Source organism: Nerophis lumbriciformis, linkage group LG05, assembly GCF_033978685.3.
Source record: "Nerophis lumbriciformis linkage group LG05, RoL_Nlum_v2.1, whole genome shotgun sequence".
Taxonomy (NCBI): Eukaryota; Metazoa; Chordata; class Actinopteri; order Syngnathiformes; family Syngnathidae; genus Nerophis; species Nerophis lumbriciformis.
In genome coordinates, this window is record NC_084552.2 from 50,685,438 (window position 1) to 50,973,795 (window position 288,358).

The 288,358-nt window shown below is 40.5% G+C and overlaps 19 protein-coding genes, 1 long non-coding RNA gene and 1 other non-coding gene across 33 annotated transcripts in view; 18 read left to right on the plus strand and 3 right to left on the minus strand.

Annotated features, from left to right (window-relative positions):
• The first annotated feature begins 2,558 nt into the window (after window positions 1–2,558).
• LOC133605662 (uncharacterized) lies at window positions 2,559–6,234 on the plus strand. 2 transcript variants are annotated; one of them, XM_061958901.1, is made up of 4 exons: window positions 2,559–2,673; window positions 3,841–3,927; window positions 4,001–4,706; window positions 4,863–6,234. In XM_061958901.1, the coding sequence occupies exons 2-4, from the start codon at window positions 3,846–3,848 to the stop codon at window positions 5,959–5,961; spliced, it is 1,887 nt and encodes a 628-aa protein (XP_061814885.1). In that variant the 5' UTR covers window positions 2,559–2,673; window positions 3,841–3,845; the 3' UTR covers window positions 5,962–6,234. The 2 variants fall into 2 exon arrangements, with proteins under 2 accessions (XP_061814885.1, XP_061814884.1); XM_061958900.1 differs by having other exon boundaries at window positions 2,574–2,673; window positions 3,838–3,927.
• A 34,432-nt stretch (window positions 6,235–40,666) lies between these two features.
• On the plus strand, window positions 40,667–58,962 carry dcn (decorin). The gene is made up of 8 exons (XM_061959839.2): window positions 40,667–40,834; window positions 46,803–47,036; window positions 49,994–50,106; window positions 50,648–50,861; window positions 50,930–51,043; window positions 51,108–51,201; window positions 54,034–54,172; window positions 58,244–58,962. Exons 2-8 carry the CDS (start codon window positions 46,823–46,825, stop codon window positions 58,442–58,444), a joined length of 1,089 nt encoding a protein of 362 aa, XP_061815823.1. The 5' UTR covers window positions 40,667–40,834; window positions 46,803–46,822; the 3' UTR covers window positions 58,445–58,962.
• A 5,858-nt stretch (window positions 58,963–64,820) lies between these two features.
• Window positions 64,821–96,280, minus strand: LOC133606023 (uncharacterized). Its single transcript, XR_009815212.2, has 3 exons — window positions 96,090–96,280; window positions 88,033–88,086; window positions 64,821–67,507 (listed from the first exon to the last, which is right to left on the minus strand). It is a non-coding gene; the product is annotated as an uncharacterized lncRNA (long non-coding RNA).
• On the plus strand, window positions 67,259–69,651 carry lum (lumican). The gene is made up of 3 exons (XM_061959837.2): window positions 67,259–67,404; window positions 67,843–68,721; window positions 68,810–69,651. The coding sequence occupies exons 2-3, from the start codon at window positions 67,848–67,850 to the stop codon at window positions 68,962–68,964; spliced, it is 1,029 nt and encodes a 342-aa protein (XP_061815821.2). The 5' UTR covers window positions 67,259–67,404; window positions 67,843–67,847; the 3' UTR covers window positions 68,965–69,651.
• On the plus strand, window positions 74,531–77,053 carry kera (keratocan). Its single transcript, XM_061959836.2, has 3 exons — window positions 74,531–74,764; window positions 75,177–76,046; window positions 76,114–77,053. The coding sequence occupies exons 2-3, from the start codon at window positions 75,179–75,181 to the stop codon at window positions 76,275–76,277; spliced, it is 1,032 nt and encodes a 343-aa protein (XP_061815820.2). The 5' UTR covers window positions 74,531–74,764; window positions 75,177–75,178; the 3' UTR covers window positions 76,278–77,053.
• On the plus strand, window positions 78,535–100,271 carry epyc (epiphycan). The gene is made up of 11 exons (XM_061959522.2): window positions 78,535–78,720; window positions 80,217–80,428; window positions 89,716–89,893; window positions 90,077–90,176; window positions 90,270–90,718; window positions 90,860–91,060; window positions 91,287–91,406; window positions 91,773–91,931; window positions 92,003–92,205; window positions 92,308–92,403; window positions 99,429–100,271. The coding sequence occupies exons 2-11, from the start codon at window positions 80,246–80,248 to the stop codon at window positions 99,597–99,599; spliced, it is 1,860 nt and encodes a 619-aa protein (XP_061815506.1). The 5' UTR covers window positions 78,535–78,720; window positions 80,217–80,245; the 3' UTR covers window positions 99,600–100,271.
• On the plus strand, window positions 99,306–99,392 carry trnay-gua (transfer RNA tyrosine (anticodon GUA)). Its single transcript is given in 2 exon segments — window positions 99,306–99,342; window positions 99,357–99,392. It is a non-coding gene; the product is annotated as a tRNA-Tyr (tRNA).
• On the minus strand, window positions 100,272–107,991 carry LOC133606187 (uncharacterized). Of its 2 annotated transcripts, XM_061959834.2 has the most exons (4): window positions 107,837–107,991; window positions 101,323–101,416; window positions 101,165–101,252; window positions 100,272–101,099 (listed from the first exon to the last, which is right to left on the minus strand). In XM_061959834.2, the coding sequence occupies exons 1-4, from the start codon at window positions 107,907–107,909 to the stop codon at window positions 100,482–100,484; spliced, it is 873 nt and encodes a 290-aa protein (XP_061815818.1). In that variant the 5' UTR covers window positions 107,910–107,991; the 3' UTR covers window positions 100,272–100,481. The 2 variants fall into 2 exon arrangements, with proteins under 2 accessions (XP_061815818.1, XP_072769394.1); XM_072913293.1 differs by lacking the exon at window positions 101,323–101,416 and having other exon boundaries at window positions 107,837–107,910.
• depdc4 (DEP domain containing 4) lies at window positions 106,532–113,312 on the plus strand. Of its 4 annotated transcripts, none has more exons than XM_061959830.2 (9): window positions 106,532–106,812; window positions 110,008–110,419; window positions 110,479–110,609; window positions 110,672–110,855; window positions 110,924–111,150; window positions 112,492–112,634; window positions 112,699–112,824; window positions 112,891–112,969; window positions 113,055–113,312. In XM_061959830.2, exons 1-9 carry the CDS (start codon window positions 106,608–106,610, stop codon window positions 113,249–113,251), a joined length of 1,704 nt encoding a protein of 567 aa, XP_061815814.2. In that variant the 5' UTR covers window positions 106,532–106,607; the 3' UTR covers window positions 113,252–113,312. The 4 variants fall into 4 exon arrangements, with proteins under 4 accessions (XP_061815814.2, XP_061815815.2, XP_061815816.2 ...); XM_061959831.2 differs by lacking the exon at window positions 106,532–106,812 and adding an exon at window positions 107,534–108,372; XM_061959832.2 differs by lacking the exon at window positions 106,532–106,812 and adding an exon at window positions 107,534–107,786.
• A 2,337-nt stretch (window positions 113,313–115,649) lies between these two features.
• On the plus strand, window positions 115,650–131,551 carry scyl2 (SCY1 like pseudokinase 2). 2 transcript variants are annotated; one of them, XM_061959523.2, is made up of 19 exons: window positions 115,650–115,800; window positions 118,889–119,085; window positions 119,164–119,321; window positions 124,004–124,148; window positions 124,231–124,380; window positions 124,455–124,676; window positions 124,753–124,869; window positions 124,954–125,079; window positions 126,595–126,771; window positions 126,866–126,877; window positions 126,958–127,080; window positions 127,166–127,279; window positions 127,360–127,492; window positions 127,564–127,682; window positions 129,068–129,168; window positions 129,248–129,317; window positions 129,396–129,473; window positions 129,553–129,675; window positions 129,752–131,551. In XM_061959523.2, the coding sequence occupies exons 2-19, from the start codon at window positions 118,909–118,911 to the stop codon at window positions 130,343–130,345; spliced, it is 2,739 nt and encodes a 912-aa protein (XP_061815507.1). In that variant the 5' UTR covers window positions 115,650–115,800; window positions 118,889–118,908; the 3' UTR covers window positions 130,346–131,551. The 2 variants fall into 2 exon arrangements, with proteins under 2 accessions (XP_061815507.1, XP_061815508.1); XM_061959524.2 differs by lacking the exon at window positions 126,866–126,877.
• A 503-nt stretch (window positions 131,552–132,054) lies between these two features.
• tcp11l2 (t-complex 11, testis-specific-like 2) lies at window positions 132,055–144,567 on the plus strand. Its single transcript, XM_061959525.2, has 10 exons — window positions 132,055–132,196; window positions 134,823–134,988; window positions 135,069–135,201; window positions 139,785–139,905; window positions 139,982–140,205; window positions 141,643–141,779; window positions 142,572–142,759; window positions 142,971–143,152; window positions 143,224–143,396; window positions 143,471–144,567. Exons 2-10 carry the CDS (start codon window positions 134,835–134,837, stop codon window positions 143,731–143,733), a joined length of 1,575 nt encoding a protein of 524 aa, XP_061815509.1. The 5' UTR covers window positions 132,055–132,196; window positions 134,823–134,834; the 3' UTR covers window positions 143,734–144,567.
• Window positions 144,568–145,001: 434 nt separating this feature from the next.
• Window positions 145,002–167,469, plus strand: apaf1 (apoptotic peptidase activating factor 1). The gene is made up of 27 exons (XM_061959526.1): window positions 145,002–145,165; window positions 145,723–145,899; window positions 145,976–146,156; window positions 146,221–146,418; window positions 147,788–147,977; window positions 148,088–148,200; window positions 152,085–152,216; window positions 152,285–152,523; window positions 152,989–153,156; window positions 153,411–153,542; window positions 153,608–153,721; window positions 153,803–153,987; window positions 154,057–154,183; window positions 156,493–156,618; window positions 156,683–156,823; window positions 156,897–157,022; window positions 157,092–157,238; window positions 157,314–157,442; window positions 160,289–160,414; window positions 160,479–160,616; window positions 160,679–160,804; window positions 160,878–161,003; window positions 163,101–163,232; window positions 163,298–163,423; window positions 163,499–163,624; window positions 164,188–164,334; window positions 166,615–167,469. Exons 2-27 carry the CDS (start codon window positions 145,756–145,758, stop codon window positions 166,759–166,761), a joined length of 3,786 nt encoding a protein of 1,261 aa, XP_061815510.1. The 5' UTR covers window positions 145,002–145,165; window positions 145,723–145,755; the 3' UTR covers window positions 166,762–167,469.
• A 4,996-nt stretch (window positions 167,470–172,465) lies between these two features.
• On the minus strand, window positions 172,466–176,942 carry washc3 (WASH complex subunit 3). The gene is made up of 6 exons (XM_061958908.2): window positions 176,759–176,942; window positions 176,056–176,154; window positions 175,925–175,990; window positions 175,722–175,853; window positions 173,429–173,527; window positions 172,466–173,358 (listed from the first exon to the last, which is right to left on the minus strand). Exons 1-6 carry the CDS (start codon window positions 176,807–176,809, stop codon window positions 173,194–173,196), a joined length of 612 nt encoding a protein of 203 aa, XP_061814892.1. The 5' UTR covers window positions 176,810–176,942; the 3' UTR covers window positions 172,466–173,193.
• An 82-nt stretch (window positions 176,943–177,024) lies between these two features.
• LOC133606988 (uncharacterized) lies at window positions 177,025–185,806 on the plus strand. The gene is made up of 9 exons (XM_061961492.1): window positions 177,025–177,342; window positions 177,705–177,907; window positions 177,984–178,076; window positions 178,155–178,361; window positions 178,431–178,548; window positions 178,894–179,365; window positions 181,018–181,076; window positions 182,073–185,664; window positions 185,748–185,806. Exons 1-8 carry the CDS (start codon window positions 177,336–177,338, stop codon window positions 183,539–183,541), a joined length of 2,628 nt encoding a protein of 875 aa, XP_061817476.1. The 5' UTR covers window positions 177,025–177,335; the 3' UTR covers window positions 183,542–185,664; window positions 185,748–185,806.
• A 111-nt stretch (window positions 185,807–185,917) lies between these two features.
• Window positions 185,918–188,625, plus strand: LOC133605667 (tetraspanin-7-like). Its single transcript, XM_061958909.2, has one exon. The coding sequence runs from the start codon at window positions 186,452–186,454 to the stop codon at window positions 187,523–187,525; it is 1,074 nt and encodes a 357-aa protein (XP_061814893.1). The 5' UTR covers window positions 185,918–186,451; the 3' UTR covers window positions 187,526–188,625.
• Window positions 188,626–192,528: 3,903 nt separating this feature from the next.
• Window positions 192,529–215,973, plus strand: LOC133606028 (differentially expressed in FDCP 6 homolog). The gene is made up of 12 exons (XM_061959527.2): window positions 192,529–193,738; window positions 197,635–197,775; window positions 200,242–200,424; window positions 201,962–202,192; window positions 202,267–202,413; window positions 203,600–203,708; window positions 211,606–211,826; window positions 211,904–212,011; window positions 212,086–212,252; window positions 215,169–215,370; window positions 215,436–215,526; window positions 215,616–215,973. Exons 1-12 carry the CDS (start codon window positions 193,598–193,600, stop codon window positions 215,825–215,827), a joined length of 1,953 nt encoding a protein of 650 aa, XP_061815511.1. The 5' UTR covers window positions 192,529–193,597; the 3' UTR covers window positions 215,828–215,973.
• Window positions 215,974–216,910: 937 nt separating this feature from the next.
• mcat (malonyl CoA:ACP acyltransferase (mitochondrial)) lies at window positions 216,911–224,096 on the plus strand. The gene is made up of 5 exons (XM_061959529.1): window positions 216,911–217,553; window positions 221,965–222,052; window positions 222,125–222,342; window positions 222,412–222,549; window positions 223,770–224,096. Exons 1-5 carry the CDS (start codon window positions 217,065–217,067, stop codon window positions 224,049–224,051), a joined length of 1,215 nt encoding a protein of 404 aa, XP_061815513.1. The 5' UTR covers window positions 216,911–217,064; the 3' UTR covers window positions 224,052–224,096.
• A 4,480-nt stretch (window positions 224,097–228,576) lies between these two features.
• On the plus strand, window positions 228,577–239,724 carry ttll1 (tubulin tyrosine ligase-like family, member 1). The gene is made up of 10 exons (XM_061959528.1): window positions 228,577–228,722; window positions 230,291–230,414; window positions 230,485–230,693; window positions 230,760–230,940; window positions 231,009–231,146; window positions 231,263–231,371; window positions 231,446–231,589; window positions 233,060–233,146; window positions 233,909–234,072; window positions 239,231–239,724. The coding sequence occupies exons 2-10, from the start codon at window positions 230,302–230,304 to the stop codon at window positions 239,352–239,354; spliced, it is 1,269 nt and encodes a 422-aa protein (XP_061815512.1). The 5' UTR covers window positions 228,577–228,722; window positions 230,291–230,301; the 3' UTR covers window positions 239,355–239,724.
• Window positions 239,725–241,910: 2,186 nt separating this feature from the next.
• pacsin2 (protein kinase C and casein kinase substrate in neurons 2) lies at window positions 241,911–263,593 on the plus strand. Of its 4 annotated transcripts, XM_061959531.1 has the most exons (12): window positions 241,911–242,096; window positions 253,020–253,094; window positions 253,186–253,342; window positions 255,590–255,825; window positions 256,853–257,008; window positions 257,076–257,251; window positions 257,327–257,447; window positions 257,625–257,672; window positions 259,978–260,108; window positions 260,710–260,868; window positions 261,366–261,547; window positions 262,498–263,593. In XM_061959531.1, exons 2-12 carry the CDS (start codon window positions 253,038–253,040, stop codon window positions 262,605–262,607), a joined length of 1,533 nt encoding a protein of 510 aa, XP_061815515.1. In that variant the 5' UTR covers window positions 241,911–242,096; window positions 253,020–253,037; the 3' UTR covers window positions 262,608–263,593. The 4 variants fall into 4 exon arrangements, with proteins under 4 accessions (XP_061815515.1, XP_061815517.1, XP_061815516.1 ...); XM_061959533.2 differs by lacking the exon at window positions 260,710–260,868 and having other exon boundaries at window positions 241,913–242,096; XM_061959532.2 differs by lacking the exon at window positions 257,625–257,672 and having other exon boundaries at window positions 241,917–242,096.
• A 2,581-nt stretch (window positions 263,594–266,174) lies between these two features.
• Window positions 266,175–281,245, plus strand: arfgap3 (ADP-ribosylation factor GTPase activating protein 3). Of its 2 annotated transcripts, none has more exons than XM_061959546.1 (16): window positions 266,175–266,399; window positions 267,219–267,337; window positions 270,167–270,239; window positions 270,320–270,451; window positions 271,117–271,197; window positions 271,286–271,358; window positions 271,433–271,492; window positions 272,206–272,252; window positions 272,315–272,472; window positions 272,539–272,670; window positions 272,749–272,862; window positions 274,663–274,776; window positions 275,776–275,920; window positions 279,288–279,375; window positions 279,451–279,575; window positions 279,651–281,245. In XM_061959546.1, exons 1-16 carry the CDS (start codon window positions 266,331–266,333, stop codon window positions 279,666–279,668), a joined length of 1,548 nt encoding a protein of 515 aa, XP_061815530.1. In that variant the 5' UTR covers window positions 266,175–266,330; the 3' UTR covers window positions 279,669–281,245. The 2 variants fall into 2 exon arrangements, with proteins under 2 accessions (XP_061815530.1, XP_061815531.1); XM_061959547.1 differs by having other exon boundaries at window positions 266,179–266,399; window positions 275,794–275,920.
• A 173-nt stretch (window positions 281,246–281,418) lies between these two features.
• The window catches only part of ikbip (IKBKB interacting protein), a 7,565-nt gene continuing 625 nt past the window's right edge, over window positions 281,419–288,358 (plus strand). For 2 of the 3 annotated variants that reach the window (XM_061959550.2, XM_061959549.1), the window contains exons 1-5: window positions 281,420–281,764; window positions 281,840–282,022; window positions 282,096–282,213; window positions 288,008–288,229; window positions 288,287–288,358. The exon at window positions 288,287–288,358 is cut by the window's right edge. In XM_061959550.2, the coding sequence (XP_061815534.1) occupies window positions 281,844–282,022; window positions 282,096–282,213; window positions 288,008–288,229; window positions 288,287–288,358 (591 nt within the window). In that variant the 5' untranslated portion in view covers window positions 281,420–281,764; window positions 281,840–281,843. The other variant, XM_061959548.1, reaches the window with a different exon arrangement.

A 288,358-nucleotide genomic window follows, 5' to 3' on the forward strand; every position in this document is an offset into this window, starting at 1 on the left:
AACTTGTACATTATATTTATTCATTGCACACAGACTGATGCATTCAAATGTTTATTTCATTTAATTTTGATGATTTGAAGTGGCAACAAGTGAAAATCCAAAATTCCGTGTGTCACAAAATTAGAATATTGTGTAAGGCTAGTACAAAAAAGGGATTTTTAGAAATGTTGGCGAACTGAAAAGTATGAAAATGAAAAATATGAGCATGTACAATACTCAATACTTGGTTGGAGCTCCTTTTGCCTCAATTACTGCGTTAATGCGGCGTGGCATGGAGTCGATGAGTTTCTGGCACTGCTCAGGTGTTATGAGAGCCCAGGTTGCTCTGATAGTGGCCTTCAACTCTTCTGCGTTTTTGGGTCTGGCATTCTGCATCTTCCTTTTCACAATACCCCACAGATTTTCTATGGGGCTAAGGTCAGGGGAGTTGGCGGGCCAATTTAGAACAGAAATACCATGGTCCGTAAACCAGGCACGGGTAGATTTTGCGCTGTGTGCAGGCGCCAAGTCCTGTTGGAACTTGAAATCTCCATCTTCATAGAGCAGGTCAGCAGCAGGAAGCATGAAGTGCTCTAAAACTTGCTGGTAGACGGCTGCGTTGACCCTGGATCTCAGGACACAGAGTGGACCGACACCAGCTGGACTGCTGCTGAGTGGTCCAAAGTCATGTTTTCTGACGAAAGCAAATTTTGCATTTCCTTTGGAAATTGAGGTCCCAGAGTCTGGAGGAAGACAGAAGAGGCACAGGATCCACGTTGCCTGAAGTCTAGTGTAAAGTTTCCACCATCAGTGATGGTTTGGGGTGCCATGTCATCTGCTGGTGTCGGTCCACTCTGTTTCCTGAGATCCAGGGTCAACGCAGCCGTCTACCAGCAAGTTTTAGAGCACTTCATGCTTCCTGCTGCTGACCTGCTCTATGGAGATGGAGATTTCAAGTTCCAACAGGACTTGGCGCCTGCACACAGCGCAAAATCTACCCGTGCCTGGTTTACGGACCATGGTATTTCTGTTCTAAATTGGCCCGCCAACTCCCCTGACCTTAGCCCCATAGAAAATCTGTGGGGTATTGTGAAAAGGAAGATGCAGAATGCCAGACCCAAAAACGCAGAAGAGTTGAAGGCCACTATCAGAGCAACCTGGGCTCTCATAACACCTGAGCAGTGCCAGAAACTCATCGACTCCATGCCACGCCGCATTAACGCAGTAATTGAGGCAAAAGGAGCTCCAACCAAGTATTGAGTATTGTACATGCTCATATTTTTCATTTTCATACTTTTCAGTTGCCCAACATTTCTAAAAATCCCTTTTTTGTATTAGCCTTAAGTAATATTCTAATTTTGTGACACACGGAATTTTGGATTTTCATTTGTTGCCACTTCAAATCATCAAAATTAAATGAAATAAACATTTGAATGCATCAGTCTGTGTGCAATGAATAAATATAATGTACAAGTTACACCTTTTGAATGCAATTACTGAAATAAATCAAGTTTTTCAAAATATTCTAATTTACTGGCTTTTACCTGTATATATATATTTTTTTATTTTTATTTTTTGTTCTTTTTTTTTTTTTTTTTTAATTAATCAATCCAACAAAACAATACACAGCAATACCATAACAATGCAATCCAATTCCAGAACTATAGTGTCACAGTGGCTTACACTTGCATCCCATCTCATAAGCTTGACAACACACTGTGTCCAATATTTTCACAAAGATAAAATAAGTCATATTTTTGGTTCATTTAATAGTTAAAACAAATTGACATTATTGCAATCAGTTGATAAAACATTGTCCTTTACAATTATAAAAGCTTTTTACAAAAATCTACTACTCTGCTTGCATGTCAGTAGACTGGGGTAGATTCTGCTGAATGAATTGAGAATCGTTTTGAATCAGGAAAATATCGTTTTTGAATCGAGAATCGTGTTCAATCGAAAAAAAACAAAACTATATTGAATCGAATCATGACCCCAAGAATTGATATTGAATCGAATCGTGGGACACCCAAAGATTCACAGCCCTAATAGTTTTGTGTGCATTTTTTTATATCACAATATACTGCCAGAGAAAATTGTTTTTCCATTAACATAACTTGCTACATTACAAGTATTGTTTCATAAATGAGTAATACGATACTACATATGTCGAATTGATCAATACACAATGTAGTGATTAGAAACACATCCAAGTCTTTTCTTTAAGTCATCATTAGTATTGGTCCAGACACCCTGAAGTAAAGTAGAGGTCAAAGGTCGTGCTTCTTTCAGGATAAGCATGTCAAACCCATATAAGCACCAGGATGCTAATGTCCCATTCAGATTGTAGTAAACAGTCGCCAACTGTAAAAAACAATTGTCCCCTCTGACCTCCTGTACCAAGACTGCCCTTCTTTCCCGCCATTGATCCCTCGCTATCCTCCCACCTTGAGGGTAAGTGTGACAATCCTCTCCCTAAAAAGGCATTTTGTGGGTGAAAAGGTCTGCATTCAGAGCCTGAATGCTGAAAATGGATCACTTAGTGCCGCATGGGGTTCAAAGGTCAGCCCCGTTTTGGCGTGGACTGTCCCGCACGGCAGCTTTTGGTCTCTTCGGATTGCAGCTTTAGGGTCAAACGGATAACCTGGTCAAACACGACAGCTCCACTTCGACATAGAAAGAGTTAAATATCAGGTACGTGTTGTATCTTTAAATTTGCTGCTCCAAAGTAAAAGTCTTCTTTAACTATGTCTAAAAAAAACCTTCAATTTGCACCTAAGTTATGAGGGAGCTTGAACCATTTGAGTTCTCTTCTTAAAGAAAACAAGAATCACTAAGGGAGGTGTAGCAAAATGTAGTCATATTCATTGATAAACAAGTTTTTTTTATAATTTATTTAAAAAAAACAAGTGTCAGAGGCAAACTATTTCAATATTCCATTAAATAACTATTCGAAGGATTTAAGGAACCTTATTTTCATACCATTGTATTTCTTATACTCAGACGAAATTGAACACGAACATCACAAAATTGTTACGTTTGTTATTAGAAGGAGGAAATATTCAGTGTACTTTTATGTAATTTACTAAATACACATCAATATTTTATTTACCCATCTATTATTGTTCATTATTATATTTATAAAATCATTATTCTTAATTCCCTTTTTTCCGTAATTGTTTGTTTTTGTATGTTTTTTATTTCATAGTTTTTTTCATTGGACATTTAGAAAATAATGTTGTTTTTTTTACATTTAATTATATCTATGTACTATATTTTTTTACATTAAAATGTTAAAGAATATATATGTGTTTACTTTTTTATATTTAATGCACAATATATTCTACGTATAAAATGTATTTAGAAAAAAATATTTCAAAGAAATATAGTGAAATTATATTTATTTCACTATATCTGTTTGACATTTACATTGGCGGCGCGGGGATAGTTTTGTATTAGAAATATAGAATTATATTTTCTACATATAAATGTAGAAACATTTTATTATTTATTTAATTAATAAATATTTTGTTGAATATATTTTTACAATAAGTAACTTGAAAATAATATGATTTATTAATGATGTATTAATATTGCATCACTATGTTTTTAATATAAAACATTTGAAATTATTGTTTTTTTTAATAATTTGATTATGTTTAATTCACTGTTTTGTTTTGTTTTTAAATGGGAAAACATTTTTATTATTTTCAAAGTAGACAATAGGAATATGTTTTTTAAGTTGATTTGGAAAAACATGGTTTATTAATTGTTTTAATTTAATTTAATTCAATTCAATTCAATTATTTAATTTAATTTAATTTAATTTAATTTAATTTAAATCTGTTTGGATGCCAGCAGATGAAATGGAAGTTCTCACACTCCTGATGATGATGATGATGATGGTGGTGATTCAACTTCCCGCGCATTCGTTAATCTTACCCGCCAGTAAGTACATTCAATTTGCTTATTCAACATAATTTCCACTGGAACACATTGTCTCCTTTTTTGGTAATTCTAGGACCTGAAAAACTCCCTGCAGCTGTCGGCAAGATGGACTACTTGGACATGTATGACTTTGCGGAGGTGCCAGCCGAGCAATGGAAAGCCAAAAAAGAAGAGGAGGATGCTGACGCCAACCTGAGAGAAGACATATTGCGAGAAGAACAAGAGAGCAGGCTGGTTGCAGGAATCATTCCTCACGACATCCAAACTGCAAACACAAACATTGTAATACAAGAACATAAGGAAGGACTGAACACACTTTCCGCTCAGCTGGGGGAAGAATCTGAGATCCACATCCTCCGTCCCGCTTCTCCTGATCCTCCTCCAGCATCTCCTAGTGATCCCACTTCTTACACCACAGTCACTCTTGACTTGTCCTCTCCGTCTCCTGTCAAGCGCGAGTCCATTTCGCTGATGGAAGATGTCCTCACTGAGGTCCTGCAGAGTCCTGGACATTACTCCGAGCACACTAATGTAGAAGACGGAATGGTGCGAAATCTGCCGACTAGGACGCCTCCCCAAAATGTGCACATGGGAAAAAGAAACCCGGTCGAAATAGAACCAGAAACTGAAACTCAGTTGCCAATTAAGACAATAAAAGTCAGAGGTGGTAAAAAGGGAAGGAAAAGGAAGCAAAAAAACCCAAAGATGGCTATCAAAAAGCCCCATTTTCCTTACTTCCTGGACAACTACTGTCCCCCAGATTGTGCCTGCTATGGAGGGTAAGACACAGGGTTCAATTTATTATAGCCAGCTAACTAGTTTTCCTTTAGTTTACTCACTAGGCCAACTTTGTTGAAGTGTTTCATACAGCTGTTCCAATAAAAAAAAAACAGCGCCCTCTAGTGGGACGCCATCTAATCATCTTTATTTTCCAGGGTGGTCCAATGTTCGGACAAAGCAGTGGAAAAGATTCCGTACGGCGTCCCCTACAGTGTCCGCTACCTTCTGCTAATGAACAACCACATCGACAGCATCCAGCTGGACCTCCTCAGGGAATACGTCTCCATGGAGTTCTTGGTCCTGAGCAACAACCGTCTCAAAGACGGCACCATAGAGGGCGCGTTCGAGGGCGTCCCGGCCTTGAAGCGTCTCTACCTGGATGGGAACCTTCTGATGAGCGTGCCGACAGATCTTCCGGGTTCTCTAGAGGAGCTGCGCCTGGACAATAACGGTTTGGCGGTGATGTCAGAGGTAGCCTGGGCTCGGTGTCCTGGTCTCTTGGTGTTGAGTCTTAGGAACAACACACTAGGTGAAGGATCAGGATCTCTTCCGGACGCAGTGCTTTCCCCACTACGCCGCCTGCAAACTTTGAACCTGGACCTCAACCAGCTGACCTCGGTTCCGCTGGGGTTGCCCCTATCCGTGAAGGAGCTGTACCTCAGAGGGAACCTCGTTGAGCACTTCAGTGGGCGAGTCTTTGACGGCACACCCGAGCTGGTTGTGCTGGATCTGAGTGCTAACCGACTGACCAATAAGGGTCTTCCTAAAGACGCTCTCCTCAACGTGACCAACCTGGAGAGTCTCAACCTAGAAGGGAACCGACTCAAACAAGTGCCCCGGCACCTTCCCTTGTCCTTGAAGACCTTAAACCTTGAGTGCAACCTAATCTCCTCTGTTAAACGAAGAGCCTTTAGAAGCTTGAAAAACCTGGAACACCTGGGCCTGGCTCGGAACAAGATCTCCAAAGTGGTTCCAGGCGCCTTCCGAAGCTTGCCCGCCTTGCACCAGTTAGACCTTTGCCACAACGCCTTAAACCACGTACCCAGGCAGCTACCACAGGGTCTCCACTCTGTCGCGCTCACGCACAACAAGATCCACTCGGTGCCGCGGGATGCCTTCTGCTGGGGCCTTGCGGGTTCTGGATTCAGCAGGCTGGTCCGAGTCCAGCTGGAGAACAACTTGATTGACATGGCAATGCTGGATTCGAAGGCTTTTAGGTGCTTGAGAGGCTTCCAGGTGGTACATTTCTACTGAGCCAGAGGACAAGAAAACACACCCATGTTGAAATATTTATTGTTTTATTTTGGTGTATGAAGTGGGATCTTTTGATCATTTTCTGACACCCGAGATGTTTTTATTTCTGCTGGAAGAGACCAAAATCTATTAAAACGGGGATACTAGAAAAACTTTTGAGGAAAATAAAATTCACCTCATGAACAATACAATTTATTTATGTTTACTTCTTGCAAACATTATAGAAAAGATGCTGTAAATTTAATCAAACATCAATAAAAATTATTAGCGTTGTGCCTATTATGTTTATTCCATTGGTGACCCACTATATATACATTTTAGAACAAACACACACACACACACACACACACACACACACACACACACACACACACACACACACACACACACACACGCACACACACACACACACACACACACACACACACACACACACATATATATATATATATATATATATATATATATATATATATATATATATATATATATATATATATATATATATATATACATATACACATAAATACGATTGTCTGAATAATACATTTCATACATGGATTTAAAAAAGCAACATTCTTTTTATATGTTTTTAAAGAATACATATTTTTTAATACACAACAAGCAACATGTTTTTCATTTGATTTATTTTATTTTTGTTTAGTTTTTTTTCATATTAAAAAATGACAATAAAAGAACAAAAAAATGGTTCTTCTTCTTTTTAGCACAAAAATAATATCAAAGCAATTAAACAATGTTTTATCACATTTTTTTTTTAAAGTTTTAAAAAAGAGAAATATTAAGGTTAAACCATAAAAAGCAACACAATCTTTTATGATGGATTTGTCTTTTAAGATGGTATGTACATTTTTTAAATTTCATTTTAATGTCTTAAAAAAAAACGTGTCCAAAGGCAAACAAAAAAATCAATATGACATTTAATTTTTTTTTCTTCATATTTTCAATCAGAAATATTTCAAAGGAACCAAAAAATCTACAGGATATTTAATCTGATTATTTTTTGTTTCAAAAGTCATGCTTGATTAAAAAAAAGAATGACATGACTATTTTTGGGATTTGTCTTTTAAAACAAGTGAATGTATTATTAAATTATATATAAATTATATTTAATAGATTTTAATTAAATGTTTTTTTAAATAAGTTCATTTTAAACAGCAAAATTTACTTAAATTATTGGAGCAACAAAAATCAATAAAGTTTTCCCTTTTTTTCTTTTATTTATTCAAATATATATATTATGCATAGTACCTTAATGAAAACATGATTAATACTATAAATGGACCATGAATTAAAAAAAACATATTTATAGTATCTATAACAATAGTTTATATCGAATAAATGGGATACCATTTAATAAAAGACAATAAGATAGCATTTACAGGGAACCCTAACCCTAAATATATATTTTGTCAACAAAACCACAGACTGAGTATTTAAATGTATTGGCCGCCAGAGGGCAGTAGAGTATATGATAAAAATCCTTCGAGCTTGCTGATAGTTGCAATAAAAAAGTTGTGCATTTTAATTCAAAAAGGCTTTTTTTGGCTCTTTTCCACGAGTCAAACATTAGACTCTAACCATTTAGACTCGTGTGCATCAGGAAGTTTATCTTGTGGCTTCAAATGATATATTCACCTCCTCCTTTTTACAGGCATTCACTGTAAAGATGCTCTTTGACCTCAAAGTAGGGAGAATACACTTTATGATTAAATTCTCCCAGCGACGTGGCAACGTGAAGGGGGGAGTGAAGATGAGAGGTGAAGGAGGGAAGGAGGCAGGGAGGATGAAGGATCCAGGCACTGTTGGCTCAGTGTCCGGGAAGGGAAGAGCTTGGCTGGGCAAGGCGGCTCACCAGCACCTCCCGACAGTCCAGAAGGACCCTGACCCAAATCACAAATCCCTGCAGCCACCGAGAGAACCCTCACTGTGTTGAATATCATCAATCTTCATCATTTGCAGCGTGTTCTGCATACAAATAACAACAATTAGCCTCTTTTAAGGTTGGTTTTAAAGAAGCAACAACCTGCAAAAGTCATTTAAAGCTCATATTCAGATGGGAACTTGCACCTATCTGATATATAATGAAAAAAAAAAAAAAATCTCCTTGCAAAGGGTTAACTGACACCTCAGAACCGCAAAAGTGCTGTTGCAAGCCAGGGAGGGGAGGTGGCGCTTGCCGCAGAGGAAGGAGAAGAAGAGGGGAGGACCAGGGGAGCCAGAGGGACCTCCGCAGTCCACATGGAGCATGCATACATGTCTGCTAGTCTGCACGTCAGCACACTGTGCACGCCTAAACATTCTACAATCTTTTTTTCTTCCTGTCGTCGGATCAATAACTTTTCCAGCAGGCCATGCAAGCGCTTTGAGGCCAAAACGTGGCACGTAAACAATGAATCAGACCAGAAAATGAGAGAAATAATACAGCGAATAACCAACAAACTGGGATGGTAAACCATTTGACCAGCAAGCAACATTACGCTAGGTTGGCCCGGGGGTCAGCAACCCGCTTGCGGGTATATAGCGCCGCCCTAGTGGCTCCCTGGACCTCTTTCAGAGATGTGTGAAAATGGAAAAAGATAAAGAATTTTTATTTTTTTTTTAAATATATTTTCTGTAAGAGGACAAACATGACTCAGACCTTCCTAATTGTTAGAAATCCCACTGTTTATAAGTCAAAGTTAAGTTAAAGTACCACTCGGTGTGATGAAATGTGTCCTCTGCATTTGACCCATCCCCTTGTTCACCTCCTGAGAGGTGAGGGGAGCAGTGAGCAGCAGCAATGCCGCGCCCAGGAATCAATTTTTTTGTGATTTAGCCCCCAATTCCAACCTGAGTGCCAAGCAGGGAGGTAATGGGTCCCATTTTATAGTCTTTGGTATGACTCGGCCGGGGTTTGAACTCACAACCTACCGATCTCAGGGTGGACACTCTAACCACAAGGTTAATCTAAGTAAGATTGAATATCTCAAATAAGGGTGATATTTGCTTATTTTCTGTCTGATAAGATAATTCTTCTCATTAAGCAGATTTTATGTTAGAGTGTTTTACTTGTTTTAAGTGTTTTGGCCCTAAATTATCTCAGTAAGATATTACAGCTTGTCGCTGAGATTTTATGACCTATATTGAGTAAAACATGCTTGAAACTAGAATATCAACTGATGCAAAGCTGCGTCATTAACACTCACAAGTAGAGATGTCCGACAATATCGGCCTGCCGATATTATCGGTCGATAAATGCTTTAAAATGTAATATCGGAAATTATCGGTATCGTTTTTTTATTATCGGTATCGTTTTTATTTTTTATTTTTATTTTTTTTTATTAAATCAACATAAAAAACACAACTTACAATTAGTGCACCAACCCAAAAAACCTCCCTCCCACATTTACACTCATTCACACAAAAGGGTTGTTTCTTTCTGTTATTAATATTCTGGTTCCTACATTATATATCAATATATATCAATAAAGTCTGCAAGGGATACAGTCCGTAAGCTCCACTAATAGTACTAACCTTTAACAGTTAATTTTACTCATTTTCATTAATTACTAGTTTCTTTGTAACTGTTTTTATATTGTTTTACTTTCTTTTTTTATTCAAGAAAATGTTTTTAATTTATTTATATTATTTTATTTTATCAATATTTAAAAAAAGGACCTTATCTTCACCATACCAGGTTGTCCAAATTAGGCATAATAATGTGTTAATTCCACGACTTTATACATCAGTATCGGTTGATATCGGTATCGGTAATTAAAGAATTTGACAATATCGAAATATCGGATATCGGCAAAAAGCCATTATCGAACATCCCTACTCACAAGTATAAAACTACTTTTTTAAAGTTATAATTTCTTACTTTCTAGCATGAAAAAAAAAAATCATGATGCCGAGCGCATATAATTATGTCAAGATAATGACACTAGCATTTACTTAATTTAAGAATATTTTTCAACATATTGTGCAAAAAGGTCTCTTTTTTTTTTCTACCAAGAAAAGTGCACTTGTTATTAGTGAGAGTGTACTTATTTTAAGGTATTTTTGGGTTCATTGAGGTTAGCTAATTTTACTTGTTTTGGAAAGTCTTGACAAGCCGAATTTTCTTGTTCTATTGGCAGATAATTTTGCTTAATTCACATAAAATACCCTTGATTAATTTTTTTGTTTGAACACCGACTTTTTGCAGTGTGCCTCGCCCTCCAGGCAGTGCTCAAGGATTGTTTGCTGTCTTCTGTTGCCCTGTCTCCTGGTTCCTGCATTTCCTTTTGACATTAAAGTCATGTTTTCCTGCAACACGCCTGCCATCTCTGCATCTTGGGGTTCACCATCAACAAATCCTGACAATATGTCTGGGAACGCGACCGACAGTTAATCCTTGATATCAGTCGACAAATCTTTTTTTGATAAAGTATAGGGATCTGTTCCATTGCATAGTTTGCTTTTTTTTTTACTCGTATCTGCTATTAGCAGGAAGATCTCGGCCCCTTATGTGCTCAGATAGTTAGCGCCATCTTTAACCACCACTGGTTTTCACTTTTCCGGGAAAAAGTCACGTCGTGGAATACAAGCAATTGGAAGTTTTGGAAACAACACATTGACACAACTGAGGCGGACTGCGAACTAAGCCCTGTGAAACACCTTCAAAGGCCCGTGGGTTGCTACAGCACCACATCGTGTCTCAGTTTATCAGTCACTCATGTTTTTTTTTTAATACAATTTTCACACAAAAATTCTTCATGTTTTTGCTTCAAAGAGAAACAGCCATAAACCTGAACTCCACCTGAGGGCGACGCGTGGTCTCGTAAACGTCCACCCCCACCCTTATAAAAGCAGGTCAATCACCGGGGATCGCTCCTGCCTGCTGTTGCCGTGGCAGCAAAGTCTAGACGGCGGCCAGGCTAATAACAAAACAAAGTGAAAGAATTGCGGAAAAGGTCATGTGTGCAAGTTTTCCAGCGCTAAAAGCAGACATGACCTAAGTCCTTCAAAAAGGACGAAGGAGAAGAACCAGTGCATGAGTCAGCAACATTCGTTTGACACACGTGTTGCTTTCCCCTCTAATTTAGCTGTTCATTGTGTCAACGGCGTGGAATAGCCTCAACATTTAATGACGGATTAAACGTCGGTCGAAGGCAAATTGAGCATCTTATTGGTGGCGGGCGTCTGATTACTTTTCTCAACGCAAGCGTTCAGTGAACACACAATATTGGATATTTGAAGCACAGTACAATCCATCAAGCGGTGCGGCCTCATAGCTTACCAAAATCGTACTAAAACATGTTGATAGATTTTTGAGCGCCGCACATAAGGCGCACCGAGTTATAACGCGCACTGTCGAGTTTTGAGAAAATGAAATGTTCTCCCCGTGACTGCGTGGGTTCCCTCCGGGTACTCCGGCTTCCTCCCACCTCCAAAGACATGCACCTGGGGATAGGTTGATTGGCAACACTAAATTGGCCCTAGTGTGTGAATGTGAGTGTGAATGTTGTCTGTCTATCTGTGTTGGCCCTACGATGAGGTGGCGACTTGTCCAGGGTGTACACCGCCTTCCGCCCGATTGTAGCTGAGATAGGCTCCAGCGCCCCCCGCGACCCCAAAGGGAATAAGCGGTAGAAAATGGATGGATGGAAAGGTGTTGCGTCAGACCAGCTCTTACTGGTCAATCCCAAGTTCTTTCGATGACATATATGCTGAGTAAGAAGGATCACCAAGACAGAATAGGAATATTATCGGGTGTTATTAAAGCTTTAGGAGAACCACCTAGACCAATACATTCATTGGGGCGGCATGGCGTAGTGGGTAGAGCAACCGTGCCAGAAACCTGAGGGTTGCAGGTTCGCTCCCCACCTCTTACCATCCAAAAAAAAAAAAAAATCGCTGCCGTTGTGTCCTTGGGCGGGACACTTCACCCTTTGCCCCCGGTGCCACTCACACCGGTGAACTGAATGATGAATGATAGGTGGTGGTCGGAGGGGCCGTTGGCGCAAATTGCAGCCACGCTTCCGTCAGTCTACCCCAGGGCAGCTGTGGCTATAAAAGTAGCTTACCACCACCAGGTGTGAATGAATGATGGGTTCTACATGTAAAGCGACTTTGGGTACTTAGAAAAGCGCTATATAAATCCCAGTTATTATTATTATTATTATTATTATTTCTGCAGGAAAATAAAGGTGGATGTAGTTTCTTTGATGACATGGTCCATGCTATTCACAGCCACTAGGGGGCATATTCACCTAAAATCTGGAGTGGGACATTCCTGGTCGTTGCGATGTCGTGATCAAATCGCAACACAAATTTAACCAATCCCCGTGAATTGTGTGCAGCCTCGCAACTTCCCTTCACATTTTAGCAAATCAGCGTCCGTGACCGTCAACCCAGCAGGCTCAAGACGTTGATACAACGTTGATTACACATACATGTCCTGTAAAACTGACCTTGCAAAATAGTTATATTTGTAAATTGACACAACGTTGATGTCCAACGTTGGATCCACGTTGTTGGTTGGGAAATGACCAAATTTCAAAGGTCAAATCAACGTCACAACCTGACCTTGAATAAACGTCGTCGAAAAGCATGTTGTTTCAACGTTGTGTTTGTGTTGTAGAATATTGGTTGGGAAATGACCAAAATTCAATGGTCAAACCGATGTGTGGGCTGGCTCGGGGTGGAGGACAGAGTAAAACAACTTGCACTGAGTCTAGTCTATAAAATCCGCTCCACCTCCCTGATACCGAAGTACATGTCAAACTACTTCCTTAACGTAAATGACTGCCATAACCACAACACCAGGGGGAGCTCCACAAACCACGTTAAACCCAAAGGTCTTAACTCATTCTCTTTCTATGCCACATCAATATGGAATGCACTCCCAACAGGTGTAAAAGAAAGTGCATCTCTACCCTCCTTCAAAACCGCACTAAAACAACACCTCCAGGCAACTACAACCCTAAACTAACACCCTCCCCTTTCCACATCCCACCTCCCCGGATTGAAATTAATCAAATGTAAATAATCAAGTGTATATACTTGTTCTTATGCTTTCTGAGCTCACTATGTTCACTGCTCGCAGTACATATCCTACCAAGTCAGACCTACACTGTTTCAATGTCCATTTCTCTGATGATGCAATTGTTGATGACTGAAGTGTTGATATCAACCAAACCTAACCCCCCCGCCCCAACCCCTCCACATCCCACCCCCCGGATTGTAAATAATGTAAATAATTCAATGTATATACTCTGATGATGAGTAACTTGTGTGATGACTGTATTATTGTCATGTCTGTGTGATCATGTTTTTGTTTTGGTCATGTTCGGTTTTGTTTTTGGACTTTTTGTGCACTTTTGTTTTGTCACCATAGCAACCATTAGTTTTCACCTGTCACGTCACGCACCTGTTTCACGTTTTGAGTCACGCACCTGTTTTCGTTAATCATGTCTGTAGTATTTAAGTTCATTGTTTTCAGTTTGTCTTTCGGGTGACATCCCGCATTTATACTCTCCACACACCCTTATGACCCTTGCTGCGCTTTTTCATGCCGTTTTTTCATCCAAGTAAGTTTTCTTTATTCATGCCATAGTTTGCAAGTTTTGTTTAATTGTTCATAGTTTCTGCCAATGTGCAAGTTCTGTGTTTATAGTCTAGTTTTGTACCTCCGCCCCTGTGCGCGCCTTTTGTTTGATCCTTTTTTTTGTAGTTACAGTGTTTAAATAAATTATGTACTTACATTCCCGTCTCGCCCGAGCCAACTTTCCGTTGCATCCCGGAAAAGCAAACACCCAGGACCAAGTCATGACAATTATGCTGATAGTATATATTTATACCATGAATTGATTAACGTGGACCCCGACTTAAACAAGTTGAAAAACGTATTGGGGTGTTACCATTTAGTGGTCAATTGTACGGAATATGTACTGTACTGTGCAATCTACTAATAAAAGTCTCAATAAATAAATCAATCAATCAATGTCAGAACACAACGTTGATTAAAAATGGTTAAAAAGCATGTTGTTTCAACGTTATGTTCGAGTAGCTCAACCTCAGGACCTAATTCAACAAGTTCTTAACGTTGTTTTAATGTCTTGTGCCTGCTGGGAACGCTTGAATCAAAACTTGTTTCTTGTGCAGACAAAGCAAGCACAACAACATGTAACAATATATCAACTCTTTATTGCTCAACCGGCACATTTGTCGTCCTTTCGCGTAGCTTAGACCTACTACCTGTTCCTGTCTACATCCCTAGGCCTTCTGGGTAATGTAGTACATCTACCACCTAGTTTACAAGTATTTATATATTTATTTATTTGCATCACTTACCTAGCAAAGAGGCAGCATGTAAATGGTAAATGGGTTATACTTGTATAGCGCTTTTCTACCTTCAAGGTACTCAAAGCGCTTTGACAGTATTTCCACATTCACCCATTCACACACACATTCACACACTGATGGTGGGAGCTGACATGCAAGGCCCTATCCACTACCCATCAGGAGCAAGGGTGAAGTGTCTTGCTCAAGGACACAGCGGACGTGACGAGGTTGGTAGAAGGTGGGGATCGAATCAAGAACCCTCAGGTTGCTGGCATGGCCACTCTCCCAACCGCGCCAAGCCGTCCCCATGTACATGTCGGAGATGTTGAAGTGTGATGATAATCTCTCGTCGTCTCTCATTTAATGCTCGGAAGGTGGTGGTGTAAATGTGTTGGAACATAAATGAAAGTTTGCGATGGACAAACACTTTTCAAGTGTGAAACAAACACGGAGAATGTCTACAACTTGTGTACTACAGAGCAGACAGCGGACAATAAGGAAGTTGTTGGTGGTGTTTCTTTCTATAATTATGATTCATTATGATTATTAGTTATAATGAAACAAACAGTGCGGTCATTTGACAGTGAGTTTTAAGTCTGTGCGCTATAAAAGGAGTAAAACATCAATACAGTATTTGTTTTCCAATTTTTTTGTTGCAATCGCCTGCTTTTTGGGACACTTGAAACATTTCTAACAAAAAACCAAAAAAAACGCAAGTTGATTCAATGTCATTGAACAAAAACAAGGCTCAAAACTTTTGCACAGCTTTCTGAAAAAAGCCGTTGCGAATTCAAGCATTATAGGTCCAAAAAAGCTTGTGAAATCCTGGAATGACTGGCTATGATATGCTGTGATGTAATTATTTATTATTACTTATTTTTACCCGGGCACAAGCACAAAACTCACAAAATGTATTGTAGTGTGCCTGCTAAGTGGCCCGCCCTCTTTGCAGCATCATTTATTAGAATAATTCTCAAATTCAACCTTCCTACCAGAATTTCAATACCTGATTGGTAAAAACATTATTTTTGTGTTTCTTAATTTTGTACCCAAATTATTTTATTCATTAAATTATTTAATAATAAGAGATAATTCTCATAAAATTCATTAAATTAATTGATTTATTCAAATGATGATCTACAGGTACAATGAAATGACAGTAGAGAGTACAAAATGTGCTTTATACAAATGTTGTGACTCAAATGCTTGGAAAAATCCCATTGACGCATAGAGGCTAAAACTCGGGTCTTTATTTTAGCTCTGACCGCCTCCACTCAGCTCCAGTGTCGGAGTTGGCAGTAAATTGTGTCACATTAACGCTAAAGAGGTCGTCTTTGTGCATTCATAGCTTTGTCTGACCGAGAAGCAGGGCCCACTCTGGACGGGACAACTAAAAAATCCAGATGTTAGCAGTCAGAAGCTGTGCTCCTAATAATCTGATTTGTTTCCACTCTTCTTGGCGACGTGGGAGCAGCAGATGGTTGGATGGAGGCACCAGCAGAATAAATTACTCTATGCACACTTCTTTGAGGCTTGAAAGCAAACTTTGACAACTTACTTTTTTTAGAAATGGGAGCGATAGTCTACGCTTTGAACGGATCTTTGTATGGACTCGTTATGTTGACCCGAAGAGACAAATTCATCTTACCGACTTCAAATCTCTCATATTTGACAATTTGACAAAGTCCGATGATAGTATTTAAAGTGACATTATTTTTAGACAATTGAGACAGTTGGAATGTTTTTCTGTGTGTCTGTAGCTTTAAGGCTAACTCCAAAAGGCGCTAATGTGCAGTTGTTCTACTTTTTACCTCGACACTGTAATTGATGCTATATATCATGTGCAAGTACGTAACATTACAGTGTAATCATTCCCTCCAGGATTCCGCTGGCTTTTTTTGTGATTGCTCGCGGCCGCCCGAGTTAGAAGATTTTCTTTTTTTTTATAAAGTTGCGGCAAAATTTCGAGCCTTATTTGGTTTTCGATAACATTGATTCAACCTGTGACTTTATGATTTGTTATCGATGTTTCAAGTGTTCCCTCTAGCCCTGACCTCAAAAAGCATAGAATTACAACAAGATTTGGAAAACAAATACGGTATTGATGTTTTACTCGTTTTATACCATACAGATTAAAATAAGACACATGTAACAAACAGTAAAAGCACATTGTCAAATGTCTCTTTCTTTGCGCTGTCCTCAAATCTAAACATCAGACATGGAAATGATCAGCTGGACTCTCGACGCAATTGACAAAATCTTTTCGACGAGGAAAAGAGGTTCGTGGGAGGCTGGCTGCCCTGATGGAACCTTTGCTGCGGGGTACGTGAGAGATTCCTGGGATAAATGGAGAATCATGTGCCTCTCAGTCCTTTCCATCGAGGACGTGGAAGACATCTACCTATTTGGAACCGTGATCGCGGAGCACCTGCTGATTGGGCTGGGCATTGCTCTGGTGTATCGTCAAATTCGTAAGACGATGGCAGCCACTCAAGGAGCCCAAAGGCTGTTCGTCGCAATGAATGGTTTGGGCAGGGCTGTGGGAACACAGACTGCGGCGATTTCTGAACTGAATCGCAAGATGGATCACATCATGGAGAAGCTTGCTGAAAATGAAAATTTAATTGAATTTAAGAGCAGCCAGCATGGACGAATAGAACAGACAAGTCATTGTTTTGTCTGTTCGCGGAAAACAAACATCCTAATCTACGATTTGACTCCCTCGAATGGCCTTGACGCTGTGAAAAACAGGACCAGGCTGTTCTGAAAAAACACCCCCGAGGAAACCTCAATGATGGACGCTTTTGACCTCCCTCCCTCCCTCCTCAACGAGACCTGGAGTCGAACTTTTGCAGATCGGCCTCAGTGTATAAAAAACATTACATCAATTGGGCACACACACACCCCCTCCCCCACCCCACGCTTTCACCACCGCTTCTTTCCCCTCGGGGTGATGTTCGGATGGCAGTGCATCATAGCAGCAGTCGCCTTCCAGGGCCCCAACTCCCCACCCCTCTGTTGCAAGTTTGTCGTGATTAAATGTAACATGTCTATGTGTGCATTGCATGGAGGTTTTTTCCCACTCCAGACTAGGCCCCCTTAGGAGCCCAGTCTAGAATGTATTTTTTTACTCATCTTTTTCCCCCAGCGTTTTACCTTTTTCCCATCCTTTACGGGGCGCCTTACGGCGACCCATCAGCGTTCCTGTTCTGTAACCCTGTACACTGTTTGTTTGTCTAATCTTGAACGGGATTGTGCTGAAAACAAAGTTCCGTTGTACTTGTGCAGTGACAATAAAGACCTATCTATACATCTATCTATCTGACTGTGCTGTTTGAATTCATTACAACTAATAATAGTAATAATTCATCATAATTATAGAAATAAACACCAACAAGAATTCCCTATTGTTCACTGTCTGCTCTGTCGTCCACAAGTTGCAGACATTCTCCGTGTTTGTTTTATGCTTTAAAAGTGTTTCTCCATTTGAAACATTCATTTATGTTCCGACCCATTTAAACCCGCATATTAAGAGCATTTGTAAACTATTGACAGCAATCTACAGCAATATTTTTTGCTGGTAACTGAGAAACAGTGAAAGTTTATCATCACACTTCAACTTCTCTAACATTTAAATGCTTTCTCTTTGCTAGGTCAGCATTGCAAACAAATATATGTTCTTAATTGTCTTACGCTTGGTAAATGAATGTGAAATAAATATATAAATAGACATAGTAAATGTTTATACACTACATTGTCCAGAGGGCTTAGTGCTGTAGACTTGAACTGGAAGTACAGTAGGTATGAGATACATGTATCATTAACAGCGACATCATGCTAGGTTAGCATTTTTTAATGAAGAAAAACCAAAACAGATCAGCAAGTCGACTGATGAATTGTTGATTTTATTTTAAGGTGTATAGCGAAGCCTGTTTTTTTATTTCATGATTACAAGCCTGTCCAACGTCAACTGGTGGATGTACACATCTACAGTGTGAAGGAGATTCAGATGGCCCTGTCAGTCGCGGTTTATCTGACGCATGAAACGTGACGAATCAGGGGGATGCACTATCCACTTTAGCCACTAGATGGCAGTATAGTGTTGAATATCTTAAAATGTGTTTGACCACAGTGGCAGTTGCTATGTAGAGTGGCGCTTTTCAGCATTTTCAGCATTTTCAACATTTCTCAACCAGCTATTGCAAGGAATTTTGGGATTTCACCATCTACGGTCCGTAATATCATCAAAAGGTTCAGAGAATCTGGAGAAATCACTGCTAGTAACATTGAATGCCCGTGGCCTTCGATCACTCAGGCGCTACTGCATCAAAAATCGGCATCAGTGTGTAAAGGATATCACCACATGGGCTCAGGAACACTTCAGAAAACCCCTGTCAGTAACTACAGTTCATCGCTACATCTGTAAGTGCAAGTTAAAACTCTACTATGCAAAGCGAAAGCCATTTATCAACAACACCCAGAAATGCCGCCGGCTTTGCTGGGCCCGAGCTCATCTCAGAGGGACTTACGCAAAGTGAAAAAGTGTTCTGTTGTGTGACAAGTCCACATTTCAAATTGTTTTTGGAAACTGTGGATGTCGTGTCCTCAGGAACAAAGAGGAAAAGAACCATCCGGATTGTTATAGGCGAAAAGTTCAGAAGCCAGCATCTGTGATGGTATGGGGGTGTATTGGTGCCCAAGGAATGGGTAACTTGCACATCTGTGAAGGCACCATTAATACTGAAAGGTACATACAGGTTTTGGAGCAACATATGTTGCCATCCAAGCAACGTTATCATGGACGCCCCTGCTTATTTCAGCAAGACAATGTTAAGCCCTGGCTTCATAGTAAAAGAGTGCGGGGACTAGACTGGCCTGCCTGTAGTCCAGACCTGTCTCCCATTGAAAATGTGTGGCGCATTATGAAGCCTAAAATACCACAACGGAGACCCCCGGACTGTTGAACAACTTAAGCTGTACATCAAGCAAGAATGGGAAAGAATTCCACCTGAGGAGCTTAAAAAATGTGACTCCTCAGTTCCCAAACGTTTACTGAGTGTTGTTAAAAGGAAAGGCCATGTAACACAGTGGTGAACATGCTCTTTCCCAACTACTTTGGCACGTGTTGCAGCCACAAAATTCTAAGTTTATGATTATTTGCCCAAAATAATTAAGTTTCTCAATTCGAACATTAAATATCTTGCCTTTGCAGTCTATTCAATTGAATATAAGTTTAAAGTTTTTATTTACCATTTACACAACGTGCCAACTTCACTGGTTTTGGGTTTTGTAGAATGAAATCACATCATTGTGACGATTTTGGTAACCTAATATCCATCCATCCATTTTCTACCGCTTGTCCCTTTCAGGGTCGCGGGGGGCGCTGGAGCCTATCTCAGCTGCATTCGGGCGGAAGGCGGGGTACACCCTGGACAAGTCGCCACCTCATCACAGACGTAATAACCAAACATATTGAAATATTCGAAACATGACTTAAGACACAAATGGGATAAACCTCTCTAGCACCCCACAGTGTTGACAAGTGGTATTGCGAGTTGTTGTGTTTGTGACAGGTTGGGTTGCTCGATATTACTGATGCAAAATCAGGCCTTTATTTTAAGATGTGTAGCAAAGCCTATTGTGTTTTTTTTAATTACCAAGCTGATTATACAGGTAAAAGCCAGTAAATTAGAATATTTTGAAAAACTTGATTTATTTCAGTAATTGCATTCAAAAGGTGTAACTTGTACATTATATTTATTCATTGCACACAGACTGATGCATTCAAATGTTTATTTCATTTAATTTTGATGATTTGAAGTGGCAACAAATGAAAATCCAAAATTCCGTGTGTCACAAAATTAGAATATTATTTAAGGCTAATACAAAAAAGGGATTTTTAGAAATGTTGGCCAACTGAAAAGTATGAAAATGAAAAATATGAGCATGTACAATACTCAATACTTGGTTGGAGCTCCTTTTGCCTCAATTACTGCGTTAATGCGGCGTGGCATGGAGTCGATGAGTTTCTGGCACTGCTCAGGTGTTATGAGAGCCCAGGTTGCTCTGATAGTGGCCTTCAACTCTTCTGCGTTTTTGGGTCTGGCATTCTGCATCTTCCTTTTCACAATACCCCACAGATTTTCTATGGGGCTAAGGTCAGGGGAGTTGGCGGGCCAATTTAGAACAGAAATACCATGGTCCGTAAACCAGGCACGGGTAGATTTTGCGCTGTCCTGTGGAAGTCCTGTTGGAACTTGAAATCTCCATCTCCATAGAGCAGGTCAGCAGCAGGAAGCATGAAGTGCTCTAAAACTTGCTGGTAGAAGGCTGCGTTGACCCTGGATCTCAGGAAACAGAGTGGACCGACACCAGCAGATGACATGGCACCCCAAACCATCACCCAACCATGCAAATTTTGCATTTCCTTTGGAAATCGAGGTCCCAGAGTCTGGAGGAAGACAGGAGAGGCACAGGATCCACGTTGCCTGAAGTCTAGTGTAAAGTTTCCACCATCAGTGATGGTTTGGGGTGCCATGTCATCTGCTGGTGTCGGTCCACTCTGTTTCCTGAGATCCAGGGTCAACGCAGCCGTCTACCAGCAAGTTTTAGAGCACTTCATGCTTCCTGCTGCTGACCTGCTCTATGGAGATGGAGATTTCAAGTTCCAACAGGACTTGGCGCCTGCACACAGCGCAAAATCTACCCGTGCCTGGTTTACGGACCATGGTATTTCTGTTCTAAATTGGCCCGCCAACTCCCCTGACCTTAGCCCCATAGAAAATCTGTGGGGTATTGTGAAAAGGAAGATGCAGAATGCCAGACCCAAAAACGCAGAAGAATTGAAGGCCACTATCAGAGCAACCTGGGCTCTCATAACACCTGAGCAGTGCCAGAAACTCATCGACTCCATGCCACGCCGCATTAACGCAGTAATTGAGGCAAAAGGAGCTCCAACCAAGTATTGAGTATTGTACATGCTCATATTTTTCATTTTCATACTTTTCAGTTGGCCAACATTTCTAAAAATCCCTTTTTTGTATTAGCCTTAAGTAATATTCTAATTTTGTGACACACGGAATTTTGGATTTTCATTTGTTGCCACTTCAAATCATCAAAATTAAATGAAATAAACATTTGAATGCATCAGTCTGTGTGCAATGAATAAATATAATGTACAAGTTACACCTTTTGAATGCAACTACTGAAATAAATCAAGTTTTTCAAAATATTCTAATTTACTGGCTTTTACCTGTATACATGATCATTGTTATATTGCGCATAAAAATGGGGACCTTGAAAAAGTTCAACAGGACATTTGAGCCCCTGAGTGATGACTTTTTGGACAATTCCCGACGCAGACGTCATTGCAAAGAGCGAACAGCGACATCCTGTTGCAGGCCCTGACGGCACGCCGAAAAAATAAACTTTAAAAGCTAAAAAAAAAAGGGAAGTAGGACACAGCTGGGGTCGCCTAACAACACCGTCTGTCTCGCGCTCAGATTCCCGTGATGGACACGTCGGGACAAGAGCTTCCAGTAAAAACAGCGTTTACATTTTCATAGCAGCTTGCTGGTGTCGGCTGATCCCAGCACACACACACACACACACACACACACACACACACACACACACACACACACACACACACACACACACACACACACACACACACACACACACACACACACACGCACACACACACACACACGCACTCTCTCACACTGTTGTTGAATGCTTCAAGATGTTTGCAAGGAACTTTCCATTGGATCTGCTGCCATTTTTTACCAAACATGGCCAAAAACTCCGCCAAGTTAATGTAGTGGATAGGTTGGTGGTTTTATTGCTGCTTGCAATCACCAGGCAGGAACATTAGTCCACACTCACACACTCACACACACACAACCAATATTTTATAGTCCAGATCAAATAAACTGAAGTCCCGACAGCATTCCTGACAACCTGGGAATGGCGGCTGAGGCGGTTCTTCGCTTGATGTAGAAATAGGAAAACAGTCCAGAATGAAAACAGTGAGAAAGAATCTTTCTCATATTTCATAGAAATATTAAATGACATTAATAGGAACTCGTAAATATTTTTATTGGTGTTTTGTTATTTAATCATATAAACTATAATTTGCAAGGAAATTGCTTTTATTAGGGCTACAAACAACACAACCTATGTACAGTATCTACTACCTCGCAACATTTTTAACCACAATAATTCATGCCTTGCAAGTGTTAATACAATTTTACATGATTTATATATAGACATATAAAACATGTAAAATTGTAAAACTGTACTAAACATATTTAAATATGCATATAAAACATGTAAAACTGTATTAAACACTTCCAAGGCATGCATTATTGCCCTCAATACTGTAAATCTTAAATTCTGTGATTATATCAGCCATATGCAAAAAGGTACTTAAAAAAACCTAATAAAAGTAACGTATTTAGTGAAAAAAATAACAAAAAATAAATACAAATACTAGTATTAAAGTTTTTGGAAATCATAAAAATGCACACACAATTTGGAGATGAATATAAAAAAGAATAAAACATTCTATAATACGTAATGTATTTTAAAATGTTCAACTCCAAAAAAAAAGTACATTTGAATAAACAATAATTACCTCTATTATGTGTAGATGAATATGACAAAAAACCTAAATTCAACGAAAATACCACTAAAATGTGTCGATGAATGATTGAGAACATAACAAAGAGAAAATAAACACTAATGCTCACTATAAGGTGAAGTTTAATATAAAATGTAAAAAGATATGATACAAAAATATATGAAATTGAGTTTAAAAATATTACAAATACATTAAGATGATTGCTGTATTATTTTTCAATTCCCAAAATGGGGAGATTAGTGCATTATAAAATAACAACGAAAAGTACTAGTGCACCCTATTATGTGTAAATTAATTTCAAATGATCAAAAACACCACTATAATGTGGAGACAAACTATTTAGGAAATAAAAAATAAATGACAAAATAAATACCGACGCCCACAATAATGTAGATGTGAATACAAAAAATGTGGGGGGAAAAACGCACATATAGCTAATCAAATGAACAAATATATACAAATACTCACACGATTTAAAACGCAATACACAATTTTAAAAACTACAACTCATAAAAATGCTTTTGCAAACTAACAAGATGTCAAAATTAGTATAACATAAAACAATAAATAAAATAACAGAATCAATACTAATTCTCCTTACAATGCGAATGTAAAAAAAACAAATACACTTAAAAATGAACAAAAAAAGCACCAAAATGCGGACATAATAAAAAATGGAGAAAAAGAAGATGACAGACAAATGCTGATGAAATGTGGCAGATGAATATAAAATATTAAAGAAAATACTGTTTTGCATTTGTAGCTTTTCAACAGGACTTTGACAACATAAAAAAAACTCAACTTTGTGACAGAACCGATTCCCTTGAACAGCAGCGCCCTCCCCCTCCTCATCCCTGCAGGCCTTTGGAAATATGCTGACTGTCAGCTTTTTGCTCTGAATGTGTTCTGTCACGGCGGATTACTGCAATTTACTTCCACAACGTCTGAACATGCACTAAAAGCATCATCAGACATGCTGAAGGGGGAAAAAAGAACGTTTAATGTAATGGCTGCTGAGATTTTAAGGTGGGGCAGCTACGACAAATTTCAAACAACGTAATTACATTTCATTGCATAAGCTCTTTGATGAGCGGTATAGTGTCAAGGGTAGTATTATTAATGCTTGAACAATACACACGCCAACAGCTAGGTGGCAGCAGCGCCCGACTGACCAAAAAACACGAGGACGTACACAAAGACAACGGGTTTACCGCATATACGCTAAGTCAGTGTTTTTCAACTAATGTCCGTCGACATTGTTTCATTTATTGTAGCGTCTGTCGTGACGCTTTAAGGAGGACAGGAATTCCATCGATTACTTTATTGAGCAAAACTTTTTAATGTCGACCGTAACCACACCAATAATATTAGTAAAAAATTTCTATTTATCAAAACTGGCCATTTTCTGCCGTACAAACTAGGCCAAAACCAACTTTGTGTCAAGTGTCAAATCAACATCAGCCGCTCGCTCTTTCTCACCTGCACCAACACACCTACTGATGGCACTTAGGCCCCTTCTACACTAAGCCGGCTAAGGTTATCCTGATGTCACTTCCTGTGTGGGGCGCGGTCTTTCTGGCGTCACTTCCTCTCCGAACTCAGTTTGTAAATGTTAGAATAATTGTATCTAAGTTATCATAAAACTTTGTGTTACATTGAGTTCAGCTCGCCCGGCGAGAAGACAAAAGCTGTCTTTGATCCTACCAAACAAAAGGCTTGTAAAACTCCACTGTGTAGGATGGGGAGCGACATGAGGATTCTGTTTCTTTGATGTATAGTAATCCACAGAAAGATTTTGTCTTGACCCGAGAACTACAAAGCGGAGAGGAAGCAGGACCAGACTCCCCTCCAGGCAACCTTTTCTTTGAACTGTTTTACGACCTTTTCTTTGAACTGCTTTAATCAAAGGCGATGGCTGTTTACGACCCCCCCCTCCCTTAGAAACAGCTGTTGCCATGTAATCAGGGAAAGTCCAAATAAAAGAGGAGGCGTACAATCTTTCGTAAGAGCGTGGTGAGACTGTACAAAGAGTACAGTCCAGACGTCTCTCCTCAATTGAGCCAAATTTAATTCTGTCTCTGTTTAATTCCTTGCTTCTTGTCTTGTAGATGTCATCAGTGTTTGAACCTGACAGTAAACAATCAATGAGTCTATACAAAGCTAAGAGCCGGAGATTCAAGAAAAACACGGCGCACTTACCCGTGTAAAAAATTGTCCGAGGAGGGGGGACCTTAAACGATAGTTTAGTGCGGCTGAAACTGGGCTTAGGCTAAATAATTATTTGGTTAAGGGGTTATCCGGCTTAGTGTAAACATAGCCTTAGCCACTGACGCGTTTATGGCCACACAAAAAGTCGGACAACTCCAACGCCTCACAAAAAGCATAAATTCAGAGCAGTTCGATAAAGTTAAAACAAAGGAAGTTGACCTGATTCGGTAAATGAACCAGGAAGTCCCTACTACTACTACAAAATAAAATAAAAGTCGCCATCATACATATGGTTGCCACACCTTAAAAATTAGTAGGGTTTTTTTTTACGTGAAAAAAGAAATAAAGTATGTATGAATGGATATATATACAGGTAAAAGCCAGTAAATTAGAATATTTTGAAAAACTTGATTTATTTCAGTAATTGCATTCAAAAGGTGTAACTTGTACATTATATTTATTCATTGCACACAGACTGATGCATTCAAATGTTTATTTCATTTAATTTTGATGATTTGAAGTGGCAACAAATGAAAATCCAAAATTCCGTGTGTCACAAAATTAGAATATTACTTAAGGCTAATACAAAAAAGGGATTTTTAGAAATGTTGGCCAACTGAAAAGTATGAAAATGAAAAATATGAGCATGTACAATACTCAATACTTGGTTGGAGCTCCTTTTGCCTCAATTACTGCGTTAATGCGGCGTGGCATGGAGTCGATGAGTTTCTGGCACTGCTCAGGTGTTATGAGAGCCCAGGTTGCTCTGATAGTGGCCTTCAACTCTTCTGGGTTTTTGGGTCTGGCATTCTGCATCTTCCTTTTCACAATACCCCACAGATTTTCTATGGGGCTAAGGTCAGGGGAGTTGGCGGGCCAATTTAGAACAGAAATACCATGGTCCGTAAACCAGGCACGGGTAGATTTTGCGCTGTGTGCAGGCGCCAAGTCCTGTTGGAACTTGAAATCTCCATCTCCATAGAGCAGGTCAGCAGCAGGAAGCATGAAGTGCTCTAAAACTTGCTGGTAGACGGCTGCGTTGACCCTGGATCTCAGGAAACAGAGTGGACCGACACCAGCAGATGACATGGCACCCCAAACCATCACTGATGGTGGAAACTTTACACTAGACTTCAGGCAACGTGGATCCTGTGCCTCTCCTGTCTTCCTCCAGACTCTGGGACCTCGATTTCCAAAGGAAATGCAAAATTTGCATGGTTGGGTGATACAACGAAAATTCGGCTGTCGAAAATAGACTTTTCTCACCAAAACCGGACGTTGTGATGAAATATCCACTTCTGCTGGCGGGCCGCGTCTTTCCCCGCGCACACGAGTGACGTAGCTCGCTCAAAGCTGCGCTGTAAAAAAAAAAAGTTGAGAAAACGCACATTTTCAAGTTAACATGATGCAACAGGATTTTTCCGTTTTCTCAACTTTTGACTACTGCTGGCCAGACACTGTTTTGGTAGTTAAACATAGTGAAACCTTATTTCTGAGTCTGACTAACTTGAAAACTATAATTAGTCCAACAAAACATACCAAAACAGTGTCTGGCCAGCAGTAGTCAAAAGTTGAGAAAACGCAAAAATCTTGTTGCATCACGTTGCCTTGAAAATTTGCGTTTTCTCAACTTTCTTTTTTTTTTACAGTGTGACGAAAAAGTCACATTCAGGTCGCATTCAGGTCACACTGCGTTTACTGAAGTAACATTTCAAAAGATCAGATTCCAATCGGATTTGGACTACCTCTTGATGTGGCTTGAATCTGATGCGAAAAGAGCAAATTTGAAGCACTTTTGGAGAAAAATATCCAACAGTGTCACTTGAGGGCAAAACAATCAGATTTGGTGTGCTGTATAAACGGGGCCAATGACTCCCCAATCAGATGTGTGCTTATTCTATATTTAAAATGTTAATTTACGGATATTAATCATGAAATTATGTTACTAAATGACAAGAAATGCTCATAAAAATATCTATTTTGCAGACAGAAAGGTACAGGAATGTAAACTTTATCCCATGCTTACATCTCATTGTGCAACATGTGAATGTTTTAAGGGGAACTCAGTGTGATCTCTTAAAGGGGTACAAATGATTTCCAAAGCAGGACCTCCACCCAGTTATACCATACTAGTACATAGCTCATGAAAAACACCTTTTTTGGGGGGTTATTTTCATTGTATGTGTGCCAAATCTCCTTTATAAAAAAAAAAAAAAGGTCACAGAAATGACTGCTGTCATTTGATTATAATAATAAGACATTTAAATTGTTATGATGTCATGTGTGAAACAGGTGTGCTGCTGGTATGGTAGAAAAATTGTCTGCCATTGTTCTACACGATTGGTTTTCTTGCTCAAACCTTTTCTAATATTATCGTAACAAATCATAATCGGTATTGTTTTGGAAGAGAAAAAGTTGCATGGGGACACTCCTAGTGATCAAATTAGGTAGCATTTTAATTCAAGGGGGATGTGAAAAAAAATCGTAATAAGAACATAATTAAGAAGTGCTTTGGTGGGACTTAACAGTCCCTTAAGTGGCCACACACACACACACACACACACACACACACACACACACACACACACACACACACACACACACACACACACACACGACTTACACTCATATCAACCGAACAGGATCGCGGTTTATTTCATTAAGGGGAGAATACATTCCATTCTGGCGGTGATGTTGACACAGAGCGTTCGAGCCCGGCCTTGCCATTCGCCCGCGGGTGTCAAAAAAAAAAAAAAATGAAGAAGAATCCGCTCGAGAGCTTACTTCTAAATACTTGCAGGGATCTGAGGAAAAAGTCCGAGCTCAGCAGAAACATGGCACTGCTTTTAATCATCATCTTGATCCCGCTTCCTCGTCTTAAAGCTGCACATAATATTAAATCAGAGATGATGTTTTGTTTTTTTTGCATCTTTATTCACTTCAACACACCAGAGCTCTTTGTGTAATTATGTCTGGAAGCCAATTGACTCTTTCATTCCTGTTTGCCTGTATGACCATCATCTTTTATTATTCAACAGAGATGTTCTCACGGCGGTTACCAAGGAAACGGCCCATCATGAACACCTTGACATGAGCCTTTTGGGGGCCGTTGAGGATAAATGCAAGGAAAAGTGCATTAAATAATGTTGTGTAGCAGTAATGACTCTAATCTCTCCCCCAAGTTGTGTGTGTGTGTGTGTGTGTGTGTGGCTAGCATCATTACCACATGAATACGTCGTGTTTCCATTGGTCCACAGAGGTCTTTTCCCACAGGGCCCACTTGGAGCGGAAACCCCGACATTTCACTGTCATCCTCAGTGTGTTAGTGTTCTGTCTGTTTAGTCCATTAGAAGAAAATAGGACATCTTTGTTCCTCGGCCTCACCTGCTGCTGGTAAACCACTCAAGTGTCGTCCAGTCTGGGATTTACGCTCTCATTCTTGAAATATTTCAGAGTATAAAAAGAAAAACACGCCAAAAAAAACTAAACAATGTCACCGATGGGAGCGGAGCGCTGGCGTACGAAAGAGGAATAATGGAGCAAACAGTCAGAGACCTCAACTCAATTATAGGCTTTTGGGGTTCATATCGAACAAACTCTGTCAAAGTGGGGGTGTGAATGGTGCTGCCATTTAAATATGGAAGCTATATAAAAACAACATCATCAATGTTAATATAAATTTAGCATAGCCGTGAAAGTGTCATAATCACACACGTCAGTTATCAGTAGTTTCTTGTATTTTTTATCATTTCCTGACCAGCGCTCTTATTTTTCGTTTACTACCTGTTTACCTTCAGTCCTCAGGTCTGAGTGCTGGTTGCCACACCCGTCCCTGATTGGCTACCAGGACCCACCTGTTCTTGGTTGCCAATCAGGATACAGTTGATGCTTTTATGATTTGTTTGCTTTGCTCTTTAAACGCCTATTTACTAAGGCTGTGAATCTCTGGGCACCGCATCATTCAATTCGATTCAATTCCTAGGAGTAACGATTCGATTCAAAATCGATTCTCGTTTCAAAATCTATACTTTTTAAATAACATTTAGTGGCAGTTCTATGAAAAATTACATTCCTCTATAAAATAGATAAACTGTTCTGATAAATTTCTATATTACTAAAAAGAAAACTGGCCTTGTTTAATAAAATTCTACCCAAATATTTAATATTGTCAAATGTATAAAAGGCAAAAAGAAAAGTTTCTAACACTTCTCTTTTCTAAAGTAAATCTGTACAGCAGATCTACATCAACAACATGATTTGCCTGAGTGGCTGGACAGGACAGATTTAAAAAAATACAATAATTATAAACATTTTTAAATACTTTTTTTTTTTTTCCGATTAAGAATTGTTACAAATAAGAATCGCGATTTATTAAAAAAAAAAAAAAAAAAAAGTAACACCCCTACCATTTACTTTCTGTGCACTTCCCAGCTGCACGTCTTTTTTGTGTTACCTGTGTTTTCCCAAATGATAAGAGCTTTTTTCATGCATTTGCCTGCCGTGTACATAGTGTATATACCTCCCCCTCTCCCCCCATTTTTTTGTATGTATTGTTTTTCAAATCACCTGACATGTATACTGTCTATATGTACATAATTTATCAATTTTTTTAACGTAATTTTTTTTATATACATGTTACAGGTTATATATATTTCATTATTGAATGTATCAAATGTGATGAATAATTAATGGACCACAATGGAAACAAGCCTTTTGGCTTTTTGTGCCATCCATTTGCCTTTTTAAAGCATTACATGGATTAAATTCTTTAAGAAGTCAATAAACTTCTCAATCAATCAATCAATCTCAGCATCCCGGGGTCCAGATGTACACCAGAATGTTACACCAAATAAATAAGGTTGCTTGAATCAAATTTCAAGTCTAAGACTAACTATACCCCTTAATCAAAAATACGAAATGGTATTGTATAACTACTTGGTCCCTAACAGGTGCAACAAATCTATAACAAAGTTTGAAAAAATGTAGACAAGAAACATTATACTTACCATCATTGTAATATTCTTTCAAAATACAATCTACTGAGCTTTGATAATTTTTTTAAATTTAAAAAACGCCTGTGTAATATATACCGGAAATGTATACATGGATTAGCTCCGCCTCCACTAAATGACTACATGAAATACAGAACAAGTGGAACATTGACATCTCGAATGACGAGGGCCATCACCAGGGGAGACTGTGAGGTGCCTGTGAGAAAAACCTCTTTTGGTCAAAATGTTTTTCCTCACAAGGGATGCTTATTGTGGAACAGTCTACCTACCACAGTGAGGGAATCCTCCAGCTTTGCCACATTCTAAAGTCAATTAAAGGCCTGCTTTAAAATGATCAGATTTGTGATCACACAAATAAACACAATGATAAAAGTTAATTTAATCAATGTCATAAAATGAGCACTTAAACATAATTTACGCATATATACTTTTACATCCAACATTTTTTTCAGGCTGTGTGCAATACACTATGGCAGTGGTCCCCAACCACCAGTCCGGGGTCCAGTACCAGTACCAGTACCATTTGCTAACGGGCCGCACAGAAACAGTAATTAATTTATAAACTACCGCATTTTCTCCAACTTATCTTTCACCTGTCTTACTAAACACACCAAAAAGCTTGTTTATAGATGTATATTACAACTCCTGATAGAAGGTAGCCATTTGTTATAGTACATTAATGCACATTAATTGTCATGACGAGGACTATGAAGTGCTTTGTTTTCCCGAGATGCATAAGAATTGGACCGGACATGGCGTGAAGTAAAATACATGATTTAATAATAGACTATAAAAAGTATAAACAAAAGGCGCGCACAAGGCGGGGAACAAACTTGACAAATAAAACAAAACTAGCACAAAGGCAGAACTATGGAAAAAAAGGAGCAAACAAAAGGCGCTCACAGCGGAGGTACAAAACAGTGGCTTGAATAAACAAAAAAACTTACGTGGCAAGAAAAGAGCAGCATGAACTATGACCCGGACAGAGTAAGCAGCGTGTCAAGAGTGCAGAGCATGAATGTGATGTCGCCAGCCCGACCAACAGAAAATGACAGGCTTAAATAGTCATGTGGTGATTGAAAACAGGTGCGTGAGTTCAAATGAATCAGGTGCGTGAGTCGCAAGGACAGGTGAACTGATTGGTAGTCATGGAAACAAAACAGGGAGTGGAAAAAACAGGAACTGACAGAGTGCAAAAACCAAACAGAACATAGCCAAACTAAACATGATCACCAAGACATGACATTAATGAACATATCAAATGTTAATGTGCCAGATTGTAGCCAAAAGCTAATTTCCATCTGCAGGGTCATTGTATATAGCAGGGGTTCTTAACCTGTTTGAACTTCAGGACTCAACTTTTCCACTACAGAGGGACCTGGGGACCACTCCAATATTAACACTGAATTAGTAGTCTTGCTCTTGATTTTGATCATATTCAATAAAATAAAATATCTAACCTACTTACAGTTTACTACCTTGTAAAATGAATACATGAAATAAGTGTACATACAACATGTATTATGTTGTGCTAAAATAAATAAACTAAATTAATAATAAATATGTTTAATTAAATTGTCAATAAAATTATAGTGCAAATGAAAATACAGCTTCACCACTTTAGTCATAATTTTTGCGCTTAAGAAATTTCCCTATGACATTAGCGCCAGACTTCTTCTGTTTGTTTTATATTGTCATTACTGCCACAAGTGGTAGAAAAGTGTATTACAACTAAGTACCGCTGCAGCCTATGCGGGCCACAGCTGAAAAAAACAGATCTATTACATTCTAGGGGGCGCTCGCGGCCCAACAATGGTCTCCCGCCCTATGGTTAAGAAACACTGGTATATAGTATATGCCATCAACGTGCCGGGGACCATCTCTTCGCAAAGAAACACGCCCAGCTCCCACTACTTCAGTGTTATGGTGAGTTGATTTTTCATGCATATTCTTTTGCTGTTTTTATCTGCCACACGTGGAAAGCCGGTCCGTGAAAATAATGCATACATTAAACCGGTCCCTCAATCAATCAATCAATCAATCAAAACCCAGGTGGTAAAAAGGTTGTGGACCCCTGTATTATGGCACTTTATTCAAACTGTGCATACAATACAGTATATATCATGGCGCTTTATTCGGGGCTATGCAATACATTTCCCCTTTTCATTTTATTTTTAAAGTAATTACCTGTTTTTTGAACTCTCTCCTTGAAATGACCTGATTCTGTGGTGGTGATCCTGACTTTTTCTCTGCTTTGTGTGAATGTTATTGTCGTTTGATTGTATGTATACACTAACTTATCTGGGGACTACAGGCGGAAAATAGCCTAAGGCTTAAACCAGACATAGTTACATATTGCATGTATGTTCATTGATATGTGCTGTCACTATTTTAAATAAAGAATTGAATTGGATAGCGGCAAACCTAGCATCGAACACTTGACTCAATACACATAACATCCTCAACGCTCACTTTTAAGCATTCACACACAACACCAGCATTTTGGTACAGGTAGTAGAAGAAAGGTAAAAATATAATACATCTATTTGTGGCAGCATAGGAGAAAAGGTTGCACATACAGTAAGTATGGTGTGTTCAAGGACCTGCAATTAAATATTAAACTATGTTCTAAAGACAGGGAGAGACTTAACTCCCAGGACATACACTAATTATTATACAATCATACTAATAATGATGTATTATTTACAGATAATAATCCATCAACTAAGCTCTACATTACACTATGAAGAAAAGGACAATTTAACAGATTTAAAATCATATATAAGTAAATAATAACAAGTTATATGATTATTTAAATTCTTTTTCTGGCCAATTTAAATATAATTTGATAGCGCTTGCTGTAAAAAAAAACAGCGACTTATAGAAATCAAATAATTCCTGGAAACTTTCCAGTCACTTTTTTCTCAATATTTGCAACAGAGACAAAAACCTCCCATAAAACCATTAATTTCTCCTTGGTTTATTTATTGCTGTAGTATCAAATAATTATAGTTGCATATTACTTACACATACAAAGTCTCCAAGGCAAAAACCTATTAGAAAGTATCCAGTAACAAACGTGTCCACATCATTCAACTTACTGCGTCATGTGCTTAATTTAATGAATTATTGTGGCCACTAAGTATGGCCAAAAACAAAACAATCACCACTCCACCTCAACTCCCAGGACATACACTAATTATTATATAACCATAGTATTAATGATGTATTAATTACTGATAAGAATCCATCAGCTAATCTCTACATTACACTCTGAAGAAAAGGAAAACTTAACCGATTTAAAATCATATTTAAGTAAATAATGGCAGGTTATATGATTATATATATTCTTATTCTGGCTAATTTAAATATAATTTGTTAGCGCTTTTTTTTCTTTCCTAATAAAAGTATTTGTAGGGGTGTTTATCTATCCAAGAGAACCATGAGCTTTCACCTTGCTGGAAAAAATAGCGATTTATAAAAATCTAATAATTTCTGGAAACTTTCCAGTCACTTTTTTCTCAATATTTGCAACAAAGACAAAAACCTCCCATAAAACCATTAATTTCTCCTTGGTTTATTTATTGCTCTAGTATCAAATAATTATAGTTGCATTTAACTTACACATACAACGTCTCCAAGGCAAAAACCTATTAGAAAGTATCCAGTAACACACGTGTCCGCATGAGCTTAACTTTATGAATTATTTTGGCCACTAAGTGTGGCCAAAAACAAAACAATTACCACTCCGCCTCAACTTAAAGACAGCATAAGTCCATTCCAGATTGTTAATAAAAAATAGGTTAGTCTGTGTTTGACTAATTTCACTTAAATCAAACCTTTTCTATCATTCCACACTTTTAAATAATACAAACACAACTCACATCCAAGAATGCGATCAAAATCAAGAGTCCTGGAACTTTCCTGACACACCTTGTATTACAGTTAGAACACTTTTGTGTAATAAGGGACCTTGAACTCTGCAAATATACTTGATTAGGCTTTGAGCTACAGGACTACAAGTAGACTTGAGTTTGTGTCCGATTAAGAATATACTTGACAAGGTTTATGTAACAAAATACTCAACTTTTATACCACTGAAAGAGGGTCTTTGTTTAAGCTGAAACGTGTTGTTCTTATGTTGTACTTCCTCTAGATCGTCCTTTCCAACTGGGCTGTCTTTCATTATCTGCCACAGATTGAGAGATCCGAACAGCCTCTCTCTCTCTTTCCCACTCGCTATTTCTCAAGCTTATTATTGTCGAAATGACCGCAAAAAATCCTACTTTCTTCTTCTCCTTTCTCCCTTCAGTGGACGCCATTTCAACTTAAAGGCTTTAGCTTCGGTCATTGTCCGTGCTGTCAGGCTAAGGATGGACTCTTTTGGCAGATTTTGGGGGGTGCCGTGTGTGGTCTGCACTTTAGCCTGGTGTGTGTTTGTGTAAGGAAACCAACTGATCCTGTTTAGTTTTGACTAAGAGAGACGAAGTAAAGATGAATGCAGAGGATGGAGAACTGGAAACCCAAAAAAGAAGTCCATCATGGCAACCTAAACAAACCTCATCAGGCTCTCAGGAATGAATTCATCCGTCAGAAGTGTTTTGATCGGTACTCTAAGCTACAGCAAAAATATAGAAAAGATACAATTTAGTGTGGCTCATTTAGTGCAAGGGTGTCCAAATCAATCCAACATGCTAAAAAGTTTTATGTATTTAATCTTTGTGTTATTAAAATTGTAACTTTTCGTCCTAAGGTTACACATTTTACCCCTATTTTTTACTCTACACATTTTACTCTATTTGCTTGCTGCATTTTTTTGTTGGTATATTTGTATTTTATTTAAAAAAAACATATTTGGGACACAAATGCACTTTGGACAGCCAGTACAATATGTGTGTCATGGTACTAGAGACCGTACAGTAAAAAAACATAAAGTAAAGACAAGGGCAGATGTTGTGACATATTTCATGATGTACTCATTCTAAACCAAAATGCAATCTGCTAGGTTGAATCACATCCAGCATTTGCATTAGAAAATAAAGCACATTTCACCCCCAAAAAAGGGGAAAACCACATACATTTTTGAGAGGCTGGTGCACTGCAAAAACTGAAATCTATTTTTATTTTTTATTTTATTTTTATTTTTTTATTTTTATGTCCTGTCCAGCTTCTCAGGCAAATCATATAGTTGATGTAGATGCCCATGTCGGCTGTTCAGATTTACTTTACAAAAGAGAAGTGTAGGATACTTCTCTTGTTGCCTTATTTGTATTTGACTTTATTAAATGTATTTATATTATCATTTAGTGCAGCCGGGCCGGAGCAGGAGGGGATAGAAAGAGAAAAAAAAAAGAAGACAGAGGGGGAAATTGTGGGGACAAGAGGGGGATTAGACAGAGAGACAAAAACAACAACAGCAAACAACAACAACAACAACAATAGATCAACATCAGCAAATATGACATGTACAAATATGATGGTAAAAGTAATAGCAAATAAGCAGTTAGCGAAAAATAAAAAATAATACAGAAATGACAATGAGCATTATTACACTACAAATGGATCAATACAAATACCAATAGAAATAGCGCTATTGATAATGAACAATACCAATAATTTACCTTTATTATCAACAATACAGTTGTTTAAATGCAACAATACATATACGTAATGATAACTTGAGATACGAAAGAATGCAGAAAAATGGAGGGGGAGAAAGAGAAGCAACCTACATTAACCTTGTAGATTGTTATAGTCACAATAGGTTAAGCTTTGTCAGTGTGCCATGTGTTACACCCAGTTTACCCTAGGGCAACAACGTTAATATATGTTTGATGAAACGTGATTATGTGCATGAGTGTAAGTATGCATATGTACTTGTATATGTACAGAATGTGTATATGTGTTTGTACAATGAATGTATATGTACAGAATGTGTATATGTGTTTGTACAGTGAATGTATATGTACAGTATGTGTATGTGTATGTTTGTATATTGAATGTGCGTGTGGATGTACGAACATTAGGTAGGTAAATATGTACTGTATTTGTGTATGTATGTGGGAGCGTAGGTACCTATGTACGTATGTGAGCATACGTGAATTTGCATGTACAATACATTCGACTCCCAGAGTGCGTGGGAGCCAGAGCACGGCCCCATCACCCCCGAGAGCCCAACCCACAAACAGGAGGCGTGGTGCCCAGGGAACCAGGGACCACCGCCCCCACGCAGCCAAGCCGGCCAGCGACAGGAACCCCAGAGCCCGACCCACCGTACCGCCCACAAGGGCCAGCAGCAGGCCGCAGACAGACGCACCCGGCGGAGGACAGGGCACGAGAAAAGCAGGGGAAAGCCAGACCCCAAGCCAGCGAGAGACCACACCCCACACGGGCAGAAAGGCGAGACGCCCCGCCCGAAGGACCCAGAGACTCCCCGCAACCGGACGGGAAGACCGCCCCCGCCCCACCGGCAACCGGGCCCCCACGAGCCCACCCCCCACCCCCGGAGAGCGCGGCGAGGCCAGCCCCCGGCCACCCCACCCAAACCGGCCGCCGCAGGACCACCCAGGCACAGGGCCACGGGAACCACCCACCCCACCCGCAGGGACCCCAACGATGGAGATGGAACAACCAGCAACCGCCCCGCCGAGCCCCCCCCCCTGAGGGAGGGGAAAAATTAAAAAATAATATTAATAAAATATATTTTAAAAATAAATAAATAAATAAATAAATTAATTAATTAATTAAAAAAAAAAAGAATTAAAAGAAGATCACAGACATGCTGACAAACAAGGTCACTACCCCAGCAACTGGCCGACTCGCAGCACCTCGGAATACCTTGCAGCACCAAGCTACCACAATAGACGCAAAAACTGAAATCTAAGTAAGATTAAATATCTCAAATAAGGGTATTATTTGCTTATTTTCTGTCTGATAATATAATTCTTCTCACTAAGCAAATTTTATGTTCGAGTGTTTTACTTGTTTTAAGGGTTTTGGTCCTAAATGATCTCAGTAAGATATTACAGCTTGTTGCTGAGATTTTATGACCTATATTGAGTAAAACATGCTTGAAACTAGAATATCAACTGATGCAAAGCTGTGTCATTAACACTCACAAGAATAAAACTACTTTTTTAAAGTAATAATTTCTTACTTCAAGCATGAAAAAAAAATCATGATGCAGAGCGCATGTCATTATGTCAAGACAATGGCACTAGCATTTAAGAATATTTTTCAACATACTGAGCAAAAAGGTCTCTTTTTTTTTTTTTTTAACCAAGAAAAGTGCACTTGTTATTAGTGAGAATATACTTATTTTAAGGTATGTTTGGGTTCGTTGAGGTTAGCTAATATTACTTGTTTTGGAAAGTCTTGACAAGCCGAATTTTCTTGTTCTATTGGCAGATAATTTTGCTTAGTTCAAATAAAATACCCCTAATTTTTGTTTTTTTTTTTCTTGTTTTTGAACACTGACTTTTTGCAGTGTGGAAGGACCCGCCTGGCTACTTTATTTAGTATACAATTTAGTTTTGCATGACACATTATCAGTATGTAATGTTGGCTGCATTTCTGATAGTTGTTTGTGTGCCATGTTGTTCCAGACCACAGCAAACATTACAAAAATTGTAATAAATCTATTAAAGGAAGACAGCCTGCCGTTTCCTTTAACTTGGAGACACACATCTATACCTTTGGCCATTAAAAGGAGTTATCTCACCTTCTGAGTAGCCTCTGATTTACTACTGGTTTCTAATGTTGTAAAAATGTGTAGAATAAATATTGCATTTCAACATTTCTGTCAACGAAGATTTGCTTCAGCCTGCGACACATAGTCGTTTTGATAGTAGGCTATTATAGCTCATATAGACACTTACGTCATGTGTTGCCTCTATTATAAGACTTTTCATTTTTTGCGGCTCCAGACATATTAGTTCTTTGTACTTTTGGTCCAATATGGCTCTGTCAACGTTTTGGGTTGCCGACCCCTGCGTTAAGGCAACGTTGAGAACTTGTTGAATTAGGTCCTGACGTTGGAACAACATGCCTTTTGACAACGTTTAATCAATGTTGGGTTCTGACGTTGAATTGACCATTGAATTTTGGTCATTTCCCAACCAATATTTTACAACACAAATACAACGTTGACAACATCAACGTTGTCTCAATTTACAAACACAATTATTTTGCAACGTTGTTGAGAAGTCAGTTTAAAAAAAACATATGTGTATAATAGGTTTGTACGGTATACCGGTATTAGTATAGTACCGCGATACTAATGAATCATATTCGGTACTATACCGCCTCTAAAAAATACCAGTCCCCCACTACCCGCCCCCCCGTCGTCGTCACATCGTGTCATTGTTGGTTTTACGTGCAGATGAGCATGTTCGGCAGCGCACAATCACAGAGTACTTACAAGCAGACGATTGGTGTAGACAGAAAAGGGAGAATGGATGCATTTTGGCTTAAAAACTGACGATAAAGGTGAAGTTATAACACTGAAACGCCCTCAGGAAGAGCTGCTTTAGGACATGGCTAGCTAGCTAGCGGCTAAAGTCCACCCGCAGTTGGCAGTGTTTTAGCGACTTCTAAATCACTAATCCTCGCCTCCTCGGCGACAAATAAAGTAAGTTTCTTAGAAGTATCATCCCTGCAGGACAAGGAATAGTTAAACATGCTTCACTACACACCGTAACTCACCGGCGTCACCGCTAATGAGGCCATTCCTGAATGTAAACAAATGCATGGGTGGCTCTACACCTGACATCCACTGTATTGATACCAAGTACATGAGTGTATCTAGTCGATACAACTATGATTACATCGATATTTTTTAGCATCACAAAATCTTTTTTCGTTTAAAAAAATGTATATTATGTTTTTAAACTCAGGAAAAATATGTCCCTGGACACAGGAGGACTTTGAATATGACCAATGAATGATCCTGTAACTACTTGTATCGAATTGATACCTAAAATTGTGGTATCATCTAAAACTAACGTATGGCGTAGTGGGTAGAGCAACCGTGCCAGAAACCTGAGGGTTGCAGGTTCGCTCCCCGCCTCTTACCATCCAAAAATCGCTGCCGTTGTGTCCTTGGGCGGGACACTTCACCCTTTGCCCCCGGGGCCACTCACACCGGTGAATTGAATGATAAATGATAGGTGGTGGTCGGAGGGGCCGTTGGCGCAAATTGCAGCCACGCTTTCGTCAGTCTACCCCAGGGCAGCTGTGGCTATGAAAGTAGCTTACCACCACCAGGTGTGAATGAATGATGGGTTCTACATGTAAAGCGACTTTGGGTACTTAGAAAAGCGCTATATAAATCCCAGGTATTATTATTATTAAAGCATCAAAACAACAGAAGAATAAGTGATTATTACATTTTAACAGAAGTGTAGATAGAACTTGTTAAAACAGACAATAAGCAGATATTAACAGTAAATTAAAATAAAAGTAGATTAATAAGTCATTTTTTACCACTTGTCCTTAATCATTTTGACAAAATAATAGAATGATAAATGACACAATATGTTACTGCATATGTTGGCAGACTAATTTGGAGCTTTTTTTTTTGGGCGGTATAGTTCGGTTGGTAGAGTGGCCGTGCCATCAACTTGAGGGTTGCAGGTTCGATCCCTGCTTCCGCCATCCTAGTCACTGCCGTTGTGTCCTTGGGCAAGACACTTTACCCACCTGCTCCCAGTGCCACCCACACTGGTTTAAATGTAACTTAGATATTGGGTTTTCACTATGAAAAGAGCTTTGAGTCACTAGAGAAAAGCGCTATATAAATATAATTCACTTCACTTCACTTTTGTTTGCGTACTTACTATTTAAAGACTTGTATGTTCACTATTTTATTTAAGGTCAAAATTGCAATAAGAAACATATGTTTAATGTACCCTAAGATTATTTGTTAAAATAAAGCCAATAATGCAAATTTTTGTGGTCCCCTTTATTTAGAAAACTATCGAAAAGTACCGAAAAGTATCGAAATACATTTTGGTACCGGTACCAAAATCTTGGTATCGGGACAACACTAGTGTATAATCAACTCAGATTTAAAGATGAAAAAACAGAAATGTCAGTTTATTTTAAGAGCGTTACAACAAACAATTCGTTACAATAGTCCGTTTGACACTTTAACACTCATGGTCCGTGTTTTTTGAGCTCAAGTGAACCGGTCTGTTCTAGAGTTCGCCTCATCTCAAGTGGTCTCAGTCCACTTGTTCGGAACTAGTGGAGCAAACCTATCGGAGTTGGTTTTTGAAGCGAGCTGAAAGTGACAAGTGAGTGCAGCCTTCAGGATGAAGGTGGAGGGAAGACGCTATCATTCCCAGATGTTGCAGAGCCTTCATGCCAGCTGAATCACTTCTCTACTCTCACTTTCTTCCCTTTTATTTCCAGCTGTTTTTCCCCGCTAGGCTCCACCAATTGTTCCTCCTCCTCCTCCTCCTCCTCTTGCCTCCCTTCCCTCTCTCTCCGCCGTTCTCTCTCTCCCCTCCCCTTGTTGTGACAGAGCACACCTGCTTGATCTCCACGCTGATCGACGCTCCCGAGTCCAATTATCCCAAAAGGCCCGAGGAGCCGCTCACTCGCCGCCTCGACTGGATATTTGGGAGTCCTTCCCCTGACTTTGCTCAACGCTCCTTCGCCTTGCTTCTGCTGGGAACAGGTTGGTTGGTTGCATCCTTCAATGTGCGCACGGGGTGATGGCGGGTGACAGGTTGGGGGCAGGGGGGGTAACTTGTGTTTTTGATGATGTCATAATCTTTCATTCTGTTTGAGTTTTATTTGTGTTGTTGTTGTCCACTTGGAATTCCGATCAGGAACCCAAATGGCTGCAAGCGAGTGAAAAGAGCCGGTAAAAGGGGGTGTGGTGGGGCCCCCGCCGACGCCAAAACCTCCATTTGGCCTTTCTAATGTGTTGCCTTTCATGGCAGCAGACCAAGTGAGCTGTTTTGACACTGCAAGGATTGATTGTTTGGATGGAACCCATATGGACCCTCCTGCTTTCCTGCTCCAAAATGCTTCAAATCTCATTTTCTGTTTATGTAAAGGAGAAACTAAACATTCTCAGTGGGGGGTAAAGTTCTTTTGTCTCTAAAACAACATGCAGGGTGTCTTTTTGTTGATTCATCCCATTCTTAATCATCAAGACTCCTGAAAGCGACAACTAGATCCAGGGACAGGTAGAAGGGAAAATGATTAAATGGTGTCCAAAGTGCGGCCGGGGGCCATTTGTTGTTCAAATTAAACCCCAAAAAAAGGAAAGACAGTGCAAAATTTAACAAGAAAAAAGTTCAAGTTAAGTTCAAGTTAAAGTACCAATGATTGTCACACACACACTCAGTGTGGTGAAATTATTCTCTGCATTTGACCCATCCCCCTTGATCACCCCCTGGGAGGTGAGGGGAGCAGTGAGCAGCAGCGTTGGCCGCGCCCGGGAATCATTTTTGGTGATTTAACCCCCAATTCCAACCATTGATGCTGAATGTCAAGCAGGGAGGTAATGGGTCCCATTTTTATAGTCTTTGGGTATGACTCAAGACGTTGATGTTAATACCAAATAACACAAAGGTTTTGTTTGAAATATGAACTGTAGTCTACATTTGTGACATACGATACAAAAAAGAAAATAGTACACTAAGGGGGACCCTGCTTCCCAGAAGGATATAGTATATATGAAATGTGGTTTTTAGACTTTTTAAGTTTGGACATCCCGGCTTTAATCATATAATACCCCTCCACCCCCTTCCCTCTCCCCCCCCCCCCATCAAAAGACAGTCACTAACTCGTCACATCCTCTTTGCCAGCAGCCCAAAGAAGAAAACACTTAATCAAAGTCAGCTGTGATGAAAATTCAGGCCAATCAGTTGTTTAACGCAAGAAAAAAATATGTGATGTCCAACAGTGCCAAGCAGATGTTTAACATTGAAACGATAAATGAATGGAAGGTTTGGAGTGGAGGAGGCCTATTATGTTCAAGAACAATGCAAGTGGATGGACCTCAGCGCCACAGGTCTTTTTGCAAAAGCAATAGGAGGATGGAGAATATTTTCTGTACAGTCCGAAGAAATGTACTGTTGGCTGAGTCTTTGCATAGTTTCGGTCCTAATAGCCAAAAAGACCCGCCCTCCCACACATTTTTTAATGGGAAGGTCATGGATGCAAGCACGTGGGAGGAGGACAACGCTGTGTGATTTGTTTACCGAGGAGGTTAAAGGCGACACATGTTTTCAAAAGTTCCGCAGCCTTGTAAATATCTTAACCTTCGAGGGGGACAATGTGGCCGCCACTTGTTCCTTAGAGGAATCGTCGAGAGTGTAACTTGTAAGCTGAAAAAGTGACAAAGCCTACGGGAGGGAAAATGGCGCAACGCTCCTCTCTTGCGAGATCTGCTTCCTGTCTGGTAATCATTAGGAGTGCTGGGGCCATATTGGGGGATGGGGGGGTGGGGCAGCAACAGGGGATGACGGGGGACGGGAGGGTGGATGAAACAAGGCAGGAAGACAAGAAAAGAAAAAAAGCACCACAAAGGACGTTTAACTAAAACTTCATGTGCTCTTTGCCCCATAGAACAAAAACCTAACAAAGACGGAAAAGAATCATACAGCTTTTCTTCCTGTCACCCTCACAGTGACCTGGGGAGTTGTTTCATATTTGTATGAAAAATTTATTCGGAAAACATTCCTTACTTCATATTCCTGTGGTAACCAAAGATAATGACACTCGTAGCGCCCCCCCACGGTTTGTTGTGAAAACGTTAATGAAAACTTATGAAAACGCCCCCTACGGTTTGTTGGGAAAATGCTTAGAAAGACATGCTAGCATACACGTAATAAAGATGAGACAATAGGGATGATGCTTGATAAGAAATTATCGAGTTCGAGCCCATTGTCAAATCCTCTTATCGAACCGATTCCTTATCGATTCTCTTATCGAATCCAGATCGGTTGTTGTATATGGAAAAAAACACAATATTTGGTTTAACAAAAGCTCAATTTTATTTTAGAAGAAAAAAATAAAATAAAGTAAATAAATAAATATTGACTGTTACCCCCCTAAAAAAAAATAATAATAAAAATATTGACTGTTGTTACCCAAAGTATATTAAGTGGGATTTTTCAGAAAAACCAATATATACAGTAACACACAAACAACCTGTCTCTCTGATCACTATAGGTGTATAAATAATAATATAGTGTTGAATAAAATCAGTCCCTTGGGCACAAAACTGAAAATAATACAGCTCTCCAAAAAGTGCACTTCTGCTGCTATTGGAACATACTAATAACTACACACACTATGACACTAAGAACAACACAGTCATCAATCAACAATTCTTCCCCCCTTACATGAGAGCGAAGCCTGGCAATAATTGCATATTGCCTGTTCTGCCCTCACTATACGTGTTGAGGTTATACAGCTTGGCAGACAGCTAACAAACAATCCAAAGCAGATTAATCAATTTAGGCTCTTTATTGTTGTTGATCTTGCTTTGTCTTTTCCTATCTTTACTTTACTTTACTTTTTAACTGAAATACACACAATGACAAATGTATAAGCTATGTGATTCAATTAACATACTGAAATGTAATACACAATATGTAAATATCAGCTTCACACAAATATACAGTACTATCATCAAACAAATACTTCTGAGTGTTGAGACTATTTCGATGGTGGAAATATACGACTGGCAGCCATTTTAAGTCCTCAAAACATCCATTGAAACAGTGCACAAAAATCGTTTTTCAATAAACATCTTAGTGTCAAACTTAACCACTTTCCACCTTAATATTGAGTTACATAAACAAGTTAAACAGTTTACTTACAGACTTATCTTTTCCAAGGCTTGTAAGAGCTAACACAACTTGTCTACTTCTCAATTGTCTCAACCCGGAAGTGCCCAAACTAATGACGCGTAGTATTTTCATATCGCCAAAAGGTGTCAGTAAGAGTCTACAATCAAATGGGCATAACATTGCAGGTCCCACAGGGCATTCTTGTACGTGGGAAGGGATTCGTTCCCAGGGATTCGAATAAAGAACCAACTATTTTTCTTTACTATAGTGGCCTCGATAACGGGAACCGGTTCTCTAAAAGGGATTTGAATCCATGGAATCGGTTCTTTTCTTATCGAACAACCGGGAGAACCGATTTCGAACATCATCCCTATGAGACAATACAGACGAATATGGACAATTAGTTGGCAAGTCCTGACATTTTGCTTGCTCAGATTTGACACACACACGTGCTTGGCAGTCCCCGAAAAGTGGGTACTAAATTTGGTACCGATTCGTCCAAACACCCTGAAGTAAGAAAGTAAGAAGTAAGAAATTCCAAGTCAATCCCGCTACAAGAGTTTAACCACAGCCTCACCATGTGTTTTATTTGTCAGAAACTGGCAACACGTTAAGGGTGCATGTTTGGACACATTTCAACCCAACTGTGTGCGGCGGTTCAAGAGTGGAAGTCTCACACAAACATACTGAAGGTCTGAAAACACGTGCATGTAAAAAAAACAAACAGGCAAATAAGTCCCTGAAGTACCTGCCTCACACGGCCTGCGCAGCTGGGAAATATTACAAGCCATTAAAGTCAGGAATGCCGTGAAAATTGATCACCAAAATATCCCGGAGTCTCCGAAAGGAAGACAAAACATAAACAAAGTAAATGTTTGGGGGGGGGATAGGTACATTTTCCTGCGAGGGAGATGCAGATAAGAACAGTCGAGGCGTGTCACAGCTCGCATTTTGACATGTGAGCTCCTTTCTTAACGAGGCCTGAGGAGTAACACTGAAGGCCCCTGAAAGTCATGCGTCCCTTAGGGTTGTCAGCGGGACTCAGGAGGTCCGCGAATGTGCGCCCCCCGGCCACGGGTCAGGACAGGCTGGAAGATGCGCTTCACTAACGAGCAGTGAAAGCTGTGCGCTCCTTGACTTTGTCGGAAACGCTTCAGACGTGCGCCAGATGTGTCTCGCAACTCAACAATCTGGCTGTAAGACGCTCAAAACAAACATTCTTCAGGCCCACCAAGTGTTTTGTTGCTTTTGCTGAATTTAGGCTTTTAGCTGAGATAAGAGAGCTGAACGCAGCCAAGATGACTCAGCCTGAGAGTGGAACAACATGTCCTCTCAACATGATCGAATGGAGGAGACAAGGAGTCTTTGTTGAGACTAAGATGCATCAAAGTCCAAACTGCATGCAGACATTAAGAGTTGCACACCAGCAAGTACCAATCAAATTCTCTCCTGGATGGAAGTGGTTTGAGACTTGGACTCGGGTTGTTTGTCAAAATCTGTGGTACTTTTGTGGACAAGTACTGTAATTACGCTTCTCAACCGTGATCTCCGCAACCTCACGTAGCCTCTGCCGGCATTTGTAGGCGTCAAACCGAACGGGATTTACTGCACTTTAATAAACACAACAACACTTGACTTGCAACTTTTTTTACATACTGTAATGGACTTTGTGTCACTCGCAATATCCAGGTCGGGATTTCCTGGTTGAGGTCATTTGTTAGCCGCTACAGTCCGTGCGCCCTTTCATTATGGCGTTAGCGAGCGGTTACAAGCATGGCGAGAAGATTGCTGGGTCTATGCACGACATCCCAGGTCAGAGAGTGTATGTGTCAACTGGCATCGACAGAAGAATGGGAAAGTAATGACGGTTTATTTGTCTTGCAGAAAAGCTCAATCCAACATAATAATACGCACAGCTATTTGCTTATGTGTGACTCTACCACTAAACTGCTGCAGACAATAGAGTAAAAAAATTGTCAAACCGCAACCCTACTGTGTGGCCTGTGCTAATATTATTCTGACAGATACGTCACATGGTGGCACTGTTACTAAACACCGTAAATAACATTGGCTTAAAATTCCTCACAAAGTGCCCTACAAAATTTTAGGGTCTCTGGTCGAATGACAAAAACTTGGTTAACTTTGGCGGATTTACGAGCTTAAAATTTGAGCAAGATTGGTCGAAAAACATGTCTGCCATGACACGAAACGTCTTTGCAGGGACATGGGTGAGACAAGTCGAATGATTACAAAACTTTAAACATATCTGTAGTAAATGGATGCTAGCAAGTTTTCCAAATAATTTGTACCATAATCAATACGGTGCACCACTAATATGTATGTTAATGTTACATTTTATATCCCTCCGAGAATCAGCGTCCACCACAGTCGAAGTTTGTTGTTGGTTTATTTCTTCTTTAGCTACAAATTTCAGAAAAAAGTAGTCCTGCTTTGTGCAACTCGCCAGGTCCAGCACCTGCTTTCTTTCGTTCTGCCCTGGGCTCGAACCTGGGTCCTCCGAATGAGAGTCATCCACAGGGAGTGAGGTTTACTAACGTAAACGTATACGTACAGTATATACTATGTGCTGTATATCCACTGCAGAGACGTGGGATCTAACCTCAAAAGAGTGATGATCCACTATTGTGCAATTTTCCTGCTTAGTTACATGACAAGCTAGTTAGATGTTTTCCAACCTCTGGAAAAAAAAACACCTCAACGTTTAGCCTCCCACTTATCACCTTTGCCCTTCGAAGAACTCCATCAACAACCTCCCGCTCGCGCCTCGTCCTGCAGTTGACAACTTCCTTGAAGTTCTCCATCTTGTTCTTGCAGGCTCCCCTGCTAGCAGCACCATGAGGTCCGCCTGTCTCTCTCTGCTCCTGGTCACCGCCTGCTGGGCTCTGCCCTTCCGCCAGTCCGGCTTCATGGACTTCATGATGGAAGATGAACCCGGGTCGGCCCTGCCCGACGAAACTAACACCTTTGAAGCGCCCATGATGCCTGAAGGACCCAAGTGTCCCTTCCGGTGCCAGTGCCACCTGCGCGTAGTGCAGTGTTCTGACCTCGGTAAGCACAGAAGAAGTGTTGAAATGTGAGCGTGAAGGCCTTGGTTGTGGACCGATCCACCCGAAACCCACAAGGGGTTATGAGCATGATCTGTCTTATTGTGAAATCCCCCAAACACACCAATGTTGAAAAAACGCTCAGTTTTAATCCATCTGGAGGAAATTGCTTGGCTCAGAAATGGAACCCGTCCCAATTTTTTATCAACTGTTTGTCATCTTGACATGCAACAATTACAATATGCTAGAAAAGTCCCACATTCTGGTTTTGTTTAAAAAAAAAAAACGAGTGCCTGAGAATTTGCAAGCAGCTTTAATGGAGGTAAAACAATAAGCAAACATGTGGCATTCCATCGGCGCTCCCTGGAGATGGAGCTCCATTGCCTGCCACAAAAAACATTAAGCGCCGTCTCCCTACAGGTCCATTCCCGTGACAACATACACTACAGGTCCACTCCCGTGACAACATACATACGGTATATAAACATTCCGTCCGCCCTCCACGGTAGCAGTCGGTTCAAATGGCACTTAGCAAGGGTTACGAAAACAGTGTGGCCACGTTGTCGTGGTGACAGTAACAACAGGAAGAGCCAATAAGCTCCACGGTGATGAGAAACATGTGAGCGGCACTGGTAAAAGCGCTCAACGACCCGCAGGGGTCATCAGGTGGCGTTCAGTTTGGGACTGTTTGACGGGAAGTTAGCGGGATGACGCAACGGCCAATCGGGAACGGACCAACTGCCGAGTGTGCAGTTTGCTGCTGATTCCGAAAAGCCCATGACGTCATCTCATGCAAAAAGCCAACGCCCGCAGACGTGGTGTTCGACATGGGCCTGTAAATGACTCACTTTGCTATCACAACCGCTTGATTCATGGTGACTTGCACTGTGGGGGCCAGACACTTTTCTCTTATCCACTCCCTGAAGAACGTGTAAAACGCTGACTTGGTCTTAGCGTATTTATTTCTTAAGTTTCTTGCGTCATCTGCAGCCAAACTACTACAGCAAGGCACGCCAGACTACCATTATTGATGTTCTTTGCTCCATCTTTATAGGAAGAGACGCTCCAATTCTTGCTTTTGAAGCTCACGGGGGAAAGCCTCCTTTTCAATACTGACATGATCCCGGCTCTGACTCGCCCCGAGCAAGATGAGATTGCCTTGTGTATACGCCCACCACTTTGTAAACAAGAAGGCTTCGCTACACATCTTAAAATGTAGCCTGTTCGTGATATGTCGGCAATGCGGTTGTGGAATATTAAACCACAACTGAAAAAAGTCACCCCTTGTTTTGGAAATGTTGGTTTTAGTAAGGCTCTGAACAGATAACATTTATTCACAAAAGGTTTAGAACAGATAATAATGACGCTTATTACCAATTATCTTTAACAGGACATTTATGAGTTTCAGATTGAGTTTTTCAGAGTCACGCTATTATTCAATGCTGGGATCATTCTACCATACATGGGGCTTTGCCTGTTGTCAGTACCAGGAGAGTGCAGACCTACGCCAGGCCCTACCTCACAATAGTGAAAAGTCTTGAATCGAGACGGTGAACCAGATCAGCCCCACAATTTAATCACTTGTTCCTTCTTCCATTTCTGACATTTCTTGTAAGTTTCAGCAAAATGTGACCATAAATTTTTTAGTTATCCACAGTGAAATTAAATAAAGAGAGTGAAGCCTCTGTGTCTCTGTGGGTGGAGGCAGGGTTGCTTGCGTACATACACAGAAGCACAGGCTCTTGACGTAAATGCCAATTTTTAAATGTTTACATTTACCTTATAGTAAATGTAAGGGAACATAGTAAAAATTATCCCGGTCACGCCCATGATTTGTTCCTTTTCTTAATTTGCACATTTCCTGAAAGTTTGATGAAAATCCGCCAGTAGCTTTTTGAGTTATGTACTGTAAAGTGGAATTACAGAAACAGAGGGAACACTATTGTCAGTCATCCACAATCATTGTTTTTGCAGGGCCGTGAGCATACACACACACCGAAGTTGAAGCTTATAACGTAAACGTAAGGTACACTGTAAAAAAAAAAAAAAAAAGTGTAGATTTTACGGTACCATTTTTCAATTTACAGTAGAAAATGGCAGTTCAGTTGCCAGAATTTTACCTTAAACTGTACAATGGATTTTTCTCTGAAATATTGTAAATGGAAAAACGGTACCACTGCTTTTACGATACAATTCTGGCGACTGAGCTGCCAGTTTTTACCGTCAAATCTACAGTTGTATTTTACTGTGCATTAATGTAAATGGAAAAAACTATCTTAAAACTATTTTAAACTATCTATAGCAGGAAGGAAGAAAATGAACACTCTTGTCAGTCATCGGCTCTCTTTGTCTCTGTGGTGCCACTAGCATACACACAAACAGTAGAAACGTAAACGTAAGGTAACGTAGTAGAATTTATCCGGATCAGGCACAAAATAGTTTAATGAAAATCTGCCTATAACTAAATAACTAACTGACAAACCCCAGTGATTGCATAATATGTATAAATCTGCAGTTTCCACCATGTTTATACTTGCTTGGGAAAAAGGTCAGACATGAAGGCAAAAGCAACTCATCCAAAAACGTCAACCACCGTGACTCTCTTCGGACAAATGCAGGCAAAACCTCAGAAACAGCAACAGTTTATCCTGCGCCCCTTCTTCTGTAATGTAAACTCCCTGTTGCATGTTGCCGCATATGCCAAAAGGTCGTAACCGGCAGTCGTTGCTCCTTCAAAACACCTTTCCCCTGACACTTTGGCGACGGTTGTGTCGTGCAACGCTAAAGCTCGATCTCAGTCGAGTTATGTCGCTCAGGAAATTGGTTTTCAGTCCCATTTCCTCCTCAAAGCACATTGAATATATTTTATTACTTGGTCACCTTTGAATCGTCAGCATATTGCCAGCACATTGTGCCCACGGATTTCAGATTTTTTTCCCCCTGTATTTCATCGGTGGATAGGTCTGAAGGAAGTTCCCAAAGACATCCCTGACGACACCACCCTCCTAGACCTGCAGAACAACAAAATCACTGAGATCAAGGAGGACGACTTCAAGAACCTCAAGGGGCTGCACGTAAGACACCTTTCAATCCTTGGTCTCCAGGTGCACAGAAACATTTTACACCTTCCGGCCTCGAGTGCAGATTTCATCTGTGCAATAAATACCTTCCGTCTGATCGGCAAGATGCGCATACCTCGCATCGTCTCCTGTCTGTTTACACAAGCAGGCTTCTTCTGCAGATGTGGACTTGAACTCGCCTCTCTGTATTGACGACTGATAAGCTCCCGGTGTGTCACATGCACGGAAAAGTTTAGTGTGCCCTTGACGAAGGAATGGAAATTCCTGCTCAGTCTTTCAATAAAAAAGTCTCTTCTAAATGTTAAGAGAGCCAAAATGGCTTACTGGTTGGTTTTGCAGGTAACAGTTTTGGAAAATAATGATTTATTTTAATGATGTGTGAATACTTCGGTCCAGGGGTTCTGGTCTGGCATTGATTTCTTGCCGGGAGTTATGCAACAGATCCCAATTACAACGATGATTGGAAACAAAGGAGTTCTTTCATTCTCCTGCATCACTTTCAGTAGATGATTCCATTCTTTCCAATGTTTTCCAGGCTCTGATCCTGGTCAACAACAAGATCAGCAACATCCACGCCAAGGCCCTGAACCCTTTGACTAAGCTGCAGCGCCTCTACTTGTCCAAGAACATGCTGAAGGACATGCCCGCCAACATGCCCAAGAGCCTGCAGGAGCTGCGCATCCACGAGAACGAGATCACCAAGATCAAGAAAGCCTCCTTCGAAGGAATGTCCCATGTCATCGTCATGGGTAGGAGCACTCAGATATTCTATTTCTAGACACGGTTTTCTCCATGTTTTTCTTAAATCTATTGTCAGAGCTCGGCTCCAATCCCCTGAAGAGCGCTGGAATCGACGCCGGAGCATTCGCCGACCTGAAAAGAGTCTCTTACATTCGTATTGCGGACACTAAGATCACCGAGATCCCACAAGGTACCGTGGTGTGATCAGTACATTGGAGGAATATGCTTTGATCCAATGGTCTTTTTTGTTACAGGTCTCCCAAGCTCGCTTTCTGAGCTCCACTTGGATGGAAACAAGATCTCCAAGATCACTGCTGAGAACCTTAAGGGCCTAAAACAACTGGCTAAGTATTAAAACAAATATTTTCTATTTAATACACAAATACAACAAGTATATTTTCATTGTAGTAGTGACATAGTATAGTATACTGTAGTATAGTATAGTATAGAGATATCAAAGAGTGATGAGGTGTTGGAATGTCAAGCTCGTTCCTTATTTGATTTTACTCCTAGTGGTTAGTTTGTGGTTCTAGTGACAACATTATCAAAATAATGTGGAATAGAGAACCAAAACTTAGGTGACTGATGAGGTCATGACTTTGAAGTAGTATTAACCTACTAACTAACTTAACTCTCAAAGTAAACTTAAACTTATCTCTTTTTTTCAATTTGAAATCTGATAATTAGGGATGGTACCTTTCACATTCGAACCAATACGTTACTCATCCTGAGACCTGGGAATCGATACTATTAATTGATGGTACTTTTATGTGTGTTTATGTGGTTTAACAATAAAAAAAAAATTGTTTTTAACATTTACCAGTGAGCTGATAAGGATAACTGTGCCGTCCAGTTACTGTATCTCGTTTTCTTTCACCTCTGAGAATGCATTCACTTCAGTTCGTCTTAGGTGTGTTGCTGTATCTTTGACATCAAGTTGAATGTTTATCTTGTCTTTTGTTGTGTCCTACAAAGTATTTATACTATAAGTATTGAACTTATCAAACACCAGGTTTTTGATTATAACAAGTATCTTAGTTGAAGTTTTCATTACCAAATTTGGAGGTGTTGTAATCACCAAGTAAAATCACTAATGATAATTAGTAGCATGTACATGGCATAAGGCAGCACGGAGGAAGAGCGGTTAGTGCGTGTGCCTCACAATACGAAGGTCCTGGGTTCAATCCCGGGCTCGGGATCTTTCTGTGTGGAGTTTGCATGTTCTCCCCGTGACTGCGTGGGTTCCCTCCGGGTACTCCGGCTTCCTCCCACCTCCAAAAACATGTACCTGGGGATAGGTTGATTGGCAACACTCAATTGGCCCTAGTGTGTGAATGTGAGTGTGAATGTTGTCTATCTGTGTTGGCCCTGCGATGAGGTGGTGACTTGTCCAGGGTGTACCCCGCCTTCCGCCCGAATGCAGCTGAGATAGGCTCCAGCAACCCCCGCGACCCTGAACGGGACAAGTGGTAGAAAATGGATGGATGGATGGTGTATATGGCATATCCAATGTAAATTAGCACCAAGGTAGTGCATTTTAAACAATGGAGCCTCACTGTTGAGCGCTTTCTACAGGCCTGCATGCTTTGTTGACATGGAAAGTTGTAAAATCACCGAGAGGCCTATTTTCCCGCCAAGTTCTTTTGAGCTGGTTCTTATTCTGCAACCAGAAGTGACGTCACATGCAACAAAGGTATCCAAATATAGCACCATTGGATTTTATGTTAATCGGTACCAAATTAGGTAGCCATTCCTACATATATTGAACTGCCATGTGTATTGGTCGACCTCAGGCAACATTTCATTGTTGTAAAGGGTTCTTAAGATAAAGATTTAAGTAACAGGACTGGAAGTAACAGCAGTGATGTTTTTTAAACATTGTATTAACAAATACAGTACATGTAAAAATAATAGTAGCTATTAGCATGTTGACACTGATCATGTTACATTAACATCTAAAAATAAACAAATAACTAGAGATGTCCGATAATATCGGCCTGCCGATATTATCGGCCGATAAATGCGTTAAAATGTAATGTCGGAAATTATCGGTATCGTTTTTTTTATTATCGGTATCGTTTTTTTTTTGTTTTATTAAATCAACATAAAAAACACAAGATACACTTACAATTAGTGCACCAACCCAAAAAAACTCCCTCCCCCATTTACACTCATTCACACAAAAGGGTTGTTTCTTTCTGTTATTAATATTCTGGTTCCTACATTATATATCAATATATATCAATACAGTCTGCAAGGGATACAGTCCGTAAGCACACATGATTGTGTGTGGTGCTCTACCACTAATAGTACTAACCTTTAACAGTTAATTTTACGAAATTTCATTAATTACTAGTTTCTATGTAACTGTTTTTATATTGTTTTACTTTCTTTTTTATTCAAGAAAATGGTTTTAATTAATTTATCTTATTTTATTATTTTTTTTAAAAGTACCTTATCTTCACCATACCTGGTTGTCCAAATTAGGCATAATAATGTGTTAATTCCACGACTGCATATATCGGTTGATATCGGTATCGGTTGATATCGGTATCGGTAATTAAAGAGTTGGACAATATCGGAATATCGGATATCGTCAAAAAGCCATTATCGGACATCCCTACAAATAACTAAAGTTATAAAAAATAATAATTTTGCTAACAATATTTATTTTGTTTACAGGCACTTCCTATTGAGTAATAGTCATCCTTTTCTAATCATTTCATCATCTGTAAATATTACATAAGATAAGCAATATGGTCTAAGATATAAATGTTGGGTAATAAAAACATATTTATAGTGTAAAAATAAGCACTTTAATCTTGAGTTTAGATATTTAATCTATTTCAGACTTTTATATTTTGTAGTGTGACTACTTCTAATTATAAAATGGTCATATGGGTTCTGGACACGTCATTTCTGACAAGACTGCTGCTTTTGTTGCGCTGGGTTTGGCAAAATTCATAATTTCCATGTCTGTTTATTGCCTTGGATCCACACAATACTTGTGGGATTGTGGAAATTACTAGTGTGGGGACAAAATAGAAAAACAGAACAAAGGGCAGGATTTTTTCTTTCTTTTCCCTCCATTTAGTATTTTTTTCCCCCCACAGCACTACTAACGTATTATAATACTAATAATAATGAGAGAACATGTGTTGTGATGGCTGTTCCCTGCAGGCTGGGTTTGAGCCACAACGAGATCAGCTCGGTGGAAAACAGCACGCTGGTGAATGTCCCCCACCTGCGCGAGCTTCACCTGGACAACAACGCTCTGACCAGCGTGCCCCCAGGCCTGCCTGACCACAAATACATCCAGGTAAGACTTGAAGTGCTTGTATTAGTGACAATCACAATCAATTAGCAAAGAAGCCACACTGCAGGAGTTTACTCCCATGCAGTTTTTGACTCGGCGGTATAGCTCGGTTGGTAGAGTGGCCGTGCCAGCAACTTGAGGGTTTCAGGTTCAATCACCGCTTCCACCATCCTAGTCACTGCCGTTGTGTCCTTGGGCAAGACACTTTACCCACCTGCTCCCAGTGCCACTCACACTGGTTTAAATGTAACTTAGATATTGGGTTTCACTATGTAAAGCGCTTTGAGTCACTAGAGAAAAGCGCTATATAAATATAATTCACTTCACTTCACACTCTATAAAAGGAGTCGTTTCGTCCGCTCATTAAGGAGTCAGCAGCTTTTTGCAAGTTGATGTCTGCTCTAATTAGTTGAGCTGAGAGTTATGGACTATTGATTGCTCTCGTTGGACATTAAGTGAGTGTCTTAAGACTTGATCAGAATTCCTTATATATAATTTGAGGGATTGGTGCGACGCTGTAAAAAAAAATCAGTCGATTTTACGGTAAAAAAAAGGCTAAAAAACTGGAAACACTTTTACCGTTAAAATTTACGAAAGTTTTTACAGCAAATTACTGTAAATTGAAAAATGGTACCACTGCTATTTTTACAGTAAAATGATGGTGACTGAGCAGCCAGTGTATTACCATGAAATATATGATGGTTGTTTTTACAATGCATTCATGTAAACTAGGGCTGTCAAAAACAACGTGTTAACTCATGGGGTTAATAATGGAAAAAGATGGCATCAATCATGTACAGGTATACTGTTTTTGTTTTGTTTTTTTTCATGTATATATTCATTTCACACCATATTCATTGCACTTCTACATTTTTTTTTTTTAATATTTTTATATATTTGCACATTGTTTTTTTTGTTTTTTTGTTTTTTCTAGCATGCACACATCGCACTGTATGGAATGGCCTCAATCTCGTTACCTTGCGTAATGACAATAAAGCTGATTCTGATTCTGATTCTGATACACGCAGATTAATCACGCAGTCCTTTACTTTAAGCACGGATAGCTACCTGAAAGGCGGCGTGGTTATAATACGGTCAGTGATCAGGTTAATAATACGTCAGTGCAAAGATCGGTGAAGAGACTCCCCGATTGTTGTGTTTGCTGGCAAATTTGACTTAAAAATACACCCTGACTAGACTTTAGATAAAAAATGTTACCAAGTATTTAGAGAAATAACCAATGTGCATTCAAGTAAAACATTTTTTTAAATTGTAGATTACATTTTGACAATAAATTGCATTTGTGTCCAAATATCGGGGTCTTTTTTAAGTTAATTTGAATTGTGTAAGCAATTACCACAGCAACCTGTGATTAATCATGATTAATCCGACTTCAAAAATATTAATACATTTTAAAAGTTAGATACATTTTGGACTACTGTAAACTGAAAAACGGTATGGCTGTTATTTTTAGGATAAAATTCTGGCGAGTGAGCTGCCAGTTTTTTACCGTAAAATCTACTGACTTTATTTACAGTGTAGCATATTTTAAATTCCTAACTTGCTTGCTTGTGGATCCTGGATTTTTAAACTGAACGATGGGGATTTTTTTGAAGATTTTTCCCCTATCTTATTTTAGTTTCTGGAAACTTTTGTCTTATTTTCAAAAGCCAATGTTGACAGGTGTCTCACGGGTGTATTGGAAGTGTGATGACCAAAATCTAGCCTTGATGCAGGAATTTAAATTTATTTTTTGTAAACTCCACTTTGCTTTTATACAAATGAGCTTTGATATGTTATGCAATTTAAACACATTTGACATATCCACTGTGACTCTGCGCTTGCCCAACGCAATAGACAACATACCTACTCAGTGGCCTAGTGGTTAGAGTGTCCGCCCTGAGATCGGTAGGTTGTGATTTCAAACCCCCGCCGAGTCATACCAAAGACTATAAAAATGGGACCCATTACCTCCCTGCTTGGCACTCAGCATCAAGGGCTGGAATTGGGGGTTAAATCACCACAAATGATTCCCGGGCGTGGCCACCGCTGCTGCTCACTGCTCCCTTACCTCTCAGGGGGTGAACAAGGGGATGAGTCAAATGCAGAGGACACATTTCACCACACTAAGTGTGTGTGACAGTCATTGGTACTTTAACTTAACTTTAACATCACGTCACATTACGGAGCGAGACATAAACATTAGCAACACTAAGCCAGCAACGTAAGCTACATTCTAACATGACTTTTTAACAGAATCATCATGCTCGGTTAGCCTGTTCATTGAAAAAATAGAAAACGATTAAACCCCGAGCTCTCACGTCTGTATCTGACTGACAAATAATTATTATTGTTGTTAGGTAATCATTGCAATTAGTTTGTTCGCAAAATAACTCAAAAAGTTATGGATGATTTTCATGAAACTTTCGAGAAATGTCAAAAATTGGAAAAGGAACAAGTGATTGGATTTTGGGGCTGATCCGTATCATTTCATCTACCTCACCATACGTATACATTTCTACGTGCGAGTGTGTGTGTGTGTGTGTGTGTGTGTGTGTGTGTGTGTGTGTGTGTTAGTGGTCCCGCAGAGATAGTAGATGACTGACACAAATGTTCACTTTTTTTTCTTTCATTCCGCTATAAAGAGCTCAAAAGGTTATGGCCGAATTTTGCTGCAACTTTTATGAAATGTCAATATTGGGATAAGGAACAAGTGATTCAATTTTGGAGCTGATCTGGATAATTTCTACTACATTACCTTACATTTACTCAGTGGCCTAGTGGTTAGAGTGTCCGCCCTGAGATCGGTAGGTTGTGAGTCCAAACCCCGGCCGAGTCATACCAAAGACTATAAAAATGGGACCCGTTACCTCCCTGCTTGGCACTCAGCATCAAGGGTTGGAATTGGGGGTTAAATCACCAAAAATGATTCCCGGGCGCGGCACCGCTGCTGCCCACTGCTCCCCTCACCTCCCAGGGGGTGAACAAGGGGATGGGTCAAATGCAGAGGACACATTTCGCCACACCTCGTGTGTGTGTGTGACAATCATTGGTACTTTAACTTTTTAACTTTAATTTATGAGCTTCAGTTTCTGTGTGTTTGCATAAGGCCCCGGCTCCACCCACACAAAGACAGTAGATTGCTAACAAGAGGCTTCTTTCATTCAAATTGATTTTATATGAGTAATATGTTATTTATTAAAACCTAATTATAAATGTACTTGAACCACATTTTTGTTGGGTGTGTATTTTATGCACACCTCAGGCTCCCATACCCAAATGTACTTATGATCACCAAAACTAATTATTTAATACAGTAAACCCTCATTTATCACTGTTAATTGGTTCCGGTCCTGGCCGTGGTAAATTAATTTCCGCTAAGTAGGAATTATTTATTGAAGATTTTCATAGGTAGAGCATAAAAAAAGCACAATGCTCACAGCCCTATAGCCTCGAGCGTGAGTAGAGTAGCAAGTCATTTTCAAGACTGAAATGGGCCACGAACTAAATTTTTGTTTAGGGCAGTGCTTATCTGGGGGAGGGGCTTAGAGTCAAGGGACGTAAAGTAGCATCTTTTTTCATTCTTGAACAATATACAAGCCTACAGCTAGGTGGCGGCACTGCTTGAATTATAAACAGGCTCAACCGGGAAATATGCCCAAGTATATGGTTGCCCCTTATTGGTCGTGAATGTGAATGGGTGAATGTGACATGTTATGTAAAGCGCTTTGGGCATCGTGCCGGTATAGTAAAGTGTTATATAAATACAGACCATTTCACTAATACATGCTTACATACATGAAATATTATCCTTTAAAGTTTTATAAACATAAGACCAGTATTTATTTTATTGTGGGGTGGACATGAGAAGGTTCTCAATCATATTTCCATTTATAAAAAATTATGTCCCCAAGAGGGGCCGTGCATGACAAAAGATTATTGATAAGCACTGGTTTAGGGCCACAAAAATATATGCACAATGTGTATGTGGACAACCTGGAACTCCTGTCGGCATGAAGTCCATGCACTGACTGACTCTGGTGGTTCCCATGAATTAAATCCTCTCCTGCCCAGGTGGTCTACCTCCATGTCAACAAGATCAACGCGGTGGGCACAGACGACTTCTGCCCCCCAGGCTTCAACACCAAGAAGGCCATGTACTCGGGAATCAGCCTCTTCAGCAACCCCGTGCCTTACTGGGAAGTCCAGCCCATCACCTTCCGCTGCGTCTTCGACCGCTCCGCCATCCAGCTGGGCAACTACAGGAAGAAGTAGAGCGACCACGCCCCCCACCGCCCCACCTCAGATCCCCTCATCCACCTCCAACCCCATCATTGAGGAAGTGTGCCTTTTGTAAATGAGTGTGTGAATGTGTGCATGTTTGACCACCGTCACCCTCCCCCACTCCCCCCACACACACCAACTCTCTCATAGTGGACATGGACCTCAAGCACATGTTTTTTTTTTGTTTTCACTTCTAAGAACACCGTTATTTAGCTTGGCTTGGTCGGTAGCGAACGCGGCTCGCATGAAACACAAAGTAGAGCCGCATTATATCCTCACGTTCATACGGTAGCGCAGTTAATCACGGAAACATTCCACTGTCTTTTTTTTTTGGACCAGTTGTAAACGAGGCCTGTGGAGCAGGCAGCACACCTGTACCGATCATTCCTGCGTGACAGCATCCAGAATGTGGACAAAATAGTCTGTTTGTGCCGAATGAACGCAACCGTGACTTCATCACGTCTGTCGCGCTTGCTTCCAAATTTAGAATAAACCATATATGTTTTAAACAGGAGTCACTCCTAAAGAGTTATATGCATGTTTGCAGCTTTTCTGTGATGTCTCCGTGTTTTCCCTGCTACTCTTTTACCTACCTTTTCTTTTTTGACTTTTCAAGAGAAGGGCGCCCGCGCGCCCGATACATCGGTGTGAATGTTGTATGTATAGATAATGTATATAAATGCTGTATAAAAAAATATATATTTTCTTTGCTTTAAAAGCACTTATCCTATAGCTCAAATATCTCAGCGACAAACAAGCAAAAAGCAGGGGCTCGATCTCCTGAAAGAATAAAAACACTAATGGAAAACGTTTGCCACGCTTGTAAATGACAGACAACTTGATTATTGTCCATCAGACAGCAGTTAAGGGATGACGAAAATGTGATTATCGTCCAGCCAAACATTACAACTGCAAAATAATCTACCATGGGGCCAAAGAAAGTTGCGAGTGCCAGCACTTTGATAAAGAAGGTGAGAAATCAAGAAAGAACTTGTAGTTCTCGCAAAAGTACTCTCTACTCTTTCTCGCCGACAAGACTCTTCAAGGTTAAATGTTCATTTATACATTTTAATCGACATTTATACTAATTTAGCCTTCTCTATAACATTTTGTTTTGTGTTCATATTTTGGGTCTCTGGAATGTATTAATTGGATTTACATTATTTCTAATGGGGAAAATGCTTCAATTTTGCCAGATTGCAGTCTTCATCAGACCTTTTGGAGAAGATTACTATCAAAAACCGAGGTAACACTGTTCCTCCAACTCCATTAATCCCTCATTTATCGCTGTTCAATTTTTTTCCGGGCTTACCGGTAGTAAATGAATTTCCACGAGGTAGGAATTATTCATTATAAATCAAAATTGTCATAGCTAGAGCATTAAAAACTCTTTACCACTTTCTAAATGCAGGGTTTCCCCTTAATGTATTTCATTGTGCCGGTGTGCCACAGCAACATATTAGCCGCCACACCTTTTTTTTGGGGTGAAAACAAAATAAAGTAATTTAACATGTTATGTCGGCCGACGCTCTTTTTAGCTTTTATTGCCAATTGTATACTAGCATTTCCTCTGTGTACACATGTCCATCTCCGTGTTTCACTTCGAGACACACAAGACTTCCTCATTCTCCACCAACACGGTGGGTTCACAGACCATGGGAAGAACGACAATCATGACACACAAGCATACACATTAAGACCAGCAGGTACTTACAGTATTAATGGATAAATATATAGTTTTCTTTTTTGTGATCTCTTAAAAAATGTGGCTTTGTTTTTCGTCACGGACATGGCACGATAGAAGTAAACACGAGTACAATCTATAATAACAACAGAAATAGATGTTAGATTTCTTGCCAGTGCTTTTTTAATAAAGTAAGAGTGACTTAAATGATTGGAGAAATCTCGAGAAAATAAATGAATAAATAAATAAAAGTACATTGTACAATAAGCAGCAAACATTACAAAAATAGAGCAAAACGATATTATGTAAGAAAACATATATGTTGATAATATAATTAATAACAGCTTTGTTTTGAATGTATGTATGCCTTTTTATTGTCTTTTTAAAGAAAATATATGCATCATAGCAAAACAATGTACCGTAATGATGTCATATTGACCACGCCCCTTAACCACGCTTCCGCCGCCACAGGTATCTTGGAAATATAGGGGAAACCAATGTGTTGTTAAAGACAATGAGATCCCTCTAAACATGAAATAACACCCAAATAGTCACCTTTACACTTTTAATGCAATGTGGTAGTGAGTGGCCACGATACTAGTGCGCTCTAATTAGTTTGGTTTTGTATATTGGCCAATACCACCGTAGTAACGATATCTTTACTTCATGTAGCCATTGTTATGCTTGAAATACTCCATATAGGGAAAAATACTTTGAAAATGTTTTTGTTTTTTTATGTGCTAGAGTTAAATGCAATGTGGCGAGCAGTGGCGTGCAGTCAGGGGAGGCAGGTGAGGCGGGGCCTCACGTGCCATCATGAAAAGAAAAAAAATGTAAAAAGAAATTTTTTTTTTTTTATTGTTATATGTATCCAGTGATTATACTATAAAGTTATTTTCCATTTAACTTCACCAGTTTTAGATTATTTTTATTCAAAATCGCAGAATTTTCACATTTGCCGTTCAAATACTGAGAAGAGACTTGCGGTGAGTCAGCAGCCAGTTGAGCCTCACCATGGATTGCGCAATGACTTGGCTAACTGCTGGCCTGCTGTGCAGTGAGACCGTATTGCTATATGAATTATATTATACATTTCCATAGTTTAGTTAGCTGAGGTATATAATGTACAGTGTATTTTGTCAACAACTATGTGTGTAACGTATTTCTTGTGCTGAGCAATCATAAAACGGCTGCGAAGACGCACTGGGTGAGGCTCGCAGTTCTCCCGCCTCATGGTAGAGGGCGCTAGTGATCCCAGGGATCATTCTTGCGACTACTCGGCTGCAGAATAACTGACAACAAGCTACAGTTAGCAGCGATCGTTTATTTTTTCCTCTCGCCTGGACTTTTAACATATCTAAAATAAAACAGTTTTCTAAACTGGACTTTCAATCCAAGCAGGAGATAATAATTAAAGGAAGATCTCCATCGAGACAGAGAGACTTTTAAAATTGAAGAAAGATAAGGAAGACTTCTATAAACAAGTTATCGATGCTTTTATTCAGAAGGAGCGGTGCATGGACTTCATTTATAAGTAAAGGTAAGACCATAACAACGTTTTATTTATTAAATGTGCTTTATTGTGTGCTACAGTTTGTATGTGTAAAGAATGCTGGTATGAGCTTTTAAACATAACCCGTTAACTGCTGCCAATCAAATGGTGAATAAGATACTCTTTAGGGTTCATATGTTTGTAAATCTGACTGTGATGAAGTCAGTGCCTCACCAGCCATGAACCTCACCACACGTCACTGGTGGCGAGGGACAACTGTATCGAATGCTGACAGAGGGCCCATTGTTAGAACCCGAAGGTGAAGCGAAGGAGAAATCAGGGCACACTGGGTGTAGATAAGTAAAGGATCCTATTCATGAAAATTAGCTTTTTATTGGCATAATAAAAGTAATATGTGTCCTTTAGACTCTTTTTCCATCTTTTTCCGAACAAAAGAAGACTACACTACCTCATACATAGGTATCTCACCTTTGTAAAAAAAAAAAAGAAGCAGGCTTTGCTACACATCTTAAAATAAATCTCGGCCAAATATATGTCAGTCAGTTACAAATGTAAAAGCAGTCATGTTGATCATTTTGTTTTTCTTCAGAGAACAGTCCAACCGAGCATGATGTTGCTGTTAAAATGTTAGCACTGTACAACCTCCATCCATTATCTACCGCTTGTCCCTTTTGGGTCGCGGGGGTGCTGGAGACTATCTCAGCTACATTCAGGCGGAAGGCGGGGTACACCCTGGACAACCAATGCCAGCTAATTAGCTGACTGACAAAAAGCTGGCAGAGCTTAATACTAACAAAAGTTAGTTAGTTATGTTGCTTACGTTGCGTTGTTATTAAGGTTGCGCAATAAAGTCATTCTAAATTATAGAAATGTGGCCGACAATAGAGCGTTTAATCGTTATATTGGTATAATGCATGTTGATGACACATTCCAGCTGTGTCGCGCAAATTTAACAGCAACAAGCAAACCTCCTCTTGCAATTTAGAGTTTTTGCTAGAGTGCTAATGGCCAATGTCCCTCCACAGTGCAATTCACTAATTCCCGCCTCCATGGCAGCAAATAAACTAAGTTTCTTACAAGTATCATTCATTATCACTGGAGGACTAGAGGATGATGACTAGCTAAACATGCGACCCTACACCCCGTAAGAGGATACAATAAGCCTTTCTAATCGCTAAGCTTGAATGTAAAAAGGAATGGACGGATCGATTAAAATATCGACAGTAACAATATCATCTTTTTTGCTATTGCTTACAAACTCAGGAAATAAGTCCCTGGACACAGAATAACTTTGATGCAAAAACCAAAGGATTTAAATTACAGCCAATAATAGCTTTTGCTTATGTTAGTTGCCAAATTAAGAGATTTTGCAACCATTAAACTACGTGTTGATCTGGAGTTTAGTATAAACACTTTTGAACTGTCTACATTTTTGCATCAAGGTTAGATTTCTTCTCTTCTTTTCTTTCACTTCGAATACATTGTTGTGGAACATTCAAAACATGAACAAACCTTCCTTTCTCCATGCAGTTTGACGCTCGGGAACCCAGAAAAGTGGCGCCATCTCAGGACCCAATCCTTCCCTAGGTGGAGAACAGACAAGAGTTTATCGTAACTGTTATGCAGTCCCTTCAGGATTTCACAGGCTTTTTTGTGATTGTGGCAGCCTAAAATGCCAGAATTTGCTGCAGCTTTTAAAGAAAGTTGCGACAAAAATTGCAGTGTTTTAAGGCTTATTTTATTCAATAATATTGAATCAACTCATAATTTTTTGAGCAAAAATCTACCGTATTATGCAAAACAAACTTTTTTTTACCTGTTGGCACCTGTTTTTGTGGATTTTGGATCCCCATAAGTTCAAAAAATGTGATACCTTGGAGGCATTGCGGAGATATATATAAAACAACATTTCCTTTCTTCATACTTCCTCCACACGAGTCGTTTGGAATTTAAGTAGCTAGTGACGTATTTGTTGCTAGAAACGTCAGCGAATATCTCCATATATGGTAAAGCTTTACCCGAAGTGCTTTGCACAAGTTCACAATTATTGTCCCACGCTGTAGTCAGTAAGTTCCTTATTTTTCTCTATCCTCTAGTTGTGTGGCACACTGGCTCGTACATACACATACTTTCTCCGCTGTTCCCATTTCTAAAACAAAGTAGCGTGTTGTTCAAACTTATATGTCAGTACAGGCAGTACACTCCATATTGATGCACTAAAAACTACAACATGACTAACAGCGAGAAGAGACTTCACTTCGACAGCGTCTTCTCAGAAGATGCTGTTAAACTGGAGGCACGTAAATATAAACATATATATATATATACATATATATATATGGTCGATGTTTCTGTGGTTTTTCCATTATACAGTGCTCAATACCAGGGTAGAGCGGTATATACGTTAGGTTAGGAAAAAACACAGAGGCTGATCCCCTGAAGAGCAGAGAAACCTGCGAAACAGGCTTGTAGGGATGAAATATCCTCTGTGTTTTTTCCTGTATGTATATATATATATATATATATATATATATATATATATATATATATATATATATATATATATATATATATATATATATATATATATATATATATATATATATATATATATATATATATATATTCTCAGTGGCCTAGTGGTTAGAGTGTCCGCCCTGAGATCGGTAGGTCGTGAGTTCAAACCCCGGCCGAGTCATACCAAAGACTATAAAAATGGGACCCATTACCTCCCTGCTTGGCACTCAGCATCAAGGGTTGGAATTGGGGGTTAAAGCACTAAAAATGATTCCCGGGCGCTGCCACCGCTGCTGCCCACTGCTCCCCTCATGGGTCAAATGCAGGGACAAATTTCACCACACTTAGTGTGTATGTGACAATCATTGGTACTTTAACTTTAACTTTAACTTAATATATGTGTGTGGTTCCTTTGCACGCAATCGGCCAAATATTTTTTAGCCCAATGCAGCCCCCAAAGTCAAAAAGTTTGGACACCCCTGCCTTAAAGTGTTCCTTGTAACTGTGACCGCAAAAAGCACTTGATTTCAACAAAAATTGGAAAATACTATTGATGTTTTACTGTTTTTTATACTACAAAGACCTAAAAGTAGACAATAGATGGCAGTAAAAAAAACATACTCATCACAGCTTATTGTCAAATTACAGCAGTTTTAATGAATTGCAACTAATAATAACAATAATGAATTATAATTACAGAAAGAGACACCACCAAAGGCTCCCTTATGGTCTGTTGTCTGCTCTGTCGTCCACAAGTTGCAGACATTCTCCATGTTTATCTAAGCATAGGACAAAGCTGAGAACCCACAGCAGAATCTGCAGGGATTGGTTGAATTTGTGTGAATTGGCAAGGTCGCGACATCCCAAATTCCCGCAGGGATTTATAATGGCACTATTTGAACTGTGGATTTCAAGGTTACAGCCGTGGCATGTTTCGATGTCAAAAACCCTGGAAATAAGGTTCTGATTTTTCTCAAGTCATAATAACTCCAGCCACCAGATGGTGTCTGTTGCCTGCAACGATCAAGATGGCTATTATTCTGTTGCAAGGCAATCCCTTTTCTCATAGCTTAACCTAATAAGAGCGACTCATCCGCGCATGCTGGATGGATTGTTAACATTGATTTGACATATAAAAACATTTGAAAACTGCACGTGTTAAGCTTGATTACATAATAAATAAATACGCTTGGTAAGTGACTGTGAAGTTGATGTGGATTCTGTTAGTTCAAAGCAGCAGCATCAATCTGTTGCCCCCATGTGGTGGTGAGGCACATTGCCTCCATTCTCTTACACGCGCACGCACGCGCACACGCACGCGCACACACGCACGAACACACGTCTGCCGTCAAAACCAATTGCTTTGAGGCTCATTACCCACAATCCAGCGGCTGGTTCCTGCGGGTGTGATGTGGGATTTGAGATGTGTTAAAAAAAAAAAAGAAAGCACCCTGAGAGTAATTTTTCCATCTGCTTAGCTTGCAGAAGATTTTCACATAGTAAAAGAGCATATGCACCCAAACTTGATCTCCCTCCTCACCAGATAATACCTAAAAGCAGATGTTTTACGGATTTGCGCGACTTGTGCAAATAATACGCTTTTTCACTTCCTTTCCAACAGTAACCTGACATTTACAGTCCGTCTCCTTACACATTATCATTGCACTTCCTTAAGGAGATTCCGCAGCACATGTGCCCCAACGAGGGCTTGCGTCCAGCACATGGCCACACGGCAGCGACAGAAGGTGGCGTCTGGCTGCTGTCTGTGAGTTTATTAGAAGACTCAGTGTGTCGGTGCCAAGGATAGGTCCCAGAATATCCCTGTTTGCTAATGCTCGGACCTGAGGAGAGTCCCTGTAGGAGCATGTGCAAGCCGTTTAAGAGTATTTCTTTGCACGTATACACACAAGTGTGTTTGTGTGTCGGGTTGTTTTATGATATTTGCTGCAAACTTTGGCTTGCATGCTAATAATAAAACTGTTAGATTTAGTTGCAGACTCATCATGATCACATAGACCTGTTATAAAGAAGACTGTCCATAACATGATGGTTCGAAGTGCATATTATACGCTACAGAGGACTTGCGTTTGAATATGATCGCAACGAACAGAACTATTTATTGTAAAACTGAATTCAAACAAAACAAATGTAGCCTTGAGTACATTAGTATGGCAGTTATCATAGCGCTATGACCAAAAACAGCACATATCCTCTTGAGAGCCAGCATCCTCCAGTAGACATTTGTGTTTTGTACGACAGGGCTTTTGGATTTCCAAAATGTGTAACTCTGACTAAAGACATAAATGTCCACTGCAGAAGACTAAATTGCAGAGTTTGATGTATTCTCCTAAGTATTCCCACAATCCATAGATCCATGACGTGAGGTTGACAATCCACAGCATGTTTTCTTTGCCTTTGTCGTCATTGAGTACAAAGTTTTCTGGGAAAAGTGTTGACATAAGATGATTTTAGCCTTGACAATGTTAGAATTTTGACTGATCTGTTTTTGTCTCTGATGATTTACAATTTGTAGTCTCCAGTCATAGTATTTCAATGAACTTGGTCTATGAGATTCCCCCACTCCTATCCTGAGTGGAGATAATGTTTTGAACATGTGTGAGATCACATATCCATAATCTTCAAAGAGACGACGACTGGGTCTGGTATGCAAGTGGAAGAAAGTGCGACCAATGCATAGCAGCCGCAACGCCCCGGCGTGCTTTGACAGCGTGATGGACGTCCGCCCCGGCAAATGGGGGAGGCATTTGGATTGTAAAAACAACCCCAACCCCCTGTTCAATTGTGCTTATTAAATGGATATGGTATTAAAAAAAATTCCAAGCAAAGCCACGTGAAATCAATTGCTACCTTCAATGTTGTAGAATACTTTTCTGGACAATGTTTGTCATGTTTTACAACTTTTTCTAACATACCAAGGTGATATGAATCATTGAGATGTTTACAAAAGGTGACACCTGTTGTCATTTTTGCACACTTCCATCCATACCATCTTTTCAATTCCCTACTCCTCCTTCTGCTCAGTCGCCATCCTCCTCTTCTCCTCCTCCTTCTTCTGTTTCTTCATCTCCCCCCCAGTTTGCCTCTCTTTCTCCTCCCCCTGTCTGTTTCTTTTTCCCCTCTTCTTGTGTTTCTCTCCTGAGACGTCCTCTTTTTTTGAACACTACGACCAACTGGCCCTCCACCCCACGCAGACAGTACGTCGTGAGAGGAGCACAGGTAAGCCTTGATGAAAGGATGGATGGATAGAGTTGGTTAGTTCTTGAGATTGGTATGTCTTTTGCGGGTGTGAGCTTTTAGCACATCTGCATGGGGACTGGTTCTGCAACAAAAAGAAGCAATGCATGAAAGAAAATGAGTAAGAAGGGTTTGTAGTTTTGCAGTCTTACACTTTTCTTAGGATATACAACACTGTAGTCAGCATTGTTAGGATTTGTATCGCTTCAACCTTTTTTTGTGTTTAAGCGTTCAAGGATTCTTTGCACATCTGTGTTGCGTTATCGCAGCAGGAGATTATAGATGAATGGGTGTTGAGGGTTCGACTTGAACTCTTGACCGATTGTGTGATCCTCCGTGGAGTGGGTGTGGTACTACCGCAAGAGCTTTGTCTGGTTCTTGCTCTAACATCTCGTTTCCCACTTCTCTGTCCCTCTGCAGAAGCCATGTTTCCTCTTCGTGTACACCTGTTGGCAGTGCTTGTCAGCCTGGCGCTGTGCCAGTATGAGGACTACGACTACATTCCCATGACCATGCTGGGACCCTCCACTTCCAACTGCAACCGCGAGTGTGAATGTCCCATCAACTTTCCCACCGCCATGTACTGTGACAGCCGCAAGCTCAAGTTTGTCCCAGACGTCCCATCAGGTATCAAGTATCTCTACCTCCAGAACAACCAAATCGATGAGATCAAGGCTGGCGTGTTTGACAACGTCACCTCCGAGCTGCGCTGGCTAGTGCTGGACAACAACCAGATCACCAACGGAAAGATTGCATCAGGTACGATCGACAAACTGACCGCATTGGAGAAACTCTTCTTCAGCCACAACCAGCTCACAGAGCCGGTTGTCCCTCCTTCCAAGGCCCTGGATGAGCTGAAGCTAACACACAACAAGTTGAGCAAGTTCCCCTCCGGGCTGCTGAACGATAAAGAGAACCTGACCTCCATCAACGTGCAGCACAACCAGCTCACATCCGACGCCATCGCCGGAGCGTTTAAAGGGTGCAAGAGGCTGCTGTCCCTCGATGCGAGCTACAACAAGCTAAAGAAATTGCCAGCCGGCGTGCCGGGTTCTCTGGAAATTCTCTACGTTGACAACAACGACATTGACAGCATCGCATCGGGATACGTGAACAAGCTGACGGCTCTGAAGTACTTGAGGGTCTCCCACAACAAGCTGGTGGACTCCGGCATCCCTGCCGGAGTATTCAACGTGACGTCTCTGTTGGAGCTAGACCTGTCCTTCAATAAGCTGCAGTCCATCCCTGAGATCAACGAGCAGCTGGAGCAACTTTACCTGCAGGCCAATGAGATCAGCAGTGAGTGGGAATCCCTCTAGGTTTATTTGGTTGTTTATGTTTAGCTTTTCACGGCTCACTTTAATGTTTTCTTCAATTGTCTCCTCAGAGTTTGAGCTGTCAAGCTTCTGCAAGTACGTCAGCCCTGTCAACTATTCCCATCTGAAGCACCTGCGCCTGGATGCCAACAACCTCACGCACCACAGCATGCCTTCTGAAACTTCCAACTGCCTTCGTGTGGCCTCCGAAATCATGTTCGAATAAGGACATTGCCCTTCTTTAACTGTCTTTCTCCTCCGTTTATGGACTCACTTGTTGAAAAAGGTCTCTCAACAAATCAGATAGTTCCAAAAAGTAGAAGTATCAAATTCAATACATTGCCAATATCCTAATGATACAGTATGTAAAGAGAGAGCATGATATGTTTTTTCCTTTTACGTTAATGTTTTCTGCCAAACAGCTCAGGTTGCTAACCAGCTTACAACAAATTGTAAGATCTCATTGAGTAGCACGAGCTGGTTAGCAACTTGGTCTACAACGGTATAAACGTGTTGGAATTTTGATTATTGAAAACACACACTTCAAACATTCCAACTTGACATGCTAGTGTGTCTAACAGAGACAAGGAGTAAACAACAAAGTTAGCACCTCCAACGTCTCGGCCGTAGTTTTAATTTGTCGTCTGTCTTGTATGTTCCGTGTCTAGCCTATATAGTGTAATGTTTAAATAAGCCAATTGCTGTGCAAAGGGCCAGCAAGTGTATAATTCATGAATACATTGTAAAATAACTTTTCACTATATTGACTTAATTCTTGAAATTGCTTCTCATAGAAAGTTAGCTTACTCGTCAAGCTAAACGGTCACGTACGTGTTTGTTTTTGTATACGTTCCATTACTTGCATGAATTCAATGGTATTATTCTTTAATAATAAACTACAGCTTTTGCATTTCTGGCGCTTCCATTGTTGTTTAACACGTTTTAACACAAATGGTCAACTTGTTATAGAAACATCACATTGTTTGGATCATTTCTTGCCTTTGAATCTTATGAACTTACTGTGAGGAATCCCAACTCAGTTGAATAAACATTGTTTCCTATACATTTGTATGGCGCCTTTTGATATAACGTGTGTGTGACACATGAAAAAACTGTGACAAACACCAAAATTAATTATGTCTGACTTGAATGAATGGTTAAATTGAGAAAAAGTCAAATGGCTAGCATAGTTCATAGCTAACTTAAAACTTGGTCATTGTTAGCTTGCTAAGACTGCTGTATTAACACCCACCTCGACACAAAATACTCCATAGATGCTTTAAAAACACTTTTTGATTGGGTACATTGAAGATGACGTTATTTGTTTAAAACAAAAGAAGAACAGGCCGGTGTGTGCTTGCTAACATGGCTAGCCGCTAACTTTAGCATGCAAAGTCCTAGTTTCATAAGTCTTCGGTGTTAGTAATGTTGTTTGGAGTGTCGTTAAACTCACTTTTATTGGGTGTTTTCTAGGGGTGTAACGGTACACAAAAATTTCGGTTCGGTACATACCTCGGTTTAGAGGTCACGGTTCGGTTCATTTTCGGTACAGTAAGAAAACAACAAAATATAAATTTTTTGGTTATTTATTTACCAAATTTGTAAACAATGGCTTTATCCTTTTAACATTGGGAACACTATAATAATTCTGCCCATGTTAATCAACATTAAACTGCCTCAAGTTTTTGCTCAGATTAAATAAAATGACAAAACTTTTCTTCTACATATAAAAAGTGCAACATTAAACAGTTTCAAGTCAACTCATCATGCTTAATTTATTACAGCATTTGGGAAGCCTGTAGTTGATTTTTATTATGTAAATGTTATATTTTTATCAACATGTGATAGCAGGGACCCTGCCATTCAAAACTAGGCTGTTACATTACTAATGATTAATGTAACTAACCACACACACACACACACACACACACACACACACACACACACACACACACACCGCACAATGAGCTAACACACACACACACACACCGCAAAATGAGCTAACACACACACACACACACACACACACACACACACACACACACACACACACACACACACACACTGCAAAATGAGCTAACGTTACGCTAAAAGCGAATTAGCCCTCACCTCAAGCCAGGACTGCGAGCGAGCTGAGCTGCAGTTTGTTTCTAGAACGTCAACGGGCTCATAGTGATGTTACTAGTAGTTGACTGGGAGGTTTTATTTTGATTTGGGGAGAGTCCGCTGCCTGATGCTCACCTGCTAAACACCTATCTGCTAACCCCACCGCAAAAGCACTGACAACATGCGCTCTGAATACGCACTGCTGATTGGCTGTTACCGCTATGGTTGTAACCAATCAGATGGTTGTGTGGGTGGGACAATGCTGGGTGCCGTGTAGGAGACAGAGGCAGAAAGCAGAGCAGCTTGTTAAGACTTTAGCTTAGGCGGCTACTTCATATGTCCGTGTGGAAACTCGTTTGGTACACCTCCGAACCGAAACGGAACCCCCGTACCGAAACGGTTCAATACAAATACACGTACCGTTACACCCCTAGTGTTTTCAAGTTTATACTCACATCTTAAAAGCTAACTGGCTAGCAATCTGCATGATAGCGTACTCGACACCACTTGTGGCAAACTGCAAAATTGTTGCTATTTTTCTTGGCTCGTCATACAACACCATTCATGCAGTTTCACATTGCAGTAAACAATACATTTGAGACCATTTTGTCTTCAATCCGAGAATTGTCTTCTAAATTTGCGGTTTTGACTCGAGGCCTTTTTTTTCGTATTGTGGTTGAAGGACAATGTAGAAAACGCTAAGTGGTAACATTTTTTGGCGTGGTTTTGGCTTCATTTTCCAGCAAGAGCAACATGACACAAATTACACAACGAGAGAAAGCTGGGGTGGACACAAGGAATGGAAAGGAGCTTATTGGGTGACAATATCAAAAATATTTTCTTACACTTCTTCACAATTATTTCCATATGTGGCAGTGGCACCATGCATAAAGTTTTATCATGTGACCCAAACGCGACAATTTTGAGACAATGCATTCCCTCATAAGGCATACAGTATGTCTGTCTATAGGCTCCAGAAAATTCTAAGCATTTTTACATATTTCTACTAGTGCCAGACCTAACCTCAATATGTTCCGATATGTACCACATGCGCAGCAATCGAAAACTATATGTGTAAGTATATGTGGCAACAATAGCTTTTATTTAAATAGCAAAAAATTTTCAAGGTAGGTGTTTGTTATGAAAAACAAAACATTTTAATTTACTGTCACCCAATACGAGGGTCATTTAGAATGTATTTTTAGTAGTCCTCTCAAACTTAGAACTTTTTAAATCAGATTAATCACACTTGAATTTTGACTTATCGTGATTAATCTCAGTTGCAACAAAAGCGTTGCTTCATTTAACAGGGAAACTTTTGTTGACAACAACATTGTTGACATCCACTCCTTGTTGTCAATACACCAGTAGCATTTTTGCTGGAAGCTGCCTTAAAGCATATTTTGCTTTTAAATGTTTTTCTAGCAACCCGCGTCACCTTTCAGGTAACCATTCTTGGTAAAGATAAAGGAGCAATTGCGCTCAAAATAAACTGAGCAATTAGTCTGCGTTTATACATTATCAATGCAATATATTTTTGTGATTAATCGCATGCGTTAACTTTGACAGCCCTAATTATTAGTCTACTTCCATGTGTCTTCTTGTACTGACATCCTATTTTTGTCATGACCTGTAGCATAGGTCATGCCTTGTTTTGTTTTTTGGGGCGTTTTCCTGTTTGGTTTTTAGTTTCTGTCCAGCGCTCTTATTTTCTAGTTTCCACGTCTTGTTTCTTGCCTCTACAGCACCTTTACTTTGTGTGCCAGCGCATCTTTTATCATTTGTAATTAAGTCTATATAGGTTCAGCTAGTGCTACTGGCTTTGTTGGTTCATTGTTAATATCACAGTACTGTGTTTAATGTGCTATCGTCACCCTCACAAGCTCTTTTGTTTTGCTGTCTTAGTTTCGTGTCGTGTGCACTCCATAGCTGCACTTCCCTGCTTTTGGACATTACATTTACTTTTACTTGCATGCCGTTTGCTGTATTGTGCATTTTGGGATTTACGACTACCGCTATTATGTGACCCAAACGCGATGATTTTGAGACAATGCATTCCCTCATAGAGCATCAAAAGATGATAAAGTATAATTCCACCTTGTTTTGAAACATTCAATAATTTTTGGGGTTTTCTACAAAAAAACATCAGTAAGATGCACACTTGGTAAGTATGTTCTGATAAGGTCTGAGGGGTGAAAAGCACTTTAATGCACTTTGACCCTAAAGCAAGTCCAGATGAGGAGAGAAAAAAATTGCTGTTTCCGCACAATCGTCCACCCTACTGCACGACACATGGTGAACTTCAAATAGTAGCCGAAAAGTGCAGACCATTGGAAGAAAACCCATCGACGGATCGCAGGAAATGATGGTTTTTTTTGCAACACGTAAATAGTGCAAGGGTAGCAGTTTTGCCATTACATTACGTACAGTATTTGTACGATTAATTTTACCCAATGTACATCAATAATTTCCAAAACCCCACAATGTACGATAGTTTGACATTGATCAACACTTGGCTATAAGCAAACATAAACAGGATATATCTTACCTACAGCCAGGTTGGGGAAATGTTCTGCTTATTTAGATTTTAACCAATACTAAAGTAAAGTTAAAGTACCAATGATTGTCACACACACACACACTAGGTGTGATGAAATTTGTCCTCTGCATTTGACCCATCCCCTTGTTCACCCCCTGGGAGGTGAGGGGAGCAGTGAGCAGCAGCGGTGGCCGTGCCCGGGAATCATTTTTGGTGATTTAACCCCCAATTCCAACCCTTGATGCTGAGTGCCAAGCAGGGAGGTAATGGGTCCTATTTTCATAGTCTTTGGTATGACTCGGCCGGGGTTTGAACTCACCTACCAATGTCAGGGCGCACACTCTAACCACTAGGCCACTGAGCAGGTTAGTTAATACCAAATTGGTACTTGAAAACGATGTTGGTGCTTTAACTGTACTTAAAAAATGGAAAACATGCTAACTTTTGTAAATAATCTTTTAATTCTTATGGAATTTTGTGACATTCATTTTAAATAGACTAATTACTTCAATTATTTGAATTAAATGATAACTAAGTAATGCATCCAAAAATAGGAAATGCAATCCACCACAAATTGTCATAATTATAGCAGACATACAGTAAGATTACAATCCGATAATTTGAAGCTTCTGGTCAAATAGGACATTGGTCATTTCCCATCTGTCAACACTGGTGGGTAGATCTTAACTCTTGTAAATCTTGTTAAAAGCGTCCTAGGACAGTTCTAGGTTGTGTGTCATTGTGTGTCCTATTTGCAATCGTTTTTATTTGACGCACCTCTCCCAGATTACACTCACAAGATGGCAAACGTGCAAGGAAGCTCTTAAAGGACTTATTGCTGCTGTCCAAATTAGCAGGGATTATCTTGTTGCATTGCTGATGCCTCCCAATGTCGTAAATGACGCAATTGGCCAAATGAGAATGCATTAAAATCCCCTTAGACAAAGCTAACAGGATCATTAAGGTCAATTTTAGGAAAATGCAATGAAAATACAACTAGTTTAGATTTGTTACAAATGACAGGACTGTCTAAGATAGCTGCATCAAAGGTGCTGAGGCTCATTCATTGATGGAATTAGCGCAAAGAGTGGCAGTGACCTTCTTGGGATTTGCTGGTTCATAAGAGATCAAGTGCAAAGAGGGGAAGGAAGTAAGACTTGTAGACATGTGGACGAAAGCAGACTACAAGCGGGTATAAAGTTGCCTTAGCCTCGTTCTAAGTGGGACACTAGTCTCGCAAAGGGCTTAGCGCGTGATTCCACACCTTGGGACATCTGATTAGCTTGAAAAAAGAAAAAAAAACACAGTACAAATAGAAGGTGAGCGGTTTGGTCCATGACGACTTGCAGAAGGGAGGAAACTTCTTGTGACAAAAGCTAAGGTAGGAAAACTTACAGATGAGCTTTGACCCCTTAAAAAAACAGGTGTTTTGTCTTTGAAGACTGTCTGTCCACACCACGGAGGAAAGGTCCAATTCGTTCCATAGCGCATTGAAAAACAAAAGCCAGATGTCTTCTGCTCAAGAGCAATATATGGACAAAGAGGATAGCAAAACTGACCTCATCATTTTCCTAGCTTCTGTTGTGTTGGTCTACATTTATTTCTAATTTTTCCTAGCAGATGTTTATCTTTGCTAGTAGAAACTGAGTGGAAATGGAAACCACAGTCTAGTTCCTAAGAAATCACAATTTAGTTTAGGGCAGCCATGATTGACCCAGAAAAAGTCTGAAATTTGTGTCATGGCCTTACCAAGCGTATTGATTGTTGACATGATGTATTCCTTTCTATCATAGGAATGTTCAGCAACATGGTACCGCTCCTCTGCATTGTGTTCCTACTGGTCCTTTCGGTCCATAGCCAGGACATGCCCTACGACCAATTAATGGCCCAAATCCAAGCTTGTCCCCAAGAGTGTCGTTGCCCTCCTAACTTCCCACAGGCGGTCTACTGCGACAACAAAGGCCTGAAGAGCATCCCCCAAATCCCTCCCTTCACTTGGTACCTCTACCTCCAGAATAATCAAATTCAGGTCATCTCCCCTAACGCCCTTCGCAACGCCACTCAGCTGCGTTGGGTCAACTTGAGTCGCAACAAGATTGCAAGCGAGGGAGTGGAAAAGGGTACCCTTGATGCAATGTCCCGCCTGGAGCACCTCTACATGGACGACAACCTTTTGTCCTGGGTGCCATTTCCTCTTCCAGCCAGTCTGGAGCATCTAAGTCTCTCCCGTAACCGGATCTCTAAGATCCCTGACGGAGTCTTCTTGGGTCTGGATAAGCTGACTCTATTAGACCTCCAGGGGAATAAGCTGATGGATGATGCTGTGACTGAGGTGAGCCTCAAGGGTCTTAGCAACCTGGTCCAGATCAACCTCGCCAAGAACCAGCTCAGCAACATGCCTTTGGGCCTGCCACCCACCACCACGCAGCTCTTCCTGGATGGCAACAACATTGACAAGATCCCTGCTGATTACTTTAAAGGTTTGCCCAAGGTGGCGTTCCTCCGGCTCAACCACAACAAGCTTGGCAGCAGCGGCGTTTCTCAGAATGCCTTCAACATTTCCAGCATTTTGGACCTGCAGTTGTCCCACAACCTGCTGACGGAGGTGCCCCTGATCCCCTCGGGCCTTGAACAACTTTACCTGGACCACAACAACATCAAGAGTAAGTCCCCTAAAATGCTCTCCATTTAAGAATTTGAAGGAGGAGTCTTAATTGTTTTTCATTTCAGGCGTTAGCGGCGCAAACGTCTGCCCCATTGGCATTGACACCATGGACGCCGATGACAGCGCTCCACGGCTGCGCTATCTACGACTGGACGGAAACAACATTGAACCGCCCATTCCCAGGGACATCATTCTGTGCTTTCGTCTCCTGAGGTCCATTGTCATCTAGAATTTTTGTAGACAAATCACATTTTCTACCGCTAATTCCAATTCAATGGACCACTAGTTGTGCCTTATATGCAGTAGTAACTCATCAGAAGGAGTACTCCCCCCACATTCCAGCAAGTACTTTATTTTCTCTGCTCAAGAGACACTGCTATATACATCAGAGTAGTGAGCAGTATGGTTTTACTATACACTGAACACACAGCCTTTATGGTCTTCATTCCACTTGGGAATGCCCTACAGGTGCTCGATCAGGTTCAAGTCCAATGAAGGCACCTGATCATCTTGGAGCTGTTTGGGCTCTTTATCATGTTGGAAGACTGCCATGCAATGCAGTTTCTGCTTCAGAATGTCTCAGTACATGTTTCTCTTCAATGAACCGCAGGCCGTCCACAGCACTCATGCAGCCCCAAACCATGCTGCTTCCTCTACCACCATGCAATTATGTTCTTACTCATTTGTGTCGCCAGATATTTAGACAATAATGGCTGTGTGTAGACTTGTGTATGTTTCCCTTGTATGAACCACAGCTCTCCAGTGCCGACAACAATTGTGCAGCCCCTAAACCATGCTGCTGGAAGACTGCCATCCGATGAAGTTTCTGCTTCAGAATGTCTCAGTACATGTTTCTCTTCTATGAACCGCAGGCCGTCCACAGCACTCATGCAGCAACCAAACTATGCTGCTTCCTCTACCACCATGCAATTATGTTCTTACTCATTTGTGTCGCCAGATATTTAGACAATAATGGCTGTGTGTAATAATAAATGATAAATGGGTTGTACTTGTATAGCGCTTTTCTACCTTCAAGGTACTCAAAGCGCTTTGACACTACTTCCACATTTACCCATTCACACACACATTCACACACTGATGGAGGGAGCTGCCATGCAAGGCGCTAACCAGCACCCATCAGGAGCAAGGGTGAAGTGTCTTGCTCAGGACACAACGGACATGACGAGGTTGGTACTAGGTGGGGATTGAACCAGGGACCCTTGGGTTGCGCACGGCCACTCTTCCACTCCGCCACGCCGTCCCTGTGTAGACTTGTGTATGTTTCCCTTGTTTTCCCTTGTATGAACCGCAGCTCTCCAGTGCCGACAGCAATTGTGCAGCCCCTAAACCATGCTGCTGGAACACTGCCATCCGATGCAGTTTCTGCTTCAGAATGTCTCAGTACATGTTTCCCTTCTATGAACCGTAGCTGGCCAGTGTCCACAGCACTCATGCAGCCCAAAATCATTGCTGGATATTTAGACGATAACAGCTGTGTGTTGACTTTGAAGTTACGTTTTTCTCAATGAACTGGACCAACTCCAGTGTTAGCAGCACTCGTGCAACCCCAGGTAATGTCGCTACCATGCTTGACAATTGACATTAGGAAATTATCTTGTTACTCACTTGTGTTGCCAGATGTTTAGACAATAACAGATTTGTCTTGTCTCATTTTCAGTAGATATTAACCTTATACAAGCTGTACACTGACTATTCTAAAGTACATTGTACCTTGACAAGGTATGCTGTCTTGTTGTACTCACTTTTGTGAGATACTGTAAATTGAAAATGTAGTTAATAAAACAAGATGGCTTGTTTTCTATTGTTTAAAAAACGAGTCCAGTACTTTTCTACAGTATGTGCAACTATCTGCTATTAGTGATTTATTTTATATATATCAACTTTCCAGGTAATGTCTATGGCCAAAATGTCAATATGCTGTTTACAGTTTTAATAAGAGTACTGAAAATAAAGATGTGAAGACCCTCCAAGCTAGAACATCGCCCAAAAGTGTCACAAGATCAAAAGTTTCTTTGATCGTGATTGGCCGACACCTGTGCTCAGACCGGCTGCTTTGAAGCGAGGGCCTTCCTCCCAAACGGGGGACTTCCTCTCAGCTCCATGCTAACAGGGGCTCCGACAGAGGTCCCATTGTGTGCACGGGCCCCCGCATCACACACACTCACACTCACACACGCATGTATATGCACATGAAATGCCAACTTCAGGAAGTAAAATATTTTAAGTCTGATTCAAAAACAGTCCTAGAAAAATAAGGGATAGTTTTATAAGATGCTGGGGGAGCGCTCTTGTTCTTTGTGTCTGATGTCTGAGCGATGTGCTGGGGACTGGTTGGGTGGGTGCCCCCCACCCACACCACCCCTTCCTCTCCCGTTTGCCAGAGTGACCAAAAGCAACCTGCTCTGGTCCAATCAGCCTCAGTGCCTACCTTCACACGTAAGCGGCACTCAGGTCCGTCTGTCTGGTCAGACCTACACATGCACCCGTCGCGGACACACTCTCGGACACGCACGCCCGCTATAGGCCCCCTAGAGCCCCCGCCCTCGTCTTGAGGCCACCTCTGCGCGACCCCATCGCCATTGGCCAAGACGCCAAGCCCTCAGCATCTCCATCGCAGCTGAAGGGAGCATTGGGGAAGGTCGGATACACAGGTAAGCTGCTCTTTAGTGGGGCGTGGGGCAGGTGACTCCTGGGTTTGGGGTGCTACAGGTGAAGGGGTCACTTGTCTTGATGGTCCAGGTGATGCTTTCAGGACTTATCCTGGATCTCATTTCTTTGCATTTTGGATCCCTAAAAATATATATTTATAATTTCTCAAAAAATGGCTACATTCTCTATTAAGTTCTTTAAGGGAAGTTATTTTTTGGAGATGCAGTGTGACGATTGGGATGCACTGGATGGTGTATTTCTGACCTATAAGATGGATGTTTTTGGATAGATCCATCCCGGCTGTACTTTCTTTGCATTCTTCCGTCGCGTCCTGAAGTCAAAGCTACTCCCAACATGATGTGGCTCTCTTTGGCTATGGTCTCAATGAGGTTCTTTATAGAAACTTTTGAATGTAGACAGCTCAGACTCATCTCTCTTAAGGGGGGTTATGGCGGATGTCAGGAATGTCCCACATGGATCCGAGGATAACATGGACGCTGTCATGGCGGCTATAAAAGATCACCTTCTTAACTTTAGCAATCATTATCAAGCACGGACACATATGATGATAGATGCAAAGACAAATTATGTCTCTAAATTTGAGGGGTCTTAATATCCTCAAGACAGTGTGCATCTGTGAGAAGAAGCACCCTTCCGTGTGTGTGTGTGTGTGTGTGTGTTTGTGTGTGTGTGTGTGTGTGTGTGTGTGTGTGTTTAGTGTATGTGTGTGGTTGTGTGTGCACTGAATGAAGCGTTTCCTTGCAGCCCCAAGCTGACTGCCATCCTGTCCACAAACCTCGGTGGAATTTGGAGTTTGAGTGCTGAGACAGGCAGTGACCAGGCCCTCCTCATAAAGGCCCTCTGTCAGGGCCAAGGGGTCGAGGAGCGAGTCTTAAACCAAAAAAAAAAACCCACCTCCCTCCCTTTCCTTTTGCAGAAGTTCTCCGTCTAACCCTGAGGGCCAACATCTTGTCTCTCTCTCCTCCCTGTCTCACCCTTTTCTTCTTCTTCCCCCTCGTCCCTCGCGCTCCGCTTCTCTGCCCCGGCCTGGAGGACTCTTTGCTCGTTTTTTGGACGCATGCTGAGACTTGGCTGCACCTGTCAAAAACGCTGAGGAATCCACACGCTGGCTGGCGTCTTCTGTGATTAAGAGCCTATGCTAAACATGCTAAGCATGCTAGCACCTGTACTTTTAAACATTCAACTGAAGACCCCAGAAATTGATTTTGGATAAACAAATCTAAATCAAATACTGCACACAACACATTTTCAAAAGCCTTAATGTATTTCCCACTAACATAGCTGCAACAGTTGTGCTGCAAGAGGACAATAAGCAGAAGTTCCCTGATTATATGGCCGCCACCTGACCTTTGACACAGTAGAGGCGGTTGAGCCAAGATGGCCGCCATTATAGTCACAATGCAATATTTTGTATATGAAATGCATGTAAATGTTGTGCCTGCATGTTTACTTACAATAAATCTCCTTTTTCCGTCAGGGGATTGCCTTTGTCTTTGTGTGTGAACAATGAAGACGTTAGTGCGACTCGTGCTCGGACTCGTCGTCCTCAAAGCAGTGCTGGCCGGACCCAGGTTTTCCCGACAAGCGGACTTGGACACGTACGACGGCGGCAACTACGACGTGGACGATTTGAATTCGGAAAACCAGGAGTATGACTATGAAGACGGGCCGACCATCGACGACCCAGAGGTGAACGCTGTTACAGCTCCACTCTACTCTTAACTCAGTTTGACGGCAAAAAGAACTCTTTCACATCATTTTAATTGCTGTCTAGTTAAACGGCATACACATAGCAACTTCCTGTTTAGTGCAAAGTAGGCTTCAAAATAAAAGCATGGTAGTATCAACCTGAATTTGACTACAGGGACCACAGTACTTTTGCAATAGGTCTTTAAAAACAGCAGCACGCTCTTGTCATATAGGAGGTACTTTTCATTTACGACCACATTGCTTTATCTACTTATTTATGACTATATAAACCATAATATTATACACCCGGTGCTGGAAAAAAAATCTAATCACATTCAAATTGTGATTCTTATTCATCACTATTCAAAATGAATTCAAAACTTTTAAGAATTTATTTTCTAAATTATTTTTTAGGGTCATCTCCACATATACAGTATATGTCTTAGGTCAGCAGCCAAGAGGTGCTTTTATCATCCATAAGTCATTTTGAAAAGGTTTATTATAACTGACATACCAAATAACTGGTACATTACTGTGTTGTGTCACCCCAAGATGGGAACGGAATTTAATTGTGATTTGTTGTGAGATTCACATGTCTACTATATATAGTTTAATGTATACTGTACATACTATGCTAGCCTATATTATTAAAAAGATCAATTGGCCATTCAAACAAATCGGTGCCATTGGCTTGTTGTAGCTATCTCAGAGTAAACTTAAATTTATGTATTTTTTAAATTCAAAATCTAAGTCTGCACTTACTACAAATGTATTGGCTCATTTCAGGCAACTTTATTTTATTTTATTTAAGTAACAGGAGTGAGCTTTAGCTTAGAATAAGCAAATAAATGTTATATATATATATATATATATATGTATATGTATATATATATATATATATATATATATATATATATATATATATATATATATATATATATATATATATATATATACATACATACATATACATATATATATACAGTATATATATACACATATACATACATATATACATACATACATAATATACATACATACATACAGTATATATATATATATATATATATATATATATATATATATATACATACATACATATACACATACATACATATATATATATATACATACATATACACATACATATATATATATACATACTTACATATACACATACATACATATATATATATATATATATATATATACATACATATACACATACATATACATACATATATATACACACATACATATATATACATATATAAATATATATATATATACATATATATACATAAATATACACATACATATATACACATAAATATACACATATATAAATATACATATATTAACACATACATATATACACATACACATATATACATATATATGCACATACCTATATATATATACATACATATACACTTACACATATATATACATACATACACACATATATATATACATAAATATATAAACATATATATACACATTCATATATATACATACATATACACATACATATATATACATACATACACACACACACACACACACACACATATATATATATATATATATATATATATACATACATACATATACACATACATATATATATACATACATACACGCACACACACATATATATATATATATACACACACATATATACATACATACACACATATATATACACTTACATACACACAAATACACACATATATACACATACATACACACACACACATATACATATATATTTATATATATATATATATATATATATATATATATATATATATATATATACACATAGTATAAATATAGCCACATAGCATGTATGCTAATAGCATGTGGACACTAAGCACATTGCAGTGATTCGACAAAATACGTTATTTAAAAAATAAATTATTTAGGTACAGGACAGTGTTGCAAAGGGGAAAATTTAACTCAAAATCTGATTTTACACATATTGAACTACCAAAAATGTGTATTTGCCCATCTCAGGCAACTTTATAGTTGCACAAGGTTTCTAAGTGTTTGGAATACAGGACTGAAAGTAACAAGAGTGAGTTTTTAGCATAGATTTATATATAGATATTTAGATTTAGTACATGAAATATAACTACATAGCATTTAAGCTAAAAGAATGTTGACACTAAGCAGATTACACAGGACTATGTTTAGATTTTAACCACCAGTCATAGTTGAAATATAAAATATAAAATAAACAGAAAAACAAATGTGTTAACTTACTTTTGGCATGTGGAGGATATGAACGACAAAACTTCCTGTGCACCATGCGACAAGCGGAATACTGTAGTCTACATTTTTATGTGCTAGGGTAACAGGACTGACTAAAAACCGAGGGATACCACTAATTTGTGAATTTGAACTCAAAATCTGAAAATACACATATTGAACTACTACAAACGTGTATTGACTTTATTTTATTTTGAACAAAGTTTCTAAGTGTTTGAGTAACAGGACCAAATACATTAAATATAGCCACTTGGCATGTATGCTAATACTTTCCGGACTTAGTGATTCAACAAAATATTTGTATTTAAAAAATAGATAATTTAGATAACAGTACTGTGTCGAGATTTTGAAGATACAGAACAACAAATGTGTGAACTTACTTTTGGCCTGTAGAGGGTGTGAACGACACAACATCCTGTGCATCATGCAACTTGCGGAATATTCTAAATTGTTGTGTGTTAGTGTAACAGGACTGAGTTAAAAACCCAGGGATACCACTAAAATGTGAATCTGAACTCAAAATCTGAAAATACATAGAACTACTGACTTTATTTTATTTTGAACAACGTTGTTAAGTGTTTGAGTAACAGGACTGAAAGTAACAGGAGTGAGTTTTTAGCATAAAATGACCAAATACATGAAATGTAGCCACATAGCATTTTTACTAATACTTTGCTGAATTACAGTGATTGAACAAAATATTTTTATTTGAAAACAAAAGTAATTTAGGTAACAGGACTATGTCAAGATTTTGAAGATACATAAAAACAAATGTGTGAACTTACTTTTGTCCTGCAGAGGATGTGAACGGTACAACTTCCTGTGCATCATGCGTCTAGCAAAATATTCCACATTCCTATGTGTTAGAGTAACAGGACTGAGTGAAAACCCAAGGATACCACTAATGTGTGAATCTTAACTCAACATCTGAAAACATACGTATTGAACTACCACAGATGTGTACTATTGACTTTATTTTATTTTGAGTAAAGTTTCTTAAGTGTTTGAGTAACAGGACTGAAAGTAACAGGAGTGTGTTTTTAGCAAATAATTATTAAATACATGAAATATAGCCACATAGAACGTATGCTAATAGCTAGCTGACTTACAGTGATTCAACAAAATATTTTATTTAAAAAATAAATTATTTCGGCAACAGGACTGTGTCGAGATTTTGAAGATACAGAAAACCAAATGTGTGAGCTTACTTTTGTCCTGCAGAGGATGTGAATGGCACAACTTCCTGTGCATCATGCGACTTGCAGAATATTTACATTCCTATGTGTTAGAGTAACAGGACTGAGTGAAAACCAAGGCATACCATTAGTGTGTGAATTTGAACTCAGCATCTGAAAATACACATATTGAACTACTACAAATGTGTACTATTGACATTATTTTATTATGTACAATGTTTCTAAGTGTTCGAGTAACAGGACTATAAGTAACAGGATGGAGTTTTTAGCATAGAATTATCAAACACATGAAATATAGCCACAGAGCATTAATGTTCATAGCTTGCTGACTTACAGTGATTCAACAAAATATTTTATTTAAAAAAATAAATATTTAAGTAACAGGACTGTGTCGAGATTTCCAACCCTAGTTTTAGTTGATAGATACAGAAAAATAATTTACATTTGGCTTGCAGATGATGAGAATGGGCAACTTTCTGTGCACCTTGTGACTTGTGGAATATTCCACATTTATTGTGTGAAGGTAACAGGACTTAGTGAAAACCCAGGGACAACATTAAAGTATAATTCTGATCTAAATTGTTTATGTGTCTAAACAAAATTAACTTGTAGTATAATTGAAATAAGGAATAACACAAAATAACATTTGTGAATAATTTATGATTATCATTCATAGTAAAGTCTAATTTTAAGAAGCGGGGAGAAGCAACAAATACGTCCAGTTGAAGGCCATTTGAATTAATATTTTACATTGAATTGATTACATATGCAGCCAGATCAATATGCACAATATTTTGCTTCGTGCAAAAAATATTTTACTGTTAATTTTATTCTGCATTTATGACATTTACTTCATAGGGATGCTGATTCAGTGGAAAAAGACATTAAAAAAGTGATAGTCTGGAACCTCCTAAAATGGACAATAGAGTTGAACAGCATGGTGTATCTGTGCGGTCTTCCTCTGCATGTGTTAAAGGACTGACATCCCGGTCTGATGTGTTTGGAAAGTTACCGAGCTGAGTCAAGTCGGAATAATTACATCAACGGGGTTTAGCATTCCCGCTCAGGCAGCTGCAAAAGACACTAAAGTCCCTCGGATGTCAACAAATCGCATTAACAGCATGGATGACGAGAAGGTGAACATATTTTCCAACTGTGGAAGGTTCCTTTTGAATATGATGTTTTATACATTGTCATGAGCAACAATGGAGGCCCGCTTCTACTTGCTTTGCTCGTTCTCACATTTTCTCACACACAAAAAAATCCACAACTGGTTTAAATCATCTCCACTCGTCTGATGTGGCGTTCCTGCGAGCCCTCGCCGCAAGGGCTGCATTTCACGCTTTCATTTATCATGTGAATGTAGGCCACGGTTACGAGGTTCATGGCTCAAGTGTTCACGTGGAAACAGACTCTTCACGACTTCAATTTACAAATTAATTGGAATCCCACATGCTTTTTGCATTGCATTTGTATACTAATAAGCACGTGTCGGAGCAACAGGTGGCGCTATAACACCCGATTGCAAAATCATTGTAGCCAATCATAAACCTGAAGAAAGTCACTTCCGGACAAGTCACTGGTGATTTCAGGAAAACGTGTGTGTGTGATCCGTGACTATAATGAAGATAAAAAGACAAAGCAACAAACTGCTGTCAAAAGAAGAAACAAACTAAAATAAAAGTATTATAAATTTTTCTTACTTTTTTTAAAATATAATTTTGGGACATATATAACACACAAGATACCACTTATTAAAAGCAAACAATACAATAGACAAAAGCAAAAATAATTATGAACAAAAAGGTGTTTTCTTTTGTTTATATATGGTCTGTTGTGTGTAAAATATTAAAATGAATAACTAAAATATTTAATTTATTGTTTTTGTTATGATGTCTAATACAAACTAAAACACTCCGAAATCTAATTTTTGAAGCAGTAAGTGTTTTAATGTTATATAAATTAATTAATATGTATAATATTGGGCAGCACGGTGAAACAGGGGTTAGTGCATCTGCCTCACAATACGAAGGTCCTGAGTAGTCTTGGGTTCAATCCCGGGCTCGGGATCTTTCTGTGTGGAGTTTGCATGTTCTCCCCGTGACTGCGTGGGTTCCCTCCGGGTACTCCGGCTTCCTCCCACTTCCAAAGACATGCACCTGGGGATAAGTTGATTGGCAACACTAAATTGGCCCTAGTGTGTGGATGTGAGTGTAAATGTTGTCTGTCTATCTGTGTTGGCCCTGCGATGAGGTGGCGACTTGTCCAGGGTGTACGCCGCCTTCCGCCCGATTGTAGCTGAGATAGGCTCCAGCGCCCCCTGCACCCCCAAAAGGGAATAAGCGGTAGGAAATGGATGGATGGATGGATGTATAATATTATATTTATATTTATTAATATTTTTCAGTATAATTTTTTTTATGTAAACAATATATAGGATACACTTAAAAAAGAGCATCAGGGGGATTTTGAAAATTATGTATTTTTATTCTATTTCATTTATTTATATCATTCTTTAAAATTAACTATTGTAATTTAAAGTCATTTCAATTTAAATAAAAAAAATATTATGAATAAAACAAAGAAAATAAGGAACCATGCACACGATATGTTTTAAATGCTATTCTTTAAATGTATCATTGTATTTTTAAGTCACTATTGTTTTATTAAGTAAAATGTTTTAACAAAAACATAAAAAAGAATCATGCACACAATTATTTGATCAACTTTGATTCCTAATATTTTTTAAATGCCTTATTGTATGTATGATTCGTTACAATTTTATTAAATACAACTTTAAAAAACGCAGATTTTTTTTAAATGCATTGTATGTATAATTATTATTATGTATTATTGTATATAGTTATTTCAAATTGATTATTTTATTATAAATGTAATTATGTGCAAAAATATGAAAACAAATCTAGCAAAAATAATGATGATATTAAAAAACTAGCAATTATACTCAATTCTTGCATGAAATGGAATGAATGAATATGAATGTAGATATAGCTTACTAGTATAGTCAAGCGTGGTTGAATACATCCTACTTGGTAATAAGACGAGTTTAAAGGCCTGAAGTTCCGACACACATTTTGTTCATGTGCATCAGATGTCAAGGGAGAAATGAACTCCATGCTTGTGGAATGCTGAGTCTTGACTTTCCGCTTCCAATGCTTCTGTTTTTTTTGGGATTTATCTTCTTTTCTCCGCGATGGAACTCAGGCAAATCCTCAGTCTGCTCACAGGTTTTTAATAACCTACTTTTAGATTTATTTAGGGACTTTTTAGACTTAAGACCAAGACGTTTTGTCTGCTCGCCATCACGTGATGTAAAACTTCTAGTGCAGCTTTTTTGCGTTTATTGTGCATTGCATCAGGCAGCATCAACAACAAGGAGCCTAAAGTACTTTTTTTGGTACAAATACATGTTAAATGCAGTTTTAAACAAATACATGTTAAATGCAGTAGTTGTCAGTCTATGAGGCGTCAGGATTACAAGTTATGTGTTTGTCTTGTCGTGCAGCCCATGTCAGCTTTATTTTGGACAACATGCTCAGTGCGGAGAACTTGTCTGCTGCTGTAGGCCACAAGAATGTGTTTTTTGTAAATGATACAGAGCATGACACTGCATGAATGTGGTTTCATTCTATCTCTAATTATTATTAAACGAGGTGAGCTTGTGCGCCACAGGTGAATGCATCCACTGACTAATTCTAGTAAAGCAGCGCTACATAATATTTGGCTTTAGCTTGCATGCTTACATTGACTGCGCTACTGTTTTTTCTGCACTTCTGCTTGCCAGCTTTTGGCCTCTTCTTTCCCCCTCGGGTGCATATGTTTGTTTGGTGTTGGAGGGGAGGACGAATGGGTGCGCTTTCAAAGGCCTGCCTTGTTGCATCCTGCTTAAAATGTGCCGTGCAGCATGAGAAAATTCTTTAATTGTAGCCATTAATTACCCCGTGTGACTCATTATTTCACTTCCATCTTAAAAAAAAAAGCACGTATTTTTTTGTTATATTGTGTCACAGTTCAGTTTGAAGCCTGTTGCAAAATGTGCATTCTTGCGGCTACCATGTGTGTCTTGGTTCCACAAGGACCATATGAGTGGGTGCTTTAGGTGTCAGGTATTACCTGCCTGCGGGCGGTGTGTGGGGGTTCATCGCCACCATCTGGAAGAGGTTTGAACTGCAGGTTGGACACAAAAAAATACACATTAAAAGTCCATAAAGGCACATTATTCTGTGTATTGCAGCAGGTGGCGCCATAGCCTCAGACCGTAATACCATTGTAGCCTAGCATGATGAAAGTCATTTCCAGAAAAGTTTAAATAGTAAGAAAGGAGAATTGTGGGCAAAAATGGAATGTGTGCAATATGTGAATAAAATAACGATACAGCCACCAAAAGTTGACAAACCACACAAAAATACGACTTGAATCTAAATGTTCTTTAAAATGAATTATGTTTTGCACATATATAGCACTTTTTAAAACGACACTATACAGAAGCAGACAAAACGAAACTATATAGCAAAACACAGTAATTATGATCATGTTTTTTATTATTTTGAATCCTACTACACAAAATATCCAAATTTAATTTTCTATTTTATGACAAATATTTTGAAGTATCTTTGTTTCAATTATTGCGAGTTATAATTTTAAGTAAGTTTAAAAATCAAAAATGCTTCTAATGCAAACCTTTGTATGTATTTGTTATCATATTACAAATATTCAGGACAGAATGATAACACAAAATAAAACATTACGCAAAAAGGTGATAAAATAAGTTATAAACAGGTAAAAAAAATACAAATACATCATCTGTGGCATTATCACATATTGGGAAAACGGTAGAAAATAGTTGGATGGATATTTTGAAATATTTTAGTTTATATGTTATATATGTTTGACTGATTCCAAATTAAAATATTACAAAACATGTTGTATTTATTGAATGTATTTATTTGTTATTACATTACATTTTTTGAAGTACAAAATTAAACAAAAAGGTAATCTAGTATAAAAATAAGTAAACAAAAAATATAAATAAATAATCTGTGAAATCATCCAACCACACATAAAAAAGGAATTCAAAATTAATTTTCTGAGATTATGAGTAAGGTTTTACACGTGTATACAACTTCTGAAAACATCACTTTACAGACGCAGACAAATCACTAAATAATGGCAAAAATAATTACGGTAATATCATAGTTATGTTTATATTTGTTATGTTATTTATATATACCAATAAAAAATATAAACAATACAAATATTAACAATAAAATTCATTTTAGTATATATTTTTTTAAATATTTTAGTGAAATTGTATTACATATTTCATCCATTTTCTACTGCTTGTCCCTTTTCATATTTATACTGTATTAATATATATTTTTTTTTACATGTATTGCATTTCTTTATTTTATGTGTTTTTAATTTTTTTAATTTAACATAAAAGAGTGAACACAACATGATGAAAAAGGGTATTAAAAATGAAAAAAATAATAAATGAAAAATAAATAAATACAAATATCAGTATTATGTCTTTACTGCAGTGACTAGAAAGTATGTACTACTGCTTGAAGCCCAACAAATGGGCTTTTTGCTGCCATCTAGCTGTGGCTATAGGCAACTTCCTGAAGCTACCTCTGATCAGATTTTGACATCACGGTTCAGTTTTTGGATATCAGAATAGAAAATAGAAGACCTCATGTCAAAATTAGAGGTTTTTAAGGTTTTTGTTTCCCTAATCGTTCATTGAGGGTCTTCAGATCTGCCATTGTGGTCTCAGGTATTTTGTCTTCTCCTCAGATAGAGATTGGCACACTGGCCCCGCCAGACTACAACTACCCAGTACCAGAGGCCTCCTTGGAGGAGCAGGTGGACCAAGAAGAAGAGGAGGAAGAGGAAGAGCTGCCCCTGAAACCTCAGCTTATCCCTCAAGGCTCAGGCGGGTCCGGAGTTCTCATGGGCCCAGACACACAGAAAGGTCTGGAAAAAGCTCTGAACGTGAAGGGGTTTTGCGGTAAAAGGGTCTTGGATTTGTGCAAGCAGCATTGCCCTTAATAACTAATCAATTGTAATCGTTTGTCTGTAAGTGCATGTGTTCCATTTAACTAGCTGTCCTCAGTTAAATGTATGTCCATTAATCCCTCATCTTGTCTCTAACAAGAGGTGGAGCTGCGTCTGATGCCCATTGACATCCTTCATGTCTCCGGGGATTTTGGGGGCTCGGTGGGGTCTGGTGCCTCGGGAGCCTCTGGGGTTTCCGGGTCAGGAGGCTCAGGGGACCCGCTGGTCTCAGGCGCCTCCGGGGGTTCTGGGGATATTGTCTTCATCTCTGGGGCTTCTGAGGAGATAATCAGCGGCTCTGGAGAATCAGGGGAGTTCTTGGTATCCGGGGATGTGGATTACTTTATATCAGGGGATTTTTCTGGATCTGGGGGGGTCTCTGGATCAGGGGACCTCCTGATTTCTGGAGATGTCTCCGGATCAGGGGATCTCCTAATATCTGGGGATCTTTCTGGGTCTGGGGATTTCTTGATATCAGGAGATCTCACGGGATCAGGAGATCTCTTGATATCTGGGATGGGATCTGCAACTTCTGGAGCCTCCGGAGACTTTGGCTCTGGAGGATCTGGAATTGTAATAGAATTGGGGTCCGGAGGGTCCGGTATTGCCACTGGAGGGTCTGGGGACCAGTCTGGTTCTGGGTTCTCGGGAGATCTTCTGACCTCAGGTGCCTCTGGAGGCTCTGGGGTTTCTGGGGACACGGATGAGTCCGAGGTCCCAGGGATAACATTATTACCTGGAGGTTAGTACTTGGGGAACTTGAGGAACGCTACCTCTTCATTTTGTTTGATCTTCATTGTGAGTGAATGAGTTGACTGAATGTCCATCCCACCTCTTGTCCCCTTAATGTGTCTCCTAACCCCTCCACCTTGGCTTAAACAAGAGGAGGAGCTGCCTCTCCTTCCTACAACTAGCCCACAAGAAGCATCAGGTACTTCTGGGGATTTCTCAGGAGTTTCAGGAACCTCAGGGGATCTGGGAGTCTCCGGAGACATAGAGGTCTCTGGAGCCTCTGGAACTTCTGGTGTCTCTGGCTACGGAGACACGGAGCAGCCTGATATAACTCTGATCCCTGACACTAAAGGTCAGTATTTAATCTAGATCCAGAATGACAGAAGTACAATTTTTATAAATCTGTTTTTGCTTACTAACCAAAGATTGATTTCCATTTAACTCCTGTTAAATGCAACAAAAACTTCCTTGAGTAACACTGCTAACTACCGCGGCAAACAGTCCCAGACTGGTTGCCAGACTTGTGATCCATGCTTGTCTAACCCATTTCTTCAACGCCTAATCTTGTCTCTAACAAGAGGAGGGGCTGCTTCCCACACAAGAGACCCCTCAGGAGGGTACTGGTGGTGTTGAGGAGACACTGGGCTCTGGCCTTCCAGAGCCAGATGAACCTGAAGAGCCTGAGGTTGACAGGACAGGTGAGCACAGAACCGGGGGAGGAACTTAGGACTTCTCCTGGTCTTGGATGAGGAGCTTTCCTGGTTCAAACCATCACATTGTCCAATGCCGTAAATGCTCTAATTACAGCCAAAATGTTTATTGACCTAGACTACAACAAGGACATGATATTAATTGGAAGGAGTTATTTACAAAATCATATAACACTAAAAATAAATGTAGCTTTTGGCTACTTAGAGACCGACTCGAGTGATGATTTACTTTTATAGACCGTGCAAGCGGCAACTATAGGAGACTCTTTGGTTAGTTGAATGGGAGGCGTTAATTGGAGTATTCACAGTATGCGTTCTGCGTCTTGTTATTACACTTGTCCTTGTATTCTCCAGGCATGCCCACATGCTTGCTATGCACGTGCCTTGGTGGTTCAGTCTACTGCGATGACTTAAAGCTGGACAGCGTCCCCCCTCTGCCCAAGGACACCACTCACTTCTACGCCCGCTACAACAGGATTACAAAGATCAACAAGTCGGACTTTGCCTCCATGAGTATGTCACGCTTGACCCTGGAGTGAGCTTTAAGGGCAAAGACCTGACAATGTGGTCTAATGTGTTTCTAGACAAGCTTAAGAGGATCGACCTGACCGCCAACGAGATCTCGTCCGTCGACAGCAGGGCATTTATGGGTCTGCCCGAGCTGGAGGAGCTGGTGATTCGGGAAAATCACATCTCGCAGCTGCCCGCCCTGTCGGAGACCATGACCTTGATTGACGCCAGCCACAACAACATTGACTCCAAGGGGATTACCAAAGAGGCCTTTAAGGTAAATGATGTACAGTATATCCACTTTCACACCACAGAAATACTAAAAAGCATGTTATGTCACATTCTTAAAACATTCAACTAAATCGTTTAATGCATCAAGGACATGACCGGACTGCTGTACCTGTACCTGACTGACAACAAGATCGATTACATCCCTGTTCCTCTGCCACACAGTCTGAGATCTCTACATCTACAGGTATAAGGATCTTTCATTTACTCAAAATTTGGGGTGTTTTGATAAAGCGTTTTCACTTCCGATACAATGGAACCTTAAGTATTGGCCGATATCAATATTGATCCAATCCAATATTAGTACGAATCATGCAGACTTTTATTGTTTTGTAGTGTGGAATCTTAGAAACATCTTGATAAAGTGAAATTAGTCAAACAGAGAACAATGCTAGGTTTGAAAAACAATCTATTTATTATTAACTGTCCTGAATGGACTTATGCTGTCTTTGAGTTGAAGTGGAGTGTTTTTTGATGACACGGAGTATACAATAATTAACTAAGTTAAGCTAATGATGCAGTAAGTTGAATGATGCGTACACGTTTGTTACTGGATACGTTGTAATACGCATCTGCCTTGGAGACTGTAAGTGTAATTAATGTGCAACTATAATTATTTCATAGTTGTTTATATTGACAAATGTGCTGTTTTAGACTGCAATGGTGTTCAAATAAGTACACTTAATTCGTATGTCTAGCTTGTGTGCTATTGTGGGCAATCTCTGAATGTGTAACGGCTGCGCAATGGCGCCACCGCCACCGCGGACTCTTCCCGTTTCCATTCAAGTCAATGTGTCAATTTCCACCTTAGGCAGCACCCTGCCGGTGCTGTACCACATCCCTGCCCTGAATATATGCAGGGCTTCTCATTTTGACGGTCGCCGCAACAGATCGGCTCAATTAAGCTAAAATCTGCTTGTGTGGGGCAGAAAAGACACACACAAACACAAAATAATATCCAGTTTACTTTCAAAATAAAATACTATAAGTTGGATCTTATTTAACACTTTGAAATTTTCTAATGGGCAGAGATGGACCTGAAGTCAACTTGTAAAGGTTTTTAAACGTAATTTCACCTCGTTCACACAAATAGATGAGGACATGCTGATTCTGAAGGGTCCTAAATCAAATAATCATATTGCAGGCATATCCAGGACAGTTATTTAGGAGCCTGTGTCAAATACCAGCTGATACAGGGGTCAGGAAAGCAGGGGAGTGGTTAGTGGGAGTACAATGAGATGTGTGTGTGTTTGTGTGTGTGTCTGTGTACAACGCTCACCAGGAATTATGTTATTGTTATGTTGTTGCTGCAAGGCAAAACTTCCACGAGTCAAGTCAGTGCCGTCACATAGCTGGAGACGTTCTGCAGTGTTGCTGTTCAGCAGCCGTTACGTATCTCGAATGGCAGGACTGAGTTTATTTGCTTGCTCTTTTGGAAAGATAAGAAACATTTTTGTGTTTCGCTTTACTAAAACTCCACTTATCATGTGATTACGCGCGGATTGGCAAGATTTCGTAAAAGCCTGCGCTACCCCGCTGCACCGTGGAGCCGCAACAATGTGGTGGTGGGGATTGGCGGATGGTGGAGACCAGGGGTGCCCACAATTTTCAGCAGGCGAGCTACTTTTTAAATGACCGAGTCGAAGGGATCTACCTCGTTTATATATATAATTTATATTTATTTATTTATGAAAGAGACATTTGTGTTAACAAGTTACAGGTGTTTTAATGAATTGGAGGTGAAATCACCAGAAATGATTCCCGGGCGTGGCCGCCGCTGCTGCTCACTGCTCCCCTCAGCTCCCATGGGGTGATCAAGGGTGATGGGTCAAATGCAGAGAATAATTTCGCCACACTTAGAGTGTGTGTGACAATCATTGGTACTTTAACTTAAATAATACGCCAGAATGCAGCTGAGATAAGCTCCAGCACCCCCCGCGACCCCAAAAGGGACAAGCGGTAGAAAATGGATGGATGGAATACAAGCATGTTTAACACATATAGATTCCTTTCTTTCCTGAAGACAAGAATATAAGTTGGTGTATTACCTGATTCTGATGACTTGCATTGATTGGAATCAGACAGTAGTGATGACAACGTCCACATTTTTTAATGGAGGAGAAAAAAAGTCCTCCTTTCTGTCCAATACCACATGAAAGTGGTTGCTTTTTGCCATCTTATTTGTCCAGCTTCCATACTCCTTTTTATACACTTTACAAGAAATACACACTCCATGGATTGCGGGCTTGTGCACGCCAGCTTTCTGAGACTCTTATTTTGTTAGCGCAGGCAGGATAGAGCAGCGCTTTTATTGTGAAGACAAAAACTATGTGGTCAGTCTTTAGGCTTTTGACAGGAGGTATGGTTGAAATAAAAACTGTTTCTCACCTCCCTGACGGTCTTTTTTTTCCTTCACACTGAGCTCGCAGCAGCCAGCGTCATTTCACAAGACCCTCGGGTGCCGTGAATGTCAATCAAGTGACGAAAGTGACGTCATAGTGAAGATTTCTGATCGCTAATTTTTAAGACTATTTTTTCAATGCCTAGTTGGAGATCGACTGACACAACCTCCGTGATCGACCGGTAGCTCGCGATCGACGTAATGGCCACCCCTGGCGGAGACTATCCGTCACGGCGCAGTTCAGCAGCCATTAAGCATCCAGTGGAAATCCGGGGTCGCACATCTAGATGTTAACTGGCTGTCCAGCTTTACACAAATAGACACGCTGCAGGACTGGTTGTGTCGGAGCTCATATCTCCTAGTGTGGACGCAAGGCTGCTAATATTGGACTGATATCCAATATCAATATTAGGTTGGGACACCCCTGCTTGAAATAATACAGTATTGTTCAAACTTTTAATGTTAGACTTGTATGCAACTTTGCAATTTCCTCCAAAGAAACCATGGAAACTATTACGTCTTTTGTATCTTTTTTTTTCTAATTTATTGGAGATTTCTTGCTAGCTATGCACGGTTTTATTATGTTTCATTTAAAAAATATTTCCGCAATTTTATGTTTTGCATATTGTTTCCTTACTGTACCCTGGATCAGTGGTTCTTAACCTGGGTTCGATCGAACCCTAGGGGTTCAGTGGAGGTCAAAACATACCCGACTCATCGTGTAAATAAAAACTTCTCCCTATCGGCGTATTACGGATACGACAACAGCAGAAGTCACACTGATTTGCAGGTGAGTAATTTGTAGTGAGTTTATGCACTGTGTTGGTTTTGTTCTTTGAACAAGGTGATGTTCATGCACGGTTCATTTTATGAACGAGTAAAAAAACACGGTAACACTTTAGTATGGGGAACATATTCACCATTAATTAGTTGCTTATTAACATGCAAATTAGTAACATATTGGCTCTTAACTAATCATTATCAAGTACTTATTAATGCCTTATTCCGCATGGCCTTATTATAACTCTAGCCCTCTAACCCTAGCCCTAACCCTAACCCTAACCAAATAACTCTAAATTAAGTCTTTGTTACTTAGAATATGTTCCCTAGTGTCCAAAAAACTCTAAATTAAGTCGTTGTTACTTAGAATATGTTCCCCATACTAAAGTGTTACCAAAAACATATAACTTTGTCTTGAATTTGAAAAAAAAACATTTTATTTTTCCCTAAAGAAGGGTTCGGTGAATGCGCATATTGGTACCTCCAACAAGGTTAAGAACCACTGCCCTAGATTATGGTTCTGCAATACTGAAAATGTTGATCTCGGGCCAACTCATAGCCAATCGTGGCTGGCTCCTGGCATAAACAATCTATGCGGTTGTTTAGGGCCACAGCCACTAGGGGGGCACATGCTAGGAAAGGCTCTTACCACGTTCAAGTCAATTTAGAAAATAAGTCTTGAGTACATTTACCTGGGGGCTTCTGGAGGCAGAGTCGGGTTGAAGTTGTACCTTTATCAACGTTTTAACCACGCGACTATATTTATCTGCAGCTTGTTTCTAGTTTAACTGTTGTTTATTAAAGAGATCTGGACCAATATTGACTTTCGAAATGGACTTTCTTGACCCACATTAAAGCATTTCGTACAAGCGTGGCTCAGTACTTAGCGGAAGTAGCTGCGTCACGTAGGCGGGACCAAAGAGTTGTCATTCGCCCTGTGATTGGACAGCGGGAAGATGGAGCTGAACATTTGATAGGCTTTTGGAAATATGTACTCAGTTCCGTGATTGGCTGCTGCAAGATAGATCCAGTCCCCTGATTGGACACAGACACACAGATGGACAGGCGAAGGCAATTGGCTGCCACATGCAGACTATCAGCTTCATTTCTATCCGTCTTCACCCATTCGTGTAAAATGGGGAAGAATTGGGTGGAGGGGGAGTAAGTAAAGCATTTAAATGAAATAATTTAATAAATCATTACATCATGAATTAATTCAATTATGGAATAAATAAATACTGAAATAATTACGTAAATTATGAAATAATTACATCCTGAAATATTTATACCGTTAAATAATTAATACAATCATTAAATGATTAATTAAATTTTGGAATAATTAAATCGTAAAATAATTACATTTTATAATTTCACAATTTAATTATTTAACAGTAGATTTCACATTTGATGAATTATTGAAACGTTTAAGTAACTATTTAAAGATGTATTTATTTCTTAAGTTCTGCCCATTTGGTCATTTGCCCAATGTTCAATCATAATTATGATTCCATTAAGACAGAGCTGGGCAAATGAAGGCTCGGGGGCCGCTTGCGGCCCGTTGAGCTTTTCAATCTGGCCCGGACATTCCCAAATAATGTTTTTAGATCTTTCTAAATGGAAACTGTAGCTGCCATTATGATGTGCAGTGATGTTTTCAAATGAGCGTAAGTCTTGAACTATACAAAGGATTTCAATGATTGGAATCTGCGCTTTTGCATGATGTACTAGTTACTATGGTAATCTAAGATAAAGCAGCTCAGAAGAGGCATCAAGCAGTGTGGGTGGGGAGCGTTTCCACAGAGTGTTTCCAGAGCGGCCAGCCTCAAATGCGGGTGTCAGGGACAGACACGGAAGGAGATTTTTACAGCAAAGTTCTAAAGCTTAGTGATATATCAGATGTATCAGATTGTAAGTGTTTTTTTTTACCCTTCGCGTTCATATTTTGCTGGGTTTATTGTATTTTTGTTGCGTTTTGTTTGATTGTAAAATATGTCAATCGAGAGGGGGTGTGACATTCATATGTTGTCAATATTCAGTGTTTTATCGATCATAATTAATATTGTAAATCCCACATTCTTTATTTTCATGTACATCCTGGGTGTCTCATTCAGTAAAAACACGTAAAATTCCATTCCATTTTTTAATGCGGTCTGTCATAACCTTTTGAGCATTCAATCAGACATTATTGTGAGGTTTTGCATTAGTGTTCCTACACATCAGATATACCGGCACCCAGACACATTTTTTTCTCTAAATTTGGCCCCCCGAGTCAAAATAATGGCCCAGGCCTGCTTTAAGAGTAGGTTTCCTCATTATTTTCTCTGAGGCATCTCCCACAGGTGAGTCGGCCTCAGCTATAACACACTACATTTCTTTCTTTTGACCAGGTTTACTGTCGAATAAAGAGAAGGGCTGCGCTTTGTTTTAACAGCCTTTACATGAGGCACAGCGAGTCACAAGTTCCACAAACATGAACGCACTCACACACAGTCACTGTATGGTGATACTTTAAAGGGGAACATTATCACAATTTCAGAAGGGTTAAAAACATTAAAAATCAGTTCCCAGTGGCTTATTTTATTTTTCGAAGTTTTTTTCAAAATTTTACCCATCACGCAATATCCCTAAAAAAAGCTTCAAAGTGCCTGATTTTACTCATCGTTATATACACCCGTCCATTTTCCTGTGACGTCACACAGTGACGCCAATACAAACAAACAGCAAGGTATAGCGACCTCATCACATGTACACAGTGGCAGTCATTGGTACTGCATGCTGTCATAGTTGGTGCCCATCCATCCATCCATTTACTACCGCTTGTCCCTCTCCCTATCTCAGCTGCATTCGGGGTGCGTTTTTCTTTATTTCTTGCATTGAACTAAGAGAGCTTAGACTGCCTAGTAAAATTCATTGTGTGTTGAACATACTTGACTAATAAAGCTGATTCTGAATTTAAGTGTCCCGTACGTTGCATTTTGGGATATCCGCTAAACAGAACTTTGACTCAAATTACTTGTGAATTTAGCTGCCTTTAAATACTATCTACATCTGATTTATTCTATATTTAATTTTTCTGTGTGATTGTTGGATTACCGCGACCCGACCTCGGATAAGCGGAAGAAGATGGATGGATGGATGGATGGATCGTTGGATTACAAGTGTGAAAACCTAGAAGCATTATATGATGAGATGGAACTGCTTGTATTTTCTAAAAAATTGTCTTGTTTTTATATTGTTATACACAGTTTGTATGTTTTACCAATATCTAAATGTAATACCAATATTTAAATAGAATTTATTATGCAAAATGAGTTTTAACAATACGACATAATGCGATACATAGTGCATACGCAAAGTATTCGCAGCGCTTCACTTTTTCCACATGCTATGCCATCCATCCATTTTCTACCGCTTATTCCCTTTGGGGTCGCGAGGGGCGCTGGAGCCTATCTCAGCTACAATCGGGCGGAAGGCGGCGTACACCCTGGACAAGTCGCCACCTCATCGCAGGGCCAACACAGATAGACAGACAACATTCACACTCACATTCACACACTAGGGCCAAGTTAGTGTTGCCAATCAACCTATCCCCAGGTGCATATGTCTTTGGAGGTGGGAGGAAGCCGGAGTACCCGGAGGGAACCCACGCAGTCACGGGGAGAACATGCAAACTCCACACAGAAAGATCCCGAGCCCAGGATTGAACCCAAGACTACTCAGGACCTTCGTATTGTGAAGCAGATGCACTAACAGCCTTATTCTAAAATGGAGTTTGTAAACAATACAAAGCAGTAACATGACATAACAATACGTACAGCACGACAAAAACACATATTTGTTCAACTTAAAATATAGAGATCGGATCAAGTTTATATACTTTAAATAAATTTGATGGGTATTTTCACGTCCCTTCGATAGCTCAGTTGGTAGAGCGGAGGACTGTAGTGGTGAACGCCGTCATCCTTAGGTCGCTGGTTCAAATCCGGCTCGAAGGATTTTTGTCAAATCGAATGTTTTGCTTTACTTTTCAGCGTAACAACATACAGTCGATGCACGACGACACGTTCTGCAACCTGCACGACTTCAGCTACATCCGGAACGCCCTGGAGGACATCCGCCTGGACGGCAACCCCATTAACCTGAGCCGAACCCCGCAGGCGTACGTCTGCCTGCCCCGCATCCCCATCGGGGACCTCATTTAATGACCACGGCGAGCACGACCCCACGCACGCATCACTGTTCATATACACGTTGACCCGCCACGCGCATGCGCACGTGGACACGCGCACATCCTCCATACCACTCTGCGTGGATATTTCGTGTACCAGAGAAGGTCCATAAACGCATGAGATGCGAGTGATCATGCACACCCCCCCACACACAACAACAAATAACTGTTCCACAACTTGAATTAGGAGTATAAAAAAAACCCTCAAATGAATGTTTCTGTCTGCCCGCAACCGCTCATTTTTTTGTTGGAATATTGTTTTGTTTTGTAAAGATTAAAATATAAATATTATAAAATTAATGTCAACTCTCTTGGGAAATTGAGTTTTATGGAAGGTCACATTTGAGCATGTTAATGCAATAAAAAACGCATTTTAAACACAAATCATTTGTTGTATAGTCTGTACTGTAATTATATTTGATTTGTGCACAATAGCCTATTCCAAAGAGTCTAGACCAGTGGTGTTTAAAGTACGGCCTGGGTGGAATTTACTACAAATTGTGGAAATTCAATTCAATAAATAAAAAACAGCAAAAATGGTGAAAAAGAGAAAAAGAGTGAAGAGAAAAAGTTGACATGTTGATATTACTAATAAAAAGGTAAAAGTTTGGACACTCCTGGTCTGGACGGTTATTGAATTATGCTAAAAGCGTGCTATTGTGTGCTCTGTATGGAATAACCACAAGTCAATAAAGTTGTTTTGACCTCTGCGGGACAAAGTGGAGTGGCTCAAAGTTGTTTTTATTATTGAATATATGACAATGAATAATTTAATGACTGAACTGACGTATGAATTAGGCAGATTTAGAAAAGTATGTCTCTCTAGAAAAATAGACATAAAAAATAGACAATCCTCTCAAATGCTGTCAATGAGTTTTTCGAACAACTGCAGGAAGCGCTCCCTGCGGTCCTGAGAGCCATCGTCCTTTGTCGTCCCACAGGAGGACGCTGGGGTTGTTTCCCCCAGCGCCGCCTTCCGCCGCTTCTTGTCCCACGCCAACATCTCGTTCTCCCGCGCCAGCACTGCTGTTTCCCTCTCGATCAGCAGCCTCTCACGCTCCAGCAAGACTCGGTCCCGCTCCAGGACGGCGGTCTCGCGCTCCATCAAGGCTCGGTCTCGCTGCAGGGCCAGTTGCTCCTGCGCCACGTACCGCCTTCCCACGTCCTCATCTTGATGGTTGCCGTTGAATTCCGTGCTACCTCCCATGCCATCCTCCTCCATCGAGGAGTCGCCATCGTGGCCATCTCCATTCAGTGTCACCTCGATTTCTACACCTTCGGTCTGCACTTTAACTGGAGAGACCGTCTCAGTGGTTATCCTTCTCTTCTTGGCTTTGGGGACAGATGAGTAATAGCCTTTATCCTGAGGGGAGATTACCAGAATGGGGGCACTGCCTTCCAGCCTGCCCTCCATGGCGTCATCCATCAGGTTAAAGGGAGGCCATTTGTCACGATAGTCCTGGTCTTTGAGCACCTGTGGCAAAACAAACATGTGCCAAATGCATCACAGGTGTTTTCAATTCCCTTTTAAAAGGCTACCTTGTACTTTTTCCGCAGGTTTTCCCATTTTTTGGAGGCTTGCCGGTGGTTCATCCTATCTTGAAAGCCCATGTGTCTGATTATGGCCCTTAAAACGACAACAATCAGATTTACCAATCAATTTGAAGCACATTGAAGTAAACTCCATTCCTACAGACCTCCATGCCCACATGGATGTATTTTTCTTCCCGGAGAAGAGATAATTATTTGACACCCTCAGCTTTACAAAGTCTTCAGTTTCCTGTGGACTCACTAGACGAGATAAACAGACACAACAAAATGACCAAAATTACAACAATGAGGGCGGAAGTGTTTCCAAAATGCACATTCTAGTTGTCAAACGTACAGAGCGTCATGAATGCAGCGCAAACACGAACGTCAATACAACTTCACTGTCACCTTTTTTGTGGCAGTTATGTTTGTGTCAGGCACATTCAAAAACAATATAACATGAGTTTTATTGCATCATAGTGACTCTGATAAAAATGGCCATTATATTTCCCAGGTTTTTGAGATTCAGAAAACTAACTTTATAGTTGTTAACATTTATGGCTATAACTCAGTGCCTGACAATAATATTTTATTTAGTGAGGTGGAACATAGATTTCTACATTGGCTTGCCAAATTTCCAAATGCTTATATACTTGTAGGAGATTTCAACACTGTCCTTGACAATTCAGTTGATAAATGGCCACCAGGCTCTCAAAATAGTGTCAACTCAAATCTAAAATTACTAATGCAAAGGCTTGATTTAATTGATGCTTGGAGATCTAAAAACCCTGATAAGACATCCTTCACCTGGTCTAATAAGTCAGGTTCAAGATAGTCTAGAATAGATATGGGGTTAATTTGTAACGCACTGCAAGACAATGTTACTGTTAAAATTCTCTCCACTCCTTTGACTGATCAAAAGGCTATACAGATTCACATCTCTCTCTACATCCCTTTCACAATTGTCCAAATAACTGGGAACTCAATAGTTTGGTTTTATGTCATGAAGCAGTTACAATGAGGATTAAAGAACTAATACAATTTTTTCGGAATAAAGCCAAGACCGGCCGGTAGGAGGCCACGAGGAAGACCCAGGACACGTTGGGAAGACTATGTCTCCCGGCTGGCCTGGGAACGCCTCGGGATCCCCCGGGAGGAGCTGGACGAAGTGGCTGGGGAGAGGGAAGTCTGGGCTTCCCTGCTTAGGCTGCTGCCCCCGCGACCCGACCTCGGATAAGCGGAAGAAGATGGATGGATGGATGGATAAAGCCAAGACCCCCAAAAATTACGGTAGAAATTGGGAACTCCTTAAATATGAGGTAGGTAAATTTATTAGAAAATATTGCGGTAATCTAGCTAAGAAAAAGCGATCTGAGGAAGAAAATGTGATTTCCATCATTACTGCATTATCTTCTATATCCATCCATCCATCCATCCATCTTCTTCCGCTTATCCGAGGTCGGGTCGCGGGGGCAGCAGCCTAAGCAGGGAAGCCCAGACTTACCTCTCCCCAGCCACTTCGTCCAGCTCCTCCCGGGGGATCCCGAGGCGTTCCCAGGCCAGCCGGGAGACATAGTCTTCCCAACGTGTCCTGGGTCTTCCTCGTGGCCTCCTACTGGTCGGACATGCCCTAAACACCTCCTTAGGGAGGCGCTCGGGTGGCATCCTGACCAGATGCCCGAACCACCTCATCTGGCTCCTCTCGATGTGGAGGAGCAGCGGCTTTACTTTGAGCTCCCCCCGGATGACAGAGCTTCTCACCCTATCTCTAAGGGAGAGCCCCGCCACCCGGCGGAGGAAACTCATTTCGGCCGCTTGTACCCGTGATCTTGTCCTTTCGGTCATAACCCAAAGCTCATGATCATAGGTGAGGATGGGAACGTAGATCGACCGGTAAATTGAGAGCTTTGCCTTCCGGCTCAGCTCCTTCTTCACCACAACGGATCGATACAGCGTCCGCATTACTGAAGACGCCGCACCGATCCGCCTGTCGATCTCACGATCCACTCTTCCCTCACTCGTGAACAAGACTCCGAGGTACTTGAACTCCTCCACTTGGGGCAAGATCTCCTCCCCAACCCGGAGATGGCACTCCACCCTTTTCCGGGCGAGAACCATGGACTCGGACTTGGAGGTGCTGATTCTCATCCCAGTCACTTCACACTCAGCTGCGAACCGATCCAGTGAGAGCTGAAGATCCTGGCCAGATGAAGCCATCAGGACCAAATCATCTGCAAAAAGCAGAGACCTAATCCTGCAGCCACCAAACCGGATCCCCTCAACGCCTTGACTGCGCCTAGAAATTCTGTCCATAAAAGTTATGAACAGAATCGGTGACAAAGGGCAGCCTTGGCGGAGTCCAACCCTCACCGGAAACGTGTCCGACTTACTGCCGGCAATGCGAACCAAGCTCTGACACTGATCATACAGGGAGCGGACCGCCACAATCACAGTCCGAAACCCCATACTCTCTGAGCACTCCCCACAGGACTTCCCGAGGGACACGGTCGAATGCCTTCTCCAAGTCCACAAAGCACATGTAGACTGGTTGGGCAAACTCCCATGCACCCTCAAGGACCCTGCCGAGAGTATAGAGCTGGTCCACAGTTCCACGACCAGGACGAAAACCACACTGTTCCTCCTGAATCCGAGGTTCGACTATCCGGCGTAGCCTCCTCTCCAGTACACCTGAATAGACCTTACCGGGAAGGCTGAGGAGTGTGATCCCACGATAGTTAGAACACACCCTCCGGTTCCCCTTTTTAAATCTTCTATATGTCCAGATAATATGTCAGCAGAAGAAAAAGAAAGTCTCTTAGAAAGTCAAAGTAAATTAGACAAAATGTATCAATCAAATGGTTGGAGGAAGGAGAACAGAATTTCTTTCGATTACAAAAATTGCAGGCTCAAAATAACACCATTGATCAACTGAAAATAAACAATAGGGTTTGCAATGATGCAAAACAGATTGCAAATTATTGTTCTATTTAAAAATATATATACAGTAGTCAATCCCGTGAAAGTGATGCTGTTTTGTTTATGGATGCCTTAACTGATACTAAATCAATCAGCACAGCTGACCAAGAATTCTGTAACCGTCCAACCCGTCTCAAGAATTTCTCGACCATTTTAAGGTCCCTGTGACTCCCAAACAATTTGCTATTTGTATTTGATGCCGTTCCAACAGGTATTGTTATGTTGTACAGGGGTTATTCATTTCCTCTTTCTGCTGTAACAATTGTGAATGATCCACTTCACACTCCTGTGGGGAAACTTTGTTTTGATCAGAAAAATAACAGAAAAATCCGCAGCTTATTCCAAAATGATTGTGTGTCTGTCTCCTATGTAATTGCGTTCTGGAATAATGTTGTGAAGGACATCTGCTGGGTCAAGACGTGGTCTCTTCCTAACAGGTGTTTACTTACGAACAAAGTCAAAAAGATTTATTTTAAAATCATTCATGGTTATTATCCTGTAAAGACTGTGATGGTTAGATACAAGAAAGACATTGATGTTACCTGTACCTTATGTAACATGCATCCAAAGACTGTTTACCACCTGTTTTGGACTTTTGAAAGCACTCGATCACAATGGCAAGGCATCTGTTGTTTCATCTTGGACAATATTTATGTCAAATTTGTGCTTTGTCTTAGAGATGTGCTATTTGGATTTACACAGTATGAGAAACATTTTTAAAAGGAATTTTACCTTTGCAACCTTTTTATAGTATTGGCCAAGTTTTATATTCATAAATGTAACATTCTCAATACCCAACCTGTTTTGTGTGCCTTTAAAAAAAGAGTTAGAACTTAACTTTAAAACGCTATCTACATCTAAAAACCAAAAAGCTGTGAAAACTATGATGCTATAGTCCAAATTCTAACTATTTACAGAACTTGTGTGAGCCTATAACTATACACATTACTATATATATATATACATATTTAAAATTTTTTGATTGATTGATTGAAACTTTTATTAGTAGATTGTACAGCACAGTACATATTCTGTACAATTGACCACTAAATGGTAACACCCGAATAAGTTTTTCAACTTGTTTAAGTCAGGGTCCACTTAAATTGATTCATGATACAGATACTATCATCATAGTACAGTCATCACACAAGATAATCATCAGAGTATATACATTGAATTATTTACTTTATTTACAATCCGGAATGTGGGATGTGTGTGTGTGTGTGTGTGTGTGTGTGTGTGTGTGTGTGTGGGGGGGGGGGGGGGGGGGGGGGGGGGGTTAGGTTTGGTTGATATCAACACTTCAGTCATCAACAATTGCATCATCAGCGAAATGGACATTGAAACAGAGTAGGACTGACTTGGTAGGATATGTACAGCAAGTAGTGGACATAGAGAGAGAGATCAGAAAGAATAAGAATAAGTATATACATTTGATTATTTACATTTGATTATTTACAATCCGGGGAGGTGGGATGTGGAAGGGGGAGGGTGTTAGTTTAGGGTTGAAGTTACCTGGAGGTGTTTTTTTTAGTGCGGTTTTGAAGGAGGATAGAAGATGCCCTTTCTTTTACACCTGTTGGGAGTGCATTCCATATTGATGTGGCATAGAAGGACAATGAGTTAAGACCTTTGTTAGATCGGAATCTGGGTTTAACGTGGTTAGTGGTTTTACATTCTACTAGAATTACTTTATTGAATTAACAACCCCCTGGCGCTGTATTGTGCTGTTTTTGTACTTGTTTTAATTGTCCTTGTTCATGTGTTTGTTTGTAAATGTTGAACTTTATAAATAAAGATGTATATATAAAAAAAAGTTATGTTTGTGTTACTGTTACCAGGGTTTTCTTTTTTGTAATCGTTATTTCATTAACAATAAAAAAACCCTCATAAAACACCAAACAAACGTTATTTATGATTAGAGTATTTTGAAACCCGAAACGAAAATGTGTTCAGCAGTGTTAATTGGCAAATAAATCCATTATTTTTACTACTTTAATTAGATAAAATACATAAAATTCACTATGGTAATCATTTAAAAGTACACTTTTTGCTATGTCGCATGTATAGATTTAAGTTAAATGAAAATAATGCAATTAAAAACAATTAATTATTTGATGGGAGTCAGTAGCGCCCCCGTGTGTCATTCATTGCAATGACAGAAGAGTGAAAGTGGTTGAAATTGTGGCGATAATATTTCCTTTTTTTTTTTTTTTTAATCTACCCCTGGTACATTTGTATAGTCGTGTTCTCTTTCACTAGAAGGTAGCTATTTTGTCCATACAAAACTTTCAAATATCACAGCACATGGTGCCGCAGATGCTCCGTCTTATAGGGCAGGGCCGACATCCGGGCAACTGAGCTACATACGGGTTCTTCGAGCCATAGCAACCTGACTGGCGTTGAAAACAAACCGTCCCCATTACTCTTTAACCTGTCGACCTGCGCTGATTAAACCCGTCATTCTGCCTCCAAAATGCCCAAAAACTGTGTTGTTTTTGGTTGTGCAAACCACAACTGGAAACAGGGAAAACAAAGGTCGTATTTTGTTCTGCCAAAGCGTGCTAAAAGCCCACAGAGACGAGACAAATGGCTCGCAGCTTTACACCGGGAAAACGAGGACGGTTCTCACTGGAGTCCCCCAAAATCCCGGGTCGTGTGTTCGGATCACTTCGTTTCTGGTAAATATAAGGAACAAAAATCCACCTTCTTAACCACAACTTGGCTATACCGTCCATGCTAATGTTGAACCCGTTGAATTTTTACTGAATAACGTTCGACAGCTGAAGTTGTTGTTGTTGCACAACAATAACATACGGTATAAAGGCTATTTCCAGTAATTCAGCAAATAATAAATCATAATACTGAACTGAATTTGAATGAGCTCTCTACAGATATAATAAATATACAGATACTGGTAGCCACCGTGTCATCCTTATTATCATTTATCAACATACCTTGGGTGATTTAACAATTTTTATGTGATTTATTCGTTATATAACAACCGAAGCTAACAACCGACCTGGTGCGCTTGTGAGGTAGACATAAAGATTTCCAAATTCCATGTCCGGCCATTGTGTAGGATTATCAGTCCACGCATCTGCTGGAAGGCGGTAAGGGCAGTCGTTTAATCCAACTACAGAACATTTTAACTCGTATCTTAACCTAGCCTCACTGGAAAGACTATTTACATAATCATACGCCATTTAGAACAGTTTAAAATGCCGTGAAACCTCGTTAAATGCATTTTCTGTCAATGCTGTGTTCGCTGTGAGCTGGTTTGTTTTCAACGAATTCAATATGGCGACCGGTTGCTAGGGGATTGGCAGGCGGAAGTGACGTAGATCCGCCCTCGCCTATTAAATTGCTCGAATAGAGACGGTGTTCTCCGCGCATGCGTGGACCAATCAGGTCTGTCACGCCGATCGGGTCGAGACACAAAAGCTATGCGTACAACTACGGGAGGTCAAGAAAACACTTAACAGTCACATATGTTGCATAATGTATGATAAATTTAACTAACAGATGTAATATTGCAACCGTTGTATCAACTTTTATAAAACCTGTACAAATTAGGTATTGCCCCTTCCTTGATGTCCATCCTTAATGTGCCGTAGATTGCGTACTTCGTCGGTCGCCATTTTCAACCGTTCTCGTAAGTAAGAGTGTCGTCATTTTACTTTATTGAAGAAAAATCCAACTTACATTTATAAATAAGCTCCACGCGGTTAACTTTGTCGTATGTAGTATTCGTGTAAGCATGATCTTGGGTCTCCATTTCGACCAGGGGTTATGAACACCATGAAGTGCACTTCGAAGGGAACGGACGCCCTTTCATCTGAATTTGAAGGACCCTACGCTCTTCTTCTGATGCTTCCCAAACAGCCATTTTTCTTAACGGCGCCACCTAGCCTTGTGGCGGTTGCAAACAAAATACAAACGCAGGGATGTGGCAATCGTTGCAGTGTTATCGTTAATATGCTGTCCAACATAATATCAACATTGCTGTCTTACTACTAAATTATTATAACTTGTCATATACAGCGCTTTAATTTAAATGCTTTCCAGTACCTATGTGACCTCTAGAGGCAGCAACGCGTTCAAACGTAGTCCGGAAAAAGACGACGAAGAAAAAGGTAGTGACGTCACATATTTGGGTAAAATGGCGGTTGATTTGACTCCTCGATTTCGGAGACTCAACAGCAAAACACGAAGTTTTCGTGAAAGTTTACGATATAATGGTAAGTTCTTAGTATATGAGATACGTATTTAAAAGTTAGCCGGTAGGCGCTCATATTGCTGGAGCGAAGCACAGCCGCATGACGTTATAATGAGCGACTAGGGCAAGTGTCAACAGAAAATATAGGACATAACAATGTTATTTATAATGCACTTTAGAACGTACATAACTTAACTATGATGTTATTCTGTTTGTATATTTAACACTGTCAAGTATCAGGTGATTATGTATTAATGACTATGTGTTCCTCTTTTACTATCACTATTTTTGCTTTTGTTCGAATTGTTTAGATCAGTGATTCTTGAACTGCGGGATCTATCTAGTGGTTTGCCAAAGAATCGCTTATTTAAATTAAATACATTTTATTTGATTCATTATTTAAGTACACTGTAGTGATGGGTTGATGAGGCGTCATGAAGCGTTTCGACACATTGCAAAACTGTATTGATACTGTGTCGACACTGTGTCACTAAATACTGACATCTGCTGGACATTAAAAATCCCTACAGGCAACCTATGGACAGACTCAACTGACACTGATTTTATGACCTATATAAACCAAGTCATTGTATGTCATTTAGGATTATTTCATATCTTCATTTAAATAAAAATATATTTTTATATTTTTTAGATTCAGTCAATAAATAACGTGAACATGTATCATAACATGGAAATCTAAGAGAACGTGTTGTGGAGGATGCTTGTGGACTGGGAATTTTTTTTTTTTTTTTTTTTTTTACACATTTTTATTTAAAAAAAAAACAAACCGTTTTTCCAACGTTTTAAATTTTTGACGATTTCTCTGCTTAGTTATTATTTCTCCGGCTGTAGAAAAGACCCGCTCACAGGGCACAGAGGAGGCGTCAGTGCGACACAGTTCGCGTATCGGCCACGTGACCGAAACAGCTCATGATCGGTCACGTGACTTTCTAAAAGCGGTACGCGCGCCGACACAGTGTTTTGCTCTGTGAGCTCGACGCATGCGCCGATGCATCGGTGTTGCCGGACCCATCGCTAAAGTACAGTGTTGTATTTTCCTATATTCAAACAGTGTGTAATATTACAGTGGCCAAAAATATTAGATATACTTGTTAAATAAAACGTCTGCTTTGTTTTTAATAATTACTTAGGCCTAGTACGTTACTGTATTTTAATGTTGGTCAATATGGTGTATACTTGGAAAGCCAAGTGTTTTCTAAGGTGGTACTCGGTGAAAAAAGTTTGAGAACCAGTGGTTCAGATGGTTTGTTGTTTGAAATAAATTGGTGAACTGAACTGACCGAAGAGCTGCACAAAAAACACAATATTCGTACAAATTAAGAAGTACATGGAGTATATGTATTTGTACAATTAGGTAATTCTTATTATAACAACATGATGGGATAGGTTGATTGGAAACAGTAAATTGGCTCTAGTGTGTGAATGTGAGTGTGAATGTTGTCTATCTGTGTTGGCCCTGCGATGAGGTGGCAAGTTGTCCTGCCTGAATGCAGCTGAAGTAGGCTCCAGCACCCCCTGCGACCCCCAAAGGGACAAGCGGTAGAAAATGGATGGATGGTGAAAGTTCATGTGACATCTTGTTCTACGTCAGCAGCAGATAGTACTCAATTATCCCGTCTTCTGTGCCTACTAATAGGTTTGTCAGGCCCCTTTGGTGCCACCCAGCTGTGGCACAACATCATCCAAGCTCTGCACAGCCAAGTGGAGGTGCGCCGCCGGCGGAGGCACCTGCGCACCCACACCAATAGCTTCACAGGCTCGGACGCTGTCGACGCCGTCCTTAGCTACCTGATGCAGAACACAAACATTTACGCTACTGACGTCTCCCGTCTCAAAGCCGCCCGACTATGCCAGGCCCTGATGGAGGCCAAGGTGTTTGAGCCGGTGGGCGCCAAGCTCTTTCGCCGCGACAAGGACGAGGCGTTCGAAGACAACAGCGGAAGCCTTTACCGTTTCCTGGATTCTAAATCTGATATGACGCAGATTGGCAGCAAAGATGTAGAAAACCAAAGAAAAGATTTTGGGATGAAGAAGAGCAAGCGGGCCAAGTAGGTTTAAATACATGTCGATTTGTCAGTCAGGGTTTTGAATGGTGTTTATTGTGCAGGTTGAACGACATGCTCACGATCTCCAATCCTTTGGCTGTTGGACCATCTGACAAGAAGGTGGAAACGCTGCTCAGGTCCTTCAACCTGCCGCCTTCAGCCGCAACAGCCTCGACCTTTCTTCCCAAAACTGGTAAGCTCTTGTGTCAAAATGAGCTGACAGAGTGAATATCTGACGTACTTCTCTCCTCACAGCGGTGGAGGAGGTGTGGAAGCAGCAGACGTTGCTGCAGCTGCTGCAGATTGTCGAGCTGCCCATGCTGGACTGCATCCTGGCTTCACCAGCCAGGAGTGGGAGAGTGCCTCTGGCCAATCAAGACCTGGTTATTCCCAATACCTACCTGGAGCGAGAGCTGCCAGACACCCTTCATCTACCTCAGTGAGTCCTCCAATACCTTTTTACTTGATGTTTAATAAACGCGATCATCATGTCATGTGTGTCCTCAGTTGGGACGGGTGGCTGTCTGCAGCCGTGGACTGCCTCGAGCTGTTCCCAGACCAGCTGATAGTGGTCGCTGGGGAGCAACTCCAATGGCAAGATGGCGCAGAGCAACCAGCAAGCCAAAATAGAGTCCTGTTTGACATCATCGCCAAGTACTACAGTGGACGGGAAAAGGCTCCGATTCTGTCAGGACGCTACCTTGACGTACATGTTGCCATTCTCAAGCTGCTGGGTAAACACTCCATTGATAACGCACAGCCATTTTGGGGGGAAATAGAAATAACCTTTTTTACAGTATATTTGTGTTTTGATTATGAATAAAGGGGATGGTTCATTTATTAATACTGATTATTATCCCTGAAAATAATTTAAATTGGAATTTTTTGCCTCATATTTTGATTTAAAAAAAACAATGAAAATATATATTTTCTCAAAACAGTAAAATGTTTTCATATTTTTAAATAAATATTTTAATTTTTTTTGTGTAATTAGAAAAACTAGCATTTAAACTAAAATTGTTTAGGCCTAAAATATAGAATAAATATGTTGGGGTTTTTTTAATGAAAGAGGAAATAAAACCTGAAAAAAGACACTGATTTGCATTACAGATTTGTGCCTTTTCCACAAATGCATGGCATCAACAGTGCCTATATTTTAGCGCATAAAAACACTCTGTGTTTGCGCTCATGCTGTTCCTCCACACATGCAGCGTTCTTTTAATACTTAGATGGAGCAGCAACTCCCCTCCTCTCTGATAGGTCACTTTATCAATCAATCAATCAATCAATCAATCAATCAATGTTTATTTATATAGCCCTAAATCACAAGTGTCTCAAAGGGCTGCACAAGCCACAACGACATCCTCGGTACAGAGCCCACATAAGGGCAAGGAAAAACTCACCCCAGTGGGACGTCGATGTGAATGACTATGAGAAACCTTGGAGAGGACCGCATATGTGGGTAGCCCCCCCCCCTCTAGGGGAGACCGAATGCAATGGATGTCGAGTGGGTCTGACATAATATTGTGAGAGTCCAGTCCATAGTAGATCCAACATAATAGTAAGAGTCCAATCCATAGTGGGGCCACTTTAAATGCCCACTGTCTCCTCGTCAGAGCCAGTCCGACAGAACTGTTACCGTCCAACTGTGTTTCCCTTCTAAAGATTAGTCTTTCGAGTCTCAAGTTTAGACAGTAATCCCATTTATCATTCCTTGTAAAGTGAAGTAAAGTGCTTAAGATAAAACCAAAAAATCACAAACAAATTTGATCACATTGTGAGGGCATCGCACTTGCAACTCTGGCGCTATGACATAACATTGCTAAATTAGCGTCCTTTTATCATATAAAGTAGGACTATATTATAGTCTCAATACATTAGAAAGTGTCATTTATTCAATACAGAAATTTAACTTTTACTACTGAACTCCTGAAATCAATTATCTTTTACATAATATTGATAAGATGCACTTGTATATTATTACTTGGCAGCCTTGAAATGTGTTTCCATGTGAAAATATATATTCTGATATTGTGGCTGCAGGATGACATGTTGTGATCCTTATTTTTTTGCAGAAGAAGCCAAGGTGCATGACGCCATTAAAGCTTCTCAGCTGTGTCTACGTCTCCTGCAGACGAGCTCACGGGACGAGCTCAGGCGTCTTTTAGCCTTCATGGCGGCGGCGGCTCGCCCGCACGCCTGTCGCCTCCAAAAACAGGTAAAAAGCTCCGCCATCACCTCGTGGACGTTCTCAGGACTCGTCAATTGACTTTTTTTTTCAGAGAGATAACCGCACAGTGATCAGCCGCACTTTTCTGAAGGCTATCGTCCATAATGCTGAATTGACAAAATCCCAGAGCGAGACCTTGGTGCTGTTTCTCATGGACAACCACAAAGACCTCTTTAAGGTAATTTTTCTGTCTTCTCTCGATTGTTGTTAAAGCAAGATTTAGGGAGTATTTTTTTTATTACAGACTCCTACATCCCTCATTGAAGCTGTCCGCAGGACACTGCGGATCATGCGGGACGGCAAAGATGCAGACTCCATCGCCAGTAAAGGCTCATTTAAATGTCCACTTCATCACGTCCTTAACTTTGCTGATTTCTCTTTTTCCTTTTTGTTTTCGCATCGCCGCAGCGTTCAACTTCTGCCATCAGGTGACGCCACAGCAGTACCAGGAGCAGCGCGAAGCCGCCACGCTGGATAGTCTCCAGCGTCTCCTGCGGGACATCTCCATCAGCAGCATGCCTGCCAAGGAGAAGAGGAGGATCCTCAAGGAGTTTGAGAGGCATCACCCAGCAGTCTTCCTCCAACATCTCGCAAGCACTTTCTAAAAACAACACGACTGGACTTGGTACTTTATGGCTCTTATTATATCAATATTTTGAGATGTTTGTCCAAGATGTTTTTTTTTTAAACTACAATAACAGTTGTCTTTACTTTATAAGCTATGCTATGCTGTGCACATATAAACATTAGCAATGTCTAGGTTTAATCTTGAATTTTCTAGGACTACTAATTAAATTTTTCCTTAGTTGTAGTGAAATTTTTTTATTATTTGTTATCCCCTTAAACTGAAAGCCAAGTTAAAATGCACTTTGTTTGATTTTTCACTTGAAATAATGTATTTGCTGTATGTCTTGTACATTTAATTTAAATCTTGGTAATTAAATGTGTTCATTAAATCGCTCAACATGTTTTATTTGTGTGTTTATCTAAATGTAAGTTTTACTTTTACATTTTTAAGAGGTTTTAAACATTATGTATAGAAGCCCGTTTCCGTCACTAATTTAAAAAAAATACCTCAATGGCAAGTCATAATTATGAAACAAAATTAATAAGATAAGTCGAAATTGTGAAGTTTAAAATCATAATTATGTGATAAAAATTGAAATTATGAGATAAGAAAGTCAAAATTGTGATAACATCTATAGTTATTAGATTGAAAAGTAGAAATAAAAAAGACCAACATCTTTTATGATTCTATTGAGGATTTTTTGGTTTTTTTCCTCTTATTTTCCCCTCAACTCTATGCCAAAACTGGTTGCTAAAAGTCCATTCACATTTGTTTTTTATTCGCTTTACATGACAGGATTTTTTTTACTGCTATTTAATTCCTCGTCCTCCTTTAAATCAGCATTCTGCTCGCTATTACGGACGTCACAACTTTTCTATCCGCACTTATACTTTGCATCACATTGTACATGTTTCAGGGCTTTTAGCCGCCTCCATCTTCGTCTTAACACCTCCTGCAGAGTTTATGTACATTTGTCACACTTTCTTGTCGATTTTTATTTCCGTCGTGGGACATTGGTTGTGACTTTTGCTCTGTGTACACTGGCCCACAGTTTTTTTTTAACATCCTCTGGTTGACTTGACTTTCTCTTCCTACTCCTTTTTTAAAATGTTGTTTGGACTTCTTATTTTGTTTCTTTTTCCTTCTTAGGCTCTTTCCTCCCCCCAATTAATTTTATCCAGAACAACCTTGTTGGTATGTTGACAAATGAGGCATTGAGATCAAAATTGTGTCCAATGTTCACTACAGACATCATTCAAATCCACTATTGATGGACTTAAAGCAACTTAAACTGTACGATGTGATAAACTTTAAAACTGCTCAAATTATCTTTAGGGCTTCCCAAAACTCTCTACCATCCAATATACAGAACCTATTCCAGGATAGAGATGCTCACCATAGTTACAGTCTAAGAGGAAACAACAAATTATATTTGCCTAAATTTAGAACAACTTTAAAATCAATGTGCATTTCAGTGCGTGGAGTCACTCTGTGGAACAACTTAGGGGACGAGTTAAAAACGTGTTCTAACATCATTCAATTTAAAACACTGTTTAAAAAAGAAGTAGTGAAGAAGTACGAGGAGGAAAGAGAGTGATGCCCTCAGCACAGAGCGATGGGAGAGAGGTGTATGGTCGGAGAGTGTTTGTGCGTGTGTGTGTGTGTGTGTGTGTGTGTGTGTTTTGTCTCGTCTTGTCTTGTCTCATACTAACAGTGGTACTATTGTATTGTTAGTGTACAGGAGTTTTTCTTGATTTTGTTTGTATGGTATTGTTCTTGTATTATATTGTTTATGTTGAATGTGGAATGAGTGAGAGGGGTTGGGATATTATAAGCATCTACTTCATCCAACCCCTTTTCAAGCCTTGCACAAATGTCTCTGCCAAGATGTAAAAAAAAAAAAAAAAAAAAAAAAAAGTGTTGTACTGTGCAGGTTTGAAATAAATACTTCAATTCAATAGATTCATCTTCAGACATTGGACATGTTTTTTTAAGAAAGGTATTAAAGTAATATTTTTTTTAAATAAAGTAGAAATTATGAAATAAAAGTACGGTAATAGAGATAAAAAGTCGAATTATGACATAGTCATAATTTAGACTTTTTATTTCATAATTGTGAATGTTCTCACAATTTAGATTTTTTTTAACTTGATAATTACAATTTTGTATCTCACAACTTCAACTTTTTCCTCATAATTTTGACCTTTTTTTCCATAATTTGAATTATCTCATAATTTTGACTTTCTCATCTCATTATTTCGCTTTTTAATTGATAATTATGACTATCCCATGATTATATATTTTTATCTCTTACCATTGGAGTATTTTTTTTAGTAGTGGAAACGGGCTCCATAGTGAGCATATTATTAAATATATCAACTCATTGCAACAAAAAACGATGCTGACGTAAGCGACACAACCCGGAAGTAACACTGTGCTTTCTCCTAGCCTAGCATGCTAGCTGTATCTGTGCGCGACTTGAAAACATGGGCGCTCTAAGTCACAGCTTTTAGTGACAGCGCTCCTTGGGAGTCTCTCTTATTTATTTTTTTTAAAGGGGGACTCACTTGAAGGCATCTTATTTTTGTAAGTTACAGGAATGTTTCGTCTTGGTGGTGGGCTTTTTTTGTTAACACTTGTCATGACTGCGATGTTCACTGCGCATGTCGGCTAGTTAGCGTCGGGGAATTATTTGGGAATTACAAGCTACTTAACACTTAAAGCGGAATTAATGCTTACTATCTCTACATTTATAACTGATACACTTGTCAAAATGACATTTAAAGGGTTATTGATCGCTATCAACGGTGGAATTGTGCTACGTGGCGTATGGGGGGATGATTACATTTCATTAATTCACTAGATATTAATATAAATATGAAATACAGGCTTAAATTGTGTTTGGACCTGACGAAGTAGACATATGTCACCAGATTGTCAATATTTTTGCGTTAAAGCAAGCTAACTAGCATTAACTAGCCAGCAATAACGTTGTTTCTTTTTTAAATACAGTTTCCACTTAGTGACATTAGAAGGTCTTACGCCGGAAATGAACGTGTGAGTAATTGCAGCCAAACCCCTCGTTATGATGTTTGAATGAACATTCCTTAAGGAAATGTATTAGAGATGTCCAATAATGGCTTTTTTGCCGATATTCTGATATTGTCCAACTCTTAATTACCAATTCCAATATCAACCGATACCGATATACAGTATACAGTCGTGGAATTAACACATTATTATGCCTAATTTTGTTGTGATGCCCCGCTGGATGCATTAAACAATGTAACAAGGCTTTCCAAAATAAATCAACTCAAGTTATGGAAAAAAAATGCCAACATGGCACTGCCATATTTATTATTGAAGTCACAAAGTGCATTATTTTTTAAACATGCCTCAAAACAGCAGCTTGGAATTTGGGACATGCTCTCCCTGAGAGAGCATGAGGAGGTTGAGGTGGGCCGGGTTGGGTGGGGCGGGATTGAGGTGGGGGGATAGGGTGTGTATCAGAGGTGTGGACTCGAGTCACATGACTTGGACTCGAGTCAGACTCGAGTCATGAATTTGATGACTTTAGACTCGACTTGACAAAATGTAAAGAGACTTGCAACTCGACTTAGACTTTAACATCAATGACTTGTGACTTCACTTGGACTTGAGCCTTTTGACTTGACATGACTTGCTACTTTCCCCAAAATCCAAAGCTTAAAAAGTTATTTGGGAGCGCTCCGTATTTTTCATTTTCTTCGTCTGTGTCTCTCAGCGTGTTGTTCCTGTCAGCTGGTGTGCTGTCAGTACAACAGCCAATCAAATTAGATCTACGTTGTTTTCATCACGCAGCATTCATCCAATCAAATTGCAGTACAACCACCGAACAAGTTGTCAAACAACGCAACAATTATGCCAAAGTTGGTTTCGTTCGGGTATAAAAACTACGACTTGGTCAACAAAAAACGAATTGCCGTTTGCAAATCACGCAGTTCGAATATTACAGACGGAGACGCAACAACGTTCAACATTTGAAGTTGCACAAAGAAGGGTAAGTTTTGAATGTAAGATAACGTTTATTGGCTAAGTAACGTGACTTTTATTTGCTGTGTAGTTAAATCAGTGAGGCTGCAAACTCACTGCTAACGTTATAACCATAGACATGTTCTAAGGGTACGCAGCATGGAGCGCTACTGCCTACTGGCGCAGACGAGGCGCGGGGCCGCCATCTTGGAGTGGTGATCCGCTCCACTCAGTGCAATTCATTTGGCAGGAGCAATGAACTGTCAGCGCATTTAATTTATCTTACCTCACTGAATACCACTGATTTTCACCCCCCTTTTTTGTCATACGTGTAGCTATGATAACAGACACATGTTTTGGCGTGTTTTAGTATTCATAGTTTGCTTAACAGTAATATAATATTCTTATATGCTATAATTATAGTGCAATGTCAGCACTATGTTTTTCCCTGCAATTTCAAATGCACTTGTTTTAATAAATAAATACAGCGTTTTAAAAGCATACACAATCTGTGTAAATATATTAGTCTGTGGTTAAACGACTTGAAAGGACTCGAAACTCAAAATGCAGGACTTGGGACTTGACTTGAGACTTTCCAGTCTTGACTTTGGACTTGACTCGGACTTGCTCTGTCTTGACTCGGGACTTGACACGGACTTGAGGGCAAAGACTTGAGACTTACTTGTGACTTGCAAAGCAATGACTTGGTCCCACCTCTGGTGTGTATATTGTAGCGTCCCGGAAGAGTTAGTGCTGCAAGGGGTTCTGGGTATTTGTTCTGCTGTGTTACGGTGGGGGATGTTCTCCCGAAATGTGTTTGTCATTCTTGTTTGGTGTGGGTTCACAGTGTGGCGCATATTTGTAACAGTGTTCAAGTGGTTTATATGGCCACCCTCAGTGTGACCTGTATGGCTGTTGACCAAGTATGCTTGCATTCACTTGTGTGTGTGGAAAGCCGAAGATATGTGATTGGGCCAGCATGCAAATGCAGTGCCTTTAAGGCATGCCCCCAATATCGTTGTCTGTGTGGAAATCCGGAGAAATTCCGGAGAATGGTTGATTTTTGGGAGGGGCACTGAAAATTGGGAGGGTTGGCAAGTATGACTGGGAGACGCAACTGCTCTGTACTTCTCCCTATGTCCGCGTACCACTCCGTACAGCAGCGTTTTAAAAAGTCATAAATTTTACTTTTTGAAACCGATACCGATAATTTCCGATATTAGATTTTAAAGCATTTATCGGCCGATAATATCGGACATCTCTAAAAATAATGCATTCATTGTGCTTCATTTATGTCCAGTTGTTGGCATGAATGAGGGTAGAAAATATGCTGACAATGCTTGAAAATAAAGCGACCGAGTAATTAAAAAACGTATTTTTTACTGTGTAAAATGACAACCTAGTGCTCATCCTCAGTAAAGGAATTGTAACAAATGTTTAGAATGTATTTTGATCTACCACCAATTCTAATGTATGCAATATGCTGTGCGGTGACATCAACTCTGACTTCCTGTTGCGTAACACCCCTTCAAGTTCCTTTTAACACATTTCAAAAAGGTGCTGGGAAGTTGATACATAAAAGAAAAAAGTTAATAATTTTCTAACCGGAGAGTGTAGTTTGCAGTGTACCTGGATATGCTAACCACCCCGGGCTTCCTTCCAGCTGCCTGGTCCGGCTTCAACATGGAGTCCATGCTGAACAAGCTGAAGAGCACGGTGACCAAAGTGACGGCTGACGTCACCAGCGCCGTCATGGGCAACCCCGTGACTCGAGAGTTTGAGGTGGGCCGTCACATCGCCAGCGGCGGTCCTGGCATGTGCTGGAGGATCTACAATGGCACCAAGAAGTCCACCAAACAGGTTACTGATCTCCTATAACAAAAGCCACCGTCATTTAGACGCTTATGGTCTCCGTGACACGTGTTTTGTCTTCTCCAGGAAGTGGCCGTGTTTGTGTTTGACAAAAAGATGATCGACAAGTACCAGAAATTCGACAAGGACCAAATTATAGACTCCCTAAAGCGAGGAGTACAACAGCTGACGAGGTTGCGGCACCCCCGCCTCCTGACAGTGCAGCATCCTCTGGAAGAGTCCAGGTGACAAACTACTTTTTTTGGCCGTGCATCCATTGATGAACTCATTCATTCACTTAATCATTCAACCCGATAGTTAACTTATTTATATGTATAATTAGGGATGTCCCGATACAACTTTTTCACTTCCGATACGATACCGATATTGTAGCCTTGAGTATTGGCCGATACCGATATCAATACGATACGATATAGGCACGAATCATACATATATTTATTCCTAATTTTGTTGTGTGGAATGTTAGAAAAGGCTTGATAAAGTGATGTTACTGTTACTGATGTTGTAGTGTTAAAACAGAAAACAATAGTCAGCAAGAGTAGGTATATGAAAAACTGACCCATTTATTATTAATCAATTGGTTACATAAATTTTAACCTTCAACATAAGAGTATTACCTCAACAAATCCAATAAAAACAAAATGTTATATTTAAAGTGCAAAATAACCACTAATACCAACATAATTATACAATTGAATAGAATAAATTAAAAATAAATTAGAAGACCCTGAAAAATAACCTAAATAAATCAAATTAAAACAAAAAAAAAACGTTTTAAAGTGCAAACAATTCAAGTTCACTTCAGTTATTTTTTTACTGTCAGCCTATGTTGGAAACAACTGTGGGCAGGGACAAAAACAACACAATATTGTCCACTGTCCAACTGCTCTAAGTTAAGAGTTCACAGCTCCAGTTTCACTGACTGACTGTGCCCAAAACAATGTGGTAATTAATCTTGGTCTTCACTGAAGAATAGTGTAAACACAATAAACATATCACTCTAATAACAAGAGCAATGTAGTGGCGGCTAGGAATAATGTAGCGAGGTTCGAGGTGCTCCATTAAGCGTTTAAACCCGACATTACTCACCACCGACACGGGCTGGTCATCAAGCACAATAAACTGGGCTATCTTTTCTGTTATGGCCATTGCCTTTTTGCTGTCCCGTGGTAGTTTGTCACGTCTTGCAAAGCTTTCGGGCAGCGTGGGTTGCTGAAGCGAGCCAGTGGTTTGTTGCTCTCGCGAAAATCCTCATGTTCTTTTTTGTGGTCTTTTTTCAAATGTGCGATGAGGTTGCTTGTATTGAACCTTCCCGGTTCTGTCCCTCCACGGGACACTTGCGCCTGACAAATGTTACATTTAGCGGCAACGTCTTTGTCCGGGTTTAGGTTAAAATACTTCCACACAGCCGACATCACTACACTTTGCTGCAAGCACACGCGTTGTCGTTGTTGTGATCACGTGGGCTGTGCATGCTGGATCAGAGAAGCTCTTCTTCCGCGGCCGGCACCAACGTTAATTAATTGGAGTGTGATCAAACCAGAGTCACCTATAATAGACGTGCTGCAGCGGTAAATGGACAGCTTATATCGGAGCGCTTATATCGGAGTTTTTAGATTCAGTCCGATAAAATCCGATATTCACTTTTTTGGCTAATATCGGACTGATTTCCGATATCAATATTGGATCGGGACATCCCTATGTATAATATTTTACATAAAAATGTATCGTTAACTGTATAGTTAGTGCACGCCCTTTCTTTTGCGTCTGGCTGTGGGGCAGCTTCTTCAGCAGTGCAGGCGTCTTTGTAGGCTTTTTACACACTGTCCTAGTGATGCTGACGTTTCAGGTGGCTGATGAAGTTTGACGTGTTTAAGAGTGATGGTTTTTTCCACCCTCCTCTTCGGGTAATGTTTGCAAAATATTTGGTGCTAGTAGCACGCAAAATGTCTTCTGCAGAAATGGGAAGAAGTCCAACACGATCTACACCATGTTTGTTTTCAATGAGCTCAGGGTGAGTTTAGGAGAAAAGTCGCACTTGATTTACTCAACCTAACCCCCTTTTTTTATCGGAATTCTTTTTTTATGTTATCGGATTTATCAGTGTGACATAATTCCTTATGTCCGCATGATAATTATCAGTCCGATATTTGTTGCGTAACCCTAGTTATTAGTATCAAAATTACTGCTTTTTAGTGTTACGATATGTGTATTTTTGCTTGATCTGGCCATTTCTGTTGTGTTTATTTTGTTTAGTTTTTTTATTTATTTAAATCTACAATGTGCCTCAGGCCAATAAAACCAGCTGCGTGCTGCAAATGGCCCCAGGCCGCAATTTGAACACCCCCGTCGATATGTTTCACTGGGAAGGCGACGTGTTACCAAACATTGGGAGAGTGCCTGCATGTTCTGTCTTAATGGTGCCTAATAAGAAGTCAAGACTTCTGCGAGTCAAGCTGGGCCTCGTCTTTTTTTTTTTAATGACAATTTTAAGCACGCTCCCCAGACTTGTGGATCTAGGCTCCAACGTCACCATTAGTGGCTCCTTGTATTTGATTGCTGAGTCAATGCATGACAGAAAAATCACTTCTTATCCCCGACTAATTTTTTTGCGTACTTGTGTAGGCATTCGGTACGCCTCTATACCGAACTGAATGCTGCGTATGGGAAAATCCCAATTGAAATACATGTACTGTTACTTTCCTATTATGTAACCTTTTATTTAAAAGGGAACTGCACTATCTTTGCCTATTTTTCACAAACACCTATGTAAGACAATAGCACGTTTTTCTTTTTTTATGCATTCTGGCTAACTATGCAGCTAATGGGAGTACACTATTCCGCCCATAAAGCCTTCTAAAAAATATTAAAAACTGCCAGCAATACTCCATTTACATCTCTTGACCTGAATATACACCCAAGTGTTACTATATGGTTATTATAAGCGCTAACACAGACAAGCTATTTTTAGGGGCTTTATTTCTAGAGAGCTAACTAGCTTTTGCAGCTTTTGACATACAGTGCTGAGCTGCTGCTGCTGCATCGCCTCTCAGTTGGTAAAAGGTCATTCTAGATTATAAATCATGCATCTCATCAGGATACTAGAAGGATGTGGTCATAAACTGAGAAGTTGGTCAACTTTGACATCCAACTTATACCCGGTGATGGCGAGAAAGACATGAAAACACGCTTGGTCGCAGTATTTATTATTTTTCTTTACACCTGGGTGAGGATTATGAATAATTCTTCATCTAAACAGGAATATATGAACATCCCATCAGTCGGCACTCTGGTGAGAGCAGACATTGTACAATAAGTGATTGTTTTATTATGTTCGTAGTTTGTATATCATGTTTAGCACTTAGCAATACTGCTGCATGATGCTTATGAATGATGCCCACTCGTGTTGTTGCTGAAGGAAATAGCTAACATTCTGATGCGTCTGTGAAATTAATACGCCACCATAATGCTTAAAATTAGCAAAATACGTAAATATTACATGTTATTATGAATGTGCCTGTTACTACATTTGATATATACTTACAGCATGTATGTAAAACAATGATGGAGGCTTTTGGATGTTTTTTTAGATCGTTTTATAGGCGGAATAGAGCGACTAACATTGGTTCCATTGTTAGTTGACTCTTGCTAGCATTTATTTACAAGTTATAGAGTGTATAAAAAAGAAAAACGTGTGCTTGTCCCGCATATGTATTGTGAATGATAGACAAAATTTCCCCCCAAAAAAGTGCAGTTAAGAGATTTTTCCCTTTAGGAGCAAATTTGCTTCACATGCGTTTTCCTCAATTTGTATGTTGGTGTTATTGGGCCTTTTCCAAAAAAACAATTTTCTTCAGGCTTCTGATTGGCTTAAATGGACTGGCGCTTATGTGTTGTCGCTCCACCTGCAGCTTTGGCAATGTGTTAGCAGGGATTTAGAGACAGAGGATTATGGAGGTTATTGTTTGTCTTTATTACAAAACAGCCTAAAAAGACCTGGGCATAATACAACATAATTAACATTTTAATGCGGCCGGCTCGATATTTTCAAACTATAGAAATTATTCCAAAGGTTAGAATTCGCACTTTTGAGTGACATACGAAGCTCTGCCTCCTGCAGACCGGACACGAACAGAGTGGGGTAGAGTGAGCGGGGCTTGTTTACAGAGCAAAAAAGCCTGATAGTGAGTGTTAGACGGGGGACAGATTTCTACAACAAAGTTCTGCAGAATAGTGATATTTTTACGAATATGGGGTTGTTGTTGTTTTTTTGCCTTTATTTTTCACCGTGTTTGTTGCATCTTTGTTGTTCTTGCTCATTATAAAATATGTTGATAAAGGAAGTGGTCTGCAGCACAGGAGCAACGTTCATATATTTTAAATATTCAGTGTTTTATTGTTGATAGTTCTTATTGTAAATCCCACATTCTGTATTTTCATGTACATTCTGTGTGTCTTATTCAGTAAAAAAACTAAAACGGAAAACAATAGTTTTTATTACTGAATTATATGACAATCAGAATGTACGTAAAAATAAAGAATGTGGGATTTACAATATTAACTATGAACAATAAAATACTGAATATTGAGAATATATGAATGTTGCTCCTCTCCTTCCAAGACTCCCGGTACTTTCTTGATTGACATCTTTTATCATCGAGCGAGAACAACAACGATGCAACAAATGCCAAGGGTAAAAAAACATCCACATATTCAATATAATATCACTGTTCTGCAGAACAAAAGCTTTCGTAATTAAAACACAAATTAACCTACATAGGGGATTGGGTAGACTTTTTGACGCCAAAATGAGGACATTGTTTTTTGGCATGATCCTGAAAACATACATTTATTATTACTAGTCCAGCTCAAGTCTCTGGATTTGCTCTCATTTTCCTGGCGTCAGAGACTGCCTGGCCTTCTGCACAGAGCCCGTCTTTGCCAGTCTGTCCAACGTGCTTGGACAGTGGGATAACCTGCCCAGCCCGGTGCCGAATGACATCAAGGATTACAAGCTGTATGACGTGGAGACAAAGTATGGCCTGCTACAGGTGAGTACGCAGTCATTGTTGGGTGTGAGCACGTGGTTGAAACGCCATCATAAACTCAAAGTGATCCTGTAAACCTCTTTAGATCTCGGAGGGTTTGTCCTTCCTGCACAGCGGAGTTAAAATGGTCCACGGTAACTTGTGCCCAGAGAACATTATCCTCAACAAAAGCGGCTCGTGGAAGATTATGGGCTATGATTTTAGCATTTCAACAAGCAACCCATCAGACGCGGATGTGAGTTCGCACAATACTTCTACGCCAATCAGTCTCAGTCAAACACGCTCTTGCTATCTTAAACCCCCGTGCAGCCGAAATACTCCTGCAAGGAATGGGAGCCCAACCTCCCACCACTCTGCCTCCCCAACCCCGAGTACCTGGCCCCGGAGTACATCCTGTCCGTCAGCTGCGACACGGCCTCCGACATGTACTCGCTGGGCGTGGTCATGCATGCCGTCTTCAATGAGGGCAAGCCTGTTTTCCAAGTCAACAAGCACGATATTTTTAAGAGCTTCAGCAGGCAGCTCGACCAGGTGGGGCCAGAGAATGATGACGTAACTCTGACTCATACTAAAGAACCGCTATAATGTCAGGCTTCTTTTGTTGCAGCTCAGCAATATCAGTCCAGCACGGCTGAACAAGATTCCAGAGGCAGTGCGGGACCATGTCAAAATGCTGCTTAGCGTCACGCCCAACGTCCGACCGGACGCCGACCAGATGACCAAGGTATCCGTCCTCATGTAACATCTCACCATCATGATGCCTGGCAGTGTCTGACGTTTTTTTCTTGATTGTGTGTGCGGACGGCAGATCCCGTTTTTTGACGACGTGGGCGCAGTGACCCTACAGTATTTTGACTCGCTCTTCCAGAGGGACAACCTGCAAAAGTCCCAATTCTACAAAGGCCTTCCCAAAGTACTGCCCAAACTGCCCAAGGTAAGCTTCATGATCACATGACCACTCGGGGTGCAATTGCACGCCATAAAGCAGTACGTGCCTCAGGTTAAAAGTCAAGCTTCGGTCCATTTTTAGCACAACAAGGGAACAAAACACATACAACTGCTTAGCTTTTCTGCAAAAATGTTTTACTAATTCTACAATAAATCACAATTTCAAATAAGAAATAGAAAATCATACGTATGGTTTTTATTTTTAGGACAGCGCAACGATGCAGGCAAGTGCAACAGTAACAGTGTGAATAGTTATCTAATTTTTAGTGCAGCGTTACCATGGTTTTTGTTATTACTGTAATACGTTCAAAACGGGCTAAGGAAAACTGAATCATATGGGGGGGGGGGAAATTCCCATAATTAATGTAAATCTATTGAATCCGTTCCAGATACCCAAAAATATAAAATAAAACTAATTTTATAGAGAATACAGTCACAGAGCGCTTCAAATTTGCAGCTACACTTTATCACTGAGGTGTTTTGTTTTTGTCTGTTTTTTAAACATATTCAACCTATTTTTTCCTAATTAAGCATTTTCAAGCATAGAAATTACTACATTTACTAAAAATATTAGTACTACAGTAATATTGGCCACTAGATGAGACCAAACTAATCAGAGCACGCTGTTCAGTATCGTTGCCACCCTCAGGTAGTTTGACTATATTGGAATAAACAAGTGTAAAGGTGACTATGTGGGTGTTATTTCATTTCTAAATGGCTCTCATAATGTTAAAAATTGTTTATAGAAGGTCGTAAACTGTTTTTTTATGCTGTACTTCTAAAAATATTAGATTTATAATGAATAATTCCTACTTCTGAGGAAATTAAATTACCACAGTCAGGGCTGCAACCAATTACCGAGGGATTACTGTAATTATAATTTTACATGCAGAAAACAATATGAAATGCATATAAATGATGAATGAAACGGATAAAGGAACATTTAACCTCACTTTTACCTTTCATTAAAGACTCATGTTGGTGAAGATGGTGATGAGCGGAGAAAAAGGTGTTATGTGAGAGCCACAGGGACGTATTCTTTGTTGGGGCAGACAAAGTAGTTTATGTGCAATGATTGGCTGTGTGACAACTGAGACGACATATGAAAACTGAGGCAAAATTTTGACGCAAATTCTTGTTGAACACCAAATCATACGAAATGTGGGCCGTACGAAAACCAAGGTAAGCCTGTCAAGGGCAGCATTATTCGTTCAAAGTTGAAGCGCTGCTCCGGATTTCTACTGAACATTGGCGGCACACTGCATTTGTCCCATCCACTGGTCTTTGTCTGTTTACGTATTTTACAGCGAAGAAAAAGTATTTCCAAACAGAAGATAGTTTTCAAGTTCTGACTTTTCTTTGGCATTATCAATAGCCAAAGGCTGGACTGGCTCATTAATGTACCGAAATAGCTGATAGGAAATGTAGTGTAACGCCTCAAGTGACCACCAATAAATCCCCTCTGGATATTAAAACAGGGGTCTTATTTCCTGTCTCGCAGAGAGTGGTGGTGTACCGCATCTTGCCGTCGCTCACTTCGGAGTTCGTCAACCCAGACATGGTTCCCTTCGTGCTGCCCAACGTGCTGCTCATTGCAGAGGAGTGCACCAAGGACGAGTACGTGCGCCTCATCTTGCCGGACCTCACGCCAGTCTTCAAGCAGCAGGAGCCCGTTCAGGTACAAACAAAACCAAAAAAATAAGATATGGAACTTGGCTCTGTCACTTTATCAGACTTGTCCTCTTTTTGTGATGCTTCCCATGCTTCTTCAGGCTAGTAACATGGTAGGCCAACAGCTATGTCTGCTCACATGCAGTCCTTGATGCACGTCTAAGTTGTCCTTTATAACCGTGTCCCTGTGCAGATTCTGCTGATCTTCCTGCAAAAAATGGACCTCCTCTTGACCAAAACGCCGGCGGAGGACATCAAGAACAGTGTGCTGCCAATGGTTTACAGAGCCCTGGAAGCACCTTCTGTGCAGATCCAGGTGCAGCCATTTTGTGCCTTTATGATACTTGTATTATGTTTGCAGTGATTACTCACAATGTCTTGAATTTTCCGACATCTTTCAGGAGCTATGCCTCAACATCATCCCAACGTTCGCCAACCTGATCGACTATCCCTCCATGAAGAACTCCCTCATCCCTCGAATTAAATCTGCCTGTCTGCAAACCTCCTCGCTCGCTGTGAGTGTTTTTCTATCCTCCAGCTCAATCTCATGCACACACACGCATTACGACTTTTTCCCCTCCTTGTCATCGTGCAGGTGCGTGTGAACTCATTGGTGTGTCTGGGAAAGATCTTGGAGTACCTGGACAAGTGGTATGTCATTGATGAGATCCTGCCCTTCCTGCAGCAGATCCCCTCCAGAGAGCCAGCAGTACTCATGGGAATTCTAGGTGAGCACGACACTCCCTCCTCCTCATCATCATCGTGTTCCTGAAAGACTGAAATACTTTTCTTGTTGTAGGAATCTACAAGTGTACCTTCAGTCACAAGAAGCTGGGCATTCCCAAGGAGAACTTGGCAAGCAAGAGCCTGCCACACCTGGTGTCGCTCAGCATCGACAACAGCCTCAACCTTAACCAGGTATATTTTTTGTATTCCCACAGATTTTATGCATATGTTGAAGGTTTTGTACTGCACTCAATGTTTGTGAAGTGAAGTGAATTATATTTATATAGCGCTTTTCTCTAGTGACTCAAAGTGCTTTACATAGTGAAACCCAATATCTAAGTTACATTTAAACCAGTGTGGGTGGCACTGGGAGCAGGTGGGTAAAGTGTCTTGCCCAAGGACACAACAGCAGTGACTAGGATGGCGTAAGCGGGGATCGAACCTGCAACCCTCAAGTTGCTGACACAGCCGCTCTACCAACCGAGCTATACCGTTTGGCCCTGAGACGCTGTAAATTACATCTTGTATTTTCACAACTTTAAGGCAGGGTTAATTTTGAAAGCAATTTTAAATTTACTAATCGCAGTCAAACATTAGTCTCTTTTAGTTGACTAAATTTCACAACATTCTAGTAAATTCAATCAACTAAAGTATAAAAGATTAGATATGTTTAAAGTTTCCATTGATGCACTTTTATTTAGGCTGCCTGCAAAGCATTGGTTTAACAGAAAAGTAGCCATAGCTTATAGTTAGGAATGATGCAGTTGGTAATTTTTTGCTCCAATGAGAATGAATGTGTTTTTCTTTGTTTCAACTTCATAAAGTTTGTCTGATTGTGTATTTTAGTTTTCTTTGGAACAGTCAGCTTTATTTGAATAAAGTCCTAATTTTTAACATTAGTGACAGGTAATTCTGTGCTCGTAATCACTTTATGGTCTGCTGTCGAGTCAGAGTTGTCACATGAAATAGTTGGCTATGTAGTTTATTGGCTGATATTTACTGTTCTGTGATCACATCATCTAAGCTGCTCTGTAACTGTGACGTCAATATTGTGTCAGCGCAACTAATGAGTTTCATAAAACGTGTCAACGAATACACGTATTAGCATGTGGAATTTGTTAAATGCATACCTATGTCATACATGTCCTGTTAAATCCATACATTGTTTTGGCGGTGAGAAATCCAACTTCTCTATTTCACAAAGAAAAGCATCTGATTGGCTCTCCTTTGTACTCTTGGCCTGTGATTGGATATATTCCCAATTTATTCCACCCGTCTACAAGACAAAATGAACATGATTATATTTGTCAGTTGTCTGTCAGTTGATTTTATCATTGTCTTAGTTAACGTGTATTTCTTTTGAATAGTCATCGTCTTATTTTAGTCAAGGAAAAATAGGTTGTGGGCGATAACTGAGGCAAAAATATTAGTCAATGACATTTACACTGGATAAGATCTTGTTGTTATTCTGTCATCTAACAAAGTACATTTAACCTAGGCATCTGATAGGCATGTAAAGTGAATATTAATAACTCATTTTCAGAATGTCCTGATGCAACTTTTGATTTGTGTTTCAGTTCAACTCGTTCATGGTAGTCATTAGAGACATGTTGAGCCGCATGGAGGCAGAGCACAAGACCAAGCTGGAGCAGCTGCACATCATGCAGGAGCAGCATAGGTGTCTTGTGATTTCAATAAGCAATGACAGACAAGCGTCTTTTCTTTTTCTATAATTGTTCTTTGTTTTCCTCTGTCAGGAGCATGAACATCTCAAACACAGGGAAGCAACCAGAGGAGACCAAGAGCCCATCATCCTCTGGAAACCAGGTGAGTCCAGTCGAGAGTAAGAAAGACTCCCATTTGCATTTCAAACGTGTCATTCACTTAGCCTGTATTTATTTCCAGATTGATGACATTTTTGGCAGCACAGGGGTCAACGGGAAGGAGAATGGTTCCTCAGCAGCAGCCCCACAGCCTAATAGGGTACAAAGATTTGATGTAGCCTTTGGTTTCTATTAACATCTCATCCACCTAACTAATACCCCTTTTGTAATTATCTTAGATGTCTCTGACGCTAGAGGAGAAGCAGCGACTGGCGAAGGAACAAGAACAGGCCGCCAAACTAAGAAGTCAACAGCCGCTGGCACCGCAGAGCATCAAACCGCCCGCCAGCACCAACTCACAGGCAAAGATGGCATTCTGCAGTCTGTAATTTTGTAAGCCAAACATTTGGCTTGACTGACTTTACTTGTGTGTTGCAGACAAAGGATCTGACCAACAGCCTTCTAAACAACATGACATCCCTAAACAGTATGTCCTTGGCCAACACACCTCGACCTTCTTTAGTGCAGGGTGGCCCCAGCTTCCCCGTGGGCTCCATAGGCACCGCGGTGTCCAACGGCTTCAACCCCGCCATGGGCTTTCAGACGGCGGGCATGGGGATGAATATGCGGCCTCCGGGCCCCAACGTCTACGGCGGCATGGCCACCACAACCAGCACCCCCAACTTTGGAGCCCTCACACAGAATCAAGGAGCTGCCGGGCAGATGAGCAAAGGACCGGACCTGTCGGCGCTGGACAACCTTTTCACATCCAACAAGCCCAAAGTCACCCTCAACCAGATAGCTCCCAAGGCAGTCCCCGGAAACAGCACCCCTTGGCTCGGTCAGTTTGGTTCGCCCCAGAACGCTCAAACTGCGATACAGGGGGCTTCAGCGGGCATGGGCGGGTTCGGGATGCAAGCAAACCCTTTTTTCAGCCCACAAAACTTTTCTCAAACTCCAGTTAGCATGAACCAAAGCGGGCTTAAGCACAGCACGTCCGCCAACAACGACCTGAAAGACTTGTTTGGCTGAACAAGTGAGGAGCGGGTTCTCTCAAACGCTGACGCTGATTGAATGTGAAAAATTTAACTGAAAAATTCACTCAATGGTCTTTTGCTGTGTCTATTTTTGATCTTGCTCACATTCTGCACATTGTTGATTCCATTTCTATTTGACCACAAGAACAAGTTCTTATATGCTTTCTTCTACAAAGCTGTGGGTTTCTTACTCTTTTTTTACTTGATGAGATGAATCCCAAATGTTACTCTCCAATTCTCAGTCATCTTATTCCAGTTTTCAGACTATTTGAGACAGTTCCGCATGTCTGGACTGAGGTAGCCAGACGTGTAGCATCCAGAAATCGGGATGCCCCTTTTTGCAGACTGTCTCAATGTCAACAATGCATCACCAGTAACCTTGTTTTTTTTTATAAACACAAGCTTTCATTCCCCCAAGAGGAACAAGCAGTAGAAAATGGATTGAAGCTCTCATTCCTGTATCATCCCGGAGCCTGCTGCAGATGTTTGCCGCAGATGTCTGCTCTAGTTCAGGTTCCATTTCAGCTCCTATTTAAATGCAGTATGTCTGGACTCTGTCTTCAAATTGAGATGCGAATGCTAAGGGTAACTAACGTACAAGGTGAAACAGTGAGTAGGCGGTTGTGCCTTATAAGGGTAAACTTGTATTGATTTGATGGTCATACTTTTATTCCACTTGCTTTTTTCTTCTCATTTATGACCTATGAACATTTATGTTTTTTTTCTTCTTCAAAAGACTCTTACTTTACAAACTGGAGTGTACCGTTTCTTACATTTAAATAATATATATAGATTTTGGTATTTTTCAGCTGTCCGAGGACCTGTGCTGGTGATCTCAAAAAGTGTAAACATACCGTTGATTTTAAGTGGCCTCTGCGTTTTTATTTTTGTGAGAGTTTAGAGGCCTTAGGGGAGGAATCTTGTGCAATAATAATGATTATTTCTGATGGACAATGGGTTTGCAGTTGCACTGACTTACAGTGTCATTAAACTGGCGAACACGGTATGCTCACTAGTTACTCTTAGGTTTAAAATGAAAGTGCAATGTGGTCATGTTGTGTTTCCGCTGAAGGCTGCAGTCACAGAGCCTCTGAATATTATCATCATACACTATTGCTGTTATATGTGTTGTATCATTTCATGATGACTGAGGTGGGCTGGATCAATGGAAAGCTGTACATATAAAGAGAAGTACACCATAGTTACCGTGTGCTCATTATTTATTTAACATATTTACATAGATATTTGGATAGGGCTAGTTCATTGTGGCATATTAAGATGACGTCACACAAATGACAATCTTCACCTTTACAAAATATCTAGAAAAAACAATAATGAAGAAGACACGACAATAAACGACAAAAAGATGCTACTGTGGTCACTTGATTTTATTTAATCAACTTGTGTTGCTATATATTGTCATCAACGACGTGTAAGTTGATCCTTAGTGAAGTCACGTCCGTAAACAAAGACCTCCCACATAAAGCAGTTGGACCGTACCATTTCACCAATGAGTAACCCTTACCAAACATAAATAAAACATCACACTCTTAACCTAATCTAATCAACATTTACACCCACATTTCGATTCATACTTATAATATGACCCAAGTGCTAGTGTGCTATGCTATTGGAGGACGATTCCATTGACAAGTTGCATTTTCTTGTGTGCGTTCTTGAACCATGCACCCCTGCATGTCAGAAATAGACTCTTCCGTTTGTCCTCGACCGACTCAGTTAAAACCAAGGACCTTTAAATCGTCACCATTACAACAGGAAACGGACAAACTTGACTCCATTTAACAGCCATTTTTGCTTAAGTCTCATTTCAGGAGACTTTAATAAGGTAAGGGCACTTTTAAAAAACGTTTATTTATATACGGAACATACCTATTTCGAATCATTTGTCGCGCGCATCTGCTGTCGAGTTTTGTTTACTTGTCTTAGCTTGTTTACAGTCGTCATATTAGCATGTCAGCGTTTGTTTTTTCCTCAAAACTGACCGACTCCTTATCTCGACTCAATACGTTGCATCTTAAATGCTCGTAAAGTAAGTGTATTTGTAACAGTCATGTTAGTAACCTTTAAAAACAGCAATGACCGTCAGTATAGCGCTATAAAGTGTCGTATTAGTTTTTGCGTATAACGGCTGTCGTTGTTTGGGGGTATTTCTGAAGTAATTTTCTGGTTCTTGTTCTTTCTTGTTTTTGGTCTTCAGCCCAAATCACGTGTACCTGATACTCAGCCGTGTGTGGTTATTCTTTGATCCATGTGCACAGCCATGGAACCAAAGAGTTTCCATCTAGGGATGATAGACAGCACTGCCAACCAATGGGGATTGTTCATGCCTTGTAAGCCCCGCCTCCTCAATCCCCTGCTTTGTTTACGTTGTGCTGCAGCAATGTGAACCTCAGAGGGCTGTCTTTGTTAATATTCTTTAACACAACATGGCTCAGTCAATACAATACATATAACATTTTTATCACATTTATGCTAATAGTGCTGACAAAAATACATTTATATTATTTATGATTGTATATTCCTCACAAGACTGATAGTGGACTGTACAGTGGCCCTGTAGTTAGCATTGGAGGTGCTCAGGTACAGGACCAGTATTAATAATGAACGATTGTGTGATTTTTGCCTTTTAATTTGCACATTGTGGTTTCAGTCGAAGGGTTAAACACGGGACAAAGATTTCTGGCAAAAAATATTCGTATCAACACACTTACCCTTTAATGTAACAATGTAAAGGAATGAAACACTAACAATTATTAGACAGTGGTATATCAGTTTTTGTTAGTTATCCATCCCAAAAGGTCCGATAAAGGCTGAATTGTACGAATACAGGCAGAATTCTATCCAAAATATTTTTGAGAAAATATTGGAGGAGACGCTTGTAGAGCCACACAGACACCACCTTTTCACTTTGTTACGAGTTATTTCTTAAATTCAATAGTGTTTCTCGCCCTCTTTGTCAAAATGCTGACACTCGCAATTTTCTTTGGCCCCATGTTGGCCTTTGCGGTCATACTTAATAAAAAAAAAAAAAAGCACAGAGACGAGTCACCAACTAGTGGTATTATTTGTATGGGCACTTGATTCCGCGAAATGATATGCAGGCAACCCGACTAGTTTGTTGTGCACATTGTTTGGCCGATAATGTTTGGCATTATAGAATATGGATGACTGGTGAATGGATGGATTAATAGTCATTATGAGCTTTACACTGAGTCAATAATTGAGAAATCTTTAGTTTCTATGCCATCACTCACTTGTCAAGATGGCAGAGCTGATGACAGATGTAATCCTCAAGTCAGTTTTCTGGAATCTCACTGTATAATCCATGAAAACTAGCTTGCTGCTTTATCCTGTGACCTAGCTATCTGCTGGTGCGGATGATGTAATGAACGCATGACGCACACACACACACTACTTCACATGCTATCTTTGAACCAAATGGGAGTAGGCATTCATTTTTGGCTCCAGATAACCGAGACCAGGATCACAAGTGTCTGGGGGGAGGTCGCCCTGCCAGCGTGCACAAGGTAGATAATATCAGACCCCTTTCAGATGTTATTATTCTACCTTTAAAATGCCACATGGTGTACACAATAACAGAACCACCAACAATACAGCAAATATCTAATTGCAATGATATCATATGTGAACTACTACTATACATACATACATGCATACTATACATACATCAAAGGAGGGCTTTTGAGACAAAAAGCCAACAATAGTTCATTGTTATTGACCTATTTTGCACTATTGACTTTATTTTATTCAAACAATGTACGTACTTGTATTGTCCTATGTTGTTGTGTTAAATATTGTAACTTGTTCACCTCTAAGTGTGTTCACGCAATGCATATTTTTTGTTTGTGTAAAATATTGGTCCTTTGTTTTATTGAAATTGTAGTCATGATGAGCAAAACGAAAGACCAAAATCATAAAATCTCTCAATCATCTTGAAAAATGTCCAAGTAAAAAGTATCTGTATTAGCGATACCGGCCCTATAGTTACTTGTTATTGGATCGATACCAAATTGTGTTGTGTCTCCCACCACCTCTACGCGGACATCAACCTCTATGCTGTTCTCAGCCTCAAGGGGCCAAGCCAGCAAGTGAAAGCCAAAACTTGCTACTTGTAACTTGAGCCTGTGCTTGGTTGAGGAGTCTTCTATTTTCTATAGTTGCCATGGAGACACACTTCATCCCACCTAAGTGTCAAGCTGCTCTTTAAAAAGCGTTCAAAGTTTGCTTCAGTTGTTTTGACTATGCCAACGGTTTCTATTGTGTTGATCCCAACTGCAGTCTTTAAGGAATTCTTATTTTCCCTAGGCAAGTTATTCCAGAACTTTGCCACACTTCCCCAAAATGGCAATAAAGCCTCAAATGGTGAAAAGAAGGTTGTCTCTCAGCTGGATGATGAATAACAAGTAACACAATAATGTCTCGTCTTGCAGCTGTAAACAACGATGCCTCTGAACGACGAGCGGCCGTCCTCCACCTCCAGCAGCGACGGGGAGTCGTCGTCGGAGCGCTGCAACAGCACCACGTCGGCCAGCGACATGGACTGCTCCCGCGAGAGCTTCACCAGCGAGGGCTCCAGCAAGCACTGCACACCCTCCTGTGAGTGTCCCACGCCCTCTGCAATCCTCATCAGACCTCTTTGATTCTTTCATTCACACATTTGTTGTCCTACCCCCTAGCGAGCCCACCTAAAACGCTCACCCTGGATGAGGTCATGGGCTCTGCACGAGACCTCTCCAATCTCAGCTTGTTCCACGAGATCGTCGTGAACCGCAATTTCCACCTGGACCCGCACAGAATACCTGAGGAGGGGTAATTATCACATTATTAGACAAGCAGTGTAATGAATCACCACCGGTTCCAGAGAGGATGATTGTGATGTGATTGAGTCTTGTTTTGGTAGCCCACAAAGTAGTAGTTTATTTCCAACATGCTTACATAGTTACATTAAAATGGTTTACAGTTCAATATGTCCGAAACGGAGAAGGAAGAAGTAAAACTTATTTACTACGACACCTTGATCATATCACATGCCAGGATCAGGATGCTTTATTATTGTCCATTCTTTAACATGTACAAGACACATAAGAACTGAAATTACATTTTCGGCACAGTCCCACTAAGAGCAGACATACGTTACAGGGAGACAAGACGGGACCGCCAACGGATCAGCCACTTACGGCGCTCCTTAAAAAAAAAGTGGGAAAAAAGGTGATATTGGGAAAGGGGGGAAGAGTAATAAATATCAGTCAAAGGCTGGACCAAGGGAAAAAACCTAATTTGCCATAGCACACATAAACATGTTACATATAATCACAACAACTTGCAACAGGGGGGGAGATTTGGGGCCCTGGAGGCCGGCCTGCTGCTATAAAGCACTACTCAGCCGTCCAAAACCCCGAAGGGGAATTAAGCGGTGGTGAAGGCATGGGGTCGGGGTGGGGAGTGTGTTTTTGTATATGCCCATAGTCTTTGGGTGAAGTGAAGGTGTGTTCATGAGTCCAGGGTCGTTCTGCAAAGCAACTACAAGTAAGTTTGTTCACTTCCTGTGCTCAAAATGTACTATTCAAAAAAGTAGTTGGATGTGAAATTTGTGGACGGTTTATTTTAGCTTCAATCAAACATGACAGAATATAAAACTTTGGTGCATTAGCGTGCATGTAAGCGACCAAACAATATTTTAGTATCGTAAAATGAACCATCATGATCCCCAGTGCTCGCTCACTCTGAGCTGGCAGTATGAAACAACTTGTGTAACTTGTTTGATTGATTGAGAAGTTTATTGACATCTTAAAGAAGTACAGTGCTTTGTTATTGTTCAAAGCACTACAAGTGTGACCATTTGGGTTGCACATTATTGAATCCAAAAATGGGTCACTACGTTTAACATAGTCGTCTATTCTGTCATTATCCTGTCACTTTGTCAGGGAAGCGTGTTTAGTGACTCTCACTCACGTTCACAAATATTTGTGGTGCCTGGTGGAATGAGTCGGGGCCGCTAATTATCTCTTGTCCGGACTCGCAGTGTGAGCACGGTTCCATCGACATGTCGTAAAAACGTCACCTGATGTGGCAGCTGCAAAACAGGTGTTAGTGTTTTTAAAACACTTTTTAAAATAGTTGCGCAATAGTGGAAATGACTGATAAAGCACATAACGTATTATTTTCGGGCCTCCCTATGTCTAGCATTAAAAGATTACAATTGGTACAAAATGCGGCTGCCAGACTTTTGACAAGAACAAGAAAGTTTGATCATATTACGCCTATACTGGCTCACCTGCACTGGCTTCCTGTGCACTTAAGATGTGACTTTAAGGTTTTACTACTTACGTATAAAATACTACACGGTCTAGCTCCGTCCTATCTTGTCGATTGCATTGTACCATATGTCCCGGCAAGAAATTTGCGTTCAAAGAACTCCGGCTTATTAGTGATTCCCCAAGCCCAAAAAAAGTCTGCGGGCTATAGAGCGTTTTCTATTCGGGCTCCAGTACTATGGAATGCCCTCCCGGTAACAATTAGAGATGCTACCTCAGTAGAAACATTTAAGTCCCATCTTAAAACTCATTTGTATACTCTAGCCTTTAAATAGCCCCCCTGTTAGACCAGTTGATCTGCCGTTTCTTTTCTTCTCTCCTCTGCTCCCCTTTTCCTTGAGGGGGGGGGGGCACAGGTCCGGTGGCCATGGATGAAGTGCTGGCTGTCCAGAGTCGGGACCCGGGGTGGACCGCTCGCCTGTGCATCGGCTGGGAACATCTCTGCGCTGCTGACCCGTCTCCGCTCGGGATGGTGTCCTGCTGGCCCCACTATGGACTGGACTCTTACTATTATGTTGGATCCACTATGGACTGGACTCTCACAATATTATGTCAGACCCACTCGACATCCATTGCTTTCGGTCTCCCCTAGAGGGGGGGGGTTACCCACATATGCGGTCCTCTCCAAGGTTTCTCATAGTCATTCACATCGACGTCCCACTGGGGTGAGTTTTTCCTTGCCCTTTTGTGGGCTTTGTACCGAGGATGTCGTTGTGTCTTGTGCAGCCCTTTGAGACACTTGTGATTTAGGGCTATATAAATAAAGATTGATTGATTGATTGATATATGTGGGCTTTGTACCGAGAATGTCGTTGTGGCTTGTGCAGCCCTTTGAGACACTTGTGATTTAGGGCTATATAAATAAACATTGATTGATTGATTGATATTAAAAACTTATACCAGTACTCTATATGTTTTTGGGGCTTTTCCTCCATTCAAAAACATGTTTTTAAATCGGTAGAAATGAATTGTTTTTATAACTTTATTGTTATAAGTGTGATATATACATATTGCTAGACTTCTTCTCCATTCACTGTGGACATTACCGACTTTCCCCGCTAGGCCGCGCCTCCTTTTTTACTGTTGTCATGTAACCCACAACCTTTTGTCCAAGATGGCGGATGATCAGCAACCACTCGCTTCGATTTGCATATCTGAGCATGTCTTTCCTTCCCAATGCTGAAAATCTGTCACAGCGATCACTCAAAGGGGCCTTATCATGCAAAACCAACTATTGGTACTGTTTTTGTGTCTTTGTCTCTGCATAAGTCCCAAAAATTTGAAATCAAACCATGCAGAGATTTTTATGAAATAATCCTGCCTTCCTGATATCTTCCAAAAGAGCCGTTTGGAATTGTCCCCCAGTTGTGACGTTTTACAACAGGTGACATCAGCGGATATTGCCATATATGGTAGAGAGTTACCCGAGGAGCTTTGCGCGAGTCCGCCATTATAGTCCGACGTTTCTGTCACTGGGTTCTTTCTTTTTCACTATCCTCTCGCTATGGGGAAGACTGGCTCTTACATGCACATGCATCCTCCGCTGTTGCCATTTCTAATACAAAGTAGAGTATGGTTCTAACATACATCTATCTGTCAGTAGACTGTATATGGAAGCGCTAAAAAATACAAAATGACTGACAGAGTGGAGACGCAGTGGATGGGGGTTTTGGCCTGGAAGAGGACTTTGGCATGTAAATAAGACGAGGAAATTATTTTAAAAAAGTGGCTTTAAGGTGATCTGTAAAACATACTTGCAACATTTTTGACCAAGAACCCCCATTAGATGTTATGTTAACCGCAAGAAAGTGTTTTATATGTAGAAATAAAATCATAATATGACCCCTAAACTACTTGTCCCATTCATGAAATTCTTGTTTCTAAATGTAGAAACTGCGGTGTGCGTGTTAATGTGAAGTGCAGGTAGCATACTTGCCAACCCTCCCGATTTTTCCGGGAGACTCACGAATTTCAGCGCCCCTCCCGAAAATCTCCCGGTGCAACCATTGTCCCGGTTTTCACCCGGACAACAATATTAAGGGCGTGCCGTGATGGCAATGCCTTTATCGTCGGCTTTTTCACCATACAAACAGTGTGCCGGCCCAGTCACATGTTGTATGGGGCCTCTGCATACACACGAAAGGGACTGCAAGACATACTTGATCAACAGCCATACAGGTCACACTGATGGTGGCCACATAAACAACTATAACACTGTTACAAATATGCGCCACACTGTGAACCCACACCAAACAAGAATGACAAACACATTTCGGGAGAAGATAGATAGATAGATAGTACTTTATTGATTCCTTCAGGAGAGTTCCCTCAGGAAAATTAAAATTCCAGCAGCAGTGTACAGAATTGAGATCGAATTTAAAAAGTAAAAAGTAAATAATGGGGATAAAATGGGTGTATAAATGGAAACAAAATAGAAAAATATTACAAAAGAATAAAAATAAAAAGCAACAATGAGAATACAAATATACCAGTAAAATAAGAATATAACAAGAGAAACTAGGCAGCAGTGACCATGTCATGAAAAATTATTGCACTGTTATTGTTTTGCACCGCATCAGAACATCCGCACTGTAACACAACATAAACACAACAGAACAAATACCCAGAACCTCTTGCATCCCTAACTCTTCCGGGCTACAATATACACCCCCGCTACCACCAAACCCCACCCACCTCAACCCCACCACCCCACACCTCAAAAAGTTATGGTTGAAGATTGTGAATTTTGACATGTTTACGTGACATCATAATAAATGGTAATACCATGTTTTGACACCTCCGCTTGACAGTTGGGAAGGTTTTTTTGTCCTCCTCATAAGTCCAAACTGCAGCCCATGGGCCACTTAAGACCTGCAGCTAGGTTTACTTCAGTAAAGTTTTGTGCCAGACCACTTGTCAGCACCCACGCTCACACTAATTTGTATAGTTTATTACCTCATTAATTGTTTGTTTTATTAGACATTGCACACAGACCCACACAGTTTACTTAGACACCCCTACCTTAGGGTAAGGAAAAAATGTTGCTTATCATTCATACCTGCTAATATCTGTTTGCAGCTTATGGAAAATGGTGCGCGACAATGTCCACAAGGCATTCTGGGACGTACTGGAGTCTGAGCTGAATGACGACCCACCTGAGTACCATCAAGCCATCACACTACTTGAGGAAATCCGAGAGGTATTTTTTTATCTAGTTTTACTCCAAAATCTCCATTGTGGTCGCTAAAATCTAATCCATTACTCTCGGCGGATAGATCTTACTGTCCTTCCTCAACCCGGGCGCCAACCGCATGCGGACCCAGATCACAGAGGTGCTGGACATGGACCTAATCCGCCAACAGGTGGACAATGATGCATTGGACATAGCGCGCCTCGCCTCCTACATCATCACGGTCATGGGCAAGCTGTGCGCCCCGGTCAGGGACGAGGAGATCAAGAAGCTGCGGGAGAGCAGGGAGAACACAGTGCCGCTGTTCAGGTAAGTCAAAATGTCTCCCTCCTCCTCCTTCAAAGCCTCCTGTAACATAACCTCAAGTCGCAGCGACGTGCACCATAGCGACGGTGATTTCTTGTGTTTGGACAACTCAGAGAGTGTAAGACCCACCTTCACAAACACCCTTTTATCTGATTTTGCATCAACATTTGCAATAAATATTACACACATCAATTAGTTCCAGTGCCAATAATACTCATCTTCTCTCTTTAAAGGGGATGTTTGCAAACTTTACACGGATGCCTAGAGGGCGCTAACTTTCCAGAGTGTTTTAAAGCATTAACAATACCATAACTAGACAAGACAATGTTTGCTCACGATAAAAGGAAGCTATTAAGTTAACAGGCAAAAAAGACTTGTGGTTGCTCAACGAGTCGACTCTTTGGAAAACACCGCCTCAAGACTGCGGCCGAGTAATTACACTAAAATAGGACCCCCAAACTGATGGAGAGAAGGAGCGGTGACCCCTACATATACATCCAGTATAAAATTGTGATTAGTTTAAGAATTTAGCTGGTCTTAAAGGTACCTTGTTGTTGTGCAATACTAAAATATTCAAATAACAGTATCGCGCCGCTAATTGCTATCTGTCAATTGGTATGCTTATTGCTAGTTGATAACTACCGTACTAATCGCCAGCTAGCAACTAGCTCGTTATTCACTAGCTAGGAACTACCATACTAATCGCAAACTAGCAAATAGTGCGTTAAATGCTAGCTGACAGCTATCCTGTAATTTCTAGCTGGCAACGTGAGCGCTAATTGCTAGTTGTCAACTGGTACGCTAACTGTTAGCTGACAACTAGAGTGCTAATCGCTAGTTATCTTAAATGTTAACATGAACAAATAATACCATTATTTATTCATGTTTTTATTTTAAACCTGTAAGGCAAACATGGGCAAAAAGATCAATCTCGAGACAGTTGTCTGGGAAGTAAATATGTTCTTGATATTTAGTGTTTTATTGTTCATAGTTAATATTACAAATCCTACATTATTTATTTTCATGTACATTCTTTTATTCAGCGAAAAGGCTGTAAAATTCCATTTTGTTTATTGAGGTGGTCTGTCATAATATTTTTAGCATTCTATCAGTCATATTGTGTTTGTTTGTATTGTGTGTTTAGCTTTTAGCCTTATCTACTGCATTTTAAGATTTTATATCACTTATACTGAACAACCTACACGTGTTTAAAGTGTTCTCTAAAAAGGGAACCACGCACACAAGCATGCGTGACACTTTTTACAACTACCGGTACAATGTGAGTTTAAAGACATTTAAATTTGTGGAAAAATTATTTTAACAACCTCCCTTCAGTATTTCTTTAGCCTGGAGTTCACAAATCCTTGTTGAAGACCACTGTGCTGGAGCATAATCCAAGGTCAAAAGCACATTGTCATGTTGTTAAATCTTCCACACCAGGCAAATCTTCCGCATGTTGGACCTGATGAAGACAGACATGGTCAACTTCACCATCGACAACATGAGGCCCGTGATGCAGAAGCACAGCATCGAATACGAGAGGGCCAAGTTCCAGAGCATCCTGGACAAGACGCCCGGTGAGTGAGTGTTCCGTTTTCCCCACGGAAAGGGTTGACCACGCTGTGTATGGGATTTACTCAGCTCACAATTTTCCACCTTTTTTCCCTTTTTTATTTGACTCTTGGCATTCAGGAGTACAAGTGCAGTAGATGTAGTAGTGAAGTAGCATTGAGCAGTAGATGATGAGTGGATAAACAGTTGAAAGAGCAGGTGGAATAAGCAGATGGAATGAGCAGGTAATAACCTAAACAATGTCAAATGTACAGTTTCAGGTGTCAAATAAACACTGCATGCATTTAAAGACAGTTACTTATTCTCCCACTCACCACAGTATTTAACACTGGCAGAATAAACATCACATTAAATGACAATTACCAAGCACAGCACCAATATAAATAGCAAACTACATTGCATCTGAGTATAAATTAATATATGTATGCAATGAGTAGACCATAAATTATCACCAATATTAACATTAATACACATCACCAACATCAATAGATGAATACTAATAATATACAATCTGCACTCATGAGTCTTATGTTTAGAGTTCAGTTGTACAAACATATTCACACATCTCATACAAACAAACGCGTACCATCCAATCAATTAACCAGACTGTTGACAAATTTGCACAAACACTATGCAGTTTGCCATAATTCAACTACATTTCCCACAATGCTCGCAGGATCAGGAAGTCACTCGCCCCGGCTGATTTAAAATCCACTCTTAAACAACATACACTTACGACACCACAAGCTTCTCCTAAACTCCTGACCATGACAAGTGACAATATGGATCTTCTCCAGGTGCCTTGGACAACACCACCGCCTGGATCAAAAGGTCTCTTGAGGAGCTGCTGTCTAGCAGCGTGCCCCCACAGGAGACAAATGGGCAGAGTAAAGGACAGCCAAGGGTTCCCGGACCCTTTCAGGTCCTCAATGTGGCCTTCCTTCAGATTCTCTTATGGGACTACAGCCAGCACCCACTCCCGGAGGTTTGATGCTATTTTTAATATATAAAGAAGATTGATTGATTGAAACTTTTACTAGTAGATTGTACAGTACAGTACATATTCTGTACAATTGACCACTAAATGGTAACACCCGAATAAGTTTTTCAACTTGTTTAAGTCGGGGTCCATGTAAATCAATTCATGGTAGATCTAGCACGAGTCCGCCACTAAAGTTGTGCTCTGGTCCTTTTAGACCTGGATGACGGACGAGACGCGTCTGCGAGAGGTGCAGGGCCAGCTGAGGCAGGTCCAGGCGGTGAACGAGGTGCTGCTCATCGTCTACAGCACCATCGGGGGACCCATCCAGGGTCTGTCGCCTTTGTCGGAGCGCCTCAAGAGGATGACAAGCGTACTGCTGGATGATATGCACAACACGTTAGTACACTTATCTTATGGCTCTGTTTGCTGTGCAGTATTCATTTTCTTCCCTGTCTCTCTGTATTTAGACATGACAGCCTAGAGGAGGCGCTGGTGGGCGTCAGCGCTCAAATCTGCAGCGAGCTGAACAAGTCATTGGTGGAGAGGAACTACCCGACGCTGACCCCGGCACTCCAGGCCACCCTTACGGGTCAGATCTGCAGCATCGCCCACAAGGACAACCCTATCCGCACTCTTGTTGGTACGATACAAAGATTGTGTTTGTGTCTTTCTTTTTGACAGCAGTGTTCTAATCTGTCACCCCTCCTCCTGCAGAGGACCGTGTCCTACAGTACTTCACGGAGCTCATCTGTGACCCAAAACCCCAAGCCAAACTTGAACAAACACCAGCCGGTTTGGACCCCATCCGCACTGAGCTAGCATCGCTGGCGGCCAAATTTGTCTCCCTGGTCCACTACAACAAGGCCGTCTATGGACCTTTTTATGCCGACATCATCAGGAAGCTGATGTTCAGTAGCAACCCACCAGGGGCTTCCCCTCCTCAGGACTCTGCTCAAAACCCTATCACCTCCAACTGAACCTTGTCACCATGCAGTCTATTTTTGTCTTTTACTCATCGGAATGGAAATAAAAAAACAGATTTCCATCCTTTTAGCTTCCTGCAAGACCACGACCAATTTAGCAGTTGGAGTGGGAGTGTTACTCACTTTTTTTGAACTATTATCCTTAAATGTACTCCTTCTCATATTTTGAGTCATTTGGTGGCAAAGGGGCAGGTTTGTTACAATTCTTACAACAAATGTATGTAGGAGAAACAACAAGAATATTGCTATATTTAGAAGAGCAACACAGTAACATTTCAGATTCTTTATATACTACATTATGACTGCTAAAGTTTTCTATAGTCCGTTATAGAGTGTATGTACTGGAAAGACATTGTAAAGTGACACTTTAAAAAATATTCTAAAAGAACATAGCACCCTCCTTATGGAATTTATATTTAATTACTCTTCCTTTAGCTTCTTAAAGGAGCTTTTTTTTTTTTTTAATTCTGGATATTTTAATTATTCGTCTGCATGAATGCTTTTCTGTGTTTATTGTATTTGCTTGTTCATTTGTGGGACTATCTGACAGATGTTTGTTGTCCTATTCAGATTGTATTATATCAATTTGGTGTGACTGATTAGATTTAGGTTATCTGACCAGGTACTTTAGCTGTTACAGTATCCCTGCATTGGCTGATACAACCAAAAGGTGCTGAACCCTTGAGGGATTCTGTGTCCCATGTGGACTCAAAGATGCACAAAGAAAAGCAATTCCTAACTGAAGTTTACATACATATGTGGGAAGTTGTTGCTGTTTTACTCTACTGCAGTAAATATAATGAAAAAATAAAATGATAAAAAATTGTGGCAAGTCTACGTTTGTATTTGTATGTACATTTAGGTCACTGTTTGTTTGCGTTGTCAGTGCAACAACACTGAGATAAATATTTTCTCCTGTCTCCAGGCAGTATTGGTACATTTAATTGCACGCGTAAAAACTGCAACATTGTTGGTGCATTTGCCTATGGATACATGTATTCTTTTAATATGCGAGGGAATACAATCAAATGAACGAGAGTGGTTTAATGTAATGGTAATCTGTCGTGAACAAGAAATAATATATACGAGTTAATGTAGATTTAAATGGAGTTTACCAAATAAACTTTGATTTCCTAGAAAAATTGTCTTCCTTGAAGGCATCAGCGGTCTGCCCAGTGACATACAAGGAGAACGAACTACCTCATACACCACGTGGTTAAATGCTGTCATACTATTGGTTAATCTCCCGCGGGCTAGTTGTTATTGCTCTGCAACCAGGAAGTAGCCTCTCAGAATTTGGGTGTGAGGCTACAAACGCGAGTAGTATAGTTTAGTTTTACTATGCTTTTTATCATACAATAACTTATAACTACAGCCAGTTTCACTCGAATGAATATTCTTCCAAGTAGAGTAAAGAAAAAAAGTCGTAAGTATCCGTCTTGGGCTACTTTCTTTGTTTCTTTTTAGAGAGAACTTGTCTCGACATGAACAGTATGTGTGTAGTGTTTCGTTTTTATTTTTAGTTCGTATTTACTATAGAAGGCAATTTGAATCAAACAAAGGCATAAATAATTGTAAGTAAAAATGTGTATGCATAATTTGTTAAAAAAAAAAGTTGGTGCTACTTACGTTTTCTAAAATTAGTTTGGCTCTTCATGCTAATTGATGTATGTTTAAAATTGGTAGCCATTAATTGCACTCTAATTAACAATTTATTATTTCTGTATTATGTCTTTTCTCATATTTTCCTGTTTGGCCTCCATTACTGAACACAGGAATTTGTTGATTTTCGACTGTATTATCTACATTCTCTTGTGAGACTTACTAAAACATGTTAAACCCAGTTGCAAATCAGCGTTTTGGTTCCAAAAAATGTTGGAAAGAACTTGAATCCAGAGATCTGTTAAATCAAAAGCCGATTTTGCAGGCAGATAACACAACAATATGTCCAGATTTAACAATGAGGTTTCTCCATCGGTTCAGAAGCTCCCTGCATGGTGTGTGCACTGACCGCAGATGGTGCTGGTCGAAAGTGTGCGGAGCTGCCTGCTTCGCCACCGCCGCAACCTGGAGCAGGACATCGAGCCCTGTTACCTGATGGATCACATGATCAGTGACGGCGTCCTGACTGGGGAGGAGGAGGAGCGCATCAGCTCCCTGGTTAGCAAAATTGCACATTCTTGCATTTTCTTACTTAATTTGTGAATAATTTGTGAAATTTAACAACAAAATCCAGACGACGAAGGAAGATCAGGCAGTGGCGCTGCTGGAACTGCTCCTCAAGAAGGACAACAATGCTTTCATCTCCTTCTACAATGCCCTGGTCAAGGAGGCCTATGAGGATTTGGCCAGCTTGCTGCACGACTGCATTCCTGGCGCTTTACCGGAGTCATTTCAGAGTTATTCAGCTAGCTATGGTGAGAAACCCTCTTCACATTGCGGCGTGACGTCATGCGTCACAATTTCCTCCTCTTCTGACAGTCCAAACAGTGCTCAGTGAAGGTGGGGTGCCTCAGAGGCCAGTGGTCTTTGTCAACCGACCAGAACTGGTCAACGGGATCCGGGAGAAACTGTACCGTCTCCAAATGGAAGCGGGCTGGGTGACAGTGTTCGGCATGGCCGGGTCAGGCAAATCTGTTCTAGCTGCTGAAGCTGTCCGAGACCACCGTCTCATTGAAGGTGACTAATTGCATGATGGACACACCTGTATAACCAAAAAAAACATTAAATGCCCGGTTTTGATTGGCACAATATGCTCGTTATCCTGGTGGCCGTACTTCACTTCAGCACATCTTCGCCGCCTATTCGTGATTCAGTATTGGGCTTTTAAATAATGTGCTTTTTATGGTACTTTGTCCCAGTCTCTCCAGAAACCATCGTGCCAATTCATTGAAATTCAAACAAGCCCCGCCATTTACCGTATTTTTCGGAGTATAAATCGCACCGGAGTATAAGTCGCACCTGCCGAAAATGCATAATAAAGAAGGAAAAAAACATTTATAAGTCGCACTGGAACCCGAACTATGAAAAAAACTGCAACTTATAGTCCGAAAAATACGGTATGTTTTAGTGCCTTGTTACTTCGTCCAGTGCCCACAATTTCCCTGCACATTTTTGCCAATCGAATTTGAGTCTCTGTACTGTTCTTCATGTCGTATTTTCAAATGATAAAAAAAATTAGACGTGTTGAAGTCGCTAGCAACAACTCAGTGGCGTAATTTTTTGCTGTGTATCGTTGTTGGTGTTGACTTTTTTAATCCAAATCAAAACCAAACAAAGAAGTTCTTTATTCTTCTTTTTGGCACCAATTACAAAATGTAAAAAATTACAATATAAACTATGGTTCTAAACTTTTTTTCACCTAGTACCACCTCAGAAAAAACTTGGCTTACCAAGTACCACCATAATGACCAACATTAAAATACAGTAGCATAGCAGGTTTAAGTATTCATTAAAACAAAGCAGAGGTTTTATTTACCAAGTATATTTAATATTTTTGGCCACTGTAACATTACACTCAGTTTGAACAGTAACACTGTTTGAACATAGGAATCTCAAAACACTGTACTTTAATCAAGTGATTCTTTGGCGATCCACTATATGTATATAATATTTTTAAAATATATAATATTAATAAATATATACATATATATGTTTTCCTTAAATAAACTGTCAAGAAAATGTAATTGCAAATAAAAATACAGCTTCACCCCTTTAGTCATAATTTATGCGTTAAAGAAATGTTTTTATGACTTTAGCTCCATACTTCTTCTGTTTGTTTGATATTTTCATTACTGCTACAAGTGGTGAAAAAGTGTATTACAACTGAGTACCTCTACGGCGCATACCATAGCTGAGAAACAGATATTTTTGGGCAACCCAACAATGATCGAGGCCCCAGGATGCAGTGACAGCAGGCGAAGTGCAAGTAAAAACCCTGTTATTATGGAAAACAAAATGGAAATTGTGCACATTGGATAGCTTTTAGCATGTTTAACGTACAAAGTGTATCAAAGTTCATGACCCATCTTCCCGTCTCCACGTACAGAGTGTTTCCAAGGAAGCGTCCAATGGCTATCCATCGGCCAGTTGGACAAAGCCGACCTGCTGGTGAAGATCCAAGCGCTGTGCTTTCGCCTGGAGCAGAGCCTGGACACCCAGTTTCTTCACCGGCCTCCCACCTCTCTGGACGAAGCCAAGGAACGCCTGCGCTTCCTCATGCTGCGCAGATACCCAAGGTCTATCTTCACTCGTACTTGAATGTTCGATATAAACGCAGCGATCCACCGTCTATTAAACAATATTTACAGTTTGTTTCTAATTATGTATCTCTCCCGCGTCTCTCCAGATCTCTGCTGGTTCTGGACGACGTCTGGGACAGCACGGTGCTCAAATCATTTGATATCAACTGTCGCATTCTGCTGACCACCAGAAACAGAAGCCTTGCTGATTCCGTTAGCGGTATGTGTTTATTTTGGTTTGCCTCTATTTTGCCAAGTTCCGAGGTGGGTAGTAACGCGCTACATTTACTATGTCAGTGTTTTTCAACCTTTTTTGAGCCAAGGCACATTTTTTGCGTTGACAAAATCCAGAGGTACCAGCAGAAATCATTACAAAACGAAACTCGGTTGACAGTAAAAAGTCATCGTCGCAATTGTTGGATATGACTTTAAAGCATAACCAAGCATGCATCACTATAGCTCTTGTCTCAAAGTAGGTGTACTGTCACCACCTGTCACATCACACCCTGACTTATTTTGACTTTTTTGATGTTTTCCTGTGTGTAGTGTTTTACTTCTTGTCTTGCGCTCCTATTTTGGAGGCTTTTTGTCTTTTTTTGGTATTTTCCTGTAGCAGTTTCATGTCTTCCTTTGAGCGATATTTCCCGCATCTTTTTTGTTTTAGCAATCAAGAATATTTCAGTTGTTTTTATCCTTCTTTGTGGGGACATTGTTGATTGTCTTGTCTTGTCATGTCATGTTCGGATGTACTTTGTGGACGCCGTCTTTGCTCCACAGTAAGTCTTTGCTGTCGTCCAGCATTCTGTTTTTGTTTACATTGTAGCCAGTTCAGTTTTAGTTTAATTCTGCATAGCCTTCCCTAACTCACCTTTTGTTTATTTTTTGTTTAAGCATTAGACACCCTTTTACCTGCACGCTGTTTCCGACATCTCCAAAGCAATTAGCTACCGGCTGCCACCTACTGATATGGAAGAGTATTACACGGTTACTCTGCCGAGCTCTTGACAGCACCGACACTCAACAACAACACATCATTTGCAGACTATAATTACTGGTTTGCAAAAAATATTTTTTTACCCCAAATAGGTGAAGTTAGATCATCTCCCACGGCACACCAGACTGTATCTCACGGCACACTAGTGTGCCGCGGCACAGTGGTTGAAAAACACTGTACTATGTTACATTTACCTGGATAAATGTTGTACTTGTCAGAGTAGTTATAATGCAACCTACTTTTTACTTTTACTTGAATACTTACATGGAAAGGGAACACTACCTTTACTTTGTTACATTGACTTTCATTCCAATTTCTACTTTTATTTAAATCATCATTAAATGTATTTATAATCTATTAATTCCTGCTTGCAACGACTAATTATTTTGGGTTGTTAGAAAAACTACTTCCATCGGGCACTGTCACATGACTCTCTTTCTCCAATCCAACATAAGCACTAGTGACCTTTGACTCCATTTCACCAATCAAACAGAGACTGGTAGTCACATGACCACCCTCAAACTACACACTGTAAAAAGTGACACGACGGGGTGGGACTGGCAGTCAGACGAGACGAAGCTCTTGTTTACTTTGATACTGTGAAAAACAACATTTATATTATGTGCTGTAATCTATGTCAGTAGAAATGTTCACATTTCAGCCTACATGAATTTCCCTTCCAATTATAGAAAACATGTTGCAGGAAGTTGGAGATGTTTCAGTTGCGCATATGTTAATATTAACTTTGTTATGACATTATGAGTGACCATAAAATATGGCAAGGCACGTTTATTTATAGAGCACAATTAGTATGCAAAATGCTTTAAAGAAGGTCAACATCCATCCATTTTCTACAGTTTGTCCGTCTCGGGGTCGCGGGGGTGCTGGAGCCTATCCCAGCTGCATTCGGACGGAAAGCGCGGTACACTATGAAAATATAAAATAATCATAATTCAAATTCAACTCAGAAAATAAACATCATAAAACAACCATAATCAAAATCAGTTAAAGAGTGTATATAAAATAAGTTCAGTTGTCATATGCACAATTAAATAAAAGTGTTTTACAGCCTGGATTTGAACATTGCCAACGATGAGGCCTTTCCCACATATTTTGGAAGACTACTCCAGATTTTAGGAGCATAAATCTGAAATGCAACCTCACCATGTTTATTCCTGACTCTAGGCACTTGCTGAGTTTCTCAGAGCCCGAGATGGTTCTAACATGTCAGAGATGTACTTTGGCACAAAACCATGAAAAGACTTGTACACAAGCAGAGCTGTTTTAAAGTTTGTTTATGATCTGAGCAACAGAAAGCCAGCGTAGTGACAGAAGCACTGGACTTATGATCATATTTCCTGGTTCTAGTGAGGACTCAAGATGCAGCATTCTGGATGTTCTGCAGCTGCTTTACAGCTGGTTTCGAGAGCGCAGTGAGAAGGCCATTACAGTAGTCTAACCTGCTGGAGACAAAGGCATGGATTTGTCTTTCTAAGTCTGATTTAGACATTATTCCTCTGATTTTGGCAATGTTTTTCAGGTGGTAAAACGCTGCTGATGTTGTTGACTTAATGTGACTGTTAAAGGTTTAATCTGAGTCCATTATTTCTTCTTGACTTCTAACCTGATTATTAAGTTTCAGGGTGAGGGTCTCAAAGTGACTAACTAGTTTCTCTTATTCATCATCAAATATGCATCTTTTGTGGTACAGTACATCTTGTAGCAGTGTCTCTCTAGCTCTCTGTCGCCCAAATGCATACACACACACACACACCAACTAGAGTTGTACTTAGGGATGTCCGATAATGGCTTTTTGCCGATATCCAATATTCCGATATTGTCCAACTCTTTAATTACCGATACCAATGTCAACCGATACTGATATATACAGTCGTGGAATTAACACATTATTATGCCTAATTTTGACAACTAGGTATGGTGAAGATAAGGTCCTTTTTTAAAATATTAATAAAATAAAATAAGATAAATAAATTAAAAACATTTTCTTGAATAAAAAAGAAAGTAAAACAATATAAAAACAGTTACATAGAAACTAGTAATTAATGAAAATTAGTAAAATTAACTGTTAAAGGTTAGTACTATTAGTGGACCAGCAGCACGCACAACCATGTGTGCTTACGGACTGTATCCCTTGCAGACTGTATTGATATATATTGATATATAATGTAGGAACCAGAAATATTAATAACAGAAAGAAACAACCCTTTTGTGTGAATGAGTGTAAATGGGGGAGGGAGGTTTTTTGGGTTGGTGCACTAATTGTAAGTGTATCTTGTGTTTTTTATGTTGATTTGATAAAAAAAAAAAAAAACGATACCGATAACAAAAAAAACGATACCGATAATAAAAAAAACGATACTGATAATTTCCGATATTACATTTTAAAGCATTTATCGGCCGATAATATCGGCAGGATCTCTAGTTGTACTCCAAGTGCCATTAAAAATAACGACCGAATCAGAAGTTACTCCGTTTTTTCACTGAAGACTGACTTACTTTTACTTAAATATTTAGGTGAATACTTTTTATTTTTCCTTGAGTCATATTACTCTAAAGCAGGGGTCCACAAACTATGGCCCGCGGGCCGGATCCGGCCCCCCAGCATCCAAAATCCGGCCCACGGGAAGTCCCAAGTTAAAATAAAAAAGTGTTTACATTTTTTTATTTTTTTTTTATTTATTTATTTTTATTTTTATTTTATCTTTCCTTTCTAATCTAATTTATACAGCTTGTTACTCTCGGTGTCTCCTAGCCGCTCAGGCAAATCATATTGTCTAAAAATGAATTTTACCATCGATAACGTGAAAATGTTAAATGTTGATGAACATCAATGTTAATTGATGTTAAATGACAAAACTGATTAACTCGCTGGAATATAAAGACAATTTGTGTATATATATATATACTGTAAATATATACAGCCCGGCCCCCGGCCAAATTTTTTTAACCCAATGCGGCCTCCGAGTCAAAAAGTTTGGGGACCCCTGCTCTAAAGTAGCGATGCTCTTACCTACGGTAATACATTTTTTGGCTACTGTACCCACCTCTACCAAGTTATACCTGCTTCAACTTGTTCTCCGGTTTACCAGGTGTTAAGTACGAAGTAGAGGTTGCTAGTGGTCTGGATGACAAGAAGGCACTGGAGATTATCGCCTTGTACACCGGAAGCACACCTGAGGGACTACCAGAGGAGGCTCCTAGCATCGTGAGAGAATGCAAAGGTAATCGCATTACAAAAAACAAAAGTTTTTAAATTCTGGTCAATTTTAGCGCTCCTTTGCCCCTGCAGGCTCGCCTCTGGTGGTCTCGCTTATTGGAGCACTGCTCAAAGAGAAACCCAACCGCTGGCGCTACTACTTGCGTCAGCTGCAGCAGAAGCAGTTCAAGCGCATACGGAAGTCGTCTTCGTACGACTACGACGCGCTGGACCAGGCCATGTCCGCTAGCATTGAGGTGCTTCCCGACGAACACCGAGAGCTGTACAGGGACCTCGCTGTGTTCGAGAAGGACGTCAAAATTCCTGCTAAGGCGAGTAGGATCGTATGCAATCAATATTGAGGGCAGCAAAGGGATTTATTTTCAATTTTCAATATATGGATATACTGTATATGTGTATATATGTGTGTGTGTGTATATATATATATATATATATATATATGTGTATATGTATACATATATGTATATATATATATATATGCATATAGATATGTGTATATATATATATATAATATATGTATATATATATATGTATAGATTTATAGATATACTGTATATGTATGTATATTGTATACTAATATACTAGATAATACATAGTAGCAAGTATCCTAAATAGTCCCCAAAGTATTAAAGTTGATGATAGACAAAACAAAAGAAAATAAAAGTTTTTCAAATGGCTGTAGTTTGTTTAGATGTAGCTAACTTAGGTCGACGTTGCTCATATGGGCGTGAACCCATCCAAATGACTCTTTGTTCTGGTACTGTTGGTCTTTTCAGGTCTTGTCCGTCCTGTGGGACCTGGAGCCGGAGGAGGTGGAGGACATTCTAGAGGAGTTTGTCAACAAATCTCTGCTGTTTGTGGACAGTCACAGCAGACCGTACTTGTACTACCTGCACGACCTCCAGCTGGACTTTCTGGCCGAGCAGAACCACGCCCAACTGGAGGTCCGTACGGAGGTCAACTGAGGTTTGCAACACAAAACTGCTGAATTTGGCTGACGTGTGTGTGTGTGTGTGTGTGTGTGTGTGTGTGTGTGTGTGTGTGTGTGTGTGTGTGTGTGTGTGTGTGTGTGTGTGTGTGTGTGTGTGTGTGTGTGTGTGTGTGTGTGTGTGTGTGTGTGTGTGTGTGTGTGTGTGTGTGTGTGTGTGTGTGTGTGTGTGTGTGTGTGTGTGTGTGTGTGTGTGTGTGTGTGTGTTAGAACCTTCACACCAAAGTGGTGCGTCAGTACCAGCAGCACTACAGCCATGCCCCGCCCATATCAGGAGATGTAGAGTGCCTCTACTGGATTCGGTTTTTGACCTACCACATGGCCAAAGCCAACCTCTCCCAGGTAACACACACCTATCTAAAAATGACATCCATATTCTTGATGATGACTACAACTACTCTATACAGGAGCTTTTTTCCCTCATGTTGTCTTTGGATTGGGTCGCCCTAAAGGCCAAGATACTAGGTCCGGCTCATTTGATTAATGACTTTGTGGACTATGGACCCATTCTAGACAAAGAGGTCAGCAGAGTCTTCAATTACCTGTAACGTGAACTACGGCTGAAGTAAGGAAGGAGTGATTTTTAATGTGTCCCCTTTCAGAAGAGCGAAGTGCTCAGTCATTTCCAGGAGTTTTTGACGCTGAGTGGCCACCAGCTCGAGCAGCGTCCTTTCCCTGACGTAGTCCAGCTTGCTCTGTCGCAGCCGCAGACCTCGGAAGTCCACAAACAGGCTCTACAGCAGGCGCAGAACCGGGCCCGAAGCGGGAAACTCTACTTTGATCTGCTGTAAGCGAGGAAGAAAGCCTTTTTTGACCCACCTTTTCGTTTGATAAAAAGTTTGTTTTCTGTGCGCAGAAGTAAAAGCGGTGCGGAGAGCCTGTGCCGTCTGGTGATCCAACCTCAGCAGAGTTCCGTCTACGCTGCCTGCTTCTCCCACGATGGGACCAAGATTGCCTCCTGCGGAGCCAGCAAAACGGTCAAGGTATCTTATTTGGACAAATGACAAGTCAATACTATAATTTAAGGGTGTCTCCATCCAATATTATTATCGAATTTCGGTCCGATATCAGCAAAGATCGGATCAGATCATCTAAGATCTCTGATATCAGCTCTGATACAAACAGTCCTGCAGCATGTTTACTTTTGCAAAGCTGGACAGCCAGTTGACATGTAAATATCCTCCACTAAGCACACATGGTTGGTATTTTTGCTATTTTGATCAAGTAAATTACAAAAGGTAAAGATGGTAGGACGTGTTAGCTCGCAGCTACACAACAGCTAAGCACACAAGCTCGACATACATAATAAGTCTCCCTAATTGAACAATATTGCAGGGTTTGTAAATCAAAGAGTTTGTATATTAAAGTGCATTTCTCCATAAGAAACAATGTAAACATGAATAATGGGTTCCAGCTTCGACAAAAGTCCATATTTTAGCCAAAGCTTGTATGCATTGAACATATTATAAAGTACTTTGAAGTACTGTATGTCAAACAAACATAACAAGAGGGTGATGGATCAACTGTTTATTTATTACCAAAGCCAAAACAACAACTGCCGGAACTCTCTCTTCCTACACATTCACCCACACTGTCACCAGCCCTGTGGTGCACTCATAGCATGAAATCAAAAAACTTCTTAATTTTAACAACCAGGTTGCTAAATTATTCAAGAATAAAATATTAAATCCACTTCACCTTGTCGATCGATCTTCTTGGCCTTTTGAGTTAGCAAAACTCATTTATAAAACGCCCACATAGCACTACTGAGAAAGTTGCAATTTCCGAGTTCCTCGTAAGTTTGAACTGGAATCTCCGCCGAAGTCTAATTTTCTACTCGGAAAGTCGGCGTGTCCTCATCACCCTCGAGTTGGCTTCAAAGATGACTGCTCTGAGTGTAAACAATAATAGGAGCTTCTGTAATATCCGTTATTAGAACTTCTGGCTAGTTTTTGTCCCACTAAATCAGCCATATATGTTGTATTGTTGGATGTACGTATATAGTATATATAGTATTGTTAGTGTGCTGCAAATTACTTTTTTAATGTGGTATATGTCGACTAAATCGATAGCAATGGCGTCTTGGGGTTTCCTTTTTAATCCACCGTGTTTGAAGGTTGCAGAAGGAGTGCACATATGTCCAGAACTTGTTTATACTCAGATAAGGCAAGCGCAAGGATATTTTTTGTAAATGTGGTCATTTTGATTTTCGACTTCATAACTGGAACACTGATACTGTAACTCAGCTGTGTCGTTAATGCCAGCTCGAACTTCTAACTTTCGAGGTAAATGGAATGCACCCTGAGTATTGGAGAGTGAGACACGCAATGGGTTGATGAAACGTTCACCAAAACAAGATTCATACACTGAAGCACATTTTTATTTGGTGTGCGGTTCGTAAATTGAAAAGTTTTGTACAGTGAGCGGTTTGTAAATCGAGGGACACTGTATAAAAAGTATCAAGTAACTACTGCGTCCGCATCATTCAACCTACTGTGCCATGACCTTAATTTAATGAATTATTGTGGCCGATCAGTGTCACCCACACTGTCATAAGGTTTGTGTTTTTATACCTGCCATTGTTCTTTCACTTCATCAAACCTTTTTTAACATTCACACAATGAAATATTAAAGTATGTACCATGACTCGTACTGATATTGTATCTGATTAATGTTTATAATGGCCAGTATTTAAAGCTCCAATACCGATTGTAGCTGAGATAGGCTCCAGCGCCCCCCGCGACCCCGAAGGGAATAAGCGGTAGAAAATGGATAGATGGAATATTGGTATTGTATTGGAAGTGGAAAAGTTGTATCGAGAAACCCTTATATTGGGACCCTCGCTTTTTCAGGAAAGATTCCTCCCAGATTATTTAGCTCTTGGACTGTCTAAATAATGAAAGGTGCCAAGAATGAAAGATTAACAATTTATTCTACACAAAGGAGTAAGTACAAACAATAGCAATACCAGTCGTCTCACATATGCTTGTGTTCATTTTGCAGTCTCACCTTTATGGAGATCGAACCGAAAGTTTTGGCGTGTGTGTGTTGAGCACCCACACATTCTTGTCCATTCTCACTCTCCACACCTGGTAGATACTGACACCGTTAAAACTAGAGGGAATAATATGTGTGCGTGCGCAAAGATAATGAAAAGGGTGAGATCATAGTTATCTACTTCGAGCAGAACCAAGGCCAAAGCTAGTAACTTCTAAGGCGTTCCATTGTGCTCAAAGATGGGAAAATATTCCCCTAACACCTACTACACTTTTATGACCTTTTACACCTCCAGGTGTTTAGAAGCACCTCCGGCGAGAAGCTCACGGAAATCCAGGCCCACGATGACGAGGTTCTCTGTTGCGCCTTCTCTCCGGATGACCGCCTCCTAGCGACCTGCTCCAGCGACAGAAAAGTGAAGGTAAACTTCCTTCTTTGCTTCAGCACGTTATTTCGGAGAAGGAACCCTCTTTGTATTTTTGCAGGTGTGGAACGTGGAGCGCGGCATGCTATTGAGGGCCTTTACCGAGGAGCACGAAGAGCAGGTCAACCACTGTCAGTTTACTAACACGACAAAACGCCTCCTGCTGGCCACCTGCTCCAATGATAAGTTTTTGAACGTCAAGGTGCGTTGAACACCGCCGTCATATACAGTTTTGCTCAGGAAACCAACAGTGGATTTTCTGCCTGTCTTTTCAGCTTTGGAACCTCAACAAGCCTTCTTCACAGAACACCATGTTCGGCCACCTTCAGCCCGTCAACCACTGCTGTTTCTCCCCCGACGATGCCTACCTATCCACCTCCTCCAACGACGGTACCGTCAAGGTGATTGTCGCGATAATTCATGTTTCTCAGGGTAAGCTTTGGAAAACACTCTAAAAAGTGCTTATGCAGCTTTTTCAGGCGTCCACCGCCAACGAGTGGAAGACCATCAACGTGTGGCAATGGTGCTCGAACGCCAGCGAGGAAGTCCCAGTCAAATGCAGCACATGGACAGCTGACGGCAAGTGTGTCGTGTGCGCCGTCCGCAGCGCCGTCCTGGTAAGCTTTGTGCAAATCGCCGTCCAATCCTGTGTCCACAATGCGAGTGTTTATGCTTGTTTTGTAACGTGACAGGTGATGGACGTGGAGACGTCGCAGATGCTGTTGGAGATCAGACCGGGTCGTTTGAGCATGGTGCAATACTGCCACGCCTGTCCCACCAGCAACCTGCTGGCCATCGCCTTCTCTAACTACGCGGTGGAGGTACAACATGGCGCCTCTGTCCTAGCAGTGATCTTCTCCAGTACCAGGGTCTCTAGTATGGAGAGAAATATTTAACTTTTCATGCAATCAAACAAAAAGGAATTTGCAAACAAAAACAATCGTAAACAAAGATAATGGATTTGAAATCAGAAAAAAAGTACGGCTGTAAAAAATAACGACTTCATTCATGTGATTATTCACAAAAAAGTATCGCATTAATCATGTATGAACGCAGATTAATACACAATTTATTTTGATCGCAAATGCTCCCTGGGGGAAAGCGACGTATATGTGACCCCGGGGAACATGCTTTACTAGTATTATGCAGTATCATGCTTCAAACCTCGCTTCGAAAAGCTCTGCACTACAAAATGTGCTCATTGTAGCCATTAAACTTGACTTCCTCATTTTGATAAAAAAAAAAGAGCTAAAATTGTTTTATTCATTATTGTTTTGTAGGTTCAAGTGTTTTATTTATATCAGTGTTGCTAATCAATTTCAATCAATCAATGTTTATTTATATAGCCCTAAATCACAAGTGTCTCAAAGGGCTGCACAAGCCACAACGACATCCTCGGTACAAAGCCCACATAAGGGCAAGGAAAACTCACCCCAGTGGGACGTCGATGTGAATGACTATGAGAAACCTTGGAGAGGACCGCATATGTGGGTAGCCCCCCCCCCCTCTAGGGGAGACCGAATGCAATGGATGTCGAGTGGGTCTGACATAATATTGTGAGAGTCCAGTCCATAGTGGATCTAAACATAGTGAGAGTCCAGTGCCCCACTATGGACTGCAGTCCCACTATTCAATTTGAATTGAATAATATTTATTGAGTTTATTTCGTTTTATTTTTTGGTATCAAATGATTCAAGAAGGTAAAAACATGTTTATAGTTTAAATAATATAATTTAATTTTTTTTAATTCAGACAATTAAATGCACTTTAAATATTTTCTGTTAAGGACTAAGAAACAATGTTTATAAAGTTATTCTTTGTTGTAAGTTGATTTATATTTATTTCTTTTTTTAAATTTAACGTTAATAAGGAGATAGTGTTATGCAGAGGTGTACTTATAACAATTTTATAGACAATTTATAGTCACGGCAGAGAGTGAGGGAGTGCGCAACATTTTTTTCTTCTTCCTGGGTGGGGGCGTAACAAAAAATAATTCTGAAGCACTGCCTTGACCGCAGATGGTTACCTGAAAGGTGGCGTGGTTTGTTATAAGGTCAGTGATCAGATCAATGCATATGTTAGTGCAAAGATGAGTGAAGAGACTCCGACGAGTTTGTTCGCTGGCAAATTTCCCTTCAAAATACTGTTTGCCCTGACTGGACTTTATAAAACAGTTTTCATCAAATAAAAATGTAATAAAGTCTTTATTTTATAAATTACATACATTCAAGTAAAACATTAAACAAATATTTTTTATGACATTCTAACAACATGATTGCATTGTGTCAAAATATTGGGGTCTGTTTTCAGTTCATTTGAATGAGGGAAGTGAGTAAGAACTTGTGATTAATCATGATTAAATCCAACTTCCAAAATGTGATTAATCAGATTTTTTTTAAAACAATAATTTGACAGCACTAGAAAAGAAAATGCAAAAAACCCCACATTTCTTAAAATGAAAATATGTGTTTATTTTCCAAATCGAAAAGTTGTTCTAATGACACATAAGTTTGCATTTCTTCAAGCTTTAGTTGCAAATCATTTTTTTGGTGACAAATCAACGTTATTCTTGTGGGCAGGGCCTCTTCTGAACAATATTTCCTTTTTATTGATCGGTCAATGATCTCAAAACTGATTACTTCTGCCCTCACAAGATTAGGCGCCTGTAGTGTGAAGCAAAATTTCTGTTTATCCAGGATAAATGGGATGATTCAGTCAGGATATACAGTACTACAGTAGACGTTAGTCAACCTATATAGCAGGATCCCCATAGTAATTGATATGTTGGGAAACAATATTAGAGTCAGAAACAGTGACTAAAAAGAGATCATAGCCTATAAAAGCCTCGCCTATTGACCAAATAGTTTCTGAAAAGGTTGTCAGCGCAGTTTATTTTTGTTTGCAAATCTTTTTTTTGTTTGCAAACACATTTTTTTTATATTGCATAAAAAGACACACATCTGAAAAACGACACAAATATGTCTGAAGATTGAGATAATTTAATCCAGGTTCAAGAGCCATTGTGTTTGATTGGGGGGTTCACTGGGAGGCGCCAGAGGACTTCAGGAGAGGGAAAAATCCCATTAAGCTAATGTTAGTTAAGTTTAAAGGCCAAATGAGGCCTTGTCTTTTCCCGACAGACAACAGGTAAGCTGTAAACACAATATCCATCCAGCCATCCATTTTTCTACAGCTTGTCCCTTTCGGCGTCGCGGGGGGTGCTGGAGCCTATCCCAGCTGCATTCGGGCGGAAGGCTGGGTACACCCTGGACAAGTCGCTACCTCATCACAGGGCCAACAGAGATAGACAGACAACATTCACACTCACATTCACACGCTAGGGCCAATTTAGTGTTGCCAATCAACCTATCCCCAGGTGCATGTCTTTGGAGGTGGGAGGAAGCCGGAGTACACGGAGGGAACCCACGCAGTCACGGGGAGAACATGCAAACTCCACACAGAAATATCCTGAGCCCGGGATTGAACTCAGGACCTTCGTATTGTGAGACACATGCATTAACCCCTGCCCACCGTGTTGCCCGTAAACACAATATGCTACAAAAAAATAATTTTTTTTAGAGTAGAGGACGTCTCAACTTTATTACATCTACTTAAAAAGGCTCTGTTAGACAATTGACATAACTGTCCTGCCTCCTGTCTCCTCCAGCTGTGGGACTTGGAGGCCAATAAGAAAATGGCGGACTGCAGCGGTCACCTGAGTTGGGTCCAACGAGTCCAGTTCTCCCCCGACGGCTCCCAGCTGCTCTCCTGCTCAGACGACCACACTATCAGGGTAATAAGACCCTCTGAAGCCATACTTGAGTACGAGAGTGAGAAAAACCTTATATTCCTCGCAGTTGTGGGAGACGAACAAGGTGCACACCACCTCAGCGGTGCGTCTGAAGAGAGACGCTGATGTTTACTTCAGCGACGCCGAAGCAGAAGGGTCGGAAGAAATAGTGGTTTCGGCTGCAGACAACTGCAACAGGCTGCAGGTGAGCTGGCAGCGGATGAAAGTGTGCCAGGTTGATGTATTTACTGTGCATATGCGTTTCAGGTGCGTGATGGCAGAGCGGGCGTGGTGCTGTTTCAGTCGGCGGAGATGACGTCGCGGATACGATGTACCTGCGTGTGTCGGCAGCCTTTCGCTGTGGCTTTCGGTCAAGAGGACGGCACCGTGCAGGTAAAAAAAAACATACGGCCTAATACTCACATGAGTACCTCATCAAACTTTTGTGGTGGTTTCTTCACGCCAGGTGCTGGCCATACCCTCTGGCAAGTTGCTTGCCACCCTGCAGGGACACACCAGGACGGTGCTGCACTGCCGGTTCGTCCACGGCGGCCAAACGCTGATCACATCATCTGAGGACACCACCATCAGGGTTTGTCTTCCCCACATGCAGACTCTCAAGGTCCAGTGTTTACCATACACTTTGGACCGACACAAATAGATTTGACGCTACTCTCATTAACACATTCTAATGAGACTGTTGTAACAACTCCGTACAGTAGATGGCATCGTACCTTTGCTTCTTATCACAGCTCGTATGCAACTGCTCTGCCAGAGAGTATGAAGACATAGCAGCAGGGATCAGTGTTGCCAACATTCCTTATTTAGACCCCTATAGATTCCGTTTTTTTTTTCTTTCTAATTTAGCGACTTTCTCTGGTCTTATAGCAGAGGTCTTAACAGGAAGTCCGTGAACCCCAGGTGGTCCGTAGAGGTACTGCAGGAGGGGGTCGTGAAATCTTTTTATATTCCCCCAGCAATTCTTCCGCAAATTTCTTTAATTTAACATTTAAGGGCACCTATGATGATTTTCATGTACATTTTAAAACACTTCCCTGTGGTCAGGATATTATGTATTGGACATGCTCTGGTGTAAATGTTGCGTAATTTAAATGGTAAATGTGTTATACTTGTACCGGTATAGCGCTTTTATACCTTTTTAAGGAACTCAAAGCGCTTTGACACTATTTCCACATTCACCCATTCACACACACATTCACACACTGATGGCGGGAGCTGCCATGCAAGGTGCTAACCAGGACCCATCAGGAGCAAGGGTGAAGTGTCTTGCTCAAGGACACAACGGACGTGACTAGGATGGTAGAAGGTAGGGATTGAACCAGGAACCCTCAGGTTGCTGGCACAGCCACCTCCCTAATTTAGCTCCAAATGCCCTTTTTTTTTGGAGTCTGTCTGCAAGATGCCATCCTAGTCACGGCCGTTGTGTCCTTGGGCAAGACACCTCACCCTTGCTCCTGGTAGTTCGTGGTTCGCGTTTTTTATGATGGCAGCTTCCACCATAACTGTGTGAAAGTGTGTGTGAATGTGATGTATAATGTAAAGCACTTTGGGTATCTTTCCAGGTACAGTAAAGCGCTATATACCGTAATTTCCGGACTATAAGCCGCACCAGCTAAATGTAGTGGAAAATACAGATTGCTCCATATATAAGCCGCACCCGACTATAAGCCGCAGGCGTTTTGATGTGTAATTACCGTAGTATATAGGGGTTCCTGCTACCACGGAGGGGATTGTCGGGACAGAGATGACTGTTTGGGAACACAAAGCGTCCCATTTATTAACAATAAATCTTTCAATCATTCAATCAAACTTTCACATCTTTGACATGGCGAACAGCATTCGTGCAGAGTACAAATAATACAACGGTGCAAAGTAATACAAAGTACTCGCCTGATGTCTGCCTCGGTCTCGCGCATCCTCGGTAGTGCGCGCACCTGGTGACCGGAAGCCGCACCGTCGTATAAGCCGCAGGGACCAGAACGAGGGAAAAAAGTAGCGGCTTATAGTCCGGAAATTACGGTATATGCAGACCTTTTACCATTGACATTAACATATTCACATTAGTATTTAAGATAGCCAGCAATAAATCAAATCCAACAAGTTGCCAGCCAGCGATTAGCAGAGCTATTCTGTATTATTTGAGAATCTTAGTCTTGCACAGTAGCAAGGTACCTTTAGGACCAGTTTAATTTAAAACACAATCCCAATTTCATACATGATATATATAAATAGGATGTCCACGCTTCATCTCTCCATCCGTTTGTCCTTGGCCTGAAAATGTTGAAGACCCCTGTCTTATAGGACACTTTTGGAGACTCTGACATTAATGCCATAACAAAAATAAGTGACACAGGAAAGTACATTTGTATTTCGAAACATTTATTTATCTTTTCATATTTTTTGCTCAGTTTTTGCTCACACAACATCCATAAAAATGTCATGCACATACAACTTTGCCAGTTACGCAAATTAGACAATGCAGCCCCTCTTATTACTGTTAATAATAATACCTGTACATTTATTTTATATGGCACTTTTCAAGTCACTCACGGTCACTGTACAGCAATTTAAAAGCAGTTAAAAATAAAAATGGTTAAAAAAAATGCAAGCATGCATGAAGCCTGTATCAAATATTTATCTATTTTTTGGTGTGTGGCACCTCCTACAGGTGTGGAAATGGCAGACATGTGAGTGTAAAGTGCTGCAGGGCCACAAGGAGCAAGTCAGAGGCTTTTCTTTGCTCTCAGACTCGCCTGCTGAGACAAGATTGCTGTCCTGGTCCTTTGACGGGACGGTCAAGGTGAACACTCAAACATTGTTAAAATGTAAATAAATGTAGTGATAAGTAATCATGTTCTGCCTCAGGTGTGGGATCTTGGAAGCGCAGAAAAGCTGCAGGACGTGGAGGCTCACAGAGGAGCCGTCCTGTCCTGTCACGTCTCCCCTGATGGACGTCACTTTGCCACCACCTCTGCTGACAAGACGGCTAAGGTAGCGCGAGCTCACGGGGAGAATGACTGTTTTTTTCTGGACGCCACATGAACGGGTCTTTTTCTGTGCTTGAAGGTGTGGCACAGTGAGTCTTGGCAGTGTGTCCACTCGCTTCGCGGGCACCAAGACTGCGTCAGGAGCTGTCGATTTTCCTGGGACGGGCAACGACTCGCGACTGGGGACGACGGTGGTGAGATACGGGTACGTTTCAAGAAATGAGTATACAGTAAATCCATAGATAATGGATGCATGCATAGAAACGCATATTTTGGACACTCAAATATGTCTCACACACTTATTAAAGGTAGTTTAGATTGCAAAATGTATGTACTCACCACCAATAACTGATAATGAAAGATGATCGATATGAAAACAGATGGAATCAGTCACAGTCGGAAACCTTTATTACCAAAACCAAAATGTTGCTTCCACTTTTGCAACAAAGACACTGTTTGCAACTTATATTTGAAAAATGTCTGTTTTTCTCAATTACTAATTGTATTGAATAAAATTGCTCGTAGGCAGTGTACAGCATAGTAACACGTTACATTTACTGTGTACATTTATTTCGTTTTTTAGATATATTTAACTTTTACTTGAGTATTTTCGTGAGGAAGAAACGCCACTTTTACTCTCTCACAGAATTTTCCTTGCCTTGCTCACGTTCATCCAATCACCAGTCAGGATACATTCACAGCCTCACAGACAAACAGACTTGATCAATTATGAATTCATCTAAAAGCTTTTTTTTTTAATTGTGGCAGCTGTGGAGCGTGGAGGAAGGCTCCTTGTTGAAAGTGTGCACACAAGACGGAAAGGACGGAATGGATTCTCTGCACGGAGGCTGGGTGACCGACCTGCACTTTTCCCCAAACAACTCTCTCCTGGTGTCCACAGGCGGCTACGTCAAGGTAAGTTGACACGGACCCCTCGTGCTTGTGACCTTTTTAATACAGTGGAACCTTGATTTATGAATTTAATTGTTTTTTCAACAGTGTTCATAAATCACAAAGTTTGTATACTGAAGCAACTTTCTCCATAAGAAACACTGTAAATCGGAATAATGGGTTCCATTATTCTTTTTAACTCCACAGCGATTCCCTCTCTCTTTCCACCGAGTCTGTTGCATTTATGGGACTCATATTGAATTAGCAAAATGGACAAAACTTGTCAAAAGACGAAAAAACACAGAAAAGGCACACACGCTGAAGCAGTGAGTAGTGACTAGTAGTGAACTGTACTGCGCAGCAATTAACGGAGGGCTACGTATTTCTAAAAATGCTGCGCCCTGTGGCACAAATTGGCTGCAGGTAGGACAAAAAATGAATTAATGAATGAATGAAGCGTTCATACACAGAGACATGGTTCGCACACGGAGGCATATTTGGCTCGATCTAAAAGTAAAAAAATAGAAAAGTTTGCAAATAGTTTGGTTCATAAATTGAGGTTCCACTGTAATATATGTATGTATGTATGTATGTATGTGTATATATATATATATATATATATATATATATATATATATATATATATATATATATATATATATATATATATATACACATACATCTGTGTGTGTGTATATATATATATATACATGTGTGTGTATATATATATATATATACTGTACATATGTGTGTATATATATGTATGTATGTATGTGTATATATATATATATACATATTTATATATGTATGTATATATATATATATACAGTATATATATATATATATATATATATATATATATATATATATATATATATGTGTGTGTATATATATATATATATGTATATATGTGGGCTGCAACAACTAATCGATTAAAATCGATTATAAAAATATTTGCCGATTAATTTAGTCATCGATTCTTTGGATCTATGCTATGCGCATGCGCAGAGGCTTTTTTTTTTTTTTTTTTTTAATAAACTGCAACATTTACAAACAGCTGAGAAACAATAATCAAAATAAGTATGGTGCCAGTGTGCTGGTTTTTTTTCCAATAAAATACTGGAAAGGATTGAAATGTAGTTTGTCTCTCTTATCCGAATATTAATTGATTAATCGAAGTAATAATCGACAGATTACGGTAATCGATTATCAAATTAGTTGTTAGTTGCAGCCCTAATATATATATATATATATATATATATATATATATATATATATATATATATATATATATATATATATATATATATATACTGATCAGATGTTTATTGGGATAAGGTAAACATCTGTTCAGTATTTTAACATAAAAGTGTTTGATTGTGAGGCATTAAAAGCCACAAAATGCAACGGGTCCATCAGACCCACAAACGCTGGCTGAGTAACAGCAATATGAACATTACACAAGGGTTAACTCCAGTTGTTGTTTAGCTAGCTTAGCCTTCCAATTTAAGACAATAGCATCATTGTTCTGCAGCAAAATAAATAATTATTTTCCTGAAAACTACTTTTAATTGGATCAAAGCCTACTGTGTTTGGCAATGGACCAGTTAGTAATATAATGCGTTGTATTATGTTCGCGAAGTAGCTTGTAGCATAGCTAACTCTAATTACAACACGAAAAAGCTGTGCAGTGGAGTTATTTACATGATATAGAACAGAAAAATGTTTAATTGTCAATATTCACATGTTTACGTCCAGGATCTAGCATTAGAAAGTTACAGACTCGGTAGAAGTTTAACCTTGTCCAGCGTATAGTTCCAGACCTGTTTGTAGCCTGGTTTAGTTCCTCTCTCTCATCTGCCCGCATTTTCGCCTCCTTCCTTCGTACTGACAACAAATCTATGGTGAGCTTGCTGATCTCGCTATATCATCTGGGATGTCGTGTTGCGGTGAGAGTCACTCAAAACAGATGGCTGGTGGCAGTCACCAAAGTCCAAAAAAGCTATAAAAAAAACAAACTACAAAACATTTCTGCGAGGCGAATGCTCCTCCAGCGGTAAGGAGAGGTTCATTTGTATCTAACAACTCTGCCTCTCAAAGTAAACTGTTTTAAAAGGGAGCAAAAAAGCGGTTTGGAAATTAGTCTGTAAAACTAAATCTATGATTACATGTTATGTAGACCACAAGGAAGTGTTTTAAATGTAGAAAACAAATCATGATATGACCCCTTTAAATGTATAATATGAACTAATACTGTATATTTCTTCCCTTGATCTTTTTATTTCTCTTTGTGTTGCCATCCAGTGGTGGGACGTGGACCGAGGCGAAGCCCTGCAGACCTTCTACCCGACGGGAAGCGCTTTGAAGAAGATGCACGTGTCAGCTGACTTCTCCACGTTCGTCACCATCGACAACATCGGGATCCTTTACGTCCTTCAAAGGGTGGCTTAAGTTAGCCCCACAGCCAGGACTTCAACACCAGCATGATAAAACACAAGTTTACATCTAACAGGTCTTCTGGATCATTCAGAGCCGTTGATCCATTTTCTACCGTTTGTCCCTTGAGACGTGCACAATTTTCAACACGGCTGTTTGTAAATCAGCATTTGTGATTTTCCTCTGAGCCACTGGAAGTGCATTATTTGTGTAATGTCACTTATTGTGATATTTCTCCAGAGTACAGGCCTTATTGTGGATTACTGTATTATTATGAAATGTAACTATATGTGTAAGGCCTCAATCAAAGCCTGTGAGAAATATTTACTATTCTTAACTGTTTGTTAAAATGTTTTCAATGATGAAATGAAACCTTAAGTATTTTTATCTTACTAATGTTTCTGCAATTGAAAGCAGGACGACAATCTATCACATTAGGGTATTATTGGTATGACAGGGGAAATAGTGCCTCTCGGTGACTTATCAAGTACAGCCAGTAAGCATGCACTAAAGGTAACATTTTGTACATTGTTTCGTAATATGTGCTCTTCTTTTGAATGGTGCTTTAATGTCCAATCATATTTTCCTTCATCTTGCTCAGGATCTATTAATACTGTTATGGTACTGTGTGAGTGTAATGAACTTAATGAGCCATTAAAATATGTATTTGTGTCATTTTAAGCTAAGCTCTTAAAGCTAGCATTTGGAGAACTTGAAGTAAAACTTGACCATCAAACTTTATTGCTGTTCTGTGCTTTATTTTGATGCACTTTATAACTACTCACAGCGAAGGTATGTCAATGTTACATTTGTACAATAACTTAGCTGAAAATAGGCAATTACAAAGAAGTAATTCAATGTATATACCCCGATGATTATCTTGTGTGATAACTATTATGATGATAGTATATATCCATCCATCCATTTTCTACCGCTTGTCCCTTTTTGGGGTCGCTGGAACCCATCTCAGCTGCATTCGGGCGGAAGGCGGGGTACACCTTGGACAAGTCGCCACCTGATAGTATATATCTGCATACTTGCCAACCCTCCCGGATTTTCCGGGAGACTCCCGAAATTCAGCGCCTCTCCCGAAAACCTCCCGGAAGAAATTTTCTCCCGAAAATCTCCCGGAATTCAGCCGGAGCTGGAGGCCACGCCCCCTCCAGCTCCATGCGGACCTGAGTCCAGTGTGCGCACACAAGGAGACTAAGCAGAAGAACGAGACCGTAGTCGAAGAGCTCAGGGGAGACACTTCTCCAGGGCCGATGTATGCTCGTTTAACACTTCAAAGAGAGTTCCTCTGGGAGTTGAGCAGATCCTGCCATCTGGATCTCAGGAAACAGAGTGGACCGACACCAGCAGATGACATGGCACCCCAAACCATCACTGATGGTGGAAACTTTACACTAGACTTCAGGCAACGTGGATCCTGTGCCTCTCCTGTCTTCCTCCAGACTCTGGGACCTCGATTTCCAAAGGAAATGCAAAATTTGCATGGTTGGGTGATGGTTTGGGGTGCCATGTCATCTGCTGGTGTCGGTCCACTCTGTTTCCTGAGATCCAGGGTCAACGCAGCCGTCTACCAGCAAGTTTTAGAGCACTTCATGCTTCCTGCTGCTGACCTGCTCTATGGAGATGGAGATTTCAAGTTCCAACAGGACTTGGCGCCTGCACACAGCGCAAAATCTACCCGTGCCTGGTTTACGGACCATGGTATTTCTGTTCTAAATTGGCCCGCCAACTCCCCTGACCTTAGCCCCATAGAAAATCTGTGGGGTATTGTGAAAAGGAAGATGCAGAATGCCAGACCCAAAAACGCAGAAGAGTTGAAGGCCACTATCAGAGCAACCTGGGCTCTCATAACACCTGAGCAGTGCCAGAAACTCATCGACTCCATGCCACGCCGCATTAACGCAGTAATTGAGGCAAAAGGAGCTCCAACCAAGTACTGAGTATTGTACATGCTCATATTTTTCATTTTCATACTTTTCAGTTGGCCAACATTTCTAAAAATCCCTTTTTTGTATTAGCCTTAAGTAATATTCTAATTTTGTGACACACGGAATTTTGGATTTTCATTTGTTGCCACTTCTAATCATCAAAATTAAATGAAATAAACATTTGAATGCATCAGTCTGTGTGCAATGAATAAATATAATGTACAAGTTACACCTTTTGAATGCAATTACTGAAATAAATCAAGTTTTTAAAAATATTCTAATTTACTGGCTTTTACCTGTATATAAATACTCGAATTGGTGAATTCTAGCTGTCGATATACTCCTCCCCTTTTAACCACGCCCACGCCCCGCCCACGCCCCCCAGCCCCCACCTCCCGAAATCGGAGGTCTCAAGGTTGGCAAGTACGTATATCTGATAGTATATATCTGTATCATGAATCAATTTAAGTGGACCCCGACTTAAACAAGTTGAAAAACGTATTCGGGTGTTACCATTTAGTGGTCAATTGTACGGAATATGTACTTCACTGTGCAACCTACTAATAAAAGTCTCAATAAATCAATCAATCAAGCCTTAAACTATTAAAGCTAGCCGCCATGTTAGAATTTGAGCGACATTCAAGGCCGGAAGTCGCAAAACTGGTAGCAGCTAGCTAATGATAGCTTACTTAAGACAGCAGAGATCGACATAAAAGGCTCCACCAGAAGCAATTAGCAAACAAAAACAGAGAACAAAAGCATTGAGCTAAAACAACATGGGATTTAATTGTCTTGCCTTAGCCAGGAAGTTTAACACCTGGAAGTGATTTTAAGTTAACTAAAGGTCAGCAACTACAAATGTATGTGCTCTTTCGGCATTCGGTGAGTTATTTACACCATTTAGCAGAGGTGGGACCAAGTCATTGTTTTGCAAGTCACAAGTAAGTCTCAAGTCTTTGCCCTCAAGTCCGAGTCAAGTCCCGAGTCAAGACAGGCAAGCCCCGAGTCAAGTCCAAAGTCAAGACTGGAAAGTCTCAAGTCAAGTCCTAAGTCCTGCATTTTGAGTTTCGAGTCCTTTCAAGTCCTTTTAACCACAGACTAATATATTAACACAGATTGTGTATGCTTTTCAAACGCTGTATTTATTTATTAAAACAAGTGCATTTTAAATTGCAGGAAAGAAAATTGTGCTGACATTGCACTTTATAATAGCACTATTAACCAGTCATTTTAAACATTAACTCATTCCTTTACAGAACAAACACATTGAAAAATAAAGTGCAAATGTACTTATTTGTACAAAAGTGTTAACATTGAAAAAACATGACATATACGTGAACATAACAAAAAAGTTGTACTTTTTATATGTCAGGGCCCTATGCTGCATTGCATTTGCAAAAGACCAAATTAGCCAAGAGTCTGTCAGTCATTTGTGCACGATGGGGGCGTAGTATGATGCCACCATGGCTGAAAACTCGCTCCACTGGAGCACTGGAGGCAGGCACTGCCAAGACTCTCATGGCCACTCGGAACAGTGAAGGAAGAGTCTTCATGTTCAATGCCCAGAACAAAAGGGGGGAGAGAGGTTTTTTGGGTGGTGCACTACTTGTAAGTGTATCTTGTGTTTTTTATGTTGATTTAATAAAAATAAAAAAAATAAAAAAAATTATTGTGCGGCCCGATACCAATCGATCCACGGACCAGTACCGGGACCACTGAGTGGTTGGGGACCACTGAGGTAAACAACCAACAGTATGTCAGAAAGCTAGCTAAAATATTCATAATATAGTATACATTTTAACTGACCTTTATTTTACTATTTTTGTCTTTTTTTTTTTTAGGTGGCTAAAATACGCGGTGCTGCTGACCGCTGTCTAACGTTACGTGTGATATATTGACTAACGTAACCCTGCTTAAAAAAACCACTGAACAAAAAGTATGAATAAGGTAGTGAACTGCAACAGATTCCCGTGTTTGCAATAACGTTATAACGTTAGCAGTGAGTTTACAGCCTCACTGATTTAACTACACAGCAAATAAAAGTCAAGTTACTTAGCCAATAAACGTTATCTTACATTCAAAACTTACCGTTCTTTGTGCAACTTCAAATGCCGGACGAAGTTGGAAGTTGTTGCCTCTCCATCAGTAATTTTCGAACCGCATGTGTTGCATACTGCAAACCGTTTTGTGTTGACCACCTCGTAATTTTTATACCCAAACAAAATTATTTTAGGTATCATTTTTTGTTCACTGGCGTGTGGTTTGGACATGTCTTCTTCGTTGGTTGTCCTGCAATTTGATTGGATGAATGCTGTGCGATGAAAACAAAGTAGATCTAATTTGATTGGCTGTTGTACTGAGACCACACCAGCTGACACACGCAACGCTGATAGACAAGTACACAATGAAAAATACGGAGCGCTCCCGAATAACTTTTTCATCTTTGGGTTTTGGGGAAAGTAGCAAGTCATGTCAATTCAAAAGGCTCAAGTCCAAGTGAAGTCACAAGTCATTGATGTTAAAGTCTAAGTCGAGTTGCAAGTCTTTTTACATTTTGTCAAGTCGAGTCTAAAGTCATCAAATTCATGACTCGAGTCTGACTCGAGTCCAAGTCATGTGACTCGAGTCCACACCTCTGCCATTTAGTCCGAAGTTGTATTTACTAATTGGTAAATTAATATTTTTTTTGTCGCCCTCTGGTGGCAACTGTACAGCGGAAAGAACACGAAACAAGAACACAATTTCATTGAATTTTAGTAAATAAATTGTTAAGTAAAAAAAACAAACTCAAAGTTGTCTGGCTCAGGGTGGAGGACAGAGTAAAACAACTTGCACTGAGCCTAGCCTATAAAATTCGCTACACCTCCCTGATACCGAAGTACATGTCAAACTACTTCGTCATAAAATGACTGTACTATGCTGATAGTATATATTTGTACCATGAATTGATTTACGTGGACCCCGACTTAAACAAGTCGAAAAACTTATTCGGGTGTTACCATTTAGTGGTCAATTGTACGGAATATGTACTGTACTGTGCAATCTACTAATAAAAGTTTCAATCAATCAATCAATCAATCCATAACGTAAATGACCGCCATAACCACAACACCAGGGGGGAGCTCCACAAACCACGTTAAACCCAGATTCCGATCTAACAAAGGTCTTAACTCATTCTCCTTCTATGCCACATCAATATGGAATGCACTCCCAACAGGTGTAAAAGAAAGTGCATATCTCTATCCTCCTTCAAAACCTCACTAAAACAACACCTCCAGGCAACTACAACCCTAAACTAACACCCTCCCCCTTCCACATCCCACCTCCCCAAATTGTAATTAATCAAATGTAAATACTCAAGTGTATATACTTGTTCTTATGCTTTCTGAGCTCACTATGTTCACTGCTCGCTGTACATATCCTACCAAGTCAGACCTACACTGTTTCAATGTCCATTTCTCACATGATGCAATTGTTGATGACTGAAATATGCTGATAGCAACCTAACCTAACCCCCCCCGCCCCCCCGCCATCCCACCACCCGGATTGTAAATAATGTAAATAATTCAATGTATATACTCTGATTAACTTGTGTGATGACTGTATTATGCTGATAGTATATATTTACACCATAAATTGATTAACGTGGACCCCAACTTAAAGAAGTTGAAAAACTTATACGGGTGTTACCATTTAGTGGTCAATTGTACGGAATATGTACTGTACTGTGCAATCTACTAATAAAAGTCTCAATCAATCAATCAAAAAAAACCTGCATGCTAAGTAGAACATTGGCTTTTTTATTTTATTCCATACAATTAGTCATGTTTGGCACCCTACTTGAGGCAAAAATAGTTACAAAAAAACATTTCAGCTTTCTGCAACTCAGCAGTTAAATGTTTATCTTTAACTGGGCTTTTAGGGAGAACTAGAACGTCCTCATTGGACATTTAGAGTGTAAAGCCTGGGATATGCTGCTGCGTCGAGGCCAAAGCATACAATAAATCGGTTTGCTCCTCCTGCAAAGCTGGTTGTGCACATTGTAAAGAATGTATTTGCTTGTCTTGTACTAGATGACTTCCTGGGTGAACAGTGTACGACTCATTCAGAGCGGGTCCAGCCCACTTTCTGATTTCAGATCAACATTTACATTAAAAGTGACTTGAAATACAATGATTAGTCTCAGCTCCAATTACACTCTCGGATTCTCTTTATTTGCCATTGTTCTGTCACCACCAAGGAAGCTAAAAAGCTAATAAAATGGTTCAACAAGCAATAGTTTCAGAGAATTGCACATCACGCGTTAAACCCAGACAAAGAGTTATAAAAAATGGTGTTAAAGGGGAAGGCGCAGTGATTCAAGCATAATCCAGGCTTTACTCATTAAAGACTGTTGTAGTACACTGAGTGGAATAGCCACTAGATGCTACAAGCTAGTGCACTTAGAATAGCCACTTGACACATTCATCTACTTGCTAGCCCGCTTCCAGACAGGCCAGGACATCCGTCAGTCGCTAAAGGACGACTCGCTATCCGAAGTGTTGGCATCCGCTTCCTGCTCTTCCAGGTTCTTTCCCCCTCCGTCGGGCACTGGGGCATCTGGCTTATCCAACAAGTCTGGGTCCAAACCTTCTAGGGTCATTTTATTCCTGATGGCCATCACTGGAACTCCCTGCCGACAGCAGCACATCAATGAAAACACACAACAAGGTATTTATTGTCCTCTGATAGAAGGCACTCACCACTTGAACCATCTTCAGATATCTGGCATAGCGAGGATCCTTGGCGACCGTCATAACGTTCACCTCTTTTGTCACATCCTCAGGAGCGCTGTGAGGAGCCTACAACAAGGAAGACGGAAACTGGATCAAGGAGATGTACACATTACAGGGTTTTTGCAGGTATCAGCAAATCTAATGTAATGCTTTTTAATGGCACTTACCGTATTTTTCGGACTATAAGGCGCACTTAAAATCCTTTCATTTTCTCAAAACTCGACAGTGCGCTTAATGTACGGTATAATTCCGGTTGTGCTTACTGACCTCGAAGCTACTTTATTTGGTACATGGTGTAATGATAAGTGTGACCAGTAGATGGCAGTCATACATAAGAGATACATGTAGACTGCAATATGATGGCAGTAAATAACACCAAAATTCTACATTCTCAATGTTCCATTGAGAATGTAGAACATTACATACGGCGCTCAAAAATCTGTCAAAATGTTTTTAGTACGACTTCGGTAAGCTATGAAGCTGCACCGCTTGATGGATTGCCGGCGCATTAAACATACGAGTATTATGTTGGAGTGGTTCATTTAGCCTAGTAATGTGTATTTATAAGTGGTTGATTTATATAGGCTAGTAAGGTAAAGTTTTGTACCTGACAAGTTTCGGCTATCTTGCTTCTGCAGCCTTCATCAGAGGCATCACGTGACACCTCTGATGAAGGCTGCAGAAGCAAGGTAGCCGAAACTTGTCAGGTACAAAACTGTACATTACTAGCCTATATAAATCAACCACTTATATACATATGAGTATTATTATGGTGTGTCTATAAGGAGCGCAAAATGGCACCTATTACCAGACATATTAACTGGCGTTTTGTTTCGCAATATTATGCAAAACCAATTTTTCTTACCTTCTGGTGCCTGCTGATCTGTATTTGGGATCTGCATAAGTCCTGAAAATGTGCGCGCGTCCGCCATTGTAGTCTGTGCCGAAGCCGTAGTCATAAGCTTCTTCTTTTTCTCTATCTTCTTATGTGCCATTCATCTTCCGCTGTTGCCGTTTCTAATTTAAAGTAGTGTAAAGTTCTTACTTAGATCTGTCAGTAGACTAGCTATCAAAGCGCTAAAAACTGTAGTGGGTGTACATAATTCACCCACGGAACTTTAGTTATCAGAGGGTTCCGGTCGTACGTTTTTTTACGGGACACATTTCCTGCGTTGATGTTGCATTATATTGAGCCACGGATGAGAAGATGCTGCTCCGTTATTGATTTAAGTAAAGTCTGAATATCATTAAAACAGTTAGCTCCATCTTTTGACCCTTCCTCGACTCCTGTCCTTGCACGCTACACGGCTACAACAAAGATGACGGGGAGAAGACGCTGTCGAAGGTGAGCCACGTAAATAAGACCGCCCACAAAACGGCGCATCCCGAAGAGACGCTCAGAAAGCGACTTGAAAATAGTCTGTAAAACATAACCTATGCAACACTTTCACCAAAGAACCACCATTACATGTTATGTGGACCACAAGATAGTGTTTTAAATTTAGAAAAAAATCATAATATGACCCCTTTAATGTGCCTTATAATCCGGTGTGCCTTTTGTGTGGAAAAAAGACCTAAATAGACCCGCTCATCGGCAGTGCAGCCCTATGGTCCAAAAAATACGGTAAATTAAATCCCCATGTCCTCCTGCATATAGTTATTATATATAGTCAAGCGCTTACAACTGTCTGTATAGTCAAAATTGTAAGCATTTAACAATGGTAATATTGAACAGTTAACTGTTACTTTCTGGTGAATTAGAATTGGCTCACAAAACTGTTTCATCTAAAAAAAAAATTTTTTTTTCCTGTACTGGTAGTTGTCTGTCTATCTGTGTTGGCCCTGCGATGAGGTGGCGACTTGTCCAGGGTGTAGCCCGCCTTCCGTCCGAATGCAGCTGAGATAGGCTCCAGCACCCCCCGCGACCCCAAAAGGGACAAGCGGTAGAAAATGGATGGATGGATGGTAGCAGCAGCTGCCAGCTGTGGTAGCGTCGTAGCAACAGCAGAAGTTGCTTTGTTGGTCCCGCCAAAGAATTGTGGCACCATTAACTGCTGCCTGCCTTTAAACGCTGCCTACCTTTAAACGCCGACTTGTGATTAGCTAATAGCATGTTTATTCTTAATGCCTCTGGACATGGAGTTGAGGTTCATGCTTTTAATGCCATTTAAGGCCTTAATTTTCGCAAAACACATTTAATAACGTTTAATGCTTTTTATTAACCCGCGGAAACCCCGCATTTGTACAAAACTGTTTGTACCTCTGGAGGTGGAAGCATCACAGCTGGTGGACCATCCGTCTGACTGGGAGCACTGGTTCCGTTGGTCTGGACAGGTTGGGAATGTCCCACTGCATCTATGGTGACGTCCTCCAGGCCAGGGATGGAGGACAGCTGCTCAAGAGCGTGAAAATATTCAATCAGAGAGGAGTTGATGGCTACAAAGAAAAAAAACAAGAACCAACCTTGGCCTCCAAAATGCACAGTGTGGTTTCTATCTGCTGGATGCGCAGGGAAATGTTGGCAAGTTTCTGTGGCAAAAGTTCAACATGTGAGCTGACAAATGTGACCCGGAGCAGGTGAGTAGAATACAAACCTCCTCACACACTGTAGAGAAGTTGTTGAGGAAGCGAACAGTGTGAACGATGAATTGGTTGAGAAAAGCAACAATTCTTCTCTGCTGAATGGCAGGAACCTGCAGGGAATGGAGACACATGTAGATCACACACTAGCCAACACTTACAATGAATTGATTAACGTGAACCCCGACTTAAACAAGTTGAAAAACTTAGTCGGGTGTATATACTTGTTCTTATGCTTTCTGAGCTCACTATGTTCACTGCTCGCTGTGCATATCCTACCAAGTCAGACCTACACTGTTTCATTGTCCATTTCTCAGATGATATAATTGTTGATGACTGAAGTGCTGATATCACCCCCCTCCACATCCAACCCCCCGGATTGTAAATAATTCAATGTATATACTCTGATGATTAACTTGTGTGATGACTGTATTATACTGATAGTATATATTTGTACCATGAATTGATTAACGTGGACCCCGACTTAAACAAGTTGAAAAACTTATTCGGGTGTTACCATTTAGTGGTCAATTGAACGGAATATGTACTGTGCTGTACAATCTACTAATACAAGTTTCAATCAATCAATCAATCAATAGAATGCTTAGTTACTGCTGACAATGTACAAGTACAGCCTAGCAATAGCATCTCAGATTTGCCCTGCTAGCTGTTTACATTTATTTCCCGGCTAAGCTAACATGCTAACTGGACGCCAACCTTGGTTAAATCAACTCCAGAGCCCACAATCGGAAGTCCGTCCTCGTCCATAGCTCTTCTTTAATCCCGACAAGCCACAGACTTAAATGCAACGTATTTAATGCTACATACAGTACGAAGGGGGGCAAATAACTGTACACTGGTGACTCTTTCATGTGACTCGAGGCTGTATTATCGCGTGACTTGTGACGTCCGTCGCGAGAGGACGAGATTTCTTTATTTATGACGTCACGCAAGGGCTGTGAATAACATCCGGTATTGCCGGGAGAACTCGCGGAACGAAGCGAGCTACTTCTCAAAATGTACTCTTAAATGTGTACATTTCAAGAAAGAGAAGTGTTCGTCTTGTGTTATCAAGGCATATACAATGGACGTTGTGGACTTGTGACTCGAAATGATAAGACTCTTGTTTTGAAAAGCGGAAGCGTAGGAGAGAGACTTTGAGGAAATCGACGCTTGCGTAGGGATAACGCATGCTAACCAGTAATATTCAACAATATATTTTAATGTTATTCTATTAGGACAAAGGAAAATATTTTACGAATCATTGGACATTCTTCAAAATCAAGTGGGGAAAATGAACAGTATGTATTTGAGTAATCTCGTTGTCGTTGAAAATACATTGTAAATGTTAGCTGAACAGTCAATCAGACTGTTGCATTTGTGTTTTATGCATGCAAAGGCTTATTTAACTACTGATACGAATGATTCTGAGTGATTATTTGGTTGGAACATAAACAAAGTGAAATATTTAGTTTTAAATCAGGATTGTTTAAAGTTTATATTGCATTTAAACTTCTGCAGACCTTGAATACATCTGCATAACTACATGCACCATATACACACAATAAAATGTAACATTGGTATTTTGGTAAAGGCAGAGTTTAGTTTTGGATTTGATAACGTTGTGCATGTGTGACCTTTGACCTCATACTGTGTGTTTCAGATTCTGGCTTGCCTCTCTCGCTGCTCCACCTCCTGGTCCCGCCGCTGCAGCTCCGCTCTGCTGCAATGTGGCAACTTGCAAAACAGAAAGATGTGATGAATTACCATAAACTCCAAGAGTTTGTGTCCATGCTGACTGAGGCAATGCCTGGACTGATGAACCACAAACAGGCGGCCCAGCTTATTCTGGGTCTCAGAGCCCGTGTATGTTTTTTCCAACAATTAAAAAATGATCGCCATAAATACCTTTTTTTTTTTTAAAACCTCCCTTCCATTGCAGTTGATCCTGGAGCTGTGCAAAGGTTCTGTCCGAGGTTCTGTTGACTTGCAAACAGTCCAGACGCATTTAGAAAAACTCCCGCTACAATCAAATGTAAGTTGATTGAAGACGTCATTAACTTCTTGTTTGAAAATCTGTTCTAATGATGTGAGTATTATAAACGTATTGTAGCACAGCGATGCAGAGGTGAAAGCAGCAGAGTCCACATTCGTCGCCCTGGTTCAGAGCCTCCTTAAAGATCCAGCTGAGCGAGCGTACTTCTTCCAGGAGGTCTTCCCTATGGAGTACGGACCAAAGTATGACGCTGCTCTTCATGTGTTGCTATGGGAGCTGCTCTCCAAGCTGGAGAAGCTGCTTCCAATACCAGACCTCAAACAGGTAATACATCCACTATTCTTGACATTTCATATTTCGGCTAAATTAACCTTGAAATGGGTTTGATTCCAGACTACAGACTGGTTGGGCTCAACTTCTGTCTTATTGGATGAATGTGTCCAGTCCACGACAGAAGAACTGAGCTTGATCTTTGAGCACTGTAGGACTTCTGCACTACTTAAAATGGCAGGTAAGTACACTTCAGAATGTTGATCCAGCTATTTAAAAAAAATAATGCACTGATCTTGCACTGATTTAGTTTTTTTTGCAACATGGAAGCTCTTTATATAAATGCACTGCAAGCTTGAACCACAATAATAAATATAGTGTTGCGTCACTATAGTAAAACCACCGTTTAATTGGCATACAAATAAAAAGAAGTTAGCCATTGTATAATATAGCTAACATAATAAAATTCTACTCACTTTGTGACGATGCTTCTCTGTTCTTTTCCATGCAAGTTATTAGCCATAATGCTTTTAGCTACACTAGTATTCAATGAAACAAACAAAATTCATTGTTGTCGTTTTTCCAGACAGCACCTCCACCACTCTTGGCAGCTGCATCATATCCGCTCTATCAATCCCGCCCTCCGACAAAGCGAACATCTCAGTCGGGCCTGAGTTAGTCCACAACTACGCAAACATCGTTGGGGCCGACCAGTACAGCGTGGTGACGGTCTTCACAGAGGTGGACGTCGGGGTGTTGGACGTACCGACCGAAGTTCAGACGGGTTTCTACGAGGAAGAAGTGGCACCCGTCAATGCTGAGGAGTCCGCAGCAGAGACCGTGGACGTCGCCACAGCCCTGGAGACTCTGGAAATGGAGAGTCTGGAAAACGATGAAGGTGCCTTTGAAGATCAAGAAAGGAATGTTCTGGATGAGGCGAAAGATGATGTCCAAGCTGGCGATGTGAGATATTGCACTGAAGTGAAGGAGGCTGCTGTTGAAGATGAAATGACACACTCCTCCGCTGAACTTCCTCCTGACTCATCTGACTGGAAGAGGTAGTACTTTGAAAGGAATACAGTGGAACCTTGTTTTTTTATGCCCTACTTTTCGTATGATTCAGTTATGAAATGTTTTGCCAAGATTTTGCCGTTGGTTTTGTATATCGTCTCGTGTATCGCACAACCAAACATAGCACGTAAGAAACTGGTCCGTTTACCCGCATACCATTCGACTAAAACGAGTGCATAAACCAAAAAATCCTATGCAATAGTGATCCCATTTCTGTGCTTTAATAATCTACCATGGGGCCAAAGAAAGTTGCAGATGCCAGCACTTTGATAAAGATGGTGAGAAGTACTATTAAATTCAAGAAAAAAACTCACAGCAAAGTATGCTGGTGGCATCTGTGATGGGAATGGTTACCTTTCACATTTGAACCGATACCGTACCGATTCTTGGGAATCGATACAGGTACTCAATTATACCAATTGTTGGTACTTTTGTGTGTGCTAATGTGGTAATAAATGTTATTTGTTTATCAAAAAAAATTGTTTATTCCACATTGAACACTGAGCTAATATTGATAACGATGCATATTGTTTTTTTTGTTTTTTTTTACACCTCTCAATCTCATTTGCAAGTATTCATTTAATTCAGTTTGTCCTTTGTGTGTTGCGATAAGTGTGTTCCATTAAATTGAATGGGGCTGCAGGTATGGATTATTTTAGTAATCCAGTAATTTACCCATTAGTTTGTTTGATTAACTAAATCATTGGATAAAATACACCTTTTTTTTGTAAAATGTTTATTAAAGAGTTAATCAAAGCAACAGAAGGTTATATCTGATCAAATAAATCGATTTAGTCGATTAATTGTTGCAGCCCTAAAGTTGAATGAGCCAGACTTGTCTTTTGTTGAGCCCTACAAAGTGTTTATGCTGTCAAGTATTGTACTTTTTACACAGAAGCTGTTTGATTGTAATGTACATCTTACTTGTAGTTTTGATTACCAAATTCGGAGATGTTGAAATTGCCTTGTAAAATCCGTAATGCTAATCAGTAGCATGTATAGGGCATATCTAAAGTAAATTAGCATAGCGCTATAGCATTTTGGAAAATGTGCGCCTTCCTTCGGAGCCTTTCTACCTGTCATGCTTGCTTTGATGGCTTGGAGAAAATGCAACACGACCTAGAGGCAGTCTGTTATGAGTACGCCTGTTGGTCCGCCAAGTACTTCAGCCGGTGCCAGACGTGATGTCATGTGTGACAAACGTATGGAAATATGGTACAGTTTGATTTCACGTAAATCGGTACGTGGTAGTACCACCAGGTATCAGTCGGTACTTATGAAAGTACTGAATTCGGTACCCATCCATAGTATGTGTTGCTCTCCCTTCCTCCCTTTCTGTTCATTGCCGTCTTTGCCATCAAGAGTCTTCAATTAAAGTGATGTGAATTTTTTGTTTATCTATTTTAGTCATCATTTCAGTGTAAAATTATAATTACTCTCTATAAAAAGTGTTTTTTGTTGACTTTTTCGGTGTCCAGAACGGAATCATTAGATTTACATGATTACTTATGGGAAAATTGCTTTTGTTTTTGCCTGATATTTAGGAACAACGTATTGATAAAAAACTGGGATATCACTGTGCTGCAAAAATTATTTGCTGTAATGTTTCTAAAAATGTTCTTTTTTCTTTCTCCCACAGCATCCAAGCTGGCCAAGGAGCCACCTCGTGCGTAATCGCCGTCAAAGGAAGCGACAAAGGTATAATGATGAGGGAATTACACTTAAATGCTCTTTATCATGGCTCTTTATCACAGTCTGGAGATCAGGGTTCACTAAAACATCTCCTTGTGTGGACTTGACATGTTAGGCTAATTGAAGGCTATAGATAGTAGGCCTGCCCTGGGCTGATGATACGTTTTGTTGGGCGATATATTGTCCAACAAATTATTGTTAATAAACAATATTATTGTCAGCATTTTTTGATACTAAATTAAGCACTAACTGTTAGAGGGCCAATAACTTTGAATTATCCTAAATAAATAAACGATACAAATAACTTTGACCCTCAATCTCTTAGAAAAACAGCACTTTAATATTGAACATTTTTAAGTGCAGTTTTTTTTTTTTTTACCATGCAGTGCTTCTCTCTGTCCATGCATCTTGTGTGTGTAAGTTAGCATTCCCTCCTCCACCCACCGAGACAAAGGTTGTGAATGACTGACAAGAGGATTTACGTCGTTCATTTCATGATTCTGCTTATGAATAAACGTTTTCAGGTGCTGAGAGCGATGCACAGAGTGAACCCTCTTGCACCTTGATTGAAAGCGAGAGACGAAGAAAACAAACACACACAGATATGGCAATTAATCAATGACTGCAAAGTCCATCCATCCATCCATTTTTTACCGCTTGTCCCTCCGGGGTGGCTGGAGCATATCCTAGCTGCATTCGGGCGAAAGGCGGGGTACACCCTGGACAAGTTGTCACCTCATCGCAGGGCCAACACAGCAAAGTTACCAAGTTAATTTTTATTTATCGTTCGATGAATGGATTGATTGAATATAGGCCCAGACTTACGTCCGTAGGTAGAAAATCCTTCTTTGTCTATATACATATACGCACTGTGACAGCGTTAATCCCGCCTTTCACCTAAAGTCAGCTGGGATAGGATCCAGCTCACCTGTGACTCTAAGGACAACTGTTATTGAAAATGTTATTAAACATAAACTAGCCTTTCACTTATTTGACCTGCAGGACATTCCGATGAGATGACCTCCATTATCTTCACATGCTCGCAGTGTCCCTTCCACCAATCAGAAGACAACAGTCCTCCCCACTTCCATATGCAGAGTGTTGACACTGAGGAATACCGCAAGCTCTCAGGAACCAACTTGACTCCAACTCCCTCAGACACAGATGAGATTTTTACATCCATTAAACTTTTTCCACAAGGAGGCGCAGAGCAGCTTGAAAGTGCCGGTAAAGACGAGTCTGTGACTTCCGCTCAGGCTCCAAGCAGACTGACGTGCGAGACGTGCGGCAGAACCTTCACGCGTACATCTGACGTCAGGCGACACCAGCTTACCCACACGGGCGAGCGGCCCTTCCGCTGCTCGCAGTGCGACCGCACCTTCCAGCACTCGTGGGATCTGGCCAAGCACCAGAGCAAGTCGCACGCCGCCGCGGTCTCCTTCACCTGCCCGCCGTGCCGCACCACCTTCGCCAACCTGCGCGCGCTGACCGCCCACCACAAGAGGTGCCATTCAGGCGAGAGCCGCCTTCCGCACATCTGCTCCATCTGCAGCCGCAGCTTCGCCTCCACCGCCGAGCTTCTGGAGCACAGGACGTCACACGTGGCCCCCAAGCGCTACGTCTGCCCGCAGTGTGGCGAGTGGTTCGACTCGCTTCTGGCGCGCTCTCTACACCGGCAGACGCATCTGGTCAAGCACCATTTCAAGTGCCCGCACTGCGAGAAGACATACACGCGACGGTCGGACGTAAAGAGGCACCTGTCCACGCACACGGGGGAGCGTCCTCACAAGTGCGGCCAGTGCGGCAAACAGTTCTCGCTGCACTTCATGCTGGTGAAGCACCTCCGTATCCACACGGGCGAGCGGCCGTTCCCGTGCTCGCACTGCTCCAAGAGGTTCACCCTGGCATCCGTGCTGACCCGACATGAGAGGATGCACACGGGGGAGAAGCCCTTCCTGTGTTCCCAGTGCGGGAAGGCCTTCTTGTCCCAAGGGGAGCTCTCCAAACATCACAGGTCGCACGTGGAGGACAAGCCCTATGCCTGCTCGCAATGCGGCAAACGCTTCAAGAGCAAGAAGACCCAGCAGGAGCACGTGGTCTCTCACACCGGCATCCGCCCATACCCCTGCACCTACTGCGGCAAGGGCTTCGCCAAACCCTACGCGCTGACCCGACACCACCTCATGCACACGGGAGAGAGACCCTTTCCTTGCAGCTACTGCGACAAGACCTTCCTCACCCTCAGCGAGGCTCAGCTGCATCAACGCGTCCACACGGGCGAGAAGCCGTACGCCTGCGGCACCTGCCCGCTCAAGTTCAAGAGCTCGTCGGAGCTGGCGTGGCACAAGCGCAGCCACGCGGGTATGAAGCGGCTGAGGCCAAAGTGCGGGACGTGTAAGAAGAGCTTCTCGTCCAAGGCCAAACTCAATAAACACATGGAGACGCACGGCGAAGAACTAACGGCTGAATGAGCACATACTCAATCAATGCTCAGGCTTTGTTCACACTGCAGGTCAATTACGATTTTGAAAGTAGGGCTGCACGATTAATTGAAATCGATTCGACATCGAGGTTTTAATAAGTGCGGTAAATAATCGCAAGAGACTGAGGTTTTTTTTTTCATCCGCCGTCGCCAGCTTTTGGGTGACAGACATGTTCGCCAATCAGAATTGCTGAGCCTTGGGTTTGTTCATCTCTCGCTTCAAAAAGGAAGAAAGTCGTCTTACTTTGTGCATCGATCTTAGCTCCTGAGCACATTTATTTAACAGTGGAATCAACTGTACAGAGTGACCCCTCCTTTCACTCATTCACAATCTTTGTCTCGGCGGAGCCAGAGACTAGAGCGGGACGCTGCCGCCAACACACACACACACACAGTACAGAGAGCCTTGCCACGCGCCAGTGAGAAGTTTTGTGAAGTAACACAAATTAGGAGGAAAAAAATCAGATTATAAAGCCAAATGTTCCGTTGTGAGAATATTTCAGCTTCAAATCAGATGGGTGATATGAGCCCATCAACATGGACGAACGAGCAAAAATGCCATGATCACGTGATAGCAATAAACAAAAAGGCAACATCCGACCTAATTTTTCCTACTAGGTTAAATTTTTTCTTATGGGAAATTAGTCCTTTTTTTTTTTTTTTTTTTTAATTTAGGATAAGAAATGTATTTACCTTCCAATTACAATACAATGGTAAACAATTCTACAGTAATGAGAAATAAAAGTTGATGTGGGCTCTGTACCGAGGATGTCGTTGTGGCTTGTGCAGCCCTTTGAGACACTTGTGATTTAGGGCTATATAAATAAACATTGATTGATTAATTGATATCCTTTTAAATGAATATTTGCATTAATAATAATAAGCGATAGAAAATGGATGGATGGATGGATTACATTACATTACATTATAAAAACTGTATAGTTTTTGTGAATTATTTCTTCAGTTAAAGGGCATGATGTAGACAAAAGCTCTGAGTGCATGAACCCAAATATTTTTTGAAGTACATTATTGCATATTGTTGAGACAAGAATATGTTGATTGACAGTCTAAAAGTCACACGTCTTCCTTCACTCGTTATTTCCGCAGTTTTATGAATTTTTATGCATGAAATATAAAATTTGCAAATAGAATCGCAATTGCAATTTTGGAGAGAGAAATCGCAATTTCTTTTTTCTCAAAATCGTGCAGCCCGGGTAAAAAGTTAAATTCAACTTTTTTCAAGTCTGACTCAGGTTTCTTTTGTATGTGGATCAAACAGAGCAGGTACAATTGCAATCTGAACGATCGAGTCGCTATCATCCGACTCATACGTCATCAAAAAGCGACACACGTCATAATTATCTACCAAAATAGAACTAGTGGACGAATGAGCAGAAAACAAGCAAAAAATTTAATGTTTTAGAACTCACATCGATGTCCCAACACTTTTGCCTTTGACTGCTCACCCACACTGCCCAGGACAGACGTCGAAGCAAGTGACCCCACAAACTGCAAAAGCCAAAATTCTTGCCTTCTTCCTTCTTAATCTTTGCGAAAAAATTTAGTTAAGAAAATGTTGACTCCAGTTGCACAAAAAAAACCCCAGAGAGGACCGGCACCAATTTGAGCCGTGTTTACTATTGTAAACACACTGCAGTGTGTGTGACCTCATCAGATTTAACCAAAAATCCAAATTAGGCATCATACCCTGCAGTGTGAACATATCCTGAGACTAGTTTGATCATGTAAAATCATAGCATTCTGTTCAATTTGTAACAGGAGTCATGTCTGACCATTTAATAGATTTATTATGTGCATTTTTAAAAAAACCAAAAACAACTGCTGACATATTCACTTACTTTCTTAGCATATACCTATAATCTTGTTTTGTATTTGTGTTTTTTACACTTGTGTAGTAAATGCTAACTTGCTAAAGGAACATTCAAGTTGTCGTGATTGTGCTAACAAGTGTAAAATTTAGAAAATGCGATATTTTGTACATTTCCTCCCCGCCACCCTTTTATGTTTCAGGCCTCCTTTCTCGAAGGCAGCACACTCCGCTAACTAGTTATTTTCTGCCAGCTGCTGCAGGGGAAGAGGCTCTTAAATCAGGTAGGACATTTGTGCTGTTATCAAGAGTGCACATAAAAGGCAGCTGATATGAATTATTATGAAGAATGTTATTTCCTTCTCAGGCCTCTGGTATTTGTGGATGAATTCCTTCATCTTGTCCTCTACCTAAAGGAGAAGTACCAACATGGTGGTGAGTTTTTTTTTCCAAATCCATCCTGATTCCCAAGAAAATTATTTGCTTTTCCGCTCAGAAACAAAACAGTTTAATGGTTATAACTTTATTGGGGGTATCCATTTTTGCTACCATTTGTGATTTTGGGAGGCCTAACCAAATATCTGGATGAGTGCAAGTATTTCCTGCCGCCTCTTACTTGTTAATACGCCAAAACGCCGTTTATTTATAGACTTTTTTTAACGTTTATTTATAGACTTTTTTTACGGTCACATTTATCGCTCACAGCCAGATTAGAAATCCGCCGCGCCAGGAGGGGGTGTGCACGAGCGAGCCCCGCTCATCCTTCCTCATCCGGACACCACGGCCACCTGTGCTTTGTTTGGTTGCCGTAAGGAATTTGCAACCGTTGAGTTGGAAAAGACGTCCAATCCAAACCGACAAATACGAGCGGGCGGCAGGCGGCTGTGGATGCAGATAACAGCAGCGACATCACGAGCGCCATCATCAGGATTTACGGTCTAGCCGGCGTTGGATGTGCAGGTGGCGAATTAATAACGGGTCATAAAGAAGAAGGGGGGATGAGGACTGATAGAGGAAGGAGGGAGTGTGTCAAATTAAGAGAGGGGAGTAGATAAAGCCCAAGGCGGCGTCATGAGCTCTCCACTGCGTTGCGAGTCTCACTCAGCCCGGCCGAGCCCCAACAGACACGTTCTGGACTGGAACCATGAGCAGCTAACTGCGCGCAGACTGTCCTCTCCAAGGAGCGTCAACCTCCTCACACCGCCTCCCTATCCTCGCCGTGCCTCCGCCATCCCCGGCTACCTGCTGCCCCCCTATCGAGAGCAGGAGGACCTGCAGCGTCGGCGTCTCTCCTTGCCCCCTGAGGCATCCCTGGTCATCCCTGCGCCTCCAACTGTGGACACCACCGCACCTTGCTGCCGCCCGGTGGGAGTCATGCACCTCCTCCGCCTCGGACTCCTCGCCTTCAGCTGCCTCTTTTGGGCGGCCGGTTTGGCCCTCTTCACCCTGGGGGTGTGGGCCCAAATCTCATTGGCCGACTTCATGCTGCTGAGTGCCAACCGCTACCCCAACGCACCCATCATCCTCCTGACCACAGGGGCCGCTGTGACCGTCTGGGGCTTTCTGGGTTGTCTCGGGGTGGCGGCCAACCTTCCCTACTTGCTGCGGGCTTACGGCTTCTTTCAGCTGGCCGCGCTCATCGCAGGATTGGCCGCCGGACTCAGTGGGCTCTTCTATCGGGAAGACATCGCCGGAGGATTTCGGAGCGGCCTACAGCGAGCGGTGGCCGGGTACACTGAGGACGAGGGCCGTGCCGATGCGCTAGACAGCCTACAGCGAACGCTAGAGTGCTGTGGCGCTGAAGGATGGCGCGATTGGCTCACTTCGGACTGGGCGTTTCAACACATGACCTTCCTACCCACTGAGAACGGAACCCTGGGGTCCTTGCCAGACAGCTGCTGCATGAGGCGCAAGGGTTGCAGGAACCGACCCTTGCCGGCGGACGATAACGAAGGAGTGCTCGCCGCGGGCATCCACCCCCACGGATGCTTCCGGAAAGTCTTCAGCTTGGTCAACGACAACGTCTTCCACATCGCTGCCACTGTGCTGGGATTGGCCTTCACGCAAATCGGAGGCATCGCGTTGGCGTGTTTGTTGGCCAATAGGCTAGCGCCCAGACAACATCAACGCATTGTGGCGAATTAATACAAAAAAATGAAGTTTTTTTACCTGCAGTTTTAAACCTAACACGGTGCTTCCACGGGTTGTCGTACAAGCCTCTTAATGATAATGACATTTTCCTTGGCTTTGAAAGTGCATGAAATACATGAGAAACAAAAAAATACAGTAATTGCATGTCTGACTATTTGTGACGATTGCTTGTGGTATAACTATATACATTTCTGTGTGTTGTGCTGTGAAGTTAAAAAATGTAAAAATGTTTACATCCTGTTATCCTAGCCTAGCAATACGGTTGCCTTTGTTCTACACACTTTGTCCAATCTGAACATACCCATTTTCAAATATGTTTTTAGAGCTACTGGTGTGTTTTGGGACACACTTTTTCTGTCAATTTTTACTTCCTTATTTATTTTTATATCACTCAATATGCTATCTACACACTATTAACTTGACTATTACACATTACTATTATTATTGCTTATAAGAAATGGTTACATGTTAACAGAGGAAGTTGAAAAACTATCGGATTAAAAAAGCTCTGCTACGTCTGACTTCTTTTCAGACATTGTGTAAACATGCAATGTTCTTTCATAGAACTTTGTTAGTTACAAATAAAGTACACCAGTTGTTCTCAAACTCTTTTCACCCAGTACCACGCCAGAAAAAATCATGTCTCCAAGTACCACCATATTGACCAACATTAAAATACAGTAGCATAGTAGGCCTAGTTATTCATTAAAAACCAGGCAGAGGTTTTATTTAACAAGTATATTGAATATTTTGGGCCACTGTAACATTACACACAGTTTTTGAACAGTAACACTGTGTTTGAATATAGGAAAATAAAACACTGTACTTAAGTCAATTGATTCTTTCGCCTACCTCTAGATGGAGCCCGCGTACCACCAGTGTACACAGTTTGAGAATCACTGAAGTAAACTTGCCAGACTGTCTGCTAATCTAAGATAACACACTGCTGCCTTAACTTCATATGCAATGTTTTATTTTAAAATGACAACAACTTTAATGCTCAGGCACATGATATTTTATTCACAATGTACTTGCAAGGCATTTTTTATTTTGTTAGCTCAGCTGGAGCAGGTGTGACGTGTAGCGCTATTATTGTGGAGGCCGGAAGTGTATGAACAGTTCAAGCAGAGTTGTTTTGACTGTTGTGTCTGGTTAAGACACCCCTGCTTGAACCAATCACACATTTCCAGCCTCCACAATAATAGCATCCGGCATGTGGACAAAATGAAAAATGGCTTACATAATATTTATGTATCCTACTTGAAGCGATATGCATCATTTTGCAATAAAGCATGGCTGAAAGTGTAAAAGTGTGTATTTGTCGACAATAAAAATCAATACAAAGCTCTCCCTTGTGGCAAATGATGCTATTGATTTGCAGATGAAGGTCAGCGCCTGCATATATCAAATATCCATTACACTTGAAGAAGAAAATATTGGCGTACATAAGTAATAACCTCGTCTTTACCAGCTGAGACAATGATAATTACCACAACAGCCTAGCTTTATAATTAGACCATTAAATAATCTTCATATTTAAGTTCGTTTTTCCATATAAACAATAAATTTGACTTCCTGTGTCAGCGTCTAGCTACCGAGAGGCGTTACACTGTGGCCTCTAAGCAATTCCAGGACCTAATTATGCTATTGATTAGCCTACATTTATTATGGTCTGCCTAGCAAGGCTTGCGGTTGGCTGCACTGTCCTTGTGTAACCTATTTTGGACACACAGTTCATCTTCTCATATTCCGTAAAAAAAAAAGCATGGCGGACATCTGTGCTACACTTTCAGCCTAAGTGTGCTCACAGACATCCTTAGAACCGGGCTGTCAAAATGTTTTCCATTGTGGCGCCGCATGTAGATTTAATATTTTTTGTCTTTTGTGTACATTGCATAAACCAATGCAATGTGTGTTAAATTATCAAGAGCCAATCAACCGAATCAGTTCCATTTGCTCGTTAAAGTGCTCTTCCACTTTTCAACATTAAATCAATATATAAAAATATACTGGTACTCAAAATGCTTATTGGCCCATCTCAGAAAAATGTACATCATTTTTGTGTATTAAAGTGTCGGACATGTTGTCTCACTCCGTCACATTCCTAAGTAGGAATATCAAAATATTGATTAAATGTTTAATAATCAATTGTTTTGTATGGTAGCAAAATATCATACAGTCAACCCTAGCGCTACAAAATTTGCAGCTACACTCTATCGCAGATTTTTTGGTTAAAAAAACAAAACATTCTACGTATTTTGGCTTCAAATTAAGCATTTTCAATCATAAAAGTATCAGTACTACAGAAGTATTGGCTACTAGTTAAGACCAAACCAATGCTGTTCAGTATTGTGGCCACTGATTGGCTTTGCCTCAAGCAGCATCACGATATTGGATTAAAGGAGTATAAAGGTGACCATGTGGTTGTTGATGATAATAATTGTCTAGTGCAGTGGTCCCCAACCTTTTTTGCACCACGGACCGGTTTAATGTAGGCATTATTTCCAAGGACCGGCTTTTCACTTGTGCCAGATAAATACAGCAAAAATAAGTGCATGAAAAATACAACTCACTATAACGCTGAATTAGTGGGAGCCTTGGGCTTGTTTCTTTGCAATGAGATCCCCAGCAGGTTACCATCCACCTGCTGGGCACTGCCGATGGATGACAGAATTTGGCTACAATCTGTCACATTTATATTTTATATGTTCATTAATGTGCATGGTGTCATGTCACAAAAGTTATAACAAATGGCAACTTCCTATGAGGAGTTTTAGTGTACATCTATAAACAAGCTTATTGGTGTGTCTAGTAGTGGGACAGACGAAAGTCAAGTTGGAGAAAATGCAGTCGTTAATAAATGATTTAATGTTTCTCAGCGGCCCGGTAGCAAATGTGTCACGGACCGGTACCGGTCCCCGGACCAGTGGTTGGGGACCACTGGTCTAGAGTACTCTTATAATGTTAAAAATCGAATTTAAAAGGTTGTGAAAACAGTTGTTTATGCTGTAGCTTAAAGGATATGTGGTAATAATTAATCATTTATACTTCATTTACCACGACCGAGGCAGGCATGGAACCAATTAACAGCGGAAAACGAGGGTTTACTGTAAACGTAATCGCAGCACCCTAGATGCTTTAAGTTTTAATCGTTTTAGACGTCGTGCCCCTTTTTAGCTGCATGCCTATGATAAGTGTAAGCTCGTAGGGGCAAAGACAAATCCATTGTTGTAGGTGTCACAGATACCAGGAATCTGTGCCACATACGATTGCAAAATATGCCATTCGATTGAAAAACAGACGCTAGGAATAATTTTTTCTATTTTCTTTTTTTTTTTTTTTACTAAAATATAAAATGTTGTGCATTTGATAAATAAAGTAAATCATATGACATTCGATAGAGGATTAAGCAAGTTATGATCTATTTTATAAACAAGTTAATCTCATTGTATTGCATTGAAGTGCATCAAGGTTGCCCTGGCCAAGATGGCCGCCACATAGCCACGTAACTTTATGCTGGCTGCAGCGCGCTGACGTATCTACTTATATATGGGACGGGCTGTAGTGTAGCGCCGTCTATCTGACGTTATTGATGACGAGGAAGTGGTCGATCAACAATAGCTTTATTGCAAATCTGGCTACTATCTGTCAGTCATTACCATACCAAAACAACAGCAACAAAAACTAACTCTTTTTTCCCCCCCTCTCAACCGTAATCTGTCACTCGCGCCAACATTGTAAATAATGTAAATAATTCAATGTATATACTCTGATGATTATCTTGTGTGATGACTGTATTATGAAAATAGTGAAGTGTGAAGTGAAGTGAAGTGAATTATATTTATATAGCGCTTTTCTCTAGTGACTCAAAGTGCTTTACATAGTGAAATCCAATATCTAAGTTACATTTAAACCAGTGTGGGTAGCACTGGGAGCAGTTGGGTAAAGTGTCTTGCCCAAGGACACAACAGCAGTGACTAGGATGGCAGAAGCGGGGATCGAACCTGCAACCCTCAAGTTGCTGGCACGGCTGCTCTACCAACCGAGCTATACCGCCCCCAAATAGTATATATCTGTATCATGAATCAAGTGGACCCCACTTAAACAAGTTGAAAAACTTATTCGGGTGTTACCATTTAGTGGTCAATTGTACGGAATATGTACTTCACTGTGCAATCTACTAATAACAGTATCAATCACACTCACTGTGTTGACTGAGGCGTTCAGGGCCACAGAAACAGTCGGACACTCCCGACACTACACATAACTTGACAGGTATTAAACTCACAGATTGCCAAAAGCTGATGATTTTAGGTAAAATAAGTTGTTTTAAAAATATTTTTGTTTCTCTTAATGTATTGTTTCCAAGTAATTTGTTTTGCATTAAACCTACTAGTAGTCACACCTGTGAAAACAGTAGAGAAATTTGGTTAAATAAGTCTTATTTCTACACACACTTTGTTTAAAGAGAAACCCTTTTTGTGGATAATGTATTAGATCGTTTTGTCTGGTGTTTGTATACTTTATGTATTTAATACTGACTCATACCTTGTTCAAAAGGAATCCTGTTTGGGGAAAAAGACGCATTGATAATCGATTCTGTAAATTCTGCTTAAGGCCCCCAATTTAGCCTTTGGAACAAAATATACACACAAAACTAAAAGGGGCTGTTTACAACATGTACACAGATGCCGAGATGGTGCTAACTTTCCAATGTATTTTACACAGTATATCCCACCACTTACGGCTTTTCACGCGCACAAGCTTTAGGTGTTGTTAGCTAATAATAGCAATTTGGATATCTAGCCTTATAACTGAATGTATATTTTATCATAACAACAACATGACCGCAAATTGTTTGTTGCTTCTCTTGGACTGCTTTCGTATGTGTGCACATGCTCCCTGTGTGTCCGTGTTGACGACCGGATGAGTGACCCCCGTAAACACCAATCATTTTACTCGGGCTGCTAAAATGTTTTATTACATAAACTTTGTAATTGCAAAAAATATATACAATTGTCAAAAAAATATGTTCTGTTAAACCACCAATAGTAACATAAGCTATCCGGTGGGGTTCTTGTTATATTTTTTTGATTTGAAAAATGTTACTGTGAGGAAGTTAAAAATAAACCTAGCGTATAGTTGGGATTAGGAGTAACTTAAATATATATATAATGATTATATTTTGTGATAAAGTCAAATTTTAGGAAGTGGGGGACAGGCAACAATTACAAATAAGATTTAAAACTATTAAATATGTGATCAGTTTAATGTGCAGGAGACTTTGCCTCATAAAAAACATATTTTACAGTTAATTTTATCATGCATGTATACACTTTATTTCCTGGGGGGTGCAAACGGTACCGATTCGGTGGAATGACTGTTGAAGAGACATCTCAGTTTTGTGCTGTAGGTGACAAAACAAATATGATGTGTTCAATTTTGTGTTGGCAATATCCTGCTGGATGATGAAAAAATGAGATGCGGGCCACAAATGTTTCCGTGTCTGTATAACATGTTTTAAATGTATGCATACATTTAAAACGTGTTTTAGGAAGTCAAAAAGGCCCAAAAATAAATATGAGGAGCCAGAAAAACAGTGATAAAATATGCAACAGTATCTAATCATGAAATAAATCAATGTAAGAGTCTGGTGCACAGTGATGTCACCAGGAATGGGCGTGTCCTGTAAAGCCTCTTATTTGCTTAATGGCTTTACACTGCAAGGAATTTAGCGAATCCACACTGAAAATAGGCTTAATTTGGACTTTAAAAAAAAAAAATTCAACCTCCTGCTAGTTTATTGCTATGTATGAAATATTATCAAAATGTAGAGTCTATATGTTCAAGTGAAATATTTATTTGTATATATTTTTTTCATTTGTAAATAATGTGTGTTGATGTGGACTCCCCGCCTCTCCAAGTCATGCTGACTTTTCCTTCTTCTTCCCAGTGCTTGTTTTGCTCTTTGCACTGCAGCCCGCCTGAGCTCTGCCCCACATTCGCTGCTGCGTCAGAGCTGGGATAGACATGTAGCTGTGTGTGTGTGGGAATGTGTGTGTGCGTATGTGTGTGTGCGTGCATGCTATAGGGGGGGCTCTCCTGGAAAACATGGACTTCAAATCTGAGCTGCTCAAGTCCATCTGGTACGCCTTCACCTCGCTGGACGTGGAGAAGTGTGGAAAAGTGTCCAAATCCCAGCTGAAGGTAGGCAGAAAGTCTTTAAAGTGTGTGGTGGGAGAGCGGGTGCAGGATATCAAGGACCAAAGGGCAGGGAAGTGGACTAGTTTTTGTTTACGCTCCTCTTACGGATTGCTACATAGATGTTTGACTACAAAATCTGCTTAAAGCCCTCGCCAGCTTTTTGGAAACACAAAATTGGACATTTTTGCAGTGAAATATTGTTTTCCTGCTTGTCAGAGTGGGAGCGCATAAATGTCAAAAGAATCCAGGGAACTTGCCAAAAGCTGTCCTGACATGTTTTAGTCACTGCCTGCCCTTGTCCATGTGTGTGTGTGTGTGTGTGTGTGTGTGTGTGTGTGTAATGTTTTATACATTTGTCATGGTCTACCACAAATACATTTGGAGGGCCATAAATAAATTTGATGGACCGAGCTCATAAGCACATAATAATGGGACTGTGTTAATGTAGCTTCTTGTTACAACTCTGTACAGTATGGTCCCCAACCTTTTTGTAGCTGTGGACCGGTCAACGCTTGAAAATTTGTCCCACGGACCGGGGGGGTTATGGTATTTATTCATTTATTTATATTTGTCATAAAGAAATACAATCATGTGTGCTTACGGACTGTATCCCTGCAGACTGTATTGATCTATATTGACATTTAATGTATATATTGTGTTTTTTATGTTGATTTAATAAAAAAGAAAAGAAAAGAAATGTATTTCTTTATTTTATTTTTATTTTTTATTTCTTGTGCGGCCCGGTACCAATCGGTCCACGGACCGGTAGTTGGGGACCACTGCTATACAGCATGCTCAAATATTTAGTACCGCTTTAAAGGGTAAAGGACACATTTCATGTACATAAGATGTGTGATTGTAAATAATGTTATGTAACTAATCCATAATAAAATCTGCTTCAAGAAAAAAAAAGTAACTTTTTAATTTAAAAAAAAAAGCCTCTTACTCAAAATTGGGTTACTCATTGAAAAACAACCCAGAAATTGAGTTAAAATAATACTCTTATATTATATTATAAAAATAACTCCAAAATGTAACTCAACACTAACAACTCATAAATTGGGTTATGAAAATAAGCCAGCATTTTTAGTGTGTGGGACTTGGGGATGGGGGAGTTCAAGGATAGAGGAGTTCACATAGCTGGCCAACACGCATGTGCATGTACAATTTATGTGAGTTTTTGGAGAAACAAAGTAAGCAAAAAAACCTGAAAAGTGCAACAATCAAAAATACAAATTCACATTTCTTCTGTTGTTTTTTTGTGTGTGTTTTACTGTCACAAGTAATGGTGTACCGATACAACTTTTTCACTATCGATACTATGCCATTATAGGAACCTAAATATTGGTCAATACGGATATTAATGCATTATGATATCAGCACCAATCGTAGCAAATACTTTTACTATTTTGTTATGTGGAATGTTAGAAAAGGTTTGTTGAAGTGAAATTAGTCAAACAGATTAATGGTAAGTGTGAAAAACACAAACTTAATTATTATTAACCATGTGGAATGGATTTATGCTGTCTTTAAATTGAAGTGGAGGGCTAATGTATTTTTGGCGACATTAGTGGCCACAACTATTCATGAAGTTAAGCTCATGGATGCAGTAAGTTGAATGATGCAGACACGTTTGTTACTGGATATTTTCTAATACGCTTTTGCCTTGGAGACTTTGTATGTGTAAGTAATATACAACTATAATTATTTTATACTTGTTTATATTGACAAATGTGCTCTTTTAGACTGCAATTATGTTCCATTTAGGGCCTTAATTACGTATGTTTTAGCTTGTTTGCTATTGTGTGCTTAGCTGCTGTGTAGTTGCTAGCTCAAAGTAGCCTATAGCCTCCCATGCTTACCTTTTTTTAAATGACCTTGTGTGCTTATTGGAGGACATTTAGATGTTAACTGGTTGTCCAGCTTTGCACAAGTAAACATTCTGCAGGACTGCTTGTATCAAAGCTCGCATTTTACATGCAAGCCCATATTTCAAATACTTTTTTCTCCTGATATCGGACCAATATCAGGTTGAGACAACCCTTCACACAAGCGTGGACGGAGCTGCTTGTTAGCGCTTTCTGGGAATGGGGGGTCTCACAGAGGGAGGTGCTGCTTGTTGAGAAGAGCGATACATGCATTCATGTTTAAGTCCTCGTGTCCTATAAGCTGCCATATTTAAAAGCTAGTCGCTTTTAAAAAAGACAATCTACAGAGGTCTAATTACTCGTTATAGCGTGTTGCAAATTCGGCAACACCTACTCTATTGCTGCACCTTCTTATTCTCTGGCACACCAGGTGCGCATGACATGTGTTGAGAAGGAAAGTTACAACCTTATCGAGTGTTCGAAATTGTCACAACCAGCTATAGTCATAAACAGTCCCATGTATAATGTGTGAGGGTAATACAAATAATATAATTATATTACATTCAATTTATATCACTTTCTAAGTACTCAATGACGATAATAATAATAATGGTAATAATAATAATGATAATAATATTAATACTGGTACTTTGAAATCATATAGCGCTTTTCTACGTACTCAAAGACGCTTTAGATTCTGTGTATCAAATATTTGATTAGTATTAGAAACGGCCCGCAGGCCACAGCCGCCTGTTGCTGTTTTCAAAACACCAATACTCCATCTATGTTGGTGCCAGGAATTTTTAAAATGGGGTCCCAGGGACCCCATCAAGTCAAAAATGGGGTCCCACAGTACATTTTTTGGGGTCCTACTTTTTTGTAACCGTTTTGAAAACAAATGATAAATGTATGCATTGTCCTGTTATATCTCACATTCTATATTGCATTTTGGAAAAAGGTTGTCATAAACGTTACTTAATTCATTAAAAAAAAATACAAAAGAAAACAGATTTATATGCATATGTAAATTTATTCAGTTATAAACATTCATTCACTTTCTTCTTTCCTTCATAGATCTAAACTTTACCGCTGCCGGTATTTTTTTCTATATTTTTATTGTAATATTTTCAGGAGATGTTTGTTCTATTTCTGGCCAAAGTAAGACAAAGAAAACAATCTGAAGTTGTCTTTATTGATTTTTTTTTTTAATTCATTTTTTTATTGACATCCAGCATCAGACATTCCCATCCAATACATCATATTTACATACATCATATATCTGTTGTCTGCCTTAAATGTCAAAATATTTGTTTGTTTATATCCCAACGTGCCCCACCCCAAAAGACGAAAAAAACAGCAAGAAAAACAAAATAATAATAATATTTACAGATAAATCATTTAAAAAAAAGAATAATAATAATAAATTGATAATAATAATAATTAATTATTATTTACTATCTGTTTATATTCTTTTCTTTTATTTGTGATTATTTTTTAGTTTTAGTGCCATGATTTCAATAGTCCGGCCCGAGTGTGCACAGATTTTCCCTCATGTGGCCCCTGAGCTAAAATGTGTTTGACACCCCTGTTTTAGATGAACAAAGCAGAAGAAAACAACAGCAGACATCCGTCTATGTTGCGCCAAATCTAGTTGTGGTGGTCCTAATGTATTCATGGCTGGCCACCACAAGTAAATGAATGAGAGGAATCACTGCAGATTGTATCAAAGTGGACACCCACATTTTTCAGTTTGTCTGTATGCAGCCCTTGTGGAGATTTGACACCCTGAGATGATCTTTGACTAGCACTTTTGCAGTACCACCCTAACAGCAGAGGATGTTTGACTTGCAGTTGTGTTGTATATCTATGCAAACAGCAGTGCACTCCTGTTATATAGAGGATCTTTGACGAGCATTTTTACAGCATAGGTCCTTAGAAAAAAAATCTTTGACGACCGTAGAGCTTCTTTTTGTTTTTTTATTTTATCTTATGTACAATCTCTTCTAATATTTACCACTTGTTTTTGTTCAGGTGTTGTCTCACAACTTGTACACGGTGCTGAACATCCCCCATGACCCCGTGACCCTGGAAGAGCACTTCCAAGACGACGATGACGGCCCCGTGTCCAATCATGGCTACATGCCCTACCTCAATAAATACATCCTGGATAAGGTATTCAAGTAGAATTTACTTTCAGGGACCCTCGTAGGTCAATTAGTAGACACAATGCCCCCCAAAAAGCAGCAAGATGAAGTCACAACTAAACAATATACCCCATGTATGGGCAGGGGTGTTACTGAAATTAGCCTGTGTTAATTATTATTGGACTGCTTCACAATGAGGCGTTTAAGGTCCTTTGTTGAACAGGTGTTGTCCACTACTCATAAAAAGGTATGTAAGTATATGTTGGACACTTTGATACATTTTTTTCAGTATAGATGCTAAAAGCAATCTAATGTACCGGTAGGTCAATATATGCTAAGCTATTTGGAAAAAAACATGCACCTCTTATCTTTGTGTTATAGGTGGTAAAGCAATTTAAATGTGTTATCTATAATTAGGGATAGGTGCCTTTTTACATTTGAACCGATACTGTGCCAATTGTTGTGATATTATTTTGTGTGTGTTCATGTTTTAATAAATGTTAATTGTTTAATAATAAAATGTAACTTCTTTAATTAACATTTGACAGTGTGCTTATAATGATAGCCGTGCTGTCCCGTTTTCTTTTATATATATATATATATATATATATATATATATATATATATATACAGTGGCGGGCTGTGCGTTTCCCACCTAGGCCTTCAGTGATGTCCGACTTCAAAGATTACCTCTCAAAATACCATAATTGATGTCACCACATGACCATTGCTGGAGAAATACTATACAGGAACACACTTACGCCCTACGGGACATTGAATCACATCAGCAGTATACAAAACGGGTTATTTTCTGGCACATTTGAACATTTATTAAAAACATATCTTATGTGGTACTGTCAAAATAAAAATTGCAAAAAACATTAAAAGTGAGGCAGCACTGTGGAACAGGGGTTAGTGCATGTGCCTCACAATACGAAGGTCCTGAGTTCAATCCCGGGCTCGGGATCTTTGTGTGTGGCGTTTGCATGTTCTCCCTGTGACTGCGTGGGTTCCCTCCAGGTACTCCGGCTTCCTCCCACCTCCAAAATCATATGCCTGGGGATAGGTTGATTGGCAACACTAAATTGGCCCTAGTGTGTGAATGTTGTCTGTCTATTTGTGTTGGCCCTGCGATGAGGGGGCGACTTGTCCAGGGTGTACCCCGCCTTCCGCCCGAATGCAGCTGAGATAGGCTGCAGCGCCCTCCGCGACCCCGAAAGGGACAAGCGGTAGAAAATGGATGGATGAATGGATATTAAAAGTGGAAAAATAAAATATTTGAACTCACAATTAGTAGGACCTATTCGACGCCGTATAAGCCCGTCGTCGGCGAGCATTTCATCGCCAGAACAGCCGAGCTAGCTTCTGGGGTTGGCTGACATTGTCTCACAAGATGTAGCTTCTCTTTAAATATCCCTCTTGAATATGGCCTTGCAAATATATATCTGCCACCTAATCAACGTTTTGTTCTCCTTCTCTACTATCCCGGTCTGGCTACGGCGCAACACTTCCTGCTTCCTGCTAAATTGCAACTTGTGAATGGATACTCAATTTGGAATGACAAGTGAGTATCCAATCACAGTCTCGTTAACATTAGGCTACTTAGACAGGCTGCTGTCAACAACTTGCAATCCAATTGGCTATCGCAACTCTCTCTCAACTGTATGTGTTCTCAAATTCATCCGCTAACGGTCCCGATGAGTATCCAATCACAGGACGCGTAAACGTCACGTTCAACCTTAGGCCAGCTAGAAGGTCATACTGACAACAACTGGTGATCTGATTGGCTATCGCACCTGTCTATCACTGTATGTCCTCAATCGCTTACAGTGCACAGAGGCCTGCATTGTTGATTCTGAAGGCCCCAGGCAGATTTGGTAGAGCATGGCAACATAAGCTAGCTACATTCTGATTGGATACACACTAAAACTAAAAACAACAGCACTGGAACGAGCATAATGTGACATGAAGAGAATATGAATAATTTTAGATATATAGGGAAAGTAAATAAAAAAATGATTCAATCTTTAATTATGATCATGATTTCTGGGTATGTTAGGCCAGCAGAAAAGGCCTTGCTGATATATATCAGTATATATATGAAGGACATATATATACTGAGCCAGAGCATTACTGTGCTTTGGAGCGCTTTCTATCAAGCATGCTTGCTTTGTTGGCATGGACATTTGCAACTTTACCTAGAGGCAGTCCAGCTGAGTCCGCTCTTGTTTTTCTGCCAAGTGTTTGAGCCGGAGTCTGTAACTGTACGTGACGTCATGTGCAACAAAGGTATCAAAATATGGCATTGTTTGATTCAATCGGTACCGATACAAGTACAGAATTCCATACCCATCCGTGTCTACAGAATATGTTATTCATCATAAATGTATTTTATTTTTATGCTATGCCACGGGCAAATAAAGAATGAGCTGTGTGTTTGCTACCTGCGCCGCACGTTGGACTCCCCTGCACATAATGATTGTGTGTGTTGCAGGTGAAAGAGGGGATGTTTGACAAGGAGAAGTTTGACGACCTGTGCTGGATGATGACCAGGAAGAAGAACTACAAGGGTCCACCAGATGGGGCGCTGCTCTCGGAGAGGAACCGCTTCAAGCTCTTCTGCTTATTTAACCTCCTGTCAGACGACCGCTACCCGCTGGTGATGATCCCAGACGAGGTAAGTACCGTATTTTCCGCACCATAAGCCGCCCCGTGTTATAAGCCGCGCCTTCAATGAACGGCATATTTCAAAACTTTGTCCACCTATAAGCCGCCCCGTGTTATAAGCCGCATCTAACTGCGCTACAGGGAATGTCAAAAAAACAGTCAGATAGGTCAGTCAAACTTTAATAATATATTAAAAACCAGCGTTCTAACAACTCTGTTCACTCCCAAAATGTACGGTAATGTGCAAATGTGCAATCACAAACATAGTAAAATTCAAAATAGTGCAGAGCAATAGCAATAACTTAATGTTGCTCGAACGTTAATGTCACAACACACAAAATAAACATAACACTCACTTTCTGAAGTTATTCTTCATTCATAAATCCCTCGAATTCTTCTCCTACGGTGTCCGAATTAAAAAGTTGGGCGAATACGGATTTCCAAAATGGCCGGCTCCGTCTCGTCGAAGTCATCAGAGTCAGTGTCGCTGTTGTTTTTCCAGCAGTTCCGTGAATCCTGCCTTCCGGAAAGCTCGGACCACAGTTGAGACCGAAATATCCGCCCAGGCATTTACGATCCACTGGCAGATGTTGGCGTATGTCGTCCGGCGCTGTCTCCCTGTCTTAGTGAATGTGTGTTCGCCTTCGGTCATCCATTGTTCCCACGCCGTTCGCAGTCATGCTTTAAATGCCTTGTTGACACCAATATCGAGCGGTTGGAGTTCTTTGGTTAATCCACCCGGAATGACGGCGAGTGTTGTATTTGTGTGCTTCACTTGTTTTTTGACACCATCTGTGATGTGGGCACGCATGGAGTCGTATATCAACATGGACGGAGCTGCGTGAAAAAAGCCACCCGGCCTCTTCGCGTAAACTTCCCTTAACCACTCGCTCATCTTTTCTTCATCCATCCATCCCTTCGAGTTAGCTTTTATGATGACGCCGGCTGGAAAGTTCTCTTTTGGCAAGGTCTTCCTTTTGAATATCACCATGGGTGGAAGTTTCTGGCCATTAGCATGGCAAGCTAGAACCACAGTGTGTCGCTTAGTAGGAGCCATTTTGTGGTCTTTACAGATGTAAACACACAAAGGAAATGAAACGTAATACCCGCGCGCTTCTTCTTCTATGGGGGCGGGTGCTTACCTTGGCGTAGAAGAAGAAGCACTTCCTCTTCTACGGGGAAAAAAGATGGCGGCTGTTTACCGTAGTTGCGAGACCTAAACTTTATGAAAATGAATCTTAATATTAATCCATATATAAAGCGCACCGGGTTATAAGCCGCACTGTCAGCTTTTGAGTAAATTTGTGGTTTTTAGGTGCGGCTAATAGTGCGGAAAATACGGTAAGTAGAAGAGTAAGAAATAGGATTGAAAATGGTTGTTGGTCACCATCTCCAAGCATGAAGGACATCTTTAAAAACACCAGTGAGTTAATGAGGCTCTTCCTTCCTGCAATTGCCCACTTCCTGTCAACCAAAGACAAATATAAACTACAAGAGGTCTACAGTCCGAAACATAATAAAGCTTATTGTTGTGTTCTATGCTAAAGGTGGAGTATCTGCTCAAGAAAATAAGCACAGCCATGAGCCAGGAGTGGGACGGGAAGCCGCTTGAGGACCTCACGTCCCAGAACCCGGCCGTGCACGAGGAGGGCTTGTCCGTGTGGAACTTCCTGGAGCACATGGACGCCGGCCGGCTGCTTCGGGTCACCAGCGCCGAGGCCTTCAGTCTGGCCTTAAATGAGGTCTTCCTGGAGATGTACCACAACGTCCTGAAGAGGGTGGGCGAAATGTCAAGCCACCTCGGACCTTGGAGACAAAAATGGTCAACTAATCTTGTCGTTCAACCGGGCAGGGCTACATGTGGAAAAAGGGACACGTGCGGCGCAACTGGACGGAGCGCTGGTTTGTGCTAAAGCCGTCGTCCATGGCGTACTACGTCAGCGAGGACCTGAAGGACAAGAAGGGCGAGATCAAGCTGGACAAGACCTGCGTCATTGAGGTCAGTCCAATCTTTATCGCGCCAAGACACATTTTACATTACTAAGAAGCAGGCCATGACTTACTGTGTTGTATGCATGGCAACAGGTGATAATGCAGGTTAATTACGTACCTTCTGCCATCTAGTGGAAGAGTATTGAATTGTTCCGCCTGTCACTGACATACCTAGGTATTTCTTGCAAATAAAAGAGAATTACTTTCCCATGGCACACCTGATGATGGCTCACAACAGTATTTCCCACAGATCGACAATTTGTGGTGGTATTGGCATGGCCAGGGGTGTCAAAAAGACATCATCGTATAATTTGCATAATCGGCAGTGGCGCATGTATTATATTTTTTTTATTACTATATTAGAAAACCGGCAAGACTTTTTTTTTACACATATTATTCCGGAATTTGGTTTGGCAGAAAGGTAAAGAATCCTTCAAATTAAACATGAACTTCCAATTTGAGATTGTTTGATAGTCCCCACAATTAAGGTACTGTAAAACTAAGCACACAAAGAAAGTACATTAATATCCACATTTAGGAATCATGGTAAACCAACGATACCGTTTGGTATGAACTGAAAAAAAAGCACTGCAACCATACAGGCTAAAGGATGGTTCTTATGCTTCTAGCTTAATGCTAACATACAATGGACAACCCCATTGACAGGCTAATAACAATTAGCATTGTGATGGTTTTACACTTTAACAAATGCGATTTAGATGGAACAAAAGTGGCATAAAACAGCAAATGCATTTTTACCAACAAGCATATAGTCACCAAACTCTGTTGAAACAAATACTGAGAGCTAACTTAGTCCTACTAGGCCAGTATGCTGTCTGTTTTTTTATATCTAATTTCAAAACAAATATCTTAGTCAATGTTTTGTGAAACATGACTGGCTGGAGATGACAGCACATATATATTACATGGAAGATCAAGCGTTACCTTCTTTTCTTGCAAAATCAGAAAAAACTAGAGGGGTTCCAATTTGTTTTACTGGTGGTGGCCCTAAGTGTATCTTTTGCGGCCTGCAACACGTACAGTATATTTATATATCGGACACACTGCACACTATACTCATGTCCCGTCCAGCGAATTGCTTCCATGTATCCATCCGATGGTGCTAAATACAAGCTACAGTATAGTGTACCTTAGTTGCTCATCTTTTTATCCTCCTCCTCTTGGAATTCCAGCCAATTCCAGACCGAGAGGGAAAACGTTGTTTGTTTTGTGTGAAAACCCACAACAAAACCTACGAGATGAGCGCCTCAGACCAGAGACAGAAGGTGGAGTGGATCCAAGGTGCGTAGACGTTCGCAACATTTTCCCTCATTATAGTGGAAACCGCTTATGTTGCCCAACTTATCAAGTCGTGCTCTAGCATGTTGTTATTACTTCTATGAGAAAGTGGTCCGCTTAAGTCAACATACATGATGATAGCTTTGTGAAAACTATATTGTGTTTTATATTTTCATTTCTTTTAACTATTTTAAAAAGTCAATTTAGTGTGTATGTGCATATATTTTATGTTAAACGCTAAAGAGTGGTTCTCAAACTTGAAGTACCAACTTTCAAAAACTGGGCTCACCAAGTACCACCATAATCGACATTAAAATAAATGTATTTTCATTTATTTATTTATTAGGACTATGTCAAATGACATTATGCATAAAAGCAGAGATGCTTGTCCCAGACTGTACCTTAGTAGCTAATCTGTAGTCCTGAGGGGGAGGGACAATGTGCATGATAAATACAGTGCAAGTTAAAATACTATTCAAATGCATCATCTAAATATCATACATACATACTAAAAACCCCCAAAACCAGTTGTGTAAATCCTAAATAAAAACAGAATACAATGATTTGCAAATTATTTTCAACTTATATTCAATTGAATAGACTGCAAAGACTAGACATTTAATATTCGAACTGAGAAACATTTTTTTTTTTTGCATAGCATTAACTTAGAATTTAATGGCAGCAACACATTGCAAAAGAGTTGGCGCAGGAGCAATTTTGCCACTGTGTTACATGGCCTTTCCTTTTAACAACACTGAGTAAACGTTTGGGAACTGAGGAGACCAATTTTTTAAGCATTTCAGGTGGAATTCTTCCCATTCTTGCTTGATATACAGCTTAAGTTGTTCAACAGTCCGGGGTCTCCTGTGTCGTATTTTACCCTTCATAATGCGCCACACATTTTCAATGGGAGACAGGTCTGGACTACAGGCAGGCCAGTCTAGTACCCGCACTCTTTTTTACTACAAAGCCACGCTGTTGTAACACATGCAGAATGTGGCTTGGCATTCCATCCATCCATTTACTACCGCTTGTCCCTTTCGGGGTCGCGGCATTGTCTTGCTGAAATAAGCAGGGGTGTCCATGAAAAAGACGTTTATGGATGGCAACATATGTTGCTCCAAAACCTGTATGTACCTTTCAGTATTAATGGTGCCTTCACAGATGTGTAAGTTACCCATGCCTTGGGCACTAATATACCCCCATACCATCACAGATGCTGGCTTTTAAACTTTGCGTCTATAACAATCTGGATGGTTATTTTCCTCTTTAATCCGGAGGTCACTACATCCACAGTTTCCAAAAACAATTGGAAATGTGGACTGGTCAGACCACAGAACATGCATTGTGTTTGTGTCGAGTGAGCAAGTTGTTTGAGATAATCACCTTCCAAAGGGCACAGTCGTCCCTAGTTTATCGCTGGGAGTTAAAGCATAAAAAACCTGTTTACGACTTTTTATGTTACGTTTCGTAGAGTCTTCCTGACATGAAATAACCCTAGAGCAGTGGTTCTTAACCTTGTTGGAGGTACCGAACCCCACCAGTTTTATATGCGCATTCACCGAACCCTTCTTTAGTAAAAAAAAAAAATGTATGGGGAACATATTCTAAGTAACAAAGACTTAATTTAGAGTTATTTGGACACTAGGGGAACATATTCTAAGTTATAAAGACTTAATTTAGAGTTATTTGGTTAGGGTTAAGGTCAGGGTTAGAGGGTTAGGGTTATAATAAGGCCATGCCGAATAAGGCATTAATAAGTACTTAATAATGACTAGTTAAGAGCCCATATGTTACTAATTTGCATGTTTATAAGCAACTAATTAATGGTGAATATGTTCCCCATACTAAAGTGTTACCATGTTTTTTACTGGTGCATAAAATGAACCGTGCATGAATATCACCTTGTTCAAACAACAAAACCAACACAGTGCATAAACTCACAACAAATAACACTCTTGCAAACCAGTCAGCTGTTGCCGTATCCGTAATATGCCGATAGGGAGAAGTTTGTATTTACACGATGAGTCGGGTGTGTTTTGACCTCCGCCGAACCCCTGAGGCCGACTCACCGAACCCCTAGGGTTCGATCGAACCCAGGTTAAGAACCACTGCCCTAGAGTCACCTACTGAAAATGCTGCAACTTGTTCAATGATGATTGTAATCTGCTGTGCGGAACAGTGCCTTACATTTGTTAATTTAAGTTCATTCAGCCATTTGTATGCTTGAAATGCTTAATTTAGGCCAAAATTATGTAAAAATCTTTTGACTAATAAAATGCTATATTCAAACATGAATCACAGAGGAACTGCGATATCATTTTTTGATAAATAATCTTGAGAAAGTGAAGCCTCAAATTTTCCAGCTTGAAGTGGCAAGGGGCGACTCTCTCCAGATCCTTGTAGTTGGCTGAGCTCTACAAGGATCTGGCGAGAGTCAGGTTACGCCAAAAGAGCTCTGAGTATAAATAAAAATCAATCTTTATTTTCCACCTCATCCTTAGGGCGCCCCCTTGAGAAAGCCGCGTATGATCCCCAGTGTTGGGACTAACGCGTTACAAAGTAACGCGTTACTGTAACGCCGTTACTATCGGCGGTAACTAGTAATCTAACGCGTTATTTTTTTATATTCAGTAACTCCGTTACCGTTACTACATGATGCGTTACTGCGTTATTTTGCGTTATTTTTTATTTAGTATCGGCTAGAAACTGAGAAGATCTGAGTGTTGCAGCGCTGCTGAAGAGGCGACAAAAAAGAGGCGCGCCGCGCGCTGTCTGTGTGAATGTGTGTGTGTGTGTGTGAGTGTGTGTGTGTGGGAGGGGGCGTGTCTGTGTCTACTATCAAGACGTCATGGCGAACCCCGAAGCCGAGTTTCTTAAAATGGAGATATTTTCAGTACGTTTCTTTTATCGACCACAAAGAAAAGAACATTTTAGTTGAATGTAAGTTTCAAATATGCTGAAACAGCGACAAAAACAACATGCTTCGACGAAGCTAGTAAAGAGACACACACTTCACCTCCACCTCCAACAGCGGCTGGATTTTAATGAGGCACTGGACACTGAAGGTACACACACTCTGTCAATTCTCTTATATACTCTTTCATTTTAAACTTTTAGAGTGTTTGATTATCACATCACTCTAAATGTTTAGACTATAAAGTTCACAAACCCAAAGAGGGATACTAGTGGGCCAGGCTAATATTTCCTTTTCTCTAAACTAAGTGGGGAAATGTGTAGAGTGTTCTGGGCTTCAGACATGATTTTATTTCAGAATTCCTTGAGAAAACGCCTGGTTAGGCTTTATGTATGTAGTGTGTGCCTTTCTTGTTTTACAGCTATGTTGTTATTATGCTGTTTGTTAATTATGTATGTTAAGTTGCAGCTATTTAAAATAGTTTTGTCAATTTGTTCTGGTCTGAAACAAATTGGCCCTTTAAAACATATCTTTGTCTTTGTGTGTTGTATGTAGAGCACATTGCTTAGCAGAGTTCAGTGATGCAAATGCATGTCAACTTGATCAAAAGATTGTATTATTCTCCAGTGCAATAACAGTACTAAAATGAAGGCTAAAAGGGTATTAAATGGGGCCTTAAAATTTTTTTTTAAAAATATATAAGTAACTAAATAGTTACTTTTCACAGTAACGCATTACTTTTTGGTTTAAGTAACTGAGTTAGTAACTGAGTTACTTTTGAAATAAAGTAACTAGTAACTGTAACTAGTTACTGGTTTTCAGTAACTAACCCAACACTGATGATCCCACAGTTAAAACTGCCACTGGCTACAACATAACTGCAGTATAAATGCATAGCATTATAATGTACACACAATTACTTCCTGTTCAGTGCAAAACAAGCTTCAAAATAACAGCATGGCAGTATTTGTTTATTATTTAGTCCAGGAGTGTCCAAACTTTTTCCACTAAAAATGAAAGCATGCAAGGGCCCATTTTGATATTTTTCATTTTCAAAACCAATACAATATATATTGTAACCCTTAGGGTTCCCCTCAATTATGGTGAAAGTTAAAGATCCCAGGGACCTAAAAGAGTCTCAGACACCAAAGTGTTAAAAATAAATCATTTATTAAAATGCTTAAATATTTATCAATTGCTATAACATTTTAAAACATTTGATCTTATCTGCCATTTTTTCAAAGAAACCCATGTTTTTTTTTAGGACAAAACCACACAATATGCAAAATCTTCCCCAAAACATTTTTCAAAGTGGAATATTTGATGTGAAGTAATTGGAGCCTTAATTAGGTAAATAATACAAAATAGATTTTGGTTCATTACTATTTTTTTTTTAACAATGACAGTTTAAAAAGTACCGTTAAGATCTCGGTGATCCAAAAGGCCCTCACTCATACAAATGTTAAAAATAAGTCATATATCGATATATATTATGTTTACATTCAACACTTAAATCTCTGCGTGGCGCAGTGGAAGAGTGGCCGTGCGTGACCCGAGGGTCCCAGGTTCAATCCCCACCTAGTACCAACCTCGTCATGTCCGTTGTGTCCTGAGCAAGACACTTCACCCTTGCTCCTGATGGGTGCTGGTTAGCGCCTTGCATGGCAGCTCCCTCCATCAGTGTGTGAATGTGTGTGTGAATGGGTAAATGTGGAAGTAGTGTCAAAGCGCTTTGAGTACCTTGAAGGTAGAAAAGCGCTATACAAGTGCAACCCATTTATCATTTATTTATTATTTATAACTTCAGATTTATCAGTTGATTATACGTTTTAATTATTTTTCGAGCAAAGTAAAAAGGTAAAAAGTAAAAAGCATTTTTTAAAGTAAAAAATGTCTGCATGGGAGCTCTCAATATTGCAACTTTTTCCTCATTAGATTACACCTGTTTGCTCTTTTATTCCACTTTTGAATGTTTTTTTTGTAATAGTATTTTTTAAATGTGCCACAGGCCGTGAAAGAATGAGCTGCGGGCCGTACTTTGGACACCCCTGATTCAGTCATTTATATTTAATTACAATTTGTTAGCCACCAAAAAAAAAGATTTGCACATTTTCACAGCTTTATTGTCATTTGCTTCAAGTTTCATGATTAAATTAGTGCAGCAGCAATGTTGGAAGAGAGTGTAAAATATTGTCAACGGAAGGACGATGAGGTGGGATCACTGCGCACAAATCTGCTTTTTATTGGCGTCTACAAAACAGCCGTGTAAACAACAGTACCTTACAGCAAGACAACCACACTGCAATGCGGCCAACACTCTCTTGGTCTGACTCTAACGAGCAGGCAAACACTACTGCCCCCCCTTAGCCCAACCATGAATCACAGCTAAGAACCATACCATACTGCCATAGGTGTAAACATTAGGCATGTCAAACGATTAAAATATTTGATCGCGATTAATCGCATTTTATCCATAGTGAACTCATAATTAATCGCATTAAATCGCAAATAGAATTTATTTTAATCTTTAAAAAGTGTACCTTATTAAAATGTACACCCAATGCAGTCCTTTAGTGCCATTTTCACACACCCACACACACACACACACACACACACACACTGTGTGTGTGTGTGTGTGTGTGTGTGTGTCAATCATTGGTACTTTAACTTTAACACACACACACGCATGCACGCACACAAACATACATACATACATATATATATACAGTACAGGTCAAAAGTTTGGACACACCTTCTCATTCAATGCGTTTTCTTTATTTTCATGACTATTTACATAGTAGATTGTCACTGAAGGCATCAAAACTATGAATGAACACATGTGGAGTTCTGTACTCAACAAAAAAAGGTGAAATAACTGAAAATATGTTTTTTATTCTAGTTTCTTCAAAATAGCCACCCTTTGCTCTGATGACTGCTTTGCACACTCTTGGCATTCTCTCGGTGAGCTTCAAGAGGTAGTCACCAGAAATGGTTTTCACTTCACAGATGTGCTTGAAGCTAATCGAGAGAATGCCAAGAGTGTCTCTCTCTCTCTCTCTCTCTCTCTCTCTCTCTCTCTCTCTCTCTCTCTCTCTCTCTCTCTCTCTCTCTCTCTCTCTCTCTCTCTCTCTCTCTCTCTCTCTCTCTCTCTCTCTCTCTCTCTCACAAAATGGTTTTCATTTCCTCTCTCTCTCTCTCTCTCTCTCTCTCTCTCTCTCTCTCTCTCTCTCTCTCTCTCTCTCTCTCAAAATGGTTTTCACTTCCTCTCTCTCTCTCTCTCTCTCTCTCTCTCTCTCTCTCTCTCTCTCTCTCTCTTTCTCTCTTTCTCTCAAAATGGTTTTCACTTCACAGGTGTGCTTGAAACTAATCGAGAGAATGCCAAGAGTGTCTCTCTCTCTCTCTCTCTCTCTCTCTCTCTCTCTCTCTCTCTCTCTCTCTCTCTCTCTCTCTCTCTCTCTCTCTCTCTCTCTCTCTCTCTCTCACAAAATGGTTTTCATTTCCTCTCTCTCTCTCTCTCTCTCTCTCTCTCTCTCTCTCTCTCTCTCTCTCAAAATGGTTTTCACTTCCTCTCTCTCTCTCTCTCTCTCTCTCTCTCTCTCTCTCTCTCCCCTCTCTCTCTCTCTCTCTCTCTCTCTCTCTCTTTCTCTCAAAATGGTTTTCACTTCACAGGTGTGCTTGAAGCTAATCGAGAGAATGCCAAGAGTGTCTCTCTCTCTCTCTCTCTCTCTCTCTCTCTCTCTCTCTCTCTCTCTCTCTCTCTCTCTCTCTCTCTCTCTCTCTCTCTCTCTCTCTGCCCACTACTTGCTGTCCACATCCTACCAAGTCAGACCTACACTGTTCCAATATCCATTTCTCTGTTCTCAATTGTTGATGATAATAACCAAACCTTGCCTTCAGTGACAATCTACAATGTAAATAGTCATGAAAATAAAGAAAATGATGTGAAAGGTGTGTCCAAACTTTTGGCCTGTCCTGTATACAGTATATACATACAGTATATATTGTATATGTATGTATTGCATTATATATATCGCATTATATAACATATGAAATATAATATATGTAGTATATATAATATATATTGCATTATATATTTTATATATATATATATATATATATATATATATATATATATTTGTTTTATGCTTTTTTTTTTATAATTGTACAAAGTGAGCCCACTAAAGATGTCTGTTTTAAATGATATTTTAATTAAGTTTTCCACCATTACTGCCTAACTCTACATCTGTCTCGGCACCTGTTTCTCTGTCAGTCTGGTCTCTGACGCTCTGATGTGTCATTTGCATGATGCCAAATGGACCGGGGGATGCGATAACCAGAAAAGGTTGTGTAGAAAAGGACAATCTACCTACCGGCGCAGTTGTGTTTTGCTTCATTGTGGGGACAGAAAAGCAAGCCCAAATAAGCAACTTCAGGTTAAAAAACAAGCCCAAAAAAATCCACAACTTGCGACTCCTGACCTTTGTAAGTGACTTTAGAAAAGCAGCAAGGAACTCTGGTGATAACTCACCTTACAGCGACAGTAGATGGAAAAAAACGTAGGTCTTGTGGACAGAGCGACTTGCCAGGGCTTCTAAGCTAAACTTTCATTCATTCAATGTCCATTTTTCGTTGTTTATTTCTGCTCTCTATTTGTTCTTGTGACTCAGCATGACTCAAGTTGGAAGGCCGCTGCTTTTTCAGCGCTATCGAATGGACTTAGTTAGGGTCACACAGGTCGCATGTTAATAACATGACAAACATATAGTGCTGTTAAAGGAAACGTTTAACTCAGCACTATAGGATTTGATGTTTAAAGTTAAAGTGGTACTTTAACTTTAACTTTAAACATATAGTGCTGTTAAAGGAAACGTTTAACTCGTTATTATTTAACAGCCCTTGTAAAAATCCTTTATCGCCCATTCTCCTTATTACCCACTGTATTCAGTCATTTTGCACCTTTTGTTGAAAATGTGTTGTGTCCAGCTATCCAGACGGCCCTGCGCCTCCAAAGCGAGGCCAAATCGTCGCTCCACTGGGAGCTTAAGGCCAAGAGGCGGGTCCAGCGGGAGCACAGCCAACGGGAGCGCAGCCACAGTGCCCGCAGCAGCTGCAGCAGCCAATCGGAGGACTCCAACACGCAGGAAATGGAGAGGGTGGAACGGGATAAGGACCGTCAGGATCTAGAGATAGAGAGCATCATACAGGTGGGTTGGGGACACTTGATTAGGAACCCCCTGACGCAATGACCGTGAAGGTTAAGAGTAGCGCTTTGTCCCCGCAGCACGCACGCGAACTAGAGACCCGGCGGAGGGAGTCGGACGAGAGGGAGAGGAGGAAGCAGAGGGAGGTGCAGATGGAGCTGGAGAGACAACTCAAAGAGGCCCAGATGGTGACACAGCAGCTTCAACCTTCCACAGATTTCCGGGCTTCGGTGGAAAAAAACGTTCGCTGTCTGTGTTCCAGATGAGAGAGAGCATGAGAGCAGAGATGCAGGAGCGAGCTAAGGAGGCCGAGCAGCAGCGGCAAAGAATCCAAGAGCTCGAATTGACCCAGAGGAAACTGGAGGCTGCGCTCAACATGGAGATCCAGGCGCGAATGGAGGAGGAGAGGGCCCGGCAAGAGCTGGAGAGGTCACACACATGCACAGCCATGGCCGTAACTACCGTTGAGGACACCGAGGTCATGTGCTCTCTATTTTTTCTAAGTGACAAAAAGATGATATAAGCACATCGTGTGCGCTGTACAACATCGTGCGGTAGATCATCCTCACCCAATATACGATCTTTGGTCTTACACAGCCCGTTACAACTCCAACAACGTAACGCAATGAAGTCCACTTTTACTTCAAAATCATCTGATCAGAAATGAAACATAACATTAACGCTGAATCATACTGATGTAACTAATGTTGGTTTCACCTGAAGGAAATTGGTGTGAAATGCAGTCGGTATAACAAAGTTGTCGTGTCTGTCAGGTGCTGCCCCGCCCTAAACGCAGAACACGCGCTCTGTGTAGGGCTTTGCGATCAGTTAGGGTTGCGTGAAGAAGCACATAAAAATGTTAATTATTAAAATAATTTTAACACCAAACTGTCCTGACCACATCATGCTCCTCACTGATTAGAATATGAACACACTTTTTTTTTTTTACATCCAGTGGCAGCTGTCAATAGTACTTGCTTTACAAAGCAGAAGCTCTTGGGTTCAAAACTCGGCCGTAGCAAGGATTTTGATACGGTTTTTAAATGTATGTTTTAATTATGTTAAAATTGTGTAATATATACAGGTAAAAGCCAGTAAATTAGAATATTTTGAAAAACTTGATTTATTTCAGTAATTGCATTCAAAAGGTGTAACTTGTACATTATATTTATTCATTACACACAGACTGATGCATTCAAATGTTTATTTCATTTAATTTTGATGATTTGAAGTGGCAACAAATGAAAATCCAAAATTCCGTGTGTCACAAAATTAGAATATTACTTAAGGCTAATACAAAAAAGGGATTTTTAGAAATGTTGGCCAACTGAAAAGTATGAAAATGAAAAATATGAGCATGTACAATACTCAATACTTGGTTGGAGCTCCTTTTGCCTCAATTACTGCGTTAATGCGGCGTGGCATGGAGTCGATGAGTTTCTGGCACTGCTCAGGTGTTATGAGAGCCCAGGTTGCTCTGATAGTGGCCTTCAACTCTTCTGCGTTTTTGGGTCTGGCATTCTGCATTTTCCTTTTCACAATACCCCACAGATTTTCTATGGGGCTAAGGTCAGGGGAGTTGGCGGGCCAATTTAGAACAGAAATACCATGGTCCGTAAACCAGGCACGGGTAGATTTTGCGCTGTGTGCAGGCGCCAAGTCCTGTTGGAACTTGAAATCTCCATCTCCATAGAGCAGGTCAGCAGCAGGAAGCATGAAGTGCTCTAAAACTTGCTGGTAGACGGCTGCGTTGACCCTGGATCTCAGGAAACAGAGTGGACCGACACCAGCAGATGACATGGCACCCCAAACCATCACCCAACCATGCAAATTTTGCATTTCCTTTGGAAATCGAGGTCCCAGAGTCTGGAGGAAGACAGGAGAGGCACAGGATCCACATTGCCTGAAGTCTAGTGTAAAGTTTCCACCATCAGTGATGGTTTGGGGTGCCATGTCATCTGCTGGTGTCGGTCCACTCTGTTTCCTGAGATCCAGGGTCAACGCAGCCGTCTACCAGCAAGTTTTAGAGCACTTCATGCTTCCTGCTGCTGACCTGCTCTATGGAGATGGAGATTTCAAGTTCCAACAGGACTTGGCGCCTGCACACAGCGCAAAATCTACCCGTGCCTGGTTTACGGACAATGGTATTTCTGTTCTAAATTGGCCCGCCAACTCCCCTGACCTTAGCCCCATAGAAAATCTGTGGGGTATTGTGAAAAGGAAGATGCAGAATGCCAGACCCAAAAACGCAGAAGAGTTGAAGGCCACTATCAGAGCAACCTGGGCTCTCATAACACCTGAGCAGTGCCAGAAACTCATCGACTCCATGTCACGCCGCATTAACGCAGTAATTGAGGCAAAAGGAGCTCCAACCAAGTATTGAGTATTGTACATGCTCATATTTTTCATTTTCATACTTTTCAGTTGGCCAACATTTCTAAAAATCCCTTTTTTGTATTAGCCTTAAGTAATATTCTAATTTTGTGACACACGGAATTTTGGATTTTCATTTGTTGCCACTTCAAATCATCAAAATTAAATGAAATAAACATTTGAATGCATCAGTCTGTGTGCCATGAATAAATATAATGTACAAGTTACACCTTTTGAATGCAATTACTGAAATAAATCAAGTTTTTCAAAATATTCTAATTTACTGGCTTTTACCTGTACAGTACAGGCCAAAAGTTTGGACACACTTTCTCATTTCAATGCGTTTACTTTATTTACAAGATTATTGACCTTGCAGATTGTCACTGAAGACATCAAAACTATGACACCTGTGAAGTGAAAACCATTTCAGGTGACTACCTCTTGAAGCTCATCGGGAGAATGCCAAGAGCATGCGAAAAAGTAATCGGAGCAAAGGGTGGCTATTTTGAAGAAACTAGAATATAAAACATGTTTTCAGTTATTTCACCTTTTTTTGTTGAGTACATAACTCCACATGTGTTCATTCATAGTTTTGATGCCTTCAGTAACAATCTACAATGTAAATAGTCATGAAAATAAAGAAAACTCATTGAAAGAGATAGTGTGTCCAAACTTTTGGCCTGTACTGTATATTATATATACATAATAAAAGCATTCATTGATTCACTATCACGTTATTTTATCCAACATCTTTGACAATCAGCATGATTTTGTAAGAATCCACTTTTTTTTATTAATATGCTGCTGGGATACTCATGATTTCAGCCTTTCAATGCTTCTCTCAGACCACTATTTTTTGACCTCGGTGTTTGTCAAATCCTAGTTACGGCCCCGTGCACAGCCACCTTTTTTAGATACTGTGAGCAAATTTAGTTTGTGCAAAAATATTTAAAATGTGGTCTTGCTCTCCAGGCTGCTCCAAGCTGAGGAGGAAAAGAAGCAGCAGTTCCAGCTCCTCCAAGAGCAGCAGAGGGTCTTGCAGAGATTCAGCCCCGTGGAGGACGGGGTCCCCGATGACGATTTGGACCACCACGCCCCCTCCGCCCTGCACTCGGCCTCCCAAGAGCTCCAGGATCTGCGGGCGTCCCGTCAGAGGAGCCACCAGCACCTGGAGGTGAGAACTCCTTGGCTTGACCACATTTAGGCTTTCTTTAAATTTGTATTTCTCGGTCGCCGCAGGAAGTCCAGGAAAAGCTGAGGAACGCCAGCCAACATGTTCGTCACTGGAATGTCCAACTGAACCGCCTGATGAAGCCCATCACCCCTGGAGGTGATGTGCACACACACACACACACACACACACACACCTCTTCACCATTATAGTGCCATGACATACATTTTATTTTTGTTTTTTTTTAGAACGTTTAGAAAATCGTCTCTCCTCGAAACACACGTGTCCCAAAAAGGAAGGCGCTCTGGCCAGCAACGAGTTCATCTCCAAGTTCAAGATCAGAGCCGGCCCGAATCGCCAGACGCCCGAGTACGACGAGACGCTGGAGGAGCAAATAGAGGCGGCCAACCTGTCAAATGATTCAGACGACACGCCGGAAGAATCCAATGGATCGATATGATTTCCAATTGTCAGATATTTACTGAAATAAACATTGTGTGGTATTTATAGTGACATACAGTGTGTGACGTCACCATTACAATGAACACATTTGACAAATTTGATCTATTACTTTTTTTTCATAATAAAATGTACGGTTAATTATTAGCGTTTCTTGTTTTTTTATGTTTTCATTTGCAAAACCCACTTGAATCATCAACTTTATCAACAAATTTCACTCAGTGATGACATTTACACATTGATTTTGTTGTATGAATGAATATGAATACATCAGCAGGACAAAAATATGAGTGCTTTTTGCTATGCTTTTCACTTATGAACTGTAATATTTAAATACTAATAATATTTGGGACTGTAATAAAAATAGACATAATTAGATACGTCATGCCCTTTTAGCAGCAAACTTATGCCAATAGGACCAAAGAGCCAATGTAATATTAAGTTGAAGTTAAAGTACCACTGATAGTCAAACACATGCTAGGTATGGTGAAATCACCCTCTGCATTTGACCCATCTCGTTGGTGAGGGGAGCAGTGAGCAGCAGCGGTGGCTGCCCTCGGGAATCATTTTGGTGATTTAACCCCCAATTCCAACCCTTGATGCTGAGTGCCAAGCAGGGAGGTAATGGGTCCCATTTTTATAGTCTTTTTCCATAGTTACATTGTGCTGCATGCCCTATAGTTAACACACTGGCAATAATCTTTCATAGGTAACTTTTTTTTTTTTTTTTAAATATCAAATATAGCATATTAATAGCGCATGTTTTTAGGTTAACAAAGTAAATTGCATCAAAATCAATTGAGAAATAGGCACGTTATTATTTGTTTTCAATATACAACGCATTTAATTGCATTGCCTTAAATGGGAAAGTGGCCCCCACCAAGATGGCCGTCACGTAGGCACGTCAGGCACAGGAGTAAACATGGAAATAACCGAAAGAAATATGTTTTTTTTTATAACTAAATTAAACATATACATCTCATATGGTTATTGAATATATTTATTTATATTTATTTCAAAAGATACGAAAAAGTCAAATCTGTAAATTAAAATATACACCCGGAAGTACATACTAGAACCCGGTAGTAGCCACCTGGTTGACAAATTTAAAACATGGTAGCCTCCGTAATGTGTCACGCCGGTAGGATAGCTGTGTCTTTTTCAAGCCAAGTTTAGTTTTTATGAATGAATTGTAACGTTTTTGTATTAGGAGTAGCTTTGGGTGACTTTTTACATAAATGTCGGCGTCGCTGGTTTTCAACGTGACAAAGGTCAGACCGCTCTTTTCTCAGTGCAGGGCGCTGTCCACCGACACACCGATACCAGGGAATGGATCTCAAGGTGTCCCCACCGAAACACCGATACCAGGGAATGGATCTCACGGTATCCCTACTGACACACCGATACCAGGGAATGGATCTCAAAGTGTCCCCACCGACACACCCGTCCAGCCTGAGCCCAAGAGACCCTGGAAGGACCCCAGCGGCTGCTCCGTGTTCCTCTTCCCGGGCCAGGGCAGCCAGTTTGTGGGCATGGGACGCGGAATGTTGAGGTACCCCAATGTTGGAGAAATGTTCAAAGTGGCCCAGAAGATCCTCGGCTACGATCTTCTGTCCCTCTGCCTGGAGGGACCCGAGGAGGAACTGATGAAGACGGTTCACTGTCAGCCGGCTGTGTTTGTCACGTCCCTGGCTGCTGTGGAGAGGCTGAGCCAGGAAAACCCCAAAGTAAGACATTTTAGCGTTCATGTTTGCAGTGCATACATATTTTAAATATGAACAGAGGTGGGTAGAGTAGCCAGAAATTGTACTCAAGTAAGAGTACTGTTACTTTAGAGATTTATTACTCAAGTAAAAGTAAGGAGTAGTCACCCAAATATTTACTTGAGTAAAAGTAAAAAGTATGTTGTGAAAAAACTACTCAAGTACTGAGTAACTGATGAGTAACATACACACTCATATCATATATATATATATATATATATATATATACATATATACACATACATACATACATATACATTGATATATACAGTATATAATTTATATGTATTTATTTTGCTGTTTTTGTTTACATGTTAAAGGTGTTTTAATGAATATACATGCATGTTTAACATATAGATTCCTTTCTTTCATGAAGACTAGAATATAAGTTGCTGTATTACCTGATTCTGATGACTTGCGTTGATTGTAATCAGACAGTAGTGATGATAACGTCCACGTTTTCAAATGGAGGAGAAGAAAAGTTCCTCCTTTCTGTCTAATACCACATGAAAGTGGTGGGTTTTTGGCATCTTATTTGTCCAGCTTCCATATTCGTTTTTATACACTTTACAAGAAATATATTGGCGTCAAACTCCGTAGCTTGCTAGATTGTTTGCGCTGGCTTTCGGAGACTCTTGTTTTGAAAGCGCAGGCGCGATGGAGCGGCACTTTTATTGTGAAGACAGGAACGTCCTCGTGCGGTTGAAATAAAAAAGTATCTTTTTTCCTTCACACTTTTGATTGATTGATTGGAACTTTTATTATTAGATTGCACAGTACAGTACACATTCCGTACAATTGACCACTAAATGGTAACACCCGAATAAGTTTTTCAACTTGTTTAAGTCAGGTCATGTGACCACCTGGCTCTGTTTGATTGGTCCAACGTCACCAGTGACTGCATCTGATTGGTGGAACGGAGTGAAACGTCACCAGTAAGGCAGGCACTTTGACGGTCTGTCTGACAGACCAAAACAAACAAAGCGTGCATTAACAGATCGATAAAAATTAGTAGCGAGTAGCGAGCTGAATGTAGATAAAAGTAGCGGAGTAAAAGTAGCGTTCCTTCTCTATAAATATACTTAAGTAAAAGTAAAAGTATGTTGCATTAAAACTACTCTTAGAAGTACAATTTATCCCAAAAGTTACTCAAGTAGATGTAACGGAGTAAATGTAGCGCGTTACTACCCACCTCTGAATATGAATCATGGGTCCCAGCCTCGACAGAAGTCCAAATGGAGTGAAGGTTTGTACACTTTAACACAGGGGGGGTCAAACTCATTTTAAATCGGGGGCCACATGGAGAAAAATCTACTCCCAAGTGGGCCGGACTGGTAAAATCACAGCACGATAACTTAAAAATAAAGAAGTGAAGTGAATTACATTTATATAGCGCTTTTCTCTAGTGACTCAAAGCGCTTTACATAGTGAAACCCATTATCTAAGTTACATTTAAACTAGTGTGGGTGGCACTGGGAGCAGGTGGGTAAAGTGTCTTGCCCAAGGACACAACGGCAGTGACTAGGATGGCGGAAGCGGGAATCAAACCTGCAACCCTCAAGTTGCTGGCACGGCCACTCTACCAACCGAGCTATGCCGCCCCAAAGACAACTTCAGATTGTTTTTTTTTGTTTAAAAATAGAACAAGCACATTCTGAAAATGTACAAAATCATAATGTTGTAGGGGTTTTTGGCACGGCGTGGCGCAGTTGGGAGAGTGGCCGTGTCAGCAACCTGAGGGTTCCTGGTTCAATCCCCTTCCCCTGCTTCAACCAACCTAGTCCTTGAACAAGACACTTCACCCTTGCTCCTGGTGGGTCGTGGTTAGCTCCCGCCAGGGCCAGCCCGTGGCATAGGCCGTATAGGCAAATGCTAAGGGCGCCGTCCATTAGGGGGCGCCACGCCAGTGCCACAAATGTTGGAGAAAAAAATAAATAAATAAAGCTGGTACTATTATTTCTAAATACAACAAATAATCCCACGTTAATTAAAATGCAAAGTAAAGCCTATTTAATAGAAATATTATTTGTTACAACATTACGCCCCCCCACCCCCCTCCCCCCGCACGGTGCGCCCCCTCCCTTCCCGTATCATGACTCTTTTTGGACGTCACCACATCAAAAAATCAACACAAGATGTCAAAACGGCCAAAACTGTCAGGTGCCCAGGGAAGAAAAAAGAGAAAAAAAGAGGAGGAGAAACGAGAAAAGACAGAGGTAGCAGGTAGGTAACGTTAGCCTACATGAAATTATTTGTCTGTTACAGAATGTGATAGTAACCTGGCTTTTTAGCATTAAGCTAATGTTACATGATTCGGCAATTGCTAATCAATAAATAGCTAGTTCTGTTTTAACGTCGGGTTAATATTGTGGAGGGGGCTAAATTGTTATGGACAATAATAATGTAACGTTAGGTAATTACAGTACTCCCACCTTACATTCCTCAGGGACATTTGTATTAGATCTTTTAAGCAGGTGTTTTTTGTTTACATTGTTATTGCCTTCTGGTTAGCTAATGTTTGCCCTGCAGGTAATAGTCACTTTTCCACCCCTTTATATATTAGGTATAGTTGTAAGTAAAAAAAAAAAGAAGGTCAAAGACAAAGCTATTCGGTTTCTTGTGAGTATATACACTTCACTGCCGATGTGGGGGGGCGCCACCTAAAATCTTGCCTAGGGCGCCAGATTGGTGAGGGCCGGGCCTGGCTCCCGCCATCAGGTGTGTGAATGGGTGAGTGTTCTGGGCATGACGTTAAAGTGCATCCGGCAGTGGAGGCCACCTCTATGGGGTCTTGGGGCACTAGGAGGTTAACCCCTTTACCTGTTACCCCAGGTGGCCCTTGGCAAAAGCCTAATTCCGTATTTTTCGGACTATAAGTCGCAGTTTTTTTCATAGTTTGGCCGGGGGTGCGACTTATACTCAGGAGCGACTTATGTGTGAAATTATTAACACATTACCGTAAAATATCAAATAATATTATTTAGCTCATTCACGTAAGAGACTAGACGTATAAGATTTCATGGGATTTAGCGATTAGGAGTGACAGATTGTTTGGTAAACGTATAGCATGTTCTATATGTTATAGTTATTTGAATGACTCTTACCATAATATGTTACGTTAACATACCAGGCACGTTCTCAGTTGGTTATTTATGCGTCATATAACGTACACTTATTCAGCCTGTTGTTCACTATTCTTTATTTATTTTAAATTGCCTTTCAAATGTCTATTCTTGGTGTTGGGTTTTATCAAATAAATTTCCCCAAAAAATGCGACTTATACTCCAGTGCGACTTATATATGTTTTTTTCCCCCTTCTTTATTATGCATTTTCGGCCGGTGCGACTTTTACTCCGAAAAATACGGTACCTGACTTCCCCCTAGCCAGGGATACGGTGAAGACCTCAACGGCGGAGCAGGCGGAAGACGGTAGATTTAAGAACTACCACAACGGCTGCGATGGCGGAAGAAGGCTGCAGCAGAAATGGGTCCCCAGTCGTCTTGGACTCCATGCCACTGGACCCTGACCCGATTCTGTCAAGGATCGTGTGGTGACTGTCTGTGCACCAGTCTCCCCACGTAAAACAAAGTCACGCACAGGCATCCTCCATAAAGGGATACACCCCTGCCAGGAGGATCGTCATACTCGTTCGAGTGACCGCCGATGATGATGAATGGGTGAATGTGGAAATAGTGTCAAAGCGCTTTGAGTACCTTGAAGGTAGAAAAGCGCTATACAAGTATAACCCATTTATCATTATTTAATTATGTGATAATGTTCATCAGTCAACTCATTGGTGTTAATTTTCAATCTATCACGATAAAATGTAATAATATCAAAATCAAATTACAGCACCCCCTGCGACCCCGAAAGGGACAAGCAGTAGAAAATGGATGGATGGATGGATGGAAATTACAGGATGTTATTTATGTAGTTTGCTCATTTTCCTCGACTGGTGCACTAACATGTGGTTTATTTTGTTTACATATGTAGCATAATCTACAAAGATACAAAGAATTGCTATTGCGACATCTAGTGCACACATTTAGAACAGCAGTTTCTTTCATTCAAAAATGTTGGTCATTTTTATACTTAGCAAACTCATCCGGCTGGCCGCATAAAACCTGCTTTAACACAATATAAAGTGCCGTACAGTACTGCATATTAAAAACCTATTAAAGGGCTGATGGATCAACTACCTCTTTATTCAAATGCCAAAACAACAACAACAAGCTGCTGTCCTCTGTATGAGCTGTTTTGCCAACACACGCTATCGTGCCCTCATAAATGATCAGAAGTCACAAAAAACCTAACTTTACCAACCATTTTGCTACAATAATATTTTTAACGTTGTTGTTGTTTTCAAAATTCCAGGCCATTGAGACGTGTGTTGCAGCTGCTGGTTTCAGTGTGGGAGAGTTTACCGCGTTGGTCTTCTCCGGGGCTCTGACCTTTGCAGAAGGTAAACGAAGAGGACAATTTCCCATGTTCCCTGAATGTTCCATATTTATCCCTTGTTTGTTTGTGTTTGCAGCGCTGTATGCAGTGAAGGTGCGCGCGGAGGCCATGCAGAGAGCGTCGGAGCTGGTCCCCAGTGGGATGCTGTCAGTGATAGGCAAACCTCAGGCACATTATAAACACGCCTGCCTGCAGGCGAGAGAGCACTGTAAGACTTTAGGCTTGGAGGAGCCTGTCTGTTCCGTGGCTAACTATCTCTTCCCCGACGGCAGGGTCATCGCCGGGCACAAGGAGGTGGGAGCATCTTCACCGAATACTTTGAAATGCATTTTTGGACTAAAAGCTGCTTGTGCTTTCTGTCAGGCACTGGGTTTCCTGCAACAGAACTCCAGGCATCTCCAATTCGCGAGGACGAAAATGCTGCCGGTGAGCGGGGCGTTCCACACCGACCTCATGGCGTCGGCCGCTGAACCCCTCAAAGATGTTCTCAGACAGCTGGAGGTGAGCCGACGAGAAGTAAAACCACTTGTAATGATGCGCTGTACCAGCACAGGGCGCCATTGCTACTTGAATTGTTTGATAATTTTCCTATTTTAATTTCTAGATAGAATCCTTATCTTTTATTGGCCAAAATAAATTTTAATATGAATTATTATTTGTACATATTGTTCATATTTTTGCTTGTTATTTATACATTAATATTTATTTAACTTTTTGGCTAGATTACCTTATTTTTTTTACATTTTGATCATTAAAAACATATGACTACATTTGCTCTATACTATTAATCATTTTCATTTTCATGTTTTGCTTGGCATTTCCTCTGCAAACACCAGAATATTTTCTTTAAGTAAAATGTTGCAGTCTCTTTTACATCATTCATATTTTTGCATGTTATTTTTTTTCATATCATTATTATTTACAGTATTTTACTTGTTGTGCATTTTTTTCTCTCTAAAACCACTAAAATCCTAACAGTACTTCATTTTTTTCATTTTTTTTCATCACAAAAGAATATAATTTAATTTAATTTGCGCTATTACAATTTATTCAATTGCCTTTTTTTTTTGGTTAAGCGTTTCTTCTGTAAAAAACATGAGTTTTTTTAAAGTGTATTTTTAAGTATATCGTTGTGGTTTTGTTTATATTATCAATATGTTTGCATGTTGTTTTTAACCACCAGAATCCCAACAATATTTTTCCTATTACAAAATTTAATTAAATTTATTTTGCTTGACTTTTCCTCTGCAATGTTTTTATTTTTTTATTTTTCTGTCAAATGTTGCAGTTTCTTTAATATTATTTTGTTCTGTATTATTATTGTATTATATTCTGTTCTACTAATCTGGGTCACAATTTACGTGTTATCATTATATGCCCTTTTCACTAAATTGTATTTTATTTATCCATTTTCTCCCGATAATCTGAGTCACAGTCTAGATATTATTATTAGATTTCTTAGTATTAATTTAAATATGTATTTGTAATATTTACTATATTTATTTAAATAGTATTATATAATATTACTTTTATTGATTAGATAATTAATAATATTATTACAATTTATTTGGCTTTTACATTTCTAGGATCCCCTTCTTAAAACACCAGAAGCTCACCATTGCCTTAAATGTTTTATTAAATACAATTTTATTAGATCTCATTTTATTTGTCATTTTAGTGATCCATAAGTTCAGTTTTCTAACTCAGGCCTTTACCTGCAGGTGCGACGTCCGGAGATCAACGTGTACTCCAACGTGGACGGCAAACGCTACATGAGCAACAGGCACGTGCGGCGGCAGCTGGTCAAGCAGCTGGTGTCGCCCGTCAAGTGGGAGCAGTCGCTGCACGAGATGTTTGAGCGGGAGCGGGGTCAAAAGTTCCCGCACACCTACGAGGTGGGACCCGGGCGGCAGCTGGGCGCCACGCTGCTCAAGTGCAACCGCAAGGCCTTCGGCGCGTACACGCATGTGGATGTCGTCGTGGCAGACACAGGTTGTGACTGACATTTATTATAATTTTTTTTTATTGAATAAAGAGACAATTTGAAGTAAGAATTATTTTTTTTATTCATGGCAAACAAGCAAAGAGAAAGTCCAGCTCCCTTTTAACGTAAGAAAAGACTGCAGGCCAGCAACAGTCAGCATATTTTTAATGCTGGTTACGGTTAGCACACACGAAGATGCTGATAATGGCCACTAGAGGACAGTAACTTCCTCTTGACATTTGACAGAATCTTTCAACATTCACTCAATTTTAGTTTTTTTTTTTTTTTGTCAGATAAGATAAAGTAGACCGCAGAGACGAACTAATAAAACTTTTTTTTTTTTTCCCTCAAAGTGACCAAAGTCCTGCTTATGGCCTGTTAGACTCCCCACGCCAACTAAGACGCACTAGAACCGAAAGTGCCGCTGTAAGAAAAGCTCCGTTGGTGCACCAGTGGGACACCTGTGATGGAAAAAATAGCCAAATTTAGAGTGGATAAATGTATAATAGTTCACTGAATCTGTATTGTGATTTACCCAGAACTCCGCGCATCCCCCGGGTGCCATCCGGGTCTTCACTGCCCCGCACAAACCCTGCAGCCCCCCTAGAAATCGATGCAAGTCCCTATGCAGAAACCACAACACTCCTCTGTCACTTGTTCAATTCGCCTCACACTTTAAAAGGCATGTTTACCTGCGCACAGGTGATCCGTTTGAATGCCTGGAACCCTGCTCCCGGTCCAGCTGGTCTCCGATGACGGCCAATTGGCGACCCAACGCCCGCATAGACCTGCTTGGCATCCTGGAGGAGGAAGAACAACACAATCGCATCGAACCTTTGGTGTACAGGAAAGGTAATGCAGCTATGAGTCATTTGGGACAAGTGTTCCTACACCAAACTCATCCCACCATGGCCTTTATGGGCCTTGCTTTGTGCACTGGGAGCCAAAAAAATTGAAGGGGGGCTCCTTCCCCAAAGTAATTTTTATGTGAGGGGTGAGCCCGTACCTGAGGGTCCCATCCAACAGATCCCACTGCACGTCTTCGTCACCGTCAGGTCCAGCCTGGGGAGGCGAGACAGCGCGTCTGGGCTCTCGTGTTTGCTCCACCATGTTGTTTACTGCAAGGACAGACACAAAAACTAGTATGCAAAGTAGGGTGTGTGGGCGTGACTCCTAACGTTCATAAACAGGGTGTGTAAACACACAGAAGCAGGGGTCGCGTGATCAGGCTTGGCTGAACAGGCTCGCCCAGGTTTTGAAAAAGTGACATCATCTGTTGTCTCACTTTATTTTTTTCTAATTTAGTTTTAATCAAGCGTTTGTATGTGAAAACACATTTTTAATCAGGCATAATAAAAAGGCCACACAGACGTGCACTTCCTGGCCATGCAAATTCCCAAATCAAACAAACTGCTGGAAATATCAACATATTCTGTGTTTTTCCTCACTCTAACCCAACAATACGATGCTATTTCTACTGTACAAATAAAGTCTAAACGGTTTAAATGCTTATTGTCGTAACAAAGACATGAAGTCATCGCTCAAAGGTCATTTGAACAATCATAAAAATCACTCAGCAGCAGCCAAATAATCTTTTTAGGCGTACAATCCCTTCTTTTTATTTACTTTTTTTTTTTTTAATTAAACAGTACTGTACGTCTCCAAAACAGGTGCACTTACCTAGCCAATAGATTAAAGCGGACGCCGCCCTGTAAGAAACATGGCATCATGATACAAATATAATAATATTATGACACAAATATAATAATAATAATGTCATATTTGTAACTATTTTTTCCTTGTAACTCACCGCAGCGTCCTTTAATCGTGTTGCTCTCGGGTAACTGCCACCAAGCACTCTGGCCACACCTTTACCTGCCTGGGAGGTGCGCAGAGGAAGTTCCTGTTTGTGAATTACCTGTTATCACCTTTTTTTTTTATAAACAAAATCATCCATAAAATGAATACTTTTGGGGGGGAAACAAAAACGCCCTCTTGAAAAAATGTATCAGGTTTTTTAAGTTTCCTTTTATAGCAAATACTGTATGTAAAACTTTATAATAGTTCATGTGAGTGCGAATGTTGTCTGTCTATCTGTGTTGGCCCTGTGATGAGGTGGCGACTTGTCCAGGGTGTACCCCGCCTTCCGCCCGAATGCAGCTGTGATAGGCTTCCAGCGACCCCAAAAGGGACAAGCGGTAGAAAAAAGGGATGGACGGAAGTTCGACCTTGAACATGTTACCTGCCCTCTGCCGGTCACATTATGGTACTGCAAGTCTCTCGAAAAATACCGGAAGTTTGCCATTATGTTTAGAACAATAAACCAAGAAGAACATATTATATTCATCTTTGTTACGTTGATCCTGAGTAATTTGCTTTCAATTTCCAAAAATACATTTATTGTACTTTTTTTTCCACCCCTGAAAATAGACGATGGTGTACTGCTTGCTGCTGGTAGAACTGAAGTACTGCGAGGTTCTTGTGCCGAAAATCAAAGATAGCAACCTAAAAATGTTTGTTAGTAGTACTATGTTGAAAGATTTTTTTTTTTTATACTTCAAAGTCAAAATTCTGAAAGTAAAACCCAAATTTTCGCTGGGCCTTCGTCCCCTTAAGTGAAGACCGTCGGCGGCTATTATTATTATTATTTTTTTTTTTGTATTGTCTCTTAGTTTATTTGGAACATGAACACACTTGCAGTATAATACATCACACAGTTTCACATCATTTCACTTTACATCATGTCCGAAAAGGAGTAGGAAGAAGCAAAGCTTATTTAATCCTACCCCTTTCCCACTTCAGAGCGTTTACAAATATATAGAATCATTTACTGACCTTTTTATATAATAAAATAACATCTGTGAATTAGTATATACAACAATTTTGTAATATTTAATGAATTAATTCAGTCATTATTAACATACTGAGATGAATATCTTATTTTCAATAAGGTTGAAAGTATTTCTCATAATTCTTCTTCTTTGTACTTTGTTTGAACAACCTTACTTTATTGAACAACCTCTTAAACTGGATCATATCAGTACAATGTTTAACTTCTTTACTTAATCAATTCCATCATTTAATTCCACATACTGATATGCTAAAGGTTCTAAGTGTTGTACGTGCATATAAATGTTTTAAATTACATTTTCCTCTAAGGTTATATTTCTCCTCTTTAGTTGAGAAGAATTGTTGTACATTCTTTGGTAGCAGGTTATAGTTTGCTTTGTGCATCATTTGACCAAATCACCGAACTTTAATATTTTTGACTCAATAAACAAAGGGTTTGTATGTTATCTATATCCAACATTATGTATTATTCTAACTGATCTTTTTTGTAACACGGTTAGCGAATGTAGTGCACATTTGTAGTTTTTTCCCCATATTTCTACACAATAACTCAGATATGGTAACACTAGCGAGCAGTAGAGAATATGAAGTGATTTTCGGCGTATTTGGCTTTATTCATTATTGAAATGTTTTTTTGCCACCTTATGTTGTATGTTTTGTATATGAGATTTCCAGTTCATTTGATCATCTATTAATACTCCCAAAAATCTTGTTTCTTTCACCCTTTCAATGTCTACTCCGTCTCTTTGTATTATTTTTGTTTTACTGAGATTCAGAGATAGTCGGGTTATTTTAACAACACTTTTTGTTTATATAAATATGTTGACTCAAACATTTTGTAATATATTAAAGTGCCTCGATTTATCATTAAATGTTCAACATGTATTGTTTGTGTTAAAATGTTAAAAAAATAAAAAAATTAAAAAAAGATTCTTGTGCTGAAAATACACAAGGTCAACTGTGATTTGTGTTTCAGGCGGTTTTTAGAACAAATAAAAATGCTTGAAAGCTACACATAATATCCATGGTTTAATATTGATTCGTTTTTAATAAGCGGTAGAAAAATGGATGGATAGATGGAAGAATTAGACGTCGGTTTACTGCTTCCTGCTGGTGGAACGGAAGTACTGCGAATGTTTTATGCTGAAAATACCGGAAGTCAAACATTATTTGTGTTTCAGACGGGTTTTCTGACAACAACCCAAATTAAGTGTTAAGAATAATATTTATGATATATTATTGGTTATTTTGTTAGTTCTTGTGTAAAACTATAATTAAATAGGCAATGTTGTACCTCGTCCTGCTGGCAGAAGTGAGGTAGTGGCAAGTGCTCATCAACGACGCACCTGCGTTGCTAGGTTATGTGAAAACATCTCACCGGAAGACCAGTCGAATTGTTTCAAATTTGGATTTAAAAAGGTATATTTTAGGTCAACCGCAAATACTTTTATTGTGAAGAGCAGTTCATTTCGTCGGTCATATAACCGGAAAACCAGTCGAATTGTTTCAAATTTGAATTTAAAAAGGTATATTCTATGTCAACCGCAAATACTTTTATTGTGAAGAGCAGTTCATTTCGTCGGTCCGTCTTCCTAGTGACGACCGGATCGATAAGTAGCAGCTTGGCATGCTAAATCAAAACTGTCATGGAGACCTTTTCGCTCTAACTGGAGCAATGCCGAACGACCTCCGTCGCTTTGCCGAGAGCTGAGTCGGTGACCAGGCCGATGAGAGTGCACCAGTGACGGGCCGGGGAAGGGCGAGGTCCAGCCTGCTGGGAGGATGCAGCATCCTGCTAGCCTAGACTGATGACTGGCTGTTTGCACACTTTCATCTGCAGGTAATACATGCATATTACTTGTAGGTGTGTCATCATTATATACATTAAAGGCCTGAAATGCGATTTTTTTATTTAAACGGGGATAGCAGGTCCATTCTATGTGTCATACTTGATCATTTCGCGATATTGCCATATTTTTGCTGAAAGGATTTAGTAGAGAACATCGACGATAAAGTTCGCAACTTTTGGTTGCTGATTAAAAAAAAGCCTTGCCTGTACCGGAAGTAGCAGACGATATGCGCGTGACGTCACAGGTTGTGGAGCTCCTCACATCGGCACATTGTTTACAATCATGGCCACCAGCAGCGAGAGCGATTCGGACTGAGAAAGCGATGATTTCCCCATTAATTTGAGCGAGGATGAAAGATTTGTGGATGAGGAAAGTGAGAGTGAAGGACTAGAGGGAAGGGGGGTTACCCACATATGCGGTCCTCTCCAAGGTTTCTCATAGTCATTCACATCGACGTCCCACTGGGGTGAGTTTTTCCCTGCCCTTATGTGGGCTTTGTACCGAGGATGTCGTTGTGGCTTGTGCAGCCCTTTGAGACACTTGTGATTTAGGGCTATATAAATAAACATTGATTGATTGATTGATTGAAGTGGGAGCGATTCAGATAGGGAAGATGCTGTGAGAGTCGGGTGGGACCTGATATTCAGCTGGGAATGACTAAAACAGTAAATAAACACAAGACATATATATACTCTATTAGCCACAATACAACCAGGCTTATATTTAATATGCCACAAATGAATCCCGCATAACAAACACCTCCCCCCTCCCGTCCATATAACCCGCCAATACAACTCAAACACCTGCACAACACACTCAATCCCACAGCCCAAAGTGCAGTTCACCTCCCCTAGGTTAATAAAGCACATATATTTCCCCAAAGTCCCCAAAGTTACGTACGTGACATGCACATAGAGGCACGCATGTACGGGCAAGCGATCAAATGTTTGGAAGCCGCAGCTGCATGCGTACTCACGGTACCGCGTCTGCGCATCCAACTCAAAGTCCTTTTGGTAAGAGTCTCTGTTGTTCCAGTTCTCTACAGGCCAATGGTAAAGCTTGACTGTCATCTTCCGGGAATGTAAACAATGAAACACCGGCTGTGTTATCCCGCACAACAGTCAGGGGGTGCATTCTACGGCGGGGGTGCGTTATCCGGCACAACACCTGTACACCAATACACCGCTTCCCACCTAAAGCTTTCTTCTTTGCTGTCTCCATTGTTCATTGAACAAATTGCAAAAGATTCACCAACACAGATGTCCAGAATACTGTGGAATTTTGCGATGAAAACAGACGACTTAATAGCTGGCCACCATGCTGTCCCAAAATGTCCTCTACAATCCGTGACGTCACGCGCAGGCGTCATCATACCGAGACGTTTTCAGCAGGATATTTCGCGCAAAATTTAAAATTGCACTTTAGTAAGCTAACCCGGCCGTATTGGCATGTGTTGCAATGTTAAGATTTCATCATTGATATATAAACTATCAGACTGCGTGGTCGGTAGTAGTGGGTTTTAGTAGGCCTTTAAATGTATTGTGTTGTGCCACCCCAGGGGGAGGCAAGATGGCCGGTAAGGTGAAGTGGGTGACAGACATTGAGAAGTCAGTGCTCATCAATAACTTTGAGAAGAGGGACTGGATTCCAGTGACAGAAACCGAAGACTGGAATTTTTACTGGTATGTTTATGATTTCAAAAATGGCCGGCTACTTTGCAAATAAACCCCTGATCCCTGCGTGCGTCTGCAGGATGAGCATCCAAACCATCAGGAACGTCTTCAGCGTGGACACGGGCTACCGCTTGACTGACGAGCAGATGGTCAACCACTTCCCTAACCACTACGAGCTGACCAGGAAGGACCTGATGATCAAGAACATCAAGCGCTACCGCAAGGAGCTGGAGAAGGAAGGGAGCCCGCTGGCAGAGAAGGACGAGAACGGGAAATACATCCATCTCGGTGAGAGAGGATGGGAGTCCTGTCCATGATGGCCGCGCGGGTTACTGTTTGTATGTGTGCGCACAGATTTTGTCCCGGTGACGTTCATGCTCCCTGCGGATTACAATCTCTTTGTGGAGGAATTCCGCAAGAACCCATCCAGCACCTGGATCATGAAGCCCTGCGGGAAGGCGCAGGGAAAGGGCATCTTCCTCATCAACAAGCTTTCCCAGATCAAAAAGTGGTCCCGGGACAGCCGCACGTCCTCGTAAGATCCCCCCCCTAAGAATACAGTGTCTTATTTTGGAATTATAATGATGGCATGTGTCTCTTCAGGTTCATGGCGGCCTCTAGTGGCAAGGAGGCCTACGTCATCTCTGTTTACATCGACAATCCTCTTCTCATCGGAGGGAAGAAGTTTGACCTGCGTCTCTACGTTCTAGTCACCACATATCGGCCGCTCAAATGCTACATGTGTGACCCTCCCCACCCACACACACACACACACACACACACACACACACCTGGATAGTTGAACTATGACAACAGGCGACAATAAAAGCACATAATCCTTTTAAATGTATCGTCAGGTACACGCTGGGGTTCTGCAGGTTCTGCACGGTGAAGTACACGCCGAGTACGAGCGAGCTGGACAACATGTTTGTGCATCTCACTAATGTTGCCATCCAAAAACATGGAGTAAGTCAGCCTGCACAACTACGATCATAATAAAGCTGACTCTTACATTGGACCGCTGTCCTCATCCGATGCAGGACGACTACAACCACGTCCACGGCGGCAAGTGGACCGTCAGTAACCTGCGTCTGTACTTGGAGAGCACCAGAGGAAAGGAGGTGACCAGTCACCTCTTTGACCAGATCCATTGGATTATGGTGCAATCCTTAAAGGCTGTGGCTGTAAGGTTGCATAAACACACACATTCCTATCAAATATTGTCACTGTTAAACATTTGTTTTTTATATATACACACACACACACACACACACGGGTGATTCAAAAAGAACACGCGTGTACATAACTTTGAGTATTTATTTCATGCTTTACAAGTGCTCAATATGGCCACCACCGGTCAGGGGCGCCGAAAAGGGGGGGTAAAGGAGACGGATTCTAGGGGCCCATGATGGAAGGGGGCCCAGAGAGGCCCCTAATGATGATGAAATTATAATACAGAAAAAATAATGACACTGTGTTGGGGGCCCTGTAAAATCCCTAGCGGCGCCCCTGCCACCGGTAGCACGGACAACATCAAGCAAACAAAACGCCTTCTGTTGAGGAGTCGCCATTTGAGGGTAAATAAACACGTGGTCTTCTGACAAATGAACGGCTGTGAAAGGATTACGTGAACACAACTGGGAAATTGTAACACAATAAAACTTGGATAACTCCTGTATCAAATAACCATTGATTCAGTCTATTACAATGCTTTAGAACTGAATAAATGCGTGCTGATTTTGGTGTATTCTTTTTGAATCACGATGTGTATATATATATATATATATATATATATATATATATATATATATATATATATATATGTATGTGTGTATGTATATATATATATATATATATGTGTGTATGTATATATATATATATATATATATATATATATATATATATATATATGTGTATATATATATTTATATATATATGTGTATATATATGTATATATATATGTGTGTGTATATATATATATATGTGTGTATATATATATATATATGTGTATATATATATATATATATATGTGTGTATATATATATATATATGTGTATATATATATATATATATATATATATATATATATATATATATACATACACATACATACAGTACAGGCCAAAAGTTTGGACACACCTCATTCAATGTGTTTTCTTTATTTTCAGGATTATTTACATTGTAGATTGTCTGAAGGCACTGAAGTCATCAACACTATGAATGAACACATGTGGAGTTATGTACTTAACAAAAAAAAAGTGAAATAACTGAAAACATGTTTTATATTCTAGTTTCTACATAATAGCCACCCCTTGCTCTGATTACTGCTTTGCACACTCTTGGCATTCTCTCGATGAGCTTCAAGAGGTAGTCACCATAAATGGTTTTCGCTTCACAGGTGTCATAGTTTTGATGCCTTCAGTGACAATCTACAATGTAAATATTCATGAAAATAAAGAAAACACATTGAAATTAGAAGGTTTGTCCAAACTTTTGGCCTGTACTGTATATATATATATATATATATATATATATATATATATATATATATGTACACACACTGACAACAATGATATAACGAGTGTTTTTCCACATTGCTGCTGCAATTTCTTTATATTATAAATACTCCTCCCATTTATGCTCTTTTTTTTCAGCCTGTGATGAACAACGACAAACATTGTTTCGAGTGTTATGGCTATGACATCATAATTGATGACAAGCTCAAGCCATGGCTCATCGAGGTGGGTCTAACGGAGCTTAAAAAAAAAATCTAATATAATAGAACAACATTCTAGTCATGAAAATAAAAAAAATACAGACAGCGTCTCCGCCATGTTTGTTTTGGGACGCGACAATGCTAATACCGGATGTAGCAATCTCAGCTAAGGACGCCGCTCTCGTGGACGTATTGTCTTAGTTTAGCCTGCTTGTGCTAATCCTGACTATCGTACTTGATATTTTATATAGCGTGTATACTGCGAGCTCAGATTTGGTGATAGGTAACATACCTAGAAAACATACGAACTTCATATACATGGCCTTCGATAGCTCAGTTGGTAGAGCGGAGGACTGTAGTGGTTTATGCCGACATCCTTAGGTCGCTGGTTCAAATCCGGTATTTTTCATTTTTTAAATAATTAATTATATGTACGGTATTAACTACCCCTATTCTACAATCATCATTCTGCGATATTGAGTGAAGTAATAACATTGACAGGAGTCTACTTGTCCTAAAATACTACAGTAAGATAATAAATAGATTGCTTTGCCAAAAATAAATATTTTGCTATGCATAGAGTCAAGAGCATAGATAACAATCATGCTTGCACAATGACTCACCTTGGGCGGTTCTTTAAACCTGTATTTTGTATGTGCTGAAGGCGTGTCTTTAACAACTCCCAGGCTACCTGTGTGCTTGTAGGGTCATTTACTGTATTTAGGATCAAACAATACAATTGCAATCTGCTATTCAAATGCTAAAGTGTCTGTTGGGATTGTGCCAGGTCAACGCGTCCCCCTCGCTGACCTCCAGCACAGCCAACGACCGCATCCTCAAGTACAACCTCATCAACGATACGCTCAACATCGTCACGCCCAACGGCGAGATGCCAGACTACCGCTGGAATCGCAGCCCGCCGCGAGACGCCCTGGGCAACTATCAAGTTCTGTGAGTGCTCAGTACTGTACATGCGTCTGTACCACGAGATGGTGCCATAGATCCTTACACGTACATTTTAGAATAAGCACTCATCTTAAAAGGGGTCCTATTATGATTTTTTTTAATCAACATTTAAAACACGTCTTTGTGGTCTACACATGTAATGGTGGTTCTTTGCTCAACATTTTGTTGTGTTTTACAGACAGTTTGCGAGCCGCTTTCTGACTGTCTCTTCAGGATGCGCCGTTTTGTGGGCGGTCTTATTTACATGGCTCCTCTTCGATTGTGTCCTCTCCACATCGTCCATTTTGTCATTTTTAGCGCTTCCATAGCGAGACCACAGATAGATATAAATTCAAACTATAAACTACCGGTAATTTGTATTAAAAATGGCAACAGCGGAGGATGCATGTGCATGAACAAGCCAGTCCGCCCCACAACAAGAGGGTAGAGAAAAAGAAGGAACTTACTGACTACAATGACGGACTCGTGCAAAGCACTTTGTATACATTTATACCATATATGGATAATCTGTTGACATCACAAGTGTGAAAAACGTCACAGGACAGAGCAACTTCTAAACAGCTTGTTTGGAGGAAGGTTTTATAAATGGCTCCGTCATGCCTCCTTGGTTTGATTTCGGGACTTATGCAGATCCCAAATACACAAAGACAGGTAACAATAGGTAAGAAAAGTTGGTTTTGCATAATAGATCCCTTTTAAGCGCCATGTGTGTCGTGACCTTCGATGGGCTTGTATACATCTATATATATCTAATCATGATTTATATTACCTTGCATACATGCAACTCTATATACTGTATGTACTGTCATGGTCAAAATGTTTCATACACTTGTAAAGAACATAATGTCATGGCTGTCTTGAGCAGTGTTGGGACTAACGCGTTACAAAGCCGTTACTATCGGCGGTAAATAGTAATCTAACGCGTTATTTTTTATATTCAGTAACTCAGTTACCGTTACTACATGATGCGTTACTCCGTTATTTTGCGTTATTTTTTATGTAGTATCGGCTAGAAACTGAGAAGGTATGAGTGTTTTATTGCAGCGCTGCAGAAGAGGCGACAAGAAAGAGGCATGCCGCGCGCTGTCTGTGTGAATGTGTGTGTGTGGGAGGGGGCGTGTCTGTGTTTACTAATAAAACATCATGGCGAAGCCCGAAGCCGAGTTTCTTAAAATGGAGATATTTTCAGTACTTTTCTTTTGTCGACCACAAAGAAAATTACATTTTAGTTGTGTCTTCGATCAAAGATCCTATCCTAGCAATTCAAATCTGCTGAAACCGCTACAAAAACAACATGCTTCGACGAATCTAGTAAAGAGACACACTTGATTGATTGATTGAGACTTTTATTAGTAGGTTGCACAGTGAAGTAAATATTCCGCACAATTGAGCACTAAATGGTAACACCCGAATACGTTTTTCAACTTGTTTAAGTCGGGGTCCACTTAAATTGATTCATGATACAGATATATACTATCATATATACTATCATCATAATACAGTCATCACACAAGATCATCACATTGAATTATTTACATTATTTACAATCCGGGGTGTGGAGGTGGGTGGGGGGTGGGGTTGGGTTTGGTTGTTATCATCAGTCATCAACAATTGAGAACAGAGAAATGGATATTGGAACAGTGTAGGTCTGACTTGGTAGGATATGGACAGCAAGTAGTGGGCAGAGAGAGAGAGAGAGAGATCAGGAGGCATAAGAAAAAGTGTCTGCATTTGATTGTTTACATTTGATTATTAACAATCCGGGGAGGGTGTTAGTTTAGGGTTGTAGCTGCCTGGAGGTGAACTTTTATTGCGGTTTTGAAGGAGGATAGAGATGCACTTTCTTTTATACCTGTTGGGAGCGCATTCCACATTGATGTGACTTCACCTCCACCTCCAACAGCGGCTGGATTTTAACGAGGCACTGCACACAGAAGGTACACACACTGTCAATTCTCTTATATACTCTTTCATTCCAGACTTCTAGAGTGTTTGATTATCACTTTACTCTAAATGTTTAGACTATAAAGTTCACAACATAAAGAGGGATGCTAGTGGGCCAGGCCAATCTTTCCTTTTCTCTAAACTAAGTGAAGAAATGTGTAGAGTGTTCTGGGCTTCAGACATGATTTTATTTCAGAATTCCTTGAGATAAAAAAATGCCTGGTTAGGCTTTGTGTATGTAGTGTGTGCCTTCCTTGCTTTACAGCTATGTTGTTATTATGCTCTTTGTTACTTATGTATGTTATATTGCAGCTATTTCAAAATAGTTTTGTCAATTTGTTCTGGCCAGAAACAAATTGGCCTTTGAAACTTATCTTTGTCTTTGTGTGTTGTATGTAGACCACATTGCTTAGCAGAGTTCAGTGATGCAAATGTATGTCAATTTGATCAACACATTGTATTATTCTCCAGTGCAATAACAGTACTGAAATGAAGGTTAAAAGGGCATTAAATGGGGCCTTAAAAAAAAAAAAAAAAAACATATATAAGTAACTAAATAGTTATTTTTCACAGTAACGCATTACTTTTTGGTTTAAGTAACTGAACTAGTAACTGAGTTACTTTTGAAATAAAGTAACTACCGTAGTAACTGTAACTACCGGTAGTTACTGGTTTTCAGTAACTAACCCAACACTGGTCTTGAGTTTCCAATAATTTCTACAACTCTTATTTTGTTGTGATAGAGTGGTTGGAGCACATACTTGTTGGTCACAAAAAACATTCATGAAGTTTGGTTCTTTTATGAATTTATTATGGGTCTACTGAAAATGTGACCAAATCTGCTGGGTCAAAAGTATACATACAGCAATGTTAATATTTGGTTACATGTCCCTTGGCAAGTTTTACTGCAATAAGGTGCTTTTGGTTGCCATCCACAAGCTTCTGGTTGACTTGTTGACCACTCCTCTTGACACAGTTGGTGAAGTTCAGCTAAATTTGTTGGTTTTCTGACATGGACTTGTTTCTTCAGCATTGTCCACACATTTAAGTCAGGACTTTGGGAAGGCCATTCTAAAACCTTAATTGTAGCCTGATTTAGCCATTCCTTTACCACTTTTGACTTATGTTTGGGGTCATTGTCCTGTTGGACCACCCAACTGCGCCCAAGACCCAACCTCCGGGCTGATGATTTTAGGTTGTCCTGAAGAATTTGTTTTCATTATCCCATTTACTCTCTGTAAAGCACCAGTTCCATTGGCAGCAAAACAGGCCCAGAGCATAATACGACCACCACCATGCTTGACGGTAGGCGTGGTGTTTCTGGGATTAAAGGCCTCACCTTTTCTCCTCCAAACATATTGCTGGGTATTGTGGCCAAACAGCTCAATTTTTGTTTCATCTGAGCACAGAACTTTCCTGCAGGAGGTCTTATCTTTGTCCATGTGATGTCAGAAGAAACAAAAATTGAGCTGTTTGGCCACGATACCCAGCAATATGTTTGGAGGAGAAAATGTTATTCAACAAATAACACAAAAACAACCTATTCACAACATCCAGTAAGCTATGTAGAGTAATATATAATGTATAAGAACATTTATATTTGCACATAAAATGTTACATTACACACTATTTACACTGTATATAAAAGCAGAGCCAGGTAATTGGACAAAGATGGATTACAATGGGCTGGAGGTATGTAAGTGAAATCAAAAGAAGATTTTATGCCTACTTCCTCATTATTCTTTACCACTGCTCTTTGGAAAGTGACTCGGGGTAATTTTTAAGACAATACTGAGGGCAAAATAACAATAGCATGTGTTTAATGGATAACACTTTGGTTACTACCAAATAGGGCGACATTTGACAAATACGAGCCTTCTTACTAGGGGTGTGGGAAAAAATCGGTTCGAGTTCGAATCGCGATTCTCACATTGTGCGATTCAGAATCAATTCTCTTTTTTAAAACATCTATTTTTTATTATTATTATTTTTTATTTATTTATTTATTTTTAATTAATCAATCCACCAAAACAATACACAGCAATACCATAACAATGCAATCCAATTCCAAAACCAAACCCGACCCAGCAACACTCAGAACTGCAATAAACAGAGCAATTGAGAGGAGACACAAACACGACACAGAACAAACCAAAAGTAGTGAAACAAAAATGAATATTATCAAGAACAGTATCAATATTAGTTACAATTTCAACATAGCAGTGATTAAAAATCCCTCATTGACATTATCATTAGACATTTATAAAAACATTTTAAAAAAAGAACATTAGTGTCACAGTGGCTTACACTTGCATCGCATCTCATAAGCTTGACAACACACTGTGTCCAATATTTTCACAAAGATAAAATAAGTCATATTTTTGGTTCATTTAATAGTTAAAACAAATTTACATTATTGCAATCAGTTGATAAAACATTGTCCTTTACAATTATAAAAGCTTTTTACAAAAATCTACTACTCTGCTTGCATGTCAGCAGACTGGGGTAGATCCTGCTGAAATCCTATGTATTGAATGAATAGAGAATTGTTTTGAATCAGGGAAAAAAAATCGTTTTTGAATCGAGAATCGTGTTGAATTGAAAAAAAAAAAGATTTTGAATCGAATCGTGACGCCAAGAATCGATATTGAATCGAATCGTGGGACACCCAAAGATTCACAGACCTACTTATTACCTTTCAATCCACGAAAGTTCGCTTTGGAGGCGGGACAAAACAAAGTTGTTATTCGCGTTGTGATTGGGCAACCAGAAGATGGAGCGAGACATTTGATAGGCGTTTGGAAAGATGGATCCCGTTGTGTGATTGGCCACAGATAAATAGACTCTGCTTGGTGATTGGCCTAGCAAAGATGGACTTGACGATTGGCTGTCACATAGATACCATCGACTGCCGGCGAGCGAGCTATTAGCAGTTAAAACACTGGTAAATTAAACTAGCTGCAATTTACGACATGTGTTGGAACACATCACACTTTTTAAAAGGAAAAGAGGACGAAAAAAAACAAACACTATTTATAAGTCAGCCTTGGCCAGGATTCGAACCAGCTTTTATTCCCTTTTCTCTCTCTCCCACAACTGTCCTGTTTGAAGATATGGGTCTGCTGGTTCAAATCCGGCTAAAATGCTTCAATTTTGACTCTGAAGCAGGGAAAATTCAATAATCTAACCTTGTTGACAGGTATGACGAGGAGCAGGCGCAGGTCGAGAATGCCGACCTGCGGAGCCGCTCCGGTCAGTCGCTGGGGTCAAAGGGCACCAAGGTCAACACGGGCGTCCGTCCCGCCGCAGCCACCTGGAAGTGAGGCAAGTCTACTGACGACTCTGACGTGCCTCACAAAACCCCAGATGCGGAAATAACATTTATATCCAGAGTTCAGCCTTTTGTATTTGTCTGCTTGCTGTTGGATTGTGCCTTCAATGGACGGACGACACTTTTCTACCATTTAAACGCTGCCTCTGGATACTCATAATCATGCCTTGGTTGTTTTTGGCAAATACTACTGTCTTGTTTTTTTTTGTTGAGTTTTTTTGTAAGTCCAGAAAATGAGTGCAGAAAACAAGAAAAAATGCAGACAAAAAAGTTAACATGAAACATGGAAGGATGTTTCACTCTTTTTTTAAAAAAAAAACAATTTATTAATTTTATTGCCATTAAAGTGTTGAAGTCCTTAAATGATTTTAAAATGAATAAAATATTTAATGAAATACATATTGTGTCATGAGTTATATTTATAAAATTCAGCTCAATAAAGCAAATGAAAAATGTATCAATTTTGGTGTGTTGGCCTTTTAAAGTGTAAATAATATCTTGTTTATGTACAGCAGGGGTGTCAAACTCGTTTTCATTGAGTGCCACGTCGCAATTAGGGTGTCCCTCAGAGTATATACAGTGAATATATATGAATATAAACATATAATAGCCTTGTTACACAATTTGCATCTTTTTGGTGGATAACTTTCTTTGGAATCGTAAGTCAAGATGACGAACAGATATAAGTATTTATTTTTGATAGCCCCAAAATAAAAATATGTCAAATTAAAGTAAAAATAATTATATTAACGTATAGAACATAATTACATGCAATACATTTCTCTGTTATTATTATTTTCTGTTAAATTAAAAGAACAAATACATTATGCCAGAAAGTGATTTATTATTTTCAGCCTTTTGCAGGCCACATGATATATTGTGGTGGCACATAAATAATGCGGCAGACCACATAAAATTATTTGGCGGACCACATTATATGACATGCCTGGCAGGTCACATTAAATGACATGGCAGGGCTCCATTAAATGACAAGGCGGGCCACGTACAAACAACGTGGTAGGCCACATGAAATAATGTACAGGCCCACATAAAATGACATGCCGGGCCACAATAAGTGAAGTGGCGGGCCAGATCTGGCCCCCGGGCCTTGAGTTTGACACCTGTGATTTAGAGCATTGATAGGTGTGATTATTAGTTGTACTATTTGACAGTTATTTATTTGGGCAGCACGGTGATACAGGGGTTAGTGCATGTGCCTCACAATACAAAGGTCTTGAGTAGTCCTGAGTTCGATCCCAGGCTCAGGATCTTTCTGTGTGGAGTTTGCATGTTCTCCCCGTGACTGCGTGGGTTCCCTCCGGGTACTCCGGTTTCCTCCCACCGCCAAAAACATGCACCTGGGGATAGGTTGATTGGCAACACTCAATTGGCCCTAGTGTGTGAATGTGAGTGTGAATGTTGTCTATCTATCTGTGTTGGTCCTGTGATGATTAAAGTTAAAAGTTAAAGTACCAATGATTGTCACACACACACTAGGTGTGGCGAAATTATTCTCTGCATTTGACCCATCACCCTTTATCACCCGCTGGGTGGTGAGGGGAGCAGTGAGCAGCAGCGGTGGCCGCGCCCGGGAATCATTTTTGGTGATTTAACCCCCAATTCCAACCCTTGATGCTGAGTGCCAAGCAGGGAGGTAATGGGTCCCATTTTTATAGTCTTTGGTATGACTCAGCCGGGGTTTGAACTCCCAACCTACCGATCTCAGGACGGACACTCTAACCACTAATGTGGCGACTTGTCCAGGGTGTACCCCGCCTACCGCCCGAATGCAGCTGAGATAGGCTCCAGCGACCCCCCGCGACCCCAGAAAGGGACAAGCGGTAGAAAATGGATGGATGGATGGATGGATGGACAACTAAATGCGTGCATTTTTTAAGTAAGAACAACATTTTTAGAGGATAATAAGTCCCTAATTATTTTTAATAACATTGTTATTTCTTGAACAGGTGCGGCAGAAAAGGGATGGATGGATTAAAATGCATGAGAATGTTTTATATTTTGAACGTTATTTTTAACATTGTGATTACCAGCAGAATTATTCATTACTTATTGTGTTAAGCAATGTCAACTAAGATTTATCTGAGAGCCAGATGCAATCATCAAAAGAGCCACATCCGGCTCTAGAGCCATAGGTTCCCTACCCCTGGTCTATATACTCCCACGGAGATTCTAACACAGCTACGTGTAAAAATAAGGCCAAAGTGTACATTTATCTCCCTTTTTAATTGAACGATTTAGATTTTACCATTCGGTTTCACAGATTTACAAAACAACGCAACTTTCTCATTTCCCTCAAGGAAACTACCTGAATTTCCCAATTATAACTTTAACGGATGTGACGTCGGCCAAGTGTGCCTCTCCTAAGTTCGATCAGATTTTACGATTCCAACTCTTGTCTCAGATCGCCACTGTTTCACCCCTAAATTATTATATCTAATCGCAACTTTGAATTATGAGCATGTCGGTTTTGATAAAGTGTGGGCAGTCATGGGGAAACACCGCTACACAACTGGCGTCTTATTTTGAAAAGATGCAACCGGATATCGCTGTGAGACACTGTGGCGCAACTGACGGCGGCGTCGGTCAGTCAGTCGATCGATGGTACTCCAGCCTCTTTCTTTGAACAACGGTGGAAAACGTTCTAATACAGGGCAGCAATAAAACAACCTCCAAATTAGACATAAAATCATCGGTTTGAGTGAACCCGTCCAAGGTAAGAACGCAACACGTGTTTATTTGGTGTATTTTAACTTTTCTTTCTACATCTCAAGCTAGGTTGCTAGCAGTAGGGAGGGCAGGGCTAACGATAAAGTTTCGAAAATATGCTTTGTAGGCTTTTTATTTCTTAAAATAACCTCTCACTGAATTCAAATGTTGATTTTTACAAAAGTTGTATCGCAACTCTGACGATAAATTGGATACAGGCCGCTGAAAGGTCCACAATACCAACACAATACAGTGGAATATTCTGACATCAGAAATGGCGTTAAAGGTAATATGAGTGAATAATATAAATATTAATATAGGATACTAATTGAGTCAATTTAGTTTATAGCGGTGAAGGGCGTGGCAGGTTTCCACAAACCACCTCCTGGTCGTGTCCTGTCACCGTGTGGGACACAACATTAGGCACACCTGCACAATCAAAATATAAACATAATAACCATCAAATATAATTGAGGCTGTCAGATAAATATAATTTGAAGTTGTACTAGTGTGTCCATGGTGTTGTTTTGTCATAGCAGTAGTGAAAGATTCATGCTTCCTTTTTTCTGGAAGCTGCACATTTCCACCCACAAGGACGAATCTTGGTCATTTTTTTTGGTTTACCTTAAAATGCAACTTGCAATTTTGCTCAGTTACATTTTTTAAACCAGTGTTTTGTGCCGCGGCGCACACTAGTGTGATACAGTCTGGTGTGCCGTGGGAGATTATCTAGTTTCACCTATTTGGGTTAAAGATATTTTTGCAAACCAGTAATTATAGTCTGCAAATGATGTGTTGTTGTTGAGTGTCGGTGCTGTCTAGAACTCGGCAGAGTAACCATGTAATACTCTTCCATATCAGTAGGTGGCAGCCGGTAGCTAATAGCTCTGTAGATGTCGGAAACAGCAGGAGGCAGTGTGCAGGTAAAAAGGTATCTAATGCTTAAACCAAAAATAAACAAAAGGTGAGTGCCCCTAAGAAAAGGCATTGAAGCTTAGGGAAGGCTATGCAGAACGAAACTAAAACTGAACTGGCTACAAAGTAAACAAAAACAGAATGCTGGACGACAGCAAAGACTTACTGTGGAGCAAAGACGGCGTCCACAAAGTACATCTGAACATGACATGACAATCAACAATGTCCACACAAAGAAGGATAAAAACAACAATCAATATTCTTGATTGCTAAAACAAAGTAGATGCGGGAAATATCGCTCAAAGGAAGACATGAAACTGCTACAGGAAAATACCAAAAAAAGAGAAAAAGCCACCAAAATAGGAGCGCAAGACAAGAACTAAAACACTACACACAGGAAAACAGCAAAAAACTCAAAATAAGTCACGGCGTGATGTGACAGTACACCTACGGTACTTTGAGACAAGAGCTATAGTGATGCATGCTTGGTTATGGTTTGAATTCATATCCATCAATTGCGACAACGACTTTTTACTGTCAACTGAGTTTCATTTTTTAATCATTTCTGCTGGTGGTGTGTCTCCGGATTTTTTCAACAAAAAAATGTGCCTTGGCTCAAAAAAGGTTGAAAAACACAGTTTTCAACCAATAATACAACTAGAACTCCACTGGGTAGCTTATGTTACAGTTGGTGGTTTAACAGAACATGTACATATTTCAAATGTCTATATCTTTTACAATCACTAATTATATCTAGACTATACGTAGAAGGTGGTATCGCGATTCTTCCATATGTCTTGTGCGTATGGAAAACATTGACAATAAAATACTTTTTGAAGTTTGATATAACCTGTAAGTACATTGATTAATAATTGCTCGTCGCCCGAGGAATTTGTTTGGCGTCGAAGCTGTCTTTTCCACACATAGGATAGGATAGACTTTTATTTATCCCACCATGGGAATGGAAATTATGTGGTTGCAGTACAGATTGGAAAAGTCCACAAAAATAAGGCTGAAACACATGTAAACAAGAGGGAAAATTAAAGAACACAAAGGACTTAAGAGTACAGAACTGATGCAACCCGCTGCTATTTCAGCAGTGCCATTTCTATTTCACATGCAGCTACAAAAGTAAAACACAACAAAAAAAAACAAAAAAATAAGCAATATATAATACATATTGCGTACATACCATTACACCATGTATTGACAGACGACAAAACTAAAACACCACATGCAGGGAGTGCAAGCGCACACACACACACACACACACACACACACACACACACACACACACACACACACACACACACACACACAAAAGCAGTCCACGAAATGCAGCTAACTATTCACAGTCATGTTGTTACGAGATGCTACACATTCAGCGATAGCTAATGTTAGCAAGACATATCGCTAACATTAGCTATCAACACACAAAATCAACACACAAAGCTAAAGTGTGTTAGTACGTACAGAAGTACAGAGTAGGAGGAACTCGTTTATTTAATCCTACCCCTGCTCCAGCTGTTATTGTATTTACATTTTCTAAACTATAACAGATACAACTAACTGGAAATAAGTAAATACATACATCCAGAATGTAATAAATGACACCTTATTAGGACTATTTGAATATCATTTTAATAATTTTTTTTTTATCACTTGATTTAATTGTGTGTTTTTGTTTTTGAGCCCTGGTCATTTGAGTTATTTAAGTTATTTTTATACTTGTCTTGGATTAGCTCTTTTTTTAAAGGGCTATACAAATAAATTAGTCTCGGATTTCCTTATTGAATGATAAAAAAATGTATTCAAGAAACATATCATACAGCATTTGCCTTCCATATACCTTGTACACGTCGGTATGCTTGTACTGTTACCTAACTTGGTTGAAATCCTTGAGAGCCAGAGTCCTCTGCAGTGGACATTTGTGCTCTCCATATTAGGGTACTTTTTTTTTCCATATTTGTAACCACTATCCACTGCTGAAGACACTGGGTCTCAGAGGATATTAGTACATTGTTTGATTTCCTTGCTCAAGATATTCCACAATTTTACTCCGCGTATTGACATTCTATAAGGTAGTATTCTTTCCTGATGTTTTAAATGTAATTTGACTTCATCTTGCTAACTTTAGAGAGGGTATTCCAATCCTTTAATACTGCTTCTGTGTGTACGTGTGGAAATGCATTCTTAGGGAGTGACTAATGTGTGAATCCATGAACTGCAACGCCAGAAAGTGTCTGACAGGTCATTGAACGCATCACTGCGCGAACAGGGGCTTCCCCAGGAAAAAGAGTGCAGGCTGTCTGTCCCGTACTCCGCCATGCAACTCTCAGTTTCCCTCCATTATGTTCTTCTATAAGCTTCTGGCGAGCGCAGTGGAAAGTGCTTGAACCTGTGGAACAAATGCCTTTGTGTTTTTTGTAGCAGAGCCCACCATATTGTCCTCGCTCCTACAGCTGTTGGGCCCACATGAGGACGGCACAGGGGGCACAAACTCAAGGGCACGACCTTGCGCTCCAGTGCATGCTTTCGTTCGTTCTGTCGGCGCTTGCTCGGGTCTCTGCGACGTCCCGCTGAGAAAGCACAGGAGGGATTGATGGGCTCGGCAACTTATTAAGCGACAAAAGCAGGAAGTGGAAACAGAACTTCCTCTTACACGTGATCAGGGCTGCTTGTTGTGTAACGCTTATTCTGGAACTACCCTGACTGATGACTTAGAGTGTTTGCCTGGTTTTGAATCCCTAAAGAAATGGACCATTTCCTGATTGGGCCTCAGTGAACCAAACTGGTTTACGAAGGCCCTAAAACAGCCTTTCTTGACCTTAATGGAGCCAAGGCACATGTTTCACATTAGAAAAATCAAACCACCAAGCAAATATGTTGTGTGAATGGCAACAGGTGGATACAATAATGAATGATGTACCTACTGTCAGTTACTAGAAGAACATTGAATTGTTCTGCCTGTCACAACAGGTTGTATTCACCTGACTTCACGTCAAGCTCATTAGATATGCAAGGTTCGAAGTGGTGGTCAAGCGAGCGTCTGTTGTCAAAGCCGCCTTTATCTAAGAAAAATGGACCTATGCTTGCCTTGTTTTAGGCTGTTGGAACCATTCAAATTGCGAAAAGGATACATGTTTCTTCAGAGATCTTTAAGAGGTAAAAATGAAAGAGTGCAAGAGTTTACAAAGTGAGTAACGCACTAATTTACAGTGATCACTTTGTTAAAGGTTTGTTTGATATACTTTTAATGTTTAGCATTTCCCATTTAACTGTTGTCTTGATAATATTTGTATTTTATCTTGTTTTTGCTACGAATCTTTCGCAAACCACCAACTCGGCAAGTCAAAATTAATTGAAAGCGAATGTGAGCAAAACCTAAACGAGTTAAGCTTTTACCAAAAGCAGCAATCAAAAATGAAGCGTTCAGTACATGCACAATGTTGAGATGTATAGTTATATTTTGATGAAGACGGGAAAAACAGTGCATACTCGTAACGACTCGTAACAAGGCAACATGGCGGAACTGACCCTAGCTGTGAGTTGTGATCACTTCCTCATCTTCTTTCACAACCAGCCAGGTCTTCAGTAGTATCTCCGATTATTTTTATGAGTGGTTTACATAATGGTAAAATGAAAAACAGAGTGCTACCTGCAGTTTGTTTACAAGGACGCGTTCTCGCAAGACGCAACATTAAATCATGAAATGCAACCTTACCTGGGAAAAAAATTATGCATGATTTATCCAGGAGAGTCTTGGTTCCAATTTCTTTGACCCAGCCTCACAAAGAAGTTGCAGGCCTCCATGCGTTTCCAAGTTTTCATTTGTTTTGTCGCGTAGAATGACATCTGGACTAGATAGTTTGACATGTCTAGGAACGCGATCAACGATAATCCTTGAAATCACTCGACAAATCTTTTTTTGATAAAAAAAAATAAAAATGTTTTGCTGGTATTTGCTTCTAGCAGTAATATCTAGGCCGCTTGCGTACTTGGATAGTTCGCACACTGTTTGCTGTACAGTAGCCATATTGGTTCGGTGGACCCCCACTTCCTTCACCGGAAGTAAACAAGTAAAAAATAAGTCTTGTGAATACAACGAATACTGTAGAGCCCCACAATTCACGGAGGTTATGTTTCAGGACAACACGCGAATAACATTTATACATATTTGTGATGATCTTTAAAATGTCTCTTTTTGACACAATAATAAAACGCCTGGACTATGATGCTGCAGGCTGCATTGTGGAGCCAGTGTATGCTACGCCGGCTCGCTCCTCCCCTCCAATCCCTTCTGCCAGCTCAATGTTGATGTAAGGCTGGGCATGTATGGCAAAAGTCTAGATCTTATGATTAACTTACGGATGTAATGATATAAAAATGTAGTATCACGGTTATAGTGACCAAAATGATCACAGTTATCATTATTATTGCGGTATCGTTGAACATGCTCACAAAGTACTTACAGTATACACACACACTGAAAACTTTTAACCAAGTTTTGTTTAAAAGAAACAAACCTAAAATAAACAGGCATAATTTACTTTGTTGGCAGAAGAAACATTAAATATTGTTCTGGCTTCATAAAAGCCAGATTATAAATGTTAAAATATGTTTATCATCTTCCATTACATTTTGTGAACATTTTAGAATGTTTTAGTAATAAATGCAAATTGGTTGTTCACTTTGCCTAACTTCTGGTTTATGTGATGTCACGCGAGTTCACTTCCTGTTAAAGACTTCTCCCTCTGTGTCGAGTATAAATCAATTATTTTGTGCTAAGACCCCGCCTCCTTTATGTTCAATGTGAATATCTTAGTCGTTCAGACAGTAACGTGTTTTTAAGAGTTTAGATTGGGTTTTGACGTTTTTTAATTAGGAAAGACGTTAATGTCTCGCGTTCATGTTAGCATTTAATCTAGCTAGTAAGCTAACCCTAGTCGATCCATAAGTTTATCAAAGTGCAGTTATCAATCATGGTTTTGCCATAATTTTAATTGAATACTGTAATACTAACTGTCGGTAGTTTTATCACGGTTATCATTAATACAGTTTATCATTACATCCCTAATTTAAACTTTTACCTCGATTTCGGTTAATGCATGAATATTCCGCTCTCAACTGCTACTCTACTTTTTGGTCGACCCCATCCTTATCATAGCTAAAGTGTGCTGCTCACATTGTACTTTTGTCTCAGTGTTACAGTTTTCCTTCATGACGCTTCTGTGTAGCAGACTGGTTGGGACATTGTTACTTAGCTGCTACTTAGTCTTCTGCTTGGTTTCTGGCAGCCATCATGCTTTGTGACACCTGGCTTCCTGTTGTGTAATGACACTGTCAGTTCTGTATTTAGAGGGGATTGTGCAAAAGTAGAGAGTGAATCACAAATGCGGAAAAAAAATCAAAATAATCGACAAGGCAGTTTTCTGTCGGTCCAAAGCTCTAAATGTTGGTTTCGATTATTTTTCAATAAATCGCTAAGCCCTATGTTGATGTTCTCGTCTGATAAAAGCAACTTCGACAACATTTTAGTTTTGATGAGGAATGTCACGGTATGAACATTTCTTGTCACGATTATTGTGACCAAAATGATCACGGTTATCATTATTATCGCGGTATTATTAAATGTGCTAAAAATTTTCAAAAAGTACTTATACTGAAATATTTTAACCAAGTTTTATTCAAAAACACAAACACTTTTAACATGATTTCCTTTGTAGAAGAAACATTATGGTATATAAAACACTGTTTCATGGACCTCAAGTACAAATTGAATGTGCATATGGAAGCAACAAAACATAAACAAAGTAATATGACAGAAAAAAAACATATATAAAATAAATGTGAAAATTGTGCAAGATAACACTTTATGGACACAAGAGATACAAAAATAAAAACCAATGTAAGATTTTGAATGATGGCACCTGATGGCCTTAAGGCATAACTGCACGTTTTGTCCATTTATATAAAAATAGTGTTCATGTATGAGATCTAGTCTTATACCTAGGGCTGCACAATTATGGCTAAAATAATAATTAAGATTATTTGTATCAATATTTAAATCACTATTATTGATTATGTTAGGTAAAACATAGTTGGGGTGGAGTGTGAACGCAACGCCATCGTGTAATTTGTAATGTCTAATAAAAAGGCTGTAGATAAACGTTATCCATATATTTAAAGACAGATATTTGTTTTTTTTGTTCAATAATGGTATCAACATGTCATCTTTTTCTCATTACATGATGCCTTTATCTCTATTAAATTTTGATAGAGGGAGGTATTTTAAAAAAAATTATGTACGTTCATATGTACATGTAGATTCAGTATCGGGACAAATCCGTTAAGAGTTTGAGCAGAAATAGTTGTATAGGAATTAACTACACACAATAAAACATCAAAAGGGGGACGGCCTGGCTCGGTTGGTAGATCGGCCGTGCCGATTCCCGGTTTTCACCACCCTAGTCACGTCCGTTGTGTCTTTGGGCAAGACACTTCACCCTTGCTCCTGATGGGTCATGATTAGGGCCTTGCATGGCAGTTCCCGCTATCAGTGTGTGAATGGGTGAATGTGGAAATAGTGTTAAAGCACTTTGAGTACCTTGAAGGTAGGAAAGCGCTTTTACTATTTACCATAACAAAAGGCTCTATCACATTAATGGTTTTTAAAGTAATACCTTTAAAAATGATTAAAAAAAACAAAAAACACAAGTAATATAAAAAAAACATGGTGTTTACTTTTTGATATCAATATAAATCTCAAACCACTTTGGCTAGTAAAGATCCATCCATCCATCCATCCATCCATTTTCTACCGCTTGTCTCTTTGGGATAAAGTCAAATAAACAAGCTTTGTTCTTCTCTAACAACTCCTCCTTGTGGTTCAGTGCAACAATTTGGCCAACAATATAAACAGGAGTGACACCTCACATCGAATACACAATCTTCACAGTCTGAGTTCAATTCGATGAGATTACTAAACATTATAGCTAGTATTTATGTTTTTTGAACACCGATAAAGTTTGCAGTTAAATAAAGGACAAGTGAGCATCCCAGTAAACAAACTAAAGACTTTATAAACAAGTTGTGGCAACGTTCACAACACATAGCCTGCTGCATGTTTCCGGAGCAAAGTCTGTGTAGTTGTGTTCCGCCATGAATTTCAAGCCAAACAACGCTAGTGCGTATGCGTCAGCGCTGCTGTAAATCAGTTTCCAGGAAGCAAGCAGTGTTGCCTAAAATGCAATAATAAATTAAGTATTTTCGGTAATTAAACATTTAAACGGTATTACTCACGGGCGGGAATTCTACCGCGGTTTATCATTATACCATTTACCGTTACATTCTTAGTTTAAATTCAGCTACAGACCAATAGGTGAAATTGGAGGATTTTCTGTGGCACACCTGATGATCACTAATAAGCTGCGGCACAGTGGTTGGGAATCACTGCCCTAAAAACACAGAAATGTGTTGTTCACGCCCATCGTTTTCTTCTAACCTGGCAACCATATTGGTTCTAATAACATTGTTCCCCACCCTCCTCTCTTATCCACGTCTCTGCGGTTTGATTTACCTTTCCCCAAAGCATGTGTGATTTACGTGGGTGCACGGCACGTGACCTCACGGGCCATCTCCGCTTGGAAGCACGCGTAAACATTAAAGCAGCCTCGGGCCCGGCGCTCATAAGCTCATCAACTGCAGCGTGAAGGTTCTATTGTTAGTGTTTTGCCAAGTTGAAACTGTCTCTCTGACAAATAGTTGAGTGATAGTTGTGACGATGTACGCAGTATGAGATGCATATCAGTCAAACCTGCTTTAAAATGGATCAACGTCGTGTTGATCCCAGCTGCCTCGACTCATCCTCAATTTATAAACAAAGTCCTGACTTTTTTCGGAGCCAAAGTTCACAGCAGTGTGGGAACTCTCTCGGCATTCCGTGGTGGATCTTGAGGCCAAAGTCGGTTAAAATTCCATCAGGCTTAGGACACTCAAGTCTAGTAGGCCTCTAGTGGACATCATTGTTTGTGTTTGATTACGTCATTTCTAATCTGGTAATCTAAGAAGTGTTGGTCAGCCAATTTTTGAGAGAAAGCGCAACCTTGATGTGATTTAGGGTAGTAACAGCTGGCGTCCTGGAAATTCATTCTGGTTTTTTGTTCTTTTTTCGCTTGTGCAGAACTGCATGCTCACTTTATGGACTTCAGACTGAGTCGCTGTGTCAACACTGTTGTTTGCATTTGTGGGTCAAGTCGTGTTCCTCCATTGATTGGATCAGAGCTGTCCACAAGAATTGAGTAGCCCTCCACAATGGCCTACTCACAATTCATTGTGTGTGTCTTGTGTATATTATTTCAAGCTGTGTTTTTTTGTCAAACCTTTGACAGATGAGTCTTTTTTCTTAAGCCAATACTAATACAGACAATTTCCCGCTACTCAAGACCAATAACTTATTTATATCTATAATGTTTTAAATTTAGATTTACCAGTAGTTTGTGCTCACCAGTCTTTGCGGCCAGTTTCGTAGGCTTTCAAAACAGTCTCGTAGCTATGCTGGCGTTTCAGGAAACTGTTTTGAGGCTCGATGTTTTTTATTTTCTCCTCGCAAAATGTTTGCAAAACATTTGGTGCTAATAGCACGCGGAATGTCTTCTTCTGAAACAGTGAAGACGTTGCATACGATAGACGCCATGTATGTTTACACTGTGAGCCCAGGGGGACTTTACAATAGGCCGTTTATAGTACGGCACAGGTAGGAGAAAAGGAGCGCTAAAGGTATGATGTCATAATTCCTCATATCTACCTGATATTTATCGTGCAACCATGTTGCAATGTAACCCTTAGCGTTCAACCTAAAAAAAAGTAATCCCCAAAATAAACATGATGAATCATTTGGAGTAGAGACGTGGCTTCAGGCTCTTTTGAAAGCAAACAAGCTGAATGTTTATCCACAGCAGTCAGAATGGGTCTAAGTGGTACTGACACAGAGGAATGAGTTTTAATAAATTGAAAATTATTTCTTTTTAGGTCTTTGCCTATTTTTTTTTTTCAGAAACATAAGAAATAACGTGGTATGGACTAGAAAACGCACACGAGCCATATCTTTAGCCCCATTTCAAATTTGACAATGATACGAGACAAATGGAGTATTTTAAACAGGTTTTTCTGATGTTAGGATCAGGTGTTCAAAGTCTTCACTAACTTTCAAGACACTTTTGTCTTAATTGTTTGTAAAATGAAGACTTTTAAATATGCATAATTAATGTCCCTTTGATGCACAGTCAACGTCACACAGCAGTTATTTTCTTTATCTGTGTTTCTTACAATGTCATTGGCTATATGTTAATCAGTCATCATTAAGATTACTCATGATTGTCCTGTGCTGTATACATTAGAAGCGGGGCTGGTTGAAACCCCTGATTTACAGTATAAGGAGGATTTGTTCATGTGCTGCCATGGCCACAATAAGACCCTCTGTCCGGGCTCGTCTACAAGCAACGGGCCACTGACCATTTGATCATCACCCACACACACACACCAACACACTCCTCTATCCTCTCCGGAAAGAGGCTGCGCTCCATGTTGGCATGACATGAATGCATCATCATGTTTGTGTGATCAAATCACAAGTGAGCATCAGTTTTCTGTTGCAGTGTTTTTTTCTAAATTGTTATTAAAACTGTAAAAAACACTAACAGCAGAAGCTGACTTCTAAATAATTGAGATTTGAGATTTAAATAATATAGTTGGTAAAATGGGAGAGTAGGAATAAAGAGGGACTGTTTGGGGGGTGAAGTTGATGGACATGAGAGGGGAAAGAGTTAGGGGGTGCAAACAGAGGAAGGTCTGTGTTTCCAAGGAAGCGGAAGCCTGACAGAAGATACCTCAACCATACTAATGCAGCGAATGACATCCACACTTGTATAATAACATCCTCTAATAATATAGGAAAATAAAATGTTGAAGTGATGCAGCCCTCATTTAGATTATTTGTGTGTGTGCGTTTGTCCAGGCCCTTTTCACGTCAGCCATGTCGGGTTCTTACGACGATTCCATGATCGACGTCTCCAGTGACAGCTTCTGGGAGGTGAGGGGCTGCCATTACCAAGTTGGATCAACGTACATCAATTCTTCAATGCAAAACCACCCCTAACCCCCACCCACCATACTTTCTGCAGGTGGGCAACTACAAGCGCACTGTGAAGCGCGTCGACGACGGCAACCGGCTGTGCAACGACCTCATGAGTTCCATCCACGAGCGGGCACGCATCGAGAAGTCATACGCTCAGCAACTCACTGAGTGGGGAAAGCGCTGGCGGCAGCTCATAGAGAAAGGTAGGCGGTACATTTTAAATGAAATCTTTCATTTTTTTTGTCAGACAACAGCCACTTTTGAGATGACAAACCCATTCTTAAAGCTCTTGTTTACAAAAGATGTCAACACTATCAACGAAGTAGCGATTTAATAGCGTTTAATATCAGGATTAACACTTAGACCCATACTTGTCAACCCTCCCGAATTTTCCGGGAGACTCCTGAATTTCAGTGCCTCTCCCGAAAATTTCCCGGGACAACCATTCTCCCGAATTTCTCCCGATTTCCAGCCGGACAACTATATTGGGCCGTGCCTTAAAGGCACTGCCTTTAGCGTCGTCTCTCACCTGAAAAGGAGACTATTATATATGTCTCCGTTATCCATAGGTTTATCTTTAACCCATAAAGTAGGCAGGCACAGAGCTATTTCTCAGCGTGTGTTTATTCCAGCCGGCACGTTAATACACTGACACACAACATCCGGATTCCCATTATACATTGCTTCAAAACTACGGCAAGTAGTAATGTCCAAAATTTCCAGCCGGACAAACAATATTGGAGGCGTGCCTTAAAGGAACTGCCTTTAGCGTCCTCTCACCTGAAAAGGAGACTATTATATATGTCTCCGTTATCCATAGGTTTATCTATCACCCGTAACATGGTGGCCGAATGGATATAGTCACTCATGAACGGTCAGAGAAGCACAAGGCGGCGGCAACGCAGTATTATGGGCCACCTTGCAAGCAACATCCTGTTCTCATTTGCGGATGTTTTCAACAAATCCGTGAAGGATATGTTCCCGGATTCAGAGATCGCTCGCCAGTACTCAAATGGCAGAACAAAGGCTACTCAAGTTAAAGTTAAAGTTAAAGTTAAAGTCCCAATGATTGTCACACACACACACTAGGTGTGGTGATTTTGTCCTCTGCATTTGACCCATCCCCTTGATCACCCCCTGGGAGGTGAGGAGAGCAGTGGGCAGCAGCGGTGCCGCGCCCGAGAATCATTTTTGGTGATTTAACCCCCAATTCCAACCCTTGATGCTGAGTGCCAAGCAGGGAGGTAATGGGTCCCATTTTTATAGTCTTTGGTATGACTCGGCCGGGGTTTGAACTCACAACCTACCGATCTCAGGGCGGACACTCTAACCACTAGGCCACTTAGTGAAAGGTAAGCGTTATTTTTTTTAACAGTAAGCAGCAAGTCCAGTACAGTTAGTAGAAGAACTGTGTTTTCATTACTGTGTACTGTACTATATATATATATGTATATATATATATATATAAGAAATACTATAATTTCAGTGAATTCTAGCTATAAATATACTCCTCCCCCCTTAACCCATTTCGCCGACATTACTATATTTTTTTTTACTCCTATCTAAAAAAACAAAAACAAATGTATCTAGAATTCATCGTTTATTTTTAAACTAATTTTGCACTGAACAGTGTACCCTTTTTAACACTGTTTAACTCGACAGTAATTATGTTGTGGCTTTCAACAATCAAGTACCGTATTTTTCGGAGTATAAGTCGCACCTGCCGAAAATGCATAATAAAGAAGGAAAAAAACATATATAAGTCGCACTGGAGCCCGGCCAACCTATGAAAAAAACTGCGACTTATAGTCCGAAAAATACGGTAGTTGACAAGAGATCATGTTGAGAAAAGTATATTTTGATGTTGACTTAAGCAGGCATTTTTTTCTCCTCCACTCAGAGGGTATGTAATCGTTAGGGTTTAGGTTTCACTGTATCGCCATCCCTGGTCGTCAACCACCTTTACAGGCTACATGCTAATATAGTCCGTGAATGGAGTCTTTTTCTTGTTACATTACTTTTTGCCTAATTATTTCATTTTTGCTTTTTAAAAAAAGCAATTTCTATGTATTTTTAAAAAAAGTCCTGTGTCCCACTTTGGACACCACTGGTTTATGTATTTAACCGGGTAGTAAAGCGTGACCGAATGACATACTATCAGTAGTCAAAGGCTGGGCTGCATCCTTGCAGAGGTGTTCTGCACGCTTCCACAACTTGCCTTTCATGGCGGTGGTAATGCCCACTGCCAAGGTTCGTAGAGGTGCCTCGCATACCTGAAAAGTTTACTTTTACCGCGTGTATTTGATCACAGTGTAAACGCATGACACAAGAAACACCTTCTATAGCACTAAATCTATATGTGGCGGGCTGCAATGACCCCTGCTGTATAATATATGCAGGGGAAAATCTGTTGTTCTATATTGCCAATGTCCTGATAATACTGTTATCAGGTCCTCAATACGGCATGCTGGAGCGGGCGTGGTCGTCTTTGTGCACGGAGGCTGAGAAGGTGAGCGAGCTGCATATGGAGGTGAAGGCATCGCTGATGAGTGAGGACTTTGAGAAACTGAAGAACTGGCAGCGAGACGCCTACCACAAGCAAATGATCGGCGGCTTCAAAGAGACCAAGGAGGCCGAGGACGGCTTCCGGAAAGCGCAGAAGCCCTGGGCCAAGAAGCTGAAGGAGGTTTGTTTCATGTTCACGTGAGGCATCAACAAGCCATGTCAGTTCACATGATTGACTTGTTGTCACACCATGACGACATGCAGTAACAAGCTGCTGCTTTTAGTTGCTGACATTCCCCCTCCAGGCGTGCAGGTCTCATATCCTGTGTGTGTGTGTGTATGTGTGATGTCACCAGGAGGGACCAGCTTGTAACAATAGAGATTTGTGGCCAGAGTGATTTATTGATGGATGGCAGGAAATGAGGCTTAATAACTGCAAATGACAAGCTGTCGCTGTAGATGAAAGCCTAAGGGTTTTGACCGACCACATCTGCTGTAGCCGCAATCGCTGCTATCACATTGCCAATGTCCTGATAATACTGTTATGTATTACTTTGTATATACTTTGTAAATACTTTATATTTACTTTTGAAAAAATCCGGGAGTGTTCAAAGCAGGCCGGGAGCGCCTTAAAACCCCAGCTAGGAATAATGGAATAGGACTCCGGTTGTATTTTGTGGGTTTTGCTCTCCATGAACTGAAGCCATGATTAAGAGGGACTGCCGGGGGCATTCGTATTGTGCCGCTAGAGGTGAAATTCTTGGACCGGCCCAAGACGGACGAGAGCGAAAGCATTTGCCAAGAATGTTTTCATTAATCAAGAACGAGAGTCGGAGGTTCGAAGACGATCAGATAACGTCGTAATTCCGACCATAAACGATGCCAACTAGCGATCCGGCGGCATTATACCCATGACCCGCCGGGCAGCGTCCTGTAAACCAAAGTCTTTGGGTTCCGGGGGGTGTATGGTTGCAAAGCTGAAACTTAAAGGAATTGACGAAAGGGCACCACCAGGAGTAGAGCCTGCGGCTTAATTTTACTCAACACGGGGAACCTTACCGGACACGAAAAGATTGACAGATTGATGGCTCTTTCTCGATTCTGTGGATGATGGTGCATGGCTGTTCTTAGTTGGTGGAGCGATTTGTCTGGTTAATTCCGATAAAGAACAAGACTCTGGTATGATAACATTGTTGTCAAATTCCCAGGTGGAGACCATGAAGAAGTCGTACCATTCCGCCTGCAAGGAGGAGAAGCTGGCGGCCAGCAGGGAGACCAACAGCAAACTTGAGAGCAACAACAATCCCGAGGCGCAGAAGAAGCTCCAGGAGAAGGTGGAGAAATGCCAGCAGGAGGCGCACAAGGTAGGAAGATGGCTTTAAACGGGCTCTCATTTACTTCTTAGCCTTCATCCATTTCTTCTCCTGGCAGACGAAAGAACGCTATGAGAAGTCCTTGGAGGAGCTGGACAAGCTGACCCCTCAGTACATGGAGAATATGGAGCAGGTGTTTGAGCAGTGGCAGCAATTTGAAGACAAACGCATACGCTTTTTTAAAGAGCTTCTCCTGGAGGTGAAGCAGCACTTGGACCTCTCTACCAATCACAGGTTAGGCGTCCATCTGCTGCGTCTCCAGTGGGATCAGTGAATAGTCAAAATAAATTGATAACATTCCCCTCATAGGTTCCAGACGATTTACCACACGCTGGAAGACACCATTTCCGCCACGGATGCAGAGGAGGACCTGAAATGGTTCCGATCCAATCACGGACCTGGCATGCCCATGAACTGGCCCCAATTTGAGGTTGGAAAACGTACTTTAGATGTCCACCATGCAAAGTTTCCTAACAGAGCCGCATCCTCACTGTACTGGGAATTAACAGTTGTGTCCCTCAACTTTGTCCATCATTGCTACGTCCGCAGCCTTATGTTATCTTATAACTAACTCCACAGCCCACATTAATCATGTTCTTTTCCCCAGAACTTGGCCTGGTCTTGCCCGCGCTCCTTTAAGAGAAGGTCCATTGTAGTGAGTCCTGCATGCGATGGCTGCGCTGTCACAGCAACCATGTTGGGGGGGGGTTATCTTTTCCCCCCACTAACACGCCTTACTTGCTTTGTTTGTGTTTTAAGGTCATTCCAAGCGATGCCATTAGCTTGTTTAAAAACTTTATTTAATTTTTGCACAAGGTTCCTAAACCGAAAATGACTAATTTTAGTAACAGGAATGAGTTCTTAGCTTAGAACTAGAAAGTACATTAAATATTGCCATATAGCATTTATGCTAATACATTCAAAGTTCAATATAACATGGTCTAATTTAACGTGATGTTCTATATAACGCAGTGGAAGAATGGCTGTGCGCGACCCGAGGGTCCCTGGTTCAATCCCCACCTAGTACCAACCTCGTCATGTCCGTTGTGTCCTGAGCAAGACACTTCACCCTTGCTCCTGATGGGTGCTGGTTAGCGCCTTGCATGGCAGCTCCCTCCATCAGTGTGTGAATGTGTGTGTAAATGGGTAAATGTGGAAGTAGTGTCAAAGCGCTTTGAGTACCTTGAAGGTAGAAAAGCGCTATACAAGTACAACCCATTTATCATTTATCATTTAATTGGGCCATTAACCCCGAATATTCGCCCATTTTTTTCCCAGAAGAGCCAATTGCGTTGCTTTTCACCAAGTTATTGCGTATTTACAAACTTACCGACATGACTGCTTCCTCCCGGTCATGTTCTGTGTTGGTTTACTCTAAGCGACAGTTACGCATCTACATTGCTACACTTAGACTTTCTTGTTTTTGGCGACCCTTTGAGTTCCAGTTAGCTTCGCGCTAGGCTAATGCCCTGTATGTTTTTGTGCCTCGTACTGGAAGTATTCTTACCAGCAAGCCACTTCTTGAAAACAAACCTAAAACATAGTTGATAAGTAGTAACACATATGTGTAAAAAATAAAACATTTCTGAAGGTTAAGTCCTATTTTGAAAAGAGGCGACAGGCAACAAATGCAATTTTTTTCAGTGTTCAATGTAGTTTTGAATTAGTGCTGATATTAATCAGACGCAATATCAGCACAGATCATATAGTACATACTTTTACTATTTTTTTAGTGTGGGATGTTACAAAATGTTTGATCAACTGAAATTACTCAAAGAACAATATTAAGTATGAAAAACCCTAGTGGTCACAATAATTCATGAAGTTGGGCTCATGACGCATTGTGTCGAATGATGTGGACATGTTTGTTTCTGGATACTTTCTAATACGCTTCTGCCTTGGTGACTTTGTATGTGTAAGTAATATGTAACTATAATTATTTGAGACTGCAACATTGTTCAATGAAGGACACTTATTACTTATGTCTAGCTTGTGTGCTATTGTGTGCTTAACTGTTGTGTAGCTGCTAAGTCCTAGTAGCCTATAGTTGACTATGTTTACCCTTTGTAAATGACTTAACTAAAATAGAAGAAAAGACCAACCTTGTGTGTTTATTGGAGGACGTTTAGATGTTAACTGGCTGTCTGGCTTTGCACAAGTAAACACGCTGCAGGATTGATCGCATCGGAGATTATCGGATATTTTAGATGCAAGCTGATATCACCCAACATCGATATCAGATCGAGATACCCCTAATTTGGATTTATATCTGAAATTGTATATGATAAATATGCAATCAGACCAATGTGCCGGACACTTTGCTTAAAAAGATAAAAACTTGAAAAATACCTTCATAGTTTGCATTTATACATTTTCTTTCTTGGAGACGCAGATGGCACCGCTCTGGTGGAATGAACCTTCTCACAAAGTACACTGGTGTAGCTGTGTTGTGTTTCGATACTTGTCTTTTGAATCAGAGGTGTCCAAAGTGTGAACTGCAGCTCGATTTACGATCGGCATATTTTGAAAACACACTTAAATGAAAATAAAAAAAAGCAAACAACAAATTATCACAAGAAAAAGTTGAAATGCTGTTACCAATATTACGAATCAGTAATATGCTTTGCTGTCTATAACGTTGAATGTTCACAAAAACAACAATCAAAGTACACGCTCCCCTCACCATGGAAGAAGTTTGGACAGCTCTGCTTTAAGTGAAATGATTACATCAAATGCTCTAAATCGAGTTCATTCACTGTATTTGACTTTGGTGGCAAAAAGATTCCTCTTTTTTTTACTCAGCAGGTGACGGATTCTTTCTGCAAGCCTCGTTGCACTATTATATTATCTTTATGTGCCTCTGTTGACAAGAGTGTGTCGTTGCCTTGCGCCTCCCTGCAGAATGTTGTGTTTTGAAGCGACAGCAAGACGTTTAGCTTTGTTTTGTCGTTGTGTTACAGGACTGGTCCATAGACCTGAACCGGACCCTCAGCAGACGGGAGAAGAAAAAGCCGTCGGATGGCGTGACACTGACGGGCATCAGTCAGACTGGATCCGACCAGCCCGTTCAGCCTCTCAAGAGTAGCAGCAGGTATGCATTTGCTCGCTATTCTGGCTTATCTCTGCTGCATACACAGCAGCGTCCCGTGAAGGAATGCTCATGAAAGGTTACATAACGCGCCGCTGCTGGTGCGACATTGAGTTGCGTGGCCGTTTCCTTGGCGACGGCAAACATTCAGTCACAATTTGTTGGGAAAGAAGTTGTTGGCACATACTTGACAGCAAGCCAAAAGCAATGTGGAAACATGGCTTTTGCACGCTGGACTATGATAATGTCCAAACAGGAGACGGATTGCAGCGCAAATTATCTTGAAAATCAACCCGAATAAACCCCAATTGTCACATTTGTTGGTAGAAACGATGCAACTTGTGTGCTGGTGTTGTTTACACACAAAACCAATAGGAGGCAACAGCAGGATATTTCCTCCGTGTAATGCTTGCTTTTTGGTCACAAGTAGCGCGGAAAAAATGAGATCACCGAGAGCCAGTCAGCTGCTTCTTCAGTTATGTTTGGATGGAGTGAGTCAGAGTAATGTAAGCTTTTCCCGCCGTGGAAAACCGTTGTCATGTGTGAGTGAGTGTGTGTGTGTCAACAACTCTTGTCTCTCACTCTCTCTCACCCGCACCATCAGCATCACTGCGCCTCCTAAAGCTGCACCCCCTGGTTCCAACCCTTTTGAAGACGACGACGAAGAGGTGGAAGAGGAGGAGGAGGAGGTGGTGGTGGAGGATGATGATGAGGTTGAGGAGACGAGGAACCACATCAGTGTGAAACAGGAAGAAGTGAAAACGTTGGTGAACGGAAGATAAACATCTGCGTGTCTTGTCTTGTCTGTTGTTTTGGTTTGTGGACTCTGCTGGTGCTGTCCTCTTCCCTCCTTGCATCCAACTTCCCCTGTCTCAGGTGGCAACTGGTTTGTGTGTGTGTGTCCTCTCCTGACAGGAGTTATTGAATGTGCATTCAGGTGGCTCCCTCTGCTGGCCACCAAAAGTTTAGGCTCCAATCACCACCTCAGTGATCTGCTTGTGGCTTTGTTTTTTACTCTTGCCTGTTTTGCTAGACTGTTCTTGTGTTATTTGTGGCATTGAAATGCTTTATTTGCTTGTTTTTTTTTCTTTATTCAGCATGAATGATTTCTTCTTCTAAACAGCTCAGCGGATTACTTCAAGATGCACCGTGACGGCTTTTTGCGTGTTGTCTAACATTGCTTCTCACTATTCCTCGGGGCTTGGCATGTTCCCATCTGTAAAACATCTCCTAACGTGCCCTTTTCTTTGGTGTGCCCAGTGCAAGTAGCATGGAGAGAACGCCGGACTGGTCGGACGAGGAGACCACCGCCGCCCCTTTCTCGGCAAACGGGAACGGCAACCCATTCGAGGACGAACCAGCCTCTCCGGTCATTTCCGTGCCGGTCCGAGCGCTTTACGACTACGAGGGCCAGGAGCAGGATGAGCTGAGCTTCAAAGCAGGTACATGAGTAGTTTGAGCTCCTCCCTTGTGTTTCTAATGCACAATGCATACTTACATCCTGAGGGCTAAGTCGTTGTTTGGTTCTAAATTAACCACAAAATTATCGCTGCATAAAACATTATGTTGCTACAGGGCCGAAGTTTCCAAAAATTATTATTTTTATAAACAATTTAAAGCCTCGTCCAGCTGTTTACTTATGTATACTAGAATTATTCAGCTAACTTCTACTACAAATTAAAAATCGGCTCCAAATATGGGTTATCGACCTCCTTGACTACTAATAATTGGTATCGGCCCTGAAAAAACCCCACATCGGTTGATCTCTAGTCTGTGTGAACATGCTGTAGCTATATTATATTTAATGTATTTGCTAGTTATATGCTAAAACATACTCCTGTTACTTTCACTACAGCTACAAAAGTAAAACTAACAAAAACATTTTTTTTACCAATAATATACATTGTGCACACACGATTGCACCATGCATAAACAAGCAACCAAACAAAAACATAATTTCAACACCCATATACACTGTGGTGGCCTCTGCGTTGTTCCACGCCGTTGTCTGCTGGGGTGGAGGGAGCAAGGCCAGAGACAGGAGCAGACCCAACAAAGCAACCAAGAGAGCCGACTCCACCCTCTGCTGCCCACTAACTCTTGATACAAGAGCACAGAGCTCCTGCCACCGCCAGCCACTACAGTGGCGCCATCTTGGAAAAAATGTTATTATTGGATTCAGAGGTGAAAAACCCCACAGGAATGTAAGTTTATTTTGAGTTACAACAAGCAAATGTCCCTTACTCACATCTTCTCTCCTTTTTTTATTGTGAATAATTTTTTTGTTTCCCTTTTCTCCTACATTTTGCCACACGTATGCCCTCAACATGCAAAGTGTAGGTAAGGAAGTGTGCAAACTGAAACACGGCCCATCTGTTTGTTTGTCCTGAAGGGGACGAGTTGACCAAAATCGGCATGGAGGACGACCAGGGCTGGTGCAAAGGCCGACTCAAGGAAGGGCAGATCGGCCTTTATCCTGCCAACTATGCGGAGGACATCTAGTAATGATGCTCAGCGAGTCGTTTGTGTGTGAGAGGAGTGGCTAAAAGGACCTCGCATTGACTCACAAGATGGAGTCAAGTTGGCATTAAAAGACACTCAGCTGTTACAAAAAAACATGGCCAGCACACGTTAGCCACCAATAAACACTGGGTCTGGCTGGTTGGCTGCAAGCCGCTATGGACTTCTGACTGATAGGAAGACTGGGGGATGATCACATGACTCGTTAGGTCCATTTTGCTTCTGTTCGTGGCGGAGATAATTGATAAGGAGCCTTCATGTGGTCCACAACAAATAGGTGGGTTTCCTTTAGCACTGCACTTGAATGTAAACACACTGATTGTATTTTCTCATTGATTTTAATAGCTGTTAAACATTCAACCACTGACCTAATTCATACGCGATCCTCTTTTACTTTTCATTTAACACTGAATATTCAAGCTTATTCTGCCACCTTTTTTTAAAGTGCCAAGCTACGGGAGCTATTTTTGTTTGCCGAGCAGTCAAACCGCAGCGTTGTTTTGTATTAGTGCGAGAACACAACTAAAGCTATGAAATTATAGATCGGTATAAGTTGATGATTGTTAATTTATATATAATGCTCTTTATAATTGTTTTTTCTGTTCTCTTCAGATGCTGCTGAGTATCAGTTTGTACAAACATTTAATACAGGATTCTAATTTTCCAAGATGATTATTATGATTCAATTTGCATGGGGGCCACGCTCATTTAATTAATTCAAAAATAATATGTGAATAATTTCTGATATTTTAAACATAGCAATGCTCCGTAGCCTTTGCAAATGTTTTGTTGTGAGTTATGGTTGATTTGTGGGTCGATTAACTCACTGAAGAATTTTAACCGTGATGCAAAGTTTAAGGTTTTTTGCCATGTTTTCAGGATACACCGCCACAGCTTCAGCTGTACTTGCACAGTTCAATGTTTGTAAATGTTGTCCCACAACATAATAAATGAATTTACTGGAGTAATCTGTGGACTTTGTGTTGTGGAGCATAGTAAGTATTCACTTATTTTTTTTACGACATCCTGGGTGAGTACACAGATTAGATATTGTATTTTTTGTAAATTGAACAAAAGAAAATATGTAATAAATAAAATGCATCTTATTTGTTCACATCATTAGAAAATGGCTCAACTGTTTCCCTTAACGAGTCATACCAAAGACTATAAAAATGGGACCCATTACCTCCCTGCTTGGCACTCAGCATCAAGGGTTGGAATTGGGGGTTAAATCACCAAAATGATTCCCGGGCGTGGCCACCGCTGCTGCCCACTGCTCCCCTCACCTCCCAGGGGGTGATCAAGGGTGATGGGTCAAATGCAGAGAATAATCTCGCCACACCTAGTGTGTGTGTGACAATCATTGGTACTTTAACTTTTTAACTTTTAACTTTAACTTGGGTGTCAAACTAATTTCACTAAGTGCCACATAGTTATTGCCGTGCTCAGAGGGCCGCTTGTAACAGTGAGTAATAACTGTATTTTCTACTGCTTGTCCCTTTCAATTGCCTATACATTTGATTATATATTTTTTACATACTCTGGAAAAAAAATCTAGACTGGCAGCTCAGTCAACAGAATTTTTCCAAAAATGTATGGTGTTTTTTTTTTTTTTACAACATATTACTATAAATGGAGAAATGGTACCACTATTTTTCACGGTAAAATTCTGGTGACAGCGTGGACATTTTTCTACCATAAGATTTATGGTGGTTGTTTTTACGGTGTCTTACTGTAAATAGAAAAACTGTACCACTGTTTTTTTACGGTAAAATTCTGTTGACTGAGAGGCCAGTTCCTTGGGGTTTTTTTGTTACCGTCAAATATGTTATTTTTAAAAATGTGCAATTTAATAGATAAATTACTTCAAAATTATATAAATATTTTGTATTTAACAAAAAAAAAAGTTTGTAACGTATAACAATCTTTAGTACATTATTAGAAAACACAAAACTAATAGTTTGTTATTACAGATTATAACAACTTTCCAACCTAAATTAAATTAATTAATTAATAATAATAATAATAAACAAATTGTAAATGTAAATAATTAAATGTATATACTCTGATTAACTTGTGTGATGACTGTATTATGCTGATAGTATATAATTGTACCTTGAATTGATTTACGTGGACCCCGACTTAAACAAGATGAAAAACGTATTCGGTTGTGTTACCATTTAGTGGTCAATAGTACGGAATATGTACTATATATTCAATCCAGCACATCACCCCTGTTCTGCAGCAACTCCACTGGCTACCCATCAAACATCGTATCCACTTTAAAATAATTCTCCTCACTTTCAAAGCCATCCATAACCTCTCTCCATCTTATCTCTCTGACCTGATCCATGTCGCCACGCCCTCACGTTCCCTAAGATCCTCTTCATCCATCCATCTCACTGTCCCTTTATTTAAACTGTCCACCATAGCTTTCAGCCGCTCTGCCCCACATCTTTGGAACTCTTTGCCACCAGACCTTCGTAACTTGGACTCAATATCCCTCTTCAAATCAAGACTCAAAACACACCTATTCCTGACTGCTTATTCATTGTAATCATCTTTTCTTCTCTATCGTTGTTGTTGTTATTATTGTTGTTTTTATCCAGTTTGTTTTTATTGTATTGATTTTGTGTTCACGAGTGGTGGAAGAGTGGATCATGAGATCGACAGGCGGATCGGTGCGGCATCTTCAGTAATGCGGACGCTGTATCGATCCGTTGTGGTGAAGAAGGAGCTGAGCCGGAAGGCAAAGCTCTCAATTTACCGGTCGATCTACATTCCCATCCTCACCTATGGTCATGAGCTTTGGGTTATGACCGAAAGGACAAGATCACGGGTACAGGCGGCTGAAATGAGTTTCCCCTGCCGGGTGGCGGGACTCTCCCTTAGACTAGTCTCCCGGCTGGCCTGGGAACGCCTCGGGATCCCCCGGGAAGAGCTGGACGAAGTGGCTGGGGAGAGGAAAGTCTGGGCTTCCCTGCTTAGGCTGCTGCCCCCGCGACCCGTCCTAGGATAAGCGGAAGAAGATGGATAGATGGATGTATTGATTTTGTATGGTGTCCTTGAGTGCCCAGAAAGGCGCCTTATAAATAAAATGTATTATTATTATCATTATACTGTGCAATCTACTAATAAAAGTTTTAATCAATCAATCAAAAAAACAAATGTAACTATCCATCCATCCATCCATTTTCTACCGCTTATTCCCTTTTGGGGTCGCGGGGGGCGCTGGAGCCTATCTCAGCTACAATCGGGCGGAAGGCGGGGTACACCCTGGACAAGTCGCCACCTCATCGCAGGGCCAACACAGATAGACAGACAACATTCACACTCACATTCAACTAACATTACATTATTAACTTGAAAAACTTTACAGATTAATACATAAGTAAAGTAGATATTTTAAGTATTTTATCACAAGAAAAAAAATTTAATGTATGATAATATAGTTGTTAAATTATCATCCGTCCTCACTCCTCGGGCCTCAAATAATCATAAGCGTATCTATTATGTGAACTACATTACCCACAAGACCTTGCGACATCAGCACGAGCCAAGGATCATTTTCCGCCAATCACAGGCCGCCCATGGTGTCTCCCTGAAATTTACGTGTCACTTTCGGATATTTAGCATAAACACGTTGCTGTTTTTTTTTATTTTTTATATCCATGTGTTTTTGTCGGCGCGCACACAATTAGAAAGATGGCAGAGCCGAGCAAACAGGACATTAGTGCCATTTTCAAGCGACTTCGCTCCATCTCCACGAATAAGGTGAGCGTTTCATACTTTTTAGACAACAAGGAAGTAACTGCCCAACGTTTGACACGTCGCACTTGGATAAAAAAAAAAAGCTCACAATAATGGAGCATTCCAAGTCTGCATGTCGTGACAGCTGTTGTGTTTTGTGGAATGATTGTGTACATGTCCGCTTTCAACTCAACGGAAACAAAACAACTTGCCGAGAGTAGTTAGCTTAGCTGTTGGTAGCCGAGCTAGCTAGGCAGCCTCAACTGCCTAGCTTAGCCAGGGTGTTTTTATTTTAAACTCTTCTCGAAGATTCTTCAACTTTTAGCACACCATCAGACGATCAAATAAAGCAATGTTAGGTATTTCACCAGTTGATTTTATTGTCGTAATGTACCGACTGTAACAACAGATGTTGCTTGTTGATGGCTGCTTTTTGATTGATTGATTGAAACTTTTATTAGTAGATTGCACAGTGAAGTACATATTCCGTACAATTGACCACTAAATGGTAACATCCTAATAAGTGTTTCAACTTGTTTAAGTCGGGGTCCACAGCAAATTGATTCATGATACAGATATATACTATTTTCATGATACAGTCATCACACAAGATAATCATCACAGTATATAAATTGAATTATTTACAATCCGGGGTGTGGGATATGGAGGGGGGTTAAGTTTGGTTGGTATCAACACTTCAGTCATCAACAATTGCATCATCAGAGAAATTGACATTGGAACCGTGTAGGTCTGACTTGGACACAGAGAGAGAGATCAGAAATGATAAGAATAAGTGTTGTGTAAGTGCTGTTGTCAACAAAGTTATTGTCTCCTTTTATCAAGGTTTGTTTTGACTGCTCAGCAAAAAATCCCAGTTGGGCCAGCATTACCTATGGCGTGTTCCTGTGTATAGACTGCTCCGGAACACACCGGTCTCTTGGGGTGCACCTGACGTTCATCCGGTAAGTTACATTGCATATAATGCAGGTGGTTCTTCACTTTTTGGCCTGTACGTACCAATTAGTTATTTTCTGCACACCGAAAGTAAACCACAAGCTCGGAAAAGGAGGAACGCCTCAATAACGAAACCACTACGCTGCTTCGTTATCACTGTCCATGACATAGGAGCAGAGATTCCTTTTACGGTACACGTTCACACGAACATGACGATGGATTCTTTTTGTTCGGTACTCGTCCTCTATGGGAGCGTGTCGTAAAAAGGGGACCGCCGTATTTTCACCAGAAGATCAATAATAATAATAGTGGATTAGATTTTATATCGCACTTTTCTATTATTAGATACTCAAAGCGCTCACATAGAAGTGGGAACACATCATTCATTCACGCTGTGCCTGGAAGCATGCATTGCGGTCGTTCTGACGTTAGTTTTCTTGACAAAATTAACCATAATCAAAATCAAGAATCAGAAAAACTTGAATAATCCCAGAGGGGAAATTAATATGTTCAACACGATCCCATTCATGGGGCAGCACGGTGGAAGAGGGGTTAGTGCATCTGCCTCACAATATGAAGGTCCTGAGTAGTCTTGGGTTCAATCTTTCTGTGTGGAGTTTGCATGTTCTCCCCGTGACTGCGTGGGTTCCCTCCGGGTACTCCGGCTTCCTCCCACCTCCAAAAAAAACATGCACCTGGGGATAGGTTGATTGGCAACACTAAATTGGCCCTAGTGTGTGAATGTGAGTGTGAATGTTGTCTGTCTATCTGTGTTGGCCCTGCGATGAGGTGGCGACTTGTCCAGGGTGTACCCCGCCTTCCGCCCGATTGTAGCTGAGATAGGCTCCAGCGCCTCCCGCGACCCCGAAGGGAATAAGCGGTAGAAAATGGATGGATGGATGGACAATCCCATTCAAGATCAGACAAACAATACAGGGAGACAGAACAGGATCGCTGACGGGTCTGCCAACTTCCGGCGCCCCTTACAAAAAAGGTGAGAAACAGGTAAACGCTGGGGGGGGGTGAGAGAAAAAAAATTCAGTCTAAGCCTGGGCCCCTTGAGAGGGGGTCCAGACTGAGGCCAATGGGGAAAAACCTCATAGCCATAGCACACATAAGCATGTGTGTAAGAGGGAAACATCAAAGAACACAAAAGACATTAAAAGAGCAGAGTTGAGGCAGGCAGCCATTTCTACATACAGCTACAAAAGTAAAAACAACAACAAAAACATATACACAGTGGTGGCCTCTGCAGTGTTCCACGCCATTGTCTGCTGGGGTGGGGGGAGCATGGCCAGAGACAGGAGCAGACCCAACAAAGCATCCCTCGGCCGCCCACTAACTCTCGGCCAGTGTCCAGTCCGCATGGATGAGCGAGGATGCGTCTAAGGAGACCGAGGTGTCCGATACCTGCTCATTCAGCCAAGACCCTGTGAAGCTTGTCCGCCCTGACGCTCAGCGCTAACTCCACAGCCCTGTCTCTTCATCCGCATCTCCTCCAGTCTCTCCAAACGGACTCTGGTGTGGCAGAGACCCATCAGCTGGTCTCCATGGCCAAAAGGCTCCCGGAAGGCAGATCCAGAAGTATAACATGCCTAAATATAATTTTAAACATATTCCATCTAATACACTTTCAATAAAACATGATTTACTTTTACCAAAATATAATTTTGTGGCCATATTTGATACACTCTGCTGTGTACATTAATCAGAATCAGAAGTACTTTATTAATTCCCGAGGGAAAATTAGGATTTTCAGCACAATCCCATTCACACATTACAGGGAGACAGAACAGAATCGCTGACGGGTCTGCCAACTTCTGGCGCCCCTTACAAAAAAGGTGAGAAACATGCAAATGCTGGGGAGGGGAAGGAAGGGGGTGGGGAGGTGAGTAAAAAGAAAAAATATTCAGTCTAAGCCTGGGACCCTGGAGAGGGGGTCCAGACTGAGGCCAAGGAAAAAAACACTCATAGCTATAGTATACATAAACATGTGTGTAAGAGGGAAACATCAAAGAACACAAAGGACATCAAAGACATTAAAAGAGCAGAGCTGATGCAACCAGTTGCCACTCCAGCAGTGCCATTTCTACATATTAACATGAAGTGTTAAGTGACCAGCAGGGTGTCTTAACACGTTCCCGACAGTGCAATAACGTATGAAAATAAATAAATACACGAAACGGCAAAAAAAAACTGATTACCCAAATTTTTGTCAAAATCCTCATTCGCAGCAGACCAACAATTATGGAGAAATTGTGCCTTTTGTGTGAAGTATGTCAACTGTGGTGGCTGCATCCAATAACTGTAATCACGGCGCTATATATTTTTTTATATATATTATATATATATGAATGGATAATAACAATAAAAAAAATATATATAAAAAAAAAAAAAAAAAAAAAAAAAAAAATATATATATATATATATAGCGCCGTGATTACAAACAATTATTGGATTCAGCCTCCACTGTTGACATACTATATATATATATATATATATATATATATATATATATATATATATATATATATATATATATATATATATATATATAGGTTGTTTGGCAACACTAAATTGGCCCTAGTGTGTGAATCGCCTTCCGCCCGAATGCAGCTTAGATAGGCTCCCCAAAAGGGACAAGCGGTAGAAAATGGATGGACATATATATATATATATATATATATATATATATATATATATATATATATATATATATATATATATCGGGCGGAAGGCGATTCACACACCAGAGTCGTTCAATCCTTTTTTCCAACTGGTCCATCAGAGGTTTGAAATCTTAAAATGGTCTTAATGAAAAATGTTTGTGTCAATAGGTCCACTGAATTGGATTTTAATTGGTCATGGTACCAGCTAAGGTGTATACAAGTGGGAGGCAACGCCAGCGCGGTAAGCACACGTCCAAGCAGCGTGACTGGGCCGTACAGCAAAAACTGTCCAGCGTCACTTCCTGTTCTGTTTTTCTCCAGATGGCGTTCTTCCACCAGCACGGCTGCACGGCCAATGCGGCCAACACAAAATACAACAGCAGAGCCGCTCAGCTGTACAGAGAGAAGATCAAGACTTTGGGAACGCAAGCCACCAAAATCCATGGCACAGAGGTAATACAGATTTTACTTTTAGTAACAATAAACGTCAAAGCGTCAACAGTAAACAGTAATAAATGAATTTGTATTTTTTTTAGGTGTTAAAATTAGGGCCGCAACTAACGATTAATTTGATAATCGATTAATCTGTCGATTATTACTTCGATTAATCGATTACTAATCGGATAAAAGAGACCAACTACATTTCTATCCTTTCCAGTATTTTATTGAAAAAACCCAGCATACTGGCACCATACGTCTTTTGATTATTGTTTCTCAGCTCTTTGTACATATTGCAGTTTATAAAAAATAAAAAAATTCCTCTGCGCATAGCATAGATCCAACGAATCGATGACTAAATTAATCGCCAACTATTTTTTTATCATCGATTTTAATCGATTAGTTGTTGCAGCTCTAGTTAGAATAAATAACACTGTAATTCAGTTGTACTAAAACATTCTATTATGCTTGTATACATAATGGCTTTCAGAAATTCAATAAAACGAGAAGGAAATAGTTTAAAAATGTGTGTATGTATAATTAAATGTAATTATTTGGTTTTACATTCATTAAAAAAATATTTATGTTAAATAATATCCATCCATTTTCTACCGCTTGTCCTGTTCGGAGTAATAAAATGTTAATATCAAAACATAATGTACATTTACTGTCCTTTCCAGCTGTGGTTGGACAGTCAGGGTGGTTCCTCGTGCATGTCAGCAGAGGACAAGCATGTTGATTTCTTCAGTCTTCACTCACAGGTAAATATTCGTAACGCTGCTCATCTTGCTCAACCTGCTGCGACTACACCATTAATATTAACACCACCGAGTGTGTGTTTTAATAAAGGAGGTTCCGGAAAGTTTGGGCCAGATGAGCCTCAGTTCTGTCGAGACAAGAGCAAATGAAGAAGACAAAAGTGGTATTGGTGCTAATACCCTACTGTAATTTTTTTTACATGTGTTACATCATTTAATGTGCATTTGACACTGATAGGCAACCTGGAGGACGGCCCGAGCGTGGACATGTTGAGCGCTTCCCCAAAAGCAAATCCAGGTAAATACACCAACATTGTTGTGTATTGTAGCGAACCCCCGGAATACATTCCAACCTTAAATATTTGAGAAAAGTAGTAGTAAGTAAGTAGTCAACCCTCGGAATACATTCTGACCTAAAATCTTGCAGAAAAAAATTGTCCAAAATATGCATTTGCATGGTCTTGAAGCTATGCAACAAGTGCAAACATCAAAATACACATTATAGTACATGCGTATACCTTGAAAAAGTGCCTTGAATTCAAGTGAATACACCACCTTGGTGTCGGAGTAAATGAAGAAGACAAAAGTGGTAAACCCTTGGAATTGGTTGTGACCTAAACTGTTGTAGAAAATATGGTCCAAAATATGCATCTGTGTGGTCTTACAGCACTGCGTAAAATTACAAACATCAATAGACAAAGCATAACATGTTTATACCTTTTTGAAAATCCTTCAGTGTACAGTCTGCAGAATCTGGCCTCAAATTCCAAGGCAAATATGGTTCAAAATAGGCATCAGCATGGTCTCACAGCATTGCAACAAGTGTAATCATGAATTGTAGTGTACTTATTACTGTGAAAAGTGTCTCAAATAGACACCTTCTTTAAGTGTGCCTGGTACTCTCTGTGGTTGTGTAAATACATGCAAATATGGATACTTCTTTTGAGGGTTCATGGTGTTCATTCCAAATGTTCCATAAGCACACTACAGATTTACTTTCACCTTCTCCAGAGCCTTCATCTCTTCTGAAGAAGAAGCCAACTACCACCAAGAAAACGGTACGTCTGTAAGTTATGCAGGTATTCCTGAATGCGGAATGACATGTTGCGTGCTCTTATAGTTGGCGGCCAAAAAAGGAGGCCTGGGCGCTCAGAAGGTGAGTAATAAGAGCTTCACAGAGCTGGAGAAGATGGCCCAAGCTGCCGACAAGCGGCGAGAGAAAGAGGAGAGCGCCACCGGCGACAAGAGTAAGAATGCTCCGGACGCAGAAGAGGCCATGTGAGAACCCAGCCGCCGCTATCGTCTCCTGTACAATCAACCTCAATGATCTCCTCTTGTCCTCAGTGCTCCGTCAATGCGTCTGGCCTACAAAGACCTGGAAGAGCAGAGAAGAAAAGATGAGCAAAAGCTAAATAATCTGGTTGGGAAGAAGCGAGAGCAAGCGGAAAGACTGGGAATGGGGCTCGGCGCCAGGAGGTGAGCGTCGGAGACAAAGACGCCAACAAGTTTTGATGCAGTGGAGTTACTCCTGTCTTTTTGTCTTTGCTCTCCTAGTGGAGTGTCCCACTCTGTCATGTCTGACATGCACATCATCCAGCAGGAGCGCCCCATGGCGGCAAGGACCTCCATACCAGCACGGTTTACTGAGGAAGAGGAAGATGAGGGAAGGTAATATTTATATATCCAGTATTTTACATATTTAAAGGTTTCATGTTGTATATTTTGAACTATTTTAAGTAGGTTGTACAATAAAATGTTTTGTGTAAAATCTAGCCTTAAAGCTGGTATGTCTACAATTTAAAAGTGCTTTTTATTATTCTTAGTGGGAACATGTTTTGTGTCTTTAATGCTAATGAGTTGTTTGTCTGAGTGCACTTTTTACGTATGCATTGCAACTGTCCGCTTGTTCAATGTAATGGATGCCATATGCATACTTGCCAACCCTCCCGGATTTTCCGGGAGACTCCCGAAATTCAGCGCCTCTCCCGAAAACCTCCCGGGACAAATTTTCTCCCGAAATTCAGGCGGAGCTCGAGGCCACGCCCCCTCCAGCTCCATGCGGACCTGAGTCCGCTTTCCCACAATATAAAGAACGTCTACAGTAAAGCAGTCCGTCTGCCGTAAACAGCAATGTTGTGACACTCTTAAACAGGACAATACTGCCATCTAGTGCATTTGATGAAAGCACTTTTGTGCGTGCCACACAGCAATGCATAATCAGAGAGGGTGTTCAGCATGGTTAGAAAGATAGTGACAGAGAATAGAACAAGGATGGACAATTCAACCCTTAACTCAACAATGAGTAGATGAGTGTTGTGTGTGTGTATATGTGTAAATAAATGAACACTGAAATTCAAGTATTTCTTTTATTTATATATATATATATATATATATATATATATATATATATATATATATATATATATATATATATATATATATATAGCTAGAATTCACTGAAAGTCAATTATTTCTTATATATGTGTATATATATATATATATATATATATATATATATATATATATATATATATATATATATATATATATATCCATCCATCCATCCATTTACTACCGCTTATTCCCTTCGGGGTCGCGGGGATATATATATATGAAATACTTGACTTGGTGAATTCTAGCTGTAAATATACTCCTCCCCTCTTAACCACGCCCCCAACCACGCCCCCGCCACAACCACGCCCACCCCCACCCCCCACCTCCCGAAATTGGAGGTCTCAAGGTTGGCAAGTAGGTCATATGCCACATACAACAAGGCAACATGAGGACATGAAAATGCAAACATTATCAACACTTACATAGCTATGTACGCGACATGCTGAGATAACATTATGCTTATTTTTTAACAGCAACACCCAAGCATGTAAAATTTCTGCAAAAACGCGGAAATCTTAAGTTTTTAAACATTTATTTTTGTATAAAAATATCACTTTCACGTTTTTTTTTAATGAAATGTCGGAAATACGATGCATACTAAATTTGTTGAACGCTCGCCTCAGCCGCAGGGACTCGCTGTTCCTCATGCAGGAAATGTAGTTTTGATTCTCAAAATGTTCTTTTGGGACATGTGTGGTAGCATTTTGCGCTGATTAAAAATGTTCCTCTTCTGTTCTCAAGTTTCCTCTTTATTTCATAAAGGGTGCTCACATCCCTGAACATCATGCTAGGTTAGCCATTTCACTGAAAGACAACAAAGCGATCGAACATGAATCTCCAAGGTCTGTATCTGACGGACAAATAGTGGATAGAGCATTATTTTAAGATGTGTTGCAAAGCCTGAACTTTAAAGAACTTCAAAACGGATTGTTTCTCCTAGGAAAACAAAAGGCAGATAATAGATTATGATCACCAAACATGAGAACAAAAACAGGCTCTAAAGACACGTTACTGTTAGAACATCATAAAAATTGTAATAGGGGACTTGTAACTCCAACTCTTGTCCTTTTCCAGGTTCATATCTCGCTACGACAAAAGCGAATCTACGGATCGTTTCTCCTCCAGATGGAGCAGTAAAGCTGATCCAGACTTCTTCATCACCTCCGCCATCACCTCACTGGACGAGAGGTGGGTGACGACCCCTCCCTTTTTCTTCTTTAAAGGGGAACTGCACTTTTTTTTGGAATTTTGCCTGTCGTTCACAATCATTATGAAAGACATGACGACAGATTGATTTTTTTTTTGCATTCTAAATATTAAATACATTCGATCAAAAGTCTGCTTACAATGGAGCTTATGGGAAACGTTCAATTCCGCCTCTAAAATAACATCCAAACACCTCTATAAGGGTTTTATAGACACAATGTAAGTATACGTATATATAATCTAGTAACGGGTACATTTATAATACCATTTAATATTTACGTATTTTGATAATTTTAAGCAAACGTGGCACATTCATTTAAAAAACGCATCACAATGTTTGCTTTTTTTTCCCTCCATCACTGATTTCTGCTCACTACAGACTTTACGAGAGCCAACAAACATAATAAAACATCACTTACTGTGCACGGTCTGCTGTCAGTAGGATGCCGACTGCCCACTTAGATGATGAATGTCGCATAATCTTCGCAAAGAAGCGGGGCGGTGGGAACAAGCGCTTTTTGTGTCGTTCTTGCCAGTTCCAGGTCTTAAATTTCGGTCAAAGTGTCCCAACTTATCGGATTATATTCTCAGCCATCTACTTTCCAGATGAGATGCATGATTTATGATCTACAATAAACTTACAAGGAGGAGGGACGCGAGGAAGCAGCAGACCACTCGATGTAAACATATGGACACACGGAAGTGATTACGTTTGTCTGCTTTAGTGCTTATAATAACAATATTACTAATACTTGGTTAATATTCAAGTCACGAAATGTAAATGTAGTATTGTTCACGTTTTTTGAATGGTTATTTATCAGTATTTATTGGTGGAATAGTTGAGCTCCCATTGGCTCCGCAGTAAGCAAACTTTTATTTACGTTTATTTAATATTTAGAATGCATTAAAAAAAGCCATCCGTCGTCATGTCTTTTGTAATGATTGTGAACGATAGGCAAAATTCTAATTAATCGGTGACAGTTTGTCATCTCCCATCAGGCCCGCCTCTCGCAGGAAGGCTGAGCCGGGGCCGGTCGTGGACACGGGAGAAGCTCGGAGGAAGTTTGGAGAGAACGTCAAAGCCATCTCCTCGGACATGTACTTTGGAAAACAAGACAACACCGAGGTACGAATACGGCATAATATAACTTTTGTAAATTAACCTTTTGTCTACTTTTTGGTCACTCTTGTGAGCCAATTGATTTTTTTAGTTCAATGTATTATTATGTTTTCTTCAATTCAAGTTGAATTGCAATGAGAGTTAGGGGCTTGATGATACATTGCCTGTAAAAACTGTCTTTTTCTCATCTTTTTCCGGTGTCCCGGGTTAGTTGTCGCTGTAGAATTTCTCTACTGAAAATCCGGGCTTTTATAAAAAATTATAAATAATCATTTTTATGGTGACTCAAATAGAAAGTGATTTGATAGAAAGAGTGTTGCAGCTATAAATCCTGCTATTTACACATTTCCTAGCAGGAAGATGCTTTGACAAAACATAATTGGCTGCATGGCTGTAATTGTTTTTTAAAGTGTAAAACTGAAAAGTGCGCTCAAAGACTGTGAGAGGCATATTTTCGGGTTTAGAGTACCAAAAATAGGCACTTTTTGAGTTTTTAATGAATGTGTTCATTATTTGGGAATAGCAGGGGTCTACTGTGTATGTTGCTGTTCATTTAGTATACAAATATATGTCATTGTGTTACAGCTCCAATTTTGCTATACAGGTAAAGAGAGTAGGATTGTCCCGAACAATATTGATATCGGATACCAGTCCGATATCAGCAACAAAAACAAGTATCGTCTTATATTGGGGCGACGTGGCTCAAATGGTGGAGTGGTCGTCCAGAAACTTAAGGGTTCCTGGTACGAATCCAGCTTCCGCCATCCTTGTCACTGTTGTTGTGCCCATTGAGAAAGACACTTCACTCACCTTGCTCCCAGTGTCGCTGAATGAATGATGTTTCGTGGTGGTCAGAGAGGTCGTCCCTCTACCCTACGGCAGCTATGGCTACAATGGAGCTTACCAACATCAATTTGTAAATGTGGAATGTGTGAATGATGGTGATGATGTAAATCCCTTTGCGTGTTTAGGAAAAGCACTATATTATATAAATCTAATCCATTATTATAATATGGGAAATAAACATTTCTGATACAAGCAGTCCTACAGCTTGTTTACTTGTGCAAAGCTGGACAGCCAGTTAACAATTAAATGTCCTCCAATAAGCACACATGGTTGGTCTTTAATTTTAATCAAGTCATTTGCAAAAGGATAACATGCTGGGCTATAGATTACTAGGAGCTAACAACTACACAACAGCTCAGCACACAATAGCACACAATCTAGGCATATATAAAAAGTGTCATTAGTTCAACAACATTGCAGTCTAAAACGGCACATTTGTCAATTTAAACAAGTTTAAAGTGATTATAGCTGCATAACACTCACACATACAAAGTGTCCGAGGCTAAAGTGTGTTAGAAAGTATCCAGTAACAAACGTGTCCACATCGATCAATTTACTGTGTCATGAGCTAAACTTTATGAATTATTGTAACCACACTGCTGGCGCCAAATACAATTGACACTTTACTTTCACTTAAAGACCGCATAAGTGCATTCTCGGCAGTTAATAATAAATAGATTAATGTTTTTCATACTTGTCATACTTTTCTAACATTCCACATGACAAAATAATAAAAAAATATATGTGATTCCTGCTGATATCGTATTGGATTGAAATTGGTATCAATTGATACTCAAGGCTCCAATATAGGTATTGCATCAGAAGTGAAAAAGTTGTACTCTATAAGTCAATTAACCCGAACGATTAATGGAAATGAAGTCAATAACTTTTCCTCTGTCATAAATTGCCATATGCAAGAGCATTCAGTCTTTTCATCGGTTTCAGAAGCTATGCACGTTTGTATCATAGGGGAATGAAAAGTAGGGTGTGAATCATCTTGACATTAATTGTCTTCGTCTTTGTGCAGACAGGCGGGGCTGCATGCACACAGTGTAACAAGTAAACCAGCGATGAACTCAGTCACGCGAACATAGAGAACAAAATGATTGCAAAACTAAATGCCACCGCACAAGTGTGGGAATATTTTTGTTTTAAGCCAGTGGAACAAGATTAGACTATCAACACCAAGGAGCCAGTTTGCAAAATGTGCGGAAGAAAGGTGCAAAAAAAATCAAACACGACAAACTTGCATGCCCTCTTAAAACACAACCACCTGACTCACTATTCCCAGTATTTCCTTTGTCCCGACAGTCCACACTCACTGAGGCGTTTGGTGAAATAGCACAAAATGATGTGCCCTCACAGAAAGTGCGGTTCACTCCATCGCCAAAGGCATGCTGTCTTTGATACTGTTGGAAAAACTAGCATTTTGAAAAACGCTGCAAATGTTTGTGAGGCATTTAACATGTTGTCATGTCGTATTGGTGTTTCCTTGCTTGGAATCTGCCAGATTAGAGGTTTTTTTTTGCCGTTAATACATTTCCTTATACTGTACTGTTTATATTCTTACTCTGCACTTTTGTTTAAAAATGTCCTAACTTGATTGTTAGTTAAGTAATGTACAACTCTACCTCTGCCTACATGTTCAATATTCAAGTGCAACTTTATTTGTCGATACTTTATTTAGCCACATTATTTATTGTTTTGGTTGAGTATATTTGAGGGTCCACAACCACCTCCTTAACAGAACCTATTTTATTGCTTTTGGTTGTGATTTTTATTCAAGTGCAACATTTTGCTAACAGAGTATATTTTATTTGTATTATTTGTTTGTTTTATTTAACTTGGATGTTTAGACTTAGACTTAGACTTAGATTTCCTTTTTATTGTCATACAAATTTGAACTTTACAGCACAGATAAGAACAAAATTTTGTTACATAAGCAACACTAAATTGGCTCTAGTGTGTGAATGTGAGTGTGAATGTTGTCTGTCTATCTGTGTTGGCCCTGTGATGAGGTGGCGACTTGTCCAGGGTGTACCCCGCCTTCCGCCCGATTGTAGCTGAGATAGGCTCCAGCGCCCCCGTGACCCCTAAGGGAATAAGCGGTAGAAAATGGATGGATGAATGGAAGCAATTATAACATTTAGTAAAGTTTATTGCATTTGAAAGGGTGTACCTGCATTATTATTATATTATTATTATAATATACCGGTATTATAATGTATTGGTTAAATTGTTCTCAAAATACTATTGACAATTATATTGTTTATCTGCAATAATTTGAAGGTCAATATATCGTTGAGCAAAATAGTGTATCAGGACACCCCTAAAAAAAACACAAAAAAACTTTAGTTCACACATTTTTTTGATTCCTATCGTGACTTTTCCTAAAATGTCTCATCGATTGTTGTTATAACGCCACTCCTTTCATATCTTTAAGGCCCTGGAGTTGTTTTTTTGTAATATCAGCTTCAATAGTCCACTTAAGGTTTTTGTTCAACCTGCTTTGACTTCCTGTTGCTAGTACGAAGCCAAAACACGCTTGGAGAGACTCACTGGGAATTCTGCCATCAGCTCCGCCGACTTGTTTGACGAGCCAAAGAAACAAAGCGGTAGGTCTAACGACAGTCACGTGGGTGTTGCCATCATCATTTTCATCATCACTCCTGCGCTTGCTTTGAACACAGCTGGCTCGTACCGCCTGACCGACGTGCTGCCCAACGCTCCTGACATGACGCAGCTGAAAATGGGAGTTCGCTCCGTCGCTGGAAAGCTCTCCGTCATGGCCAGCGGTGTCGTTAACACCATTCAGGTACCAAACTCATCAATAAACGCCTCTTTTGCGTTAATGAACACCTAAGTGCACTTTTTTATGTGTTTGTTTTAGGATCACTACAGTTCCTGAGCATCCACTCAGAAGATCAACAGCTGAATGTCTTTTTTCTGGAAGACGCATGCAGGCAAACATGCCTTATCCAAAGTTGTGCTCATTTTTGCAGCCGTCAATTTGGCAAAGTTGAAGTTTGCTGTGTCACTTTTTGCTGAATTAATAGCACCTTAATGTGTGCTAGTGACCTAATAGCGACGCGTAAATATGTACCAAATGTGTATGTAGCCATATATGAAGGTGTTATGATGGTTGTTGTTAATGAGGTCAATTATTCTTTCTAAACCTCCAAAGTGCACTTATATTTTTGGACAGGACCAAAAATATACACTTGGTGTTCTTTATGCTTTGACGCACCAAGCTAATTATGCCACTGCAGCTTTTTTGCATACGTTAGAAGGCTGTGTACCTTCTAGTGACACTTTCTGGCAAAGCAAGTTTGCAGGCTTAGTTTTTATCTTGAAGGCTTTTAGGAATGTTCCGCATCGTGCTAGCCTGGCACTGCTGCAGCGTTGTACTATTATTTACTTTGTATAATTACACTTACTGGAGTTGTGAGGTATTATGTGTTGGGATTGGTTTGCTTCCTTGTTTATCAGACCCCCAAATAGTGGGGATGCTATTGTTTACTTCAAAGGTGTTTTTTGTGCCTTCCTACTCTTTTTACTTTTTGACATCCAGACAAAGATCATTTCTTTCCTCAAGGCAGGTGGTACCACTCTTGGTTTTAATAGGTTTAAAGTGTTATTTTGGTCAATCATTACGGCTCAGTGGCCTCGGATGGAGCGATTATTAATTGCAAAGTGACTTCATTTTGATCTGATATTTGTCTACCTAATTTCAAAGATTCTGATGTCACTTATACTTTTATTGTGCTGTACTTTGGAGAGTAGTGGTTACCTTTTTTTTTGTATTTGCCCAAAATTGCACATGACAATTTTTTCCTTTTAAATTACTCAAAAAAAAGAAAACCGGGAGACATTCATAGATGGTTGTTACTTTTTGATGTATCTCTCTGACAAATGTGTTGTTGTTTTTTTATTTACTAATTTTTTTCCTTTTTTATTTCCTCATTAATTAAATGAATTAGTCCAAAAACAAAAAATAACCATACAATATTTATGGATGTCTCACTCTTTTTTTGTTTGTTTTTAAGGGGGACTTTTTGTAACTTTATTGCCATCAATATTTAATTAAATCATAAATTCTGAACATGACAATGCAGTTGAACTTAAAAGAAAAAACAAGTGATACATCTACAGATGTTTTATTTTTTCCACTTTTTTGAGAAGTGAAACAAAATATCTAGGAAACATTGGCACAAAAAATATCTCACTTTTTTCTCCAGTTTTTTTTTTTTTGTAACTTTATTGCCATCAACATTTATTTAAATAATACACAATCATTGCATTACAGTTAATGACATTGTGTTGGTTACTATAATAAGACTATTTTTGTGTTGGTTAATTTTTTTTTTAAGTAATACAAAATATAATATATGCTTAAAAATCCATGAGCTTTGTTCAAGCAACCATATTGTGTGCACTCAAAATGTTTATTTTGGGATCATTTGAAATAAAATAGCTTGCATCTCAGATTGGTTAGTATTTTTTCCATATATATTTTGCTTATTGTATGTATTGTTTCATAGTTATTTATGAATTTATTGGCCAGTAATTGTCTTTAATACACCTTCTATTCATTTGTATTGAGTCTTGTGTCAACGCGTCTGGCAACCGCTTACGTGGCTGTCTGAGGCGTTTAATGGTCTTCTAGAAGCGTTGGAAAAATAACGAGTGAATGGTGGAGTTTAGTGAACACGTTTAAATATAATATAACATTTTTAAAACATCTTTTCAAACTCATGCCAATTAAAATTAGTTCTTGCAGTGCATTATATGCATTAGTAAAATCTAGAATATATTTATTGGTCCCCACAATATTCGTGAAAGTGTCTTATTTACGAGAATCCTGAAGGCATCATTCCTTCAAGCACGACCGGGTGAAAGGAGAGCTTTCTTTAAGAATGCTTTCTTTTTAAAGGACTATTTCACGCTATGAACATCTCAGAGGAGCTTTTTTGTTATTTTGTCAGCGCCCCTTAAAGAAAACGGGTGAGTCTTTTTTTTTTGCTATTTTCGACGTCTCCAATTTTAAAAAAGACATTGCTATTGGATTCTTTTAAAAAGCAAAATGCCCACGGATGTGAAGCAGAGAAAGAAGAAGCAAAGCGAGGATGTTCCTGCCAACTGCAAACAAGAAGTGGAGCAAAGACTGACGAAGGAAGACGAAGACTCTCCTAAAACATCCATTTTGGACTTTAAAGGAATCATGTGCGTTTTGTCGCTTGCAGTCTGCGCGGCACTCAGCTGGTAAGTCGCCACAAACACAACACCCATCTTTTTTTCCCACTTTAAAATGAATTGTGTGATGTTTTAACTACAGGGAGGTGATCCAGCAGAACGAGAGGTTTTCCAACATGGAGGAGAAGTTCACTCTTTTACATGGAAAGACGTCGAGTTTGACTCAAATGGAGGAACAAGTGGAGAAAATGAACCAAAAAGTAAGTTCGCTTTAATTTTCACTGAACCTACCAACATGGGAAATATATACTTTATGGCCAAAATTGTACATTTAATAAGGGTACCAAAATACAAACCCCGTTTCCATATGAGTTGGGAAATAGTGTTAGATGTAAATATAAACGGAATACAATGATTTACAAATCATTTTCAACCCATATACAGAATTTCTAGGCGCAGTCAAGGCGTTGAGGGGATCCGGTTTGGGGGCTGCAGGATTAGGTCTCTGCTTTTTGCAGATGATTTGGTCCTGATGGCTTCATCTGGCCAGGATCTTCAGCTCTCACTGGATCGGTTCGCAGCTGAGTGTGAAGCGACTGGGATGAGAATCAGCACCTCCAAGTCCGAGTCCATGGTTCTCGCCCGGAAAAGGGTGGAGTGCCATCTCCGGGTTGGGGAGGAGATCTTGCCCCAAGTGGAGGAGTTCAAGTACCTCGGAGTCTTGTTCACGAGTGAGGGAAGAGTGGATCGTGAGATCGACAGGCGGATCGGTGCGGCGTCTTCAGTAATGCGGACGCTGTATCGATCCGTTGTGGTGAAGAAGGAGCTGAGCCGGAAGGCAGAGCTCTCAATTTACCGGTCGATCTACGTTCCCATCCTCACCTATGGTCATGAGCTTTGGGTTATGACCGAAAGGACAAGATCACGGGTACAAGCGGCCGAAATGAGTTTCCTCCGCCGGGTGGCGGGGCTCTCCCTTAGAGATAGGGTGAGAAGCTCTGTCATCCGGGGGGAGCTCAAAGTAAAGCCGCTGCTCCTCCGCATCGAGAGGAGCCAGATGAGGTGGTTCGGTCATCTGGTCAGGATGCCACCTGAGCGCCTCCCTAAGGAGGTGTTTAGGGCATGTCCGACCGGTAGGAGGCCACGGGGAAGACCCAGGACACGTTGGGAAGACTATGTCTCCCGGCTGGCCTGGGAACGCCTCGGGATCCCCCGGGAGGAGCTGGACGAAGTGGCTGGGGAGAGGGAAGTCTGGGCTTCCCTGCTTAGGCTGCTGCCCCCGCGACCCGACCTAAGCGGAAGAAGATGGATGGATGGATGGATGGATTCAGTTGAATATGCTACAAAGACAACATATTTGATGTTCAAACTGATAAACTTTTTTTTTTTTTTTTTTTGCAAATAATCATTAACTTTAGAATTTGATGCCAGCAACACGTGACAAAGAAGTTGGGAAAGGTGGCAATAAATACTGATAAAGTTGAGGAATGCTCATCAAACACTTATTTGGAACATCCCACAGGTGAACAGGCAAATTGGGAACAGGTGGGTGCCATGATTGGGTATAAAAGTAGATTCCATGAAATGCTCAGTCATTCACAAACAAGGATGGGGCGGGGGTCACCACTTTGTCAACAAAATGCGTGAGCAAATTGTTGAACAGTTTAAGAAAAACCTTTCTCAACCAGCTATTGCAAGGAATTTAGGGATTTCACCATCTACGGTCCGTAATATCATCAAAGGGTTCAGAGAATCTGGAGAAATCACTGCACATAAGCAGCTAAGCCCGTGACCTTCGATCCCTCAGGCTGTACTGCATCAACAAGCGACATCAGTGTGTAAAGGATATCACCACATGGGCTCAGGAACACTTCAGAAACCCACTGTCAGTAACTACAGTTGGCCGCTACATCTGTAAGTGCAAGTTAAAACTCTCCTATGCAAGGCGAAAACCGTTTATTAACAACACCCAGAAACGCCGTCAGCTTCGCTGGGCCTGAGCTCTTCTAAGATGGACTGATACAAAGTGGAAAAGTGTTCTGTGGTCTGACGAGTCCACATTTCAAATTGTTTTTGGAAACTGTGGATGTCGTGTCCTCCGGACCAATGAGGAAAAGAACCATCCGGATTGTTATAGGTGCAAAGTTGAAAAGCCAGTATGTGTGATGGTATTGGGGTGTATTAGTGCCCGAGACATGGGTAACTTACACATCTGTGAAGGCGCCATTAATGCTGAAAGGTACATACAGGTTTTGGAGCAACATATGTTGCCATCCAAGCAACGTTACCATGGACGCCCCTGCTTATTTCAGCAAGACAATGCCAAGCCACGTGTTACATCAACGTGGCTTCATAGTAAAAGAGTGCGGGTACTAGACTGGCCTGCCTGTAGTCCAGACCTGTCTCCCATTGAAAATGTGTGGCGCATTATGAAGCCTAAAATACCACAACAGAGACCCCGGACTGTTGAACAACTTAAGCTGTACATCAAGCAAGAATGGGAAAGAATTCCACCTGAGAAGCTTAAAAAATGTGTCTTCTCAGTTTCCAAACGTTTATTGAGTGTTGTTAAAAGAAAAGGTGATGTAACACAGTGGTGAACATGCCCTTCCCCAACTACTTTGGCACGTGTTGCAGCCATGAAATTCTAAGTTAATGATTATTTGCAAAAAAAAAATAAAGTTTATGAGTTTGAACATCAAATATCTTGTCTTTGTAGTGCATTCAATTGAATATGGGTTGAAAATGATTTGCAAATCATTGTATTCCGTTTATATTTACATCCAACACAATTTCCCAACTCATATGGAAACTGGGTTTGTACATTAGATAGATAGCACTTTATAGATTTTTGAGCGGGACATATGGTACAATATAATCAGCAAGATAGGATGGAGCTAGATCGTGTAGTATTTTATACGTAAGTAGTAAAACCTTAAAGTCACATCTTAAGTGCACAGGAAGCCAGTGCAGGTGAGCCAGTATAGGCGTAATATAATCAAACTTTCTTGTTCTTGTCAAAAGTCTGGCAGCCGCATTTTGTACCAACTGTAATCTTTTATTGCTAGACATAGGGAGACTCGAAAATAATACGTTACAGTAATCGAGATGAGACGTAACGAACGCATGAATAATGATCTCAGCGTCGCTAGTGGACAAAATGGAACAAATTTTAGCGATATTACGGAGATGAAAGAAGGCCGTTTTAGTAACACTCTTAATGTGTGACTCAAATGAGAGAGTTGGGTTGAAGATAATACCCAGGTTCTTTAAAGGGGAACATTATCACAATTTCAAAATTGTTAAAACCATTAAAAATCAGTTCCCAGTGGCTTATTATATTTTTCAAAGTTTTTTTCAAAATTTTACCCATCACGCAATATCCCTAAAAAAAGCTTCAAAGTGCCTGATTTTAACCATCGTTATATACACCCGTCCATTTTCCTGTGACGTCACATAGTGAAGCCAACACAAACAAACATGGCGGAAAGAACACCAAGCTATAGCGACATTAGCTCGGATTCAGACTCGGATTTCAGCGGCTTAAGCGATTCAACAGATTACGAATGTATTGAAACGGATGGTTGTAGTGTGGAGGCAGGTAGCGAAAACGAAATTGAAGAAGAAACTGAAGCTATTGAGCCATATCAGTTTGAACCGTATGCAAGCGAAACCGACAAAAACGACACGACAGCCAGCGACACGGGAGAAAGCGAGGACGAATTCGGCGATCGCCTTCTAACCAACGATTGGTATGTGTTTGTTTGGCATTAAAGGAAACTAACAACTATGAACTAGGTTTACAGCACATGAAATACATTTGGCAACAACATGCACTTTGAGAGTGCAGACAGCCCAATTTTCATCAATTAATATATTCTGTAGACATACCCTCATCCGCTGATCTGTCCAGTTTTGGAGTTGATGTCAGCAGGCAAGGGAAGCTAGGGTCAATATTCTTCTCTTGATCATCTTCGGTGGCATAAGGGACGGTGTGAGCCAAGACATCCAGGGGGTTTAGCTCGCTCGTCTGCGGGAACAAACTGCCGCCATTGCTTGCCGTGCTACCGAGGTCCTTTGTCCCTGAATTGCTCACACACTCCGGCAGATTCAATGGGGGTCTGGCGGCAGATTTCTTTGACTTTATCGTTGGAAATGCATCTGCTTTGAGTGTCGCAGGATATCCACACATTCTTGCCATCTCTGTCGTAGCATAGCTTTCGTCGGTAAAGTATGCGGAACAAACGTCCAATTTCTTGCCACTTTCGCATCTTTGGGCCACTGGTGCAACTTGAATCCGTCCCTGTTCGTGTTGTTACACCCTCCGACAACACACCGACGAGGCATGATGTCTCCAAGGTACGGAAAACAGTCGAAAAAAACGGAAAATAACAGAGCATGACGTCATCGCTCCGAGAGCGAATATTAGAAAGGCGTTTAATTCGCCAAAATTCACCCATTTAGAGTTCGGAAATCGGTTAAAAAAATATATGGTCTTTTTTCTGCAACATCAAGGTATATATTGACGCTTACATAGGTCTGGTGATAATGTTCCCCTTTAACGAGTCGCCTTGTGTAATTGTTTGGTTGTCAAATGTTAAGGTGGTATTATTAAATAGGTGTCGGTGTCTAGCAGAATATTTAAATAGGGTATCACCAAAAGTTGCACTTTTTGTCAACCTAATGTACCAATCACAGTTGTGCACTACCTAAAGGGCGGAGCTAGAATGACTTTTAGAAGTTTGGAAGTGTGAATTATCCATCCACCAATCAGCAGTGTTCAACATGTCTAGCTCCGCCGTCTTTAGGAGTTCCATCACTACCCTACCATCTGCTGGCTTTAGCGCTCCCTCCCTCCTGTCTTGTGTTGCGGCTGCAGCTCGCCGCCTCCGAGGTCGCTGTCCAGGAGGCGCTCTCCGCCCTCTCCATGGCAACGGGACTCCAGCAGGACGTTGTCACGCTCCACGCCGCCGTCGTGGCCATGCAAGCGGACGAGAGCTCTGTGTCCGGAGACCTCCAGGCGGTCAACGGCCGCTTCCTGAACGTGACAGAGACTTGGCAGGCCCGCCTCGCCGTCGCCGCCTCCGAGCTGGCCGCCCTCAAGGCCGAGGCCCGAGAGGCCCACGCGGGAGCCACGGACAAGGTGAACGAGGCCGAGCGGCGGGTCAGGGCGCTGAGGGAAAAGCTGGAGGAGCTGGAGGACAGCACCAAGAGGAACGCCCGAGCGATGGAGCGCTCCGAGGAGGACGACGCCAAGCGGGCTCGGGAGCACCTGGACTGGAACACCAAGCAAGTCCACAATCTGCAGGAGCACGTCAACAAGCTGGCCCGTAAGGAGGCGGAGCTTAGCGTGGAGCTGCAGGAGCTCATCCCCCGGGCGCGGGAATGCGAGGAGCACCTGCCCAGCGTGGAGGAGGCGCTGCGCTCCATCCTCAAGCTGGGCGGCGACCTGAGCGGGGCGGAGAGGCGCCTGGAGGAGGCGACGCTGCAGGTGTTCGGCGCCGAGGACAACATGCTGAAGACCCTCCACCAGATCCTGGAGATGAGGCAGGAGGTGGACGCCCTGCAGGCTCGCAGCAGCATCCTCAAGATGAAGAGCGAGCTCTCGGTGGTGCGGGAGGCGGTGCATGAACTCACCATGGTGCTGAGGGGGGGGCAGGTTGCCGACGGCGACGAGGAGCCGGATGAGGAGTGGATTGAAGACCAAGCTCCTCGTGATGACACCACCCAATGATGTCATGCATGCAAAGACAAGTTTTTATCAGTTTTTGCTGTTTTCATGAAGTACTTTTACCACAAGACAGTAGAAGTAGACCATCACCATGTATCCCTCGTTTAAGTTATATAGCGCCACCTATTGAGCAAGTGGGTGAATTGCAGCTTTTAAAGCCATGAAGTAACATCAGAACCTGTTGATGATCATAAATAGAAGAGAGGAAGTAGAAATAATTCAAATAGAAAATAAATGAGCTCTAAAAAGCTACTGAAGTAAACATCTCTTATTTCAACGCGTCAGGCTAGTGTGTTAGCTAAAACCTCCGTTATCTTCCGCAGTGTGAGGGTGTGCATCTCCAGCTGGATGATGTCAGCACTCAGCGCCAGGCTCTCCAGGCCCAGCTGGAGAGCCTGGCGCAGGACGTCAGCCGCCTCAAGGAGTGGGCGTCCGGTTTAAGCGAGAAAAGGTCAGCGCGCCAGGTGAGATTGGACGCACTGACCGGCGCCGTGGATCAGATCGAAGAAAAGACGTCGGCCATCACGAAGGACTTTGGCAACAAGGTTGGTTAATTGGTCACTTACTAAAAGGAATGTGTAATTGACTGCTCCATCCTTCAGGTGGTGTCAGTGAGGACCGACGTCCGCCGCATGGACGGCCTGAGCTCAGAGGTGGAGTCCCTTTTGGCACAG

Bases quoted from the DNA above. Each gene is read 5' to 3' on its own strand.
- LOC133605662 (XM_061958901.1), top strand. From the start codon at position 3,846: ATGGAAGTTCTCACACTCCTGATGATGATGATGATGATGGTGGTGATT. The intron at 3,928-4,000 runs GTAAGTACATTC...TGGTAATTCTAG, and splicing joins TTCGTTAATCTTACCCGCCA to GACCTGAAAAACTCCCTGCA. The intron at 4,707-4,862 runs GTAAGACACAGG...TTTATTTTCCAG, and splicing joins GATTGTGCCTGCTATGGAGG to GGTGGTCCAATGTTCGGACA.
- dcn (XM_061959839.2), top strand. From the start codon at position 46,823: ATGAGGTCCGCCTGTCTCTCTCTGCTCCTGGTCACCGCCTGCTGGGCT. The intron at 47,037-49,993 runs GTAAGCACAGAA...ATCGGTGGATAG, and splicing joins AGTGCAGTGTTCTGACCTCG to GTCTGAAGGAAGTTCCCAAA. The intron at 54,173-58,243 runs GTAAGACTTGAA...TCTCCTGCCCAG, and splicing joins CTGACCACAAATACATCCAG to GTGGTCTACCTCCATGTCAA.
- lum (XM_061959837.2), top strand. From the start codon at position 67,848: ATGTTTCCTCTTCGTGTACACCTGTTGGCAGTGCTTGTCAGCCTGGCG. The intron at 68,722-68,809 runs GTGAGTGGGAAT...TTGTCTCCTCAG, and splicing joins GCAGGCCAATGAGATCAGCA to AGTTTGAGCTGTCAAGCTTC.
- kera (XM_061959836.2), top strand. From the start codon at position 75,179: ATGTTCAGCAACATGGTACCGCTCCTCTGCATTGTGTTCCTACTGGTC. The intron at 76,047-76,113 runs GTAAGTCCCCTA...TTTTCATTTCAG, and splicing joins GGACCACAACAACATCAAGA to GCGTTAGCGGCGCAAACGTC.
- epyc (XM_061959522.2), top strand. From the start codon at position 80,246: ATGAAGACGTTAGTGCGACTCGTGCTCGGACTCGTCGTCCTCAAAGCA. The intron at 80,429-89,715 runs GTGAACGCTGTT...TCTTCTCCTCAG, and splicing joins CGACCATCGACGACCCAGAG to ATAGAGATTGGCACACTGGC. The intron at 90,177-90,269 runs GTCAGGAGGCTC...GGAGATAATCAG, and splicing joins GGAGCCTCTGGGGTTTCCGG to CGGCTCTGGAGAATCAGGGG.
- depdc4 (XM_061959830.2), top strand. From the start codon at position 106,608: ATGCCCAAAAACTGTGTTGTTTTTGGTTGTGCAAACCACAACTGGAAA. The intron at 106,813-110,007 runs GTAAATATAAGG...GCCTACTAATAG, and splicing joins TTCGGATCACTTCGTTTCTG to GTTTGTCAGGCCCCTTTGGT. The intron at 110,856-110,923 runs GTGAGTCCTCCA...GTGTGTCCTCAG, and splicing joins GACACCCTTCATCTACCTCA to TTGGGACGGGTGGCTGTCTG.
- LOC133606187 (XM_061959834.2), bottom strand. From the start codon at position 107,909: ATGGAGACCCAAGATCATGCTTACACGAATACTACATACGACAAAGTT. The intron at 101,417-107,836 runs GTAAGTTGGATT...TATCTCGTCTAG, and splicing joins CGTGGAGCTTATTTATAAAT to TGAGTCCACAGGAAACTGAA. The intron at 101,253-101,322 runs GTCTGTAGGAAT...TGTCGTTTTAAG, and splicing joins ACATCCATGTGGGCATGGAG to GGCCATAATCAGACACATGG.
- scyl2 (XM_061959523.2), top strand. From the start codon at position 118,909: ATGGAGTCCATGCTGAACAAGCTGAAGAGCACGGTGACCAAAGTGACG. The intron at 124,149-124,230 runs GTGAGTACGCAG...AAACCTCTTTAG, and splicing joins CAAAGTATGGCCTGCTACAG to ATCTCGGAGGGTTTGTCCTT. The intron at 127,493-127,563 runs GTGAGCACGACA...TTCTTGTTGTAG, and splicing joins AGTACTCATGGGAATTCTAG to GAATCTACAAGTGTACCTTC.
- tcp11l2 (XM_061959525.2), top strand. From the start codon at position 134,835: ATGCCTCTGAACGACGAGCGGCCGTCCTCCACCTCCAGCAGCGACGGG. The intron at 134,989-135,068 runs GTGAGTGTCCCA...CCTACCCCCTAG, and splicing joins CAAGCACTGCACACCCTCCT to CGAGCCCACCTAAAACGCTC. The intron at 143,153-143,223 runs GTTAGTACACTT...CTCTGTATTTAG, and splicing joins CTGGATGATATGCACAACAC to ACATGACAGCCTAGAGGAGG.
- apaf1 (XM_061959526.1), top strand. From the start codon at position 145,756: ATGGTGCTGGTCGAAAGTGTGCGGAGCTGCCTGCTTCGCCACCGCCGC. The intron at 157,023-157,091 runs GTGATTGTCGCG...GTGCTTATGCAG, and splicing joins CCAACGACGGTACCGTCAAG to CTTTTTCAGGCGTCCACCGC. The intron at 160,805-160,877 runs GTAAAAAAAAAC...TCTTCACGCCAG, and splicing joins AAGAGGACGGCACCGTGCAG to GTGCTGGCCATACCCTCTGG.
- washc3 (XM_061958908.2), bottom strand. From the start codon at position 176,809: ATGGACGAGGACGGACTTCCGATTGTGGGCTCTGGAGTTGATTTAACC. The intron at 176,155-176,758 runs GTTGGCGTCCAG...CATTCCCTGCAG, and splicing joins CTGGAGTTGATTTAACCAAG to GTTCCTGCCATTCAGCAGAG. The intron at 175,991-176,055 runs GTTTGTATTCTA...CTTTTGCCACAG, and splicing joins TCTCTACAGTGTGTGAGGAG to AAACTTGCCAACATTTCCCT.
- LOC133606988 (XM_061961492.1), top strand. The intron at 177,908-177,983 runs GTATGTTTTTTC...CTTCCATTGCAG, and splicing joins TTCTGGGTCTCAGAGCCCGT to TTGATCCTGGAGCTGTGCAA. The intron at 178,549-178,893 runs GTAAGTACACTT...TCGTTTTTCCAG, and splicing joins TGCACTACTTAAAATGGCAG to ACAGCACCTCCACCACTCTT.
- LOC133605667 (XM_061958909.2), top strand. From the start codon at position 186,452: ATGAGCTCTCCACTGCGTTGCGAGTCTCACTCAGCCCGGCCGAGCCCC.
- LOC133606028 (XM_061959527.2), top strand. From the start codon at position 193,598: ATGTGTGTGTGCGTGCATGCTATAGGGGGGGCTCTCCTGGAAAACATG. The intron at 202,193-202,266 runs GTGGGCGAAATG...TCAACCGGGCAG, and splicing joins ACCACAACGTCCTGAAGAGG to GGCTACATGTGGAAAAAGGG. The intron at 211,827-211,903 runs GTGGGTTGGGGA...TTGTCCCCGCAG, and splicing joins AGATAGAGAGCATCATACAG to CACGCACGCGAACTAGAGAC.
- mcat (XM_061959529.1), top strand. From the start codon at position 217,065: ATGTCGGCGTCGCTGGTTTTCAACGTGACAAAGGTCAGACCGCTCTTT. The intron at 217,554-221,964 runs GTAAGACATTTT...TCAAAATTCCAG, and splicing joins TGAGCCAGGAAAACCCCAAA to GCCATTGAGACGTGTGTTGC. The intron at 222,053-222,124 runs GTAAACGAAGAG...TTGTGTTTGCAG, and splicing joins GGCTCTGACCTTTGCAGAAG to CGCTGTATGCAGTGAAGGTG.
- ttll1 (XM_061959528.1), top strand. From the start codon at position 230,302: ATGGCCGGTAAGGTGAAGTGGGTGACAGACATTGAGAAGTCAGTGCTC. The intron at 230,941-231,008 runs GTAAGATCCCCC...GTGTCTCTTCAG, and splicing joins CGGGACAGCCGCACGTCCTC to GTTCATGGCGGCCTCTAGTG. The intron at 234,073-239,230 runs GTGAGTGCTCAG...CCTTGTTGACAG, and splicing joins CTGGGCAACTATCAAGTTCT to GTATGACGAGGAGCAGGCGC.
- pacsin2 (XM_061959531.1), top strand. From the start codon at position 253,038: ATGTCGGGTTCTTACGACGATTCCATGATCGACGTCTCCAGTGACAGC. The intron at 253,095-253,185 runs GTGAGGGGCTGC...TACTTTCTGCAG, and splicing joins CCAGTGACAGCTTCTGGGAG to GTGGGCAACTACAAGCGCAC. The intron at 257,448-257,624 runs GTTGGAAAACGT...TCTTTTCCCCAG, and splicing joins TGAACTGGCCCCAATTTGAG to AACTTGGCCTGGTCTTGCCC.
- arfgap3 (XM_061959546.1), top strand. From the start codon at position 266,331: ATGGCAGAGCCGAGCAAACAGGACATTAGTGCCATTTTCAAGCGACTT. The intron at 266,400-267,218 runs GTGAGCGTTTCA...CCTTTTATCAAG, and splicing joins GCTCCATCTCCACGAATAAG to GTTTGTTTTGACTGCTCAGC. The intron at 271,198-271,285 runs GTAAATATTCGT...GTTTTAATAAAG, and splicing joins TCTTCAGTCTTCACTCACAG to GAGGTTCCGGAAAGTTTGGG.